We start from the raw sequence: 268,011 nt of genomic DNA on the forward strand, positions 1-268,011 counted from the left end.
TCTCACCGGGGCCCTTACCTGGGCAGGTCTGGTTTACCTGTCTCACCAGGGGCCTTACCTGGGCAGGTCTGGTTTACCTGTCTCACCGGGGCCCTACTGGGTGGCTCTGGCTTACCTGTCTCACCGGGGGCCTTACCTGGGCAGGTCTGGTTTACCTGTCTCACCGGGGCCCTTACCTGGGCAGGTCTGGTTTACCTGTCTCACCGGGGCCCTACTGGGTGGCTCCGGTTTACCCCTCTCACCTGTGTGGCCCTAAGATCTCAGGCTCCGCCCTGCCTCCGGTGTTTCTGCGAGTGGCGGGGCGTCCCTGGCTGGCTCTACTGGGATCAGCCGAGGTCAGCGCCTGTAAGCCCACATCTGAGGCCCAGGGGCCCCTGCCAGCACCCTGCCCGCTGTGGCCCGCGCGTGATGCCCCAGAGCGGCGGGAGGGGGGCGGCACCCACGGGCGGCCCCTCGGTGCTGACGTCACGAGGCCTCCCTCCCCATTCCGGTGGCCCACGCGCCCTCGGCCCGGCCGGCAGCGAGGTAGGGGTGCGGTGGGAGGACCCCGCGCCAGACTGCGAGGTCGGGGTGCGGCGGGGAGCCCGGGACCGAGAGGAGACCGCCGGTGCGGGCGGGAGGGAGCGCGCGGCGCGGGGTGCAGCCGCGCAAGCCCCGAGGACGGCCTGGCAGCGGCGGGCGCGCTCCTGCGCGGGGTCCGCGGGTCCGCGGGAGGTGAGGCGCAGATCCGGGCGCCCAGGAGGGTTTGGTGCAGTGCTGCGCTCTGTGCCCCGCGCCTGCCTGGGAACTTTCCAGCCTGGTCCCGGCAGAGGGGAGCTGGTGGAAAGAAGGGGGTCGGTGTACCCCTCCCGGCCTTCCATCCTGGTGATGGGGGCTCACAGGCTGTGGGAGAGCCCGGGGCCAGGCACGGGAAGAGGGCACTGCCTGGCCGGCCCAGGTGGGCATGGAGCAACTCCCAGAGCCTGGGGGTGTGGGGAGGGGCCCCCTGACCCGCTCCATGTTGGTGGGGAGGAGGCTCAGTCTCTGTTCCCCAGGAAAACAGGCAGCACCTCCAGCCGGAAAAGTGGGGCATGGGGTTCCAGAGATGCAGAACTCGGGAATGCCGCCGGGCCAGGAGGGGGAGGACAGGTCCTGCCCGCCTGTCACAGGGAGGAAGCCGTCAGCCTGGTGGCTGGGGGCAGCTTCAGGAAGCAGGGGTCTGCGGCCCAGCCGGGCCGTTGCGGTCGAAGCCCTCGGCGCCCCTCTGAGCAGGCAGGAGCCCCTGAGAAGTGTGAAACCCCAAAGCCTTTACATGGCTCCTGCGAGGGGCTGCTCAGAAGGCAGGCGGTGATGAATAGCTCGCTGCAGCTGCCGGGATGTTTTGCAAAGCTTATTCAGATAGCGAGACCCAGAGCATTGCCTGGTTGGGGGCGGGGGGAGTGGGTGCCGGGCTGAGGGCTTTGGGGCAGATCCTCCCCTGGGAGTGGAACCAACACATGTCCTTCTCGGGCCTCTGAGCAAGACCGTGGACAGGTGAGGGGGACGTGGGCACCCCTGGGAGAGGGGAGGCGGGCTGAGAAGTGTGGCCACAGTCCCAGGGTTAACAGTGGCAGGGCAGAGACATCTCCCTGTATATTGATGGTTAAGAGTTCTGGCTGTTTCCTGAATTTGCTGATTTGAGCATGTTACTTTTTAAAATTAAAGGTCATTGATTTGGGGTTAAAAAAAAAAAGGATTCCAGCTCCAGTGTGGAGCATGGCTTTGAAATAGGGCCTGGCCTCAGTTTCCCCATCTGAGACATGGGCATCATAACAGCATCCCCAGCGGTGCCGTGTTGTGGAGCTTGAGTGAGATGGTGTGAGCAGGGCTCAGGCATGTGGCTGGGGTCCTGTGCGACGGTGTGTACAGAGGAGAGCCATGGATGTCGCAGAGCAGGAAAGACAGCCGGTGTTTCCAGAGGTCTCCCTTCTGGAACGTTCACTGTTCCCAAGATTCATGGGGTGCAGGTAGCAGGGAGGACGCGGAAGCGCCTCCTCTGGTGGCGGCTCCCTCCGTCGCTGCCCTGCGGCTGCGTCTCTGCCCACGCCCAGCTTCTGCCTCTGCACGAGGGGTGGTCTTGTACAGAGATGACCCGGCAGGACTGAGGAGTCGCGCAAGGGTTTCCCTTAGCGACCCAGGAAGGGAATGTGGCCGCCTGGGGCTCTTGAGAGGAAACGCTGTCTGGGCAGATGATGGCTGGACCCCGGAGAGAATGGGACCCAAGTGGGTGGACAGGATGTCACACACCCTGGGGCCCGGGCTGGAGCCTCCTGTCCCGTGGACCCCCCAGCCCACACTGGTCCGCAGCTAAGGGGCCGTGTCTTCCAGGCTCTCCTACGTGGCTGGCGGGCCAGTGGCTCTGCCCCGGGGTGTGTTGTGGAGTGTCTCTGGCTCATGCCATGTGGATGCTCCAGGCACAGGCGTGCCCACGTGGTTCTTGTGGGTTGTGATCAGCTATCCTGGGTAGAGAATTCACAGTGAAACAGTGGTTCTCCAAGTATGTTCTGGGGACCCTGCTGGGGACCCTCAGGTCAAAACTGCCTTCACGACAGCACAGAGATGTGTGTCAGGTCTGCACTGCCGATGGAGGCCGGACGCTGTGTTCCTGTATTTCACACGGTTCTTGGTTTTAAGTTCAGACACAGAAGATGGTTGATGTAACCGCATGAGCTAGCGTTCTCGGGGTCCCCCGCAGGGTGTGATGGTGTAGCTGGCTCCTGGAGTCCAAACTCCGCCTGTGCCTTGGGTCACTGTGGGCCACACGACCTGGCCCTCTCTGCACACCTGGGAGGAGTCTGGGGTTTACAGTGTGGGCCCAGGTCACTCCTAGCCCTTGAACTTTTGGTGAAAAGCAGGCGGTTTTCACTTCCCGTGGCTTTGCGGAGTTCTTTGGCAGTGAAGTCCCCGAGCGGGGTCCGTGGATGGTGACGGGCAGTGGGTGCTGCAGGAAAGACCCTTTGGGGGAGAAGGTCCTGTCAGGGAGGCCCAGAGTGACACGGACAATATTTATTGCCGTTTACTGTCTGCCTTATATCCCTGTTGGAGTCTGGAGTGCCATGTCTTATGAGCTGTGCAACCCTGGGCAAGTGGCCTCCCCTCTCTGAGCCTCCATCCCCTCGCCCATAAGCTGTGTGACTACTAACAGCTCCGTTTCAGGAAGCGGTGGGTTTAGAGGAGGTGTTGGGTCCAGAAGTGACCTTGGGGTTAGCAGGACGGTGGAGCTGTGAGGAGGGGTGTCCTCTGTTGGGGTCTCGGTCCCGTCTTCACCTCCGTGGGGAGGCTGAGACACAGACCCTCTGGGCATCTGCAAGGCTCCCACAGCCCCACAGGAGGAATGTATAGTCACTCTCAGTTACAGAAAGCACAGTTCTGAATGGGCCGTAACACCAGGGCACGGTGTGGCCTCCCACCCGCTGCAGCTCGCTGCGGGGCCGGTACAGGTGAGCGGAGAGTCTGGGGAGAGCCCGGAGCAGCTGCGCGGGGCCCGCGACCTGCATCCAGAAGCACAGACAGGTCGGTGAGGTGCCCGTGGTGTCAGGTGCTCGGGGCTGACCCTGGACACGAGCCGGCCCCTCCTCCTCTCTGCTCGATCCAGCCTCGCTCTGGGCAAGGGAGGCAAGTGGGGGCCAGTCCTCTGTGCCTGGGAGGAAATGAGGCCCAGTGCCGCTGAAGGTCAGAGGGTTGAGTTCAGGCCAGAGCCCTGCTGGCCTTCAGAGGGCTCCCTCCTCAGGGTTTCCTGAGTGCCTCTCTGGGCCCGAGTCCCACTGACCATGCCTAAAGCTTCCTGGAGGGTCATTCTCCGCCCCCAGGACTCAGGGGAGGAGGGCTTCCTGGAGCCCGGCTTGCAGCCTCCGGGGGTCAGGGGTGGGTGGAGGCCAGAGCTCGGGGGGCAGCCTTGAGGCTGCACCGTGTGCCCCCCACCCCACACTGAGCGGGGTCAGGGCAGGGGTCCGGAGAGGGTGGCGCTCTGCAGCTCCGGGGAACGGGAACTGTGGCCCTTGAAGATGGGCGCCTCCCAGTCTCAGCTCTGATTCTTAGGAGCAGCGTGGCTCCGCTCACTTGCTCACGCTCACTCAGTGTCCGACTCTTTGCAGCCCAGTGGACTGTAGCCCTCCAGGCCCCTCTGTCCATGGGGTTCTCCAAGCAAGAATACTGGAGTGGGTTGCCATTTCCTCCTCCAGGGGATCTTCCCAATCCAGGGATCGAGCCCGTGTCTCTTGCATTGGCAGACGGGTTCTTTACCAGGGCGCCACCTGTGAAGCCCGTGGCTTCGGTTGCTACTTTTAACCTTGCTCTGCCTCAGTTTCACCCTCTTGAAAATGAGGGTAACTGTCCCCACTCCCCTGTCTGGAACGGAGTGGGGGATTTCGTGCTCTTGGTGATGATTTTTACTTGCTGCTGAGTACTTAGAAACTTGGCGGGTGATGGGGTTGCAAACTGGCATGACCTTTCTGGAAAACAGTTTGGTGACACAAATCGAGAGTCCTTAAACATCCACACACAAGCACCTACGGGAACCTCTCCTGAGGAAATGGAAACAGACTCATGTACAGACTGTGGAGTTTTTAGCTAGCCATTAAAACGTCGTTTAAAAAAAATAGGCTGTTAAAGGATTTGGGAAAGCACTCATCATATGCTAAGTCAAGAGGATGTAAGATTGCACACACAATTGGATGTTACATTTGTAAAATATATGTGCAGAGAGAAATACCTAACGCTCTCTCCTGGCAGGGATCTCAGTAAGCCTTCAGTTCTGGCTCCCTTCCCCTCATCTAAGCCAGCAAGTAACTGAAAAAAATACACCCCTCTGTGTATGTATCTGTGTATATATGCACATATGTGTATAACATCCCTGGAAAAAAATCATACGTATATAATTTTCCAGACGAAGATTTATAAGTTATACGTACACCTAGTTTCCGCTCTATATGAATACGTGCATATATATTTATTTGTACATATACGCAGACACACGTATATGCATATATGAGTGGGTACATGTGAGTTTATTTTCCGGATCGACACTTTAAACTGGGGTTAGTGAGGTGGGTGGGCTTCCCTGGCGGCTCCATGATCAAGAATCCGCCTGCAGTGCAGGAGAGGGGGGAGACGACCCCTAGGGAGGGGGAAGATCCCCTGGAGGAGGGAACGGCAACCCCCTCCAGGATTCTTGCCTGGAGAATCCCACGGGCAGAGGAGCCTGGCGGACTGCGGTCCGTGGGTCGCCCAGAGTGAGACAGGACTGAGCGCGCACACACAGTAAAGTGAGTGCAGCTTCATCTCTCTTCCCACAAAAGCAAGGATGTTGCCTTTTCTCCTGTGCGGGCTGGGAGGCCTCGCCACTGTGCTCTGTTGAGAAGGGTTTGTGGGTTTGTGTCGCTGCCTGACTTTCTAAATCGGGGATCTGCCGTTCTGGCCTCGGTCCCGATCTGTTCTCTGTGCGGCTCCTCCGGCTCGTTCTCTCCATTGCCTCCCCCTTCATCTCTGCCTGCGAGGCTCCCTCCGCCGCACCCCTGCGTCTTTGGGGAGACTCAGTCAAGCCCACTGCGGCTGGGCCCTTCCTGGGGGGCCGCTCTGCAGGGGGTGTGGTGGGAGGGGGTGGTGTTCCAATCAAGATCAACACGAACGTGCCAGCCCTGGCCTCTGGTTTGGGGGGAAGCCCTCTCAGTTCAGTGACCGGTCACCGGCCTCCCCGCCGTCCGTCCTCCCAGCCTCCCCAGCAGCTCAGGGCCTCCCCTCTCCCTGCTGGTGGCTCCCGACCTGGCGCGCGTGCTGGGGAACTTCCGGGGGCTCAGGCGGGCGCGTCCCTGTCCCTGCAGGTGCTGACAGGCTGGGAAGCCCAGCGCCAGGTCGGGCCAGGCCTCGCGGGTCCTCGACTCCCGGTCTGTGTGCGGGGAGCCCGTGTGGCTGCCACGCTCGGCCCCCAGGAAGGCTGCGGACGAGCCGGTGGCCAGGCCCTGGGCGGTGCATGGGCCTCCGCGGGGCCGCCCCGGCGAGGCCAGGCCCGTCATGCTGCAGTGCCGGCCAGCCGAGGAGTTCAGCTTCGGGCCCCGGGCCCTGAAGGACGCGCTGCTGTCCACCGACCCCGCCCTGCGGCAGCTCTACACGGCCGCCTTCTCCCCAGCCGAGAGGCTCTTTCTGGCCGAGGCCTACAACCCCGAGAGGACGCTCTTTGGCACGCTGCTCATCCGCACAGCCTTCGACTGGCTCCTCAGCCGCCCCGAGGCCCCCGAGGACTTCCAGACCTTCCATGCCACCCTGCCGCCCCGGAAGCAGAGCCTCACTCAGAAGCACATTTACCTGCAGCCCATAGGTACCTGAGCCCGTGGGAACCTGGGGCCTGTGGGAAGTTGCGGCCGCTCTCTCGCAGGTCTCCTGGTTGCCCCCCTGTGTTGGTGTCTTGGGTGCTGGGCGCAGGCGGGTGAGGGCAAGGGGCCAGGCGGGGCTGACGGTGCTGTTCCACCCCCAGATCTGAGCGAGGGGCCGGCGGGCAGCGCGCTTTTGGACCAGCTGCGGAGCTGCACTGAGGCCTTCTTCCTGGGCCTGCAGGTCAGATGCCTGCCCTCAGTGGCGGCCGCCTCCATCCACTGCTCGTCCCGCCCCGGTCAGGACCCCAACAGGCTCCAGCTCCACACCGGTGAGTGCGTGTTGTGTGCGCAGGCAGGCCCCCACCGCCCGGCTCGCTCGGCCGGCTTCTAGTGGCAAGGGGGTTGCTGCAGCTGGCGTCCAGGGCGGGTGCCACCCGAGGGGGTGCGTTCCTTTCTGCAGCTTTGGCTCCTCCTTGGCCCAGCCCCTCCCTGCCCGGCACGACATCATCATGCCTGCGGCTGCTTCTGCCCTACTCGGGGGAACCCAGCATCCTCCCACGCGCCCCAGGGGCCTTGGAGACCCCAGCGCCGAGATGCACAGGGTCCAGGGGTCCGCTCTCTGCTTGGGGAATAGACCGCCCCCAGCCCCACATTCACGGACCGCAGGGAACAAAGGGGACCCGAGAAGGCTCGGGGCAGGTGGGGTGCAGAGCTTGTGAGCGGTCAGATTCCGCAGTTTCACGGCTGCGTTCATTTCCTGGGGACACTGTGATGAAGCACAGCACCGCGGGGCTTAGAACAGCAGCGCGGCATCATCTCACAGCCCAGAGGCCAGAATCCTGACCTGAGTCGGCAGGCCCTGCTCCCTCTGACAGCTCCAGGGCCACCCCTGCCTGCTCACCCCCAGTGGTGGCCGCAGTCCTCGGCGTCCCTCGCCCGTAGCTGCCTCATGGCCTGTGTGTGTCTGTCTCTCCACGTCTAGTAAGGACCCTGGGCAAACTGCATCAGACCCACCCCGCCGACTTCTTAACTTGATCACGTCTGCAAACCCAGTGCCCAGATAAGGTCATGTTTCAGGTATCGAGCGTCAGGACTTCTGCGTCATGTTCTGGGTGTCACAGCTCAACCTGTAACAGGCATCATCGTCAGTACCACCCTGACATCCCTCGGTCTCTCCTCCAAGGCCTCGGCCACTCGTCCAAGGTCACACCTGGCCCTGGGCTGTCCAGACAGCGGCCGCTGGCCACGTGAGGTTGCTGAGCACACAGACGCACACCTGTGTTGATGACTCGGTGTGAAAAACGACGTAAACAATCTAACTGTTTAGTATTTGATATATTAAATCTTTGGATGTGTTAGGTTAAAATCCATATGCTAAAATCCATTTGATCTTTTATTTTTTGAAGATTTATTTTATTTATTTCGGCATTGCTCGGTCTTCACTGCCGTGTGCAGGCTTTCTCTAGTCTCGGCGAGTGGGGGTTGCTCTCTCCGTGTGGAACATGGGCTCTCGGCATGTGGGCTTCAGTATTTGCAGCACGTGGGCTCAGTAGTTGGGGCACACGGGCTTCGTTGCACTGAAGCATGCTGGATCTTGCTGGATCAGGGATCGAACCGGTGTCCCTTGTATTGCAAGGTGGATTCTTAACCACTGGACCGCCAGGGAAGCCCTGATTGACTTTAAAATTAGTAAAACATAAGCCTTAGCTACACGTTCAGCTCACACAGTTTCTAGGGACAGTGCCGGGCTATGCCTCGTCAGGACTGACAGCGGGGTTGTCTCTGTGGCTAGGGCTGCAAGCAGCTCCCTCTCAACGCCTCCGCCGGCGTTTCCCACTGTGTGCCCTCTTGCCTGGCTAATGGGTCCCAGGTTGTCAGACCCAGCCCGCTGCTCCGTGCCCCTTCTGGCCGTTAAGATCTGCCTCCCGCGCTCAGTCCACCTCCCTGGCCAGCCCCCCAGCCTGTCCACACAAGCGTGACTCCCGCTCCTGTCTCCTGGCAGCTAAACGGACTGGAGGAAAGAGCCTGCCTGCGGGGTCCCCTCCTAACCGGGACTGTGAGCCTGGGGCCCTCACGCCTCCGCCTTCCTTTTCTTTCTGACCTTGCTTTTCAGGTGGAGGAAATGCAGGCAGAGGGGAACTTCCACGCCCCCTCGGCAGGGCTGCTCACCTGCGGGCCCCGAGCCCCTGTCCACGGGTGGACGCCCAGATCCGCATCACAGCCCTGCCCGAGCCCTCCACCCCCTCCCGGACAGGAGCTGCTGCTACTTCTCCTGTTGACACCCCTCTGCCCCCTTCTCTGCCCCTTTTTACAGCCACACCTCTTGGAAAGGGTCTTTCTCTCCCTCTCGCGCTGATCACTCCGAGACCCTCTCCTGGTTGTAGACTCGCCGCCGCTCTGCCCGATGTCTCTGGGCTCCTCCATGTCCCCCCCGGTCCTGGCCTCTTGTCTGTCTACACCCGCTGTGGGCAGTTACGCAGCAGTAATTTAACAGCTTAAATGACACGCATTCTCTTACAGCTCTGAGGATCAGAGTCTCCCTGAATTAAAATCAAGGTCAGCTTTGTCGCCCTGCAGCCCCTCCAGGTCTCTCTCTGACCTTCCTGCTGCTCCCGTGAGGACCCTGGTGCTTAAGCAGGTCCAGCTGGATAATCTAGGATCACCTTCCGAACACTGGGAGACCTTTCATTTAATCACATCTGCCAAGTCCCTTCTGCCACGTGAGGACCACACGCACGGGTCCTGGGGGCGAGAGGCGGCGTCTGCGGGGCCATCGGTCAGCTGCGCGGGGCTGCCGCGGCTCTTCCCAAGAAGCACTTTTGGGAACGGAGACCCTGAGCGCCCTCTTGTCCCCGAGGTGGCCAGGCCCCTGGCCCCTTTCGCGTCATGCAGCTTGGCTGCTCTGAGCTCTGACCGTTCCTCACGGGATGTCACTGGTGTGTCTGACTTTGGGATGAGCTGGTTCCAGGCGGGGAAAGAGGGGAACGGACTGGGGGCGGGGGGGCGCCCAGTTGCCACCTCACTGTGCCCTCTGGCCCTGTCCCCACAGATGGCATCCTGTCCTTCCTGAAGAGCAGCAAGCCGGGGGATGCGCTGTGTGTGCTGGGCCTCACGCTGTCTGACCTGTACCCCCGCGAGGCCTGGACCTTCACCTTCGGCACGTTCCTTCCAGGGCACGGTGAGCCAGCGCCCAGGGCCCCTGCCTCCACCTTGGGGCTTGGGCACAGGCCTGGCGTGCCCGGGGACGTCATTCCCTCGCTGGGGCTCCCAGGGCCCCTCCCAGGGGAGGGGGGTCTGCCCCAGGCCGCCTTCATGGGGACACCTGGTGGGGCGGGGCCTTCAGGACCTGTGCTCCCTGGGGCGGGGCTTTGCTCGTGGACTCCCTGAGCTGAGGCCACACCTGGCGCCGCCACCTCTCTGCCTTCCCCCAGAAGTGGGCGTCTGCAGCTTTGCCCGGTTCTCAGGGGAGTTCCTGCCGCGGGGGCCCAGCACGCCTGACCTGGCAGAGGTGGAGGCGGCAGCAGGTGGCCCCGAGGCGCCCCTTCAGGATGGAGGCTTCAGCGCCCTCGGGATGGTCCAGTGCTGCAAGGTGGGCGTGGAGGTGCTGCAGTGCTGGGGGCAGCTCAGGTGGTGGGAGAAGACGGGGGACAGGACGGGGGAAGTGCTGGGGGCTCGGGCAAGCTCCAGGGAGATGCTGGGAGGTGGAGTCGGACAGAAGGACGTGCGTGGACAGCCAGTTATGCTGTCCAGTACTCACAATGTGATGACCACCCATCACTTTAAGGAGTATGGACACTGAGGCTCAGAGATGCCAAGTCCTCTGTCCATGGTCACACAGCTCTCAAGAGGCAGGGCTGGGATTTGAACCCTTGTCTCTCTGATGTCCGAACCTCTATGCTGCCAGGCCTCCAGAGCTGGCCTTTCTGCCTGGAACCCGGTGTGTCCCCCTTCCCAGGGTCCCAGGGTTCTGGTGGGCGGTGGGCTCCAGGCTGCAAGGCAGTGGCCCCATCTCCCTCAGGTCATGTGCCACGAGCTGTGTCACCTCCTGGGCCTGGGGAACTGCCGCTGGCTCCGCTGCCTCATGCAGGGCGCGCTGCGCGTGGATGAGGCCCTGCACCGGCCCCTGGACCTCTGCCCCATCTGTCTTCGCAAGCTGCAGCACCTGCTGGGCTTCAGGCTGGTGGACAGGTACAAGGTGAGTGGGCGGGGCGTGGGGCGGGAACGAGGTGAGTGGGCGGGGCGTGGGGCGGGTATGAGGTGAGTGGGCGGAGCGTGGGGCGGGAACAAGGTGAGGAGCGGGGCGTGGGCGGGTATGTGGTGAGTGGGCGGAGCGTGGGGGTGGGTATGAGGTGAGTGGGCGGGGCGGGGCGGGAACGAGGTGAGTGGGCGGGGCGTGGGGGCGGGTATGAGGTGAGTGGGCGGAGCGTGGGGCGGGAACAAGGTGAGGAGCAGGGCGTGGGCGGGTATGTGGTGAGTGGGCGGAGCGTGGGGCGGGTATGAGGTGAGTGGGCGGGGCGTGGGGCGGGAACGAGGTGAGTGGGCGGGGCGTCGGCGGGTATGAGGTGAGTGGGCGGGGCGTGGGGCGGGAAGGAGGTGAGTGGGCGGGGCGTCGGGCGGGTATGAGGTGAGTGGGCGGGGCATGGGGCGGGAACGAGGTGAGCGGGCGGGGCGTGGGGCGAGAACGCCGTGAGTGGGCGGGGCGTGGGGCGAGAACGCCGTGAGTGGGCGGGGCGTGGGGCGGGAACAAGGTGAGGAGCGGGGCTGGGGGCGGGTACGCGGTGAGGGGGCGGGGCCGGGGCGGGTACCTGGTGAAGGGGCGGGGCTGGGGCGGGTACGGCTACTCCGGGGACTCCAGGGATCGGGATGGGGCTGGGTCCTCCGCCGGGCGCCTGGCCGGGTGCTGGTGGCTGTCTCGCGGCGGAGGGAGCTCGGGGGCGCCCGGCTCCTCTGTTTCCCAGCAACCCTGATTAGAGCCGGTCTCTACCGGGCACTGACTGCGTGCTAGATCTGTCCTAGCGCGCTGTCCGCGGGCGGCGCCTGCCTCACCGAGTGGGCCGCGCAGCATCGCTTTCTCCCTGCTTGGGCCTCGGTCCTTTGGGAGGAGGAGACGGGCGGGGAGGAAGCCAGAGCGGCCGTGGAGGAGCGGGCAGCGGGTAATCCGGCCCGCCCGGGCATGGGCCGGGCCGGCGGGCGGTGCTGCCCTCTGCCGCCCGCGCGAGGAGCCGCGGGGAGCAGGGCCTGGAAGGGCCCAGGGAGGCAGGGTCATCGGCCCCACCGCAGACTGGGGGACGGGGCTCTGAGTTCACAGGTCACCGGCAGGTGGTGGTTCCTTTTCTTTTTCTCTTCTTTTAGTGAAGTATAGTTTATTTACAATGTTAATTTCTGAGTCACAGAGTGATTCAGTTATATACATATGCACACTTTTTCATATTTTCCTTTATGCTTTACCCCAGGACACTGACTAGAGTTCCCTGTGCTATACAGCAGGACCTTGCTTATCCATCCTGTATATAGTTGCATCAGCTAATCCCAAAGCCCCATTCCTTCCCTCCCCCACCCTCTACACCTTGGCAACCGAAAATCTGTTCTCTGTGAGTCTGTTTCATAGAGAGGCTCATTAGTGCCATATTTTAGATTCCACATATAAGTGATATCATATGGTATCTGTCCTTTCTCTTTCTGACTTCACTTAGTATGATAATCTAATTGCATCCATGTTGCTACAAATGGCACTCTTTTTTTAATGGCTGAGTAATATTCCATTGTATGAGCAATATTCCATTGTATATATGTGCCACATCCTTATCCATTCATCATGAAAACCATGAATAATATGTCAGGCTTGCAAAGCTCCTGCAAGTTTGCTGTCTTTAGAGGTTCTGGTCTGACATCTGCCCGGGGTCACGGACATGGTGGGGTCTCCTCCACTGGGTGGCTGGGTCTCCTGGCAGTTCCCTGGCGAGGGACCTGGTCGGATAGGCCGGCTCAGCCTGTGTCTCTCCCTCGTAGAGACTGTACACCTGGACACAAGTGGCGGCGGGGATGCAGCCAGGCCCAGTGGCGGCGGGGGAGCCGTCCATGGCGGAGGACACCCTGCCCTGCAGCGCAGACTCGGGACTGTGTTGTGAGAGCGACTCGGAGCCAGGCAGCAGCCTGTCGGAGCCCCTGTCCCCCGACGCCTGGAGCCAGGCCTTCCCCGCGGGCCTTGAGCTGGAACCCGAGGACGGGCTGGGCTCTCTGGCAGCCGTGGAAGGTCCAGGGGAGGCCCTGGCAGAGCACGGGCGCTGGCTGGTGGCCTGCATCCAGGCCCTGGAGAGGGACGTGAGCGAAGGGGAGCTGGAGCAGGTGGACGGCGCCGTGGATGCGTTGGCCCCCTGGGACCTGTTCACGGGGCGGCTCCCGGCCCCCCGGCAGGACCTGCCCTGTGGCCGCGATGGCGCAGGGCTGCGCAGGGTCCTTGGGGACACATTCTCCTCCCTCCGGAGGAAGCTGAGCTCTCGCAGGCCGTCCAGGGCCGAGTCGTCCCCCCGGCGCCGGAAGGCGGAGGACAACTAACACGGCCGGTGCGACTCGTCCAGTGCCTGCCTGTCCCCAGGCACTGGCTGCCTAGTCTCCGGGGTGCCGTGGGCCCAGCAGGGATAGGAGGGACAGTGTCTCGGGAAGCAGAGGGTGACACAGCTGCACCCCCAGTCTCGACCATGGCCTCGCGATGTGGCCGGCGGGGAGGGCGTCCCAGGCGCCCGGAGGGCCGTCGTCGGGCCCACCCGACGTGGGTGGCAGGGCAGGTGCCCGCTTCTCCTGCAGCCCGGGGTCTCCGCTACCGCAAACTCAGCTTCCAGAGCCCGCCTGCAGGGTCTCCACTCAGAGGGGAAGTCAAGGCAGTTTCATTTCTCTACACTGACCACCCCCCACCCCCCACTACGAGCCCATAGAAAGGGTCCTCTGCTGTGGTCCAACCCCATCCTGACCCTTGGGACTTGCTGTGGGCATCTTCCCAAAGCTCGGGGTGGTCACTGCCTCTACAGGACCTTGTGCCCACAGACCTGCTATTTCCTCTGACGATTCTTGAGTGGGGGAGGACGTCCCAGGTGCGGTGGGACAGTGCGGCCCCGCTGGGGCCTGCAGAGGTGAGAGCAGACCGCAGCTCTGTCCTCGGGACAGCTGGACACAGGAGGCCTGGACCCCACATCCACGAGGGCAAGGGGGTTAGGGTTTTGTTCAAAACATCTGTGTCTGTTTTTTGGTCTAGTTCTGCCAGTTGTTGAGAGAACAAGCGATTTAGATGTTAAAATATCCACCACCCCAGTAGAAGCATCTGTCTGCCTTTAATTCTGTCAGATTTTGCTCCCGGTTCTTTGAGGCACACACATTTGATATGTTTTCATGACAGATTGACCCTGTTTTCCTTCTCACACGCCCTGGGCTGTGGCTCACTAGTCCTGCGGAGATGCTTCTGGTCCCAACAGCAGGGCTCCTGTGGTGTGATGGGCAGGCGGGAGGGTTGGGGGACCGGGGGGCCGGGGCAGCTATCTTCCCGTCTGGGGAGAGAAGAGAACGGGGCAGGTCCTGCACTTTGCACAGAGATTAGATGGTTTGGGGAGGCCTTCTAAGAACAACGGTACAAAATACAAATACAGAATCAGGAGGGTGATCCCACAAGCACGGAATCCCTAAGCCTTTTTGTAAACTGACCAGGCAAGTCCCAGACCAGGGAGACATAAAAGGGGTGAGATCACCCTGGAAACAGAGCAGCAACGCCGCAGCTCTTCAGCCCCCCCATTCTGTTTTGCACAAGGACCCAGAGATACCTGATGGGGAGACAAGACCAGCCTGGCCTGCAAGCCAGGCTAGCAGGAAGTGTGCTGGGGTGGACCCCACAGAGAGCATGGAGCAAGAACAGAGGAGGCCCGGGTATCTCTGAGCAGACCACTCACATCTGGGGGCTTAAAACCCCAACAGCTGTCCGCTCAGGAGGCTCATTGCGGGCAGAGAGCTGGGAAGGTGTGCCCCAGTCCTAGGCTGGAGAGTCCGGCTTGAGGATGGCCCAGTTAGGGGGGCGGTGGCAGTGCGGGAAGCTGCCTCATGGCAGCTGAGGGCCAGGGCCGGGGTCCCTGTAGCCTGGTTGCCAAAGGTGGGACTTCCTAGAGTCCCGTGGGAGAGGTGTGGCCTCTCAGGACAGCCGGGTCCAGTAGCGCTCACGCCTCTTCACGCGGGAGTAGCAACGTTCTGCAGGAGCATGAGCGGTGGGCAAACACTTGTGGGAAGCCTGTCCCTGTGAGCATGCACTGCCTGGATCGGCCATCACCTGCCACACAATCTCATCTGCTTTCCTTCTGCAGGGGATTAACGGCTGGAGGGACTGCCCTGGTCTTCCAGTGGTTAAGAATCTGCCTTGCAATGCAGGGGACGCGGGTTGGATCCCTGGTCGGGGAACTAAGATCCAGCCTGCCACAGGGGCAACTAAGCTCTAGTGCTCTAGAGCCCGTAACCCACAACCAGAGTCAGTGCTGCGATACAAGGTCCCTCGTGATGCAACAAAGGTCCTGTGTGCAGCAGCAAAGCCCTGACAAAGCCAAAAAAAAATTAACAACTGGAGTGATGTAAGAACACATGCGGGTGACGAAGAGAGGAGAGCCTGGCTCAGACTGGGGCCAGGGGCTCAGGGGGGTCATTACCAAGTTCTCAGCACCATCTATCTGCACCCGTGGCCTCTGGCTCCCAGCAGTGATCAGTGTCCCCAGAAAGCATCCTGAAATGGGGAGGGACAAGCCACTTCCTCCTTGGCCTGCACCAGCTGCAGACGGAGTACACTTTGAAGAAAGCTGTTGGGAGGGACGTTTTGAAAATAAAAATCTTCTAGGAGCAGAGATTACAGCTTCCTTCCTCTGCTCCAGTATCAGCCCAGGTCCTGCCCCTGTGGGGAGTGGGGAGCAGTTGGGGATGGTCCCCAGGGGGTGGCTTTGGCGGGGTGGGGGCATAACCAGCCTCATCTCTTGAATGAGAGTCGTGGATCACCAAACCCAGGCTCGAGACGCCGGTCAGCTGGGCACCTTAATGGGTTGAGTTGAAACAGCCGCAGATAATGGTTTCCGAGAATCGAGGGCCCTGGCTTTTATTTCTGCTGATGCATGAAGTCAGTGTCATCTCCTTATCTGTCAAAGGCCCTGTGAGTCAGAGGAGATGGTCTGAGCTTTCCCACGGACCCTCTCCAAGCCCCCTTCTCTCTCATGGGCCCAGGTGGAGGGGCTCGATGGAGCTAAAGATACGTTGGGGTCGTGACCTTACGTGGGTGTCACCACTCCTGTGGGACACAGGGCTGGGATGTCCACACTTGCCTTCAGAAGCAGCCTCATCTCACACGGGCACCCCGTCCTGGTGGAGGGGGACAAGAGGGGTGGCAGGCCCCTCGTTCTTTTTGAAGCTCTGACTCGTCATCAGGCGAGGGACCCGAGAGTCGTCCTGACCTAGATCCCCACCCCCATGAGCCCCTCCGCGGCCCCCGCGTTTCCAGAGCGTGTTAATACCATCCCGCAGGACGTCTGATTCAGACCTTTCTAGGAGGGAGGCAATCTCCGAAAGGGCTTAAGAAAATAAACACACAATAGCTTAGCCAAGCAGCTAATATTAAAGCAAAGACTCCAAATTTAGATCCCACCAAGTTCAAAGGAGCGGCTGTAGCATTCCAGGGGGGTGTGTGTGTGCACACAGACACACACACATACTAGTGGTGGGGCCACAAGGAGCTGCTCTGTAGACCTGCTGGGCAGAACTGGGTAGACCCACATCCCTTTGGGGAAAGACAGGCAACTTGTCCCTGCAGATAACCCCCTCTTTGAGCCCGCCCTCGTGGGCACCAGGGGATTCCTTCATCCCTGCGAGGCAGATACTCTGATCACATCTGAAGTTCTAGGGAGTGGAGAGGTGTGTGTGGTCACTGCCTGAGGCCGCAAAGCTGGGGCTGAAATTCTGATCAGGTCTGCTCTGATCTGACCCTCCGTGTCCCAGGGCATTCTCAGGAAAGTCTGCACAGGAAGAGTTGGCAAGAAAGGGGCAGGGGAGCTGCACCCGGACTCCTACCCACGCGGTGGCAGCCCTTGCCCCACCGCCCTGTGTTCTAAGACGACCCGGAAGCCGTCCGACAGCCGCAGCCCTTTGGGGCGGGGAGCGGCCTGGGTGGGTGGCCGGCTCTCTTGGGCGAAGATGCCAACTTAAACAAAGCCCAGAGTCCCGGGGCCTCACTGACTTGTTTGTACAGAGAGGGCGAGGCCCCGCAGGAGTATTTTTACCCTGGTGAAGGCCGGGAGGACCGGGGCTCCTCCTGGCCGCTCCTGACCTGAGCTGGAGCCTGTGTGCCAGGGGGTGGACTGAGGCCTCGTCCAGGCCGGCTCTGGCCGCCGTGGCCAGGCTGCAGAGGGCAGCAGGCGCCAGGGACCCCCGCCCACTCCCAGGGTCTCCAACGGGGCTCGCCCCTTCCTGACATCTATGGGGTGACTGCACAGAGGACCCCGGGAACCCCAGGAAACAGTGGGTTTAGGGCCCCAGAACGATAGGCTGTGAACACGTGTGCTGCTGTGGGGAGGAGCCCCAGCAGGGAGCCCCCCAGAGCCTTGCCTTCTCCAGCACCTCCGTCGTCGGGGAGAACTCAGAATAACCGAGGGTTATTTTTGAACTCGGCTTCTTGGGTCAAGAGCGAAACGAAAACAAGCTTATGTCAGGGGTTTATTTTAAAAAGCAATTTCCAAGAAGTGTCCTGGGGCCACGGTGTGTTCGGTCCAGTCCCCCTACCTCAGTGACGACCCAGGGCGACCGAGGACACGCTGGGCACAGAGGCGAGGGGACGCAGCAGCCCCCCCACCCCCTGGGCCGCCAGAGAGGACCCTCAGGGCCGGCCCACCTTGCACGGCCTCCCGGACGACCCCAGCTCTCAACAGACTGGCTAGAAACGAAGCCAGGCTCCACGTGAGGCCTCTGCAGATGCCGCGAGGCCGCGCGTACATCAGCGCTCTCTACGTGCCGGGCCTGGGCTCCTTGGGCGCATTCGCCCCGCCCCGCCCGGCCCAGCGGCCCCGCCCGGCCCAGCGGCCCCGCCCGGCCCAGCGGCCCCGCCCGGCCCAGCGGCCCCGCCCGGCCCAGCGGCCCCGCCCGGCCCAGCGGCCCCGCCCCGCCCAGCGGCCCCGCCCCGCCCAGCCGCCCCGCCCCGCCCAGCCGCCCCGCCCCGCCCAGCCGCCCCGCCCCGCCCAGCCGCCCCGCCCCGCCCCGCACAGAGGCCCCGCCCCGCACAGCTGCCCGCCCCGCCCCACCCCGCCCCGCACAGCTGCCCGCCCCGCCCCGCCCCGCCCAGCCCAGCGGCCCCGCCCCGCACAGCGGCCCCGCCCCGCACAGCTGCCCGCCCCGCCCCGCCCCGCACAGCTGCCCGCCCCGCCCAGCCCAGCCCCGTACAGCTGCCCGCCCCGCCCCGCCCAGCGGCCCCGCCCCGCACAGCTGCCCGCCCCGCCCCGCCCCGCCCCGCACAGCTGCCGGCAGCAGCACAGCTGGAAGGCCCCTCTGACCCCCGCGGCTTCCCCAGGGGCCCCTGATAGTCCAGCGACACTTACCGTGCTGTTCTTTGTGGCTCTCTTAAGCCACCACGGGGACGTCTGAGGGCCTCTCACTGGCCTGTGGCCCATGGGGAACCAGTCAGGCCCGCACTCACCCACCGCGTGGACGGGGCAGGGGCCCGGCGGGAGGCCCCCAGGGCGGCCGGAGCCCCCTCTCCATCTCTTTCCCTCCTGCAGCCTTTGAGCCACAAAAGGAGGTTTCTTTACCTTGTGTCTCCAAACACTTGTCCACAGTAAGATTGGATTTCAAATGAGGGTCACTGAGCGTCTACACTGGATGGCCTTTCATCTCCAGCTGCTGCAGCCGAAGGCGGGGTGGGGGGCGGGCAGGGAGAGCAGGGCTGCTTCTGCCCCCGTCCTCCTGTCCGTCTCGGCGGTCAGCGGCGCGGACGCCCCTGGGGCAGCTCTGCCGCTGGGACACCCCTCCTGCCCTAGTGGTTAAAGGGGGGACGGAGCTGGTGGCAAAGGGGTTCCTTGAAGGAGAGGGAGAGCCCGGTGGGGCCGCCGGTGAGGAAGGAGCTCCTCCGAGGTCAGCACTCACGACACAGGCAGGAAGCAGGGAGGCACGTCCACCTGGGCCCGCAGCAACTAGGGCAGGGAGGGGCCCTGCCAGCCGGAAGAGGTACCGAGCCGTTGTCCATCCCTGCCCCGTGGGAAGGACCAGGGCCGTCCACTTCAATGTCCGTTTGGGGAGAGTCCCTGTCAGTGGACGGCGGGAACAATGCGTCCCCGTGAGCTTTAGTCACAACTTGGTCTAACAACTTGATCAGCCTTGTCCTTACATTTAAAAGTAGAGAGGCCAAGTGGGAAGAGAGCTACACATAGGCATCTTCACTGGGGCTTCCCTGATAGCTCAGTTGGTAAAGAATCTGCTTGAAAAGCAGGAGACCCTGGTTCAATTCTTGGGTTGGGAAGATCCCCTGAAGAAGGGAACGGCTACCCACTCCAGTATTCTGGCCTGGAGAATTCCAGTCCATGGGGTCGCAAAGAGTCAGACACCACTGAGCCACTTTCACTTTCTTTCAGGCATCTTCACACGGGGATTACAGATGGCTTTGATGTGCAGAGTTAAGTTCTGTGTCATTCACATTTTTAATGCTTACACATCACATTTTCATTCTCCAAGTTAACACTATACAATCTGAATCTCCAGGGGAGAGGATGCAATTCCAGAAGTCTAACTGAAAAGAATCTGTCACTTGAACGTGATAAGAAGTTCATTCCCATTGGGAATGATGCTCAGCGCCCGTGGGGGTCTACTTGTGGGGTTGCCAGCACTTTCTAGCAACGGGACGTCCTACTCTCCTCGGAAGGGCTTCCTCTCGGAGACCTGGACCGTCATTGATGAGGACAGACCACAAGTCTTTATTTATTCATCCACGACATGTCCACCCAACACACATCCGCTAGATAGCTTCTGTTCCATCGCTCTGCCCAAAGTTAAAAGAAACCTATCCACCACCTGGGTCACCTCGGAGATGCTTGTTTCCCACGTCCACGCTGCCCAGGGTCAAGGTCGATGCTTCTGATGCCATTAATGAAAAGGTTTTTTTTTGGGGGGGGTCATTATTTCTATTTGTGCTAACATGACCTAGACATTTTCTCTGCCGTGACTGCAGTTCCGACATGGCTGCGTGCACACTGCAGGGTGTGTGGGTCCCTGCCGGGGATGGGATGGGGCAGCAGAGCCTGAGGCCCAGACCCCGCACACGGTGCCCACCGGGGCCCCTGCCGAGCCGGTGCAGGGCTGCACCCAGGAGGCCCGCAGGTGAAACTGTGCACTCGGACCAAGGTCCCGGGGCCTCGCTCACCACGGCAGAGACGCGACACACTAGGAGAAGGTCGTTTAAGGTGAATTTTAATCGTTTTATAAAAGTCATATATACAAAACACATTCAACTACCCACCGTGGCTGTACAGTACGCTTTTTACACTGCATCGCGTGTCTCTCAGGCCGGGTCACGGCATGAGCAGAGAGGCCTTTCCCCACCGCCGGTGCTGGGGGCGGGGGCGGCGGCGGTGTGGAGCTGCAGCGACAGCCTGGGGAGGGGCCCTGACCTCTGCGGAATTTCCTTTCCAAGTGTAAAGACCCTGGAAGAGCTCGGGGCTCCATCCCTGGGGGACAGTGAGCCGGGTGCTCTCCTGGCCTGGTCCCCTCTGTGGGGTCCACCGCGGAGGCTGAGCCGAGGACGGGGCGGGAGGCGGGCGCACGACATGAATCTCCTAGCTTCTCTCATGTCAACAGACAATAACACACCGGCCAGTTTTTAGATGGTTCGAATGGACCGAAGAAAAAGACATTTGGAATGTTTTGTGATTTGTGTTAACAGGTCGAAAGGTAATGCCGTAAGATTTCAGAGACGACAGACTCAACAGAGATCTATTTTAAATTTCTTGATACCGAGGCCAGTTGAAGAGTCTGACAGTTGAGAAGACGGGGAGAGTGGCCCAGGCATCACAGGCTGCCCGCACGCCCTCGCCCCCGGCTTCCAGACTCACCACAGGCTCCGGCCACCTGCCTGCAGGTGAACCTGGAAAAGGTACCCAGGCTCAGCAGACGGCTGGGCGAGCGGGGAAGCCGTGGAGGACGGGCTTTGTCAGCCTGGCTCCTCGTCTGTGATCTGAATTCTCTCCACTTGGCTGACGGTGCTCTGCCCACTGCGGGTGCCAACCTCTAGGGCACCTTGACAGCGGTGCTGGGGAGACCTCCCGGATCACCCCAAGGCTGCGGGAGGCTTCCCCGGGGGCCCCCGGGCCAGAGGGTTCACCTGCGAGGTTCACCTCTGAAGCCGCCTCGAAGCTCTCAGGCTGCCGTGGGTCCCCTGTCCGTCACCACAGAACGGGCACCGAGTTCCCAGTCTCCCCCCGAGCAGAGCGATTCTGGAGCCAGCAGAAGGGATGAGCCCTTGAACGGGCCCCAGAAGCACCAGGGCAGGGAGTTGAGGGCCTGTTTACCCCGACCCCCAGGGTCACGCTCTCAGCCACGCCAACATGGACTCCTGTCAGCTCCCCGGGGTCACAGGCGGCCCACACGCCTGCCCCAGTGGTCCTGGAGGACACCTCCCAGACTGAAGAGCTGGGCTGTGCTCACTGCAGGGATCAAGTTTTGAAAGCACAAGATAAAGGGAATCCAGTGCGGATAAAAAGGCACCTGAGGGACAAGCCTGGAACCCATGGACAGATCAGGAAGACGGGGACCCCGCGCGGCTCAGCCTGGCCACTCTCTGCTGGCCCAGAGGAAACACGGGCTGGCCCAAGAGCCCAGAAGCTGCCCCAGGGTTCCCCTCGGGTTTGTGTTACCCTCCCCAGCCCCCTACACAGGAAAACCCCCACCTTCCTAACCAGCTTGGGGGACCCCAGTGCCAGGTGGAGCCAGGCGTGCGCTTCTGTGAGGTGAGCCACGAGCCGTGTTTACAGCCCCATGTGCAGAGCCTCTGGGTCCCTGTAGGAAGAACCCCACACCCCAGTCAGCTGGGAAGGGCTCTGCTGCCCCGCGAGGGCCGTTTCGGGGCAGGAAGCTTGTGGTCTGCGTCGCCCCACTTCCCGCCCCTGCTACACTCAGACACGGATTCCTCGGAAGGTCCATCCTGCCAGGATACCCGAGGACTCCTGGGTCTTGGTGACACCTTGCTCCTCCTGCTCTCGGAGCCGGGAGCCTTCACACAGGGAGCCCCCACGTGGAGCAGGGCCCCGGGGTGTCCAGGCTCAGGGCCACCGTCAGGGTCGGCAGGGAGAGGTGGGCACCACAGGTGCTTCGGGCAGTACGCAACCGGCTGTCCCTCGAAGCAGGTTTTCACCCAGGAGACACCAGCACAGCGTGGACACCCAGCCCACGGCAGGCCCAGCACCAACCTCACAGCAGGGCCCTGTCTTTTCCTTCACACGGAGCTCCCCCAACTTCCAGGCGTCACTCAAGAGCGAGGCTGCAGAGCGCACCTGATGGGTCTCAGGGAGAAGTTGGCACCAAAAAGAAGGGGTGAGCTGCCAACCCCGCCCCTCACTCCTGAACCACAAGGAACATCCACAGCACCGTCCTCCCGAGGTGGCCTGATGGGCACCGCGAGGAGGGTGGGACTCGGGGGCCTCCACGGCTCTGCTCCATGGCTCGCGACCCCAGCTGGAGAGAAACCACCCAGGACTCCAGGGGCGCAGACCCAGGGTGCCCGTGTCACCATGAGGCCCAACCTCTACACACAGGGAAGCCGGGCCCCACAGCGCCGGGCCCCCAGGCGCGCGGGTGAGGAGCACACGCTGCTCTGAGGGGTGGGCAGTGTCTCTGCTCTGCTCTGGGGTGGGCAGGGGGCCGCTGAGGCGCCACACACGGACGCACACAGTGCCTTGCTGGGCGACGGCCACGGACACCGCGCACGTTCCTTTTCTGGAAAAGAATCTGGGTGCCGCGAGCTCTGCTGACTAGGAGTCGCTCTCGCTCTGCGTTGCTGGTTTCCCGTTTTCTGACGGGACGATGACCCCCAGGGTCGCAGAGGAGCCCCACCTTCCCTGGGCTTCCTCCGGCCTCCCATCTCCGGGCACATCCGTGTCCATTCCAGGTCTCCGCCGGCAGGTGGTCTCAGGGCCTCCCTCGCACACACACGTCTGTGTATGTTCCAGAGATATCCACACAGAACCGTGTTGGTGGCAGCTCTCCTGGTCACCTTGTGTCCCAAGCATGGAAACTGTGATCAACATGTGATGAACCTCCAAGGACCATCAGGGCTCGAGGTCTGCACGGGCTCTGAACTTGGGGACTGAAAAATTTCATGTTGGCTTTGAATGCTGAGGGATATTTTTCATTAAGAGAAACTAAGGATTTATTTTAATAAATATCCAGAGATCAAAGGTGGTCAGATTGTCAAACCAGCCCCTCCTGCTGATGCTACAATGCCGTGCACAGCACAAGCCGGGAGCGATTTGTTCCGACCACTCTCGTCCCGACACTGCTTTTGCTCATGGTGTCGAGTCAGCAAGTGTCTGTTCCCAGGACGCCCGAGTTAGTCGGTCAGAACTAAGGATCTTGTTGCAAGATGATTTCCTGATTTTAAGAGTTGAAATAACCTGACTCATTCTTATCAAAGAAGTAAAAAAATTACAAAAATAAGGAGTCTAGAGATCTCTATAAATTACAAAGCTATAATGCAATATCTTTGAGACAATTTCTCTACAAACTGAAGTTGAAAAAAAATAGTAAAAAACCGCATGTGTCCTTACGTGTGAACAGTGTGACTACGAGGATAAAGTCTTAGTTCGAGGAAGTTTATTGTTACATTTTTGCAATAATAGATGAGGCAGACTATCCCCTGCTGCTCCAACATCTCAATATAAAAGACAGCAAATCACGGGTAACAGTGAGATTAAAACAATACAAAGGCCTAAGGTTTGGGAGAGAAGTGACTATAAGCTATGTGTAAAAAGGCTGCAGATGGTTTCAGCTGAGCCTGCGGAGCCGTCCCTGTCTCTGATGAGCACGGATCCTGGAACAGAGGGCCGAGTGCCGTCACGCCCGCTCGGCTCAGCACGGGACTCCTGGCTGCAGGGGAGGAAGTGGGTCAGGTCTGGGCTGAGCCGTCCCTGGCTGCCAGGCCCCTCAGCACAGTCACGGCCACCCAATACGAACTCGCTCCCGGGTCTGAAAGTGAACTGGCAGCCACGACAGATGGTCTGAAGGACAAACCGCACTCGCTGACCAGGTGGACTCCAACTCGCCAGCAAGCCGTTCAGACCCTCCACCAGCCATACTGACCTCGGGGGCCACTGCCTCCGCCAGTGCAAGGGGGGGGTTTCCTGGTTGGCGGGAAGAGCGTGGATCCGCACACACGTGTGCGACAGGAACCCATGGGCGAGGGGCGCTCGAGGCCCGAGGACGGCAGGGTCTCAGGATGCCCAGACGCAGTCCATCCAGAGGGTTCTTTCTCCTTTAAACCTCGGTCACTGGCCCTGATCCCGGGCACGTCCTTTCGGTTTACGAAGAGCCACAGGAAGCAGTACAAAAACAGCAACTTTTCTCCAGCCAAAAAGAGCCCAAACCCCAGCAAACATGGACAGGAAGTCTTGAGGGCCCAGAGAGAAACAGGATTTCATGCTGTCTCCTCATTAAACGCCGTGATAACAGGGATGACTCAGAAGCAGGTTTGCCCCTCCCTTTCCTCCTGGGCCAGCATCTGCCACGAGATAGATCAGTGTTTATCTGCTGGTGAAGGTAAGCAGGACCCTTGCTGGGATGCAGGCCAGGAACAGCGTGGCCTGCAGACTGGCCCTGAACCACAGGCGCATGCTGGGCCACTGGCAGAGGAAGCCTTTTCCCCTTTCAAACGCTGGACGAGTCCTCGACGCGCCGGACACTGTCGGGCAGACTGGTTTGGACACGCGGAGACTGGTTTGGAATGCCGTGTATTTTAAACACAGTAAGAGACACCTGGACGGGGCAGCCGGACAAGGTAACCGAGGGTCGGGTTCATCGGCGCACGTCACCACTCACAGCCTCTGCAGCCCCCAGAGGCCGCGTCCAACCGCGTTTTCTGCTAGGTGTGTGTGTGTTAGTGGAAGTGAGGGACCGTGAGGGGCACCTGCCGTCTAGGGAGGCAGAGGAGCCTGGGGTGTTAAGGCAGGTGCTGCGGGCCCCGCCGCCCGCTCTCAGGGGGTCCTGACAGGAGGGGGCACTCGGCTTCCTCCAGAGACGGCAGGCTCCCCGAGCCGACCGCACATGTGGGAGATGACTGGGAGGTGGAGGGCAGCCTGCAAGGCCAGCTGGTGTGAGGTCTTTGCTGAGGGGCGGGGGTGGGCACAGGGCAAGCAGGCACCACCCCTCGCCCCGTGTGGAGGGGAGGGGGAATCAAGGCAGCGCCCGGCCCACACCTCCCACCGCGGGCTGTGGCCGATCGGACGGGCGGGAGGCAGGCACAGGTGTGGGGGTGTTAAGGCAAGTCCCCCGTGGGCTCTCACTCCCACCCTCCAACCTGACAGCCGGGACTGGGGCCCCTTGGGAAATTGGCACCAGAGACTGAAAAGGCAATGCGCTCCCTCGGGAAGGTGGTGGTGAGGTCCTCACGCTCAGCCCACACTGCCCCTCCTCCAAACCCCCAGGACCCCGCCAGGCAACGCCCCCACCGAGGACTCATAAGTTGGAGAGAAGAGCCACCCGCAGAGACGTCAGAGTTTGCGTCTCGGTCACTAAAGACAAAGCGTGCTCACACACACATGTGGTCCCCGGTTAAACTGTCAGAAAAGGAACAGTTTCTATAAAAAGAGAAAGCTGTGTCATCAGGCGTCACACGTTAACGTCAAAGTGACCGCTGGACTTTCAGTAGTTTCACGAGTCCCCAGGATTCAGTAGCTAACGTCCACGTGTCCCGTCCGGCGGCCGAGCGCGGGGCCTGGCGGGCCTCGCACCCCGAGCCGGGTGTCCAGGGCTCGGGGTCGGGACCACACAGACGGGGAGGGCCGGCAGGAGCGCGGGCGGCCCCGTCACTGCAGCATGATGTCCTTCAGGTTCTCCTGCAGGATGGTGTCCTTCACGGCGTGGAACACGAAGCGGATGTTCTCGGTGTCGATGGCGGTGGTGAAGTGGTGGAACAGAGGCTTGCTGCGGTTCCGTCTCTTCCGGTCGAAACACTGCACCAGGAAGCGCTGCACGTCCTCCAGCCGGTGGGGGTCGCCCCTGAAGTCTGGGAAGTGCTTCTTGATGCTGACGGTCTTCACCTTCTCCACCAGCAGGTCCATCTTGTTGAGGAACAGGATGATGGAGACGTTGAAGAAGAGCTTGTTGTTGACGATGGTCTCGAAGATGTTCATGGACTCCACCAGGCGGTTGGTGCGCCTGTCCTCCATGAGGACCTGGTCGTACTCGCTGGACGAGACCATGAACAGGATGGACGTGATCCCGTCGAAGCACTGGAACCACTTCTGGCGCTGGGACCGCTGGCCGCCCACGTCCACCATCTTGAAGGGGATCTTCTTGATGACAAAGTCATGCTCCACGATGCCCTTGGTAGCCTTCCTTGCCAGCAGGATGTCCTGCTTGCTCGGGAAGTAGTTCTGTAAAATAAGGTAAGGAGGCGTTGGGGAGGAGAGCGTGAGAAGACGGGGACGAACAGACGTGGTGGAAGGAAAGTTACGGGGACTTCTGCGAGAAGCTGAACCAGATACCAGAAGCAACTTTCATTTACAAGAATACAAATTTGCCATGAAACAGAGAGTCAAGGAACCAGGTGGCTCATTTCAGAGTGAATAGGGGGCTCACCAGACTGAGGAAGAACGAGCAGGACCCTCAGGTCAGGCCCCAACCTGAGATCTCGTCTCCTTTCTTCTCTGCACGAAACGACCACCGCTTTTCCTCCTGCATCATAGCTACCTTTCTATTTTTCTAACTTCCAGGGCACATGCATTCCAAACCCTGACTCTGAACTGACTTAACTTAGGTTTTGCAATGCTGCTTAAATTTAGCCTGCAGTATATTTAGTATGTTATTCTTGGAGAAACCTTTAAAGTCTTCAGCAGCGCACGGGCAACTGTGGTGACTCGAAGCCCTTTGATCCTGCCCCGTTACAATCCTCCAGTGGCTCCTGCACACCAGCTCTCAGGCAGCACCTTTGCCAGAAACCCCAGCAGGGAGGAAGCCTCTTGACCCAACGACCCATCCACAAGGTAAACGGGGGAGAGGGGAACGTCTCCAACAGCGCTGGAGATGGGCGAAGCCTCACAGGGGAGGTGCTCCAACCAACCACCCCGACAGACAGACTGAAAGAAACAAACAGATGGGAGGAGAAAGCTCTGGGTTAAAAGAAGGCCAAGTGCCATGGACCAACTGCGTGGGTGGACTCGAGACTGCTAAAGACCTGCAAGAGAACGACAACGGGGAAGGTCTCGAAACCGACTGGACACTGGCCGGTGTTAAGGAATGAGTGTGGTAATGGTGCTGTGGTCACTGGACGACAGGCAGGGCCTGCGAGGGCAGCGGGAGCCCTTGCCGCGGGGGCTGCTCTGGGCCGCACGCCCGTGTCTTCTAATCCCGGGTCACAGGCTCCGGGCGTGGGGGTCTCACTCACCAGCTGGCCAATCCGGTCCAAGTTATCCAGGAAGTACTTCACCGATTCACCCTGTCGTGGAGGAAAGAAAAGACATAGCTCAGTCCGGCCTGAGGACCCTGATGTGGTCAACAGGACTCAATCAGGTGACGTGAGTGCTGTTCTGCCTGCGTGTAAACAGGAAGGCAAAGTGAAAAGGCTAACAGCATGTATGTGTTTTTCAAAATAAAAAATTAAAAGCTTTTTAAAACTGCAGTTTCTCTAGCTCTGATGCCCAGGTTCAAATTCAGACTGTGTTTTTCGAAGCAACGGCGAGAACGCGGACTCTCTGACCAGGCGGGTCCGTCCCTGTGCAGACGGGGAGCCGGCCATGAGGCTTGGCTCCTGTGGGTGGTTTTGCTCCCGGCAGGGCCAGCCCGGTGGGCTCCAGGCTCACCTGCATGTTCCAGCTTCCAGAAACAAGCTGAAGCTCTGTTATGACGTCATGTTAGCACCACCTGACTTACGGTGGCGGACCAGGAGACTCTGGTCTGGATTTCCGTGGACAGATGGCCTGTCTTTTTCCAGCCCCTGGACATTCTCTGGACCAAATGTCGACACAAACTGACTGATCGCTAGCTAGAAGCGGCTGTCCTGCTCTCAGAGGCCTGAGTCACCTGACTCAGCGGTTCTCGTGGAGCATAAGGAAGGTTTACAGGGTGTTGTGTCAATTGAACGAAGCAAACAGAGGAGGTAGTGAGTGAACGGGCAACCCCTTAAAAAGTGGGACGTTGACACTTAATTACACCCGGTGTGCCCAGAGGACTCAACTTCCTGCGGGATTCACTCTGAGCCCCACTCTGCAGACAGGGCCCAGCGAGGACGGGGTGGGGCCCCTCCCGGGGAAGCCCCGCCAGCCGAGCTCGTGACAGTGGAGGGCCCCTCGTGACAGTGGAGTCCGCGCGCGCACGGCAGGGGACGCTCATTAGCAAGGCTCCGACAACAGCGTGAGCTCGTCTGACGTCATGCGGAAGCCCCTGGGCCCTCCTCCCCACGGGTCTCTAAAAGGAAGGACGTGGGGTGGGCATCCTCTAGAGAAGAGCCCACCTCTGGTTGCGCAGGAGGCCTGCAGCTGCGCGGAGGAGAGCACACGTTTAAGGGACGGACACGTTCTCCCGGGACAGCACAGCCCGGGGCTCGAGGCACGCTCCGCCCCTGGCGTCACGGCTGCCGGGGCACAGGCGGGCTCTGCCCGGGAGCCGGGGTGGGCACCCACGCGCCAGCCCGGCCCCACCTGCCCCTGCACACAGCTCCTCCTCGCAGTGCAGGCCGAGCACCCGGCGGCACCCCTTCTGCAGAGCCAGCTCCTGCTCCGTCCGCACATCCCGCCTCCTCCCAGGGCACCAGGAAACAGCTGGGGAGTGAGAGCGGGCAGCCAGCGCACCTGGTCCAGGGCTCCTTCCTCCCCGAAACCCCCGTCCCTCTCCTCCCGCCACTGCTCACGCAGGGCCTTCGGGGCCTTCGGGGCGCGATGAGAGCTCCGCGACCCGCATCCGTCCGGGGAGGCAGGCGGGGCGGCTCACAGTGCAGCCGGTCCTGCGTGAGTCAGGCCGGGGTGGGGGTGTCTCGGCCTGCCTGGCCACAAAGCGTCCTGGCAACACCGATGCCCTGGGGACGCTGTGATGTGGGCCCAAGGGCGGAACCCCAACACAGGGGTGCGACGTGGAAACGCCCCGTGCTCATGAGTAATCGTGTTCTAAGGAAGGAAGGGAATCACTCCCCTCGTCTGACTTTGAACATTTCCAACTACTGAGTTTGAAATCAGGGTCATCTCAGTGGACCTTATGACACATCAAACGCTAATATAAGAGGACCTTTATGGCTTCTTTCTCCGCCAGGATGGTCAGCTTGATCATCTTGGCAGCATGTGTCACAGCCTCAAAGGGGGCGACTGTTCACATCTGTGGTACCTTTATTACCGCAGCCTGAATGGACTAGGATGAGCACCTTTATGGAAACAGTGTTACTGGAGGTGGGCAGACGCCAGGTCCTCTCTGGATGGCTACTGGAGTCACGTGAGCTAACAGAAAGGAATAAATGGAAAATGGGCTGTTCACAACCCCTCTGTCTGCCGTGATCTGATCCAGTCTCCCAAGCTTGGCTGAGTTCTGGTCTTTTCCGTCAGTATCACAGGGGAGGTGTGTGCACGAAGGAGGGCCCACTGGGCTCAAGAACTGCGGGCAGAGGCTGTGCAGGGGACAGCAAGGACGGGGTAGGCTGGGTTAGGCGGCGTATAGACATGAAGGTGGAGGCGGTGGGAAGCAAGGCCACAAGTGGTTACCAAGGAAACAGCCACTAACGTCCACTTTGGGCCAGATGGCTCTCCAGTTCCCAGTCCTCTCTGTCCACACACCAGTCGTTCCTACGTTCCTGTACTCAGTGGAATTAATTCTTAAATTCTAACACAGGGCTTGTCAATGGTGAGTGAGAGGATTTGAAAATGTAGTTCATTTAGACACAAATCGGAAAGACAAAATTTTAAAACAGCTAAATATTAAAAACAACCCCATGTGACTGCAGCCTGCCAGGCTCCTCTGTCCATGGGATTCTCCAGGCCAGAATCCTGGAGTGGGTGGCCATGCCCTCTTCCAGGGGATCTTCCCAACCCAGGGATCGAACCCGCATCTCTTATGTCTCCCGTATTGGCAGGCGGGTTCTTTACCACTGAGCCACCCGGGAATGAACCATAAAAACAACTATTCTAAAGGTCAGATTTCCATTTCTGTTACTTAACAGACACTGAATTTAAGACTTAACTTCCATTTAATAGAACATGGCTGCCTATCGCCTTTCTACGTTTTGGGGAATTCACATCAGGACTGTAGCCTCTGCAACACAGCAGCCAGAACCCAAATTCCAAGTCTCACTGCGGCCACGAGACGCGCGTGTGCAGAAGATGCAAGCAGAGTGCGAGGAATACCTAGACGCCTGCCACCTGCATCTGCCGGCCTGCTGTGCGCCTCGCTCCCTCCCTTCCAGCTCGGGGCTGACCCTGGAACAACGTGGGCTTGAACGGCACGGGTCCACTGACACACACTTTTTTTTTTTTAACAAACACGTACTACATGCTCCGAGGTCGGCTGACTGTAAAGTTATGCTCGGATCTTTGACTGCGTGGGGTCAGCGCCCCAACCCCCAAGCTGTTCAAGGGTCAACTGCATCTAGTTCTTTTTTAAAACCACTTGAGAGGAAGCTGTCCGTTTACCCCTGAAAGCTTCAGCGGACACGCCCCAGGCACCAGGACACCTGCGACGATGCCCACGGCAACCCCGGGAGAGGTGATGTGGACGCGATCCTCAGCCGGCAGCACGTCCTCCTCCAGCACCGGCTTCAGTTTGGAATCGAGGGCTGCATGTCGCCGTCGCCTCTCTCCTGCCTCCCTTAATCTGAAACATTGATCTTTCTGAAGAACGCCGCGGGCCGCGGCTCCCCCCAGGTGGCGGCTTTTGTGACCTTTCCAATCTTCACCAAAATGGTTTTCCAATGAGTACAGCGACCACTGGTCTGCGGTGGGCCTTCTCTACTGTAAACGAGTCCTCCCTTCTCCCGTTTATCTGTTATCCACATGGACTCACAGATGCTTGTATTTCTCAAGGTTTGCAATTTGCAGAGTCATAAGGACTGTTTGAATTTGCAGATCATGGAACTGCACACAAAATCCTCAAGAATCTATAAAAAAAGCTAACAATCGAGTCAAGAAATGAGTTCAGAAAATCCACAAGGTACAAGGTCAATATACAAAACCAAGTGCATTTTATATGTGAGCCTTAAATAAGTGGAATTTAAAATTTGAAAAAAATTTCATTTGGTGCTAACATAAAATATTTAGGAAAAATTTTTTGTTTTGTTTTGGCGGGTATGTTTTGTATTCTGAAATAACCGTAGATGCGCAGAAGGTCACAGAGATGGCAGAGAGAGGTCTAGTGCACCCATTGCCCCATTTCCCGATGGCTCCGCCTCGCGTAACGACAGCACAGCACAGTCAGGGCACTGACGGGTTCACGCGCGTGTGGTTCTGTGCACGTCTGTGGGTTCTGTGATGCCCCCAACCAGCTCGCCCTGCTCGCCACAATCCAGACAGAGATCTGATCCTTCCACACAGAGGTGCCCCCCCCACCTCTGCCAGCCCTCATCTCTGGCAGACGCTCATCTCAGGTCATGTCTACGGTTTACAGTCATTGCTTTGTTTTCTGTATAGTTTTGCCTTTTCTAGAATGTACTTTAAGTGGAATCAGGCAGCAAGTGACCTTTTGAAATGTGTTTTTTTTTTTTTTTTTTTTTAACTCAGCAAAATGCCTGGAGATCCACCCAGCGGCTGTGTGTACTGACAGTCTGTCTTGTTTACTCCTGAGCACTGACGCCTGGTAGGGATGAGCCATGGCTTATTTAACCACTCACCGATCTGGAGACATTTTGGTTGTTTCCACATTTTGGGAATTACAAACGAAGACGCTATCGACATTCACGCACAGATGTGTGGACACAGTTCTCATTTCTCTGGGATGCATGCCCAGGGTTGGGATCTCTGGGTTTTATGGTAAGTATATGTTCAATAAGTATAGTTTTTTTTTTTTTTAAAGAAACTCCCAAACTGTTTTCCAGCATGGCTGTATCACTGTACGTGCCCATCAGTGGTGAATGGGGGTCAAGGGTCTCCACAGTCTCACCAGCCTCGGTATCGATGCTAGTGTTCCTCTCCTAAGGGCCATCTCAGCAAGGCTTCGGCAGTCATCTGCGTGTCCCTTACTCTGCGGTGACCCAGTGGGTCGTGATGTTGAGTGGCTCTTCACGTGCTTGGCTGCCATCTGTATGTCCTCTTAGGTGAAATCTCTTTGTATCTTTTGTCCATTTTCTACTTGGATTGTTTTACTACTATTAACTGTAAGCTTTCCTTAGACACTCCAGATACGAGTCCTCTGTTAGATATGTGGTTGGTGAGTATCTTCTCTCATCTGTAGCTTGTCTCTCCATCCTTGTAAGAGGGCCTTTTGCAGAGCGAAAGTTTTGGATTTTGATGAAACCAAAATTGATTGTGGTGTCGCATCTATGAATGCTTCAACCAACAGGATCTATGTAAGACGGCAGGCAAGCCCACGAGGAGACATTCCGCATCCGGGCCACTTGGCTCGAGGAAAGCACGCAGAGGGTGGCGCGGCGGGGAGCCGAGGGCAGGCCTGGGAGCCGGGCGCGGTTCCTGGCCAACAACTAGCAAAAAAAAGACCACAGTCCAGCGGCTGTGAGGAAATGCATCCTGCCAGAGCCTGGGGAGCTGGGGACAGCTGAGGGGCTCAGAGGAGGCTGCAGCCCCACCGACTCCTGAGCTCAGCCTGGTGAGACCTGAGCAGAGGCCCCACGTGCTCCTGGCGGTGGCGCTCCCGGGGCCCCGCGTGCTCTGGGCGGCAGGAGTCCTGATCCACAGACGTGAGACAGTGCATTGGTGCTGTTGTCTGAAGTTGCTGCACTGTAATCACTTGTCACCCAGCAAGTAAACCATTAATAATTCATTTCTTCGAGCCCCGTGAGCCATCAGAGGGAAGGCCACGTCCCCAGCGGGTCTGCTTGCATTAGCAGGTACTGAATGCCTGCCCATGAATGAAGATGTGCATTTTTTTCAAAGCTGAAACTTAACATGAGCTTAAACATTTCCTTTAAAAACTCAGAGCGTCCCTGACCTCTGTCTCCTACCGAGGGCCTACAGAAAAGCCTGCTCCTCCCTCCCCTGTCGTCAGGACTGCACTGCTAAGGAATGACTCCTCCTCCACTTGGCAGTGGAGCGGCCTCATCAACATAAAATAGAAGCATTAAAACCCAATAAATGTCTGAAGAATCTCTTGCTTAGGCATTAGTCCTTAGCTAACTCAAAACAAATGGGATGAGTCAGAATCTGGTTGCTTCAGGCTTTTTATGGAAAGCCCTGTATATTCACAAACGTATTCAAATAACCCAAAGGAAAAAAGCCTCCAAAACACAATAGCTCCCAAACTACAATATTTACCACATTATAAATTAAACCTGAGAGAACTTAAAAATACAAAGACATACGAGCACCTACCCAGTGAGCACCTACCCAGTGAGCCACCGTGACGACACTGTGCTGGCATCACCGGCCTCTGGAGAGCCCTGCCCCACACTCTGGGAGGAGAGGGCTGAGAAAGGCGAGTCACGTCTCAGTATCACCACGAAGGTGGTTTTGACCTTGGAAGGACCCCCGGCCCACACCGTGAGAACCACTGCCCTAGAAAGCTCTGGGCGGTGTACCAGCCACGATGCTCCAAGCAGCATCCGAGCGGCACAATCGCCAACGCTGGAGATGACCCTAGGTCGCGTATGCAAACTGCAGCATCGTGTAAGAACAGAAAACCCCTGGGAGAATCAGCAGGAAAGGACCACTGCCACGGGCATCATCAACACGATGAATCTCAAAACAAAACGGGGGTGAGGAGACACGTCACTGTGAGAGGTTTACTCTGCTCACGTGAAGTTTAAAAACAGGCATCACTCAACACAGCACAATAGTCACAGCAGCCAAAATGTGGCTGAGAAAAGACACGAGCGCGGGTGACGAGGTCCGTGCGCTTCCTGAGAGGCGTCTCTGCTCTTTCCTATCGTCCGTGTTTTGCCTCAAGAACCCTTGAGAGATGCCTAAGACAATAGTAAATGGTGAATTATTCAGGGTTTCCTAGTAAAAGAGACGTCACTTTTACCCAACTCATCCAGGTTTACCTCTGAGTAGCGCTGCCTTTCGGAGAAGGCAATGGCACCCCACTCCAGTGCTCTTGCCGGGAGAATCCCATGGACGGAGGAGCCTGGTGGGCTGCAGTCCAGGGGGTCGCTGAGAGTCGGACACGACTGAGCGACTTCACTTTCACTTTTCACTTTCATGCATTGGAGAAGGAAATGGCAACTCACTCCAGGGTTCTTGCCTGAAGAATCCCAGGAACGGGGGAGCCTGGTGGGCTGCCGTCTATGGGGTCGCACAGAGTCGGACACGACTGAAGCGACTTAGCAGCAGCAGCAGCAGCAGCAGCGCTGCCTTTTCTGAAGTCCACGTGTTTCACTCCCCGAACGCCAGGGAGGCCTGGTGTGCTGAAGTCCACGGGGTTGCAAAGGGTCGGGCACGACTGTGCGACTGGACTGAACTGAAACATCCCTAGTCAACCCCAGCCCCGCGGGCACACAGTGGCACTGGAGCTGAGCCTCAGGGTGCCTATCAGCACTGTTCGCTGATACATCTAAGTAATCAATTCCCAGACATGATGAAGCACAAGAGCTTCTCCACCCACGCTGGTTTTCCTTCCTTCTCTGCTCCAGAGACACCCCTCTGCCATGATGGCAGATGCCACGTGAGAGCCTGGGAGGGGCCATCCAAGCACACATGTCCCAGGAGTTCCCTAGAACCATCTTTCAAAGCCCGATGCTGTCCCTTTAAGTCTTCCCATCCCCCTCCTCCAAATCCATCTCCATTTCCTTCTACAGGCAGCTTATCCAGGGAGCTAAGTTTAGCTCCCGAATGCTAATCTTTCCTCCATTCCTCCAGGGACAGCCCGTGTCTTTGCAGGAGGGGCTGCCCTGGCAGACCAGCACTCGCTTTGGGAAGAATCAAAGGGAGCAGCCGTCAGATCCTGGTACGAAGGGGGGCTGGGGAGGGAGGGGCATCTTCTGGCCAAACTGCCCCTCACTCCGGCTCGTCCTACCCCTTCCACGGTCTCAACAGAGTCAGCCCGGGCAGTCCTCACGGTCCACGTCTAGTCTCGGGACAGCTTGTCAGTTTCGACTCAGAGCTATAAAATGTAGACGGAGTCACAGCGCGGCACAAATCTCACGAGGCCCAACTGGTTTCCCTCATCACCTGGATGCCGACCGTGGGAATCCTTTTTGAGCCCTGCTTTGGGAAGGAAAGAGACGACCTGCTCAGGAGTTCACATGAAGTCCAGGCCCCGGCTCTGCACTGGAGCGGTCCCCTGGCTGAGCCCAGCCCCCCGCCCCCCACTGCTGCAGGACAGCTGAGCTGGTGACAGGTGAGACTTCACAGGAGTGAAAGCAAAGGAGAGAACCCAGGGAGCTCTTCTTTCTACCTGATGGTGTTCAGGCTGCAGAGAAAGAGGAGGCTTAAAGGGCTGCGTGCCCCCCTCAGCTAATGGAAGTGACCGTGTGACTCCCTGGAATCTTCTAACTCCTAAGGACAGAAGATCCCCACTTTACATCGCACATGCTTCCGAAACAAGCCTGTCGATCCAAAACCCAAATCAAATTTCACTTGATTTACAACCTGGATACTATTGGTTCTTCTTTCCTGTTTACATGAATTTGCTTTAAAAAAAAAGAAATCGTGGATAGTTGCCAAAATGTACTTCTGGAAAATAAACCACCAGCACGGTTGTGATAAAAATGTCAACAGACAGCAGCTAGAAGGCCGGCAGGCATACTTTCTGGGGGGGTTGGTACCGACCCGCTCTTCAGTTCAGTTGCTCAGTCGTGTCCGGACGACCACTTAAAATTCAGCTCCAACTCAGTCCACGTGGTCCCATCTGTCAGCCAACAAAATGCCGGGATGTGAGAGCAACAGAGACCGTCCAGCTGCCCGGCAGTGTAGCCATTCCTGGAGCCCGGCGTCACTGACCGCCTCACCCTCCTGCGAAGTGCTGGGCCTGCCCTCTCCCCACCACAACTCCCGGCTCCACCCCGGCCCCTAACGACAAACGTAATGCAGCAGAGAAACCCATGGAATCAAGACGTGCCAAAAAATTGATTTGGGCACCGCAGAGCTGTGTTCTGAACAGAGCTTCCATCCCCGGGAGGAGCCCAGGGCCCGGCACCATGCTGGCTAACACAGGCTCACAGTATTTGGTTTGTCAGCCATCGCAGATGGGCAGGTGGCTGAATCGGCACAAACCGCTCACCCAGCTGGACCATGAGGCCAGTAACAGGCCCTCAGCGCCTGTGCATATCGGCGCTTATTATCTGATGCAAAACAGTAGGATTACTCCCATTCTCCAGGTGAAGAAACCAAAGCTCAGACGTTAACTTGCTCGAGGTCAAAGCGGCCGCTCAGCCCCCAGGCCAGGCCTGTGCAGGAGGCCGCGCTGTAACTGACTACCTGAGGCCACCCGCCAGCCTGCGGGGCTAAGCTCAAGTGCACTTCCCACGAATCAAGTTAACACAGGGATGGGAATCCCACGGCCGACGTGAAGGCTCGGTAGACGGCGGCAGGACACAGGGGGTGACATCATGTGGACGCCCCTGGCCCCCGCGCCGGGGTCAGGGCGCCTGCAGCTGGACGCTCCCATCCTCCCCCTCCTCGGCGGAACAAAAGGGGAAGAGAAGGGCTCAAAGCAGCCCTCTGTCTGCCAAAGCCTGACTCACCCGCGGGCTCGCCACTTGGCGCTGGGAAGCAGGAAAAGGCAAGCTCAGCGCAGGGAGCCGGGGCTGCGGCCGGCAAGGAGGCCGGGAGGCCAGAGGCGGGGAGCCCGGGATGTTCCCGGGCCGCTCAGCTGCGCACAAGGGGCCATTGTGCCGCATCGGGGGCAGGCAGGTCTGGCCCCGGGATCCCGACTCCGCAGGTCGTCTGGACCAGAGGTCCCAGCGGCCGCCTCTCTGCCCTCAGCCAAGCCTCCAGCTTTCTGCTGAGCAGGAGCGAGCAGCCTCTCGTGAGAGGGCCCCCACCTGAGCACAGAGAGCAGCAGCAGTGCCACAGGGGGTTCACAGGAGGGACCCCGCGGCGCGGGGCAGGAACCCAGGGAGGTTTGCGCTGGACGGCTGGATGAGGGCGGGCCACCGGCGGGCGCTCAGCTCCTACGTTTACTTGCTTCACCTGGCAGAGAACATGCGGAGTCCAGCACAGGGAGCCCACAGAGGGCTTCTCTTTCGGCCGTGCCAACTGTCTGAGCAAACGCCCCGTCTGGAAAAGCTTCCCCGCACTCCCTCGGCCACGGCCTGGGGTGATGCTCTGCGGACGCCCGCCGACGTCTCTTCAACTCTAGACGCACCCGGGACCCAAAGCTAGCTCAGGGCGGAAAACAACTGCTCCGAGACAGCTGCCACAAAAACGTGTGTTTCCCAAAGAGAAGTCTCGTAAAGAAGATTCTGGAAGCGGGCACTGACTGCTACCTGTGATGTATTTATTACCGGGTCATGTCACGCTACTTCAAAATTCAGCACTTTCACTAACTACTCTTAACCTAAAAAAAAAAAAAAAAAAAAAAAAAATTGCATCAGTAAACCTCTGACGTTAAAAAGGTTACGTTACAAAACAAATCAGGCTGAATCAATGATCTTGTTTATTCAGGTTCTGGTGAATGATTCAAAGGAGATGATGATTCAATGCCAGATCAGCCTGTCAAAACCACCTATGAAGGTGATGTGCAGTTCAAGACAGAGGACAAGTCTTAAGACATTCCTCTGTGAAACGGATTTACCAGGCGCTTTGGAGATCCACCCTCGGTCAGTACCTGACAGCGGTCAGTTGTCGGTTGCTTCCTGGTCAGCTCCCTGCCTCCTTCCCCTGCGGCGGAAACTGGGATGTGAAGCAGACATCCAGTTGGCTCTCTTCCCTCAAGAACCAGAGCCGGCCGGAGAGAACTTCGACCCGGGCCCTTGTGAAGCCAAGTGCCACGTCCCAGAGGGCGCTGCCGAGGGGCGGCCACGAGTGTGTGGAAACCCCAGTCCTGGCTGCTCTCGGGGTTCCTCCTTAGAACAACATCGGGGATTTGCTCAGGAGCAGAGCCAGACGGGACGTAAGCCACCCACAGCCTGGGCAGTGGGGACCTCCTGGACAAAGGGGACATTTGAAAGGTGTCAATAAATTGCTTCTCAAAACAACATGTTTTCCAGCGTCTCAAACGGGGAATTTTGCTTGATATTTCCGAAAAAAAAAAAAAAAAAAAAAATTAAGCTCAGTAAATAAGAGGGTGAATTGTAGGTTATTTCAAAATCTTGCTTCTTGGAACTCAGAGAAGACAACATTTTCTCACGTTCGGCACTAGGGTGAGCAGACCTGGTGCCTTTTTAAGAGGCAACATTTATCGAGAAGCCAAAGGAGAGCTCTGTACGGCCCGCCCGCCACCCGGGCACTAAGAGGTGTTCCTGGGGCCAGCCTCGGCGGGGCCGCGACGAGCAGCGCTGAGGGCAGGGGGGACGCTTCCCCCGTGGGTCACCGCCGCTGAGGCACCGGGCTGCTTGGGAGTTTACCTGGAAAGACAGACTTGCTCTGTCCTTCCACTGGAGGAATCATCGAACTCACCGTCATTAAGAGATCCTCCTAACGTCTTACGTCACATTGGGTAAGAAGGAAAGACGGAAAAAAAATGAAATATCACTTACTGTGAAAATCGCCCCAAGAGAACCAAATTTCCTCCCTCTTGGAAGTACCACTGGTATATTTATATTTCCTTTAAGACTTCAATGCAGGGGACCCAGGTTTGATCCCTGGGTTGAGAAGATACCCCTGGAGAAGGGAATGGCAACTCACTCCAGTATTCCTGCCTGGAGAAACCCCATGGACAGAGGAGCTGGCGGGCCACAGCCCATGGTGTTGCAAAGAGTCGGACACGACTGAGCGACCGACATGAAGAATGATGCATAAGAACGTTCACAGAAGCTTTATTCTTAGAGCCAAACAGCGGAAACAGCTCAGATGCCCATCACACAGCTGGTGCACAGATCGAGGAAACGCTTACCTGCTCACCGGAACACTCCCGATGACGACAACCATGAAACACAGACACACGGATGCTGTGCAGGAATCCTCTTGCTTTTTCTCAAACTATCTTCTAAACTGGGGGCCCCAACCCACAACCACCCCTGCGCCCAGCATCGGGCTGTAGCAGAGCTCCGGTCACTCCACATTCTTGCCGATTCTTGGAACTGTCAGATGCCTCAGTTTCTGAAATCTGGTGAGTGTGTAACATCATTTCCTCTTCTCAGAAATGCCTTTTCAAGCCTTGGGCCCATTTTTCTATTGAATGGCCTGTTTCTTACAGGTTTGTAGAGGTTCTTTAAATATTCTGGACATGATTTTTTTTTTCTTGCAGGTTAGAGGTGGTGAAGACGTTCACTGGATGAACAAAGCTCTTCACTGGATGGTAGTCAAAGTCTTCATCTTCTCCTTTGGCATTGTGAATGACTTCAGTCCTTCCCTACCCCCAAGATCATGGAGATTTTTCTATGTTACCTCCTAAAAGAGACACAGTTTTGCTTTTCACATGTAGGTCTCTAATCCAGTTAAAACTGGGTGTGTATACAAGGATCACCTTCATTGTTCTCTGTGTGGTTTCACCAATTTACTTATCTTATTGGATTTGACAATTCCATAGAAAAGTGGGCCCAAGGTTTGAAAAGGCATTTCTGAGAGGAGGAAATGATATTACATGCTCACCAGATTTCAGAAACTAAGACGTTTGACAGTTGCAAGAATTCACAATATCTTATTCTGTACCAGTACCTCCATTGTAGTGGTTATTAAATTGTTTTAAAAAATAAAGCTTAGTATCTGTTTCGTTAGTCAAAGTCGAAGTGTTAGTTGCTCAGTCGTGCCCGACTCTTTGTGACCTCACGGACTATAGCCTGCCAGGCTCCTCTGCTCATGGGATTCTCCAGGCAAGAATACTGCAGTGGGTTGCCATTCCCTTCTTCAGGGGGATCTTCCCGACCCAGGGATCAAACCCAGGTCTCCCACATTGCAGGTGGATTCTTTACCATCTGAGCCCCCAGGGAAGCCCATTTTATTAGAGAAGGGGTTAACAAACTTTTTCTGTAAAGATCCAGGTGGTAAATGTTTTAGGTTATAGGGACTTCATATAGTCATCTTTACTGCATATTCTTCTTTAAATGCAAAAAACAAAATTTAAACTAGGGGTTCAAATAAAAATAAGACAAAAGAAAGTCAGCCTGCGGGCAGCAGCTTGCTGATCTCCATGAAGAACAAGTCCCTCCCATTTTACTCTCCCTCCAAAATGGTTTGACATCATCTGTCCTCAGGAGAATGCAAACCAAAACCACAATGAGAAAAATGAAACAGGGCTGAAGGACTCATGCTTCCGGATTTCAAAACTCGCTACAAAGCTACAGCAATCAAAACAGTGTGTTACTGGCATAAGGACAGATAAACAGGCCAATGGAATAGAACCGAAAAACCAGAAATGAACCCAGACACGCATGACTAACTGACATTCGTCAAGGGTGCCAAGACCACTCGATGGGGAAAGAACAGATGCTCAGAAAACGGTGTTGGAATGACGCACGTCCACGTGCAGGGGAGGCTGGCCTTGTGCCTCACTCCACATGCAGACACTCACCCGGGAAGCACCGACAGCCGCAGTGTGTCCAACAGCCTCAACGCAAGAAGCAAACACGGGGGTAGACCCTCCAGATCTTGGACTTGATGCCAAAAATATGACCAAAAAAAGGAAAAACCACACAAGTTAGTCTCCGTTCTTTCTTAGGTTTCCAACCTTCCATCTGGGATCCCTTTCCTCTCGCCTGTTCAGTTTAGTTCAGTCGCTCAGTCGTGTCTGGGCCTTTGCAACCCCATGGACTGCAGCACGCCAAGCCTCCCTGTCCATCACCACCTCCCAGAGCTTACTCAAACTCATGTCCATTGAGTCGGTGATGCCATCCAACCATGCTCTGTCGCCCCCTTCTCCTCCTGCCTTCAATCTTTCCCAGCATCGGGGTCTTTTCCAATGAGTCAGTTCTTCACATCAGGTGGCCAAAGCATTGGAGTTTCAGCTTCAGCATCAGTCCTTCCAATGAATATTCAGGACTGATTTCCTTTAGGATGGACTGGTTGGATCTCCTTGCCGTCCAAGGGACTCTCCAGAGTCTTCTCCAACACCACAGTTCTTGCTTGTAGTCTTTACAGTTCCTTTAGGGTGGATTTGCTGATGATCAGCTTCCTCTGAAAGTGTCCCTTTTCTGTCCTCACTTTTACAGAATTCTGGATTAGAAGTCGTGTTTTCTCATAGGCACCACCTCAGAGCATCGTTTACTCTTTCTGGCTTCTGTTGTAACTTTGAGGAAGAAAGTTTTCAAAATGCCACTCATTGAAAGCTCATCTCTACCTTTTTCTGTAGTTACTTTTAAGATTTTTCTGCGTTTGGTTTTCTGCAGTTCGGTTATGGTTTATCTACTTAGGACTTCACTATTAACCTTGCTGGGATTTACTGGAGTTCTTGACCTTTTGATCTGACGCACTTTGCCAGCCGTCACCCGTCCCAGTGCGCTCTCTGCCCCAGGCTTCTTTCTGTAAGTCCTGCTTGAATGGACATCAGACCTTCTCACTCCACCCTCCGTACCTCTCAGTCTCTTTCGTATTTTCCCCGTTTTTGTCTCTCTCTTCTCCATTCTGAACCGTTTCTGGGCCCAAGCAGCAAATGGAAATCCTCTCTGGAAAAGACACTCTAATCCTAAACTTTCTTCCAGTATTTCTTCTACACTATTAATACTCTTTTATAGGGTACAAACTGCCGAGGTTTTATTTTTGGTTTTTGTATTTTTCAATTCTACAAGTTCCAGTTTGCTCTTTTAAAATAGGTTATACCACTTTTTAGTAAGTTTCCACTTTTTCCTGGAGATATTTTATTTCTTTATACACACATAAAGTTATATATGTAGAAAGAATAGTTGTTTATACACACAACTTTACGGGGGTATGAGGCACAGCTGCTTCAGCATCTGCGTGTGGCGAGTTTAAGGCCTGAAGATGGTGGGTCTGTTTCTGCTGTCGCTCCTCTTCCGGTCCCAGGAATTGCGGGTCTGTTTCTGCCGTCGCTCCTCTTCCAGTCCCAGGAATTGCGGGCTGTCTCCTTGCGACTGTGGCTGCTCTGTGACGCCTGCTGTCCTTAAAAACGTGATTTGTGGGGACTCGCCAAGGCTTAGGGCCAGGCTGTCTTTTCCAGAGAGAGTTTCTGTTTGCTCCTCGGGCACACGACCTGTCTGGAGTCCCTTTAACCCGCATTGAGAGCACTGGGGTTCCGGGTGAACACGGGGGTTGTTTCGCCTCTTCCCTGCTCTGGCTTGGCAGCCAAGCCCAGCTCTCTTCCCTCCCCCTCCTTCTGTGGGTTTACTTTGGCCTCACCCTCTGAGGTCCCAGCTTATGATGGGAGAGTCTCCTATAGATTGCTCAGCTTTGGCAATCTTAAGTTTCTACCTTGTGGTCAGACCCTGAGAAGTCTGCCGAACTTCACAGCTTGGGCTTGCCGTTTAGATCACCAGCTCTTTCAGGGAGAAACCGCTGCTCGGGGCGGCTTATCTCTCAAGGTTCAACTCTCTCTTTAGGGTTTGGCCTGGTCATTCTTCACAGTCTTGTCAGCGCTTAGATGCTTTCATAAAGTTATTTTTAACATTTTATCTAGGATTTAAAATTATTTTCAGCAGAAGTCTCTAGATAACTAGTCCACTGTAATTAGAAGCCGGAAATCTTGCAATTACTGCTTTAGGATAAATTCCTTGGGAGCTGAACTACTGCCGGAGGATTCAGCACGTTTATGTTTCAACACACACCAAGAAACTGATCACTTTATACTCCCACCCTGTGTGTGTGAGTGACAGGAGGTACTTCCTAAGACCCCAGTCAACCCAGGACATTATTAATCACCGCCAATCTGACCAAAGCTACCTCGTTACTGCTTCTATTTGCATTTCCGTGGTTAGTAGCAAGGGTGGTGACCCTGTGTCCTCCTTTGCTCGGTCTTGTGTCGACACGCCAGAGCTCGCTCACACAGGCTGCTGTTTGATGCACTTGACATATGAGAAACACCTTTGCTTTATGTTGAGGGTTGTTTTCCTTCTAACTTGTTGTTTGCCTTTTGCCTTACTTTATGCTGGCTTTTCCCAGAGGAAAGTTAAAAATGTTCACTTAGTCAAACCACCATTCTTTTCCTTTGGGGTTTCTGGCCGTGTTACCATGCAACATCTTGCATTTTTAAATCTACTGTGGATCGCATTTCCATCCTGGGCCCTTACGTCACTGGCTTACAGACCCTCCAGAAATAAGGCTTATAGCAACATTTTTCACAAAGACCTATATTAAAATAGGTTTTCTGAGGTCTGTAAGTATATAATACTCATCGTGATGAATGAAATGGAGGGGAAAGGCCAGCGTCATAAGCAGGAACACGAAGTTTCTCACCAGCATGGGATCCAAGAATAGCAAATACTCCCGCTTCCCGCTTCTGCGCCCTCAGGCCTGAGCCACCCCAGAGGAAAAATAAGAGTGCCACCCTCCGTGGAGCTGGGACCAGGACCCGAACACACCACTGATGCATCCTAATCTTGGCTGGGCCATTCATCAGCTTCAGGCAAATTCTTCAACCCCCAGGCCTCCCATTGTTGCAATATCAAATAGGATTTGATGAGAGGATTTCTCAAGTCCCTCTGACTCTAATAGGAGGTTTTAGGAAGGCTGAGATTTCCCCACATAGATTGTACTGGCAAAGTTAATTTAGTTTGAAAGGTGGAAAAACTAACACATGCGTGAAAGTGAAAGTCACTCAGTCGTGTCCAACTCTTTGCGACCATATGGACTATACAGTCCATGGAATTCTCCAGCCAGAATACTGGAGTGGGTAGCCTTTCCCTTCTCCAGGGGATCTACCCAATCTGGGGATCGAACCCAGGTCTCTTGCATTGAAGGTGGATTCTTCACCAGCTGAGCCACCAGGGAAGCCTAAGAAAACTGGAGTGGGTAGCCTATCCCTTCTCCAGGGGATCTTCCCGACCCAGGAATCGAACCTGGGACCTCCTACATTGCAGGCAGGTTCTTTACCAGCTGAGCCACCAGGGAAGGTGCACACACACACACAGTATCAAACCATAACTCAGAAAGTGATCTCTGGTAACTCCACTTTCTCGAGGTATCAGTCACTAACTTCTGACATTTCTGACACTGTTAAGATAAAAAATGATACACCGATGCATTTCTTCATGTCTGTGTATACATGCGTGTGCTAAGTCACTTCAGTTGTGTCCAACTCTGTGTGACCCCGCGGACTGTGGCCTGCCAGGCTCCTCTGTCCATGGGGTTCTCCAGGCAAGAATATTGGAGTGGGTTGCCATGCCCTCCTCCAGGGGATCTTCCTGACCCAGGGATCGAACCCGCATCTCTTATGTCTCCTGCATCAGCAGGCAGGTTCTACCACTAGCGCCACCTGGGAAGCCCATATATCTGTATATCTAAGTATAATTTTATTAAAAAGCTATGGCACCTCCACACCATGGAATACGACTCAGAAATGAAAAGATATCTACTGACCCAGGACCAACCTGGGTGTATCTCAGCGGCCTTAGGATGAGTGACAAGTGTCAGCCTCAAAAGGTCACGTTCTGTACAATTCCATTTGCACAATACTTCCTAAATAATAACATTTTAGAGACAGAGAACAAATAGGTGGTTGCCAGGGATGAGGGACGGTGGGGGAGGGTGACTCCGGGGGCAGCAGGAAGCTCATCTCCGTGGAGACGGGGAGATGCATCTTGGTCGCGGTGGTGGTTACGCCAGCCCTGTGTGTGACACGTAAGGTGAGAGAAGCACGCACACTCACTGAACAGATATCAGACCGTAGTCACGTAGGATGTCACCAGACCGTTAGGGGGAACTCGGCGAGGGATGCGGGGAGCTCTGTGTACTGTCTCTGTCATGTCCTGTGAATCTGTAATTACTTCCAAAAAAAAAAGTGTTGGAAAAAATGAGCATCTAGTGGGAGACCGGTACAAATCAAGAGAAACCTGTGTCCAACAGGAAAAAAGAAGCAAAGGATGGGCAGCAAGTCACCAGTGCATAAACACACATGGCTAATAAACACTTGGCTTCCCTGGGGCTCAGACAGCAAAGAATCCACCAGCAGTGCAGGAGACCTGGGTTTGAACCCTGGGTGGGGAAGGTCCCCTGGAGAAGGGAATGGCAGCCCACTCCAGTACGCTTGCCTGGGGAACCCCATGGATGGAGAAGCCTGGCGGGCTACAGCCCATGGGGTTGCGACTAAGTCGGACATGACTGAGTGACTAAGCACAATTCTCACTTATCAGGTTGGTCAAAACTGAAGAATAAAACAGACATGAGGGCGTGGAAGAAAACCCTCTCACAGCATTGGAGAGGGTACGGCTGGCCGGACGGGAAACCAGGACAGTGTGCTGCCTTCACTTTTCACCGGTCAGACCCTAACCAAACAGTAGCCGGAGACTGAGGACTCAGCCTGTCCCCACCCGGGGAGGGCGTGGGGCCCCCGGGGTGCTGGAACTCTGCCTTGCTCAGCCCCATCAGGCCTGGCATTCCTCAAGGTAAGGTCCGAGGAAGTGAAGGGTAACTGGTCTTCGCAGAAAGCCTAGGTCACTCAGTCCGACCCCCGGTCCTGGAGGAGAGCTCGACCTCGAGAAGGTGCCCGACGTGTTCTGGCGAGTGGGGCTGCACACGCTCTGTGCTCTGAGGGCTGGTCAGACCCGCGGAGCCGCCTGGGAGCCACTCACCAAGGGAGCCGCGCTCTCTACCGGAGTCCTGAATGCGGGAGAGAAAATGCAGCACCAGGCTCACGAGGCTCACCGCTGACCGCCAGGCCTGAGGTGGGGAGGATCCCTGTAGGCTGAGTGGACAGGAGACTAGGCGACCCGCACGTTCCTCTCCAGATCTGAGGTGCTCAGACCCGACACCCCTCATCACCCCCCACGCCCGTCACCGATTACCGCAAAAGCCTCTGTCGGGCCTCCCTGTTGTATCATCCACACAGCTGCCACAGGGACCCGACTAAAATGGAATCAAGCCGTCCCACTCCTCTGCCGCGAGTCCTTCCAGCAGCCCCTCGCACGGCCTTCGTAAGCCCCCTGCTCTGCACAGCTGCCCCCACCCCATCTGTGCACCCTGGGACGCACGTCGGCCCCACCCCAGGGCCTTTGCACTCGCCCCTCTTCTGGGCTAGAACACGCTCCCCTCACCCCAGAGCTTGCTTTCCTGTCTCCTTCAGAGGGTTCTCAAGTGCCCCTCGGGCACTCCATCGGTTCGAACCATGAGCCGAAGCACAGAGGCTTAAACAACTCGGCTGTGGGCCCCTGGCCGCGCAGTGCATCTGCGTCCTCTCGTGGTTTGTGCTGACCCTCCAGGTTCTCGACGCTGACGGCGTATGGGAAGGAGAAGGCTGGGGTGGACTGCCCGGTCATTTAGAGGACCAGTCTCAGACCTTGATCCCATGGCGACAACCAGCCAGGACGGGCAGGACTTGCCGCCTAGTCGTGGCCGCACGCTCAGCTCGGCCAGCACCACGGACGGGAAAACGGAAGGTGGGGAGGACCGAGAGCCCCTTGGAAACGGCCCGTGACCCCTGCTGCTCCCTCGAGGCCCCTCTCCATTCTCCACCCAGTCCCCTGCTTTATTTTCCCCTAACACACGCAACACGCAAGCGCGTGCATGCATGCACACACTACCACACGTGCTGGTGCACACACACGCACGCTCACCTATTACTAACGTATTTACTCTCTGTCTCCCCTTGTCAGAAAGTCAGCTCCACACGGTCTGGGGTCTTCCTGTTTGTTCGCTGTGCTTTCCCAGGACTTATGAGTGCCTGACACGTGGTGGCTGCTCCACAAAAATGTGCTGAATGAATGAATTCCATGAAACTAAAACAGATGCACAAGACTGAAGGCCCACTTGCGAGGTTCAGCCCACGTGCAATACCGTGAGAATAAGCACACCCCACTTGGCCTTCCCTGGGGTCCACGCTAAGCACCAGCCCCCCATCGCCAGCATCTCGGAGGGAGAAGGTCCCCAAGGGGCTCCGCCAGCCGAGAACCACGCTCGGCCGCCTCCCCAAGGGGTGGCCTCTGAGAGTGAGGGGGACGGGCCGGACGGCCCCTGTGTCAAGTCTCCTGCAAGGAGAGGGTGGGCTCCCCTTCCGCCCCCTCCTCCTGCTGCTGCCTGGAGCCCACGTCTGAGGACAGGAGCCAGGCGGCAGGACAAGGCAAGGGTGTGGACAGACGCCCGCCCTGCCAGCCCCTCCTTCAGGTGACAGACAGAAGGGAGTGTCCCTGCTGTTCCGGCTTCCGGGGAACAGTATAGACACCCAGGAGTCTTGTGCCTGCCACGAACAGCAGGGGCCACCACTGTTCTGAAGTGGGAAAGATTCTTTGAGATGTTCCGGACGGTACCACAGGCGACTCCAGGGAAAAGGCACGGCCCCCTCACGGCACTTTCTGGGGGTTCTCTTGTCCCCTCTCATATAAACCTTAGACTACAGCATTAAAAAACCCATCAAGCAGGTAGGGTATCTCGACAGCGGAGAAAGAGGAAGAGGCAAAGGTGGGCCAGGGGCCAGTCGAGTCTGGCAGAGACCCCTGGACTCCCACAGGGCCTTCAGAGGAGCCGGGAAATAGCCCTGAATAGCTCGCGGGCATCGCTTGCCATTCAAACAAGCTGTGACTTCAGGACTTCTTTCTTTTCTGTCTTTATTGAATTGATTACAACATTGCTTCTGTTCTCTGTTTTGTTTTTTTGGCCCGAAGCATGTGGGATCTCAGCTCCCAGACCAGGATCGAACCCGTACCCCACCTCCATTGGAAGGCTAAGTCTTAACCACTGGACCCCCAGTTCCCAGGACTTATTCCCAATCAACCAGCTACCATGACACTGTTCCTCAAGTGGTTGAAAGTAACCGCCGAACGGTGATACAGTGGATTTCTTTCCTAGAAGGACAAGGAACTGGGCACAGAAAATGCCCCAAAGTGCCCATTCACTGTATGTCACTTTGTTTCATGTGGCCCCAAAGTTACAGAGAGTTATCACGGCTACAAATCAAATCACCTCATCTTCCATTCACTCTCATCCTCTAGTGCCTCAAAAGCCTGCTTCCTAAGAAAGCTTGGGGAAAGACTTCTGAAACCCAATTAAAATCACACCAGCAAAAGCATATTGAGCGCGGCACTTTAACAGCATCATCTTTTAGGATTTCAAACAGCTCAGCTGGAATTGCATCACCTCCACTAGCTTTGTTCGTAGTGATGCTTCCTAAGTAAGGCTCACTTGAGTTCAGACTCCAGGATGTCTGGCTCTAGGTGAGTGATCACACCATCATGGTTATCTGGGTCCCTAAGATCTTTTTTGTATAGTTCTTCCATGTATTCTTGCCACCTCTTCTTAATATCTTCTGCTTCTGTTAGGTCCATACCATTTCCGCCCTTTATTGTGCCCATCTTCGCATGAAATGTTCCCTTGATCTAATTTTCTTGAAGAGATCTCTAGTCTTTCCCATTCTATTGATTTCCTTTATTTCTTTGCATTTATCACCGAGGAAGGCTTTCTTACCTCCTCTTGTCATTCCTGGGAACTCTGCATTCAGATGGGTATGTTTCCTTTACTCCTCTGTCTTTAGATTCTCTTCTTTTCTCAGCTATTTGTAAGGGCTCCTCACAAAGACAACCATTTACTTTTCTGTATTTCTTTTTCTTGAGGATGATCTTGATTACTGGCTCCTGAACAATGTCATGAACCTCTGTCCATAGTTATTCAGGCACTCTGTCTAACAGATTTAATCCCTTGAATCTATTTGCCACTTCCACTGTATAATTGTAAGGGATTTGATTTAGGTCATACCTGAATGGTCTAGTGGTTTTCCCTACTTTCTTCAATTTAAGTCTGAATTTGGCAATAAGGAGTTCATGATCTGAGTCACAGTCAGCTCCCGGTCTTGTTTTTGCTGACTGTATACAGCTTTTCCATCTTTGACTGCAAAGAATATAATCAATCTGATTTCAGTATTGACCATCTGGTGATGTCCATGTGTAGAGTAGTGATCCCTTGGATCAACAAAAAGCAAGAGAGTCCCCAAAAAACGTCTACTTCTGCTTCACTGACTACACCAAAGCCTTTGACTATGTGGATCACAACAAACTGTGAAATTCTTTAAGTGATGGGAATACCAGACCACCTCACCTGCCTCCTGAGAATCTGTATGCAGGTCAAGAAGCAACAGTTAGAACCGGACATGGAACAACAGACTGGTTCCAAATCGGGAAAGGAGTACATCAAGGCTGTATATTGTCACCCTGCTTATTTAACTTATATGCAGAGTACATCATGCAAAATGCTAGGCTGGATGAAGCACAAGCTAGACTCAAGATTGCTGGGAAAAATACCAATAACCTCAGATATGCAGATGACACCACCCTTATGGCAGAAAGCAAAGAGGAACTGAGGAGCCTCTTGATTAAAGTGAAAGAAGAGAGTGAAAAAGCTGGCTTAAAACTCAACATTCAGAAAACTAAGATCATGGCACCCAGTCCTATCACCTCATGGGAAATAGATGGGGAAACAATGGAAACAGTGAGACTTTATTTTCTTGGGCTCCAAAATCACTGCAGATGGTGACTGCAGCCATGAAATTAAAAGACGCTTGGATCCTTGGAAGAAAAGCTATGACCAACCTACTGAGCATATTAAAAGGCAGAGACATTACTTTGCCAATAAAGGTCCTTCTAGTCAAGGCTATGGTTTCTCCAGTGGTCATGTGTGGATGTGAGAGTTGGACTATAAAGAAAGCTGAGCACCAAAGAATTGATGCTTTTGAACTGTGGTGTTGGAGAAGACTCTTGAGAGTCCCTTGGACTGCAAGGAGATCCAACCAGTCCATCCTAAAGGAAATCAGTCCTAAATATTCACTGGAAGGACTGATGCTGAAGCTGAAACTCTAATACTTTGGCCACCTGATGCGAAGAACCGACTCATTTGAAAAGACTCTGATGCTGGGAAAGACTGAAGGCAGGAGGAGAAGGGGACGAAAGGATGAGATGGTTGGATGGCATCACCGACTCGATGGACATGAGTTTGAGCAAGCTCCAGAAGTTGGTGATGGACAGGGAAGTCTGGCGTGCTGCAGTCCATGGGGTTGCAAAGAGTTGCACACAACTGAGCGGTTGAACTGAGCAAAAGCGCAGGCAACTTTCCAAGGGAACAGTACCTGTGAGGTCAAGCCCTTCTGCAAAGTGACTGGTTTGTTCTTTTTTTTTTTTTCTAAAAAGATGTAACCACCACACAGCACAAGCTGATGTCTGTTTCAGGAATGCAAAGGCAAATTCTGGGCACTACTTTATCCCAGACCCTCACTGAAGAAGTGTTCCAAGCCTGAGAACTTCAAATCGTGTTTCTCTGGCCCTTACAGAGTATATCCATCGGGTGAGGGGTGGGCGAGGACCACGGGGACCCTGTGAGCTGATGCGGTGACCCCGGGGTAATCGAAGCCCCAGATGCTACAAAACCTGAGCACAGCATGTGTGGACTTTATGTCAGGAGTGAGATGGGTGATTTGATTCTTTTATACTCAGCATGTTACTCACTCAGCCACAGAGTAATTTTCCTCTTAAAACCTCACACCCATCTGCTTCTAAGGCAGCAGCGTCCACACACACAACGGAGATGCACACCTCTCCTCTCCTCCCGTTCTACAGTTCAGCCCCAGAGCGGGCCTTTTCTGGCCACCCAGCACTCCCTGATAATGTTACAAAGACTCAATTATTCTAAACATGACAGAAAAAAAAGTCTCTGTAATTAGCAGAATCACTTGACTTTCAGAAATCAAGAAACAGACTTTCCTCCCCTGAATTGAGTCTCCAATTTCATCTTCCAAAGCCGAAGAGAGGAAGACATTTTCAAGGAAGCACTATGCCCTGCCACTGTGAAACAGGAACTGGAAGAAGGAAAAAAAATGATTTATAATACAGTGAACTCTTTTTTTTTTTTTTAACATCCAATAGTGTGAAGCAAAAAGCATCAGAGAGAAAAGCCCGTGGTCTCTGTGTATGCTGGACACTGTGCCATGTAAAGCCCCCCAAACATCTGAACGAGTAAACGTTGGGGTCAGAGTCGGTCAAGAGGATTTAGGTGAGGCTCCAGCAGAGGAACCAACTGCCCCGCAGCCGCCCGGTCCTCTAAGAAAAGATGCACCAAACCTATAGGAACAGCAAGTCGCTAAATGCAGCTCACGGGCTACGATCTCAGGAGCACAGCTGATAAAAGCAAAAACTGGTTCCGTTTATTGGGCAGTTCTGTACCTACTGATTTTCGCGGCTCACACGCACCTTTAGAGGGCAGATGATGATGAAGAGGGTGACTAACCGGACAATGAGCAAAGAGTTATGCAAAAACCCAGCGGCGGTTAAGCGCTAACACTGAGGCCCGTTATCAGAACCCTCCTGCCCCGGTTCACGTTCACTGTTCCCTAGCCAGACTTCTTTTACAGGAGCCCCCACGGCCTGGGCCTCCCGTCTGCTCCCCTTCAGCCTGTCTGACGCACGGCACTGCTGACTGACTTCTGGAGACACTCCTGCTTTCCACACCTCACTGGTTCCTCAGTTACAGGGAACAGAGCCGCTTGTGTGGCTGGGGTGGTCACCGCGAGTGCCGCCGGGCCATCCTCACCCCCGCCCCACCGCGGAGCACGAGGGCTGGACGCTCACCCAGGCCTCAGGAGCCCCGCGGGGCATCTACCTGCATGGCATCCCCGGCTCCGGGAGGCGGTGGGCCCTGCTGCAGCCTTGTGCAGGGGGAGCCAGGCCAGAACTGACCCAGCACCGAGGAGGGGGCAGGCCCGAGAAGCAGTGCCAGCCACACACGGAGCTCCCACTCACCCTCCACCCCCAAACTTCGTTCTGAGCCGACCAAGTTCCTTTACTGTGTGCGGCAGCTGGAGGCGGGACCGGTGACCTGCGCACGGGGCCCGCCAAGCAGGGCGGCCTCTGCGGCGGCGGCGGCGGCGCCTCTCTGGCCCCCCTCCGCCCGCCCGCGCAGGCCGCACACGCGTGCAGAGACTCCCCCCCTCACCCTGAGACAGTCTGCCCCCAAACACCTCCCTGCCCCCTGCCGTCAGGTGGAATGCTTACCTTCTCCCTTTATGCATCGTGTAGCTGGATACTCCTCAATCACATTTCTCAGTATATTTTATGGTGATTATTTGCTTAGGTATCTGTCTTATCAGCTTTTTGAGGAAGCGGAACTTGACCTCAGCAGAGTGCCCGGCTCACAGGAGAGGCTTTAGTGAAAGAGCACCCACCACAGTGCCCAGCAAGGAGGACAGACAAAAGTCTGACAAGCCATCCCACCACACTCACACCCTAGATGTAGCACTTGTTAAACGCTGCTTGTAAATTTACCTTCTGGGGTAAATTCTCAATTGATAACGGCAATTTCCAACCACGCTCTGAAGAGACTATTCTTTCCCAGATCATTTCAGTTTGTGGGTTTCTGTGGGGGGTGCCTCAGGGCTTCCCTGGGGCACAGTGGTCAAGAAGCCACCTGCCAATGCAGGAGACGCAAGAGACGCAGGTTTGACCTCTGGGTCGGGAAGATCCCCTGGAAAAGGAAATGGCAACCCACTCCAGTATTCTTACCTGGAGAAGTCCATGGACAGAGGAGCCTGGCAGGCTACAGTCCATGAGGTTGCAAAGAGTTGGACATGACTGAGCACGCACGCATGGTGGGGGACCTAAACCCCAATTTCACACTTAGGAGTTTGTGTATTCTCCAGCTGTTTCTGATAGTCATGCCCTTTAGAATACTAACAGTTCTTTTCTATGGCAACTGTTATCTACTAGTTCATCTGACTGTTTCATTTTAATCTTTAAACTTGGGAATGAATGTGAAAATGAAAGTTATAAAAATGTCATCCCTCAGATCCACCGATGGATATTAAAATCCGTGGGCAAAAGCTTAGAGAGAAACAGGATATTTGCAGAGTCACAAAGCACCTACCCCCAATATTTATTAGTAACAAGGGACAGTAGTGACCTCACAGTGCGTTAACCGAGTAATCGAGGCCCCACCACCAGGAACCGGACACATCGCTAGCTCATACCTCCGACAGGATGCTCAGAGGATACAGCATCACTTCAGTGGTTTTCTTGCCAAAAAAGAAGAGGTTTTCTTGCTCATCCTAATGATGAGAAAACACCAGACAGACCCAAAGACGGACGTTCTACAAAACGACTGACTAGTGGTCTTTCAAAGTGTCAAGGTCATAAAGACCCAGGAGAGACCGAGCGGCTGACCCTAACGGGAGACCCAGGAGACGCGAGGGCTAAGTGCAGGGGGGTCCTGAGCCCGATCCTGGCTCGTGAGGAGGACATTCGAGGAAAAGCAGTTGAATCTGAATGAGGTCTACAGTTTAATTCATAGCAGCGTGCCAGTATCAATTTCCTAGCTATGCCGAGATGACTGTGTAAGATGTGAGGGTTGGGGGGGGATCAGATGAAAAGTACACAGAAGCTGAACTGAAAGGATTATCCGGCAGACTGTGCAGAACACCTCAAATCCAGGAGGAAAATGCACAGAATTCACTAGTAAAAAATTATCAGGAGACATAAATAGGCATTTCCCAGAAGAGGAAATACATATAACCAAGCATTCAGGGAGATTTCAATTAAGCCCTAAGGAGGCACTATGGGAATACAGGGTATCTCAGCTCCCTCGGCTAAGAGGGGTTCTTACGCACACCTCTGAAGTCAGACAGCACCTAAGGGAGAGCTACGGGGGCTTCTGCTGCTGACACAGGCACAGCCGGTGCAGCTGCTCTGGAAGACAACTGGACACATTCTGTCTGTCTGTCTGCAGGCGCAGACGCCCTACAACCGGCCAGTCCCCCTCCTCGGTGTTCGTCCTGGGGACCCCTGGACGTGGGCACCTGGGGTGCACGGGAGAGGTGGAGGGGCGTCCGTTTCTAACAGCAAAACACGGAAAACAACCCCAAAGTACACCTACGAGGAGACGGGTGCATCTGGGCACACCCGCACGGTGGGAGAGCAGAGGGCCGTGCAAGAGCACAGCCACGCATGCTGCCTAAATGAATGGCGCAGCGCTGGGGGGGTCGGAAAAATGCATGCAGCGAGAACCGCGTGTGTGAAGGGTGCGAATAGGGAGACCCAAGACTCTGGTTTTAAAAAATAAATACATATTATGGCAACACCGTAGAGACAGGCAAGGGACCAGTGATGTGAAATTCGGGATCCTGGTTCTCAGGGGGCAGAGGGATGTGAAGGGCAGGGTGACGTCTGCACACCCCAGGGAGGGGCATTCACATCAGCTGGGCGCGTGTTCCAGTTACAGGAGAAACCTCAGACCCATCTCTGTAGACAGTTAACGTTGACGGATACTTAGGAAAAAAACGGGAATGCAGACAGGCTAAACACCCCAAACTTTCTGTTTACAGACTCATATCCTAGATGAAGCTAAGTGACGAAGATCACCAGGCTTCCTGAAACTCTCAGGCTTTAAGATGAAAGGGAAGAACCTAGGGGAACAGCTTGAAGGGTTCACGTGCGCTTCCCAGGCACAGATCTGAGACCATTCATGGTTTGCCGGGCAGGACCCATATGTCACAGCTGGGACGTTCTCTTAAGGATGTGTTGATTTCCTATGAAGAATGATACTTAGAAAATTTGAGCTCCTTGAGTTACGCCAATACTTTGTATTTTAAGAATCCTTCATATTCCTTGAACAGAAACGTTTATCTAGCCTGAATGAATTAATATCGTTCCTTCTCGAACCATTTACATGGCTTAATTAGCATTGGGTATTTCTGATCTTAAATATCAGGATTTAGAGCAATTTACAGTTCGCCTGTGGTTTCAGAGTTTGTAAAGGGGAATCCCACAAGGTCTAAGCCCGTGGTGCCGAGGTGAGGGCTCACTTACCAGCTGGAACTCGCTCCTGCGGCTGAACGCCTCCCTGATGCCGGAGTCCCCCCAGAGCGCGCTCAGGGCGGGCACGTACAGCTGGAAGGTGGCGGGGTCCACGGGCAGCCCTGCCTTGTTCTCGAAAGCCATGAGGAACATCCCGTGCTTCTCATTTTCAGAGTACTGCCAGGGGATACCGAGCTTGTCTCGTGCATCGACCAGAACCCTCGAGCCCTGGGAAAGAAAAGAAATAAGATGGAGAGTTTCACGGTGCTGCGAAGGCTGAGTCGCAGTAGACAGCAGAAGGCTCAGGAGCTGTCAAACCTGCAGCCAGGGTTTGTCTCCGGGTTTGTTCTGTCCCGGCACGAGCGCTGCACTCCCGGGGATGTGACTATCAAGGCGGAGGCTCGCACGGCCCACGCACAGGCCACATCGCAGGTCTGCCCTGTGCTGTCACTTATTTGAAAAGGTCCCGGGAGGGAGACGACAGGTCGGGGAAGAAGTGGCCACAAACTCGCAGAGTGACGTGTGAAAAGAGCACGAACCGCGGCGCTGGAAGAGCCCGTGTTTTAGGACAGCTCCAGCTGCAGCCCTGCTGCCCTGTCACCAGGGGGCCCGCGGAGGAGTAAACACACAGGGGTCAGAGCGGGAGACTGAACGGGGAGCGGGCGGGAGCGGTCACGTTTCAGACGTGCTCGGGAGGATGGGGAACCGGTCTCATTGTTGTGCCTATTTCCTCCTGGTTAAAAATAGTAGGGACTTCCCGCCTTTTCCTCACCTCACTGACAGAGTCAAGAAGGTGCAGAAACGGACAGAACTAAAACAGGGTGAGAGAATGCGGCCAAACTGTGGAAATACTGCTGCGGTGACAATGCCTCCCTGGGCAGGAAGCAGGTCCGGTCCGTCACCCTTGGCTCCGAGCTTGAGCATGATCGGTGCGGTATCTATGGAAGCTTCTGGGCTCTGCTGGGGGACCTGCTGAATGCTCCTTGCACCCCCAGCACTGGGGGAGCCCTGGGCTGCAGCAGGCTCACCCTCACCCTGCCATCTGGAAAGGCCTTGGCTGGCTCAGAGCAGTCTGGGGAACCCAGGGCACGGAGAGCAGTCCCCTGTCCCCGAGCACAGAGGACATCAGGACATCTCTGCCCAGCTGGCAATTACTTTTCTGAGAAAAAGAACAGCTTTATTGGAGCATAGGTCACATAACATACAATTCCCCCATTGACTGTGTAGAGCTCAGTGGCTTTCAGTTGGCAGTTATCCTAAAAACTTGGGGCTCCTGCAGATCTCTGCTGGAGCATCTGCCGTGAAGCACAGAGGCGAAAGGTAACCAAAGGTGAGGTGAAAGGTGAGAGGGAACGGTGACCCAGAACGTAGCTGCAGCCTCCCCTCCAGACCCAGCACCCAGCACTGCTGGGTGAGAAATGTCCTGTGAGCTCCTGCTTCGGGGTCCACGCCCAGTCCCTCTGATCCACAAACACATTTAATGTTTACTGGGGGCAGAGCACTGAGATACACACTGCAGGAAAACAAAAGGCTGACGAAGCAGTGACTGAGCTCCTGAAACTCAGAACCTGGCCCGGAGACACAAACATGGATTTAAACGATTAACACTGATTAATAAGAAAAATAGGGCTTCTCTGGTGGCTCAGATGGTAGAGAATCTGTCTGCAATGCAGGAGACCTGGGTTTGATCACTGGGTCGGGGGGAGATCCCCTGGAGAGGGAATGGCAACCCACTCCAGTATTATTTCCTGGAGAATGCCATGGACAGAGGAACTTGGCGGGCTATAGCCCATGGGGTTGCAGAGAGCTGGACATGACTGAGCAATTACTAATAACAAGAACTCTCAGGAAACTAGGAATAGAGAATTCTTTAACTTAATAAGGATCACTGACAAAAATCTCTGCAGCTAACACCAAAAATCAATGGTAGAAGACTGAGTGCTTCAGGTAAGAATGGGAACAAGACCAGAACATCTCCTTTCATCACTGCTATTCAACATGGTTCCATGGTAAGTTGAGGGAAAGAAATATAAGGTACATGGATTAGAGAGAAAAAAATAAAACTAAGCCTATTTGCAGATGAAACAATGGTCTATGTACAAAATTCCAAGGAATCGATCAAAGAAAACCTCCTAGAATTCAACCGAATTCAGCAAGGTTGCTGAGTATAAAAACTGACAAAAGTAAAATGTCTTTCTATACACCAGAAATTAACATGTGGAAATTGAAATTTAAAGTTGTAAAATCTTCAGACGTACCATGCGGCATGCAGGACCTTAGCTCCGTGACCAGGAATCAAACCTGCACCCCTGCAGTGGAAGTGGATTGTCTGAGCCCCTGGACTTTCAGGGAAGTCCCAGAAGTTGAAATTTAAAATGCAATACTATTAACAATCACAAGCACAAAAACGAAACACGTAGGTATAAATCTAACAAAACATGCACAGGACTTACATGCTGCAAACTATAAAATGTTGATGAAAGAAATCAAAGATCTAATAAATGGTGGGGCATACCATGTTCATGGATTGGAACTGTTAACATAATAATGACACGCTCTCTAAACCGATATACAGGTTGAACAATTTCTATAAAATCCCAGCAAGATCTTTTATGGATATCAGTTCAGTTCAGTTCAGTCGCTCAGTCGTGTCCGACTCTTTGCGACCCCATGAATTGCAGCACGCCAGGCCTCCCTGTCCATCACCAACTCCCGGAGTCTATCCAAACCCATGTTCATCGAGTTGGTGATGCCATCCAACCATCTCATCCTCTGTCGTCCCCTTCTCCTCCCGCCCCCAATCCTACCCAGCATCAGGGTCTTTTCCAATGAGTCAACCCTTCGCATGAGGTGGCCAAAGTACTGGAGTTTCAGCTTCAACATCAGACCTTCCAATGAACACCCAGGCTTGATCTCTTTTAGGATGGATTGACTGGATCTCCTTGCAGTCCAAGGGACTCTCAAGAGTCTTCTCCAACACCACAGTTCAAAAGCATCAATTCTGCGGCGCTCAGCTTTCTTCACTGTCCAACTCTCACATCCATACATGACCACTGGAAAAACCATAGCCTTGACTAGACGGACTTTTGTTGGCAAAGTCATGTCTCTGCTTTTAAATATGCTATCTAGGTTGGCCATAACCTTCCTTCCAAGGAGCAAGCGTCTTTTAATTTCATGGCTGCAGTCACCATCAGCAGTGATTCTGGAGCCCAAAAAAGTAAAGTCTGACACTGTTTCCACTGTTTCCCCATCTATCTCCCATGGAGTGATGGGACCAGATGCCATGATCTTAGTTTTCTGAATGTTGAGCTTTAAGCCAACTTATTCACTCTCCTCCTTCACCTTCATCAAGAGGCTCTTTAGTTCTTCTTCACTTCCTGCCATAAGGGTGGTGTCATCCGCATATCTGAGGTTATTGATATTTCTCCCAGCAATCTTGACTCCAGCTTGTGTTTCTTCCAGCCCAGCATTTCTCATGATGTATTCTGCATATAAGTTAAATAAGCAGGGTGACAATATACAGCCTTGACGGACTCCTTTTCCTATTTGGAACCAGTCTGTTGTTCCATGTCCAGTTCTAACTGTTGCTTCCTGACCTGCATTTATGGATATAGATACAACTATTATAAAATTTATATGGAAAGGCACTAGATTAACTAAAACAGAAAAATTAAGTGGGAGGAATCTAATTTCCAGACGTATTATTACATAGCTACCATAAGCAAGACTGTGGTACTGGTGATGGACTAGGCACACGGATCAATGGGACATCATAGAAAACCCAGACATAAGTATGATGGTCAACTGCTTTTTTTTTTTTTTTGAAGATCCAAAAGCAATTAAATAGGGAAAGAATAGGCTTTTTAATAAATTATGTCAAAGCAATAGGACATCCATAGGCAAAGAAAAACAAAACAAAACCTTGATCTAAACCTCACACCTGATACAGAACTGACTCAAAACATACAACCACAGCATAGTAGGAAAACTGCAGGGTCCACAACTTGGCAAACAGTCCTTAGACATGACACAAAATGCGTGGTTCATAAAAGAAAAAGGGCTTCCCTGGTGGCTCAGACGGCAAAGAATCTGCCTGCAGTGCAGGAGACCTTGGTTTGACCTCTGGGTTGGGAAGATCCCCTGGAGGAGGGCATGTCAACCCATTCCAGTATTCCTGCCTGGACGATCCCCATGGACAGAGGAGCCTGGTGGGCTGCAGTCAGTGGGGTCGCAAAGCGTCGGACATGACTGAGCGACTAACAGGGACAGCATACATCGATAAACTGGACTTCATGAAAGCTAAAGCTTTCGGTCTCCAAAAGACTTTAGGAGAATAAAAAGACAAGCTTGGGACTGGTAGAAAATATCTGCCAACCACATATCTGACAAACGACTCATATCTATAATATACAAAGAATGCTCAAAACTCAACAATTTAAAGAAACAAAACAGTCCAGTTGGGAAGTGAAAGACACGGGGGGCTGTTTCACCAGCAAGCGCGCGGACAGCGAATAAGCAGAGACAAGATGTCCAAGCTCACTGGCCACCAGGGAGAAGCAGACCTAGACTCTGATAAGAAGACATCACTACACATCTATGAAAACAGCTAAAACAGAAAAATCAGCGGCAACGCCAAATGGCGGTGAGGACACAGAGATACGCCATTTCTACTACACTGCTGGTGGGGATGCAAAATTCGACAGCCACTCTAGGAAACAGTTTTTCAGTTTCTTTGAAAAAAAAAAAATTAAGCCTACAGTTAACATACTATGTGATTCCGTTCATATAATAGTCTTGAAATGATAAAACCATAGGGATGGAAAACAAACTCCGGGCTCCTGGGGGCGAGGACTGGTAGCAGAAGGGGGGTGGCTGTGACTGCAGAGGGCGGCTGGAGGGCGTTCCCTATGGTTTGGGGGCAGGTCTGTGTCCTGAGGACACAGGTGATACTATGTGTCAGAGCCACACACACACATTGGACCAACCTCAGTCTCCTGGTTTTGAAGCTGCACTATAGTTAAACAAAATGTAACCACTGGTGGAAACGCAAAGGAGATACCTCTCTGCGCTGCCTTTGCCATTTCCTGCAAATCTGTATTTCAAAATAAAAAGTAAAACTAATTAATAAGAGACGATAACCCTATATGCGAGTCAGAATAAGAGACACAGATGCATGGAACAATTTTATGGACTCTGAGGGAGAAGGTGAGGGTGGGACGTTCTGGGAGAATAGCATTGAAACATATATATTATCGTATGTGAAACAGAACACCATTCCATGTTCGATGCATGAGACAAGGGCTCAGGGCCGGGGCAATGGGATGACCCAGAGGGATGGGATGGGGAGGGAGGTGGGTGGGGGGTCCAGGAAGGGGAACACATGTAAACCCATGGCTGATTCATGTCAATGTATGGCAAAAACTATTACAATATTGTAAAGTAATTAGCCCCCAACTAAAATAAATAAATTTATTAAAAAAAAAAAAAAAAGTAAAGGAAAAAAAAAGTTAACTAGCAATTAGAGCGAAGGCAATGGCACCCCACTCCAGGACTCTTGCCTCGAGAATCCCATGGACGGAGGAGCCTGGTGGGCTGCGGTCCATGGGGCCGCTAAGAGTCGGACATGACTGAAGCGACTTAGCAGCAGCATGTTCCAATTACACGGTGTAGGAAGGGAAGGTTACTAGAGGCCAAAGGAAGAGGTGAGGCTGGAGAACACTAACCTGAGAGGAGCTTCTGAAGCCCCGCTTCATTTCAACAAGTGCCCACAGCTCATCAGAGCCCACTCATCCGGGGGGGGACAGGACTCAGACCAGGCCCCCGCTGGCCTTCCTGCCTGCCTCCCTGGTTCCTGCACTCTCTCTGAGACATCACCCCAAACTCCCCGCCACCTGCAGAGACACAGACTTCACCAGCTACAGCAGGCACCTGAGCAGGGGGCAGGGATTTCACCGGTGAGATTCCAGGCAGAGGGTCAGGCTCCTCAGGGCGAGTCAGAGAAAGCCTCCCCGAGGCTGGCAAGGGGCTGCACCAGGACCCCAGCCCCATCTGCCCCGAGCCAGGCGGCCATGCCCCCCACCGCCCTTCATGGGCCTGCCCGCACGACTGCCCCGCGGCACACGCGCTCTGACCCCCCGAGGAGCATGGCCCCACTTGTGGGTTCACCTGAGCCTCTGCTCCCTCGGGAGCTGATGTCGGAGGCGAAGGCAGGGAACCAGACAGGCCTCAGAAGCCTGAGTGCTCATTTACCAAGACTGCTTTCAACGCTGCGCAGACCAGGCCTGCCCTAATTATTGGGGTGAACGTAGGTTTGGCTTTAAAAAAAGCCCGGTGTATCCAAAAGCAGCCTGTGTTCCCACTGCACGCTGCCACCCAGGCAAGCTGGAACCGGTCCAAATTAACTTCACCCAAACTCGAAGAAAAGGCCCCTTATTTCTCTTTTTAGAAATCCAGGGAAATTGGCAAAACTGCTGACAAACTTAGAATGCTACCAGTGAGCTATAGTCCATTTTCTGTATCTTATTCACTTCATTTGGAGGGGAAAGACATCAAGGGCGGTGGGGGAAGACAGCTTTCTTTGCCCTTATTTTGAATTATTCCAGTCAAAAACCACTCTCCACTAACTTTGTTCTGAATCTGCAAAAGCAAGCTCTAGGGAAGTTTTGTACCGTGGGACATCTGCTTAAAATCTGAGTCCAGTTTTCCTTCCTTTTTAGCAAGAGCTTAGGGACTCTGGAAATGTTATATACACTCTATTTTGCAGAAATGATAATTATATATATATACATACATATATATATATATATATATATATATATATGTATCTCCCTGTCATGACATAGAGTTGCTAAGTCTTAAAAGATACTAATACAGCAGGCATAACTGAATAATAAAATATCTTGCCCTAAACTTCTTCAGTAAAAGGCCAGTTTCCTAAAACACAAAGGCTAGGACAATTCTAAAACCTATGTACACTCAAGCAAAAAACAAGGCAGAAGACAATTTACTTGAGCCTCATTAATGGCTACTTAAGAAGCTCTTCTTTGAGTAACAGTGTTACTGGACTATTAATTTGTTCAATAACCATGCATTTTATTCACTCACCCAAATATAAACAGTTAAAGTCCTAAGCAGATTGATGAGTTCATCTTGATACTACATGACACTTTAAATTGTTGGAAGAACACATTTTTAAAACAACTTATAAATCCAGCAATTTCAGCTTCTAGTCAAAGAACAGCTCCCCTGTCTGCTGGAGATATAGATTTGGCGGGTGGCGGGGGAGGTGGGGGGGGGTTCGGTTTTACTGGAAGAAGACCAAAAATCGCAAATCCTGTTATCTTGTTTCAAAATAGATTTTGTTAGTTTAGCCCCTAATCAAACCAAATCTTTTTAGATTAGTCATTCCTTACTAAAATCTTCCCACAATAAATAGTAAAGCTCAGAAAGACATAGAACGCTAGTAGATCAAATGAGCTTTCTCTATAGAATAAAAGCTACATGAAGAAAATGCTAAGGTTTTACATGTTCACCCAACTAGACAGCAGCGTAAGTACTTGCAAACCTCTGTTTTTTGTACTGTTTTTTTTTTTTTTTAAACCCACTGGGCAGAGTTGTTTGCCTTTGGCCAGCATCCAAATAAAAGAAACACTGCCAGCAATGTAAACAGGATGCATTTCTTTAAGTTAATGAGCCCAGCAAGCAGAGGCAGATGGCTCCTCTTAGCCTTCTCTGAGGCTGGATGGAGTGGAGGCTACCTTCTAATTTAGAGGTCGAGAAAAAGCAGGGAGGGGAGGGGTGTGCAGGAAGCAGGTCATCAGAGCGCCATCAGCCCAGGACACAGAGCTGGCGGGCCTCCCGGGCCAGGCCCCGTCCTCCCGTGAGCTCTGGGAACGAACGCGCTGCCCTCATGGCATAGCTTGTCCCTTGCCATGCTCCTACTTCAGGAGGGCTGCCTGGCAGAGAGCCGTGCCGGGGAACGGGGACAGGCCGGAAGGGCGCTCCGCGAGGCACCTGCTCCAAGCTCGCAGCAGCGTCACTGAAGCGAGCCAGAGCATCTTTAGCGCGGGCCGGAGATCACCATCACCATCCTGGGGAGGAGAAGGGCCACGGGACAGTCACATCAGCGAGGGGAGCAAGTTAAGCCAGACTGCGGTGAGCTAAGATGTCTGGAATTTACTCTAGGAGACACGGGGAACAATCAAGACCCTGGGAAGGAGCGGAACAAGGTCAGGGCTCTGCCTCCAGACTCCAGACTCGGAGAAGGCAAGGAGCAAGGGCAGGTGCGGAGGGCGGTCAGGCTCTCCCGTGCGGGGGTGACACGCCGGGAGATGAGTTCCAAAGGCAGACAGCAAGGGACGGCTTAGGAGGGGGCGAGGTTTGGGTAAGTTCATGACAAATTAAATCTAACAGGGCAATGGGAAAGCCAAGGCCAAGTTTTCAGGAAATAGACGAATTGTAAGGAAAAAGAGATCAATCCTGGGTGTTCATTGGAAGGTCTGATGTTGAGGCTGAAACTCCAATACTTTGGCCACCTCACGCGAAGGGTTGACTCATTGGAAAAGACCCTAATGCTGGGTAGGATTGGGGGCGGGAGGAGAAGGGGATGACAGAGGATGAGATGGTTGGATGGCATTACCGACTCGATGGACATGGGTTTGGGTCGACTCCGGGAGTTGGTGATGGACAGGGAGGCCTGGCGTGCTGCAATTCATGGGGTCGCAAAGAGTCGGACACGACTGAGCGACTGAACTGAACTAAACTGAAGGAAAACTCCAGGTGTAGGAAGTACACAGAGAAGTAAATTAGCACCATCAGCTTGTTTTTGCTGCCTAGGAAAGGCTGGTTCCCCTATGAGTTTAAAAAAAAGAAAAAGAAAGGAATTCCACATCAGTGCAGAATTCCTTGGATCTTCTAAACTGGAATGTGAAAAGCCATGCTAAATTTTAGGCCTCAGGATGTAAGGGGTTGTGAAGTCGACTCCTGGAGCCACACGCCGAGCACCAGCCGCCTGTGTCTCATCCGCTCTTCCAGGCGTGTGAGCCAGAAGCTACTTGACTAAACGTCACACTAAATGTCAGAGAGACAAACCCAGGTGCGCGGTGGGGCGTGGAGCCTTCTTGCGGAGGGCAGAAAATATTAAATAAACTTCAGACTAAATAAATACTAAATGTCATTCCATGAGGAAAAAGGCCTGTAAACACTACAAACAGGTAACACGGCTTAATATGCTGTGTTCAGGGTTATCTAGAGTCAAGCTGGGACTCAACACTGTGGATGGAATGATTTAGTGAGAATTTTAAAACTATAGTGGTAAATATCTGAATAAAATTGTAAACAGGAAAGGTAAATGCTTCATAGAGTCCCCATTTCAGTTGAGACAGATATGCGTATATACAGAGAGACACCCACGGATGGGTGTGTGTGTGAACTCATTTCATCTCTGTGGCAGTGTGAGGTGTGCAGGATTGTGCCCACTCCACAGATGGCAAAATGGAAGCTCAACCACCCAGCCGTCGAGGGTGATTCAGGACTCTGAAGCGCATCTTTTCACCTCCATTCTCTTCCTCCACGGGTGTGCCTGGGGAGATAAGCGCGCAAAAGAGGCACGAGGCAGAAGTTGTTTCTGTTCGTTGCCTGTTTTTCACGCAGCTGACAGCAGGCACCGAGGCCAGAACCATCTGAATTGACCTTCCATGACCCAGCGTTTCTGGTGTTCTCCAGAATTTTGGGTTTTTTTTTAAAGCCATAATTAAGCTAGAAGCATGGGATACGCTACATGCCTGGCTAAATTAGAGGACACTGAGTAAGCTCAGATTCCCCTCTAATCTCTGAACAGTGAAAACCCTCACACACACTGTCCTGCCCGACACAGACGCCCCCAGGCGCCCGTGGCCGCTGAGCAGAGGGTCGTGGCCAGTCTGAACTGAGGTGTGTTGGTTCAGAGACTGGACTTCTGAGACTTACTACGAAAGATACATGTATTTTGTCTTTTAATACTGATTACACATACACCTGGAAGTTACGAACCTCTTGAAATTATAACATTTTGGATAGTTCAAGTTGTTAAAGTATTACTACAAAATCACTTTTATGTTTCTTTTACGTTCCTTAATGTGGCTAATTTAAAGAACATACGTGGCTCACGTTACAGTTCTGTCGGACAGCACTGCTTGTGCGCATGTGCTAGAATTACACTGATTTGCACCACGTACTCCACGTTCATGCATTTCCTTCTCACTCATACAGACGTGGACAGGACACGCTGTGGCCTTCGACACGGGTGCAGAGACCACACGCAGCGGCACAGGTCAGTAGCAGGCTTGGCTGGACGTGGGCTCTGCCACCTCGGTGCCTTTGAAAAGTGGCTTCAGTTCCCTCTGAGGGGCTGAGGCCGGGACTAAGAGACCGGCCTGTCCCCAGAGCCCGCGCCTCCCCCTGCAGGCTGGCACCCGCCCTGGTAGGCCCACATTCACAAGGGGTCCAGAGGGGGTGCGCTGGACAGAGCTGGAACCCCAAACACGGGCCTCCACCGGGAGGAATAAACACCACCCGCCCCGCTGTCAGCAGGCGCCCTGGTGCTGCCTTCAAAACAGGTCCACACCTCCACTGCTTCCTGCCACTCCCTTGGCGATGGCTTTGGTCCAGCCGCCAGCATCTCTCACCTGGATCAGGGCAAGCCTTCCGATTGGTCCTCACGTCTACACGTGTCCCCATCAGTCTGTTTTCAAAATAAGGTCACGGTGCCCTCTGTCCAAACCCCACGGGGCCCTTTCTTATTACAGGCAAAGCCCAGAAGGCCCGGCCCTACTTCCTCCTGCTCCACGCCGCGCAGCCTGAGCACCTCTGGGTCTCGACGGCCGAGACCCTCCTGCCCCAGACATGCACACGGCCCACTCCTGTCTCCTCCGAGCCTCTACTCAGCTGTCAGCTCGGCGAGGCCAGCCCCGGCCACCCGGCGCCTACCCTTCCCACCTCCCCACTTTATCCTTCTCGAGCACTTTCGGCTGCCCAGCGAATGTGCCCGACACTTACCCACCTGGTTTGCTCTGTTCCTCCCCCACTGGAACGAGCGGTGCCTGAGGACAGGCTCCTTTGTCTGATTTGCTCACCCTGAACCCCCAGGGCCGCACATAGATCTACGGCCGTCGACAGGGTGAGCTCAGCGGTCTCGGGTTCGTCATCTGCTAAGTCAGGGTGAACAAACAGCCTTTCCTACCTCTCACACTGCAGCAAGGAGTACCTGAGGCAATAGACACTGGATGCCAACGATTAGATTTGCCTTGTGCCAAAACTGGTCTAAAAAAAAGACGCAACCTGAACGTTACTAGCCATTCCATGTCCTTTCTCACTGGGAATCTCACACGTGAGCAATCAACAATGAGGTTAATAAATTAATATGGACCCATACTTTCAGTGGAGAAGGCAATGGCACCCCACTCTAGTACTCTTGCCTGGAAAATCCCATGGACGGAGGAGCCTGGTAGGCTACAGTCCACGGGGTCGCTGCGAGTCAGACACGACTGAGAGACTTCACTTTCACTTTTCCCTTTCATGCACTGGAGAAGGAAACGGCAACCCACTCCAGTATTCTTGCCTGGAGAATCCCAGGGACGGGGGAGCCTGGTGGGCTGCCGTCTATGGGGTCGCACAGAGTCGGACACGACTGAAGCGACTTAGCAGCAGCATACTTTTAGTTACAAAATGGGTCTGAAAAGTTCCTTTTAAAACTATCTCCTTTTGGTACATCAAAGATAAAACAAAAAGCCTGTTTACAGGAAAAGTTCAACCAAAGCAACAGCCTAAATGACTGTAACAAGTCAATGAAATCGCAGAGCGACAGTTTAAACAGAAGCACACATGTCACCTGTGTGTGTGGCGCTTTTCTTAAAAGCGCACGGACGCTGTTACGATCAGACACAAGTCTTTAAAAGCTCACTGGATGTGGAGCAGCCTCCAGCACCAGGCCAGCTCCCTCAGCAGGCACGACAAACGGCATCCTGTCCCTGCAGGGAGACGGTCTAACCTTAGACAGGGACCGACCCCAGAGGCGGAGGGGCTCCCTCGTGAAATACGGAGCTGACAATGTCAGGGTTTGCTGTGAAGGTCAAACAGTAGAAGTAATAATAATAACCATGTCACCTCCTTTAGGAAGAACCTGGTTCGGGATCCTATTGAGAATAAGAAGAATCTGCATCTGACATGACAGATCCTGGCGATCCCTAGAAAGATAGTCAGGAAAAAAAACAAAACCGGGGCAGCAGGCCTGGAGGATGTCCCACACAGGGACACGGGGCAGCAGCCCAGCCTCTGTCAGCAGCAGATGCGGGACTGGGAGAGAGGGGCCCCCCTCCACAGCCGCAGCGGGTTAGAGCTGGAAGGAGGGCACAGCCCCAGTCCCCGGGCGGTACCGACAGACCCTGAAAGGGAGGCCCAGCTCCCACAGGCGCTGCTTTCCGCCCCCCGGCCTCGCAGGGCTGGGCCTGTGCTCGGAGGTGAAGCACACCACCCTTCAGGAACACAGCCTGGGCCCGCATTCAGCATACAAGGGCAGCTTCACAGCGCTCAGACTTTACAGACGACTACAGAGTGACTGTGACCAAACTCCTGTTCACCACACAGACTCCTTAAACCGTCACTTGAGACGAGACCTCCAACTTCAGTGTGTGTACCTGAGCGTGCACGGCCCGCACGCCCCAGGTTCTAAAGAAGCAAAGAAGGCGGTAAGCTGAGGCTTGACTTCTTTTGATGGGCTCCCAAGGAGCCACACTTGATTCGATTCTGTTGCCCCCGCCGTTACCGAGGGCTGCAACGTGGGCTTCTAACTCGTCAACAGAGCACATGCGCAAAGCAGGTGCTCCGCCACGCGGACTCTGCCGATGGTTCAAAGACAGTCCTGCAGGTCACACTTCCTAAAAGGCGCCTTCCACGCAGAACCAGGTGACGTCACGTTTTGCTTCCACAGGAAAAAGCAAAGGGGATCTGCCGTCTAAGCCCGAGAGCACCGGTTAGAGTGGGACGGAACCTCCTGGATGTTTCCCCAGCGACGCGACACCTCCCCTCCGTGAGAACACAGCGCGGCTCCTGAGAGCCAAGAGGCCCAGCACGTCGGAGCGTCCTTTCCAGAAACCTGCAAGCTGAGCCAGTAAGCCCTGTGTTACTAATTCTGGGAAAAAACTATCTTCAGTTTTCAAGGAAGAATACTTCCGCAAGGACCCACATCTGTTTTTCCTCAAAATTATGATACATCATTCAGACGGTGTTTTTCTTAGCTTACTTTCTTTTTCATGTAAAGCTGCTTAGACACTACAAGAGAAGCTTCAGACCCTGGTAACTGGCTAAGACCGGGGAACCTCACGCCCCTGACCAGCCACTCCCAGTGTCAATGACCTCCACTGAAGTCACAAGGATGAGGATGTACAGGCATTGATCACGAGCGTCAAGCTCCACCCTGATCATGTCGGGGGGAGTACAGAAAAAGACAAACGCCCACAAAATCTCCACTCTTAACAAATGGTAAAGTTGGCAGATGAAGTAGTTACTCAACATTTTTAGGTGGGTTTAAGGATAAATACACACATAAAAATCAAAGGAGCCTAGTTACCCTTAAAGTATAACTGTGATGGCCAATAAAGCCATGAAAAGATGCTCAACACTGCTCGCGACAATCAAAACTACAGTGAGGTATCACCTCACTCCAACCAGAATGGCCATTATCAGAAAACAAGAGAGACTTCCGTGGCGGTCCAGTGGTTAAGAACCTGCCTTGCAATGCAGGGGACAGGGGTCCGTCCCTGGTGGGAACTAAGATCCCTCCCCCACGCCTCAGAGCAACACAGCCCGAGTGCTGCCGGCCGAGCCCATGACCACACCTGGAGAGCTCCTGCACCGCGAGGGGAGGCCCCACGTGAGGCCACGACATGACCCAACGCAGCCAAGTAAATAAAGATTAAAGAGAAACCTACAGACAGTAAATGCTGGGCGAGGTGCTGAGAAAAGGGAATCCTCCAGCACTGCTGGTAGGGATGCAAGCTTGGTGCTGCCACTGTGGAGAACAGTATGGGGGTTCTTTAACAAACTCGCAGTAAACCTGTCGTATGACCCAGCAGTCCCACTACTGGGCATGTGCCTGCATACACCACAATCCAGACAGACACGCGCACCCCAGTGTTCACTGCAGCACCATTTACAACAGCTAGGACACGGAAGCAACCTAGATGTCCATCCACAGATGAACGGGTAAGGAAGACGTGTGACATATACGCAATGTAGTAGTGCTCAGCCATAAAAGGAATACATCTGAGTCAGCTGTAGTGAGGTGGGTGAGCCTAGAGCCTGTTATACAGAGTAATTAAGTCAGAAAGAGAAACAGAAATATTGTATATTAACGCACCTATATGGAATCTAGAAAAATGGGATTGATGAACCTATTCACAGAGAAGAAATGGAGACTCAGACGTAGAGCCCAGTCTGGTGGACACAGCAGGGGACGGAGGTGGTGGGACGAACTGAGAGCAGCAGTGATGTCTGTACGCGACCACGTGTGGGGGGCCCGGTCTGCCGCTCTGTGATGACCGAACGGCGTGGGCAGGCGGGGCAGGAAGGAGGCGCGAAAGGGAGGAGACGCATATGTGTAATTATGACTCATTTATGTTGATGTACGGCAGAAACCAACAGAACACTGTAAAGCAATTATACTTCAATTAAAAAGCCAAAAACAACAACAAAAAATGTATAATTGCTTCGTCCCAAGTAAGAAGAGGGTACAGCTCTAAGATGAAATGAGGTTTTAAAATTACCAAGATTTATCAGCTTTGGTGAAAGAGAACGCCCTTGTTCAACAGGATGATGCTTTATATTTTTACAACTATTTAAAAAGTAGATGATGCCATGCCCACAGGACAAACCTCATCAGGTTCGGAAGGGTATCTGGTACAAACCTCCTGCCGACCAGGTCCTGCAGCCTCGCGTCCCCTCCGCAGAGGACACGGCCGCCCTGCTCAGCGAAGTGTGCTGACGGGCCACAGGCACCAAGGAGTCCCCGTCAGATGCACGTGGAGCACACGGGTAACAGAGACCAAGGGGCCTGCCGCGCCTGGAGAGACCGCGGAGGCAGAGGCGGGCGGACACGGGTGGGCAGGGGGGGCAGGCCCGGAGAACTGGGCACCGAGGGGAGTCAGCTGGTGCAGGGGTGAGGCCCCAGCTGCCCCTGCCCGTCCGCGGGCTCCTCGGCTGGAAGATGGGGGGCAGTGGCTGGGCGAGGCCTGCGCTCAGAACGCATGGACCGGCAGCTCCCCTCTGCGGCCCCCAGCGTGAGCCAGGAGCCCCACGTTCCGGCGTTCAAGACGATCCGCGGTGGAGAAGAAAGACCCCTCGCGACTGTGTCCAGGTTCACAGGTAAGAAGCTTCAGAAGTTGCAGCCTGAAGCTTCCAGGGGGCTTCTTCTGCAGACAGAAAGTCTTCAATACCCAAGGGTCACCTTCTCAGTGAGGCCGCCCTCAACCTCTCTGCTGAGAAGCACAGCCCCCACCGCAAAACTCAGTTCCTCTCCCTGCCGCTTTCACGGGCCAGACTTTCAGTGTCGGAGCTGGAACAAACTCAGGGGGCTGTGTCGGGCACGCTGCAGACGCGATGCCCTTGTGATGAACAGCCTTCCAGCCACACGTGGCTGTCAGGCTGTGGGATACACTTTCGGGAGGAGTCCCCGACTCACCCACAGGCCCTCTGAGGGCCCTTCCCATGTCCCCGAGGGCCCGGTGCTCACCGGCGCCTCAGGCGGCCTCATGCAGCCAAGCATAGCCCGTGACACGATGACTTTTTACTCCTGGAGCCGAACATACAGTGAACACCCTGCCCTCCACCAAAAAAACTGCAGCAGGCCTGTGGGCCCATTCCGTTCGTCCCAAGACACCGGGTGCCGGCACCGTGGGGGCGACCGAGGACACAGGAGAGATGGGACAGCTGGGCCCCTGCCCGCGTGAAGCTTCCCTGTGAGCCGCGGAGTATCCTAAAATGCTTCCCACAGAAAGAGAGGTGAAAAAATCCTGTGATCTGGGCTCTAAGGGAAAGAAATACCCCGTGGAGAGAAGGGGAAGGAGGCTGTGTCAGCAGGGCCGACAGGGAAGGCTGCTGAGGAGCCACGTACGCTGACCTCGACCACAGGGCTTGGGCAGGCCACTCGCTAAGCGGCAGGGTGAGCGTTCTGAGTGGACAGGAAGTGAGGGCCCTGAGCGCTGCAGTTTTGAGAAACTGGACATCACAGCGATGTGGAGCTTGGTAAGCGAGGGGGCAGGGTGAGGCCGAGGGTGTCAGGTCAGACGTGAGTGGGGCAGGGAGGCTTCATGGGGGTCATTTGGGTTTTTTCCTTGACTACAGTTTGATTATAAAATATAGTTAAGAAGCAGAAGGAATTTAACGTCAGACCGTCATTTTTATCAAACAATCTTTGAAAATTTGCCAGGGTCAACTCAGAAATGGCCTGTTTGGGACCGTGGCTTTCTGGGCGGTTAGTTCACCCATGCTTAAAGGCGAGGCTCTTCCACAGCCGGTCAAGAAGAAAACAGCCCGGAGGACTCTGCTAACACGCGCCTCATCACACAGCAGAGAGAGCAGACAGACTCCAGAAAACTGTTCGCATCCACTGGCAAAGTGAGCGCTCGGGCATTCACCTTTATCCTGAGGCCCCGGGGCCCCACATTCTTGTGAGAAGCACTCTGGAGAGCAGCCTGCAGGTCACAGGACCCAGGGGTGAGATGAAAGCTCCTCCCTCGTCTGAGAGCTACTGGGGAAGGGACCGCTGCCCGGCCCGAGTGCAGACCCCTGGCCCCGGAGCAGGACTGGGCAGACACCTGGCCTGTGTGTCCGCGCTGGGGGGGCGTGGGGGCTGGTCAGCACATTAAGGCCTGCAGGCCAGATCCGTCCTGTCTCCTGACTGGGTCTGGCTTGGGAGCTACGTGTGGCTCTCAGAGACGAGTATCTGCATTTGATTCAATGGTAAGAACACAACTCTGAACGCCTATTAAGTGAAATGTTATCCCCCACAAAGGAATCCCATTCTTTTCAACAGTTACCTGTGTTGTAAAAAATTATACTCAATTGTCACTATTCTAGTATTGTGAAATTAGCAACAAAACCGGCGGATGTCGGTTCTCCTGCTGCGCGGGTACCTACCTGACGTCCCTGGCCGTGACCCCTGGGCTCCAGTCTCTGGCCGACCCCTCTGGCTTTGGCGCCGCCCCCCCCAAGGCCCTGAGCTGCGACCCTGAGCAGGGATCAGAGTCCTCCCTCCCACATCGCTGCTTCTCAGGCTGGGCTGCTGTCCGTCACCCGGGGTCCACGAATGTCCTGGTGCCCAGGCTGATCCCACCCCTGCACTCAGGGCCTCCAGGGTGCAGGCCGACGTGGCACCTCTGAAGGCCCCGTTGTGGGCTGCCGGCCTGGGCAGGGAGGGGCTCCCGCATGCACCGTCTCGGCATGCCCGGTCCAGGGCACAGTCCTCACTGGGTGGCTTCTCATGTCGCCCACGTCTCCTGCCTTCTGCATGGCGGTGCTCAGACATCTCGGGGGCTGTGCTGATCCTGGGGAGGCCACCCCTCCTGGGTGAACCCATCCCCCTCATGGGCAAACCCACCAGCCCAGGACCAGCTTGCCCTCTGCTCCTAACCTCCAGGCGGCAGGAGCCCTGTGGTCTGGACTGGTCCTGAGCAGGACGGCCCACGGCGGGCGCCCAGCACACCCTCCAGCCCAGGCTGCTGCCCTCCTCGCCCCCTCCTTCCCGCAGAACCCCGGAGAGGCTCCACCAGCCTGCTCCTGCTCTCTCCCCCTCCGGAGGGAGCCCGGTGCTCCCTGGACCCTGGGCAGAGCCTCCTGCTCCTGGGGGTCTGTCAGGACAGACGTCTTCCTTCACAGCTGTCGTTCCCACGTCTGGGAGCCTTTAGATTCCTGATTAAAGCAAACCCTGGGCGTGTGCCCCTCATGCCTCTGCTCCCATCTGCAGCACACACTCAATGGGTCCCACTAACCCGTCCACTGGGACACACACACGGCGATTTGTCATTATCTGAAGTAAGGACCAGTTTCCCGGTTCAGCAAGACTTCCCGTGAGAAGCAATACTGGACACATTTGAGAAGCGACGCTCCAGTAAAGCTGGGATAAACGACACCCAGAAGGGAAGCATGCGAGTGATGCAGCACGTCCACGCCCAAGCACCCGCGCCGGACCAGGCAGGCACTGCCAGTCACAGCGAAAACAAAAACAATGTGCCGTGCTCTAGGAGGGGGTGGATTACAAACCACGGCAATTACTGCGATGCTTACAATGGACCAGCTAGACGTGCAGGTACCAACGTGCACAGAACACAAAAACATACTGCTGAGCAAGCCAGCGTTTTACACGACACACTCAAAACTGGCACCGTTTAAATAAACTCTTAAAAGCACATGAACTCTATATACTCATGATGGATATAAACACAGGTAGCAAAAGTATAAAACCACAGATTAAACACATACGAAGTTCACGACAGCGGTTGCCTCTGGGGAGAAAGGCAGCAACAGCCGTCGAAATAAAAACGGGGTGAGTGTGATCTGAACCCTCACCATGTTGGGCACAAACCCGGTGGGCACCAAGCCTCCAGGTCTTAGAACAACTGGAAGCTGGCACAATTACCTCTCCTTCACGGAGGTGAGAGCCGAGGCTGGTCAGATGACAAAGAACCACGTCCACCTCGTCAAACATCTGACAGAACGTGCTGGACACCTGCGGTCCTCCCGGGGACCCCCTGCTCCCACTCTAGCCCACCTCCCACCGCCCCAGCCCCGACCGTGTCCCCACTTAGCACCAGGGCCATCCTTCTAAAACCTTGAGTCGGATGGTTTGCTTCTCACTGCACACGTTTAGCACAGCCGACAAGACCCTGTGACATCTCCCCCTCCCCACCACCCGTCTCTGACTGCCCGCCCGCTCCGCCCACGCTGACCCCGGGCACACCCCAGCCTCAGGGCCCCCCAGCCCGGAGCGCTCTCTCCCCGGACGGCAGGTGGGCGGATCGCTTCCTCCAGGGGTCCAGGCCTGCTCCCACGCTTAGTTGTGACCTTCCGGTGCGGGGGGCCACCACGGCCTCTTCCTTACAACTTTATAAAGAGGGAGGCGTAGGCACATTTTAATCCACACAGACAAAACCCCATGAGGCCTACTTGCATTCTACAAAAACATCACGTAAGTTAAAGATGCTAATCGACTTTCTGAGTAACAGTCCGTTTATGGTAGGCTTGAGAATTTTTGTGAAGATTCTTAGATTACGGAAGTTCTGCAAGGACAGGCTGAAAAATAAAATGACTCTGATCACTCTGACGGTGTTTCAGAGAAGAGACCCCCTTTGACAGCGGGAAACCCGCTGCTTCCAAGGAGGGGTGTGTGTGTGTGTGTGCGCGTGCGCAGCCTCCAGGCAGGACAATCACATGAGTGTGTGTGTGTGTCTCCATCTGGGAAGAGGTATGTGTGTGTGTCCAGGCAGGACAATCACGTGAATGTGTGTGTGTATGTGTGTGTGTGCAACCTGCAGGGAGGACAATCATGTGAGTGTGTGTGTGTGTGTCTCCATCTGGGGGGAGGTGTGTGTGTGTGTCCAAGCAGGACAATCACGTGAATGTGTGTATGTGGGTGTGTGCGCGAAGCCTGCAGGCAGGACAATCACGTGAGTGTGTGTGTTTGCGTGCGTACACACGCACGCACCGCCTCCAGGCAGGACGATCATGTGAACGAAGCAGCCGGCTCACAGCCGTAAACACCCCAGTGTGAGAAAATGGGTGTCAGGCTCCAGCTGACCGCGGGGAGAAGCTCGAGCTCACGTGTTTTCAGTTACAGAGAAGAATGACTGGAGACCCGCTACCCTTGGCGCTCGCAGACTGTGTGAACGACTCCACGCAAGGAAACAGTTTTGCAGCTTCTGACTGACTCACTGGGTGGCCCCACGCAGGACAATTCACCCTGAAGCACTTCCCCCTGGATAGTGGCAAGTCCTCCAATTACTCTATTTCCTGAGCCCTCTGCTCCACCTTGGCACCAGGGAGCCTTTCTGTCTTCCCCTGGCAAGCCTCCTGGCCTGGGGATGGCTGCCAGGAGACACTGGGTTAGATTATCTTCCTGCTCAGGAGAGTCTCGACGTTCCTGTTCTTAGAACATGAAAAACCGTTTGTTTTACAAGATCATCAAAATTAACGGGTGGTTTCCAAGTTCTTTTAGATGGTTTTCCTGTTAAAGTGCCTATTCACACATCCAACAAATATCTGAAAGCCTACTATGCGCCAGTGCCATGCCAGGCCTGAGAGACAAGTCCACGAGAGCCTGGGTCCCTGCACGCCCGGCCAGGGGCACCCACCAGAACCACACCAAGGTCTCCCCACTTCGTTTAAAAAGATTAGAATGCATTCACTCAGCTTTCCCGCTCCCTGTTCTGAGCTCTCTGACCTTAAATGGCGGATTCTGAAGCCACGTCTCCTTCGAGATGCTCTCCTCTGTGGGCTCGTTGGTTTCCCCTCCCAGATTCCATGGGGACAACACTCTCAGAGTTCAGGCAACCCACCTGCCCAACCAGCAGCTGCAGAGTGTCCAGGAACCAAGAGTGTGATTCTGCGTCACGGGGCCTGAGCCCTGCCTGGCACCCTCTACCTCCCAAGCTAGGAATACACCTTCAGTTCAGTTCAGTTCAGTCGCTCAGTCGTGTCCGACTCTTTGCGACCCCATGAATTGCAGCACGCCAGGCCTCCCTGTCCATCACCAACTCCCAGAGTCCACCCAAACCCATGTCCATCGAGTCAGTGATGCCATCCAACCATCTCATCCTCTGTCGTCCCCTTCTCCTCCTGCCCCCAATCCTACCCAGCATCAGGGTCTTTTCCAATGAGTCAACTCTTCGCATGAGGTGGCCAAAGTATTGGAGTTTCAGCTTCAACATCAGTCCTTCCAATGAACACCCAGAACTGATCTCCTTTAGGGTGGACTGATTGGATCTCCTTGCAGTCCAAGGGACTCTCAAGAGTCTTCTCCAACACCACAGTTCAAAAGCATCAATTCTGTGGCGCTTAGCTTTCCTCACAGTCCAACTCGCACATCATCCATACATGACCACTGGAAAAACCATAGCCTTGACTAGACAGACTTTTGTTGGCAAAGTAATGTCTCTGCTTTTCAATATGCTATCTAGGTTGGCCATAACCTTCCTTCCAAGGAGTAAGCGTCTTTTAATTTCACGGCTGCAATCACCATCAGCAGTGATTTTGGAGCCCAAAAAAATAAAGTCTGACACTGTTTCCACTGTTTCCCCATCTATTTCCCATGAAGTGATGGGACCAGATGCCATGATCTTAGTTTTCTGAACGTATTAAGGAATACGTATTCTGAACGTATTAAGGAATACACCTCAGAAAGCCCCTTTCTCGGGCCCTAGTGAAGATCAGAGACAGAGACTCGCCAAGGAGCGGAGCAAAACTAACATTCTCAACCCCCTTAACCTCCAAGGTGGTCTGCTAACGATATTCCTGAAGGCATGGACTTAAACGATGCTACAGGAATTTATCATCAGGGCTCCTAATGTCCACTTCCTGACCTTGTATTTACCTTAATTTAATGTGGTTTAAGAGATTAGAACAACACGTCTTTTAGGAACACTGCTGTTGCAAATCATTGCTATAAATCCTAACTAATTCTTATGGACTACTCATACATACTTCTAACAACAATTCGGGTCTGAGGCATCCACAGCAGGCTTTGTTGGAGGGGCCTCTCCCACACTTCCTGGTCCACTCAGCCCAGAGGCAGCCCCACACGTGGACGGGTCCTCCCCTGCCCCCAACCACATACGCCACACAATCAAACCCAAGGGACCAGCCTTCCTACAACTATGCAGAGACAAGAGGGAACTGTTTACGTACAAGGCTACTTATCTAACTGAAATACTGGCAGTAGTAAGAGCAAAAGCGAGTTCTGTGATTATAGCTTCTATGAGCTCAGACTGGGAACTTTCTGATGGTCCAAGAGGGACCGTATCTGGGAAGGGAACAGAGACGGAGAACATGACGGAGACGACACATAACCTGAGAGAGAGACGCTCCTGGTCTTCCAGTCGTGCTAATGATAAATCTCTGCAGACTTAGCGCAGGGAAACTGTGTAGGAGGAGGCCCAGTCCCTGCTCGAAAAAATCAGAACAACTTACTCAATAAGACTCAGGAAGCATCTGGTACAAGATGGAGCAGAGAGAAAACCAAAATGAATCCTGGGCTTCAAAGGATCTTGCGTTCTCGCTGACTGGACATACAATTAACTGAAAAGACACGCTGAAGAGGCATTTTGTGGACATAGTAAAGTACAAACTGTGTATTATTAACTATAAAATGCAGTGCAAATGAATGATCTTGGTAGAATAAAGGACATGCAGTAAAACTACTCAGAGAAACAGGGAAAAGTTTTTATTTTATATAAAAGTCGTGTATGTGTTTACATAAGTAGGAAAAATAAAAATAAATCCCCTTTAATTAGAGATAAGTGCTTATTACATTTTGGTGAAAATCATCACCATTCCCCTGACCCCGTTTATTTTTTTATACTCAAAATTTGGATCTAAAACCAAAATCAAACTCACTTTTTCAATTAAACACACGACAACAATGTTTCCAGGTCTCAGAAATATTACTTTCGACATCAGTACCCCCCAGGCGTTCCCAGACCCGGACACCCTGGTCTCCCCCCAGTGGGGGCACCAGTAACCCTAAGTGTCCAGGTAGGCGGGGTCACTCCAGCCCCAGGTGGAGCCCGAGTCCCTGCGGTGAGGCTCCTGTCCCAGCTTCTACCCTCCCGCAAAGGCCTGGTTTCCCGGAGCCCCTCCCTGGGAAGTGCTGTCCCTGATCCGTCCCCTCCTCCACTCAGATGCCACCTCCACCTCCGGCAGCCAGGTGTTCCCCCCCCCCCGCCCCTTTTCTTTCCTACCCTCTGAAGTTTTGGAGAAGCTACCCCGCCTGTCCATTTCCCCCACAGAGGGCCAGCTCTGGCAGGACAGGGCTTTGCTGGGCCCTGCTCTGAGGGCATCTGAGCAGCTGCACGCGGGAGGGTGGGCTCTGGGATCTCAGCCCATCCTGGCCGTGAGCTGCCCACCACCGCTGCCACTCACGTGCAGGCTGTCGGGGTGTTGGCAACACCACGAATCACACTTGGACGCCTGCCCTGACTACTCAGAGCTTGACTTGTGACACACAACCATCCCCTCCCTGGGGGCTGATCAGAAATGCAGAATCCCAGGCCCCCTCTGGCCTACTGAGCCTGCATCTGCATCCCACGGCTGCCAAGCGCTCCAGCACACACAGGGGGCCTGGACCGGCAGGCTGCGGCCAGTGAGCCCAGCACACGCACGGGAGGCTCCCCCCACCTCGGGGCACCGAAGCCGTGCCTGCCCCTGCAGGGGGCACGGCTCTCATGACCACCTGCAGTCATCGCATAGCCCTCAGCAGAGAGAGCACGCCAGTCCACGCCTTAAGTCAACCCCGATAGGCAGGCACCCCTGGGTCAGGGGTACGGACCAAGGTGGGGTACGGCAAGGACGTGTGTCGGGAGGACAAACAGCCTGGTCTCAGGCCCTCCTCCAGTAGGGCCCAGCAGAGGCCAGGGCACCAAACCTGCCGTGCCGGCCCGGGTCAGAGGGCAGGGCGAGGAGGGGATGAGAGGGCGGGGTGAGTCAGAGGGGGTGAGGGGCGGGGCGAGTCAGAGGGCGGGGCGAGGAGGGGTGAGAGGGCGGGGCGAGTCAGAGGGCGGGGCGAGGAGGGGCGAGAGGGCGGGGCAAGGAGGGGGTGAGGGGCGGGGCGAGTCAGAGGAGGTGAGAGGGCGGGGCGAGTCAGAGGGCGGGGCGAGGAGGGGTGAGAGGGCGGGGTGAGGAGGGGTGAGAGGGCGGGGCAAAGAAGGGGTGAGACGGCGGGGTGAGGAGGGGTGAGAGGGAGGGGTGAGAGGGAGGGGTGAGGAGGGGTGAGAGGGCGGGGTGAGGAGGGGTCAGAGGGCAGGGCGAGTCAGAGGGCGGGGCGAAGAGGGGGCGAGAGGGCGGGGCGAGGAGGGGTGAGAGGGCGGGGCGAGGAGGGGTGAGAGGGCGGGGTGAGGAGGGGTGAGAGGGTGGGGCGAGTCAGAGGGCGGGGCGAAGAGGGGGCGAGAGGGCGGGGCGAGGAGGGGTGAGAGGGTGGGGTGAGGAGGGGGTGAGAGGGCAGGGCGAGTCAGAGGGCGGGGCGAAGAGGGGGCGAGAGGGAGGGGCGAAGAGGGGGCGAGAGGGAGGGGTGAGGAGGGGTGAGAGGGCGGGGCGAGTCAGAGGGCGAGGCGAAGAGGGGGCGAGAGGGCGGGGAGAGGAGGGGTGAGAGGGCGGGGCGAAGAGGGGGCGAGAGGGCGGGGCGAGGAGGGGTGAGAGGGCGGGGTGAGGAGGGGGTGAGAGGGCAGGGCGAGTCAGAGGGCGGGGCGAAGAGGGGGCGAGAGGGAGGGGCGAGGAGGGGTGAGAGGGCAGGGCGAGTCAGAGGGCGAGGCGAAGAGGGGGCGAGAGGGCGGGGAGAGAAGGGGTGAGAGGGCGGGGCGAGTCAGAGGGCGGGGCGAAGAGGGGACGAGAGGGTGGGGCGAGGAGGGGTGAGGGGGCGGGGCGAGGAGGGGTTGAGAGGGCAGGGCGAGTCAGAGGGCGGGGCGAAGAGGGGGCGAGAGGGAGGGGAGAGGAGGGGTGAGAGGGCGGGGCGTGGAGGGGTGAGGGGGCGGGGCCAGGAGGGAGTCAGGGGCGGGGCGAGGAAGGGGTCAGAGGGCGGGGTGAGGAGGGGTCAGAGGGCGGGGCGAGTAGGGGTGAGGGGCGGGGCAAGTGGGTGAGAGGGCGGGGCGAGGAAGGGGTCAAAGGGCGGGGCGAGTCAGAGGGCGGGGTGAGGAGGGGTCAGAGGGCGGGGCGAGGAGGGGGCGTGTGGGCCCTCGGCCCCAGCTGGTAGTGTTTTCAGCCTGTGTGATGATATTTAGATGCCGAGTGGCGAGGAACGAGGAACGTAAAACCGACTTAAGGTGCCCCTCTCAGCAGTAGCGGGAGGGCTCTGGGCCAACACACAGCCATGGTGGTCACTCCTGGCTTGGAAATCATTTGATCTGAGGGGAGATTAAGGACCACCAAAATTTCGAAAGCTGGATGATGAAAAACATCTTATCGAAAAACAGCTGAGAAGCCTTCAGCTGGAGTCACGTGTAGGACACGGGGGGGAAACATGACAGGCAGACACACCAGCACCAGGGCTGCTGACAACAGTCGAAAGGAGCCGCACTTTTGAGGTGCTGTCACTCCAACGTCACATCCCCAACGTGCTCTTGAAAACTTTTTAAAAATCACTGATTTCCAATTCTCTGACATCTGCATGGCAAAAATGGTCATTAGCCCTCAAATACATAGGATCATTATAAAAACTAAGATGAATCCTCACATGCTGCTGCTGCTAAGTTGCTCAGTTGTGTCCGACTCTGTGCAACCCCATAGATGGCAGCCCACCAGGCCCCCCCGTCCCTGGGATTCTCCAGGCAAAAATACTGGAGTGGGTTGCCATTTCCTTCTCCAATGCATGAAAGTGAAAAGTGAAAGTGAAGTCACTCAGCCGTGTCCGACTCCTAGCGACCCCATGCACTGCAGCCCACCAGGCTCCTCCATCCATGGGATTTTCCAGGCAAGAGTACTGGAGTGGGTTGCCACTGCCTTCTCACATAGGTTTGATTATAAACAGGAAGAAGTGAAAGTCAAGAAGTCAAAAGGAAGAGCTTCACCAGACACAGAACAATAGCAACAAATAAACACATGAAAAGATCTTCAGGCCATCAGGACATGCACCTTCAATCCACGGTGGTCATAAGAGAAACAAAACGTCAACAGCAAGCGTCTGTGAGGGCGCGGAGCGGGAGCCCTCACAGGGTGCTGGTGGGAACAGTGTTTCTCATGGTAACTGTCCCAGACAACGCATTTTCTCAGAATTGTATTACTTATCATCACACATTCACTCATCACACAAACCTCAGCATGGCTCTGTCAAGGTCCAAGAAAAATAAATAGAGATTTGAGTGGTTGTGTTCCATTCCTAAATTGGCATTTTTACAACAGCAACAATTCCTACCCCTCCCAGAAGAAGCAACTTTTCCAGGGTTTTCACGTTCTTCGGTAAAGTTTTAGGACTTTCTCCATATAGACTGTATGTGAGCAAGTCTTGCTGATTCCTAGGTATGTCATCCTTTGTGTTGGCGTTAGGAATGGGATGTTTTTCTATTACAGGAAAGCATATATGTGTACACACAGTTCACCCACTGACATCTATTTTGTGTCCAGCCACTCCTGTAACTATTTTTAATTCTAGTAACTTCCTGGATGATCTTTTGGATCTACTATTTACAATGTTAATTTTGTTCCTTCCTTTCCAGTAGATACACCTAATTTCTTTTGTCTTTTAACTGACTAGAATCTCCAGAACATCGCTGAGTTATTAGACTAGTTGCTGGCCGTCTTGGCTCAATCTAGTCTGAAATTAGAATGTCTCTTCGCAGAGGATAACTTTTCCTCAGTCCCCCAGACAGCTTCAGGCACGCTGACTGCTAGGTGTCCGTCCCGTTATCTATAACGGAGCACTAAATGATTTCCTCTTCATGTCATTATACAGTCAGATGACAGGATCAACAGCAAAACCATCTGGGGGGAAAAAGGTGACAATCAAGGAAACGGCTGCCTGAGTAGTAATTACAAAAACAACACAAAAGAAAATAATTTAGGTATATTTATTGTATCACTAACTTTCAACATTGGACGAAGTTGTTTTAGAAGGTCCAAGATTTAAGTCTTTAAAGATGTGGTACGTATATACAATGGAATATTCCTCAGCCAGAGAAAGAATGACATGCCATTTACAGGTACAGAGATGGACCTAGAGATTATCATATGGAGGGAAGTCAGAAGGAGAAAGACAAATATTAATACCCATGATATCACTTATATGTGGAATGTAAAATATGACACAAATAAACTTAACTGTGAAACAGACAGACTCACAGAAATAGAGAACAGACATGTAGTTGCCACGGTGGGGTGGGGTGAGGCGGGGGAGGGATGGGGTGGGAGGTTGGGATGAGCAGATGCAAACTATTATACACAGGATGGATGAGCACCAAGGTTCTGCTGGATAGCACAGGGAATGCCGTTCAGTACCCTGTGATAAACCATAATGGAAAAGAACATGAAAAGGAATATACACACACACACACACATATATAGAATCAATTTGCTGAGCACCAGAAATTAACACATTGTAAATCAACTCTCTGTCAATAAAATAGAGATCTGTCTTTTAATTTCCTTCAAAAATGCCTACATTTACAACATTCTCCTTATTTCCAATACTTTATTTTTAGAAATGTTATTATTTAAAAATTTGTGAAAGACTAGGAAAGGGCAATCTACTGTCAGAAGACTTTAAATTTGTACCAGATAAAAGAGAGCTCAGGCAACCTGGTGGCTCTTTTCCCCAAATTACCAAGAATTAGGAACAAGTTCCCACTTAAAATGCTAAGATGCCGTGGTCCCCTCAGCACATATTTACACACTCTGAAAATATTCAAGATTGCAAAAATTCTAAAGCAAGATTCAAACCACAAATTAAGTTAAAAAAAAAAACAAACCAAAAACACACCTTCAATTCAAAATGAAAACGTCCTGGTAATTGCAGAAAAGTATATAAGAAGGCATGAAACCATCACTCCTGGACTGTTAAATCATATTCCTAAGGACTCATAAAATGACTATTGTCAAGGTGGCCTCTAAAATAACATTTACTGTAGAAAGTATATTTTTAAAAAACTCCGTGTTTCATAGAAATAAACAGTTATTTTGCCATGCTTCTGATGTACTTTTAAGGTACGTATGTTTTACAAGAGGACCGTGACCCGTGAACTGTCTGACGGTGTGAAGCTGTGAGTGAGTCTGCCTCCCTCCGAGCTCTGCGCCACGCCCCACGTGAGGCGCGGTGTGGCCGGGCTCTCCTGCACCGGTCACCCCTCTGCTGGCCAGGTTCCCACGTCCACCGCTGGTGTCACAGCACAGGAAAAACTGGGAACATCATCACCACGTAGCAGCACTCCCATCTCTCGAGAGGGTGAGCCGAAGCACCCCGCCCTGGCCCCCAGCCTCCCACCCCCGGCAGCAGAGGCGCCGTCTCGGAGGGTGGCCCATCTGTTTCCTCAGCAGCAGGAACCCCGGCCCTGCCTTTCTCGTGACTGTAAAGCTGCCACAGGTAACTCGCCAGATGACTGAGTGAAAGGGGGTTTGTCAACTGTGGACCCCCGCCCCAGAAGCAGTCGCTATGGTTACACGTGGCAGGAGGAGCCCTAGAATCTTCTCTTTTTGTTCCTGGCTGCAGTGTTTCTGAAATGTTACCGGGGACCATATCAAACCTGCCATTTTTGTTAGTCAAAAAGGGACAAATATCAGAACTTCACACAGCTCAACCTACATGTGGAACAGTGTTCTTTCTCCTTCCTTGATGACCGCTGGTGAACGTTTTTTAGACTCACTGTAAGGGTATCTGTAACACACACGGCTGTGTTTCCGTATATGCAGCCATCCCACGAGGGGACGGGAGACGATCCTCTGACCCTGCTCTAATGTATTTCCCCAGATGGATCTTTTAAAAACATAGATCAAGTCAACCCTCTGCTGGAAGCCCTTCAATCCTGTCTCCTGCTGCCACTGGAATCACCTGGGCCTGGAAGGCCCCCAGGCCCTCTCCACCTCCCCACCCATCCTTCCAGCCTCAGGGCACTGGCGCTTCGGCTCTCTCTGTGTGGACTCTCCCCACTGGGCAGGCTGTGCCTTCTCGCCCTTTCAGGATTCTGGAAGCTCTCAGCTGCAGGTTATGGATTGCCCCACTAGGACCCGACGGGCTGACGGCAGCTCTCCCCACGGGGATAAGGAATTCTCACTGTAGTGGTCCCTGCTGATTAAATAAACTCACGCAAGGAAGGTGAGTTAATCCCCGCAGGAGGAGGGTCTGTATTTCGTGCTGCTCCATAGACCATGGTGTCAAGGGGGTCCCAGGGTGTCCGTCTCCTAAACATCTGAGTCACCGAAGCATCTTCTGGGAGGCGAGTTCTCGGACGTGAGGTGTGGGATGTTAGAAACTCAGCTCTCCTCGGTCTGTCAAACGCTAACACGTCACATAAACCAGTGAGCCCAGCGAGCTTCTACCAGAAAACAGAAAGTGATGGTGTCCTTCTGGTACAGTGACATTTATTCCTAAAATAATGACTTTGCTATTTCCTCTTGGCAGGAAAAGACCCTGACAAGGGAGTTCGGGCCCAGTGGGTGACCCCGGACAAGCGCATACTCAGCGAGCCTCCGTCTCTTCTGCTCCCAAGTCCAGAATCAGCGTGGAGATCAAAACAGGAGTCAGATAGCTAGGTGGAGATCAAAAATACCGGCTCTGTTACTAACAGAAGCCAGATGGCAGAGTCTGGCCTGCGATTTGCAGCCAAGTAGGTTCTGCTCCCTGGCACAGCTGGACAAACACAGGAGGGGCCACGCCCGCAGCCCAGGGCCCAGCCCGCCGGGGGCAGCAGGCTCGAGCCCCACGTCTCTCCTCCTGGGAGCGAGAAGACGACTCTGGCAGGAAAATGAAAGTCCCTCCCATCAGAGAAGAAGCCCAGCGAGGCTACTGAGGGTTCAGTGAGGTCACAGCGACAGCGCTGCAAACACAGAACAGAAGCTCCCCACACGGAGAAGCCTCCGGGTGAGACGGCACCCCGCGCACAAACACGCGCTCAGATTTGTCGACGTGGCCGCCCTGGGTGACCGCTCTTAATGAGACGTCAGCTTTAACTAGTATGTCCCAGGAGCTCTGGCGTGTTTGTTTAAACACACAACCCCATTACTTTATAGCTGCATCAGATACGTACTGATAAGGAGGTGAGCGGCCAGCCTTCCACTGCGCTGTTGTCATCGGCTCATCTCGGGGGTCTCCCCAGCCCCCCACCCCGGGCTCCACATCACCGCACACCTTCTAACACAGCTTTCAAACCCCACAGATCTAATCAACTCATCAGACTCCTGGGGAAAACATTTACTTTCCCCAGCTTAAAATTATGGAACTTCATTTCCTTGAAGAAAAAACAGAGCAACACGTTAGGTGGCCACAAAAAGTATAAATAGTTCTGGGGTCATTGCGTGGGCCAACAATCGTAGATGGAGAACTGTCAGTGGGAAACACAGATTAAAAATCCTGCTGATGGGGATTATAAAAATTCCAACAACAAAGCTCTGAAGCAGCTGTCCCCTGTCACCTGTAACGGAAGCCAGCAGTAAGGTGAGACTTTAAATAATCACTCCGTTTCCTTTCTTGGTAAATATCAAGTCTTTTGCTTGTAAAACTGTACAGAGACGCACAAAAATTTACCTTGGAAATGACTGCAATCTGCTCACAGGCGTGCATCGGTGACCGCGGTAGGCGGGGGCTCACGACAGCGTCTCTGTGGTCTCAGTCACCCGAGTGGCGTCAGGATGCTTCCCACCACACTCGCACTGACGAATCTCATCACAGGACCTGTGGCTGGTCCCGGCGGCCTCCTCCCTCCGGGCTGGGGCTCCGGGTCCTTCCCTGACTTGAGGACTGATGCCCTCTCTCCTGCCCTGCCCTCCCTTGGGCTTCCCATCTCCCTAGATGCCAACCAGGTAGAGAAACATCATGAACAGATGACTCGCTGTCAGGCACACGGCGCGGCAGAAAGGGCTCGGCCTAGAGTGCTGGGTGCAGGCTTCCTATGGCCCACGCCTCTAACCTCTCCTTCCCGGACACAGCAGGGACCTCCACTGATGGCCCAGACAGCACTCGAGGGCTCGGCGGCATCCACACCATGCACGACCTCCACGACACTCCGGTAATGACAATATTGGCACAAGTTCTCGAGTCTGCATGTTCCCTTGGCTTAGAGCTTCCGCTCAGGGTTACCCAGTCATTTGACCACCTACGGCCTGGTGCGCTGACTACTCATCAAGGCCAGTCTTCACTGCTGAGTCTAACGGGGCCATCTGACAAAGCTGGGGCCGTGGCTTTTAGACTGGACAGTAAAGCAGATGCCCGGGTGTGGAGAGAGGGGCTGTCTGCTTGGCCTGCACTTCCCGAACAAAGCGGGGCCGGGAACACTTCCCTGCCCTCGGCGCCCGGGGCAGGGCAGGGCTGCTCCCCTGCTCCCCTCTGTCCACCTGCGAGCCCTCTCCGGACGGACACCTGTTCCTTTACGGCCCTCTGATGCCGCACCTCCAAAGCACGTGTTCCAACGAGTCCGTTCACCACACCAGCGCAGAGGCAACGGCTTCTCTACCTGATACGCCAAGGCAGGTTGCAAACTGTCTTCCACTCTATAGATCAAAGTAGCTGGACCTACCGGAACATGTGTCCCCATGTGAGACAGATATCTTACTGCACAAAAGACTCAAAAAGATGAGTCTATCACATGCCAGCAACTGTTGTTCATACCCCGCTCACTCTAAGAGGGTGATGCACTGAAACTAGGCAGCTGTTTGTCCAGCACTCTTTGTGGTCGTTGCTCACTAAGTCGTGTCCGATTCTTTGCGACCCCATGAACTACGGCACGCCAGGCTTCCTTGTCCTTCACTCTCTCCAGGAGTTTGCTCAGATTCACGTCCACTGAGTCGGTAATGCCGTCCAACCGTCTCATCCTCTGCGTCCCCCTTCTCCAGCACACTTTGACAAGATGCGAAGAGAAGTGCGTTGCTTTTGTTTAACTACAAACTACAGTAGTTACAACATGAACTAAACCAGCCTGTCTTAAGGGATGGCACTGCCCTTCAGGTAACGTGAGTGAAGCATCACGTCCATTACACAACATTAGCTTCTTTGAAGATCACCCTATAATTAGATCTCCAGGTAAGGCTTCAGTTTAGACCTTCAGTTCCATTTAAAACCGATAAGATCCACGTCCCCGCTCTCAACTACAACAACAAAAAATCACGACGAGCTGCTGACAGAAGACGATCTGGCGCGAGCGTGGATGTCTCCCAAACCGCACGTGTCCGATGGCTGAAGCTCAGATACTGCGTCCTGAACACAGATTTGCTTAAAAGAATCGACACATCGATGTGAAAGCTGGCGGGGAAAAGCCACTGTCCACGTGCTCTGAAGCCCCCGACAATGGCCAGAGGGACCTCTGTGGATTTTTTTTAACCAATGGAGAAAGATGTTGCTGTTTTTGTTTTTTGACATTGCTAAAGGACCAACCATGTGTGTCCACATGCAAAAGTAAACTTCCTTACTTAAGTGCAATTTGCCAACAAAGCAATAAAACCCAACTGTTCCTCCAGACCCCAGAAGCACATCTGTGTTCCTGCTCTCACGCAGACCCACTGCAGCTTCAAGCCCGTGTGGTGCTTCTAAAGCCGAGAGGCAGAGACTGCAGGCCTGGAGTTTTGGAGAGCTTAAAAATACAGGACAGCAGCGGAGGCTTCTTCAGAGTCCCACTGGCCCGAACAGAAAGGTAAATATAACACAGCAAACCCTTCTAATAATAAAAATAAGAACAAAAGATTTACAAAACTTCATGTAATCTGGCATTCATTCTACAACAGAAGTTCTTAAGCTGCAGTCCACAGAGCATATGTTGACCCACAATTGGGACCTACCATGTCCAGGGGGCTCCTTGAAACTGTATGCACACAAAGGAATTCTCTAGCAAGAAGGGTTAGTGTTCAGCTATCGTGTGACCACATCATGGCCAGCCCTTGGCACTAGAGTCCTTGGCACTAGAGGGTTCTGTCTCGCTGCCACACGCGTGCTGTAACAGCTCGGCTTCCCAGAAGTCCGTCGTAACCGGCAGATACACGGAGCGCACGCGGACAGCCTCAGCGGTGAGCTCTCCCCCTGCTGGGATCCTGCAGGGCTCTCAGGGGCCTCCGTGGCAGGCTTTCCCGACCCCTCAGCCAGAGTTCACCTGCCCTGTTTGTTCAGTGGGGCCGCCTCCCACCTGTCCCTCAGACTCCACACCAGTCACGAGAGCACCGTCTCCCCGGCTCTCAGGAGGGCCTGCAGGGTGCGGACCGCACAGAGCTCGTCACTCAACATGCCCTTCCCACTGGCACGGAGCACAAACCCTCGGGTATACAGCCCCAGACGTTTGCTGAACTGAATTCTTTTGTTTCAGTGCCAACGAAGGCCCACAGGTTCTAATAATGCAATTCTTCAGAAGGTTTTAAAATTATCATAAATATACAAGGAAGGTCTACCTTTGCGCAGTTAAATGATACGCCCATGTGATTCTGTGTACGATTCCCAGTCCATGGAACAGAGGATCTTCACAGAGGTAACACACTGTATTCACCTCTAACTGGACGTGAAATCTGGCAATTAAAAATGGCTCCTGAAGTCACAGATGCGGGGGTGGAAAGCACGGTGAGATAAAGCCACGCTGGTCTGGGGCGTCCACACACTCACTGGGGCGCGCGCCAGCACCAGAGGTGTGCCTGCACAGTCTCTGAAACACTAATTACATGAACTTTTAGGACAGCCCACTTGGGAAGTGACAGATTAGCATCTTAAAGATTATAAAAATAACAAGAAAGATTAGGAAGTCTTATGTATAGTATTTACAGAAGTCAAAGCAATTGGTAGGTTCAGATAATCCACTGCCCCATAGCATGGGAACAGTGATTAAATTCAGGCACAACTGTGATCACCAAGGAAGAGCCCCGAACCTGGCATCGGAAGACCAGGAGGATGAAGACTGCGCCGAGACGGAGAAGCTCTGCTCCCCTCAGGCCCTCTGCGTTACAAGCGAAATGCTCCAGATGCGACACAAGAAAACAAACACAGGAAAGGGGGTGGGAAGGAGGCGGCAGGCTGCCTGGGGCCCCAGACTTGAGGAAGGATGCGGCAGGAGCCCCCAGGTGTCCCGACTGTCCCTACTCACCCAGGACAGGGAGCTGCAGGCGCCTCCCAGCTGGAAAAGCCAGAAGGCAGACGGGGAGAGCTCCACGGGCAGCCAGCAGCCCCGGCCAAAGGACCAGGAAGAGGGTGGTCTTACAACAGAAGACACCCACTCGACTCCAGCCAGAAACCAACAGAAAAACTGCATACGTCCTCCTCGGGGGTTTCAGTGGGGTTGAGAGAGAAGCGACCTTCCACATCCCCTTCCAGTCCTTGGAACCAGGCGGACATTCCAGGCAGCCACCAGGAAGAGCTGCTGGTGGGGCCAAGGGGGGCCCTCACCCCCCGGCCGTGCTGAGACACCCAGGAAGTGCTCCGATCCCCCCCCCGCCCCGAGCAGTGCTGGTGGGGAGCTAAGCTTCCACCCCAACCAGTCCCCGTGGGGAGCTGGGCCGATGGCCATTACTGAGCCCCCCTTCCCTGGTGTCAGCCAGGTGTAGGGAGAGCTGATGTCAGAACCCCACTCCACAAGGCAGAAGGGCCTCAGGGACCTGGTGGTCAGGAATCAGGGCTAACACACCTATCCCCCGAGTCCCAGAGGGAACGGAAAAAACAGCAAGACTGCAAAAGTATTTGAAGAAATAATGATGAAAAACAACCCAATTTTGGCAAAAGACATAAATATACAGATTCAAGCAGCTGGAAGCATCCGTTGCTCAGTTGTGTCCAACTCTTCGTCACCCCATGGACTGCAGCCCGCCAGGCTCCTGTGTTCATGGGATTCTTCAGGCAAGAATACTGGAGTGGGTAGCCATTTCCTTCTTCAGAGGATCTTCCCGGCCCAGGGATCAAACCTGGGTCTCCTGCATTGCAGGCAGATTCTTTACCCACTGAGCCACCAGGGCAGCCCTAAGAAGCTGAGTATACCCTAAATACGATAAGCTGAAAGAAACCTATGTCCAGACAAATCACAGTTAAACTTCTGGAAACCAGAGACAAAGGAAAAGTCTTAAAATCGTCTGGAGAGTCGTGAGACGTGTACTGACAAGGGAACAGTAACCTGAAAGGCTTGACTTTTTGTCTGAAACCATGGAAGCCAGAAGAATGTGGCACATTTTTCAAGCACTAAGAGAAAATAAGTGTCAGCTGTGAATCCAACTGCTAGCAAAGACATTCTTCAAGATTAAAGGTGAAATAAAGACATTCTTGGACAAAGAAAGCTGAGAGACTTTGTTGCAGGCAAATCCACGCTTACAGAATGGCTAAAGGAAATTCTGCAAACAGAAAGGAGAGGGTAACAGGAGAAGGCTTAGGAGACTTCAGCAAGGAAAGAACACAGAACAGGTAAAAACAAGTGTAAATATAACAAACTGTACTTCTCGTGAGTTTCTTAAATCATACTTGATGCCTGAAGTAAAACCATCTGATGAGGTGCCCAAAGTACAAGAAACATCTATGCTATGCTATGCTAAGTCGCTTCAGTCGTGTCCGACTCTGTGCGACCCCATAGACGGCAGCTCACCAGGCTCCGCCGTCCCTAGGATTCTCCAGGCAAGAACACTGGAGTGGGTTGCCATTTCTTTCTCCAGTGCATGAAAGGGAAAAGTGAAAGTGAAGTCGCTCAGTCGTGTCCGACTCTTAGCGACCCCATGGACTGTAGCCTACCAGGCTCCTCCGTCCATGGGATTTTCCAGGCAAGAAACATCTAAGAACACTGATATTCTACAAGTGGGAGGGCAGAGGGATCTGAATGGGAATGAAGTTCCGACACTTCACTTACAGCTGCAGAAGTTTCCAATAGATTAGGGTTAGCTACATATGCATATTGTAAGCTTAGAGCAACCACCAAGAAACTGATGCCAATACAAAGCTGATACACTCAAAAATCAATTAAGATGGAATCCTAAAACATATTTAAATAACTCACAGGAAGGCAAGAAACAGCTGAAACAAAATCCAAAATGTAAAAGAGTAGGTTAAAAGGACGGAAGGGCTCCCCAGGTGGCGCTAGTGGTAAAGAATCCACCTGCCAATGCAGGAGATGCAAGAGACATGGGTTCGATCCCTGGGTCGGGAAGATCCCCTGGAGTAGGAAATGGCAACCCACTCCAGTATTCTTGCTGGGAGAATCCCATGGACAGAGGAGCCTGGTGGGCTGTAGTCCACAGGGCCACAAAGAGTCAGTTATGATCAAGCAACACAAGCTGAAGGATGGAAAACACGTACCGTGAAGGCAGTCGTTAGAGAGTGGTCACGCTAAGACAGCTGGCGAAGCGGACTGCAGAGCCCAGAGAACTGCTGGAGACCAAAAGGGGCCGCACACAGTAAGGAGACCACCCGTCAGGAGGACACGGTAACCCTAAATGTCTCCACACCACACAGCAGAGTCTCAACACACAGGACGCAAAACCCAACAGGACTAAAAGAGAAATGGACAATGACAGTGGGCGGCTTGGACACCTCACTCTCTGCAACGACAGAACTGCTGACAAGAAACACCGGCAACAATACAGAGCTCACCACCATCAGCCAACCGAGCCACCGACACGCGCGGAAAACCCCCAGCCGCAGCACGCCCTGCCTTCCCGGGTGCCCGGGGTCACTCACCGCCCCGTGCCCGCAGAGCATACACCAAGACAGACCGTACTCTGGGTCACAAAACAAACCCAACAGTTCACAAGAGCGGAAACCACCCGAGGTACATTCTCTGACCATCACGGAGTCACAGAAATCAAGGACAGGAAGCTGACGGGAAAAATCTCCAAACTCTGGGAAACTGAGTTAACACACTTCTAAACAACCTGTGGGCCAAAGAACTCTCCCAAAAGGAGTAAAAATACACATGAAACTGAATAAAAATTAAAAAACCACATATCAGACTACGTGGATACAGCTGATGCAGTGCTGAGGGGGACGTGTATAGCACCTACAATGTTTACATTAGCAGAGAGGAGCAGTCTCAAATAACCTAAATCTCTACCTCAAGAAAGCTTTAAAAGAGAGCTAAATAATATCAAAGGAAGTAGAAGAAAAAAATGCTAAAAAGCAGAAATAAATGAAGTTGGAAACAGAAGAAAAATCAATGACAAAAAGCTGGTTCTTTGGGGGAAAAACGAATCGGTAAAAGCGAGAAGCCTCCAGAAGACTGACAAAAATAAAGAGAAGACACAAATCACCAGCATCAGGAAAGAAATGGGAGCCATGACGACCCTCACCTCTTTTGAGGTTCTAGCCACTGCAGTAAGGCAAGAGAAAGAAATACAGGCATACAGATAGGGAAAGAAGAAATAAGTACCCCTGTTTGCAGATAGCTTGCAGATCTACACGGAAAATCCCAAAGATCTATAGAAAAGCTCTTAGAATCACTAAGTGCATTTAGCAAGGTCTCAGGACACAAAATTAAGACACAGAATCAATCCTGCTCTCTATACGGACAGTGATCCAGACACAGGATCAATCCTGCTCTCTATACGGACAGTGAGCGTGTGGAAACGGAGAACAAACGCGCAGCATCGCTTACAACAGCTCAAAAAATGAAACACTTAAGTGTGAAGGTAACAAAACATGTACAGGATACATCTGCCGATAAGTGCAAAACGCTGAAGAAAAAAATCAGACAACCTAAATAAATGAGGACATAACATGTTCATTAATTGGAAGACTCAGTACAGGAGACATGTGAATTCTCCCCGAACTGATACATGGTTTAATGCAAATGCGATCAAACTCACAGCAAGGTTTTTTTTTTTTAACCGACACAGGCAAGCTTACTCTAAAATTATAGGAAAGGCACAGATCCTAGAATAGCTCAAACAATCTTGAAAAAAATGAGGTGGGAGAAATCACTTTGATATTAAGTCTTCTATACAGCTACTGCCACTAGCATGGAACGGTCGTGCAGAAGAGGCGCTACACAGATCAATGGAATAGAACGGAAAACCCAGAAACAGACCCACGCAAAACGCCCACTTGATTTTTCACAAGGGAGCAAAAGCAATTCAGTGGAGGAGGGATAGACAGTCTTTTCAACAGACAATCCCAGAACAACTGGACATCCATAGAGAAAAGAACAAAGAGTGAAAAACCCTCAATCTAAGCCTCAACCTTATACAAAAATTAACTCAGAATGGATCAGGGACTTGAAAGTAAAATGTACAACTACAAAATTAAAAAAAAAAAAGAGGAGAAAATCTCTGGGACCTAGGGTTAGGCAAAGAGTTCTTAGACTTGACACCAAAAGCATGATCCATAAAGGAGAAAAACTGATAAGCTGGACCTCATCAAAATTAAAAGTTTTACTCTGTGAAAAGTGGAAGTGTTAGTCACTCAGTCATGTCCGACTTTTTGGCGACCCCGTGGACTGTGGCCCACCAGGCTCCTCGTCCATGGAACTCTCCAGACAAGAATACTGGAGTGGGTTGCCATTTCCTCCTCCAGGGGATCTTCCCAACCCAGGGATTGAACCCAGGTCTCCTGCACTGCAGATGGACTCTTTACTGACTGAGCCACCAGGGGATCCCTTTTACTCTGTGAAAGACCTTGTTAAAAAGGATGAAAAGACAAGCTACGGACTGGGAGAAACTTTTTACAAACCACGTATTTCACAAAGGAGCAGTATCCAGAATACATCAAGAACTCTCAAAACTTAACCATAAAGAAACAAGGAACCTAATTACAAAATGGAGGCTCAGCAGTAAAGAATCTGCCTACCAATGCAAGAAATGCAGGTTCGATCGCTGGGTTGGAAAGACCCCCAGAGGAGGAAATGGCAACCCATTTCAGTATTCCTGCCTGGGAAATCCCATGGACAGAGGAACCTGGCAGGCTACAGTCCATCCAGTCACAAAAGAGTTGGACACAACTGAGCGACTAAAGAACATCGACAAAAAGCATGAAGAGACATTTCACCAGAGAGAATGTGCAGAAGCCGGATGAGCACAGGAGAGACGCTCAGCATCGTCAGCCATCAGGGAAAACGACAGCGACACAGCGCTTACACACCTGTTCCAACGGCAGAAACAAGAAGTAACGACAACACCAAGTGCTGGTGAGGATGCAGAACAATCCAGCCACTTCAGAAACAGTTTGGCAGTGTCTTAGAAACCTAAACATGTAACTACCACACAGCTGAGCAACTGCACTCTCGGGCATTCATCCCACATACATGAAAATTTATGCTTACAAAAACATGTACACGAATGTTCATAGAAGATTTATTCATAATAGGCAGAAACTGGAAACAACCCAAATGTCCTCCGAAGGGCAGATGGTCAAATGGTAAACGGTGGTAAATCCTCACCGTGAAGGCGGGTACGCTCAGTCATGTCTGACTCTCTGCGACCCCCGTGGACTGTAGCCTGCCAGGCCCCTCTGTCCATGGGATTTCCCAGGCAAGAACACTGCAGTGGGTTGTCATTTCCTTCTCCAGGGGATCTCTCTGACCCAGGGATCGAACCGGTGTCTCCTGCACTGGCAGGCGGGTTCTTTACCCACAGCAATCAAAAGGCAGGGACTATAAATTGTGGACACACACCAACTCTAGGGAATTATGCTGAGTGATAAAAGACAATTCCAAAAGGTCACATCTTGCAAGATTCCATTTATATCATATTCTTGAAACAATGAAATCACAGAACTGGCGAAAAGATCAGTTGTTGCCAGGTGAGGGAGAGGGTGAAGGGTGGCAGCGGCTAGAATAGACAACATGAGGAAGACTTATTGTGATGGGGACGTTCTGCATCTTCCCTTTCTCAACATCGGTTTCTTGGCTGTGCTATTATTGTACTGGTTCTACAAAACCTCACCATTTGAGGGAGCTGGTTAAAGGGTATGCAGGAGCTTTCTATCACTGACGGGACTCTACAATTATCTCAGTATTAAAAGTTTAATTTAAGAAAGACAGGGTTCAGTTCCCAGCTCTGCCACCTGTTAATTAGGTACCTAACTAACTTCATGTAGATTTCAAACTCTGTTTTCAATTTCCCCACTGGCTAAATGGACAATGCCATTTGAAGCATTATGAAAATTAAAAGCCATATATGAGAAGGCCCAGGACACAGCTAGTGCTTTTAAAAATAGCCTGTTAACATGAACTCTATTTGTAGACACAAATATTATTCTGAAGAGTTATCATTCAAATATCTGCTACTAGAGCCTCTACAAAGCAATTTATTTAAAAAGTCCCTTCGCAAAGTGATCTGTCCAAATAAAGATGGGGGGAGTAGTGGTAACTACTGTTTTTAGAGTGAAAGATGAATTGCTAACTACTTACTGAAATGGTCAAAACAGATGAAGTGAATTTAATATGGAACTACAATTAGAAAAAAAAAAACCTGACAAGGAAAACAGGATACTGCTTAACAAATCTTGTTTCTTGTTGATAAGGAAGTTAGTAAAAGTTAGTGTTTATATGTACTGGGAAAAGCTAAAGCTGAGTTTTCTAAAAGACACTTAATGCACTGATTTAGATTTTAAGATTCTATGTTTCTAAGCAGTTTCTCTGCCTCCTGAGTCGAGAGAAACCGGGAGTCGATGAGCCAAATCTTATAACCTACTTGGTTCAGAGGTCCGAAAAGCCACAGAAGTAAAACTGAGCTCTGTGCAAAGACAATCAAGCGCACTTTACCCCAGAAGATGCGGAGAATTTTAAACACAGTTAATCCCCTGAATCATACTGGGCACCTCGCCTTTAAAGTTTATGAAGTATTGGGCCAGAGCTCTGACTCACAGAGAGGCTTTTGAAAGAGGTGAAAAGGAGAGGCATGTTTTATCATTCAAATGACTCTCTTCCCGGCAGGACCCTAAAAGAGCTATTTCTCTCCAGAAGAGACGTTTTACGAACAAATCCATCCCGTGGAAACACCAGTGTGAGATCACTGATGCGGGCCTGGAGGCGTGGCGCCCCGGGTTCCGGGCTCAGCGTCCTCGTGGGTGAAGTGAAAGATGTGTGCCAACGGGTTGGTTCTACATTTCTCTGCTAAATTTAGAGTCCGGCGTCTCCAGGGAGGATTCTGGGAGAAGTTTCCCTCTACCTCTGTTTTGAGACAACTTTCCTCATACCTGTGATTTGGTTTTCCCAAAATGGGCTGGGGAACGGGTAGGCCAAGGGGCAAAAAGAAGGTAGAGTAAGAAACTATGAGGGAAAAAAAAAGGAAATGCCCCTATTCTAGGCACAGGAGAGACTATTTTCCCCTTGTCATCAGTTCTCTCCAGAATTCCCTCGGGGCCCTCTGGTACAGGCTCCCACAGAACATAAACGAGAAGGTGAAACTTGGCAACTGTACCCCACCCCCACCCCCAAACAGACAGCAAACGATGAAACCGCAGCAAGGCCAGAAGCACCTGGAGATGGAACCCCACCTGAGAGACGTCTTAATCATCGTAAGGCAGGGATTTAACTCACATCCTCATACAAACCCAGCAGCTCTGGGGTAATGTAGGATATCTGAACGCAGGCTGGATATTTGACCATATTAAGGAGTTTTTACTTTTTAGTTTGATAAAACACCATTTTAAAAAAACACAACACAACCACCGGATGCTTGTCTCTGAGCTCTGTCTAATGAATCCATACAATGTCTGGGATTTGCTTCAGAATCACCGGGGTGGGGGAGCAGGGAGGGGTACAGTGACTCCATCGACATCGCTCAAGCTCTGAGGAGGGGGCCTGGGGACCCCCTGTTCCTATTTTTCTCTACGCTGTATATGTTGGAAATTTTCCTAATAAACTGTCCAAAAGGAGAGACTTGCGGCCGGTTTCCTGCCCCGTCCGCAGCGCTCTTCTGAACTTAACTGGGAAGGCGGGGCAAGGATGGCACCCCGAGCCCAGGAAAGGCCCTCCCCGCTCCTCAAGCCCTCGCCCCTCCGACGCCCCACAAGGAGGCCGGCTTTCCCCTCTCAAGGGCCCCCGAGCCCCCCACCCCAGCAGAGCAGAGGCGAAGGCCCCCGGGCGGTCGGGGAGACGCGGCGCGCACCCTCGGCCGGCGCCCCAGAAGCTGGGGCCGTGGGCGGCCGGGGTCCCCGCCCGGGCGCCGAGGCCCGGGGGCCGCGCCGGCGCGCACCTGGGCGCAGGTGTGCGGGCGGAGAGCGCGCACCTTGAGGATGTTGTCGAAGATGGTGTCGCGGAACTCGAGCAGCGCCTTCTGGTCGAACTCGCGGCCGTGGATGATGCGCATCTGCTTGAGGAAGGTGGACTTGCCGCTCTCGCCCGCGCCCAGCAGCAGGATCTTGACGAGGCGCCGCACGGCGCGCCGCTCGCGGGCCAGCCCCGCGTCGATGTCCCGGCTGCGCCGCCGCGCCTCGCGCTCCGCGTCGCGGGCCCCGCCGCCGCCCGCCCTGCGCTCGCGGGCCCCGCCGGCCTCGGCCGGCAGCAGGCAGCGGCTGAGGGTCCGCACCACGCCGGACATGGCCGCTCAGGCCATGGACCCCGCGGCGGGCGAGGCGGCAGCCGGCCGCTCCCTCAGGCCGCGTCCGCCGCCGCCGCCGCCCCGAGGCCCGCTCTCGCCCGCCGCTCGGCCCGGCGGGGGGGCGGGACGACGCGGCCCGAGGCCCGGGGATTGGGTCGGCTGCCGTCCGTCCGGACGGGCGCGCCTTCCGATTGGGCCGCGGCGCGCCGAGAGGCGGGCATCTCCCCGGCCCTGGGGGCGGGGCCGGCGCCCAAAGAGGCGGGACCTTTGGGGTGGGGGCGCTTCTCATTGGGCTCCCGGGACCGAGGTTCTTTCTTTCAGAATGAAAGGGAGGCGGGGTCGTCGAGTGGGGCGGAGCGGCGGTCCATCATGGCCAATTAGAACTGCTCTGGGGCCACGTCAATCACGAAGAACGGGCTTAGGATTGGGGGTGTCGTGAAACGGGGCGGGACCAGAAGTGCCAGGTGTACAGAGGGAGTGTGTCTTGGGTTCCCAGACTGGGTCAACCTGTGAGACCCAGACGCTCGCGAAGCGCACTCGGCGTTGTCCGAAAGCTGGGGAATGTCGCTAAGAGGTCCAGCTGCTCATCTTAGGTTTAGAGAGAAGGCTGTTCTTTCCAGAAACACTAGGGGGGGATGGGCCAAACTTTGCAAACAGATGGCATCTTTTAAAGAGTGTCGTGGGCCTCGGGGCGGCTTTTTCCACAACTGGCTGACCATCAAAATCACCAGGACTCCCCCCCCCCCAAACACACACACACAAAAGCCATGCAGCACAGTGATGGGGTCTGGAATTGCTGGGTCTGAGATGGAATCTCCTGTCGACCCATTACTAGTTACATAACCTTTTAGGCAGCTCCCCCCCTCCTCCTTCCATTTTTAGCTTTGATTTCTTCCTCTATAAAATAGGGTCCTTAAATAGCAACTATCTCGGGTGATTGTGAAGATGTAAGCTGAGAACTTGAGCTTGTAAAGCACTTAGCACCGTGCCTGGACCCAAGCAAGTTCTTGCTAAGTGTTAGCTGATCTTACTACTAATTCTCACCTGTCCCAGAGCTTTGTGAGTCAAACCTCCAGGAAGGAGCTCAGGTATCTCCTGATCTCCGGGTGATTGGTGGGCTTTGGGAGCCATGATCTGTTAAAAGATAAACGAAGGCATATTTAAAAAAAAAATTGAGAGGATTCGAGCAAAAGTCGATTCTAATAGGGCGGTGTCAACCTAGTGGGGAGCACTCTGCAGAAGGGAGCCAGGGGAAACACAGACAGTGGGAAGCAAAGAAACCGTTTGATTGGCTACAGCTTCAAGTCTAGTTAGCTGTTTGTGATTGGTTGTCTTTAGCTTATGGTACCCAGTTGGGGCGGACTTCCCAGGTGGCGCTAGCATTAAAGAACCTGCCCTCCAATGCAGGAGACGTAAGAGACTCTGGGTTGGATCCCTGGGTTGGGAAGATCCCCTGGAGAGGAAAATGGCAACTCACTCCAGTATTCTCACCTGAAGAATCCCATGGACAGAGGAACCTGGCAGGCTATGGTCCGTAGGGTCCCAAAGGGCCGAACACAACTGAAGCAACTTAGCATGCACACACTCGGTTTGGGATTTGACGAGATGAGATGGTTAGATAGCATCACCAACTCAATGGACATGAATCTGACAAAACTCTGGGAGACAGTGAAGGATAGGTGAGCCTGGTGTGCTGCAGTCCATGGAGTTGCAAAGAATTGGACATGGGAGAAATATCAATAACCTCAGATATGCAGATGACACCACCCTTATGGCAGAAAGTGAAGAAGAACTAAAGAGCCTCTTGATGAAAGTGAAAGAGGAGAGCGAAAAAGTTGGCTTAAAGCTCAACATTCAGAAAACTAAGATCGTGGCATCTGGTCCCATCACTTCATGGCAGATAGATGGGGAAACAGTGGAAACAGTGGCTGACTTTATTTTTCTGGGCTCCAAGATCACTGCAGATGGTGATTGCAGCAATGAAATTAAAAGACGCTTATTCCTTGGAAGGAAATTTATGACCCACCTACACAGCATATTAAAAAGCAGAGACATTACTTTGCCAACAAAGGTCCGTCTAGTCAAGGCTATGGTTTTTCCAGTGGTCATGTATGGATGTGAGAGTTGAAGTATAAAGAAAGCTGAGCGCTGAAGAATTGATGCTTTTGAACTGTGGTGTTGGAAAAGACTCGTGAGAGTCCCTTGGACTGAAAGGAGATCCAACCAGTCCATCCTAAAGGAAATCAGTCCTGGAAGGACTGATGTTGAAGCTGAAACTCCAGTACTTTGGCCACCTGATTCGAAGAGCTGACTCATTGGAAAAGACCCTGGTGCTGGGAAAGATTGAGGGCAGGAGGAGAAGGGGATGACAGAGGATGAGATGGCTGGATGGCATCACCGACTCGATGGACATGGGTTTGGGTGGACTCAGGGAGTTGGTGATGGACAGGGAGGCCTGGCGCGCTGTGGTTCACGGGGTCACAGAGAATTGGACACGACTGAGCGACTGAACTGAACTAGCGACTGAACAACAACAGCAACAACCAGAGAATATTAAAAATGTTTGGGCAGATGTGAAAAAGAAGTAAATAAAACATCTAAAAATAAAAAATATAATGACTGAAATAGGTACTTAACAGATAAATTGCAGATTCAGAAATAGATGAAGAGAATACACTGGAACATAGATCTGAAAAAATTACCTTGAATCCAACACAGACAAAGATATAGAGGATAAGAGAGAAACAGGAAAGACAGAGGAGGATTATCGAACATGTACCTAACTAGAGTCCCGGATGGGGATGGAGAGAGTGAGGAAGAGGCAACATTTAAAGTGATAATGGCTGAGAATTTTAAATTGACACATGCCATGAAATGCTTAGCTTGATAAAAGGAAGTCCAGACCAAGACACACCATCATGAATTCAATTCAAGGACACCAGAGAGAAAGAGAAGATTTTGAAGGCTTCCAGAGAGAAAGTTATAATAGCTACTTTTTTTTGGACTCCACCATGTGACTCCAGAATTCTTGCCTGGAAAATCCCATGGACAGAGGAGCCTGGTGGGCTGCAGTCCACGGGGTCACAAAGAGTCGGGCACAACTGAGCAACTAATCCTTACTTACCTTAAGTGACTTGCAGGATCTCAGTTCCGAGACTAGGGATTGAACCCGGGCCCTCAGCAATGAAAGTTTGGAGTCCCAACCACTGGACTGCCTAGGAATTCCCAATAGCTACTATTTATATGCTAGTTACCAGGGGCCAGGCACTGTTGTAAGCACTTTGCATGTACTATCTCTTGGAATCTTCACAGAAACAACGTGAATGGAGAGCTGATACCTCAGGACAGAAGCGGAAGTCCCATAGGAAATAATACCTTAAAAACATTGAGGGAAAAAAATAACCGTTAACCTAGAATTGCAAACCCAGTAAAAATACCTTTTGAGAAAATGGAGACAATGAGGGCATTTCAAACAAATAAAAATAGAAGATCATTTTCTACTACAAGTGTATGTTATGGGCTGAATTGTATCTCCTCCCTGAAGTACACATGTTGAGATTCTGACCCTCAGGACCTCAGAAGCTGGTTGTACTTGGAGATGGGGCCTTAAAGAGTGATTAAGTTACAATGATGTCCTTAGGGTGGGCCTTGATCCAACATGGCTGAGGTCCTGATAAGACGAGGAAAGTTACAGAGGCAGACCACAGGAAGACACAGGAAGCAGATGGCCACTTACAAGCCAGGGAGACAGCCCGCAGAAGAAACCAGCTCCGCCGACACCTTGATTTCAGAATTCTGGCCGCCAGAATTTGGAGAAAATTCATTTCTGTTGTCAAGCCCCCTTGTCTGTAGTCCTTTATTATGGCAGCCCTGGTGATCTGATACGACATGCTTCAAGAAGAAGCAAAAATGACCCCCACAGGAAGGAGTGCCATATGAGAGGAAACGGGGGCCTCCCTGGTGGGTCAGGCGTAAGGAATCCTCCTGCCAGGGGACGCAGGAGACACAGGTTCGATCCGTGGCCCAGGAGGATCCTACACGCGTCAGAGCAACTAAGCCTGTGTGAGACAACCGCTGAGCCTGCTCCCCAGAGCCCAGGACCCCGAGCTGCTGAAGCCCCAGCACCCTAGGGTCAGAGCTCCCAGACGAGAGAGGCCGCAACAAGAGGCCCGCGCCCTGTGGCTAGAGAGAGCCTGGGACCCCGAGCTGCTGAAACCCCAGCACCCTAGGGCCAGAGCTCCCGACAAGAGAGGCCCGCGCCCTGCAGCTAGAGAGCAGCCCCTGCTCGTCGCAACAACGACTCAGCACAGCCCCAAGAAATGCATAAATAAATAAAAATTATTTTAAAAATGTTTCAAAGAAATGCATAGACTCAAATGTGTAACGGAAAAAATTGACCAAATCTCAAGGAAGAACTGAGGAACCCACCCTGACTGCTGAGATGCGGGTGTGGGTTAAACAGGCCTCTTTTAGTAACTGATGGTTGAAGCAGCTGAAGAATACAGTGGTGGTAATGTATTGTGTGTGTGTGTGTGTGTGTGTGTGTGTGTTAGTTGCTCAGTCGTATCCAGCTCTTTGTGACCCATGGACTAGCCCACCAAGCTCCTCTGTCCATGGGGATTCTCCAGGCAAGAATACTAGAGTGGGTTGCCATTCCCTTCTCCAGGGGATCTTCCCTGGGAACCCAGGGATTGAATTCAAGTCTCCTGCATTGTAGGCGGGTTCTTTGCTGTCTGAGCCACCAGGGAAGCCCGGTCTACCACATTAGTAGCCCCTAAATGAACTACTTCTCTTGGTTCTTCTTCCACTTGAATCTCGTTTGGCAGAGGTGACATTTCACCAGTTCCAGGTTTAAGCTGCAGGAAAGCCTTCTGTCTTTGTGCTTTAGAAGTCCAGCGGCTTTTCCCGCGGCTGCAGAGGCCACGGAAAAGGATGAAGGCCATGTGACTTGGAAAGAGCCCCACCGTCCCAGCCAAGCCAAGCCCTCAGTAGTCTGCACTGAACCCGGCCACTGGAAGGACAAGGAGAGCTGCCCAGCTGAGACCTGCCCAGGCTGCAAAATCACAACCAAATAAAATGTGCTAACCCTCTAAGTTGTGGAGTGGCTTGTTATACACCATTAGATCACTGAAGCTACAAGGAACAAGTCTGACCTAAAAAAATTATATATACATATATCTACATATGGGCTTCCCAGGTGGCCCTAGTGGTAAAGACCTACCTGCCAATGCAGGAGACACAAGAGAAGCAGGTTTCATCCCTGGGAGGGAAGATCCCCCGGAGGAGGGCAAGGCAGCCCACTCCAGTATTTTTGTCTGGAAAATTCCATGGACAGAAAAACCTGGTGGGCTACAGTCCATGAGGTTGCGAAGAGTTGGACACGACTGAAGTGACTTAGCACGCATGCATGCATGTCTATATCTGTGTATCTATATCTATGTCTCTTTCTATATCTATCTATCGGAGAAGGCAATGGCACCCCACTCCAGTACTCTTTTGCCTGGAAAATCCCATGGATGGAGGAGCCTGGAAGGCTTCAGTCCATGGGGTCACTAAGAGTCGGACACGACTGAGCTACTTCACTTTCGCTTTTCCCTTTCATGCACTGGAGAAGGAAATGGCAACCCACTCCAGTATTCTTGCCTGGAGAACCCTAGGGACGGCGGAGCCTGGTGGGCTGCCGTCTATGGGGTCGCACAGAGTCGGACACGACTGAAGCGACTTAGCAGCATATCTATCTATCCATCTATGCAATAATTAGAGAATATTATGCTCAAATTCAAGAAACATTTTCAAAAACTGAGCACATAGTAGGCCATAAAATAAGTTTCAGCATGTTTTAAAGGTTTGGTGTCATATAGGCTACATGCTGTGATTGTAGTGCAGTGAAATTTGGCATCACTAACATAAATATAACTTCTGAAAACTCCAAACTTATAGACATGGACCTTCTAAATAAACTCAAACTCAGCCCAGTGTGTTCAATTTGTTTGTAACTGCATCACAATAAGAAAGATTCTGGGGTTGCTTGTTACTGCCTCAGAGACCCATCCCCTCAAGGAGCGGCGGGCAGGGGGGCCCTGGAGCGGGAGGGGTGGCTTCATTCACCGGCTGTGACCTTGGAAGGCGGAGCCAGCTGCACAGTTTGCAGGGTCCAGTGCAACAGGACAATGTGGGGCCCTTGTTTGCAAAGGCCTCAGAGTCTCAGGATGGGGACAGCAGAGGTTCAAACCAAGCATTTCTGTGCAGGGGCTCTGGGGGGCGGGGCGTCCGGGGCCAAGGGCCTCAGGGGAGCGCCTCTGGGGCGCGGAAGGCCCAGGCCGGGGGAGTGAGCCCGCCTCTGCTGAGACGAGTCGGGCACCGGCTTGCTCCTAGCGGCCGGCCGCCTGTCGGGAAGGCACAGGAAATGGTTCCGTCTTTCCCGGCTGTGATTCACCCTCTCCAGCCTGCTCTTTCCAGCCTCCCTTCCTGTCCCTTCCTAGGGCAGCCTCCGTCATTCCCTGGTGCTTCTGAGCGATGAAAAGGCCCGTTTGGTTGAATCCAGAACGTCCGCCTCAAATCCAGTCGCACGCTCCTCTTGACCCTGCAGAGCAGCCAGGCCTTGCCCTGTGCTTGAGGGGGGCTTCTCCTCCTTCCTCTCGGTGGGCCGCGGCGGCCGTGGGGGGAGGGATGGGGGAGGGATGGGGTAGGGGGATAGGGGGTAGGGGCGGGGTGGGGAGGGGGTTGGGGGAGGGGTGAAGGGATGGAAGGATGGGGGAGGGGGTAGGGGGGTAGAGGGAGGGGCGGGGTGGGGAGGGGGTGGAGGGATGGAAGGATGGAAGGATGGGGAGGGGGTGGGGCGGAGGGATGGGGAGGGATGGGGAGGGGGTAGGGGGTAGGGGCGGGGTGGGAAGGGGTTGGGGGAGGGGTGGAGGGATGGAAGGATGGGGAGGGAGGGGGTAGGGGGGTAGGGGTAGGGGCGGGGTGGGGAGGGGGTGGAGGGATGGAAGGATGAGGAGGGGGTGGCGTGGGGAGTGGAGGGAGGGGGCAGATGGAGGGGTGGGGTCAGGACAGCATTTTGGCCACGTCTTCAGCCCTGAGAAGACTTCTCACCCACTTCGCTGCTGCCTGGGGGTATCTGCCTCCAGCTTGGAGGTCCAGACTACAACTGGGGGGTAACAGCTAAAGGCCCCCCTCCATGAGACAAGGCACATAAGACTCTCAGAGTCTCTCGGGGAAGCAGGACAATAAACAGCAGCTTGTCTGGCCTAGGGACACAATGCCAGTATCAATACCAATACCAGTATCAATACCAATACCAGCAGCAATAGCGAGAGCAATACCAACTGCAGCTTACACTTACTTTACATGGTTTTTGGGTGTTGAGCACTTTACTGACACAGAAGCATTAAATGTTCACATCCGGGAGACGCCTGCTACTACAAGTCCCGTTTTTCACCGGCAAGGAAACTGAGGCTAGGAAAGGTGCCCAAGGTGACAGAATTAGGAAGTGACAGTTGGGGCTGGGCGCGAGGTCTCCCAAACTCCAAGTCCAGTGCTCATGCTCACCCCACTCGCTTTCCTTCTGGAAGAGTCCATATAAGGTGCATGAGTGATATGGGGAAGGGCAAGAGGGCCCATTCTGCCCGTGGAGTATCCGGGTAGGCTTCGTGGAAGAGGTGACGCTTGAGTTTGGCTGTAAAGGGTCCCTGGGATTTCTCAGGGGGATGAGGTGGGAAAGACACTGCAGCTGAGGGAGCAGCATGTGCAGAGGCCCTGACTTTATGCTTCTCTACCTCCCCCAAGGTGGTGTGAGCTCCGTGAAGCCAGGCACACCTCTATGCCAAACGCCCTGCATGCAGCGGACACTCAATATGGGTTTGGGGGTGGTGAATGAATGCCACCTGAGGGGGAGCTGTGGTCCCCGTGGCTGTACCTTGCTGTCTCTGTGTGAAGTCCTCAGGGAGGTGCTCAGTGGTGGTCTCACCGTGGCCCATAGAGGATGGAGTCCGGGCGGGGGTGGGGGGGTAGTCCCTGATACCCAGGAGAACACGACGTGCAGTTCCGGCTTAACACCACCAGGTGTCGCTCACACCACACCAGGAAACCCAGAGGGGCTCCAGAACTGCAGTCGCAGAGAGCGGGGGAAATGTCATCACTGAGTGAGAGCCAGGTTCACCAGGCTACCATTTGTCCTCATTAGCGCCCGGAGACCCTCCTCCAGGACCAGACAGCTGTGACCAGCGTCGAGGGCTGGGCTGAGAGCCCTCCCTCCCTAGTTGGGTCAGCTGTATGTAGGTGAGGGAGCAGGATGGCCTTGGGGAAGGGGTGTTGCAGCCAGACCTGGGAGGTCTGTGACTGTCACTTCCATTCATCCAGCAGTCCTGCCACTGCCCACTGCCCCTGCCCACAGCCTTGGCCTTGGCCGGTCAGGGAAGGCTGTTTGTGCAAGGTCTCTCACCAGCCGTCCAACACCCCCCGCCCAGCCCACCTCCCCGGACACTCAGCCGGCCCCGAGGAGTGAGGTCAGCCTCCCGACACACCTCCAAGGCAGCTGGCCCTGTTCCCTTTGCAGGGTCTTAGCTCGGGGTGCTAAGCCCCAGGGGCCCAGCCACTCCTGCCTTCAGCCACACGGCTGAGATCTGGAAGCTTCTGGCCTTGTGGGGAGGCAGTGGTCACTTGGGCAGTGAGCATGCATTTCCCACTGCTCGGACTCAGGTGAAGAAAACTAGGCCTGTGTGTTTCTGTAACTCAGCCCTGTGGCCACGGAGCCGTTATTCTCACTGCCTGCAGATAATGTCATCTTGGCCAATTCCAGGTAAACAGGGTCATTTGAACTCATACAGTTTGGGGATGTCCCATTGTCCTTCCTTCCACCTGAAGTGGCAGCTACATTCCAGGGGCTCATGGGGACTTACAGGCTTCCCAGGTGGCTCAGTGGTGAAGAACCTGCCCGCCAATGCAGGAGACAGGGTTTGATCCCTGTGTCAGGAAGATACCCTGGAGAAGGAAATGGCAACCTGCTCCAGTATTCTTGCCTGGGAAATCCCATGAACAGAGGAGCTTGATGGGCTGCAGCCCACGGGGTCGCAAAGAGTCAGACAGGGCTTAGCGATTGAACAAGAGGGGGACTTACGGCACCGGAGAGGCACCGCACGGCCCCACGCCCATGCCGGCATCCCCTGAAGGGAACTGCCGCTCCTGACCCCTCTGCTCGGGATGTCCATCCCCGAAGGGCCCGTCCTCCGTGGGGAGTGTGTCCTCTGCGTCGGTTGGCTCGTGGCATGGTCTGACCCCTGCCCTGATGCCAGCTTCCTCCCTGTTAGCACCGTGAGCCTCCACATACCTGCTCCCTGGGTTCCATCTCTCCTCGGGTGTCCAGCCTCTCGGGGCTTCTTGTGCCCTTGCTGCCCAAGGGGAGCAGGCTGCAGGACCCCTCTCAGAGCCCCGGGCACATCCTCCCCTGGGCCTCGCCTCCTCCCCCACGGGAGGAGCTTCATCTCATTTGGGAGCGGGGAGAATCGGGGTGTTCTCAGGATCTGACTTTCTTCCCATGTTTTTCTAGAACCACATTAAAAAAAAATAATAATGGTCAAGTTGTTGCATTCTCTGCCTTGAGGGGACAGCTGCCTACCCAACAGGGAGGCTCTGAAGGAGGTGTGTGCACATGCGTGTGTGTGCGTGTGTGCGTGTGTATGCGCATCGCGTGTGTTAATGCTCCCAGTCCTCCCACCCGGTCTGCCTGAATGGCTCCTCTTCCACATGACTGGGCGTGGCCTCCTTCCTAAGATCTGGACGTCCGGGCTGGGGCAGGTGTGTGCCAGGCCGTGAGCACATGCTGCCAGCACGCTGGGCTTCTGCTCTGGCTCCTAGAGCAGATCTGACCTTAGACTCAGGATGCCCTCTCGTGAACCACGTGCGTGCGTGCCCAGTCGCTTCAGTCGTGTCTGACTCTTTGCATCTCCATGCCCTGTAGCCCGCCAGGCTCCTCTGTCCATGCGATCCTCCAGGCAAAATACTGAAGTAGGTTGCCATGCCCTCCTCCAGGGGATCTTCCCGACCCAGGGATTGAACCTGGGTCTCCCACATTGTGGGCAGATTCTTTACTGTCTGAGCCACCAGGGAAACCCTGTGAACCACATAGCTAACCTAAAACTGTCTCCTCGCCTCATTAAAAAAAGCAGGTGGAAGGAATTTTAAGAACGTATTTCTTTTAACCCATTAGGTGCAAAATATCATCATTTCAACATGGAATCAGTATAAAAGTTATTGGTGACATAGCTTAATTCTTCCTGTGAAGTCTCTGAAATATGGCATGTGTTTCACAAGCGCCGTACATCTCAACCTGAACATTACCTTTTAACCAGCAATATCTGACTTGTGTTTAGACTTCACAAAATAGTTTGAAAAGTAGGTTAGCATGCACAAGTTGACCAAATATACTTAAAAGGTGCCCAGTAATTTAATCCTATGTCAGTTTTAAAATTAAAATGGAATGAAATAAAAAACTTGGTTCTTCTGTCTCACAGGCCGCGCGTCAAGCGCTCACTAGCTGCCTAGGGCCAGGGGCTTCCATCCTGGACAGAGCGGGTCTGCAGTGTTCTCTCTTCCCGGTGCATTCTCTCTATTTTTTTTTAACTGGACTCATCAACTCCTCTCAGATGCCCAAGATTCCCCCCTACTGGCTCTTCCAGTCTCCCCAGACCCTGCCTCAGCACTCTGACCACACCACTGAGTGGTTGCCAGTGCAGATTTGTTTTAAAATAAATGACTGTGACTTTGAGGTACCCAGAGACACACCCCTGGGTCCTGGGCCTTGGTCTGAAAATGTCGTTCAGTCACTCAGTTGTGTCCGACTCTTTGTGGCCCCCTGGACTGCAGCATGCCAGGCTTCCCTGTGCTTCGCCGTCTCCGAGGGTCTGCTCAAACTCATGTCCATTGAGTCAGTGATGCCATCCAACCATCTCATCCTCTGCCACCCTCTTCTTTCACCTTCACTCTTTCCCAGAATCAGGGTCTTTTCCAGTGAGTTGGCTCTTTGCATCAGTTGGCCAAAGTATTGGAGCTTCAGCTTTAGCATCAGTCCTTCAAATGAATTTTCAGGATTTATTTCCTTTAGGATTGACTGGTATGATCTTCTTCCGTTGCAATCCAACGGACTCTTGGGAGTCTTCTTCAGCACCACAGTTCAAAAGCATCAATTCTTTGGCATTCAGCCTTCTTTATGGTCCAACTCTCACATCCATACACGACTACTGGAAAAACCATCCTCTGAACATGAAGCTGCAGCCAAACATTTAAACTGACAAAGAACTTGTATCCAGAATATGCAAAAAGCTCTCAACACTCATGAACAAGGAAACAACCTCATAAAAAGTGGGCAGAAGATTTGAACAGACACTTTCCTAAAAATGACATTTGGATGTCATGTCAGGTCATGAAAAGGCATTCAACGTCATTAACCATTAGTGAAAGGCAGATGGAGACACCGGGAGAGACACACCTGTTAGAATGGTAACTATGAAACCGTGTGGATGATGCCAGGAGGCAGAGCTATGGGATTCACCTACTGCTGGCAGAAGTGCATGGTGGCACAGCCACTGATGAAGTCTAAGAACCTTCTCTTCTGGGTGGGGTTTGGAGAACATCCAGGAAGGAACCGGGGGTAGGATTGGAGTCCAAAGCTACTCAAAACGCCGTCTGTGGTGTAACAGAACCAGCCTCATCTGGGCACTTAGGAGAAATGCACAATCTTGGGTCCCATGGTGGAATCAGAATTCTGGAGACAGAGTCCAGGGATCGGCGTTATTCGGGCTTTGCTGGTGATTCTTATGCCCAGTCAAGTCTGAGAAACATCAGTGACCCAGAGCATCTGCATTTCACAGGTGTGAGGACTCATGTCCACAGGCTTGGTCCGGGTACACCTTCTGGAGGGTGGCTGAGTGGCACCAGAAAGCGTATTGGGCCTTTGGGCTGTGAAGAATGTAGTTCAACACCTTTAGGAAAAAAAATTTGTCTGGGGGACCCAACTTACGACTTGTCAAAAACCACCTGGGTGGTTGTCATCACGAAATAGAGCTCAGAGGCTCATTCTTCCAGAAAAGAAATCCATCCATCTGTTTGCAGTCAGGGGAGGGTGTTCATGCAACCCCAGATGCTGTTCTGGGTGCTATGGTAACGGCATGCTTTGGTCAAGACTGTCCGGCCCTGCATACAATTTCTGAAACCAGCTAAACACTTGCTGTGAAAGTCACTGGCACTCCTGGGCTTGTCCCCGCTTTCCTGGAAACGTACCCTGCCATCCCCTCCGCTTCTGTCTGTCCGGATCCTATTTACCCTTTCATACCCAGCCCAAACGTCCCCTTCTCCCCACTTGAGCCAGTGAGTGTGTCTTCACATGGCTTGCCCTTCTCTGTGTGCCCCGGTTTCTCTCTTACAAAGATTCCAATCGTTGGATTGGGTGAGCCGTTAAATGTGTCTTTGCGTGGTGTTTTCCTCTCTGTGTGCCTCAGTTTCCCTCCTAGGAAGATGCTGGTCGTTGGATTCAAGCCCTCCCTATGCCTGAGTGACCTCATCTTAACTAATTACCATCTGCAAACACCTTATTTCCAAATAAGGTCATGAGCACAGGTTTCAAATATTAGGATATCAGCCTATCTTTTGGGGGAACGCAATTCAACTCACAACTGAGGGGCTCACAGCTGTGGGCTTTGGGGGTTCAGTCTTAGTAGAACTTCATGAGCCTTTCAAAACACGCCTCAGAACTATATCCCCCAAGGTGAGGGCCTGGGGTGTACCCCCACCCCCTCCCACGGCGGAACTAGCTTGGGCCAGTCTCTGAGACTCAGTGGCCATCTCTTCTCAACTTTGCATTCATCAGCAGCACGGTGCAAGCTTGGCCTCGGTTATGGGGAGGAGTACTGACATTACAGAAACTGGGGAACCTTTCAAATCAGGATTCTTACTTTTTCCTTCTCTTACCAACTCACCACACTGCTCATGCTGCTCTTTGTTTGAGGGCCCAAGCCACCCCTGGCCTCTGGGCAGCCCTGGAGCTGGGCTGCTGGTGCTCCTAGGTGGAGGGCTCTGGGAGGTATGTGCCTTCGGGTGATCTGGGTGTAGCTGTGGGGGCCAGACTGGGGAGAACACCTGGCTTCCCAGGGGATTAGCCGCCGGGGCCTCCCCACGGGCGCGAGGACCCAGCTGTTGCTTTCAGAGTCCTGCTGACAGGTGTGCCGGAGGGCAGAGGGTGCTATTAGAAAAGAGAGACTGTGTGATTTACAGCAGCAGCGGCCTGGGACGGCCCAGCTTGTGGACAGTGGGAAGATGGAAGTGAGCTGGCAGGATGCTAACGGGATGAGGGATCTGCATTTCATGGAGACGGTGTGTCGGAGTCCGCGCTGGCTGAGATTAAATGACCCGTCCCCTGCATACAGAAAGGCTGGAATAAATCAGGCTTTCCTGCAAGCAGGGTGGCAGGGAGTTAATTAGGAACGAGAAAAATACATTTCAACTCACAAAGAAGCCCTGTGAGCAAGCGAGGAGCGTTCTCGACCCTACCGGGGGTTTCGTTCTCAGGGAGAGGACGAGGTTCGCCCCTCCTTCTGAAGGATGCACGGGACCCTGGAGATGTCAGAGAGGAGAGTGGGGTGGAGGGAGCTGGTGTGGGCAGGAGACCCCTGCTGCGTCCAGCCGGAAGTGATGGTGGCTTGGACTCAGGCGAGGGGAGGCCACGATGGAGAGAGGGGGATGGTGTGTGGCACCCCCATCGCAAGGCCCTCCTCGGAGCACTCCTGCCCCGAGGCACTGATGATTGGACCTCTGCCCAGGCTGGCATGGGCTTGCCCTGGGATGACCCTCCACCCGCTTGGTTCTGCTTCTCTTCAGAGCCCTGAGTCCCCGGAGGCAGGGGTCCTGTCTGGAAATTGTAGTGCTCAGGGATGTAAAAGAGGCTTCCGTTAAATACAGGTTCTCCAAACAGAAAAAAGTGAAATGAGAAAGGAGCCACCTGCTGTGGACCCCCAAAATTGGGGATGCAACGCTCTGAGAACTCCCTGACGCGGTGGGAGCTACCAGCCCACTTCTCAGAGGCTGTGGGTGGAAGCAGAGGCCCGTCAGGGCAGCTGGAGCAGAAATGGTGAAGGGCTCTCAGCATCTCTGAAAGAGGTTGGGAGATGCTCCCTCAGGGCCGCACTTGCCTCCTCCCCACGTGGGGCTTCCACCTCTGGCCGATGCCCACGTCCCCCTGAGATTCTGCAGTCCCCGAAAATCGGCATCACCTCCCCTCACAAAGCCAGCGGGGTGGTCAGAGGACAGGGAGCTTGGCTGGGTGCCCCAGTCCTTGTGAGAGGTGCCCAGGGGTTCCAGTGGGATGTCATGGGGGGCATGAATTGCTGAGCCCTCCTCCCATGGATCCGCATGAACACCTGACGCCCAGATGGGGGTATGCAAACTTCCAGATGCAGCCAGATGCTCTGTGGGCAAGAATGTGGGTCTTGAGGAAAGCTTTATGGTGTTTACCTTACAGAAGTGTTATGTGCTCACGGCAGCACTCAGATCTGCGCCTAGCAGGGGGCGAGCCCCGGCCTCCTCCCTCTGTCCCTAAACCCAGAGGTGAGCCCTGTTGACGAGTGGCATCGCCAGCCCCTGGTGTTCTGTGCACACGCAAGCCTGCACACATGGACGCCTGCGTGCTTTGCCCACGTATCACACACAGCATCTTCCACATGACAGTGCATCTTGGCCATCTGTGCACCTCAGGACACACAGGACTGCCTTGCTCACTTTACGAGCCTGGCATTCTGTGGGTTCCCTTATCTCGCTGTGGCCTGATGAATTCTTCTTTTGGGGGGCATTTACAAGCAAGGTTGCAGCGGGCACCCGTGAACACAGTCAGTGTGCACTGCGGTGGGTGTTTCGGTGGCTGATGAGTGAGAGTTGAGGCCCAGATCTCCTGGGCAGGTGACTTAACTCTGTGCCTCGGTTTGCTGATCTGACAAATGGGATTCCCCGCCCTCCTTCACAGGATGCCATGGCTGAGTGTTCAGCATCTGTTAGCTCCCACGTGGGTTGGGCTGTCTGATTTCAGGTCTCTGCCTGGGTGTGGGTGGCTCGGACCTGGGCCCAGCATCTGGGCCACCCTCAGCTCTGGGCTGGCTGGAGAACAATGCCCAGCACTGGGAGCAGCAGGCCATTCCCTGGCTGTCAGGGCGTGAGGATTAGATGCAGAATAATGCAGTCCCCGATCAAACCTGCAGCTGTAACTCAGGCCCAGACGCTGCCAGTGCCATAAATTTGGGCGGAAAGTGCAGCTCTAGCAGTTTGTGAACAAGAGCGGGGGAGGCCGGATGAATTACGGCCGCCGAGGAAGCGAGGCCCCCTGCCCGGCATTGTTAGCCAGAGCCAGGGATTGATTGCTCACTGGCTTAATGAAATTGAATTTTAATTTATATCCCAGCCCACGGTGGGAGAAGGGGGGCATGCCTGGCAGAAGTGGGCTCAGCCCGAGGGTGGGGGGCTCCTTTACGAGGGGTGGTGGGCTGCAGCCAAATCCTACAGGAGGGGATGATGGGCATCTGCGGTGGAATCTGACCTGCCACCCAGGGTGCTTTGGAAAGTTGTGGCACCTCCCCAAGCTTCCTCCCATCTGAGCATACCTGCCTGGCTCAGGTGCCCACCTCCAGCAGGCTCAGTGATGGAGGGTCCTTTCCTGCCCTTCGTGGGTGCTGGAAGCCACATGAGGTGCTCAGACCAGGTGGGGATGAGATCTAGGGGAAGGGGAGAGTTCAAGATTCAGGGGGCTCTTTGTGGGCCCCCAGCTCATCTGTCCCACGTGTCCAAAGATGACATTTTCCAACTGCTGCTGCTGGTTGCCACATTGACGCAACAGTTTGGAAGGCCTGCTGAACGTGGGGCGCCTGCCCCGCGGGCACCTGAGTTCCGAGGGACGTTGAGCTGTCTGCAGGGTGCACAGGTCACCCGCGTGCAGTGAGGCCGGCCTGCCTGCTCACCCCAGCCGCACTTCCTGTCCTGGGACATCACGGCCTGCTGAGCGCCAGCCAGCCACCATCCCCTGTCCTCAGCCGGAGGCGATGAGAGCTTCTCCCCGCCAGGGGCCTCGGGGGCTCCGCAGGTCGTGTTCCTAAGTGTCTGGCTCACCGTGGGCACCGCATCCTCACGGAGCCTCCTCAGATGCTGCTCAGGTCTCACTGGGGTGGGGGGCTGGGGCTGGAGAGTGAACGCCCCCAGCGCCCACTGCTGTGGCCGAGATGATAAGCGGGTCTTTTTTGGACCCAGTGAGAAGGGTCTTCAAACAGCAGTGAGGGCACATGGGTATCCTGGGAGCAGGACTTATCCCTGCCCGGGGCGGGGTCCTTGAGAGCACACAGCAAGGGAGCAGGAGAGTTGGCACCAGCCCGGGCCACCTTGGCATAGACCGGTGTGGCGTCCTCAGGCCTGTGGGCCCCATGGGGTGGAGGGGATGGAGAAAGGCAGGCGGTTCCTGAGTCATCACGCAGGAGGCGGCTGAGTGTCCGCCATCCCTTTCTCTTCCAGAGATTAACTCCCACCCTCACAAATTTTGGTGCCTGGACGGTTCCTTCAGATACAGAAAAAGATGTCCATCCTCTGGGTGATCCCAGCCAGAGTGGCCTGGTAAGTGGGCACAGGAACGTCAGCCCCACGTGGACCCCCAGCTGGGGGCAAAGGGTCTTGATCAGCACAGCCACACCATCCTGACCCCAGCTGCATCTTTTTTTTTTTTAATTTAATTAATTAATGTATTTGGCTGCGTCAGCTCTTAGTTGCTGCATGCGGGATTTTGCCTTTGTTACGCGAGATCTTTCGCTGGGCCCCGGAGCAGGCGGGCCCAGGAGTGTTGGGCAGGCCCAGTAGTGTTGGGCAGGCTCAGTAGTGTCGGGCGGCCCCGTAGTGTCGGGCGGGCCCAGTTGCCCCAAGGCATGTGGGGTCTTAGTTCTCCCACCAGGGACCGAACCCGTGTCCCCTGCATTCCGAGGCCGATTCTTAACCCCTGCACCACCAAGGAAGTCCTCCCATCTTTCTTTGCATCATCTTTTTTTTTTTTTCAATATACACAAATCAATGATAAAAGGAAGTCATTGCCATGACTTATGGGAAGAAGCCAACACTGTTTTCTCAAATAGACAATAACGCAAAAATGAATGTCTCCAACACATTTTGTAGTATTATCATGTAGCTCACATATATAATATATGCATAAGTGTATATAGATTTTTTTCTACATACCACATATATGACATCATAGTATATTTTGTATTATTAAAAAAAGCCCACATACCTCTCAGATCACACGTGTTGCATGATGAAAACACCCCATCGTCTGAGCGGGTGGCCGAGTTCTTTCGGGCGAGGGTCTGGTCGTTGTGTGTGTTGCTAAAATGTCCACAGCTTAAGAGCAAGCAAACCCACTCACGAGGATGCGCTGGCCAGGCTGGCTCTGCTGGGGCTGGGAAGGGGAGTCCGGCACCGGTCAGGGCTGGCCGGTGGGCGGGTGTTGGCTGTAGGGGGTGGGGGTGGTGTGGGCCGGGCATTGAGTGAGACCCCGGCCCTGGGCTGGGGGCTTCGTCCATCCCCTAGCTGCTCTTGGAGGGGTTTTAATACCCCACTTCATTGTACTGTCTGCTCGTGAAAAATTCCGGCATACAGAAGGCCAGTGGGAGATGCCACATGAGCCTGGGCACAGGAGCCTGGTACCCTGCCCAGCTCTGTGGAGGTCTGTTTCCTCTGCAGGTCCTTCCGTGGGGTCTTAGGAAAGAGATGGATCCTGACAGGTGTGGCCGAAGCCCCCCGCCCATGACCCCTGCCCTAATCCTTTCCTGTCCCCCCTCCCAAGAAAGAGCCACGTTCTCCATTGACCGCTTACCTCCCTGTCGCACGAATGTAGTCGTTACTGTGTATGTTGGTGACCATGTATGAGACATGCGGTGTGTTTCACACAGATCCCAGGGCACAGCTGGGGACACGGAGACAGCCGCTTGAGTTCACGGGGTCCTGAGGGCCGCCCTGCTCCCGGGGCATCAGTGACCTCGGGGCATCTGGAGAGCAGCTTCTTCTCACACAGGCCACCCGGGTCCAGCGACGGCGGGCGCGGGATGTGTCGGGATGGGTTTTAGGGTCTGGGGACTTCCCGGGCAGTGCGAGGCCTCAGGCGGCCCAGGTGAGTCCCCTTCCCCGCGGATGCAGGCAGACTTGTGTCGCCCTGATGGAGAGCTGGGTCGAGGCCTGGGGGATGGTCTGCGGGGCTGGGTTTGCCAAGTGGGCAGTTGACCATCTGGGAGACTTTGAAGAGGGCAAGGGGCATCGGGGGCCAGGTGGCAGTCACAGCCTGGAGGGAACTGGGCCACCCATGGAGCTGGGGTGATGGGGCAAAGCTGGGGTGGGGTCTCTAGCCACATGTGTGACCTATGACCGAGGGGCCAGCACCCACGTGTGCGCCACCACGGACCTGACACCCCCACCCCAGCATGAACAGACACGTGTGTTCACGTGTCCAGACACACGTGTGTGTACATGGACACACAAACACATGCATACCCCAAACACATGCACATAGACGTGTGCACACACACAGCCACACACACACACCACACACACCCCACACACAACCACACACACACACACCCCACACACACACCACACACAAACAACCACGCACCAACCACACACACACACCTGTTCACACATGCACAGCATATTGAAGCCCTTCTCACCACTAGAGGGTACTAGAAGTCTTCCCAGCCTAGAAACTCATTTGCTGAAACTGATGAATGTACGCGTGTGTGGGTGTGCGTGCGTGCGCACACACACACACACACACACACACACACACACATGCACACAGTCAAAAAAAAAAGGATAGAAAGCAAAAGAAAAGAAAACGTCTGGAAAAATATAGCAGTTGATGGTAATTCAAGCCGACGATGGCCGTAAATCCTGAGGGCGATAATAACAAAGCGTGAACAGGGGCTGGGCCAGATTAGCAGACATGTGTAGTGCTTTCCTCCCGGATTAGGGGCTTCTCTGGTGGCTCAGCGGTAAAGAATCCGCCTGGCAACCCAGGAGACTCAAGACACGCGGGTTCGATCCCTGGGTCGGGAAGATCCCCTGGAGAAAGAAGTACAACCCACTCCAGTCTTCTTGCCTGGGAAATCCAGTGGACTCAGAAGCCTGACGGGCTACAGTCCATGGGGCCACGAAAGAATCGGGCATGACTTAGCGACAAGAGAACAACAACCCAGATCGGTAGACGGCACTGAGACATCTCCTGACGCGCACACGGCTTCCTCGGCCCCTCCTCCAGGCTCGGGGCATCTGGGCGCCTCCTCCCACGCCCTCCTTGATGCTCTCTGCACCACTAAGAGCTGTGGGCAGGGGTGGGCATCAGAAATCGCGTTTCAGACGGCAATACCCCCAGGTTTAGCTGGTCACCCCGCTTCCTGCTCACAACCTGGAAGTGGTTCCTGCAGGTGTGGCCGCGTGGGAACTTCCCTGCCTGGGTGGATGCGGCCAGGCCCACCCCAGCCCCTCGCCCTCGCTCCAGGAGAACCAGGGTCAGCTCGAGCTGCTCTTACTGGACCCGTGCTGGCAGCCTGTGTTTCCCCCTCCCTCTCCTCTGGAGCACGGGGCCACTGTGACCTTCTGTGGAGTTGTTTACTCTAAGCTGTCAGGGCCTCAGGGCCAGGAGGGAGATGGACTTCCTTGGGATGAGTTCTGGGCCCAGCCTCCCTGGCCCAAGCTCTGTCTGAAGATCTGCCTTCCTTCCTGCTTTGGGGCCTAGCTACGCTCAAGGTCAGACACACCCTCAAGGTCAGACACAGCCTCAGGGCCATCGGAAGGAGGCTGCGGGGCCTCTGCCGTGAGTCTGGCCCACCCCTGCCGGGGCTTGGGGCGCAGGGCCCTGCTCTGGTCTCAGCTCCTCCCAGCACCCCAGCCCTCGCCCCTCTTTCCTGCACCCTGGAGGCAGGGCTGGCTCCCTGGCTCCTTCTCGCCAGCACTCCCTGCATGATCCAGGTTTGGGAACAGAAGGATGAAAGAGACCCAGGAGGGGCTCCCAGGGGTGTGGGGAGCGTCTGAGCACCCCCCTGACTGAAGGCCCAGCAGGGAGGTAGCCTGAGTCCAGGTGGCCATCAGCGCTGAGACCTGGGGGCCTGTGCCGCCGTGGATGAAAGGGTCGCCCCTGCCTGGACAGACCCGAGTCCGGATGGCCATCAGTGCTGAGACCCGGGGGCCTGTGTCGCCGTGGATGAAAGGGCCGCCCCCGCCTGGACAGAGGCCGACGTCTCTGGGAATGCAATCAGCCTTTCCAAACACTTACTGAGTGCGACTGTGGGCCACGCGTGTGACTAGGTGACCAAGAAAGCATCCTAGCTCTGCTGGAGTTTACATCCTGGGTCTGTTTCTTGTGGCTTCTGTAACAAATGCCCGTGAACCATGGGAATGAAAGCAACAGAAATGTCCTCTCTCCTGGTTCTGGAGACCGGAGGTCCGCAATCAAGGTGTCTGCAGGGCCGGTCTCCCTCCAGGGCTCCAGGGGAGGGTCCTTCCTGCCTCTTCCAGCTCTGGCTGCCCCCGGGTTTTCCTTGGTTTGTGGCCGCATCGCCCCATCCCCTGCCTCTGTCCTCACAGGGTCGTGCTCTTTCTGAGTTTCTGTATCCAACTCCTCCTTGCTTCTCCTTTGAGGAGTCCGGTCACTGGATTAGAGACACTCTTGGTCCACTATGACCTCGTCGATTCTTTGTTGTGTTCAGAGAAGTTCTTTGACATATAAAATTTATAAACATCAAAGTTGTACAGCTTGATGTTTTGATATATGCATTCATTGTGAAAAGATTGCCACAATCAAGTTAACTAATCCATCCCCTTGTGTGGTTGCCAGTGTGTGTGTGTGTGTGCGCGCATGGTGAGTGAAAGTGAAAGTCGCTCAGTCGTGTCTGACTCTTTGTGACCACGTGGACTATACAGTCCATGGAATTCTCCAGGCCACAATACTGGAGTGGGTAGCCTATCCCTTCTCCAGGGGATCTTCCCGACCCAGGAATTGAACCAGGGTCTCCTGCATTGCAGGCAGATTCTTTACCAGCTGAGCTACCAGGGAAGCCTGTGTGTGGTGAGAAGTCTTCTTATTTGAAAGACTTTTGTGATGTGGACCATTTTTAAACTCTTGACTGAATTTGTTACAGTTATTGCTTCTGTTTTAGGCTTTGGTGACCCCAACGAGGGCTCGATGGAATCTTCACCCCCTGTATTGGAAGTGTGGAGTCTTAACCACTGGAACATGGGAAGTCCCAGAACTCTTTATTGAAGATGTATCACAGCAAGCTCGCGTATACGATGCAGTGTTGTTACCCAGTCTCACTGTGCTGTCAGCCAGTTCCCAGAACTCCTGCCTCTCGCGTACCTGAAGCTTTGTAGCTCATCTTAACCAGATTACATCTGCAAAGACCATGTTTCCAAATAAGGTCACTTGCATGTGTATGGGGGTAAGGTCTTCATCATATCTGGTGGTGAGGGGACAAGGAGGGTTAGAGAGGGCTGAGGGGACATGTCCCTGGCAGAGGAGCAGAAGCCCTGTGGCTCTCCGATGGGAAGAATTTGGGGGAGGTGCCCCAAAGGGGCACGTCCAGACTGGCTGGATGTGGAGAGCAGGCAGGAGAAGTTTCCAGAAGGGGCCGGATGGGGCTGGCTGTAAGCCAGGGTCGGTCACTCTCATCCACCCCCTGCACGTCCCAGGGGGAAGGTCTGAAGCGGGGGAGTGGGGTGACCCAGTCGTGTTCCAGGAAGACCCCCCTCCACTGGCGGTTCTGCACTTGGGTCCGTGAGCAGGATCCGGGGGGTGGGAGGGGTCTGTGAGTTTTGACTGGAAAAATTACACCTTCATTTTCTTGAATCCCTGACTGAAAGCAAGTCTCTTCTTCTGCTGTGAATGGACAGAGTGACCTCAGGGCTGTGGGCACAGCCTCTGGGACTTGCTGATGGACAGAAGCCCAGCGTCCCCATGTCTGGGATAATGACAGTGGTCCGCCCCCTCGCTGGGTCTTCATGTTGAATATTGTTATTTAACAGCTTCGCAGCAAAGCACATAAGTTACCAGATTACGGGTTTGGTCTTTAAATATTTTGATAACTGTATTTCAACAAAGACAGCTTCCTTTGAAAGCCTATGCATTTTATTTGATGCGTCTAAAAATGTTATTTTGATGCTGGAGAGGGTATGGAGAAAAGCGAGCCCTCCTGCACTGCTGGCGGGAATGTGGATTGGTAAAGCTGCTTGGAAAACAGTATTGGGGCTCCTTAAAAACTAAAAATAGAGTAGCTATACGACCCAGCCAGCTTACTCCTGGGCGTATATCCAGACAAAACTATAATTCAAAAATATTCACTGGGTCCTATGTTCACAGAAGAACTATTCAGAGTAGCCAAGATATGGAAACAACCTGAATGTCCATCGACAGACGAATAGATAAAGAAGATGTGGTATACATACAATGGAATACTACTCAGCCATAAAAAAGAATGAAATACTGCCATTTGCAGCAACATGGTTGGACCTACAGATTATCACACAAAGTGAAGTAAGTCAGACAAAAACAAATATTATATGACATCACATATATGTAGAATCTGAAAAATAATACAACTGAATTATTTACAAAACACACACAGACTCACAGATGTAGAAAATAATCTTATGGTTACCAAAGATGAAAGGGGGAGAATAAATTGGGAGTTTAACACATACTGCTGTATATAAACAGAAAAACAATAAGCATTTACTGTAGGCCCAGGGAACTATATTCAGTGTCTTATACTAACATATCTGAAACACACCATAAAAGATATGAAACATATCATAAACATATCTTCAAACATATCATTGGAGAAGGAAATGGCAACCCACTCCAGTGATCTTGCCTGGAGAATCCCATGGACAGAGGAGCCTGGTGGGCTACAGTCCATGGGGTCGTAAGAGTCAGACACGACTTAGTGACTAAACCACCAAAACATATCATAAAAGATATGAAACATGTAAAGGATCTGAGAAAATATTACTGAATCACTTTGCTGTACCCTTGAGACTAACACAACGCTGTAAATCAACTATACTTCAATGTGGACACAGTTATTCTGAGGAGGAGTCTCTGGGTTTTCAGGTGTCCAGGGGTTCATGGTACAAACACGATGAGTCACCGCAGGTCGGGTCGACCAGTCGGCGATGATCCAGTTGTTGGGGCTGGCCCTGGGCAGGGCTGGGGAGAGACAGAGGACTAGAAGCTATGAACTGGGGCTGAGGCTTAGGCTTCCGGCTTGAGTGACTGGTGGGGGGGTGATGCCATGTATGGAGAGGGGAAGGGGAAGGGGACTTGGGGGGAAATGGCATGTTTTTGTTTTGAGTATCTAATGTGGGCAAATCCCACTGGAGAAGCCAAGGGGCCCTGGCCTCACTAGACCTGCGATTAACAACAGCTGGGCTGGAGATGCCAATCCAGCGGGTTCCCTGTGTGTGCCCACCTGGTCCTCGCGGTGACCCCGTGAGGCATGTCACCCAGGTTTTATAGCTTCATTATATGGATGACCTTTCCTAGGGAGGTGGGTTACAGAAAGGCATCTTTTTTAAAAATAATTTTATTCATTTATTGTTTATTTTTGGCTGTTCTGGGTCCTCGTTGCTGAGTGGGCTTCTCTCTAGTTGCTGGGGGGCTCCTCTTCTTGTGGAGCACCGGCTCTAGACGCGGGCCTCACTGGTCGCTCTAGAGCGCAGGCTCAGGGTTGTGGTGCACACGGCTTAGTTGCTCTGGGGCCTGGGGGATCTCCCGGGACCAGGGATCGAACTCGTGTCTCCAGCATCGGCAGGTGCATTCTTATCCACTGTACCCCCAGGAAGCCCCAGAAAGTTATCTTAGCACTCAGGTGTCCCCATGGCACCCCTGGGATGCTTTCTGTCCAGCCCACAAATGCACAAGGACCCTTCCTGTGCGGCCCACCTGAGCACTCCTGTCTCCGAGATGCCTGGTGTCCACCCGGTGCTGGACCTCTGCTGGGGGCCCCAAAGGGGAAGAGCAGCCCTCATTCTGGAGGAGCTGACGGTCTTTCCACCTCGAGCTGTCTCTCTGCCCATCTGTCCTTCTGTTTCCCACCTCCTCCACGTCTGCCCCCGCCCCCACCCGGAGGCAAACACAATTTCGCAGCCTCACACCCACACTCACGTCCAGTCAGAGACATGAAGGCTGGGGGAGACAGGCCGCGTCGGTCAAAACGAGATCAGAACCAAGCATGACATGTGATAGGAAAGAAAGAAATTCCTGTATTACAGATTCGTTTCCAGTCACCCCAGCCGGCTCGGAAACTTTCAATACAATTTTTAGCCAAGCACCTGGGGTTTCGCAGCAGCCTGGGCTGAGAGCGGGTGTGAGCCCTCAGCCCCCTCACTAGCCAGCGGCTAATTTTAGAATCCAAACAAACCAGAAAGCTCAAAACCTCCTCTCCTCTTTCTCCTCCACACCCCCCTCTTTGCTCACCCCCTTCCCCGGCAGCAGCCGCGGGTGGTTCCCCCTACGCCAGAGAGACCCAGACTTCCTGCCTGCACGGTTCCACCCGGGAGGGCAAGCCCAGGACCCAGGGACCCAGGCCCCCAGGCGCTCCTGGGGGCGGGGGGCTTTGTTGGCACCAGGGCCAGTGCAGGGGGTGAGGGGCGTGGGGTCAGCACGGGTGGGTGACCGGTGAGGGGACAGGACGGACGGAGGTAAAGCCACCTGCATCTCGGCGACCTGTGCAGGGGTGAGGGGAGCCCTCTCCCTCTTCGGTACTCCCCCATGAGCACTCCAGTCTCCCTGACTTTGTCTGACCTTGACCCCTGCCCCTAAATTGGAGCCTGATGTCAGCTCCTGGCGAGTCCACACCTGGAAGCCCCCGGCAGCTATGACAGGCGTCCTGAGGTTTCCCTCCCAAGCCTCAGCTCCGCCCCTTCCCCGCGTCGGGGGCGGCGAGGCCCCTCCCAGGCTCAGGTTCCCCATCTGTTGAATGGGGTGATATCTGCTGTGGCACAGATGGGTGCCAGTTTGGAAATGACATACGGGGAGGTGCCCAGCACACAGTAGGGGCGCTGGTCCGTGGGAGACGCTCCTTGGCTAGTTTGGAGGATCTTTGTTTGAGATCAGAGGTCTAGGGCCCCCCAAAGCGGCTATCCCCGCCAGGCTCACCTGCAGCTGCGCTGGAGGCAGGCGCGTGCAGATAATTAAAGGGAGGTGATGCGGAATCGAAGTGAGCGCAGGCAGGCAGGCTGGCCGGCGTGGCCGCGGCTCCCCAGCCCTGCTGTTGCCGCTCCATCCATCAACAGAGCTCTGCTAACAGGAGGCGGGGGAGCTGCAACCACACCCCCACCCAGGCCTGCAGGGGCGGGACTTGGCCCCTTAGGAGAAGCCCACAGGGGGCCCAGCTCCCTGGAGACCCCCATGAGCCCCGAGAGCAAAAGTGACCTCTGCCTTCCGTTTACATTAAAAAAAAAAAGCATAAAAATTCAACAACACGATTGGATCCAGAGAAAAGTTAAAAAAAAAAGCATAAAAATTCAACAACACGATTGGATCCAGAGAAAAGTTAGCTGTGAGCTGAGGGAGGGTCTCGGAGGGGAACAGCTGTGTGCTGCTTACTGTCATCTCCGAGCTGCCCACGTGGGAAATAATCTCTGGTGTCTTTCTTGGAGTATTGTTTTCTTCTCCAAAGCCTAAGGCCATGAGGAAAGCTGGAATTACAGAGCGGGGAGGGTATTTGAGGGACTCCCACTTACGACCCCTTCTCTACAAATGGCAGGTCCCCCAACCCTGGCCAGCCAGAGCCCATGGCTGCCCATGGCTGCCCATGGCAGGGGCGGAAGCCTGACGCAGGCTGGTCCAGACTCTGCAGGAACATCAGAGGATCTGGCAAGACAGAGCTTGCTTCCTAAGTGCAACCAAGCAATTGGGGCTGAGTTCCAGCGGATGCTCTTAGATGGACTGTGTGTTTCCCAGGTTGCCATGGTCCCCGCCTGTTGCCTCACTCTGGCCCACATCACTCCTGTACATCCTTGCTTGCATGCGTGCCAAGTCGTTTCAGTCGTGTCCGACTCTGTGTGACCCCATGGGCTGTAGTCCGCCAGGCTCCTCTGTGCATGGGATTTTCCAGGCAAGAGTACTGGAGTGGGTTGCCATCTCCTTCTCCAGGGATGTTCTCAACCCAGGGATTGAACCCAGCTTTCCTGCACTGAGGCAGATTCTTTACTACCAGCACCACCTGAGAAGCCCATCACATCGTTGCTGGAGCCTGGAAAACTCTGATGGAATGCCATGACTCGCTTTCTCGTGTGTCCAACCACGGCAGGCTGCCAGCACCTGGGCGATGGAGGTGAGGGGTGAATGAGACGGGCGTGCTCTCTACCCTTGAGCCTCTCAGAGTCGACAGGTCAAGACAGACGACAGAGTCATTCCAAGGCGGGACGATGAGGGTGACGGGGTGTGGGAAGGAGACGTCTCTCCCCGCGGTGGGTCGGTGACACCTGATGGATGAGTGGGAGCTGGTCAGGCAGAGTGCAAGGAAGTGTTTCGGAGAAGAGGAACAGTGTGTGAGGTCCCAGCATCCAGAGGAAATACTGACGTGCCGCGTGGGAGGGTGTCCTGGCCGTCCCAGGAGAGACGAGGTCCACCTGGACCAGGGTGGTGGCCGTGGGACACGGGAGAGGCCGACAGATCTGCCAGGGAGTAGAGAGTTTCATCAACAAGATGACTGAGAACGTGGTGGTGTGAGTGTGAGTGAGAGAGAGGCCGAGACACAGAAGGGGAGCCAGGCGTCTGGCTGAGAGACTGAGGTGGGGAGGGTGGGGTGAAGGGTGGAGTCAGCTTGGGGCCTGCGTGGACGACTGTCTCGAGAGGATCAGTCTGAGTGATCAGCGGGGTCAGTGCGTGTCTCGTGGAGGTGGCCCGGGGTCCCAGCTTCAAAGGCCACCCCTGAGCCCCTGGGAGGGGTCACAGTTCACAAACCACACGCACCCTTTTGCAGGCAAGAGCAGCGCCAGATGTTAGGGTGTCAGGACTGCGGAGCGTGGCCCAGGCTCGAGGGTGGTGTTGAGAGGGTCCTCCAGACGCCGGAGTGGGTCCTCCAGACGCCAGCGGCCCCTGTGGGTCGGGGGGCTGGAATGGAGGGGTCTGGGAGCAGAGGCTGGGCTGACAGCAGAGGAAGGCCCCCCGGGAGGGTAGCGTGGCCCCGGGGGAGGGAAGCCACCCCTGCAAACCCCTCTCTGGCAAGTGTGTCTTGTGGGTATTCCGGGTAGAGGGTTGCAGGGCACAGCTGTTCCTGGGGTCATCGATGCTGGCGGCTGAGGAAATGACGGGTCCAGACGGGGACTCTAGACAGCTGTGACTGTCCCCAGACACATGCTTCAGTAAAAAAGGGGGAAAAAAAAACAAGGCAAGCAGAGACCAGTGTGAATAATGTGTTCTCGGTCGTGCAACAGAGCTGGGCTAGGAATGGGTCCTACCTGTCTGTGCGTGAGGACCGGGGATGCTCACAGACCCAAGAAGGGCCGTTTCCTGTGTGTAGGGGGTGGGGACCGGCAGAGCTGAGAATTTTACACGGGTGGCCTCTTAGAACACATGGCTTCCGAACTGTGAATGCTTTATTAAAAACAGGTACAAAAACTCCAGACTAGAAACGAGGATGAACTGCACGTCTTTCTCGAAGCTTCTCCCTTCTGAGGCTCCGGGTCCCCTGGAGGTGACCCACAGCCGCCTCGGGCCGGGTTGGGAGGTGTTCTGCACTTGCGGCCTCCTTGAAGCTGCTCAGAGTCCCTTGAGGATGGAGTTAATCCTGGGCTCGCTCTTTCTCTCCCCAGCAACACACAGCCTGGTGACTCCGGAAGGATGTGGCCTGGGTGAGGGGGGTGGGAGCCAGGACGGCGTGTGGGGGCGGGGCTGGGGGCACTTCCCGTTGCTTTCAGTTTGGGTTCCTGGCGTTTGAAATTGAAACAAAAAGCTGGGGTTCAGTCTCGGCAGGCCGGATTGGGGAAATCTGGTTTCTCTGGGGCCAGGCTCTCGGCACACAGGGGCAAGGCTTTCTGGAAGTTGCTGCAAACCTCGTGGAATATTCTGGGTGAAAGAGGGGGTAGAGGCAGGGTGCCAGGAGCCGGGCCTCCCCATCAGTCAAGCAGCCACAGCATCCTGGTTGACCTTGGCGGGGCTGCCAGAGACAGACCCCAGGAGGGGAGGGAGCCGGGGGACACACGTACAGGAGGAGTGAGGCCCTCGGCGTTCAGGACAGCATGACCGCAAGACACCAGAGCCCACACGCTCCCCTCCCGCAATCCCCCTACCTCGTCCCCAGATGGCAGCATGGGGAGGCAGAAGCCCAGGGCCGGCCCAGGTGGCACTGCTGGGCAGAAGGCTGCCTCAGTCCACGAGAGGAAGTCCACGTCTTTTTGATCTGACCGCTGGGCGACGTGGCCCCAGACCAGACACTGCCCTGGACACCAACCACTTCCTCAGTCGCTGGAGGAACAGAGCAGAGGTGCACAGAGGCCACCAGGGACCCACACAGGACCTCTGACCTGGAGATCCAGCCAAGGGCCTGCAGGTGGCAAACCAGCCAGGCCTGGGTGGGGTTCCGGCTGTCAGCTGTGTGACCTTGGCCAAGTGACTTAACCTCTCTGAGCCTCAAGTTTCTTCTGTATAACATGGAGAAGAGTTTGGGGACAGTAAGCAAGAGAATGTTTATAAAGTGCTTGGCACAGTGCAGGAGCTCAAAAATAGTTGTTAATATTTGCCCAACTCAAGAGCGATGGCTCTTAATTTGGCGTGGGGGTGGGGGAAAGGAATTATAGGACCCCTTAGGAATCTGAAGAAGCCTGGAATTCTCCCTAGAAAAGTGTGGGTGTACACATGCAACACACTTCCCGGGGCTCTGAGCTGCGTGGCTGGTGCCCTTGGAGGTGGACCAAGCATTCATCAGCGGTGTTACCTGCCTAGCACAGGGCCCCTCCCAGAGTCTGGGGCTCGGGCTCACTGGGCGGGCAGCAAGTCTCACTGTGTGGTTCTGTGCGGTTCAGGGCAGCCTTCCTGAGCCCTGGGCTGGCTCCAAAGGGAACACTCCGTTTGCAGGCCCCGCTCTGACGATTTGAGCCGCAGCCAGGCTTCGCAGAGAGCTCAGTGCAGCCCCTTCCCACTGCCCAGACCCCTAGACTCCTCTCTCCTTCCCAGGCAGCCAGGGGGGCTGCCCGTTGCTGAGCTGTTGGCAGCTGACAAACGGGAGCCCGGAGCTTGAGCAGATGATGTCAGAGGTCTCCTTGGAAATCCTCACAAGGCCTTCTCCCCAGGGAACCAAACCCCAGCTTCATCCGCTTTCATCCAGGGAGTGACCACAGAACTCACCCTTCTCTCCTCTCCTCCCATCCCAGCTCATTAACATATATACAACCCTGCAGCCTGCATCCCGGTGAAGATTACTTGGGAAAAAACCCACCACAAATTCTCTCAAGGTATTTCAAGCGTGGCCTGTCTTCACCCCTCTTTGTCCATCCCCCCGGACCATCCCCAATTATATGAAGCTGCCGCTTTGATTGTTCTGCACAAGCCTGAGAATTCTGCAGTTAAATAAGTAAATACAAATAAATCAGCAGGCCTTTCACTCTGGGACTCTTTTCCAGTCACGTCTGTCCCTGCTGGCTCTAAGTACTTAGGAGGAGGCAATGGTTTCTAAGTGGAAACACGATTGCCCGGGCTTGGGGAAAATTTATTGTTTCCCGTAGAGCTCTAACAAGATAGAAGGGGAAGACCCTCCAGCTCCCCGTCTCCTTGCGTGGCAGCATATCTGGCCCTAGATAATCTCGGCAGGACCACTGGCATCACGGCCTCTCCAGACCTGGCGCATCCAGCTTGGTTCTGGGGCTTGCTGTGTGTGAGAGCTCAGTCATGTCCGACTTAGGGGTGTGGACAGTGAGACCTTCTAGGCAGCCCATGAAAGAGGGGCTCATCCCAGGTATAATGCATTCGTCCAAATCAGGACACATCTTAGTCAAAGAGGGTGCTATTAGTTATTAGCCCCAAACCCAGGTGTAGATCAGGTGTGTCCTGGGAAACTGGGGTGCACCATCACCCCACCTCCACCCTGCACATGACTCGGGGCCTGAGCTGAGCTTGCTGGGGGTGGTTTGCAGCTAGGAAGGCTGCAAGAGCTGAAAACCCCTCAAAGTGGAAGTGAAAGTCACTCAGTGGTGTCCGACTCTTTGCGACCCCACGGACTATACAGTCTATGGAATTCTCCAGGGCAGATTACTGGAGTGGGTAGACGGTCCCTTCTCCAGGGTATCTTCCCAACCCAGGGATGGAACCCAGGTCTCCCGTACTGCAGATGGATTTCTTACCAGCTGAGCCACCAGGGAAGCAAAGTGTCAAACAAATGGTTGAAAATAAGGATATGGAGACATTTTAATGCAAGAAAAATAACAGCATGGCACACTCCCCTTCTGCCTGGGGATGCGCCTCTCCTGTGCCCCGAGGGCTGGGGGACGCCTGGCTTTCGGCCCCCGCCCAACGGGCAGCCCTCCTGTCCCACGCGTTACATTCAACTGCTGTCCCAGCTTCCAGGGGCCGCCGGCCTCCCACCTGGCTCTGTGTCCTTCTGGGGGTCCTGTCTCCCCGCTCGGGCCAGGATGGGCTGGCCGACTCAGCGGGTCAGCGCCGGGTGGAGGAGACGGCTGCCTGCTCCCTCCGGAGACACACCTGCCCCGGGGCTCCCTGGAGGGGCTCCCTAACCGGGAGGATGCAGCACCCCCCGCCCCAGGCCGTCGAGGCAGCAGGGTGCCCCTCGGCCCTCGGGATCCGGACACCCCGCCCCGAGTCCTGCTCAGACTCGGCGGCGGCCCCGCCTCACAGCTGGTCCTCGTCCACCCAGACGGTCTTGCGCTGCTCCTCGGCGATCTTGTCTTTGATGACGCGCAGCAGCTCCTCCACGCTGCCCCACATGTCGGCCTCCACCGTGGCGTACAGGCAGGGCAGCGCCTCCAGCTCCTTCTCCTTCAGCCGGCACAGGCGCAGGAACTCGTCCTCCGTCTCGGGCCGGGGCAGCATCTTCCTGCAGACGGGGCGGGCAGGAGAGACGCGCGCCGTGAGCCAGGCTGCGGGGTGTGGGTTGGCCGCGCCCACCCCGCCGCCTTCGCTGTTGTTTCTCCACCGTGCCCACCGCTTCGCACCTTGCATCCTTTTATTCGTTTCATTAGGGAATTCTAAGAGGTGTGGATTTTCTTTTTAAAAAATGTTCATTTTAAGTTTTAATTGTGATAAAGTTCATAGAAAATAAAACCTCTCATCATGACTATTTTTAAGGGTACGGTTCAGCGGTGGTAAGTGATTCACACTGATGTGCCTCCATCTCCGTAACTTTTTCATGCTGTAAAACTGAAACTGTGCATTAAACCATCACTCCCCACCCTCCCTCTCAGCCCCTGGCGCCCATCCACCCACCCACTCTTCCACTTTCTGTCTCTGTGCATCTGACTCCCCGAGGGCCCTCGGACAAGCAGAATCGTGCAGCACTTGTCTGAGTCTGGCTTATTTCACCGAGCGTCATGTCCCACACGGCCTGGTGTGGTCCGGGCCTGGCCTCGCTGTGGTGGGTCTGCTCCGGAGGTGCTGGCTTCCCAGACCACCTGGAGCCCCTGGTGCTCACCCTCCCAGGGAAGTGTGTGTGTGTGTGTTACTGTCTTTATTGTTGGGGGCTAGGGCCACGTCCCCCAGACTGGGGACAGACACTAAAGGGGTGTTTAGGGGGTGGGGGGTGCTGGACACAGTCAGCTGCTCTTCCTGGGAACACCAGAGCTTGGGGAGGTGGGGGGCCTGGGGCGGGGGTCCCGGAGCCCTACCGGAACTTCTTGATGTTCTTCTCCGACACGCGGACGAAGAGCACGATGGGGTAGATTCGGGACTTGATCAGGTCTCTGGTGCAGCTGATCCCCGCCTCCAGCAGACAGTGCTTGTTCTGCAGGTACAGCAGCCGGCGGTCACCGGGGGCCCACTGCCCTGCCAGCCCACCCTGGGGCGCCTGGGGCAGAGCTGGGGGTGAGAGAGCCCCTAAGTGCCACCAGTGGAACCCAACCTCTGAGAGACAAGCCCACCTGTCTGGACAATTGACTCCCCCACACAGGGCCGGGCACTGGGTGGAGCCCGGCACCCAGCCTGGGGTGAATCAAGCAGCGTGAATGAGTCTCAGTAACAATCTCAGTCAGCGTGGAGTACACCTGCTTCTCTACTCCACCTCCAGAAGCACTCGTGGTGCTCGCACAGGTGTGGAAAACACCTGGAGAGTGGGGTGGGCTGGAGGGTCCCGGGAGGACAGAGCGGTTCTTGGGCATGACTCCCTGAGGCCCGGGAGCTCATCGTTTCTGAGGGATGCGCCCTGCTTTGCTGAAAGTGCCACTTGAAAACCCCTTTGCACCGAAACAGAATGTGAATACAGCAAAGCGCACGTGTTCCCACGCTGGCAGCTCCGTGGGCTGCCACGAACCGAGCGTGCCGGTGGAACCAGCCCCCAGGTCCAGCGGCAGAGACGGCCATCCCCCGGCCCCCACGCCCTTCCGGCCACCGCTCCTGTCTCAACAGTAGAGCAGCTCCTGGACTTGTAACAGCACAGATGCTTGAATGCAATCTCCTTTGCAGCTGAAACGATCTCAGTTTCAACACTGCCCACTGTTTCCCATCCACCTCCGCTGTCTGAATGCCCTGAACTTTAACATCCAACAAACTGTTCAAGGCTGGCTGACAGCCCTGCTCGGGCTCTGATCAGTGTGACAAGGCGGCAGGGTGCGGGAGTGACCGTCAGCTGGACGGCATAATTCAGAGTTCCCGGCTGGACGCCTGCTCCTGCCGCCCCCCAGGTCACTGCCCCCGAGAGCCCGAAAGCCCCGCCTTGTTCAGACCGAGATCGAGGAAGAACTCTGTGCTCAGGGCCGGCCAGGGTCATGAAGCCTGGCTCCAGAAGATTCCAAACTGCCTGTAGACAGCTTTCCTGCACCACTGCGGGGAACACTCCTGATGGTCCATCTCCCCGGTTTGGAGAACAGGGCCCCTGTTGCCCGCCCGCTCGCTCGCTCCCTCTGGCCCCTATTATCAGAGCCAGGCACACACACATCCCAGAACAACGTGGACCAGAAGACCAGCACCAGGAAGCCACCAGAAGCAGAAAGGGAAGGGCTTCCCTGGTGGCCCAGAGGTAAAGAATCTGCCTGCCAGTGCAGAAGAGGGGGTTCGATCCCTGGCCCGGGAAGATCCCACATGCCGTGCAGCAGCTAAGCCTGTGAGCTGCGACTTCTGAACCTGTGCTCTACAGCCCTGGAACCGGAACCACCGAAGCCCAGGTGCCCTAGGTCCCGAGCTCTGCAAGAAGAGAAGCTGTCGCAGTGAACACTGCAACTAGAGAAATGCCTGCACAGGCGTGAAGACCCAGCACAGCCAATAAATAAACGAAAATAGAGACATAAAATTACTAAAAAAAAAGAAATAGGAGGAGGTTCCAAATGTCAGTGCACGTCAGAGCTGGGGAGCAGGGCTTGGAGAAGCCTGCACGTGGCAGGGGCAGCGAGGCCAAGGTTCGCTGGGCAGGCGGCGGGCGGCGGGGAGCAGGTCTGCACCCCCAGCCCCGCCAGCCTCCAGCCCGCCTCACCTTGGCCGCCACGGCCTCGATGTGCGCGGGGACCACGCACTCGAAGGTGTTGGGGTTCTTCTCCCGTGAGTGGATGATGGTTTCCTCCTTCTGCTTCCTGAGGAACTCGTCTCTTGTAACGACATCTGCGGGAGCAGGGGCCGGTCCTGAGGGCAGCTCGGGGGTCTCGGGCCCACTGTCCCCTCCAGGCTCTGCCCTGCTTCCTGGGCTCCACGGAGCTGCCCATTGGGTCCCTTTCTGCCACATTTAGAGCCTGAGGCTTCTCAATTGAGGGCAAGGTCAGGGCTGCACTTTCCACTCTCCATGGCAGCCCGCGGTCTGCACCCTTCCAGCTGCTCCGGAGCCCTTGATGGAGGGGAGGGGGAGGGAAAAGGAGGGGGAGGAGGGGCGGGGCTGCCTGCGGGGGCTCACCCGGCTTGCACATGGTGAACTCCATCGCGCCCCCAGAGTTGAGCAGCTTCTGGACTAGCGCCTTGGCCAGCATGGTGGGCGTGAAGAGGACCGGCCGGCGGCGCTCGCAGTAGAAGGCGCGCACCAGGCTGTAGGGGATCAGGCTGAGGTTCTTGCCCAGCTCGCTCTCTGGGTCCAGCTCTGGGAGGGGGCAGGCAAGGGCTGGTTACGGCTGGGCCGGGGCACCCAGGGGCCCTCCTGGCCCCACAGAGCCTTGAAAACCATTTGGGGGTTGGGAGAGGGGCTAGTTCTTAAAGCCACTGCACACAGCGACGCACGCCGGAGGCCCAGGATGGCCTTCCACCACCAGGAGAGTTTAGGCGTGATCCGGGGGCTGGGCCTTGTTTTGGGAGCTAGGGTGACATTGCTGGGCCAGGCAGACAGACAGCCCAGCCCACGGACCAGGAGGAGGGGCGGTGGTGGCAGGAGGCAGACAGCAAGCCTGGAACACACTCCTGGCGCGCAGCTCTCCAGGGAGGGCCTTGGACTGAGGCTGGACTGCAGAGGCCCTTGGGAGCACCAGCATCCGGGCCAGCCTGGCCCCAGGAGGCAGGTGGGAGGGCTGGGCCCCACCAGCAGGGCCTGTCCCGGGCGACTGTGTACCGAGCCGCCTCTCGGCGGCTTTAGGATAAATGGCAGGAGGCGCCCAGAGGGGAATCAGTAAGTTAACCTGCTGCTGCTGCTGCTGCTAAGTCACTTCAGTCGTGTCCGACTCTGTGCGACCCCATGGACTACAGCCTACCAGGCTCCTCCATCCATGGGATTTTCCAGGCAAGAGTACTGGAGTGGGTTGCCATTGCCTTCTCCGAGTAAGTAAAGGCTCCGTAGCAAACAGCTCCAATTAACATGGCCGTCTGGGCTATTGTTTTTCAGTAGTCATATCATGTACAGATCCTAGACCATAAAGACGGCAGAATGCCAAAGAATTGATGCTTTTGAACTGTGGTTCTGGAGAAGACTCTTGAGAGTCCCTTGGACTGCAAGGAGATCAAACCAGTCAATTCTAAAGGAAATCAGTCCTGAGTGTTCATTGGAAGGACTGATGCTGAGGCTGAAACTCTAATACTTGGGCCACCTGATGCGAAGAGCTGACTCATTGGAAAAGACCCTGATGCTGGGAAAGATTAAGGACAGGAGGAAAAGGGGACGACAGAGGATGAGATGGCCGGATGGCATCACCGACTCAATGGACATGTGTTTGAGCAAACTCTGGGAGATAGTGAAGGACCGGGAAGGCTGGCGTGCAGCAGTTCACGGGGTCACAAAAAGTTAGGAGTTGGTGACTAATCAACAACAACTGGGCTCCAGCCAACGGCAGGGGCATCAGTGGTGGGGAGCTCGGCAGGACGCCACCCAGGAGGCTGTTGGTCCTGCCAGCCAAGTCAGGGCGGTCCTCCCCGGGCGGCACAGCCCCGCTCTCGGGGACTCACTTGGCCCCCCCAGACCCCGAGGCTGACGGGTGTGTGCCACACCTTCCTGCTTCTCGGTCAGGAGCTTCGTGGCGTCCAGCGAGGACCGGGCCAGGCTGCCCCGCGGGCTCCCCGAGACGATTCGCACCCGCTCGTGGCTGTTCATCCGCTTGTACTTGTTCTCGGACCTGCTGACGAACTGGGGACAGAGGGGAGGGCGTGGGGACGGCCTGATCCGGCTCAGGAGACCTCCGCTCAGATCCCAGCTCTGCCCCGGGGCCTGGGCCCCCCGAGACAGGGGCCACCTAGCAGGCGGCACAAGTTCTTCAGCTGTCTGGGATGCTGTCAGTGGGCTAGTAAGTGGATAACACCCACACGCTCCTTCCTGGCTGGATGAGACCTGCGGGGCGCTGGTCCCAGGCAGGCCCTCACTGGAGCCCCCCGCAATCCCAACCTAACCTGGGGGGTCCGCAGGCACTGTGGGGCCTGCACGCTCTGGCCGCCTAAGACCCCTGACGGGGAGCCTCCACTGGCAGGACGCCCACTGATGGCCCACCTGGAGGGTGGCTGCAGGCAGCCTCACCTCCCCCCTGGTGTCCCCGAGTCTTCTGGGGGGCTGCCTGCGCCCGGCTACGACTCAGGATCGAGTCCCGGAGGGCGGGAAGGGCCGCCCCGCGGCGGGCACTGCTCTGAATCCCTTCACGCCCTCCCTCTGCAGGGAGGAAAGGCCAGGGCGCTGGGCTGTCAGCCCCGCTTGGTCATTAACCGGCCTTTGAGCAAGTCGCCCCGAAGCTCAGGGCTGTGGACTCGTGTGACGTGCGGGCACAATAATGCGTGGTCTCTCGTGGTCCTGCCTCCCGGGGTGACTCTGACCTCGCCAGGGCGCCCTCCACCTCCGTGTCTTTCTGCTACCTGTCCGCCTCTACCCGGGCTTCAGGGTCACACTGTCAACCATTTCTCTGGGTTTCCTGTGTTCCAACAAGAGGACGGAGCAGTGCAGTGACATGCTGGCCCCACGGGGGCCTAACCAGCACAGCGCCAACTGAGGAACGTCCCCGTGGGACGGCGTCTTAACAGGACTCTCGGCTTTTGCCGACCGGCGATAGAGAAAAGGGCTGCATAGACGCTTATCTGTGTGAGATCACTTCTGAATATGCCACCCACTAGGCTGATCAGCAATCCTTGTATAATGATCCAAGCCCCCCCCCCCACCCCAAAAAAAACCTTTTAGAATCAAGTATGAGGGAAAATTCTTTCTGGTCACAGAGAGCTAAAATGCTCTGGTGTCTGATAAGAGTTAAAGAATCTGCTGGAAATCCCTTTTCTCCTGGGCTACTGGGATGCTCAGATCAATTTAAAGCTGAATCTGATGGAGTAAACTGACCGGGACCTCTGGAAGGTCTGTGTCTCCTCCTGACTTTTCTATGAATATCTGACCAGCTGAGACGTCCAAGCTTCTTTCAGCCCTAAGTGTGCTCCGTCTTTTATGAACGCGTGGTCTGCTTCCTACAGGCCCAGGGTAGTCCCCCAACCATCACAGCGAGGATAAAGCGGGACAGGAGACGGGAGGCGCGGGGGACACACGCAGCCCCCGCTCCTCGGCAGGGAGAGGGCAGGGCCGCGGCAAGCTGTGCAGGTGCTGAGCGCTCTACCTGAAGGAGCTGGCCGAACAGGAAGCTTGCTCGCGAGAGGCGGGGACTGACCCGGGGGTCCGTGGTGGGGAGTGGTTCTTCAGGTTGCAGGGTGTTCTGAAACCAGGAGATCAACCGGTCAGAGCTGCCCGCGGGCTGCTGAGAGCAGGAGATGGTCCCTGCTCCCACCCAGCCCCACCCTGGGCAGACGCGGGAAGGTGCTCAGCAAGGATCAAAGCGTCCCAGATGCGGGAGTGAGCTCAGGGGGTGACAGGGGCCTGGGGACTTGTTCCAGCAGAGACCGCAGCTGGGCGAGGGTACAGATGTGGGGCTCCTTCTGGGGGGCCCCCCTTTTCCTGAGGAACCCGGTCCCCTGTGGTCCATCATCCCAGCCAGACTGGTGGTTCCTGCTTGGGATCCTGTTCAGAAAGGCCCCGGGAGGCAGGGTGGAGCGGGTGGGGCGCGGGGTGACCTACCCGGAGGGCCCGCAGCGTGTGGTGGGCCGTGTCAGCCTCCTCCCGGCTGCCCCGGTGCATCAGGCGCTGCAGCTTGACCAGGAGGAGCTGCTGAGCTCTGCAGAGGCGAGGGGAGGGCAGAGTCTCAGGGGCCGGGCCTGGGGAAGCCGGCGGGGGCCTGGCTGGGGCAGGGGGCTCTCTGCAGGCTGTGAGCTCTGAGCCCCAGGGAGGACTGGGCACTGAGCATCTGGGCTTGAACACTGTCGGGCACTGACTCATCCTGGTGCTGGGGCAAAGGCACTTAACTTCTCTGAGCCTCAGTTTCCTCATCTGTAAATTGGGTCTACTCTTGCTGGCCTTGCAGGGCTGGTCTGGGCAACAGAGCCAGAGTCTCTGATAATTTACAGGTGCCTGGGACGTCTGACCAGGGGGAAGGTGATGCTCAGCCCTTGGCGGCTACTGCTGTATTAATTACGGAATGATGTTGGGGAGGTGGGAGACGGAGAAGCATAAACTCAGGCTCTAAGTGACCAGCTAGGATGGAAAGAGGGTGTTCTGGGTTCTGGTGAAGCAGAGGGATTTAAGAAACAACGTCCCCGGAGGCAGTTGTTGCTTAGTTGCTAACTCGTACCTGACTCTTTATGACCCTACAGACTATAGCCCGCCAGGCTCCTCTGTCCAGGGGATTCTCAGGCAAGAATGTTGGACTGGGTTGCCATTTCCTTCTCCAGGGGATCTTCCCGACCCAGGGATCGAACCCACATCTCCTCCATTGACAGGCGGGTTCTTTATCACTGAGCCACCAGGGAAGCCCTTCTGGAGGCAGGAAGGGAATTGTGACGGGGGGGATGTCACCAGTCAGCAGGCGAAGGCTCCCCTGTGAGCAGCCTCGGCTCACCGGCTGTAGCTGGGGATGGTCCCCGTGTCCAGGTCGTGGTCCGTGAAGGGGTCGACCCGTGCACACAGCCACTCGTGCTTGTCCTGGTACATGGTGTCGCGGACGTGCACGACGTCGTCGCACTTCAGGGACATGGAGCAGGCGTCCAGCTGGCTGGAGATGTTCAGGTTCAGCCGGATGTAGAATGAGTCCCCCGACGTGATCAGGCCCTCTTCCATGTCCTTCAGCAGCTTCCGGTACCCTGCGGGGGGAGGCGGGGTACGAGCTGTCAGCAGAGGACCTCCTGCTGCCGGGCCACCCCCAGAAGACGCCCCGGGGTGCAGTCCTCCTAGAGTTCACGGTCAGGAAAACGTCTGTCCTCTCCGATGAGTGAGCAGCTGAGTCACTGGTGGGCTTCCCCCTGTGTCTCGGCTGCCAAGAAGCTCAGGGAGAAATTTTGTGCCAAGTTGCAACAAACCTAGGAAGCTGGTGGGGCGCTGGGTGGCCTACCCGGAGGGCCCTCAGATGTGCCAGGAACTCTATGTCCCTCACCAGCCATACACCGGGCTTGTGTTTTATCATTTTTTCTTCAATCGAAGTGTAACTTATATGCAGAAAACCCTATCGTCCTTAAGTATTCGGCATGATGGATTTTCACAATGTCCACGCCTGGGTGACCGCCGCTCAGAAGCCTGCGGGGTAACCACTATGCCGCCTGCCAGCACACAGGTCCACTCTGCCTCACATCATGTAAGCGGAAGCAGACAGGCTCTTCCGCATCTGGCGTTCTCTGCACCATCACACCTGTGGGATTCGAGGCTGCACTGCAGCACCGCGTGTCCTTTTTCACCGCTGTAGAGTATTCCGCGGGCTGCTGTCTCCTCCCCCTCTGGTGTGCACGTCTGTGCCGTTTCCGGTGTTTGTCTACCATGGATAACTCTGTGATAAGTGCTCGTATACCTCTGTGGGTGTATGTGCTCATTTCTCTTGAGCGCATACACAGAAGCGGAATTACTAGGTCACTGACTGTACATTTAGCTTTAGTGCACGCGTGCGTGCTCAGCTGCGTCCGACTCTTTGTGACCCCGTGGACTGTAGCCCACCAGGCTCCTCTGTCCATGGGATTTTCCAGGCAAGAATCCTGGAATGGGTTGCCACGCCCTCCTCCAGGGGATCTTCCCGACCCAGGGACTGAACCTACATCTCCTCCATCTCCTGCGTTGCAGGTAGATTCTTTACCGTTAGCCTACTGGGGAAGACCACATTTAGCCTGCGGAGATACTGCCAAATAGTTCTCCAAAGTGGTAAGACCACGGCATGTGTTTTAAACCTCAGTTAACACCTTCGTCCTTTAGTGTAAAATTTTATGAATGCTTTGGAAGAAAGCAGGGCAGAACGCCATGAATACAATAAATGCAGTAAACTTCCAGCGAACGTCTGAGGCATAAATCCATAATATAAATCCTGAAATCAGCCCCACACGCAGAAGCTAAAACAGTCCTAACAGCCAGGCCCCGAAGGAGCTCGCCAAATGCCCGCACCTCACACGCCAGGGAGCCTGAGGCCAGGAGGCCTGTCTGATCGCGTCTCCTGGGGAGACGGGGGTCCCCACTTGGGCCCTTCCCACCGCCTTGGTCAGAGGCAACACCAACCCCACCCGGGAGGACAGGCCCTCCGTACTGGATCCTGCCGGAGGGAAGGCTTTCCCTGCAGGGCTCCGCTGCCGCACAAAGCCAGGGGCGCTCCTCACCCCACTCCCCGTGACCCTGGGGCCGGTGGGCAGGGCTGTGCCGGAGACTTGCTGCTGGGCCGGGACGCCAGGCCTGGCAGAGAGGAGGAGGCCGCCCACCCACCCGCCCGCGGGAGCAGGAGGCTGGCACCGTGTTTGGGGACAGAGCATCATTACCATCTTCCGCACCAACCCGGCGCTGCCGGGAAGGAGTGCGGGCAGGCAGGCAGCAGTGGGGAATGGCTAGAGTGGCTATTTATGCTCTGTTGAAACATTCATGAGCCCTGGCGGTTAAAAATAAGATCCAGCTGCAGAGATAATCATGAAGGAAAAAAAAAACCCAGAGGTGAGAACGGGGACTCAAGAGTTTGGGAGAGAGAAGACACTGCCCAGGAGGGCTGCCGGCCCCACGAGATGAGGCGAGGCCGGGCTGTCTTGGCCGCAGTGTGGCTCAGCGGACCTGCTGGTGCTGGAGCGGCCATCCCAGAGTCACCGTCCATGCCAAGGCCGGGAAGCCCGGGAGAAGAAGCAAACCTCAGCCTGGCAGGGAAGCGGGGGAAGTCAGCCAGGCAGGGACACGGCCATCGGCCAGCAGTCTGCTTGGGGCTGGACATGCTGTCTTCCACTCTGAGCGGGTCAGCGGCCCATGCAGTTCAGGGCAGGTGTGCACACGCAGGTCTCCACGTCCGCCCTTCCCCGCCCGCTGCCTCGCAGCCATCCTGTTCAGTCCTCCCGACCTCCCGCAAAGCGGACAAGCCGGGGGAGGGCGCGGACCCCCTCCCCCCGCCCACGGCCCCGCCCAGCCCCCCCGCCCTGCCCCGCGGGCCCTCACCTTCCTGGTTGACCTTGTAGTGCAGTGTGATGGGGCCGCTGCACCGCTGGATGGTCCAGTGCGCCTCCTCCTTCGTGCACGCGTCCAGGGGGACGCTCTGCCTCTCGCCTCTGATGCAGCCTTCTAGCTGGATGTCAGAGACACACCGTCCGGCTCGGGCTCCGTGGCGAGGCTGCCTCACCCACCCGCGACTAGAAGCCCCCTCCCCAGCAAAGACCGGCTCAGCGCTGCCGAGGGAAGAAAGCCCCTCTCACCGCTTAAAGGGGGTTCACGTGCCTCCCGCCCACCACCCAGAGCATGCGTGTGCGTGCGCACAGGCTCCTGAAACATTCAAGCCAAGAGTGGAGGAGAGACGGGCCCAGAGAGGGGGCTTCCGGCGAGGAGCTGACGGGCCTGCCCCCACCCCAGGCCAGGCATTCTCGGCTCAGTGCGGACGTGGGCTGGGCTCCTTGCGCTGTCAGCCATAGGCGTGCAGAGGAAACAGGGCTGCCGCCTCCCCAGGCCCCCAGCCCCCTCACCAGCAGCAGCTGGTGGCCCTCGCGGAGGCCAGCCTTCTCGGCCAGGGAGCCCGGCTTGACTGAGTGGACGAAGCTCCCGCTGGCGTTGCCCCCGAGCAGGCTGAGCTGGGAGATGAGGCTGTCGCCGCTGAGCGTCGTGCGCTGCACCGAGAGCCCGGGGCCTGGCACGCGCCCCACGGACGTGACCGACGGCCGGAAGGGTCTGGGCAGGAGAGAAGGCGGGGTTAAGGCAGCTGCGGTCAGGACCCCGGCCAGGACCCCCGGCGGGGGCTCAAGTTGCAGGAGCAGACAGCTCAGGAGAAACTGGAGAGCGGCTCCCGCCGTGACGGCACAGACCAGAAGCAGGGGCCCCGGGGACACTGCCGCCGTGAGCCTGGCGTCACATGCGCCCCGGCTGCGTGCACCTCGGGTGTGACGGCTGGCCGCCCAGGGCCACAGCTCACCAGGCTTCAGGGAGTCACCGCAGGGCCTGGGCCCCGTGGGGCATCAGAGTCCCGTTCCCGGTCTCTACCAGGCTGTGTGACCCCGGGCAAGCCCCTTCCTCTCTGGGTCTGATGAGGGCTCAGGGGGTCATTCCGGACTCTGGGACCCTGTGATCCCTGGACCCTGATTCTAGAGTCCAGTCTAGGAATGCGAATGATCCCCTTTGCAGGGATCCAGGGGCAAGAAGCCTTCACCTCCTCCCCGCCCCCTCCTCAGCCCCCAAGCCCCCCACCTCAGCCTCCCCTGTCTCAAGACCCCGGTACCTTTCTAGAGAGAACTTCCTAAACATGAGGTTGACCTGTTCCAGGTCATAGGCGTCCAGGCCCTCGGACTGGTGGGAGGAGGAGGAGGAGTGGATGGAGGGGGGTCCGAAGGAGCACCGCTCATGACTGTCATCTGTGAAAGACAGACGGACCCTCAGGCCCCCGCGTGGACCCCAGGGCAGGGAGATGGCCCCTGGGCTTGCTACGATGGCTGTGGGGGTCAGGCCGGGCACTCATGCCCCTGCTCCCCCCTGCCTGCCTGCCTCCTGGGAAGTCCCCCCCAATCATGAGGGAGCTTGGGGAGGGGGAGCATGGGGGAGCTTGGGGACCAGCCTCAGTCAGCTGGTCCCTGAGGCCCTGGGGTGTCGAGGGTCCAGTCCTGGCAGCCCCTTCGGCACAGCCATTCCCCTGCCTCCAGATGGAGACTCTGGAAAGGGGTCTCTATCAGCAGGCGCTTGTTTGACTTTTGTTATCGGCATGCACGCATGCGTGCTAAGTTGCTTCAGTCGTGTCTGACTCTTTGAGACCCTATGGACCATAATCCGCCAGGCTCCTCTGTCCATGGGATTCTCCAGGCAAGAATACTGGAGTGGGTTGCCATTTTTGCCTCCAGGGGATCTTCCCCGCCCAGGGATCGAACTGGCATCTCTCATGTCTCCTGGATCGGCCGGTGGGTTCTTTACCGCTAGCACCACCTGGGAAGCCCTTCAAATCGGGCCTGTGTTTTCATTTGGGGTCCTCAGGCCTCACCACCACCTGCTGCCTCAATGGGGTTAGGGTGGGGCTGGAAGAGCAGTGTCTGGGGTAGGAAGCCCCCTCTCCTCCCAGCTCAGTGGACCCTGACCCCCTGAAGGGGAAGACGTCCACCCAGCTCAGGCCACTGGGACGGGAGAGCCGCAAGCCCTGCCCTGCTCCGGGCCAATAACAAAGGCCACTCTGCAGAGGGAATCTGTCCCGACGCTGCAGAACGCTTTGGATTGCTGCCCAGAACTCTCTCCCCAGCTCTCCCCTCCGCAGACTCGAGTTCTTCCCATTACCCCGCCTCGATTAGGTGCTGACCTCTCTTTAACGCTTGATAGCTTCTGATGGTCCCCAATTAAGGACAGACACTAATCTTTCCCTTTATCTGCTGGCAGCCGGAGCTGGCGAGGGGGTGGAGGCAGGCTGGGGAGGCCCCAGAACTGAGGGGCCTGGCGGGCCACACCCGGAGGATTCTGAGCCAGCCTTCTGGCTGCCAGCTCTGGAGGGGCCGGGGAATGCGGCTGCCAGCCCGAGACGCTGGACCCTGCCTGCTCCTCTCCGCTCTATCCCTTCGCTCAGGAGCTCAGGTTCCGCCAGCCTGCCTTGGTCTCCCCACTGGGTCACAGCTGCGGCACCATGGTCTGTGCCACGGCAAGAGCTCAGGGACACTCGGAACAGGGCCTGGCGAGGCTGGGGGCCTGGACGTGTGCTGGGCCTCCCCGCTGTACAGGGTGGAGGCTGGAGCCGCGAGCAGCTTATCACTCCGGGCAACAGAGCCCTCGTGCTTGGCTCTGCATGGCATGTGCCAGGCCACGGGAACACCCCCCACCATCACACAGCTCTGCCCGGGGCTGGCTCAGGGCGGCTGCACCCCCAGGCTCCCCGGCGCTCGCTTGCCCCACGCCCCCAATTCAGGGATGAAAACCAGCCTTCAGGGCCGCCCCATCCCCACCCCAGGGCCCCGGGCCCCACACCTGCCACTCATCTTGCTGAGGTGCGTTAATGGCTTAATTTACGCCCAGACTCTTAAGGGGTCCCCCACCTCCAGTCCACCCTCTAGCACGCTGCTCCTGGGTCCCCCTAAGATGCTGTTCCTCCCATTGCACCCTGCGGACAAACAGCTGCTGACAGTCACCGGGATGGACCGCGGTGCCTGCTACCATCGCATGAGCTATGCTTTCTTAAAAACGCAGACCCCCCTGATTCCGCACTCGGCACTGGCATGCTTCCCACCGTCCACAAAACAAAGGCGGGGCCCCCGGGGCGCATCCCGGCTCAGGGGCCCGTCCCCCGTGTGCACTCTGGGAACCTGCTTTGCGCACATCTCCTAAGGCCCTCCTGTGTGCGAGGCCTTGCCCCAAGCGTCAGGACACGGCCGAGGAGGCCACCGCGCTTGGAACGCTTCTCAGATTCGCTGGGCACCTACCATCGAGGTCTAAGGCGTCGAAGCCACCGCTGTCGTTGTCTTCCTCAACTGTGCTGCAAGACACAATGGGGGGGCAGGGGGCTCTCTGGATTGTGTGCAGGTGGTCAAGGGAGAGGGAAGCTTCCGGAATGTTCCGGCGGTGCGAGAGGCTCTGGTTCTGAGAGGGCAAGATGGGCAGGAGAGGGGGGTCGGCGGTTGCATGGAGGGCTCTGTGCCACGTGAGGCCTGCACGTGGCTGGGCGCGCGGCCGGGAGGGCAGGGTGGCCCCGGAGCCTGCAGAGGTCACTTTGCGGGGATGAGGGTGACTCTGAAGAGCTGGTGAGTGCAGTGCCTGGCAGCCCCATCTGCCACTTCCCACTCGCTTCTCTGCCTGGACGCAGAGTGCTTAGTACCATTTATACTCGGAGGGGGCTACCTCGTGTGACGGGCCCAGAATAGCGGAGCCTCCGTCAGATGGGGCTGGACGGGCGTGTGTTTCTAGACGCCTCACTTGCTCCCCTGGGGTCCTTGCGGTGGACTAATGAGGCCCAAAGCAGGTCACGGGCAGGACCTGAGACAGAGATTCAGTCCTGCCGGCCACGCCTTGCTCACACCTCCCGGGAACCACCATCAGCCTCTGACTCGGAAGGTAAGACACTAAACACCCGGCTGAAGAGGCACGTCTGGATGCCCAGGCGCTATCCCTACTGTGGTCTCCACCCTGCGGACACTGATGGTCAGGAAGGAGGAGAGGGAGGAGGGATGGAGGGCAGCAGGGGCAAAGCGGCCTAGGTTTCATCATTTGCTGGCTACAAGGGTGACCCTGGGGAAGCCGTCTCCCTTCCTGGGGGCTCAGGCTGCTCATCTGTAAAATGGGCACCCTCCCGCCCGTGTCTCCAGCTTCCCCGGAGGCCCGCTGAGTCAGTCAGCGCCGAGCAGCACAGCAGCACAGGGAAAAGGCCCCACCCGCTCCGTCCAGCCGTCACCCACCTCCGATGAGGCGCGTCTTCTTTGTACCGTCTGACAATGGAGTCGTTTCCTGGGGGCTCGGCCGTGATTGACATGATGCTGGAACGGCTCCGATGGGGCTGCTTCAAACACACACACGCAGATGAATTACGGGGAGCTGGGTATTCATAGGCTGTGCCTCAGCGGGCATCAATATCATACACATGGTGACTAAATCTAACTCAGAGGCTATGCAGGCAGTGCGGGCCGGCAAGCCAGTTCTCAGAGGTGACCTTGGCCAAAGAAGGCTTGTGCTCAGCCTGGGGTGGGCAGAGCCGCGGGGCCTGGTGCCCATCTTCGTGTTCATCTGCTTGCGGGGGGAGCGGGGCAGGGGAGGCAGTGGGGCTCCGAGGGGGGTGCCCTGCATGTGCCCGGCACAGGCTCAGCTCTGCCCCCAGGGCTGCCCGGCCGTAGGCAACTGTGCCAGGCAAGAGGAGACCTCTGGGCCCGGTGGGGCGGGGGTGGGGGGCACGGATGCCCTCACAGACAGCGCGGCTGCTCCTGCAGGGTGACCCTGTGGGACGAGGCCCGCCGGCTCCTGGCATAGGGCTGCCTGAAATAAGAGCCTTGGGTTTCACCTCCCAGAGCTGCACTCAGACAGGAGTCATTTGTTATCAAATCTCTGCCTCCCCCAGGGCCTGATTTCAGAAGCTGAGCTGACAAGCTTCCCAGGGCTTCCCCTCTGGGTTAGAATTTCTGCCGGCAGGCCTCCCCCCAGGAGAGGTGACCCTGCCGGCGTGCGGGGACCCTGCCTGCCTCTCCCAGGTGGGCTGAGGAGGCACGGGGTGCCGGGCAGGCCCCGCTCTGCCGTGGGCGGCTCCAGCTGCTGCAGCCCCCGCCGGCCACGCCGCTCTGGCTCCCGGAGTCGCCAGGGGCTGCGGAGCGGTGGCAGGGTCTTCGGCTGCCTGTGCAATGCGCTGCAGCCCTGTGGAGGCCTGTCTCATCCTCCTACCAAGTGTTATATTGGAAAAGGAGGTGGCAAGAAGCTGTAAATACAGCGTGAGGCCGGGAAACGTCTTTAAATAAACACAAGGAGGCCTGGGCCGCCGGGAGAGGCATGGGGGCGGGGGTGGGCCCACGGAGGGGTGGGGGGGGCTTGGGCCACGTCCTGGGCCGGCAGCGGGGGCTGCGGTGGGTGGGGCCCTCGCTCACCATCTTGGAGAAGGAGTTGGTGACGGGCAGGGACCGGGAGGAGCTGGGGCTGGCGTCCATGAGGTCCTCTTCTTGTCCCCTCCCTGTCCTCAGCGAGCCGGGCAGGGGGCGCGGGGGGGAAGGGGGCGCGGGAGGAAGGAGAGGGAGAGGCGGTGAGAGCTCTGCGCCCTGGGGGCCATCCTGGCTGGGGAGCGCGTGTCCTCCCGGGGGTGGGAGGTGGCCTCCTTGCCCCTCGTCCGGGCGGCCTTGTCAAGGCGGGATGATGCCCTTTGTCCTGGGGACCGAGGCGGGCGTCCCCGCAGGTGCTTGGCGTGGAACAGCAGGAACTGGGGTGGGAACTTGCCTGCCCGGACGCCCCGACACCAGAACAGACCCGACTGTACCCCCTAACCCAGGCTGATGGGAGTCGGCGGGGGGATGCCTTCAGTGGGCCCTCGGCACCCCGTGCTCCTTTGGGGCTGGCTGAGACCTTCCGCACGCCTCGTCTGGCCCTCCTCTCACAGCAGGGGCGGGCAGCTCCCCCGTCCGTGGCCCCACGCCCTGCTGTGCGTGTGTGTGCATGTGTGTGCGCACGCGCGTGTACAGTCACCGCACACATGCAGCCCCGTGAGTGCTCCCCTGCCGGCCCAGGCCCACCAGGCAGCCGGCAAGGCTCTGTCCCTCCTGCACCCCCTTCCCGCTTCTTGGCACGAGCGCCCTGTCTGCTTCCTGCAGGCCCCTCCTGGACAGGGTCCCTGCCACACCTGGTGCGGCCCCCAGCTCGGGGCTCCCCTTCCCCCGGCCCCCCACCAGGCCCGGCCCAGCTCTAGACCCCCCCGGCCCCCCTGCTCTCCTCAGGGGCATGAAGTGTGTGAACCCGCGCCTGGCCACGAGCCTCTGCAGGCCCCTCGGCTCCGACCCCGGGAGGCAGGGGGCGTGCAGCCCCGCGCACTGTGCCAGCTGACTCAGGGCATCTGCTTCTGGCTCCGACCCAGGGGGCCGTGCCCAGCGGCCTCTCTCTGCCTCTTCCCGGCCCGTCTGTCTGCACGCCCCCTTCTTGACGGGTCCTCCTCTGACTCTCCTCCAGGTGCTCTCGCAGCTGTCCAGAGCGGCATTCTACCTCCTCACCAACAGCCCTGCCCGAGCCCCTGGGCTCTGGAAGAGTCTACGCGGGCTGCCAGCATCTGGCTCACAGTGGGGCAAACCCTCGCTGGCCAACAGCACTCCAGAGTCACGCCTAGGATGTGTGAGGGGGTATTCTGAGGACGGTGTGTCTCAGAGGACCAGGGGCTCACGGGAGCACTGGGGGCCTCCCACGCCCGGGACCGTGGGGACAGGAGCAGTTGTCTTGCTGACCGGCCAGCAGCACTAAGTACCAAGTTCAGGGGCTCCAGGTGGACCCGCGGGGAGGGGGCCTCAGGCGTGTGATTCTGTGGTCGGGGCTCCGGCCCCCTCTGATGACAACGAACAGTAATGACCAGCTGGACACCCCGCCACCCCAACCCCGGGGACCCCGAGACTCTCCTGGGTTAACCTCGCAGGACTGATGCCCATGACGGGGAAACAGAGGGGCCGAGAGTTAGCGTGACAGACAAGACAGGGATCTGGGCGTCTCGCTAACCTTGAAAGTCTGATGTTCGCTTCAGGCTGATGGGGGACTTGGCTCTCTGCAGCTGAAAGAGACGGAGCGGAGGGAAAGGCAGAGGACGCAAATCAAACAAGGCCCGATGTGTCACCCGCACTAAGCAAAGAAATAAATTGAGGCAAGGCCATGTCGCCCTCGTCACGTGGCCGCCAGGACCACGGGAGGTGCAGGACGCTCGTCCTCACGGCCATGGCTCCCCGGCCCTGAGCAGGCAGCTGCCGGTTCAGACACGCTCGCCACGTGGGAGGCGGTGCCACGCGGCTCGGATCGTCCCCCAGCCAAGGGTGGACTGGACGGGGCGGTGCTGTGAAGCGGAGCAGAACCGGGCACTCGGCTCCGGGGACTTCTCAGGGAAGGGCGAGGCTTTCGGGCAGCTAGCCGGGCCACCCTCGGCATCAGGGGCCCGTGGTGCCAGGCTGGCCTCGGAGGTGCTGCCTCACTCACTCGCTCACTCACTCACTCACTCGCTCACATGCCTTCATTCCTCAGCTGACGGGCTGCACTGGACACAGAGAGCAAGGCAGGCAGGACGGGTGCTTCGCCACCAGCTGCCATCACAAGCCAGTCACGTCAATAAACACGCGACAGGCACTCAATACCCATTTGTTGAATAAACAAGTGAATCTGGAGATCATGCTTATTTCACTCTCTCCCTTCTCTCTCTGAACTTCCACCACAATCATAAGAGAGGAGAGAACTGGTAAAAAACAAGCTAACAGCTCAAGCTGGCATGACTTGCATTCACAGGCCGAGGTGCCTCGGTGGTCTGAGACCCGCCCGCCTGCAGAGAGCCCGGCTCCCCGCCCTGCCCCGCGATGGCCGGACTGCGGCCCGTCTCGCCCCCTCTGTGTGCAGGCACCTGGATGCCCTTCAGGTTCATCCTGCGCTTGGGCGGGTGGTGGGGCAGGAAGTAGCGGTTGTCCTCTGGTGAGTCCTCCGAGGTGGAAGAGTCGTCGGCTTCCTGACCGTTGGTCCTGGGGCTGGTGTCCCCAAAGTTCTGAGAGATGATGGTCACCGGCAGGTTCCTGGGCAGGCTCTGAAGACAAGGAGAGGCCGCGCCCGTCATGAGTGCCCAGAGCTGCCACCACACTGGGAAACAGCTCTGCTAACGGCGCCATCACTCACCTCTCCCGGGCACCAAGCTTGGAGCTCTGAGCGGGGGAGAGGGAGCTGCTTCTCCTTCCTGAACCCTGTGTCCACCTCAAGGCCAAGCGCTATCATCCTAGCTCCTCTCTCATCCTCTCAAGCCCTGCCCGCCTCCTCTCCCACCCACCAGGCCCTGGCATTCTTTATAGCTGTGAAGGGATCGCCTCCCAGCTGGTCTTGGCCCCTTGCCCCTTGGCCACCACCAGATCCCCAATTTTCTACTCCTGTGCCTAAGCTGCAAACATAAAAAGTACCAACAAGTGACTGCACCACGATAAAAGGGCTACTGTCCTAAGGGATTCGCATCCGTGATCTGAGGCTGAGGTGCAGAGTGTCGAGTACCTTGAGGTTGATCCTCCAAAGCCACGTAACACCCTCAAGCCAGGCTGCCTCCAAACCCAAAGCTCCTGGCCTTTCCTCCTGGCCCCAGATCCTTCACAGTCCAGGAAAAACTCCCAACCAAGCTCCTTAGCGGACAGGCCCACCCTGTTCCCTGCTGCTCCCCGCTCCCACCCACCTCCTGCCTGTCCCTGCCGGCCACTCAAGGACGACAGAACTGCCCACCACGGCCATGGGTGTCGCACCCCCAGGCCTCTGCTTGCGGTGTCCCTGTGGCCTGGAATACCGTCCCATCTTCCCTCATCTAGCCCGGCGACATCACAGTGTTGGTTCATAAATGTTTCCTGAAGGGTCCAGCCATGCCTGGCACCGTGCTAGTGTTGGACTCACAGAGGGGCCTACACGGAACTTCTTCGCAATTACAAACTGTGAGAAATGCTCAAAAGTGAGAGCCTAACCCGGAGGCTCCTGGTTTCCACGATGGGGGCCGCTGATCACCTAGCCAAGGAGGTGACGCTTCTGCCAGCCCCAGAAGGGGGACGGAACTTGGCCAGTGAAGTCCGGGGACAACATTCCCCGTGGAGGCCCCAAGGCCTGCCCCTCCTGTGTGGAGTCTCTCCTAGAAGCCTGACAGAATGGGGGCCTCCTCCCCTGGGCACTCACAGCACCCCTGTAACTCATCATTTACAGCATTTGTGCTGAAAAGTTGTGTTCCTGAATCTGTCTCCAGCATCAGACCTGAGTTCTCTGGGCAAAGGGTCAGGAGTGGAGGGTCTTATCCTGGTTCACCGAGTCACTGGCTAGTGATGCCCTTGGGCAAGTTAGCTGCTTGTGTCCAGTTCTACCCTCAGCAAAGGGAGACAGTGATCTCATCGTCCTGGCAGGACGGTCCTGTGGGTTAAAGGAGATACAGCATAGGAGGCACCTGCAGAACCCACAGCCACGAGAGGCAGTATCACCTGCCTGCATGGGCATCACTCACTCCTGAGCGCCTGGGGCCCTGCTGTGACATGCACTTGAACTTCCCATTGAGATAAGTGATGCTTTCTTTATGGGCCCTAGTGACTAATGGGAGGCCGGCATCTTACACCCAGTGCCCGCCCACATGCGGTTAAGAAACCCCGTGGGAGGTAAACTGAGAGGGAGCTGCAGTTCTAACTTGGAAGTGACTTGCCTGAGATCCCCTGGCCAGCCGGCAGGTGGCCAGGCGTCTGTCCTGCCTTTGCTGGCTTTAACGTGAGCAGTCTACCCTACCGTATGCGTGTGGAGCTCGGCTCAATGTCACGTGGCAGCGGGATGGGAGGGGAGTCTGGGGGAGAACGGACACATGGGTACGTATGGCTGAGTCCCTTCGCTGTTCTGAAAAGATACAGCATGTTAACTGGCTAAACTCCAGTACAAAATAAAAAGCTAAAAAATAAAACGAGCGGTCTGGTCTGTTCATCAGAACACAGACACCCAAGGGTTGACGGGTGGGCGCCGGGCGTGGTCGGGACGGCTGTCCTCTGCAGACCTGCTCGAGGGTGCCGCTGTCCTTGGAGAGGCGCCGCAGCTTGCTCTCCAGGTTGACGATGCAGGCCTCCCGCCGCACCATCTCGATGCGCATCTCGTCCTTCTTCTCCTCCAGCTCTCGGATCTGCTTCCTGTACTTGTCCTTCTCGATCAGGCACTGGGAGTACTGGGTCTGCGCTTCGTCCCGGGAGTGGAAGGCCTGCCCGGGAGGCGGGGGACAAGGCCGCTGGGTTCTTCGTCCCCCTCCCCCTCCCCCCCAAATCAGACCCGGGACGCCCGCTCCCCAGCCCACGTGTCAGCCACAGCATCTCCGGCCCTTTTCCTGAATCTGACACTTGGGCGTTTCAACTGCTACTGTCCTCTGCACGTGTTACAGGCCCCGTGAGTTCACCCTGGCTGCACGCCCGCTGCTGGGCTAAGAGGTCCGAGGCAGAGCCCACCCACTCCCCTGCGAAATGGAGCTGTTATTTTATTCCCACTTCACAGATGGGAGCAGTGAGGCTTCCAGGCAGGGACAGCGTGGCAGCCACACGTCTGAAGAGGGACAGGGCCTGGACCTGGCCATCTGACTCTGAAGCCCAGGACACTGGAGTCCAGTTCAGGCCCCTGCCCTGCTTTTTAAACACCAGTGACACGGCTGGGATGGGATTTATTTTTGGAAGGGAAGCAGGAAAGATGGGCTCCTGAGTGGTTCCTGCAGAGCTGATGACGCTACCCCGACATCCCGCCGGCCCCCATGGCCTGGAGCCCAGGCCGGCCAGTACCTGGTCCCGCTCCCGCTCGACCTCCTCGAGCTGCAGCATGACGGTGTTCATGCGGTGCTTGTACATCTCGCAGTCCTTCCCCAGCGTGGAGCACTTCAGCTCCAGGTCCTCCTTCTCTTCCAGGTACTGCGAGCACAGGGAGAGATCAATACACGCATCAAGCCATTGACAAATCAGGGCCGACAGCTGGTTTCCAGCCGCAGCTTCCCAGGGCCGGCTCGCCCCTCCCCGCAGTGCCTGACCTTCTGAAAGTCAGCGCTCTTATGAGGGACCTCGGTAAGAGCTCAGCTGGCCAGCCCACCAGCTGAGATGTGATGCGGACCTACTATGTGCAAGGGGCATGGGGGACAGGACTGACACCGAGTGAGCCCTCCTGTGGCCTTTAGCCAGGGTGGGGTGGGGACAGGGTGGACACTGAGTATGCCCTCCTGTGACTGCAGCGGTCAGCCAGGGGGCAAGACCAGTGCCATGCGGACACTTAGAACAATTCACAAGTAATGCAAGGTGCTGACACACAGGGAATCACACTGGGGCTCAGACCTGGTCCCGGAAGAGGGGGGGGGCCCAGAGGTTCCACACACACGGGGGCCCGGGGCTCCCACCCCAAGCTGCAGCAGCGGCCGTTGGAGGGCCCCACCTTGTCCCTCAGCTCTTCTGCCTGGCGGACCTCCTCCTGCAGGTTGTAGATCTTGTTGACGAGCTCCTGCCGGTCCTCCAGGGCCTCCTTGCGGTCATGCTCCAGGATGTCCAGGATGGCCTTGTCTGAGTCTGGCAGGCTGCGCTTCCCGGCCTGCGTGGGTGGGGGGTGTGTGCGTGGGGGGAACGTTTAATGGGGCTGGGGGGTGCGGGGCAGGGAGCAAGGAGGCCCAGGAAGGCTGCAGACAGAAGTGCCAGCGACAGACATGCAGGGAGCGTAAGACTTTGTGCCAGGGAAGCAGAGGCAAGAATCGCTGTCTCTTGGGGTCCTTAAGCGGCTTATTACTTATGAATTTTATCACCTGGAAAGAAGCATAAAACCCACTTCTGCTCAGAAACATCCCAATGCCTATTGTTCTGCCCCGGCTCTTATCAGAGCCCAGAAAGGCAGTTGTGCAGCTTCTCCGAACATTTCACAAGTGAAGACAAAGACGGGGCTGATCTGCCTTGCAGATGCCTCCCCTGAAACATCAATTAATCTGCTCCGATTAAACCGGGACCCAGTCTCTGCTGTGAACCAGGGCCTTCCACACCAGGTGGCAATGATCCTGGGGGCATCATTCTTTTCGGGGGAGGGGGCGGGTGCCTTCCTTCCTCCCCTGCACATGTATTTGGGGATGTTTTTCCTCTGTACCCACAGATGACTCTGTGATGACAAAAACGGGGAGGCTCTCAAAGCTTTAACAAATCCCTCACAGCTGAGAGCTGAGTTTCTTGGAATCTTTAAGGCAAGAAGGTTTTCCCCAAAGTACTTTCCTCACAATGCCCAGGACGCTGATTTTCGTGAAATGATTCAACCGAGGGAACAACGTCACAAGTGTTACCTCACGTAATGTCTGAGAAGTGGGTGGTGCGGTCACCCCTGTTGACAGAGGAGGAGCTAAGGTGGCCAAGGAGGATAACATGAATTCTCTGCAGTCCCGCAGTCAGCAAGGGACACCCCGGCAGGTGTGCTGTCCCCACCCTCACCTGGATGATGGACTGCAGCTCCTGGATCTTGGTCTTCAGCATCTCGTTCTCCCGCTCCAGCTCCAGGACCTGCTCCTTCTTGGGCCGGTTCTCGATGTCGTTCTTCAGTTTCAGCGACTGGTTCCTCTCCAGTTTGCATTCCTCCTCCATCTTGTTCAACCGATGCTTTAGCTGGTCAATCTGAAACACCCCCGGGGGCCGAGGGGAGAGCGAGGTTGCAGGGAAACGTTCAGAAAAGGCAGGGCCTCCCCACATCCTGCTGGACTTCGGCAAGATCCGTGTTCTGTCCCCTCTCTCCTCCTCCAGCTGGTGACCCAGAAGGGCTCAAAGATACTCCTTCAGTGAAACAAACCACCCCCTCCTTGTTGAGGAGGAGGTCCTGGTCTGTTAGTTTGGAAGAGCGCTAGAGCAGTTACGGTCCTCAGCCGACCTCCTCGGGCAAGCTTCACGGGTGTGGAACGGGTTACAGGTTAGGATAGGAGGTTCCCAAGCTGGTGTTTCCCTGAGTTACTCTTTCCACTCTAAAGGTCTTTTCTGACGGGTTTCGAATTCTGATCCCCAGAAGACAAGATTTCTGAAGAACCCCAGTGTTTTAGAAGGGGGCAGAGCTGGGGGGAGGAATTCGGGCTCAATCTTGACTTCACGCCCCAGAGCAGCTCTGCCTGCACGTGATTTAGCCTCTTGGGTTTCATCCAAGATTTTATCTGAAGAAATGGCACTACTGCTACAAGAACAGCTTGAGACTCATTGGGCTATAGGCTGGCAGGATCTCTGGCTTAAAGGACCTGCCCAGACTTAGTGTGAGAAAGACTGCCTTCCTGGAGGAGGCAGTTACTATTCTTGGGACTTTGACAACTGGCAATGTGCTAAGCTTCACCCTCAAGAAGTGAGTGTCAGGGACTGGGACCAGGAGACTTCTAAACCCCTGTGGCTAAGTGTGTTTGTTTCCCCAAACTGATCAGCCTTGGCAAAACACCTAAAATAAGAATATTGTTTTTAAGTGCTGCAAGGAAGAGACCACCAAGGGGTGGGTGTCCTTTTTCAATTCTAGGCTTTTGGGGAGAACACCTCTAGAAATCTGGCAGGTAGAGGGTGGTGGCTTTAGCCAGGAGGGGACCCCAGCTGCACCCCTGTGGCCTGAGAAATGGCCTAGGACTCAGCTGGCCAGATATTCTTTCAACTAGAGAGAAAAGTTCTTTTAAGTTCTGAAATGCTTTCTCGCCATTACTCTATAGTCAGGAAAACATAAGACAGTCCTAAGAGAGAGAAAGTTTTAAATCTCTACAACACCCTCAAATCCTAGATAAAAACAGCATGGAAACCTTTCCTCTTGGTCATGGAAAAAATAAAATAAAAAAATCCTCACCATCTTGGAAGACGAACCCAAGTGCCCCTGTTCTAGGTCCATTTGAGTAGACACAAAGTGGGTACTACTGAGTCAGCAATTTTGCCAAAGACTTATATTTCAGTATTGGGCAATCCTAGGGCGTAGGTTTTATTTTCATTTTCATGTAATTGCCATTTACAAATGAGGAAATCAAGGCGAAGAACTAATTAAGTGCGAAAGTCAGAAACAGGTCTTGCACTCAAATCCAAAGGACTTAAATGCTCATGCTCTTTGCTTGCTATGCCACTGACTCAGTTCACCTGAATTCCAGGGACTGTTCACTGATCTGTCTGCTTCAACTAAATTGTAAGTGCCCTGGGCAGAAATCAGGTTATTTATCCCTATGTCCCCCACAGTGCTTAGCACCGTGCCTTATACATGGCAGGTGCTTAATAAATATTCCGAGAGTCTATTTTCTGCCTAGCAGACAGAGTGATCCTTCTAGATATAAATCAGTTGTCACTCCCAGCTCTCAATCCTTCAGTGGCTTCCATCACTCCTGGAATAAATTCCAAAGTTCTTACCAAGCCCCATGATCTGGGCCCTGGCCATTTCTTCAAGCTGCTTGCTCATCTGGCTCCAGCCTTGCTGGCTCTCCTGCTGTTTCTCAAAAATACCAAGCATGCCCCTACCTGGGGTCTTTGCACTCACTCTCTGCTCTTCCCTCTGAGACTTGCATGACTGGCTCCCTCCCTTTCCCCAGATCTCTGCTCCTGTGTCCCCTTCTCAGGAACCCTTCCTGACCATCCTATTTAAACCAGGATCCCTCAGTCACTATCCCCAAATTCTTTTCTCCTTCTTTTTAATAGCACTGATTACTACCAGGTATTGATGTATTTGTTTTCTGATTAGAATGTGAGCTCCCCGACAGCAGGGCTTTGGTCGTGAGTTATGTATTTCTGGAAAAGAGCCTGGTGCAAGGCAGTGCACAATAAATAAAAGGAATGAATGAGTTAAGCCAATTCCCTTCTCCATCTCCCTTTTGGAGGTAAACTTATTAACGACGTCCATCACTTGGCTACTGGGTTGTTCACTGATATTCCACTGTGTCACGCCGAGCTATGCAGAGAGATACAGCTGTGAAGGGGAGAGTCCTGGCCTCAAGGACCTCAGCACTCCAGCGGACAGGTGCTGACCCTGTCTCCTTGATGATCTTCCTGAGGGCCATTGGGGTGGGCAGATCCCTGGGTCCTCCACCTTCCCCCCCCCGCCCCCCGCGTGATTCAGGGCACGTGGGCGCCTGTCTGGTACATGCGCCTGGTGGGTCCGGGTTCTGGAGCAAGAGGGAAGCCCCACCGGATCGAGGTATACATGTCTCCACATGGGGATGCCTGCGCATGCACACAGTGGGTCCACGGGGGGCTCCTGACCAGGAAGCCCAGGCCAGCAGGTCCGTGTGCGCATGTGCAGACATGCGCGTGGTGGACGGCGGGGCGGGGCTAAACTGTCCGCGCAAAGCCTCACTGGGTAGGCACGTGCACGCGCACAGTGACCTTCGGGCTCCCTCACCTGGCCAGGCAGTCTGGTGGTCTTGCCCCGGGGCTTCACCTTCGCTCAGTGGGGCCCCGGGGGTCCCGCCGCGCGCCCCTCACCTCGAGCTGGAGGTCTCGGCTCCGCATGACCGCCATGTTTTTCTCCTCGCTGAGCTGGGCATAGCGCATAGCCAAGTTGTAGTTGTCGTCCTTCACCTTGACCAGCTCGTCGTTGTAGCTGTCTCGCTCCTCCTTCATCTTGTAGTATCGCTCCTGGAAGGTCAGCAGCTCCACCCGCGTCAGCGTCAGCTGCTTCTTCTCGTCCTCCAGCTGCCGGGACTTGGCCAGCAGCTCGCACCGCTGCAGGTCCTTGGCCTTCATCTGCTGCTGCAGCTTGATGACCTCGTTCATCAGGAAGTGCGTGAGGCCCTCGTGGCCCTCCTCCACTGTGGAGAGGGGGCACTCAGTCAGGCCTGAGGACTGGGGAGGTGCAGAAGGGGTTCCAGACGTGGGGCCGCGGTCGTTCGTTCACTCATTCACTCGCTAACATTCTACTGAGCGCTTACTACCCACTGCGCACTGGGGATTCAGGGTGAGCGAGACGTTGGTCCCGGGAGAGCTTATGTCTGGTAAGGGAGATAGATGTTAAAAAAAAAAAAGCAAATAAAAAAGCAAGTGATCACACACAAATATAACTACAGATTGAGAGGGTTTCACAAAGTAAAAGGATAGGGGTCCATGAGAGTGCATATCAAGGGGACCAGATCCAGCGGAGTGGACGGAAGCATTAGAGAAGGCACTTGACGGATGAGCTGAAGTCTTGAGGAGAGAAAACACATTCTAGGAAGGCTGGACAACATTGCCAAGGTCCTAAGGGAAGGGAAGAGGGACGTGGTACATTTCGGAAACTGAAGGAAGACCCATGTGGCTGGAGCTTACAGACAGAAAGGCAGAAAGGTGAGACTGGGAGTATCATCAGGGGCTGGACCATGCAGGGTCCTTGTGGGCTGCAGCTGGGTCTTCAAATGGAAACACTGGAAAGCCACCGAATGGTTTTCAGTAGGGGAGGGTTACATGAGGAGTAGAGCAATCACTGGAGTGGAGCAGGAATGGATATAAAGAGTTCCTAAGGTTTGTAAGGGTCTTGACTAGGGGGGTGGTGTATATGGAGAAAAGACTGACTCAAGAATATTTAGGAAGGAGAATTAAGACAATAAGATGACCATGGGCTCTGGTTCATGCGATGCTGGCAAGAAAGCAGGCGAGGTAAGGACAAGATCCAGAGGGGAGTGTTAGTTTCTGCTCCACCCACCAACATTCCTGGGAAGAAGCTCAGTGAACACCCGATTCTCTGGGTTTTTGATTCAGTTTGACCCTCTGTCACCTACCTTTCATCATCAGGCAGAAATAAGTGGTTGACAATTCACAAGTGCCACCAGGGCACCATCCTGATATCATAGCTTCATAACCTGACAACTGTCCCACCGCTAGACACACACACACACCCACACACACCTCTCCTACCACAGGTGGAACACTGATGGCAAAGCCACTTACCCACAATGGTGGAGAACCTCCGAGTAGGTTCCTTCCCAGTCACCAGTTTGTATAATTCTGGGTAGTAAAATTCCAAGCTCTCCAAGAAAACCACATAGCCCCTTTGCCCCTTGGTATGTAGAATGTCCAACAGTCGACCTAGAGGAAAGGTCAGATCACTCAGAGGGAAGAAGAGTAAATGTCTGATTGGATGCAAGTCTTCAGACCCAGTCTTACACTGGCTTATATCCATCAGTACACTCTTAAGAAGATGGTCTCCACCTCCTGTCACTCCGAGTTATATCTTACAGTCCAGACAAAGTAAACCAAAGTGCCAGGCCCTCAGCAGGGGTTCAATGTTAGTTTCCTTTCTCCAGAGCTTTCCAGGCACCTGTGGTAAAGAATCTACCTGCCAATGCAGGAGACATAAGAGACCTGAGTTTGAAACCTGGGTTGGGAAGATCCCCTGGAGGAGGAAATGGCAACCCACTCCAGGATTCTTGCCTGGAGAATTCCATGGAGCCTGGTGGGCTACAGCCCATGGGGTCACAAAGAGTCGGACGTGACTGAGCGACTAACCCTTTCCTTTCTACAAGAAGTTGGTAGATCCAGAATAAGTGGGATTGCAGCCACAGGAAACCAACGGTGTTAAAGAGCTTCCCAACTGACTGGGGCTAAAATGAACCACACAGGTAACAGCTCATCTATGATAGAAGGAGGATGGATGTGCAGCAGCAATTACAGGGTAATCCATGGCTCTCTGGGATCCAGAGCTGGAAGACCAGTATTTGGATGGGGACCCAGGAAAAGTCATAGAGAGCAGGGCAGCCCCATGTTCTTCAACGGGATTATCATAGTCTCGAAACATCAAGTGTAATTTCCTTGGCAGTTTTCAGTGTTTATCCTACTGGTTCCACTTACTGTTTCCATTTCTTGACCCTTCCTTAAACATTTTATTTTCAGTTATTTCTTCCTTTGAGGTCCTCAAACTCTACAGTTCTCCTAAGATAGACTTGATAAATAAACTTCATCTTGTGTCAGTTGACTTTTTGTCAGAGCAACCTGGAGCACTGTGTTGAGAGGGGTTCTGAAGTTACATCCAAGCTCAGCAGGAAAGGATTCTGTGATTAGTGATGTCTGTCATGTAAGCAAAAGAGAGTCACAGCCTACGAGCTACTCATCGCCAGTCATACTGTGGGCAAGTTAGTTTCAAGCTCCTTAAACTGGGAACCACAGAAAGAAATGTATTTGACATTGTGACCATATGCTTACACACAAAGATATATTGTGTTACATGTATGTGTATATACACACATATGTATGTAAAACCAGAACAATGTTCACAAACCACACTTATTTTACCTTTAATGAATGTGATAGAGTGTCATGGACCCCTAGGCAGTCTGGAAAAGCCTACGGACTCTTTATCAAAATACTACTTTTAAACTGATAAAATACATTGGATTACAAAGGGAATCAATTATAAGAAGATACAGTTAACAAATATTAAATTGGCGGCTGCATAATAAATGTGCTTCTTTATTAATGTGTTAAATAACCCAATCTCTCAGCAGGTCTAATAACTGCAATAATTTCAAGGGAGAGATGAGTATAAATGGTATTTTGGAATATCTCTAATAGCTGTAATGTGATAAGAAGATATCTAGAGCGCTTACTGTCGACAAGGTCACAAGCATTGCTAATCACTGTGGTCTGCTGCTCAGCTATGTTCATAACCGGAGGGAAAGCTAAGTCTTAGCGCAGGTTAGTAAAATGAAGAGGCACCGTCTCCACACCGCTATCCGAGTTCACAGATCCTCTCTGCACACGGACAGTTGGGTGGGGGACCGGGGTGGCCAGAGGTGTGTGGACTCCAGTTAAGAAACCCCCGAGTGAGGGAAACTTCACGCTGCCGCCGCTCGCTGGCGAGAACCCGCCGAGGTTACCTGCCCGGTTGATCTTGGATGGCAGCATGGGGGCGTTGAGCACCTCATCTTCATCTTGCTCGTCGATGACCTTGCACTGGCGCAGGTAGGGGGTGAGCTTGGCGGGGTTGATGTAGCGACTCAGCATGTGCCGGTTGCACTCCACGTTCTCCCACAGGGCGTCCTCCTCATCCTTCAGCGTCTCCATGTAGTCCTCCATCTCGGGTGCTCCTCCTTCCAGACATAAACCCCAACACGGTTAATCAAAGAGCTGCGCGGGACGAGCTCTCTCAACTCTGGAGAGGTCGGGATCTACCGTTAAAGAAGGTAAAGAAAATATATACAGTATTTTACCTTTTGTTTAAGAAAGAAAGGCATGTGAATACAGATAATATAATTCTTTATGTGCTAAACATAAACAATGGATGAATAAGTCATAAAATAAAAAAATATAGAGAGGAAAAATTTTGCAGTTGGTGTATATCCTTTCCATCCAAGTTTTTATATCTTACTAAGAATTTATCTTTCGGAAAACAATATATGCTATACTTTTTGTTTTACAGTTTCACATAAACGGTGTCATACTATATGCTTTCCTGTTTCCTTTTCCGACTTGCTTTTTTTTCCTTTATGCATTTATTGAGATTTACCTAGGTTGATACGTACAGACCTAATTCATTCATTTTTAAAAACAGCTTTATTGAGATACAATTCATGTACCATATAATTCACCTTTCAAGAGTGTACAATTCAATGCTTTTTAGTATATTCCCAGAACACAATTCATTTTAGAAAATATTCATCACCCCCCAAAGAAACTTCCTGCCCAGGGGAGCGGTCACTCTCCACTCCCCTCCAGTACCGCCCCTCCCCAGCCTTAGGCAATCACCGCTCTACCGTCTCTCTAGGCTTGCTTCTTCCGGCCACTTCACTTCAATGGGATCTTACAATATGTGGTCTTTTCTGACTGGCTCCCTTTCAAGGCTCATCCGTGCTGTATGTAGCATGTTTCAGTACTGCTTTTTACTGAGGAATACTTTTTCATTGTTTGGATATATCACACCTTGTTTATCCATCCATTGATGAGTATTCGGGTTGTCTGGTTATTATGAATTGTGCTACTGTGAAGATTCACGTTCAAGTCTTTTTGTAGATGCGTTTTTATTTCCCTCAGGCAGATAGGCAAAAATAGAATTGATGAGCCATATGGTAACTCTATTTTAACTTCTGAGGAACTGCTAAACTGTTTCTCAAAGTGGCTGCCCATATTATATTCCTGCTAGCAACGTACGAGGTTCAAATTTATCCACATTCTTGTCAGCACTTGTTACTGTCCATCCTTTTTGTTTTTTTTTAACTATAGCCATCTGAACAGGCAGGAAGTGGTATTTCATTGTGGTTTTGATTTGATTTCCCTGAAGACTAATGATGTGGAACATCTTGTGTGCACATCGGTCACTTGTGCAGTGAGAAATGTCTGTTCAAATCCTTCGCCCATTTTAAAACTGCACTGTTTTTATTACGGAATTTTTTTATATGTTCTGGATACAAGTCAGATATGATTTGCAGATATTTTCTCCTATTCTGTCAGTTAACTTTTCATTTTCTTAAAGGTATTATTTGTAGCATAAAAGCTTTTAATTCTGATGAAGTCCAATTTCTTTTTTCACTTCTGGTTTTGGTGTGTATCTAAGAAACCATTGCTTACTTAATTCAAGGTTATAAAAATTTACTTCTGTTTATTTTTCTAACAGTTTTATACTTTTAACTCTCACATTTAGGCTTATGATGCATTTTTAAATTAATTTTTGTGTATGGTGTGAGGTAAGGGTCCATGTGGATATTCAGTTGTCCTGGGGCTTCCTTGATGGCTCAGTAGGTAAAGAATCTGCCTGTCAATGCAGGAGACATGGGAGACATGGGTTTGATCCCTGGTCGGGAAGATTCCCTGGAGGAGGAAATGGCAGCCCACTTCAGTATTCTTGCCTGAAAAATCCCATGGACAGAGGAGCCTGGCGGGCTACAGACATGGGGTCGCAAAGATTCAGACACGACTGAGTGACTGAACGTGTGTGTGCACACGTGCACACACACACACACGCACACACACACACATTCAGTTGTCTCAGCACAATTTGTTGAAACGATTCTTCTTTCCCCATTGAATGGTCTTAGCACCTTTGCCAAAAATCAACTGACCATAAAAGTTTAAGTGTTTATTTCTGGACTGTCAATTCTATTCCACTGATCTGTCTTCATTACTGTAGATGGATAGCAAAGATTTTAAATTGGGAAGTATGAGTCTTCCAACCTTGCTCTTCCCATTTCAGACTGTTTTGTCTATTCAGGGCCCTTGGCAATTCCATGTGAATTTTAGGAATCAGCTTGCCAATACTTGCAAAAAAAAAAGAAGCTGGGATTTTGACAGTGAATCCACTGAATATGTCGATGAATTTGAACAGCAATACTATCTAACAATTACATGTTATGCTTCGAGAACATGGCTTCCCAGGTGGTGCTAGTGGTAAAGAACCCACCTGCTAATGCTGGAGAGGTAAGAGACACCGGTTCAGTCCTGGGTCAGGAAGATCCCCTAGAGAAGGGAATGGTGACTCACTCCAGTATTCTTGCCTGGAGAATACTATGGACAGAGGAGCCTGGTGGGCTACAGTCCATGGGGTCACAAAGAGAATATGGAATGTGTTTCTCCTAATTCAGATCTCTAATTTCTTTCAGCAATGCATTGTAGTTTCCAGTGTACACTTCTTTTGCTAAATTTATTCCTAAGTATTTTATTCTTTTTGATGGTATTATAAATGTGGGCTATCATCTTCATTTTACTTCTGTCTTTTCAATATGGATGCCTTTCCTTTTCTTTTTTTTCCCCTCTCTAATTTCCCAGGCTAGAGCTTCCAACACAGTGTTACACGGAAGTGGCAAGAATGGACATCCTTGTCTTGTTCTTGACCACAGGGGAGAAGCATCCAGTCTCTCACCATTAAGTACAATGTCACCTAGCTGGGTGCATGTGTGTTTCAGACATCCTTTATCAGGGTGAGGAAACTCCCTGAGTATTTTTGTTGCAAAAAGGATGTTTGATTTTGTTCAATGCTTTCTCTGCATCCATTGAGATTACCATATAATTTTTAGTTTTGATTCTATTAATATATTATATTAACTGATTTTCAGGTATTAAACAAACCTTGCATTCTTGCTGTAAATCCCAGTTAGTTACAGATTTGTTGGATTTGGTTTGCCAGTATGTTTTTGAGCATTCTGGCCTCCATAGCTATGAGATATTAGTTGGTACTTTTCTTTCCTCAAGATGTCTGACTGGTTTTGACATCAGGATAGTTTTTACCTCATAGAGTAAACTGGGAAGTGTTCCTTCCTCTTCTGCTTCTTAGGAAAGTTAATGAAGAACAGGCATATTTTTGTCTTTGTTTGGTAGAGGCTTTTCTTGGTGGGTAGGTTTTTGATTACTAATTCTTGTTGTAGGTTTGCTCATATTTCCTGTTTTTCTTGAGTCAGTTTCAATAGATTGTGTCTTTCTAGGAATCTGTCCATTTCATATAAGTAACCAAATTTATTGGAAACAGTGTTCATATTTTTCCTTTGTTTTTATTTTGCCTCTTATTTCTTTAATAAGGTTAGTAGTAGTGTCCCTTCTTTTATTCCTGATTCTAGTAATTTGGATCATCTCTTTTTTTCTTGGTCAGTCTAGCTCAGGGTTTGTTGATATTTCAAAGAACAACTTTTGGTTTCACTGATTTTCTCTATTGCTTTTCCGTTCTCTAACTCATTTATTTTTGTCCTAATATGTGTTACTTCCTTCCTTCTGTTGGCTTCAGGTTTACTTTGCTCTTCTTTTTTTAGTTTCACAAAGTGGAAGGTCAGGTTACTGATTTGAGGTCTTAAAAAAAAATATTAACATGTATAGCTATAAATTTCCCTCTGAGTGCTGCTTTAGTGACACCAGTTAAGTTTCGATATGTTGCATTTCCATTTGCCTCAAAGTAAAATGGAAAAACCCAAGTGAACCTTTTGGCCAGCCCAGTACCTTTGGATGTAAGGTTTTTCTCCTGTAGATGGTATAAGAGATCTTATTGTTTTAATCTAATCTGACAATCCCTTAATTTCTATTGGTTTATTCATTCTTAACTGCTATATATATTATTCCATTGCCAGAATATACCATAATTTATTTCTTCATTTCTGTATAATGTATACTTACTTTCCCCCCAATTTTTTACTTGAACATTTAACCTTACTTGTAGTTGGAAAAAATGTAAGCAATCCAGACATTCTTCAGTAGATATTCAATTATCCTTTCACATTATGGAATAACATTTTGAAAATATGTGGTAACATAAGAAGATTCCAAGACGTTTTTTTTTAAAGTAAATACATGCATACATACATACATGTGGTATAATTTAAAATGGATTTGGGGACTTCCTTGGTGGTCCAGTGGTTAAGAATCTGCCTGCCAGTGCAGGGGACATAGGTTTGATCCCTGGTCTGGGAAGAGTCCGCATGTCGAGGGACAGCTAAGCCTGTACACCACAACGACTGGGGACCACAGCCTAGAGTCCACGCTCTGCAAGAAGAGAAGTCACTGCAATGAGACGCCTGCGCGCTGCATAGAGAGGAGCTGCTGCCCTCTGCAACTAGAGCGCCTGCGCAGAGCAATGACGACCCCGTGCAGCCAAAATTGATGAGTAAATAAAACGTAAAACATATATAATTATATATATTTGGTCTTTGCCCCTGGTTCCGGGCAAGGAGCTCCAGGATTCCGAGAGGGATATCCCCCAGAGGGATAGGAGTGTTTTTTGTATGGTAACGAGATGACTCTTGGGTAAGGGCCCCCAGGAGCTTCAGGATGGGAACTGAAAAACCAAGCAAGTGATTATAACGTTATAACTTTCCGGGCAGAGAGGATAGAGATTCAGTCCAATCACCATCCAAGAATGAGTTAATCAATCACAGTTACTTAATAACACTTGATTGAAATCCCTGCACAATGGGACGCAAAGAGCTTCCAAGTTTCTGAACTCAAGCCCCTGCTGGCACGGGTGCCATCTCAATGCCAGGGAACAGACGCTTCTGTGCTCGACAGCTCCTCGCGGGGGCTTTCATTTGTGTCCTGTACAATGAACCGTCATAATAAGGACAGCGTTTTCCCAAGTTCTGTGAGTCTTTCCAGCAAACACAGCACCTGGCCGGGAGGCTCGGGAGACCCTGATGTGCGGCCGCCGAGCCAGGGTGCAGGCGGCCCAGGGTGAGGCCAGTGTCCGAGGCGGGGCAGGCGTGCGGGCTGAGCCCTGGGCAGCCAGTGTCAGAACTGAACTGAACTTGTGGAAAAAATGATACGCGCTTGGTGTCGGGAAAACACCACACATTTGGTGTCGGAAAAATAACACAATGCAGTGTAAAGTCACTCATGTAAGGCAACACCTGTAGTTAGAGGTGGGGTTGTGTGTGTGTGTGTGTGGTGTGTGTGTGTGTGTATGAAAGAGGGAGAAGGTGAGAGAGAAACGGGGGAGGGGGGAGAAGGGAGGAGGGAGGGGGAAGTTTGAGAGGCTCCGACGACACTGATCCTATCTAAGAAGCAGGATGAATTCTGAGGTCACTGGCCAGGATGCTATCAGTACTATTTACAACACACGTGTCATCATATTACTTGCATAGTTTGAAAAGGAAACAAACAAACAAACAAAAACAAAGATGACAGCCCAGTCTAGGGCAACAGAGACGCCAATATCTAGTCTCTGCCTCCCCACTCCTACCCTCAGACGGCCGCAGATCTGATGTGCGTGCGTGCGTGCTCAGTCGTGTCTGACTCTTTGGGACTCCATGGGCTGCAGCCCGCCAGGCTCCTCTGAATTCTGGAATCCTCCTGGATTCTCCACGCAAGAATACCGCAGTGGGTTGCCATTTCCTTCTCCAGGGGGTCTTTCTGACCCAGGGATGTAACCTGCATCTCTTATGTCTCCTGCATTGGCAGGTGGGTTCTTTATCACTGAGTCGCCTGTTTGTCAGCTGTTTGTTAGAACTGGACATGGAATAATGGACTGGTTCCAATTTGGGAAAGGAGTACGTCAAGGCTGTATATTGTCACCCTGCTTAGTTAACTTATAGGCAGAGTACATCATGCAAAATGCCAGACTGGATGAAGCACAAGCTGGAATCAAGATTGCCAGGAGAAATATCAATAACCTCACCCTTATGGCAGAAAGAGAAGAGCAACTAAAGAGCCTCTTGATGAAAGTGAAAGAGGAGAGTGAAAAAGTTGGCTTAAAACTCAACATTCAGGAAACTATGATCATGGCATCCAGTCCCATCACTTCATGGCAAATAGATGGGAAAACAGTGGAAACAGTGAGAGACTTCATTTTTTGGGGCTCCAAAATCACTGCAGATGGTGAGTGAAGCCATGGAATTAAAATATGCTTGCTCCTTGGAAGAAAAACCATGACCAACCTAGACAGCATATTAAAAAGCAGAGACATTACTTTGCCAACAAAGGTCCATCTAGTCTAAGCTATGGTTTTTCCAGTAGTTATGTATGGATGTGAGAGTTGGACCATAAAGAAAGCTGAGCGCCGGTGAATTGATGCTTTCGAACTGTGGTGTTGGAGAAGACTCTTGAGAGTGCCTTGGATAGCAAGGAGATCAAACCAGTCCACCCTAAAGGAAATCAACCCTGAACATTCATTGGAAGGATTGATGCTGAAACTCCAATACTTTGGGCCCTTGATGTGAAGAACTGACTCACTGGAAAAGATCCTGATGCTAGGAAAGATTGAAGGCAGGAGGAGAAGGGGACGACAGAGGATGAGATGGTTGGATGGCATCACTGACTCAATGAGTTTGAGCAAGCTCTGGGAGTTGGCGATGGACAGGGAGGCCTGGTGGGCTGCAGCGCATGGGGTCGCAAAGAGTCGGACACGACTGAGCGACTGAACTAACTGAAAGAGACAGTGGGGTGGGTGAATGTGCTGGGGGCAATTAGCTAGAATGTGCATCAGAGTAGCTGGAGACTACACTTGGCTGCAGTAACGCGCCCAGGCAGGTTGAGGCTGCGGAGGCAGAGATGGTGTAAGGGAGGCAGAGGAAGTATATCTGCTGGTGGAGCTGCAGTGAGAGACCCCGAGGGCCCTTGAGAAGTGGCTGGCATCATCTCTCTGAGTGTACAACTCTACTTTCCAGCCCTGTGAACCTTGGCTATGTATGATGTCTGGTCCTTGCTCCGTCAAGAATCTCCCCATTAATCCGAGCTGTTTTAAATGGGTTTTGCTATGAACAACCCAAGCACCTTGAGTAAAAATATCTATTTGCTGTTATGAGCAACAACTGGTTTACAGAGGTTAAAAATGGGGACTTTCCATCCAATGACTTTTGCCCTTTTCAAGCCCTTTTGCTCATATCCTAAGCACTGGCCACCTGGGTCACGTGGGGATAGTTTGTGGTTCAGTGCAACACAAATACATCTCCTAACAATCACTCACTCTGACTAGGCATCAGCAAGATAGTTTTCCATTCACAAAGGAAAATACACTCAGCTTTACTATTTTGAAAGAGTCAACATCCTAAGAAGTTGACTCAACAAGTCAATGAGTGGGCGAACACCGCATTGTTCATCCCCTTTTCCTGCTTTCGGAATCCCTATTGTCTTCAGGAACCAGGTGGCCTCATGTTTCAGGGAGGCTGGGCAACTTCTGGGCAGCAAGAAGTGGATCTTGTTTTGGTCTACCTAACAAGGTGGTCTTGTTTGATGTCAGACTAAGTATGTGAAGTCTTTATGACCTGTAGAACCTGCAGGGAAGTGTGCTGGGGGGCAATTCTGGTGCTCTTCCTTGACCTTTGACAGGAACACAAGGAAGGGAAACAGTCCTTGAGCTTTGGGATGCTAGCATGTGAATGTGTGTGTGATGCTGGGATTGCTGCAGCCATCATGTGACCTGAGGACTCCTCTCAGGACAAAACTAACACGCTCACGATGGCAGAGCAGAGACACGGAAAGAACCTGGGTCTTGGTGGCGTTGCCTCCTGGGTACTTACCTACAGGCATCTGTTTGTGGTTGAGAGAAACCTGCTGAAAACACGTTCAAGGCTCCCAGGCCGTGTTCTACAGGAAGGGCTATTTTGCGCACCTATTTTTTTTTTTTAAAGAAGTTCTTTATTTTAATTACTATTTTTTGATCACACAGAGTGTGGGATCTTAGTTGTCTTATCAGGAATTGAATCCACACCCCGTGAAGTAGAAGGGTGGCGTCTTAACCCCTGGGCCACTAGGGAAGTCCCTCGCTCACCTTTTTACAGGCCAAGGAGACTACTTGCCAGTGGACAAACTCTGTGGCGGCTGCTGGTCTCATGGCCCTTCCTCATTCATTGGAAACACGGGTCGTGTGGACCCCTCTCTGCTATGATACAGTTTAGCATCTCTGTCTTGACCTCCAAGCTGAGGTCGGCCTCCCGCCAGCCCCTACGGGCGCATCCCGGCTGACTGACTTCGATTCTCCGCCAGGTCCCAGCTGGCTCAGCGCCTGCTTCCGGCGGCGCCTCCCTCTGCCTGGAACCCGCCCCTTTGTGCTCCCCTGGCGAGTTTCAGGTAACCCTCACTTTACATTTATTTGATATTAAGGAGATGATGTGAAGTACCTGGCATAAGGTCGGCGCTCAACAGACGGGACGTGCCCGCCCGTCACTGAGGTCTGACTTCTTCCTACTGCTCCCGGCTAGGGCCGGTCCCGCCCTCAGCCAGTCTCCTTCTGGGTGTGGAGTTGTGCGGGCCAGGATCTGTGAGAGGAAAGACGGTCCGACTTAGCACAGAGAACCACTCAAAGAGTGAAGGGGGGCCCTGCTCTGGGAGGAAAGAACGAAATGATCCCGGAGCCCACATCTCTCCAGGGGACGGACACGCAGTGGACCGGGGGCTGGAGCTGCTGCAGGACAAGGGCTTTGGTTCGCACCCACGGGCAGCGGGGAGGCCACTGGCCGCGGGTCCCGAGACTCGGGCGTGGAGAGAAGGCCGGATGGTAACCACGGGTCTGCTTGTGGCCAAGTGCCGGCCCGTCAGAAGCCCCTGATTGAAGCATCTGCAGACCGGAGCGGTTCTAATCCGCTGCTAACCCACCAGGTCAAAAGGAGCAAACCACGCTCCTGAGTCCAGGAGGGTTCCCTTCGCTGAGACTCACGTCCCAGGCACCTCCCCCTGCGGGTTTGGGCAGGAACACCCCGGGGCTTCCCGGTTCCTTGTGGTGACCGGCAGGGCTGTCTTGTCCATCAGCCCCTCCAGGGGCCCAGCTGGGCGGTGGGTTTAGGGGGAAGGGCAGCTGGGGAGGGGAGGTGAGGCGGGGCAGACGCTTGTCCTGACAGCCGCTGGGGTCCCTCGGCGGGGGCTCCAGGCGGCAGCTCCAAACCCACAGCTCCACTTGGAGGTGACGGGGACCCGGGACCCCATCGTTTCCTCAGAAACCTGCTGGGTTTTGGCTTTGAGGATTAATCACAGGTGACACCGATCTCCCAGGGCTGACAGACGCTCTTCTTGTCGGGCGTCAGCTTGGGTAGGAGGGAGCTGTCACAGACCCTCAGCCCCAGGGGTGGGGGGCGGGAGACGTGCTTCTCTGGAGGACACCGTCTCCTTGGTCTGCTCAGCACTGTCCTCTGTATTTGCATTAAAAAAGGAGAATGCGCTTGCATTTTTCCTCTCTTATAATCAGAAAAAAAGCTTTAAGAAAATTAATTGTAAGAGAGGTTTTAATTGCAGGAAAGGGAAAGCAGGTTTGTGCAGGAAATGGCAACCACTCCGGTATTCTTGCCTGGGAAATCCCATGACCTTCACGTGCAGAAGCTGGCGCGCCGCAGTCCACAGGGTCGCAGAGTCAGACGCGACCGAGCGCACACACACAACTACCGACCTGGTCCTAAGGTCGGAGAGAGGATGCGCTTCCTGAGAGACCGACTCATCGGTTTAACGTTCAACTGGTGGAAACATCATCCCTGTGCCTGTAGACTAGTTACTCTGCCAGGCACTTGGCTAAGCCTAACTGCTGGAGAACTCTTTGAGACAGGTGGTTTTATCACCATCAACACCACCACCACCACCATCACCATCACTACAGTACAGCCAAGAAAAATCAAGCCTGGGACAGGTTCAAAGTCATAATTAGTGTGGAAGGCAGGATGTGGACTTCCTTTAAATCAACTACTATACAGCCCCTAGAATTGCCTTAAAAAAAAAAGTTCACCTTTTAAATGACTCTAACCAGTGTGGGGCTTCCCTGATATCTCAGTTGGTAAAGAATCCGCCTGCAATGCAGGAGACCCCGGTTCGATTCCTGGGTTGGGAAGATCCCCTGGAGAAGGGAAAGGCTACCCACTCCAGTGTTCTGGCCTGGAGAATCCCATGGACTGTATAGTCCATGTGGTTGCAGAGAGTCGGACACGACTGAGCGACTTTCACTTTCACTTTTAACCACTAAGTGTATGTACAAAATGTTTCTGAAATATCACTTTAACAAGTGTAAGACAGAACTAAAACCAAGCTCTAAGATAACAGAGCAGATACTGGCGCAGGATTCAAAATAGCTCTTGCTTCTCAAAGGAGGAATCAATTGCTTGGTGCGTTATAAGCTTCCTGTCATCGGTGTTCTTCAAGCACAATCAGCCAGTGATTATTCACCCTGCAGTGAAGCCCACTCTGCAAGCAGAGCGCGCACGGTTCCTGCTGCCTCTCACGTAAGAACAGATGGCCAAGGATCTCTCGACGTTCAAGCAAAGTCTCCACATGAAAGGAAGAGATCGCAAGAGACAAACTGACACGAGGAAGCTGCAGGAAGCTGACAACGCACACAGTAAGAGAAAACCGAAAAAAACCCCCAAACCCAACAAATCCAATAATTAAAATCCATGAAGAGATTAGGTAAGATACTGCAGCCATAGAACAACACAGGGTGCTTTGACAAGGGAACAATCAAAGAACAAGAAAAAGTTCTTAAGAGATTAAAATAAAGTAAGTGGAAGCTTCAAATCAATAGAAAATTTAGAAGATAAAGTTGAGGAAATATCCCCAAAAGTTAATAAAAGTTAAAGAGAAGGAAAATAAGGAAGGAAGAGGGGGAATGAGGTCAATTTAGGAAGTCTAATATCCAATAAAGCGAAATCTTAGAAAGAGGTTACAGAAGTCATGCTTCCTTTCTTGTATGTCTTGTGGGGATACAGTATCAATTATGGGATGAAATTATCAGAGACACTAGTATTAGAGGATTCTCCACAAGCAAAAACATGAGTCTTTAGTTTTGAAAGGTCCTTTGAGTGCTCAGAACAAATCAGTGGAAAAGAACCTTCTTGGAGTATCATTCTGAAATTTTAGGGCACCAGGGAAGAAGAGAAGACCCTAAAATCTTCCTGGGAGGAAACATCAGGCCACGTGCAAAGGACTAGAAGTAAGTTTGGCATCAGATCTTTCAATAGTGATGCTGGAAACTGGGGGACAGTGAGGTGATGCCTTCACAGTTTCGATGGAAAATACTTCTAAACCTAGGATTCTACACCTACCCAAACTATTGTGTGCGAAAACAGAATGATGCTATTTTCAGAAAGGCAAGGACTCTAAACATCTAGCTTCCATGCATCCTTTCTTAGGAAGCTACTGCAGGATATACTCCAGCAAAATGAGGGAATAAAACAAAAATATGAAGGCCAGGAAACAAAGCAGCAAGGAGTGTTCCAGGATGACAGGGATGCAGCGAAGAGTAGCTGGCCAAGACTGCAGCAGGACCATGGAGGGTCAGGGGAAGTAATGAATGGTTATCTGATATCTTTGATAACTTAAGAAATAACACCATTAGGCCAATGACAGGTCTGAGAGTCAGACAGAAAAAAAACTGAGGACAGGTATGATTTTAAAAGCTCCAGCAAATAAAAAGAAAAGAGAGGCAATATTATCTTTGGACAAAATAAAAAGATAAGGAAACATAATCCCAACATACATCTTGCCTCAACATGAACAATATTTACCTGGTCATGATAAAGTAACAGGTAAAACTGATCAGAACGTACCAAGATGATGGTGGGGGTAAGTGCATGCAGTGAGGAACTAGGAAAAGGGAAATAAATTATCATCTACCCAAAGGCATGTCAATACATAATGTCTTAAAACTGACACACACTAAAGAGCAATGTAAGCATATTACTTAGAAATAAGGAGATAAGGAACAGAAGAAAGCAAAATGGAGAAGGGTTAGAAGTGGCTGCCCTTGGGGATCAGGGCTGGGGATGGATGGATGTTTTTTATGACAAGCCTACTTCACTTTTTCCCCTTCATGGATCACAGTCACGGTGAAGGGTCTTGCTTAACTCAATGAAGCTATGAGCCGTGCCGTGCAGGCCTACCCAAGACGGACAGGTCACAGTGAAAAAATCTGACAAAATGTGGCCTACTGGAGGAGGAAATGGCAACCCACTCCAGTATTCTTGCCAGGAGAATCCCATGAACAGTAATGAAAGGGCAAAAAGATACGACACTGGAAGATGAGCCCCTAGGGTTGGAAGGTGTCCAATACGCTACTGGGGAAGAGCAGAAGGCAGTAACTAACAGCTCCAGAAAGAATGAAGTGGCTGGGCCAAAGCGGAAACGATGCTCAGCTGTGGATATGTCTGATGGTGAAAGAGAGCTGGACCACGAAGAAGGCTGAGCGCCAGAGAATTGATGCTTTCGAACTGTGGTGCTATAGAAGACTCTTGAGAGTCCCCTGGATTGCAAGGAGGTCGAACCAATCGATCTTAAAGGAAATCAACCCTGAATATTCATTGGAAGGAGTGATGCTGAAAGCTCCACTTCACAGAGGCCACCTGGCGTAACCTTGGCAGGAGCTTGTTAAGACGAGTTTTATTATCCCCATTTTATGATGAGGAAGTCAGATCAGCGTTAAATAACCTGGTGAGACCTCATAACCACGAAGATTCCAACGCAACCCTCACCAACTGAGCATCATCTGATTTTAATTAAACCAGCCACGGTCACAGCTGACACTTACGAAGCATAGCATCCAATCTAACTAATCAGACGTCTCGCTTCCTGGGCTCCGCATCTTGCTCTTTTTTGCCTTATTCCCTCATTTTGCTGGAGCGTATCCTCCAATACCTTCTAGGAAAAGGCACACAGCCATGGCTACAGGCAGACACTGGGCTCCAGTCATGTGTGGACTTCCCTGGTGGTGCAGCGGTTATGACTTTGCCTTCCAGTGCAGGGGGTGCAAGCTTGAATCCTGTACAGGAAGCTAAGATCCCAAATGCCTCATGGCCAAAAAAAAACCCCACCAAAACACAAGTAGTATTGTAATAAATTCAATAAAGACTTTAAAATGGTCCACATCACAGAAAAAAAAAATCAAAACTTAAAAAAATGCTCCAGGTAGCTAGGACATGGAAGCAACGTAGATGTCCACCAAAAGATGAACAGATAAAGAAGCTGTGGTATATATACACAATGGGATACTACTCAGCCATAAAAAGAAAGCATCTGAGTCAGTTCTAATGGGGTGGATGAACCTAGGGCCTATCATACAGAGTGACGTGAGTCAGAAAGAGAAAAATGAACACTGTATTTACACATATATATGGAATCTAGAAAGATGGTGCGGATGAATCGACCTGCAGGGCAGTCATGGAGATGCAGACAAGTGAACAGACTCGTGGACACAGTGAGGGAAGGAGAGGGTGGGACGAATTGAGAGAGTAGCTGGGAACATATTCGTTACCATTCGTCAGCCAGCCAGCCAGCGGGAATTCGCTGTATGATGCAGGGCGCTCAAACCTGGGTGCCCTGCGACAACCCGGAGGGGCGGGAGGTGGGAGGGAGGCTCAGGAGGCAGAGGACACACGCATACCTGGGCCTGATTCAGGCTGATGTGCGGCAGAAACCGAGACAATGTTGGAAAGCAATTATCCTCCAGTTAAAAATAAGTAAGTCAGAGAAAAAGGGTGCATGTGGATAATCTCATTTAATACAGCTACCCTGTGAGGTAGCTATACTACCGGCCCCAGTTTACAGAAGAGGAGGCGGGTTCGCAGGGGTTCAGCTACCTAGCATGCATCTGCTTTATCTCTGTACCCCCCACCACAACCCCACCTCCCTTATAGCATTCAGCAGGGGCCTGACTCTTCGGAGGTGCTCAATACATATCTGTTGGGTGAAAAAATACAAATCAGATCCTGAATAAAATAAACAATGAGGCTGCTATCACATTGAACGTCAAGCCCTTTGGAGAGAGGGACAGACGCGTCTCCCTCTCTGCAAGCCACCCCAGCGCGAAAGCTCTGCAATGAGAGGGGGTCAACAGTCAGCTAGATGAATGCGCCTCTGGCTAACTGATCTGCCTGGATGATTGGGATGAGAGGCTCGAGATGGAAGGTTTAATTATTCCAGTGAAACCTCCACTTCATTGAAAGGACTTATGGAAAAAAAAAAAAAAGGCAGTGGGGGGAAGATTATTGAGAAGGATAATCTACTGCCTGTGAGAGCGGGCTGGAGACACAGGGACACACCTCACTGTCTACCGTGTTTGCAGCTTTGAAATGAAAGCTTAATGGAAAAGAAGCAGAAGCAGCCCTTCCTGGGTCTCCTGCCCTGCGATTCCTTTCATTCCTGCAAAAAAGGGCACTGAGAGAAGCCGGTAGAAAATTCCTCCTCAGGATCCTTCTCTGGCATCTCAGTTAACTTTTAACCTCTGTCTGTCTCAGCTCATTCAACAGAAATATTGGGATGATAACTCTTCCCATGAATTAACATGTGTACAGCAATCAGGAGAGCTTCGCTGATACATATTGTGAAAGCAGCAGTTATCATTTTAAATTCACAGTGGAGTGGCAGACTCTGCCAGTAGCCAACCCAATATCCATTCTCTCTCCTTTAATAAGAAACAGCCCTTTAAATATGTGTGTGTGTGAGTGATATACAGGCTTCCCTGATGGCCCAGCAGGCAGAGAATCCACCCACAACGCTGGAGACACAGGAGACACGAGCTCAATCCCTGGGTCAGGAGGATCCCCTGGAGGAGGAAATGCATCCGCTCCAGCATTCTCGCCTGAAAAATTCCGTGGACAGAGGAGCCTGGCAGGTTACAAAGCCTGGGGTCGCAAAGACATGACTGAGCGACTGATGTACACGCAGATACATTCACACACACACACACACGGTTGTCCCGGGTTTTGGCTGTGGCATGTGGGATCTAGTTCCCTGACCAGGGATTGAACCCGGGCCCCCTGTGAGCACGGAGTCTTAGCCACTGGACCACCACAGAAGTCTCTCCATTCTCTCTCCTATTAACAGAGCTCCAGTTTTGTTTGGAGCATTACTGTGCCCACGTTTAAAAAACCACATTTCTAGCGTCCCTTGCAGCTGGAATTGTGGGTGTGTGACAGTTCTGGCCAACGAGCTGTACGTGGAAGTTTCTGGATGACACATCTAGGAAGGGTCTGGAGAGGGGGCAGAATCAGGTGAGAAGCACTTTTTGTTTGTCCCTGTCTTCCTCCCTGGAATGTGAGTGCAATGCAAGGAAGCCCAGCAGCAATCTTGTGAGCGTGAAGGTCACACTCGAACATGGCCGCACAGGATGCTACAAGGACTTCGTGAAGGTCACACGCGAACATGGACGCACAGGATGCTACAAGGACTTTGGGTCCAAGCTAACCTTTGAGTTCTTTGTTCATGAGAAGAATAAAACCCCTAGTACGTACAAAACTCTGACTTTGTTTCTATTAAAACTTGCAGCCAACAATTGTTGCAGGCAACAATCATCCTAGCAGATACATATAACAAACAAGATCCAGGCCTTTGAGAAAATCACATAGCTTCCAGCCAGCCACAGACTTTTAAGTCTTACAGCCTGAGCAACTTCCTTATCTATTTGCTCCTGTTCCTTTTTTTTTTTTCTAGATACAAAACCAGAGTAAGCACGAAATCAATAAGGACTAAGTACTGCCCACGTACAAAGGCCTGCAGAGGGCAGAAACAAACAGCGTGGCTCGGAGGGAGACCTCCTAGAGACGGAGCACAGCCTGGGAAGTGGTAACAACACCGCGCCGCTGTGGCACACAGGCAGGGCGACTGGTTCATCCTGCCCGTGGGTCCTGCCTCAAGTCCTGAGCCGTGCCCTCACCTTTCAGCCAAGCTCTGGTCGCGTCTCCAGGCTCCGTCACATCTGCTGGAGTCCATCTCTTCTCTTTACTGCACGTTAGTTCATATGAAACCCTCCCTTCTCGAGTTACAGCCAAACTTCTCAGCCGTCATCCCAGGCTCGCCCTGCCCCGCAGCCCAGGGCCCTGCCCACCACCACCCGGCCCCCAGGCACTGTTCCCACCGGACGCTCATCGGGGTTCTCTACGCACCCACCTCCAGGTGACCCGGGCAGAGGGCTCACGGCCTCTATACAACGAGAAGGTCTCAGCTCGATCGCTTTGTGGAAAGGGGGGAGCATCTGTGGGTAGCCAGGATTTGGGGGTGGTGGGGGCACACGGCAAGCACGGAACCTCCTGGGCCCTGCCTCACACCCAGACTCCTGTGGTGGCGTCTGACTGGCACCCAGGAGGGCAGAGCACTTGGGAAGGGCACACACCTCCTGCATGACCAGAGGACAGGCTCCGCCCTCGCCCGCCCGCCCGCTCTCATTTTTCTCCCACTGCTGTAGAGAAGCTTTTGTGAAAAGCGCAATTAGGAATGACAGATTTAAATTGTTCTGAAATGTGTATCAATTCATCACACTGGCTCTTTATGAGCATTCGGCCCGTTGGATTCCAGAGCTCTGTATACATGGAACAGTGACAGCTCTGAGGGTCTCCGTGAGCCGCGGCTGGACACCCTCTGCCAAACCCAAATGGCAGCGTGCGGTCGGTCCCCGCTTTCACTCCCGGGAGGCGCAGCCTTGCGCAGGAGCGGCCCTAACGGTGACGGAACAAGGTTCCCTCCTGCGGGCGCCTTCCGGGCCTGGTCAGCAAGCCCACCTCGGCCACAGGGGGCTGTCAAGTCCCCGAAACCACCAATTGGTTCCAATTCTGGAGCCTTCTGTGAGACCCCAAGCATCTTCTAAGCTAAATTCTAGCACAGGAGAGGTGGGGGGGACCACGAGATCCTGTCCGGCCTGGGGTCTCGGGGAGGCCGTCTGCAAGGGACAGAACTGGACCCGGGGCAGGCCCAGTCCTCAACGTGAGCTCTGGCCAGCAGAGGCCAGAGTCTCCTGGGCGGGTGTATGAATGCAGAATGAGCCAGAGGCCCCAAGAACCTTCTAAGCGAAAACACTGGGTCCTTGCCTTTGGCAGGAAATGTCACCAGCGTCATCAAGCAAGAGCCCCAGTCAGAGAGCAGCCAAGAATGAGAATCGGAAGGTTCTGTGGGAGCGACGTGTGGACGTAAATCTCCCCCTTTCTCTTCTGCTCGCCTCGCCTGGCTGCACGGGAATCCCACGGGAGCCCGGGACAAGGTGACAAGAGGAGGCCAGGCAGGGCCCGAGGCCTCCGGATGCCTGCGGCAGGGAGCGGGGAGCGGGGTAAGGTCTGCAGAGTTTGGTAATGAGAATATGTCAGCGTCGACTTGCGGAGCCCGTCACTGGGCCAGCCTGTCATCCGCCCATCCATCTAGTGGACTCAACGGCATTAAGAGCCTTGGATGACAGAAGAGAAGGAAAGAAAGAGACTCTGAGACGGTTCAGGAGAAAAGAAGACAAGGACGAGTGAGGACGAGACGCGAGCGGCACATTTAGGGACGTTCAGGGCAGAGCGAAGGAGGCGGAGAAAGAACCTTGAAGGAAGGAAGGTAAGAAAGCCTTGCAGATTCGCTGAAAGGAGGCGTGAGAGAAAGATGGGAGCGGAGGCTGCTGCAGAAGGGTGAGCAGGAGGGGCTGGACCGCAGCCGGCCGGCCCTCATCACAGAGCCGAGCTTCAGCTCTGAGAAAGCGTGCCAGCCAGTCACGGGGCGGGGACTGCAGGTCGCCGGAGCTGCTCAGACTGAGTTACCTCCAGGGCCCAGAGCCCAGCGTCCTCTGAGGCCCCGGGCGGGCACGGTGCACGCGGAGCAAGCACGGGTCTCTCCCTTCTGCGTTTGTCAGACACCCTGAACACCTACTTAGCATCGACGCGGCGATCAATTTAAAATGCATTTCTGGTTGTGGGGCCAGCTGTTTCTTGAAATGTCATGGGGACAGGTAAAGGCAGTAACACCCCTAAACACATTTCCATGTGTTTGAAAATAAGACTGCTGACGACTTCAATCAACCAGGTTAGTATCTAGAAGAACGCACATGGCAGGTTTTCCTCTACGGGCGGAGGGCGGCGGTGTCGGCGGGGTGCTTTTGCCTCTAGCTCTCTTAAATCCCGCATCGTCACCCAGGGAGAGCACCCACTGCTGAAATCAGGGAGGCCAGCCAGGCCGCGGCAGGGAGGCCAACGGGAGGCTTGAGGCTCTGGTTTTCCCCAGCTGCACTGGGCTCCCAGCGGCTCTTTCTAGAAAGGCCCCTGGGGCTGGTTGAAAATGCCAGTGCAGGAACCAGCAGACCAGACTTCCGTGAACACCCCGAGGTGTGCAAGGCGTGAGGTCAGAATTGTACTTTCTCAGACCTCAGTCCCCTGGGCAGATTTCCGGGCAGCAGAGAAAAGCAAAGTGGGAGGAGGTTTGAGGGCTGGGAGAGAGTGACTCCTTTCACTCTCGGCTCAGGGAGCTGGGGGGCTGGCGTTGCATGTGCAGGCCCCCCACAAGGAGGTGACTCCTGCCCTCCAGAGCTTAAAATACACCGTGCTTGAGGGCAGGAAGTGTCATGGACCCCCTCCTCCCAAAGATGGGGGCTGTGGGGGGAAGGCTTGCAGGAATTCTACTCGAGTCAAACAAAAAGAGAGTCAAGCCAAGTAATCCTAGCACCAAGAGACACAACCAGCAACTTCTGCTTCCCTATGTTCTAAGACCGGGTCCCCAGCTCCAGGATCTAATAATGCCCGATGAGCTGAGGTGGAGCTGATGTAATAATAACAAAGAAAAACACACACAACAAATGTAATGTACTTGAATCACCCTCCCCTCCCAGGTCTATGGAAAAATTGTCTTCCACAAAACCAGTCCCTGGTGCCAGAAAGTTTGGGGCCTGCTATTCTAGAGGAGAGGATATGGTCCTGGACTCTGCCATCTTCTGCTTTGTGGCCTCAGGCACGTTGCTTAACGTCTCTGAGCACCCATTTATTGTTCTGTAAAACTGGATGCAGGGCTTCCCAGGTGGCTCAGTGGTAAAGAACCCGCCTGCCGATGCAGGAGACGCAGGTTCCATCCCTGGGTCAGGACGATCCCCTGGAGAAGGAAACGGCACCCCACTCCAGTATGCTTGCCTGGAAAATCCCATGGACAGAGGAGCCTGAAGGCTACAGTCCATGGGGTCACTAAAGAGTCAGACACGACCGAGTGACTAAAGAACAACAACAAAATTGGACATGGCAGCTCTGTCTTAGGGTTGCTGTGATGCACGTGGAAGGCATTATTATTATTATTATTTTTAGCTTCACTGGACAGCACGCAGTATCTTCGCTCCCGGACCAGGGAAAGAACCTGCACCCCTGCATTTGAAGTGCAGTCTTAACCACTGGATGGCCAGGGAAGTCCCACATACCAGGCACTTAATCAGTCCCATTAGTCCACACCTCTGGAAGCCCTCGGCAGACTCCAGGTGGAGAGCCACCTCTACCTTGGCGTCCTGAATAATGACCTCCACACCAGACAGATTTTAGAGGAAACTTTAAAGACCTGTCCTCAGCCCTTCCACCTGTGTTTCTAATTTGTTCACACCCGCTGGTGTGAGCTCCTGTGTATCACGTTGCTTACAACCCTCTGGGCAGGGTCATCTCCTACTTCCTTGTGCGCCCCGGAGGGCTAGCAAGGATCTTTCACAAATAGGCATTTAATATTAATTGAGTGATCGATTTCCGACGGAATAGCGCTGGCTGTCTGGTTATCGTTTCCTCCTTTCAGTGGAAAAGGCTTTTCCCTCGTGGGTGTGGGGAGCTTTGCACATGACAGCCGACTGACGGGCTCACAGGCCCTTCACTCCTAGTCAGCGGGTTTCGCTGGGCCTGCAGTTCAGATCTAAGCACCAATCTATCTTCTAGTCCCAATCAGTCATGGACTGGAAGTCTAGAATATACCTCCCTCCAGCTTCTGACTTTGGGGTCAGAGCCGTCTTGTCACAAACCACAAAAATGCAGAAAAGCCACGGGTCTCCTCCGCTCTCCCCAACTCATCACATCAGCGTGACGGCAACCCCTGCTCTTTTGCAATGGGCTGCTTCCCTGGGGCCCTCCCAGAGTCTGAAGGATATGCTGCATTTTCAAGGACAGCCCATTCTAGCCACTGGGGCGGGAACCTCCCTGGTGGTCCAGTGGCTAAGACTCTACGCTTCCAATGCAGGGCGCCCCGGTTCGATCCCTGGTTGGGGAACTAGATCCCACATGCAACAACTAAGAGTTCGCATGCCCCACCACAGTCAATAAATAAATACTAAAAACAAACAAAAGCAAAACACAAGTTAGCCACTGGGGCGCTGGGGTTCCATTTGTGGAATCCTAATTCTCTGAAAATGGACAACCCACCACGGGCTGGCATTTGGGGGGAATCAGCCTAACATGTCACATTCTCAGCATGGGGGTAACAGGAGGTTTACGGAGACCTCCCCCCAGCTGACCCTCAGAAGGCGCGTTGCTGGACCAGCTGCGCGACACATACTGAGCCGCAACAGGTGCCCAACACCCAGTGGGTTGGAGGTGGTGTCCAGATCCCAGGAGGGCACAGAATGACTCAGTAACAAAACCCACAGCGAACAGCGAGGGTGGAGCAGGCAGGTCTAAGAAGAGACCGCTGTTGGTCGCACAGCTGGGGACTCTGTCCTCCGTGAGTCCTGCGTGGTGGGTCTGGGTCGGTACATAATTTAGATGACCCCAGACCCACTCCAGACCGAGGTCCTGCCTCTCGGCGGGAAAGGAATTATCAAGGTACCAGCGTTGGGAAACTGCAGGACACAGCAGTGAGTTTCAGGTTTAACTGCGCAGGAAAAACGGGAGACGCGCCTCCCTCCTCAGTGCGTCTGAGCAGGACTGAGCTAAGCCACGAACTGCAACCGCCACCATCTCCCAATCCTTCTGGGACCAACGGCCCAGAATGGGGTGGCTCCAGACGCCGGATCTGTCCTACCTCCCCTTCCTCCCTGGGTCTTGCGGCAGCATCCCTATTTACTGGAGACATTTTTATAAGAATACAGCGCTCTCGTCACCACTGTTATTACAACAATGGCGCTTCCATGCGCCAGTGAAATTCAAACCAGATTTTCTATCCCGAGATGTTCTGCCAAAGAGATGGCGCGGGAGTAAGTTAGTTACAGCGCATGCAGGGAGCATCCACTATGTTGGGAGTGAAATAGGCTTGTGCGTTCCATTAAGGGTCAGGCTTCTGAGAGGGAGAGATGCTTAGAGAGGGTCTCTCGACTCTGAATTAACCCCCAAATAAACAGCTCTCTCATGGCCCGGGGCCCCCCTCCCGGCCTCCTACCTCCGTACCGCCTCATTTCAATTAGCTCTCTGTCATTCCAGTCTCCTTTTCCTTTGGATCATCAAGGCTGGCTGTCATTGATGGCTAGAACGTCAGGGGCAGGGTCAAACAGCAGACTCCTCCCACCTGGCCCTCAAAGGGATGGCACGGAGACGGAGTTGTCATGGCCATAGGACAGAACTGCCCTGGGGGTGGGCAGGCCCATGGGCCATGTTCCCACGTCTCCCACCTCCCTCTCCAGTCCTGGCAGCCTCGAACCCTCAGCACCAGTGACCCTTCAAAGGAAGATATCTGATATACACAATGGAATACTATTCAGCTGTAAAAAGGAACAAAGTACTGATCCATGCCACAACATGGACAAAAACATCGAACGCATCGAACTGAGCAAAGAAACCACACTCCAAAGGCCACACACTGTGTGAGTCAGTCGATACAAAAAGCGCAGAACGGGAGCGATCCACACAGGCAGAAGCAGACTGGTGGCGGCCAGGGGCCGCGGTGGGGGGCAGGAGGGGGTGGCCGCTGACGGGCGCGGGGCTTTACCTGGGGGTGACGAGAATGGTTTGGGACTAGACAGAGGTGGCAGTGGCACAACATGAACGTGCTGAACACTGCAGAACTGGTCACGTTAAAACGGTGGACTTCGTGATGGCCACGTCACCTCGCACCAAAGCAAATCAATGACAACAGCGACGATTTCTGGAGCACACACGAGGTACCAGGGCGACAACCAAGATTAACCGGAACCCATTAACAGCCCTGCCGAAGGCATCATCAATTATGATGAAGAGATAAGGAAGCTGAGGCGGGGGTGGGGGGACACCCCAGCGGGCAGGGGTGTCAGACAGCCACGTGCTCTTACTCCCCCGGCGTTTCAAACCTCAGGCTCTGGAAGCCTGGGGATCAGAGGAGCAGATGATGAGAACCTCTGTGTCCAGGAAACGGAGAGGGAGGCAGAGGGAGGCGGGTGAGGGTACGAAGAAGAGATGGGGACAGAGAAAAGGGAACAGGAACTCGGAGCTTTATTTAGTAGCCGCAGGTGCGGGGTGAGAACAGGACAGAGAAACGGAGCAAGACGCGGCCGTCCAGGGAGGAGAGTGGGAGGCGGGGGGCGGCCTCCCGGATGTCGGGAATTCTGCCTGGCTGGGAAGCACGCCTGGCTCCTGACTCTGCCTCCCGGTCATCACACGCCTGCTCTGAAACCTCCTGGCACGCGAACCTGAGCGATTTCCTGTAATCCGGCTCACCTGTTTTAAAGCCACACGCCACCTCGAAACACACAAACGCCAAAGACTCACATTTTCCACGTATCTACGCGCTGTCAGGGGAGTCGGGAAGACAAGGTCGCAAAACACCTCCAAACACGCAGACTTTCCTCCCCAGGAGCGCCGCGGCCCGCCTCTCAAGGGACTGCGGTGTCAAGGTGTCTCTGATTGAATTTGGCAGAGTTGGAGGCTGGTGGGCGTTTCCTTTTCACTTTCTCTGCCACCAGGCACAGGCAAATATGAGCCCTTGTTTTTTTTCTGACGTTTTATCCTTCCCACACGGTCGTGTTGGAAATAACTTGACCAGGTGTTTGAAAGGAACAGGGATGGGAATTCAGGAATCTTGACGCTCAGAGGTCACCTCCAGCTCCTCATCATGTAAGCGAAAGCTTATGAATCAGGTGCGAACCAGAAAGATTTTTTTTTTCGCATGTGCCGCATGACATAATCACCAATAATTAAGGCAGCCATCAAATCTGCACCCAGACACTGTGCATGGCTATGGACTTGAGATACAAGTTTTTATTTTAAATTAATTTATTTGCTGGGGCTTCCCAGGTGGCACTAGTGGTAAAGAACCCGCCCGCCAATGCAGGAAATGTAAGAGATGAGGGCTCAGTCCCTGGGTTGAGAAGGTCCCCTGGGAGAGGGCATAGCAACTCACTCCAGCATTCTTGGCGAGAGAATCCCATGGACAGAAGAGCCTGGCGGGCTACAGTCCAAAAGGTCGTAAGGAGTTGGACACGACTGAAGCGACTTAGCACACGTGCACGTTAAGTACTATTTCGTTTTGGCCGGATTTTTGTTGTTGTGTGCTGGCTTTCTCTAGTTGCAGCAAACTCCAGTTGCGGAGTTCAGGCTTCTCACTGCGGAGGCTTCCCCTGCTGGAGAGCACAGTCTCCTAGGGTGCACGAGCTTCAGTAGCTGTGGCTCATGGGCTTGGCTGCCCTGTAGCACATGGAATCTTACTGGACCAGGGATCGAACTTGTGTTCCCTGCATTGGCAGATGGAATCTTAACCACTGGACCGCCGAGGAAATGCCTAGGGACAAGTCCCATCAGCAAAGCACTGCTGCCTCTGTGACCACTGAAAGAGCCCAGGCTTGCAAGCTGGCTGAGTTTCATCCACCAGGCGGTGACATTTCTGCATCTTGGGATGTTATCTGCTGCGTGGCAGACACATCCCTCTTTCTCATTTGAAAGGACGCCTCCACGATCCAGGTGACTTCTTCAAACCAGTGTGACTCCCAAAAGTAGACTGCAATCTCTAATAAGCCAAAGACCCCCAGAGGCTGCCTCAAAGGTTTCTTCCAGGACTCAGTGGATTCCTGAAGCTCTGCATGAGGAAACGGGGAACCTTCTGAGATGCATCCGGAAGTTCCGTGAGAGCAGCACTCCCCGGGGGCCCGGTCCACCGGCTCCCTTGGGATGCCATTCACCTCACATCATGCCTTTCCTCCCTGGGTTCTGGATTAAAGGGCTCCCGCCAGCTCAGCTCTGCAGTCTCCCTCTCTCATTCCATTTTGCTTGCGGGCAGGGGCTTGACCCTGGTGAGGGGTTGGCCAACATTTAGCAACAGGCTGGCTTCTCTGCACACGGAATCTTAACACACCTCGGAGGAGCTGACTCAAAGGTGCTCCTGGGAGAGGGCAAGGCAGTGGAGCTGAGCTGCAGATAAAGGCGAGGCCCCAGCTTCTGGGGACAGATGTTCGCACACTTCCTCTCCACCAGCTGGGCCGCAGGCATCTCCCTCCTTCAACAGGAACACACGCCGGGCACCCACCCCCACGCCTCAGCCCTCCGCACGGTGCTCCCCCGGAATAAGAGGTTTTTTTAAAAAAAGAAAAAAAACAGCACGTAAAAACAAGAGCGTTCTGGTCCAAATCGATCATCAGGCATTTATTGAAAGGCTTCTCTGGGCTCTAGTCCACGCTCTGTGTAACCAAAGCTATAGCCTAAAACTGCGCCTGGCACCCGCTGTCGAGTCTCTTGTGTCGTTTAGGAAATGAAGATGAAGCCGTGTGAGCTCACGGTTGGGATGGATCGGTGAGGGGGTTAGGGGCTCCACAGCGGCCCCCGCCTGCTCCAGAGGATGCTCCCTGACCGACGATGTGGGCTCACGAGCTGGGCGCACACCCCTCAAAGCAAGAGGACCGGCCGGTTGGAAAATATACTCACAGGTTTGCAAACCAGCTCAGCTCCAGGTCTGGCTGGCGGGGCTGGTGGGTGTCTCTCCGTGGTCCTCTCCAATTCCCTCTCCTCCAGCGAGGTGACTGCCAGGCCCCCAGGAAATGCTGAGGCTGCAGAGAGCACTGCAGCCACCCCCGGAAGCCCACACTCAACACCCCGCTCAGAGGCTGCCTCTATTTTTAGCAGGGGCAGAGGTGGGGGCTGGGGGGCTGCCACACTTCCCTTTTTATTTTTATTCTGAGCAGCGGCTGTGGGTGACTTTCCGCGGAGGGGGAGGCTGGAAGAGGAGGAGACTGAGGGTCCTCAGGCGGGCGGGGCACTGCGGAGCAGGAGGGCTGTGTCTGCCGTGGGGGGCAGTGGGGATGGGGGGCGGGAGGGGAGGGGAAGGGGGAGCAGCTCAGCCCGTCCTTCCTGGGTCCTCTGCATCTGTGCGGACCTCGCCTGGGAGGCCATGGTCCTGACAGCTGCGTGGAGGCGGGAGGCCGGCTGATGGGAAGCGTGGGACCCAGAACCTTCCCGGACGGACGATGCTTCCGGGGGCCCCATGCGGGGCTGCCCAGAGCCAAGGGCCCCACCATGCTCTCTTCTCCTCCCAACATCCTCCTTGGACGCTGACTCAGCTCCTCTGACCACCGTGTCCACCTCTCTCTGCCCAGTCCCGCTGGACCGCCCCCCTGAGGGCTGCAGCGGGGCTGGGGACCACCCGACCCCCCTGGGAGGCCCTAGAAGTTGACGGGTCAGCAGACTCTCAGGGAGACTGTGAGCGAGACCGAGGTGACACGTGACAGCCTGGCCTGCAGGCCTGGGAGGGTACGAAAGGTCAGCCTGCCCCTTTCCTGGAAGCCGGCAGGCCCCCTCTGTCCCCCCACCACCAGACACAAGCTTCTCATGCCAGGCTCCTCGGCCCCATGCCACACAGAGCCCAGACCTCCAGCTCAGCCCAATTCCTCTCTCTCCCAGCCTTTCCGTTCCCTTTGTCTACACAACTGCAGGATGATCAGTAAGCTGCGTGCGTCTTAAATGAACGGTCTGAAAAGAAAGCACCCGGTCACCGAGACCCCGATCAAGAAGCAGGGCCCAGCGGCCACCAGGGCAAGGGCGCTCACGGCCCTTTCCGTGCAACTCCCCAGCCCCACCCCAGAGGCAGCCACGGCTGTGCTCTCCGTCTTGCCTTTTTTCTGGACCTCAGGAAAATACAGCAGCCTGGCCGGCTCTCTGAGGTCTGGCTTGTCCCTCCTTGTCCACTGACGTGTGAGCCATGGCTTATTCATCCACCTGCTGATGGACATTTGGGTCATGGCTGCAGTTTAGCCCCTGGGGCATTCCTGTACGAACCTTCATGGGGGTGTATGTTGTCATGTCTTTCGAGTAAAGACTGCCAGGCACAGGGAGGGTGCACACTGACCTCTGTCAGGAGCCCCCGCTCCATTTCCCAAAGTGGCCTGTCACCCTGCCCCCCACCCCCGCCAGCACTGGCCCTTAGATTTGCTGACCTCAGACCTCGACTGGCTGAGTGAAGACCCCATTCTCTCACTCGGCACAACCCACGCTTCCCACCTCCCATCCCCTCCTGGTCTCTCTCTACCTGGACCATTCATTCTTTTATGCCTCCCAGGTGGATTGGGCTGAATAGCGACCCCAAACCCATGTCTGCCTGGAAGCTCAAAATGTGCCCTTTTATGGAAACAGGGTCTTTGCAGATGTAGCTAAGTGAAGACGAGGTTTTCTTGGATTTAGACCCAATGACGCACACAGAGACCCAGAGGGAGGATGGCCACGTGACGGTGGGATGCAGAGACAGAGCGAGGAGGCCATGAGGCCACGTGACGGTGGGATGCAGACATAGAGCGATGAGGCCACGAGCCACGGACACCTGGAGCCGCCAGAAACTCAAAGGAAGGAAGGGTCCTCCCTGGAGGGAGCACGGCCCTGCCTTGATTTCACACTTCTGGCCTCTATGATTGAGAGAGAACATGGTTGCTTTCGTCTGAAGCCATCCTGACTGTGGGAATCTGTTACGGCAGCTTCAGGACACAAACACACCCAGAAGCATCTTGAATCGTGTCTGCCAGTCAAACTCCTATCCGACCTCAAGGCCCTCCCTCATCAACGCCTCCTCCTACAGGAAGCTCTCCCTGATGGCCCTCACCTCATGTATCTCCTCCCCGCTAGGCACCTCCAGACACGACCCCCTCAGTGGCTATGGGCAGGATGCTGTGGCCACCACTGACCAGGTGGGTGACCCTGGGCAGAATGTGGTTAATGCATAATCTGCAAAGCTGTGGCAGGGAGGTCAGTGGCAGACTGGGAAGAGGGCAGTCTCCTGGGCTGTGGCCACTGCAGCTCCCGTGGGACTGAAGGGGAGGGTGGGGGGTAGTGGGCTCTGCAAACCCCAAGGCAGCCCCCAGGGAGGGGCCAGATGACGAATCGCCTGACCTTTGCCCTCCCTGTGTTCTCCCACTGGTCAGACTGACAGAGAGGCCAAAGGTCAGGGAGCAGTAGACAGGCTTCTTGGGGTCAGCCTCTGGGCACAGCAGCGGGGGTGAGTCTGCAGGGCAGACGGGGGCCTTCCGGCCTCTTTTCTGAGTCCTGGGTGTCTCCTCTGTTACATGGGGACAGTGACAGTGCTGAGCTTGCGGGGGAGCATGTGGGCGGGGAGACGCTTGGATGCTGGGAGGCCGGCCGGTGGGCGCTGGGGCCTGGGAGCCGTGTGGTCTCCGGGTGTCCGCGCACATTCCAGGTGCTGATGGCGTAACTGTTGCCTTGAACTGAGGAGGAGGAAGTGGGCCCTCCCCGTGTGTGGGCAGGGCAGCGGCTTTAGGAGGCTCTCTTTGAGACGCTGGGCGCTTATTCCTCCCTGTTCCTGGTCCTCCTGCGGGAGCACGCTGAGGGAAGCCCCGCTTCCCCGCACCTCCTGTCGTCCTCCCGGCTGTCTGGATGCTGTTCTTCCAAGAAACTGAGGCTCAGAGAAGCTGCAGGCTTTGTCTGAGGTCATGTGGGGTCTCGGTCCGCTTAGAGGCTGAGTGCCGAAGTAGCACTGCCCAGGCGGCTCAAACAACTGGCGTCGATCCCCCAGCTCCGGATGCTGGACGCCAAGATCAGGGTGCTGGCGGCTGGGTGTCTGGTGAGGGCCTCCCCTGGTTCACAGGCGTCGCCCTCTCGTTCTGTCCTCATGGCTCCTCTGTGTGAGCTCGTGGGGGCTGGGGGCTCTGCTGTCTCTTCTTCCTCCAAGATCACTAATCCCGTCACGAGGCCCCCACCCCGGGGACCCTGTCTAACCCCCATCTCACCCGAAGGCCGTACCTCCCGCCATGGGTTCCGCCCGCAGCCGGGAGAAGCGCCTGGCTGTGCTGGCGGTTTGGTTCCTTGCGGGGTCGGGGGCGCCCTCGTCACCTGCTGCGCTGTGAGCATCGCCACGACATTGTCAGCGGAGGGACGACTCCCAGAGCCAGTCGGTGGCAGGGAAGTGCAGCGTGAAGATGCGATCTTCATGGTCAGAGCACACGGTAATGGGGTTTCACGGCTGGCAGGGGGCCTGGTCACCATTCCAGCCATGGGCGAGGCCACGCACCGTCGAGGGAGCGCAGGGGCCGCGGTGAGCCGAGGCACTCAATGAATTACAGCGTCCCCGCCCGGCCGGCCCGGAGCCTGCTGGGCCCTCTGTCTGAGGTTTCTTCCGCCCTTCACAGCAGCCGCCCCGGGGACCAGGGCCCGAGGCCCTCCGTGTTGCAGAAGAAGCTCTGTTGCAGAAGAAGGTGTTGAACGCTGAGCCCGGGACCCCCGCCCGGGTGGGGGGGAGCAGGGGCTGACCATGGTCTTCTCCCCCCTGCACACTGACCTCTCCTCACCCCCCTCCCCTCCCCTTGGAGAAGCAGACGCTTCCAGGCTCAGGCAACAGGCAGCAAGGACGAGACTGCCTGAAGCTGCCCCGTTGTGGGGGGATTTCAGGGCAGAGGACGTCCGCCCACGTTCCAGGGTGGGAAGCCCTCAAGTCCCTTTTGAATTCTGAAACACGCGCCGTTGGAGAGACCAAACATGGATCGCAGAATTTTTTTTTTCCATGGCTGGCTGAGGCGATTCCCACGGGGCTTGGCGAGGGTCTACAAGAGGGATGAAGCCAACATCCAAGGAGCTGAGAAGGTGAGTTCTCCCGGGAGGAGGGGTTACTCGAGGCCGCGGCGGAAAGGGAGCCCCAGGAGCCTTCGCGGAGCAGCGGGACCTGAGTCACACGAAAGGAAGTGGCGTCGAGAGCCTCCTGCGCACACGCCCCGGGAGGCACGCGTCTGAGCCGGCGGGGAGGACTGTTCTAGTACAGCGAGGAGGAGACAGAGCAAAAACAGCTGGTTCTGCGATGCGAACAGCCCCGCGGGCAACAGCCCCGCGGGCAATCGGTGACCCTGGAGACGAAACACAGCCCACTGCCGAGGGAGGGGGGTGGCTGGTGGCTTCGGAGTAGGAACCCCGGCCCAGAGCCCCATCTGTCCTGCCAGCCGACCCGCCGAGGTCCAGTTCCGCCCAAGCACTTGGGGTGGGCCTCCTCCCTGCGCTGTCTGCTTCTTTAACTGCGCCTTGAAACTCCAACTCTCAACAGCATAGGCCCTTCACTGCTGCCTCAGTTGTCAGAGTCAAGACTCATAAAATCCTACTTCAAAAAGGGCCAGTGATTTTATTTTCTGATCATAAATATGAAATTCAATTAGCAGTTTGCTGCTAATGAAGTCGCCGTGGAAGCAGAGAGGGGAAGAGAGGAGCCCAGGGACAACAGAACCGGCTCCTGCTCCCTCTCCCTCCTTCCTGGTCCCCGCGGGGTCGGAGCAGAGAGGGAGCCTCAGCCAGAAAGGCTGGGAGGGGGTGCCAGGCGCTCACTCGGGCGGAGGACTGGACGCAGCTCTGGCTGGGATGCCCCTCCTTGGATTGGTGGGAAGTTCTGGACATTCTGGCCCCGTCAGAGGGCTGGTTCTGTCTCCTGGCAGAGGGAAGGCGCTGGGAAGAAAACGGGGTCTCCATCCAGAAGCGGGAGACACCACGAGAGCCTAGGAGCCCAGTTCCTCTCCTCGACTCCGGACATCGGCGGGTGAGTGCCCTTGTGGGACCCACACTTCACAAAACACGCGCCAGACCCAACACCCACCCCGTTCTGCCAACTACCCCATCTTAGTTCCTCTATAAATAGGAACCCATAAATAATCTATAAACAGCTTCATCTATAAAATAGGAATCATAATGCCCACAGCTGGCAGAGCTTTAGTGATGACTAAACACACTTCTAAAGAGCCTGCCTGCAGCAGAGCAGACGCTCAGTTAACGGGAGCCTTCTTCATCACCCTCCGTGTATGAGCTGAGTAGTTAAACCCAAAGTCCAGAACTTACTGACATCTTAAGTCCTATTAATCAGAAGTGGACTCTTCCACACATTATCCAAGAAGCCGAGGTTAAGATGTGATTGTTAATTTCCTAAACATGACGGGGAAACAAAACCCAGTCCACATGGTCGCTGGTGAAATGAAGCCAACACCACCTTAGGTGTGCTCTGCATCCGTGTTAAATCCAGGCGTGTGGGCATGGTGTGACATGCGTCCCTTACACGTGGAGAGCCCCCCTGCCACACGCACACCCTACGTGTGTACAGGGGAGCAGGCGCACAGACTCCCCAAACACGAGTATCCGTTAGATGCGAGAAAGGGCCACATCCTGTCCTGACGGAGCCCGCAGCATCCAACTTCAGACTTAGTCTGTGCTCCAGGCACACGAGATTATACTCAAGAAAAACGTTTATGGCCAAGATAAGAGAGTCTGAGGGTTGTTTTCTTGCTACCTTAAAAAAAAAAATATTTTTGGCTGTGCTGGGTCTTTGTTGCTGTGCAGGCTTTTCCTCCAGTTGCAGAGAGTGGGGACTACTTGCTCGTTTGGGGTGCGGGGGCTTCTCATTGCAGTGGCTTCTCTTGTTGGGGAGCACAGGCTCTAGGGTGCATGGGCTTTAGTAATTGTAGCTCCTGGGCTCACACTATAAAGAATCTGCCTGCCGTGCAGGAGACCTGGGTTTGATTCCCAGGTTGGGAAGAGCCCCTGGAGAAGGAAATGGCAACCCACTCCAGTATTCTTGCCTGAGAATCCCACAGACAGAGGAGCCTGGAAGGCTGCAGTCCACGGGTCCCAAAGAGGCACGACTGAATGACTAACACTCGTAACACTGGGCTCCAGACGACAGGCTCAGTAGTTGCCATGCAGGGGTTTAGCTACCACGCAACATGTGGAATCCTCCTGGATCTGGGATCAAACCCACATCTCCTGCATTGGCAGGCAGGATTCTTTACCACTGAGCCACCAGGAAAGCCCTTCTTTTTTTTTTTTTTCAAATTAAACATTACTGCCATCCTGCTGGCCTTTGGGCTCCTGGACAAGAAGGAAGGGCAAAGGTGGCTCCTTGTGGCTCTCCGGGGAATTCTCCTGGGGTCACAGCTGACTTCTGGTCTGCTGCAGCCTGGCGTCCCTCAGGTGTAACTGCCAGCCCCAAAGGTACAGGAAGCGTCAGGGTGAAATGGTACAGGTAGGCAACGTTTGTATAAGTCAGATCCTCTTCTCTTCATCTGCTAGTCTAGCACTGAGGTCTCCCCTGGGCCCCAAGAAACAGCTGACTCCCCAGAAGGAGCTGCTCCAGCTTACAAGGTCCTCACCAGCCGGAGGGTGGTCTACGGCCCACAGCCTCGGCACCACCTGCGGGCGGTCAGACCCGCAGCGTTTCAGGCCTCACCTTGGACCTCCTCAGGCAGAGCTTGCGTTTGAACAGGCTCTCCAGGTGGCTGACCACACACGGAGAAGTGTGGCTCTCCTCCCTCACTGCTGGCAGACACACCGGTTGTTGACCTACCTGTCCACCCCATCTAAACTCCTAGAACCTTCTAGACACATGCTGGACTCTCTGGCTCACACGCAGCCTGGCCTTTTTGGCTTCAGACACTGAAGATCCTTTGGGGTAACCAAGCCCCAAGTTGGACCAGGTCTTCATACGACAGCCCTCAGTGGCCCTCACTTTGTTTCGGCCTGGCTACTGGGTCCCAGGTGCCCGGACAAGCCGACACTCCAGTGGTGCATTAACTCCGCTTCTGACTGATGGCTCCAGCTGGAAGCAACTGCCAGGACTTGAGGCTCAGAGGCTCTGCTGACCACCGCCTAGCTCTGCTAACCATGGTCATCTTCCAGTCTTTTAAACAGGCTAAGGAAGAACACTGTATACTTGCAGCTAGTCCTTTTTACAAAATGAAGGCTTAGGCAAAGTAAAAATTACGCCCCACAGTTATAATATTATAATACAACAGTTATACTATTTCATACAACAAGAATTCAGGATGTACTTGAAGTCTTCTTTGGGGACAGAATGCCCAATGGATCCTAATTACAACAATGGATCCTTCATCACCAGTCTTTCACGATAGCCTCTTATCTGGCCTGGTGAATTCAGATCAGTTGTGAGGTTTGTGGAAAGTAATATGCCATGAACAACAGAGATAATACTGAATAACCATAAAATGGAGAAGTGGTTTGAAACAACTGTTTGTAGACACTGAACATCAGGAGGCTCAGTATAACCCTGGTGGAAGGCAAACTGACTGGGTAAGCCTCAACTGACTGAGCGCCGAAGAATGGATGCTTTTGAACTGTGGTGCTGCAGAAGACTCTTGAGAGTCCCCTGGACTGCAAGGAGATCAAACCAGTCCATCCTAAAGGAAATCTACCCTGAATATTCCTTAGAAGGACTGATGTTGAAGCTGAAGCACCAATATTTTGGCCACCTGATGTGAAGAACTGACTCATTGGAAAAGACCCTGATGCTGGGAAAGATTGAGGGCAGGAGGAGAGGGGACGACAGAGGATGAGATGGCTGGACGGCATCACCGACTCGATGGACATGAGTCTAAGCAGGCTCTGGGAGATGGCGGAGCACAGAGTGGTCTGGTGTGCTATAGTCCACGGGGTCGCAAAGAGTCACACACGTCTGAGCGACCGAACAACGACAACAAGCCTCGTGATCACCGGCTTTTGGTCTGGATGCACCACAGGGCAGGGAGGTGGAGCCCAAACTGAGGTGACAGGCCAGGGCACAGGGCTGCCGGGGTTTGCAGTCTGGGAGGAGGGGCACCATGGGGAGGGAAGCCCGAGAGAACGAGTCGGCTCAGGACTAAACCACACAGGCACAGGTGGGACGCCGCGAGCTGAGCTGGGGACGAGCACGAAGGGGCTGTGAACTGAGCGATTTCAGATGACATAAGACAGGAACGCTGGGGCTCCAATCAGCCAGGGCGGGAGGACTCACCAAGTCCCTGGAGGTTCAGAGACCAAGTAAGTCCCACCTGAAGAGCAGGGCGACTCCAACTCCAGGGTGAGGACCAATCTAAACGCAACCAACAGAGACATACATCAGCATATGTAAAATAGAGAGCCAGTGGGAATTTGCTGTATGAAGCAGGGAGGTCAAAGCCAGGGCTCTGTGACAACCTAGAGGGGTGGGACTGGGTGGGAGGCGGGAAGGAGGTTCAGCAGCGGGTGGCTGGGTGGGATGTGTATACGTGTTGCTGACTCACACTGCTGTATGGCAGAAACCAGTACAACATTGTAAAGCAATTACCCTCCAAATAAAAATAAATACATGTTAAAAAGTAAAGTTCAAAAGATTCAAACCTATTCACACATAAATTAACTATCTGCCAGATCAACACTCATCACAACTTATAAACAACAAAATTCAGAAACTTGGCATCCACAGTGACCAGAACTCAGCAAAAAAATTTTTACTAGACATGTGCATACGCTGACAGGGAGAAAAACCAGTCAATAGAAACAGGCCCAGAAATTATAGAAATGTTGGAATTTGCATACAAACATTTTGATAGAGCTATTATAAGTACGCCAAAGACTTAAAGGAAATAGAAACAGGAGAAGGGAAAAGACATGAAACAAGAAAAAACCAAATGAAAATCCTAGACCTAAAATTTAGAGTATACAAACTACAAATTCAATAGACGGGCGTAACAACCACTCAGACACTACAGAAGAAAAAAATCAGTGAACTTGAAGAAAGGGCAATAAAAACCATACACCTAAGGCATGGAGACGAAAAAAGGTGCAAAAGGATGAACAGAAAATCAGTGAATTGTGGAATAATATCAAGTGGTCTATCATTCATGAGATAAGAGTCCTAGAAGGAGAGGAGAAAAGAGAAAATGTGGAAGAAAAATTCCTTTAATTTTTTCCCCCAAATTTAATGAAAAATATCAATCCACAGATCTAATAAATTCAATGAACTCTAAGCAAAATAAACATTAAAATATACATAAGTCTATCTCAAACTGATGAAAATCAAATATAAAAAACTCCAGATTATTAAAAACTCTACAGGAGGCGGGGCTGAGATGGCGGAGGAATAGGACGCGGAGACCACTCTCTCCCCCACAAATTCATCGAAAGAACATCTGAACGCTGAGCAAACTTCACAAAACAACTTCTGAACGCTGGCCGAGGACATCAGGCTTCCAGAAAAACAGCCCATTGTCTTCGAAAGGAGGTACGACAAAATATAAAAGATAAAAAGAGAGACAAAAGAGTTAGGGACGGAGACCCGTCCCGGGGAGGGAGTCGTAAAAGAGGAGAAGTTTCCAAACACCAGGAAACCCACTCACTGGCGGGTTTGGGGGAAGATTTAGAATCTCGGAGGGCAACATAACCGGGAGAAAAAATAAATAAAACCCACAGATTACGTGCCTAAAGGCAACTCCCAGCAAAGAACCCCAGACGCTCGCATCATCCGCCACCAGCAAGTGGGGGCTGAACGGAGAGGAGCGGGCGGCATTGCCTAGGGTAAGGACTGGGCCCGAGTGCCCTGAGGGCAATCTGAGGGAGCTAACGTGAGATAGTAACCTAAACTGTGGGACAGCCAGAGAGAGAGAACTATCCCGCGAGAAGCCCAACTCTAAGGCACTGCCGGCCGCTCACAGAACAAAGGACTGAGCGATACCAGAGGAGAGCTAGCCGGCTGCAGACCGCCCCATCCCCCGCCGGACACAGCAGGCAGGCGGGGCCCACCAGAGCCGGAAAGGGGCAAACTCGGCCCCAGAGAGGGCACCCCCTACCAAACTGCAAACAGGCTCCCAGTTTCTAAACAAAGACTGCCTGAGATCCCGGAGGGTCGACAGCCGCCGGGAGGGTGGCAGCCAGAGACCAGCTCCCCAGAACCGACACAAAGCACACCGGAGCCGGGCGCGCCCGTAAACCGAGGCGGGGACCAGGGAGGTGATAAGCCACACCGCCCCAACAGGGGAGAGCGCGCTCGCCAAACTCCTGGCCGCCTGAGCAGCTCCGACCGGGGATCGGCACAAACCATGGGCCCAACCGAGTCTGTGCCTTTGTGGAGTAACCGGGAGCCTGAACCTGAGCGGCTTAGACCTGGGAAGTGCACGCATCTCAGGGCCCACTCCCCGGCCGAGTAACCTGAAGCCTGAGCAGGGTAGACGGGGAAAGCACACACGCCGTGAGCGGGGGCGAACCCAGTGCGGCCGAGACACTGCGAGCTCGCCACACACACGCCAGTGATATTGGTTTGCAGTGTTCCTCCCTCCCCACAGCACGACTGAACAAGCGAACCTAAAGAGACCACCTCTGCCCCTTCGTGGCAGGGCGGAAATTAGACACTGAAGAGACCTGCAAACAGAGCCAAATAAACAGAGGGAAGCGCTTTGGAAGTGACAGGCCAACAGATTAAATCCTTGTAGTTAAAACCGACTGCACTGAAAGGGGCCTGTAGATCTTGAAAAGTATAAGCAGGAACAAGGATCTATCTGAAACTGAACAGACCCCACACTGCTCACAACAGCTCCAGAGAAAGTCCTGGATATATTTTTACTATTATCATTTTTTTTTAATTAAAAAATTTTTTTTCTTTTTTATTTAAGTCCTCTATTACACCTTTAATTTTCATTTTTATAACCCACTATTACCTTGCAAAAAAAAAACCAACCCTATTTTTAAAGCAAACTGCATACATATATCTTATACTTTTTGTGATTTTGTTTTCTTTTTTTTTTATATTGTATTTTTTTAAGAGTCTAACCTCTACTCTAGATTTTTAATCTTTGTTTTACATATTTGATATCAATTTTGTACATTTAAGAATCCAATCTTTAGTACCCATCTTTACTCAGGAGTGTGGTTACTGGCTTGATTACTCTCTCCCCCTATTGACGCTCTTTATTCTCCCCCAGGGAACCTCTATCTCCCACCCTCCTCCTTCTCTTCTCAACCCAATTCTGTGAATCTCTGAGGGTGTTCTGGGCACCGGAGAACACTTTGGGAACAGAACACTGCCCAGATCTCTCTGTCCCCTCTTGATTCCTCCCTTTCTACTCATGCTCACCTCTGTTACCTTCCTCCCCCCTCTCTATGTATCTCTGTGAACCGCTCTGAGGGTTCCAGACTGTGGAGAGCACAGAGGGAAGTGCTTACTGGCTAGACTGCTCTCTCCAAGTTTGAGCCCCCCTCTTCCCCTCCTGGTCACCTCAACCCCCCCCCCCCCACCTCTCCATGTAACTCGGTGAACCTCTCTGGGTATCCCTCACTGTGGAGAATCTTGTCACCATTAACCTAAAAGTTATATTATCGATTCTGTATGGATGGAGAAGTCTTGAGGCTACTGCAAGAATAAGACTGAAAACCAGAGGAAACATTAATTAATAGGAGATCATCCAAATGCCTCCATACATACACTGAAACCAAGCTCCCCCCAAGAGCCAATAAGTTCCAGAGCAAGACACACCACGCAAATTCTCCAGCAACTCAGGAACATAGCCCTGAGCATCAATATACAGGCTTCCCATAGGCACACCAAATCCATAGACATCTCAAAACTCAATACTGGACACTCCATTGCACTCTAGAGGGAAGAAATCCAGCTCCACCCACCAGAACACCGACACAAGCTCCCTCATCCAGGAAACCTTGACAAGCCACCCGTCCAACCCCACCCACAGTGAGGAACCTCCACAATAAAGAGGAACTTCAAACTACCAGAATACAGAAAGGCCACGCCTAACACAGCAATCTAAACAAGATGAAAAGGCAGAGAAATACTCAGCATGTAAAGGAAAATGAGAAATGCCCACCAAACCAAACAAAAGAGGAGGAGATAGGGAATCTATCTGAAAAAGAATTTAGAATAATGATAATAAAAATGATCCAAAATCTTGAAAACAAAATGGAGTTACAGATAAATAGCCTGGAGACAAGGATTGAGAAGATGCAAGAAATGTTTATAAAGGACCTAGAAGAAATAAAAAGGAGTCAATATATAATGAATAATGAAATAAAGGAGATAAAAGACACTCTGGAGGGAACCAACAGTAGAATAACGGAGGCAGAAGATAGGATAAGTGAGGTAGAAGATAGAATGATGGAAATAAACGAAGCAGAGAGGAAAAAAGAAAAAAGAATCAAAAGAAATGAGGAAAACCTCAGGGACCTCTGGGACAATATGAAACGCCCCAACATTCGAATCATAGGAGTCCCAGAAGAAGAAGACAAAAGGAAAGGCCATGAAAAAATACTCGAGGAGATAATAGTTGAAAATTTCCCTAAAATGGGGAAGGAAATAGTCACAGAAGTCCAAGAAACCCAGAGAGTCCCAAACAGGATAAACCCAAGGCGAAACACCCCAAGACACATATTAATCAAATTAACAAAGATCAAACACAAAGAACAAATATTAAAAGCAGCAAGGGAAAAACAACAAATAACACACAAGGGGATCCCCATAAGGGTAACAGCTGATCTTTCAATAGAAACCCTTCAGGCGAGAAGGGAATGGCAGGACATACTTAAAGTAATGAAAGAGAATAATCTACAACCCAGATTACTGTACCCAGCAAGGATCTCATTCAGATATGAAGGAGAATTCAAAAGCTTTACCGACAAGCAAAAGCTGAGGGAATTCAGCACCACCAAACCAGCTCTCCAACAAATGCTAAAGGATCTTCTCTAAACAGGAAACACAGAAAGGATGTTTAAACACGAACTCAAAACAACAAAGTAAATGGCAACGGGACCATACTTATCAATAATTACCTTAAATGTAAATGGGTTGAATGCCCCAACCAAAAGACAAAGACTGGCTGAATGGATACAAAAACAAGACCCCTATATATGCTGTCTACAAGAGACCCACCTCAAAACTAGGGACACATACAGACTGAAAGTGAAGGGCTGGAAAAACATATTTCATGCAAACAGAGACCAAAAGAAAGCAGGAGTCGCAGTACTCATTTCAGATAAAATAGACTTTAAAATAAAGGCTGTGAAAAGAGACAAAGAAGGACACTACATAAAGATCAAAGGATCAATCCAAGAAGAAGATGTAACAATTATAAATATATATGCACCCAACATAGGAGCACCACAATATATAAGGCAAATACTAACAAGTATGAAAGGGGAAATTAACAATAATACAATAATAGTGGGAGACCTTAATACTCCACTCACACATACGGATAGATCAACTAAACAGAAAATTAACAAGGAAACACAAACTTTAAATGATACAATAGACAAGTTAGATTTAATTGATATTTACAGAACTTTCCACCCCAAAACAATCAATTTCACCTTTTTCTCAAGTGCACACGGAACTTTCTCCAGGATAGATCACATCCTAGGCCATAAATCTAGCCTTGGTAAATTCAAAAAAATTGAAATCATCCCAGTCATCTTCTCTGACCACAATGCAGTAAGATTAGACCTCAATTACAGGAAAAAAACTATTAAAAATTCCAACATATGGAGGCTAAACAACACACTTCTGAATAACCAACAAATCACAGAAGAAACCAAAAAAGAAATCAAAATATGCATAGAAATGAATGAAAATGAAAACACAACAACCCAAAACCTATGGGAAACTGTAAAAGCAATGCTAAGGGGAAGGTTCATAGCAATACAGGCGTACCTCAAGAAACAAGAAAAAAATCAAATAAATAACCTAACTCTACACCTAAAGCAACTAGAGAAGGAAGAAATGAAGAACCCCAGGGTTAGTAGAAGGAAAGAAATCATAAAAATTAGGGCAGAAATAAATGCTAAAGAAACAAAAGAGACCATAGCAAAAATCAACAAAACTAAAAGCTGGTTTTTTGAGAAGATAAACAAAATTGACAAACCATTAGCCAGACTCATCAAGAAACAAAGGGAGAAGAATCAGATCAACAAAATTAGAAATGAAAATGGAGAGATCACAACAGACTACGTAGAAATACAAAGGATCATAAGAGACTACTACCAACAGCTATATGAGAATAAAATGGACAACATGGAAGAAATGGACAAATTCTTAGAAAAGTATAACTTTCCAAAACTGAACCAGGAAGAAATAGAAGATCTTAACAGACTCATCACAAGCACAGAAATCGAAACTGTAATCAGAAATCTTCCAGCAAAAAAAAGCCCAGGACCAGGCGGCTTCACAGCTGAATTCTACCAAAAATTTAGAGAAGAGCTAACACCTATCCTACTCAAACTCTTCCAGAAAATTGCAGAAGATGGTAAACTTCCAAACTCTTTCTATGAGGCCACCATCACCCTAATTCCAAAACCAGACAAAGATGCCACAAAAAAAGAAAACTACAGGCCAATGTCACTGATGAACACAGATGCAAAAATCCTTAATAAAATTCTAGCAAACAGAATCCAACATCATATTAAAAAGACCATACATCATGACCAAGTGGGCTTTATCCCAGTAATGCAAGGTTTCTTTAACATCCGCAAATCAATCAATGTAATACACCACATTAACAAATTGAAAGATAAAAACCATATGATTATCTCAATAGATGCAGAAAAAGCCTTTGACAAAATTCAACATCCATTTATGATAAAAATCCTCCAGAAAGCAGGAATAGAAGGAACATACCTCAACATAATAAAAGCTATATATGACAAACCCACAGCAAACATTATCCTCAATGGTGAAAAATTGAAAGCATCTCCCCTAAAGTCAGAAACAAGGCAAGGGTGCCCACTTTCACCACTACTATTCAACATAGTTTTGGAAGTTTTGGCCACAGCAATCAGAGCTGAAAAAGAAATAAAAGGAATCCAGATAGGAAAAGAAGTAAAACTCTCACTGTTTGCAGATGACATGATCCTCTACATAGAAAACCCTCAAGATTCTACCAGAAAATTACTAGAGCTAATTAATGAATATAGTAAAGTTGCAGGATATAAAAATAACACACAGAAATCCCTTGCATTCCTATACACCAATAACGAGAAAACAGAAAGAGAAATTAAGGAAACAATACCATTCACCATTGCAACAAAAAGAATAAAATACTTAGGAATATATCTACCTAAAGAAACAAAAGACTTATATATAGAAAACTATAAAACACTGATGAAAGAAATCAAAGAGGACACAAACAGATGGAGAAATACACCGTGTTCATGGATTGGAAGAATTAATATAGTGAAAATGAGTATGCTACCCAAAGCAATCTATAGATTCAATGCAATCCCTATCAAGCTACCAACGGTATTTTTCACAGAACTAGAACAAATCATTTCACAATTTGTATGGAAATATAAGAAACCTCGAATAGCCAAAGCAATCTTGAGAAAGAAGAATGGAACTGGAGGAATCAACCTGCCTGACTTCAGGCTCTACTACAAAGCTACAGTCATCAAGACAGTATGGTACTGGCACAAAGACAGAAATATAGATCAATGGAACAAAATAGAAAGCCAAGAGATAAATCCACGTAACTATGGACACCTTATCTTCGACAAAGGAGGCAAGAATATACAATGGAGAAAAGACAATCTCTTTAACAAGTGGTGCTGGGAAAACTGGTCAACCACTTGTAAAAGAATGAAAGTAGAACACTTTCTAACACCATACACAAAAATAAACTCAAAATGGATTAAAGATCTAAACGTAAGACCAGAAAGTATAAAACTCCTAGAGGAAAACATAGGCAAAACACTCTCCGACATAAATCACAGCAGGATCCTCCATGACCCACCTCCCAGAATATTGGAAATAAAAGCAAAAATAAATGGGACCTAATTAAAATTAAAAGCTTTTGCACAACAAAGGAAACTCTAAGCAAGGTGAAAAGACAGCCTTCAGAATGGGAGAAAATAATAGCAAACGAAGCAACAGACAATTAATCTCAAAAATATACAAGCAACTCCTGCAGCTGAATTCCAGAAAAATAAACGACCCAATCAAAAAATGGGCCAAAGAACTAAACAGACATTTCTCCAAAGAAGACATACAGATGGCTAACAAACACATGAAAAGATGCTCAACATCACTCATTATTAGAGAAATGCAAATCAAAACCACAATGAGATACCATTTCACACCAGTCAGAATGGCTGCTATCCAAAAGTCTACAAGCAATAAATGCTGGAGAGGGTGTGGAGAAAAGGGAACCCTCTTACACTGTTGGTGGGAATGCAAACAAGTACAGCCACTATGGAGAACAGTGTGGAGATTCCTTAAAAAACTGGGAATAGAACTGCCGTATTACCCAGCAATCCCACTGCTGGGCATACACACCGAGGAAACCAGAATTGAAAGAGACGCATGTACCCCAATGTTCATTGCTGCACTGCTTACAATAGCCAGGACATGGAAGCAACCTAGACGTCCATCAGCAGACGAATGGATAAGGAAGCTGTGGTACATATACACAATGGAATATTACTCAGCCATTAAAAAGAATACATTTGAATCAGTTCTATTGAGATGGATGAAACTGGAGCCCATTATACAGAGTGAAGTAAGCCAGAAAGAAAAACACCAATACAGTATACTAATGCATATATATGGAATTTGAAAGATGGTAACGATAACCCTATATGAGAGACAGAATAAGAGACACAGATGCATAGAACAGTCTTATGGACTCTGAGGGAGAAGGTGAGGGTGGGACGTTCTGAGAGAATAGCATTGAAACATGTATATTATCATATGTGGAACAGAACACCATTCCAGGTTCGATGCATGAGACAGATGCTCAGGGCTGGGGCAATGGGATGACCCAGAGGGATGGGATGCGGAGGGAGGTGGGAGGGGGGTTCACAATGGGGAACACATGTAAACCCATGGCTGATTCATGTCAATGTATGGCAAAAACTATTACAATATTGTAAAGTAATTAGCCCCCAACTAAAATAAATAAATTTATTAAAAGCAAAAAAAAAAAAGAACTCCATCATGAGCAGACCCGCAGTGTAAGGAATGTTAAATGTTATTTTTCAGACTGAAGAAATATGATTCCAGACAGAAACTAGGATCTGCATGAAGGACTGAAGAGTGCCAACATGGTAAACGTGTGAGTTAAGATAAAATTTTTTCCATTTGCAATTTCTTTGAAAAATAATTAGTGGCTTCATAGAGAACGGGCTTGTGGACACAGTGCGGGGAGGGGAGGGCAGGATGAATTGAGAGAGGCATTGGCATTACACACCACCACGTGTAAAGCAGAGAGCTAGCGGGAAGCTGGTACGTAACACAGGGAGTCCAGCCTGGGGTGGGATGGTGGGTGGAGGGAGGCTCAAGAGGGAAGGGAGATATATATATATATAATTATGACTGATTCATGCTGTTGAACAGCAGAAATCAATATAACACTGTAAACAATTATCCTCTAATTAAAAATTTTTTAAAAATACAAGCAAACAGGAGGGAAAGCCTTCAAAAAATAATTAGTGGCTTAAAGCAAAACTAATAATATTCTATTGTGCAGTTTATAACACGTGTGTGTGCTAAGTCGATTCAGTAGTGTCCAACTCTGCAACCCTATGGACTGTAGCCTGCTAGGTTCCTCTGTCCATGGGATTTCCCTGGCAAGAATACTGGGGTGGGTTGCCATTTCCTCCTCCAGGGGATCTTCCTGACCCAGGGATGGAACCCTCATCTCTTATGTCTCCTGCACTGATAGTGAAGTGAAATTGCTCAGTCGTATCCGACTCTTTGCAACCCCATGGACTGAGGATCAGGTTCCTCCATCCGTGGAATTTTCCAGGCAAGAGTACTAGAATTTTCCAAGTACTCCTTGGGAAAGGAGTACATCAAGGCTGTATATTGCCACCCTGCTTATTTAACTTATATGCAGAGTACATCATGAGAAACGCTGGGCTGGAGGAAGCACAAGATGGAATCAAGGTTGCTGGGAGAAATATCAATAACCTCAGATACACAGATTACACCATCCTTATGGCAGAAAGTGAAGAAGAACTAAAGAGCCTCCTGATGAAAGTGAAACAGGAGAGTGAAAAAGTTGGCTTAAAGCTCAACATTCAGAAAACTAAGATCATGGCATCCAGTCCCATCACTTCATGGCAGATAGATGGGGAAACAGTGGAAACAGTGTCAGACTTTATTTTTTGGGCTCCAAAATCACTGCAGATGGTGACTGCAGCCATGAAATTAAAAGACGCTTCCTCCTTGGAAGAGAAGTTATGACCAACCTAGACAGCATATTAAAAAGCAGAGACATTACTTTGCCGACAAAGGTCCGTCTAGTCAAGGCTATGGTTTTTCCAGTAGTCAGGTATGGACGTGAGAGTTGTATCATAAGGAAAGCTGAGCACTGAAGAATTGATGCTTTTGAACTGTGGTGTTGGAGAAGACTCTTGAGAGTCCCTTGGACTACAACGAGATCCAACCAGTCCATCCTGAAGGAAATCAGTCCTGAATATTCATTGGAAGGACTGATGCTGAAGCTGAAACTCTTAATACTTTGGCCACCTGATGCGAAGAACTGACTTATTTGAAAAGACCCTGATGATGGGAAAGATTGAAGGCGGGAGGAGAGGGGGACAACGGAGGATGAGGTGGTTGGATGGCATCACTGACTCGATGGACATGAGTTTGAGCAAGCTCCGGGAGTTGGTGATGAACAGGGAGGCCTGGCGTGCTACAGTCTATGGGGTCGCAAAGAGTTGGACAGACTGAGCAACTGAACTGAAGGCTTCTCCATCTGTGGAATTTTCCAGGCAAGAGTACTAGAGTGAGTTGCCAGTGGGTTCTTTCCCACTAGTGCCACCTGGGATACTCACTCTGACCACCCAGCCGCCATGCTGTGAGGGGTGGAAGCAGCCAGGAGAGGCCCTCGTGCCCAGGAAGGGAGGGTCCCAGCCCTCAGACTCAGATCCCTGCCCATGGGCATGGAGTGAGCCGTCTTGGTCCCCCAAGCTGATGGCGCATGGAGCAGACACATGAGATTAGCATCCAGCTAAGCTCAGCCCAACATGCAGACTCGTGAGCGAAACAAGTGGTTTAAAGCCATTCCGTTTTGGAGTGGTTTTTATGCAACAACACTTAACCAGAACGCCGTGGCCTCGGGCAGACGCTTCACTTCTCCAGACCTCAGAGTCCTCAGTGCCAAAGACAGCAGGATTCAAAGTCTTCCAGTGTACCTTCCAGCTCAAACAGTCAATGCATTCTCTGAATGTAAACAATGTTTTTCTCAGCTTTATCATAAAACGGAACATCTTTTTCTCCAATTCACTAAAAACTCCCTTGTATTAATATGTATCAGAACACCGTGTCACGGCTTCTCAAGAGTTAACGTCTAACTGTCTTGTCTGGGGTCGGAGGCAGAGCCTAAAGAGGAGACCAGAGGTGTGCCCTGGGAATCCGCATTTTTCATGCCACGCTGGACCACTGACAGCGTTTTAAGTGGCAAGGCCCTTGTCCCTCTGTCAACAGCAGCTGCCATCAGCCACGGTCTTAAACACGTAAAGGCAGTATCTGATTTAATCCCCATGACAGCGCTATGAGGCAGGTTTCAGAATCATTTGCACCTGACAGACTGGAGACCCAGCGTCTGGAGAGGTCAGGTGACTTGTCCGAGGTCACGGTTAGTGAGCGGCCTGGGCAGGGTGTGAATCTAGATCAGCCCACAGATGCACATTTCCCCTGGCCACTCTCTTTTAACCACGGGGTAAGATGAGATTAACCATTTTTTTGGGGGGGGGTTAATCTCCCCCCTTTGTGCCTGCAGCCAGCCAGCTGGGATGAAAATCTATCACGGAGGGCAGGAGTGTGGACGCGGGAACACATCAAGAATAACAAAACACAGTTAACAAAGACAGAGGTGACTTTTTCAGGTTTCCTATCCCCAGCTGTGATTAATTTACAGCTTTTTACATGCTAATGTTTTCCTGCCTTCTGCCAGTAATAAATAACCAATATGCTTTAATACCTAGTTATTATTCATCCCTTTCAGATATTTGGATTTTGATTCTTCACTGCAGTTCAATCACATTGAATTTCTTTAACCAGGACAGCTCCATTAAGAATCTTCTCCAAGGACATCCTGGCAGGGCGCTGACAGTAATGGATAATGGGTGACAAGGGAGAGTGGGGAGCAGAGACAGGAAATATTAGCAGCTGTGGGGAGAAGAGGGGGAAGCCGTAATAAAAAATACCACCAAACTACATTTAAGTAACATTAGGGTTATGACACAGGCCAATAAAAACCAAGACACTTACAGTTACGGCCGACGCGCCATTCGTAACGTGCCAGCCTTTGACTGTTTCTGCAACAGAAACGTGGGTTGCTTTCAGCGCCATCCTGACACGGAGACTTCCCTCTTACACTGCAGTGAGGTGTCAGGGGCTCCACAACCCTCACTGGGGGTATTTCAGGAAGCTCCTCGGAGATATCTCCGTCTACACGTCCTCAAAGCGTTTTTCAAGCAACAAAGACCAAACTCGACCAGCCAAGGCGGTTTAAAAGAATCATTTCCTGCTGAAGGAGCTGTCCTTGGTCCAAAGACCCCAGAACGCTCCGGCCAGCCTGTCCTTGGTCAACACACGGCAACTCAAGTCCTTTCGGGCTCGCTGAGGACCAGACGCGACAAGCTCTGTTCTGCCTGGGGGCTGCTTTCGGAAGGCGAGCATCACCCCTCTAGTCACCAGTTCGGCCACCTGGGCCTTCACCTGCCATTCCTCCACCTTTTCAGGCCTGCCTCCTCCCTTCATTACAGGAACTACCGGGACCTTTCCCGAGCAAGGAGCCGGTCCCCCAGGGGCAGCGCCTCATAACTTTCTGGAATCCATACGGTATCCGGAGCCACTTCCAGAATGGTTTTAAACACGTGCAATAACATATAGAGAATTACAAGTTATAGTGAAACAGAATTATCAAATATTTTAAAAATTGTGATTTTCTAATATCTGTGCCTTCTTACTGAGGCATCAAATAATGTCTACCACTGGGGCCTAACAACTGCCCTGAGTTTGAGATAGGGAGAAGCCAATGAGATTCTGAGGTATCTGCAAAAACCATAACGGGATATGAAAATACTGGGTCGGCCAAAAAGTTCATTTGAGTTTTCGATAATGTGTGATGGAAACACCCGAACGAACTTTTTGGCCAACCCAGCATTTGTGATTTCTGTTGGTGACAAGGTTAAAAGTTCTGTCTCCGATACTGCGATGGCTTGTCCCCTGAATTCATCATTGAAGGAAATGGCACCTTTCCGTTAGAGAAAATAAAGATGTAATTTTGCCGGGGGGGCGGTGGTGGTGGCGGCCTGTGCTCCAGGGTAAGAAGCCTCACCCCCGGGTCCCGCTCCTCCCATTGCCTTGTAAGCACCCACAGAACCCCCTGACTTCCCTGAAGGAGACCAAAGGTCAGGAACCCCACCTGTCTTACTCGAAGCAGCAATGTGACGCCTGACGAAGCGCCTGGCATATCTGCAGACGCAGGAGAGACACAGGATGAATAAGTGATCCGGGTGCAACTCTGCATCTGCGAACAGATTCCTGGGTGGCCCTGCCAGAGAGGTGGCGAATCCTGGCTTTTCCTGTTTGCTCAGTGAGGATTCATTTACTCAACGTAAAATCTGTTTACATTAATTGAGTTCTCATTCATACGTCATCAGTTGAGTTCAGTTGCTCAGTCGTGTCCGACTCTTTGCGACCCCATGGACTGCAGCACGCCAGGCTTCCCTGTCCATCACCAACTCCCGGAGTTTGCTCAAACTCATGTCTGTCGAGTCAGTGATGCCATCCAACCACCTCACTGACCCAGTCTTCTGTTGTCCCCATACAACATAAAAGTCACCATTTCAAGTATAAATCCAGTGCGTTTCCACATATTCACGAGACTGTGTGACCATCACTACCATCTAATTCCAGATCATCTGCATCACCCCTAAAGGAAATCCCACACCCATTAGCAGTCACTCCCCATCCCCTCTCTCCCCCAGCCCCCGGCAACTACTGATTTGCCTTTTGTCTATGGATTCCTTCTGTGGACATTTCACATCAGTGCAACCCAACAATATGTGGGCTTCAGTGTCTGGCTTCTTCTATCTGGTGTGATGTTTTCAAAATCCATCCACGCTGCAGCACACATCAGCGCTGCATCCTTGTTCTGGCTGAGTGGCAGTCCATCGTGTGAATGGACCACATTTCGCTTGTCCCTCCATCAGTTGATGCACAACCAGATAGTCAACAAATACTTATTTGGCACCAAGGCAAGCGAGGTCCCTGCCCTCACTGGGTCAGAATAGCAGGCTCTGAAGCCAGGCCTTTGGGTTGGGAATCCCTCTGTTTTCCCATCTGTAAAATGGGCAACTTCCTTCTCTTAGGGCAGTGGTGAGGCTTTAGCAAGTGCACACACCTGAAAGAATAGAGCTTGGCACACAGCACGTGTGGGGAATAGACCACAAACTGCAACAGCTGCACAGGGCGATTAACACCAGGAAAGAAAAGAACAGGTGCTGACAGAGAGTTGCCCAGAGGGGCCCTTAGACGGGGTCAGGGGGGCCCATGTCAGTCTTAATTCAAGACCCAGATGATGAGGAGGAACCAACTCAGCGGAGCATCAGGGGAGCAGGGATTCCTGGCACGAAGATGTGGAATAAAAAGGCCTGCAGAGGTCCAGGATGGGGATCCCTGATAGGAGGACGCCGGCCAGGACTGCAGGCCACAGACATCCCTGGAAATTTTCTATCAGCCACGATACAAAGAAAGTCTAAAGAAACAGGTGAAATTAAATTAATTTTAATAATATATTGTGAAACATTTCACCGAATATATCCAAAACATGATCTTCTGGACATCTGATCAGTGTAAAAAAAAAAATCATGAGATCTCCTGCATCATGTTCCTTTTTCATCCTAAGACTTTGAAACCCGGAGAGTATTCACGCGTGCAGCACATCTTGGTTTGTTTGGATCGAGTATATTCACGTGCCCGACAGCCTCACTGAGGGGGTCGGGGGCAGCCCCCCATGATGGACGGCACAGAGGAAGGACCTGTGAGTGGGGCTGGAGTGTTGGGACCACAGGGAGAGGAGGCGTGATGTGACATCAAAGAGGGTGGCAGGGCCAGATCGTGGGGGTCCTGAGGGTCTTGGGAAGGACCCTGGAGATGCTACAGGAGGGTTTTGGGTCTATGAATGCCAGGATGTGGTTTGCATGTTAAACAGACAGAAGAGGCTCGGATGGAGAACAGACTCTGGGAGGCAAGAGTGAAGACGAGGGGACAACCTGGGAGGTGGAGGACGATGGTGGCCTGGACGCCGGATGTTGACAGTGGACACAGAAGGGCTGACCGTTTCCATGGAGGAGGAGGGACTTCATAAGGTACTGGCTGGCGTGTGCACACAAGATGTGACTGCTGCTGCCACCCCGCAGGTTCCCTGATATTGGGGGCATCAGTTTCACCGCCCCTCTATCGCTGGTGCCTGGCCCAGACCCCAGAGACCAGCTGCGGAGTGCTGACAGAGCCTGACCTGGTTCTGAGCCTCCGCCCAGTCACCTAGAGGCTGTGCGCGCTGAAGCAGATTGCTCGCGCTTCCCCAGGTGCTCTGCTGATCTCCTGCCTAACTGATCATCACAGCCTGGCCAATTAATAATGAATCTTTGCCTGAAGGGGCCTCTCAGTAGCCTTAATCCACTGTCACATCAACTCAGTGATGTGCCTTTGGTAAGAACTCAGAGTCAGGAAGGGCACGGGAACGGATGCCTCTGTCTACATTCGGCCCCAGAAGGTGCTGGGACCTCCTCTTGCCCACCCCCCGTCACTTCCCCACTGGGGGTCCCTGTGGGGAGAGGCCATATCCAAGGGCTCCAGGTCCCAGGGCATCCTGAGGTTTCTGCAGGTTACCCTGGAGATGGGATGTCGGGTCCCCATGGGGACAGGACATTCAGAGTTCCTGGGCAATTGACAGTTATCGGATGAGGGGCTGAAAGACCCAGGAAACAGCCAGGGTGGGGATATCAAAGCCCCAAACGGGCTGGGAAAGAAACTGCAAGACAGGCTGCAAGAGGAGAAGCAGCAGGGGTCACCGGCTGGGCGGGTGCAGGGCTCAGGGCAGCTCGGGCGTTTCAAGAATAACCAAGAGCCAACCTCCAGCAAGCTGGAGGAATCAGAGTCCAGCTGTGCAGCACAGTTATGGGCTGGGAGGGAGGCCAGCAGCTCCCCCGAAGCTCTCAGCCTGCCCTGGAGACCCCACAGGACTTCCCAGGTAACGACTCCCATGTGCTGATGTCGACGGTTGCTTCCGCAGCTGTCTGTGGCGTGCCTGAGCCTGCCTAGCACCAGGCCGGGTCTGTTTTGGCAGGAGAGTTTGACCACAAGGAGGGTAAGTGAAATGTCCACAAAGAAACCAGGAAACTGGTGATGCTTTCATGGGGTTACCCTCCACTTGGGATGTGTAGCTCAGTTTTGTAAGCTCGAGGAATTTCATATTTTCCCTTTCGTTCTGAGTCATTTGGACCACTGGGCTCTTATGGGGCTGACTCATAAACCAGGGAAATAAACCCTGAATATTCATTGGAAGAACTGATGCTGAAGCTCCAACACTCTGGCCACCTGATGTGAAGAGCCGACTCATTGGAGCAGACCCTGATGCTGGGAAAGACTGAGGGCAGGAGGAGAAGGGGGCGGCAGAGGATGAGATGGCTGGATGGCATCACCGACTCGATGGACATGAATCTGAGCAAACTCCAGGAGACAGTGGAGGACAGAGGAGCCTGGCGTGCTGCAGGCCGTGGGGTCGCAGAGAGGTGGACACGATTTAGCAACTGAACAACACCACCACGTGTGTTTAGCCAACAAAACACAGGTGAGGAGTCCAGCACGGATAGGGTCAAGCTGACTGGAAACCTGGGTCACAGCAGGACTCTTCAGAGCCTTTGCGTGTGTGTCTCCTTAAGGGATACGCAGCACTCAGCCTTCCCCACGTTGTCTGACCAGAGAGTCTTTGTTTCATGAAACAAGTCGCAGGGGCAGGGCTAGTCTTTGGCGGCACAAACAAACACACTTTGACAAACAGCATCTCAGGACACACGTCCACCAACCTGGGGGAGCCTGATGAGCTCATGTCCACTCGAGGGCTTTCTGCATCCAGGAGATGAGAATGTGTGAGTGGCCTGAAGCCACCGTCTCCCCAGGGCAGCTCAGGAAAAAAGCACGTGGCCGATTCTTACTTTTAGATGACAACACCCGACTCCTGTTGCGGGGCCGTATCACTAACGGACACGCTCAGTGGATGACATTCCCTTGCATTCGGCTACACCTTGGCGTGGTGTTTGCGGACGAGGTGAGCGAAAGAACCAGTCAGCGAATGAGTCACTCCAGCAACCCAGTTCAATTCCCCTTTTAGTGGGTGAAACCTCTGCTGCGTGGGCACCTCATTCATTTCACCTCAATTCTTGTCGGGTGGGATTTCTGAGGGTGGCATTCTCTGAACCTCGTCCCAAATTGTGGAATGGGCAAGGAGGGTGAGGCTGTGCTTGGCAAGGATGTGTGTGCGAAGTAGAGGCCCAGCCTGGAGACAAAGTCCACCAGGACCAGTGGGGTAACGCGTGCAAGGTATTTCCCCATCTTGGGCATCTTTAAGACGGAAATCACAACATCTCCCGACCCTGGTGTGGTGTATTAGTATTCGTACAGCACTGACTGCAATGGCTTTCAGGCCAGAATGCCTATGTGCGTATAACGGTACCCGCCCGCCCCCCCAGGAAACGACATCAATATCCCCCCTCCCCCGACACGAGAAACTCACTCTCCGGCTAGGGATACGCCAGAGCAACCAGGAAACAGTAAGACAATTATGCGCTAATCTGCTCGGATTAACGACCAGCAGATCCTGGTGGTAGCTTCTGACTAGTTTTTCATGATAACCTGGAGGGTCAGATAATAGAATTTGGATCAACTGTTTTTCCTGATAGGTGAACTCACAAACTGTTGAGCCATTACATGAAAGGTACTGACAACCACTCTGCTTTATAAAGGTCTGTTGGATAAATAAATAAACCCTGGGTGAGGCCTCAAGCCGTGACACCAAAGAGTTCATTTCTGGCTGTACTGTGTGCAACGTTTTTGGCAACGAAGTGAGTGGAGACATAAAGGAGAATCGCATCGGGTCCGAAGGTCACACAGAGTCGGAAGAGATAGTTAACATGATAAACGCTCTCATCAGTATTCAGAGATTTGACAGGCAAGACTATATGGCCCAAATCACAAGATGGAATTCAACAGACTTACATGTAAAGTGTTGAATTTTGACTCAAAAGTGTGTGCAAGGACAGGAGAAGGGAGAACTGGCGTGGCAGAGGCTTGTGAAAAAAAAAAGCACAAAAAACATTGTGGGCTTTTTTGATTAACTTAATATTCAAAGTGACATAATAATGTCAAACAGGCACTTTAAAGATGTAAGACCAGGGGCTTCCTGGTGGCTCAGTGGTAAGGAATCCACCTGCCAATGCAGGAGACATGGGTTTGATTCCTGGGTTGGGAAGATCCCCTGGAGAAGGAAATAGTAACCCACTCCAGTATTCTTACCTGGGAAATCCCATGGGCAGAGGAGCCTGGTGGGCTACAGTCCACGGGGTCGCACAGAGTCAGACATGACTTAGAGACTAAACAACAAAAAATGTAAGCCTGTACGAAGAAAGAAAGGTCTGTACGTGATGCAATTTCTCCCTTTCCTCCCCTGCCTAACCCAGAGGACGAGAAATTGTGAAAGATCTTCTGATAACTAGAGGCTGAAAGGGGCTTCCCAGGTGGCGCTGGCGGTGAAGAATCCACCTGCCAATGCAGGAGACCCGGGTTCCATTCCTGGGTTGAGAAGATCCCCATGCAGGAAATGGCAACCCACGCCAGTACTGTTGCCTGGGAAATCCCACGGACAGAGGAGCCTGGTGCGCTACAGTCCATGGGGTCACAGAGAGTCGGACACGACTGAGTGACTGAGCACAGCACGGAGACCGAAAGGGAAAAGATGAGCCCAAATGGCAGCAGAAAAGGTCACTTCCAAGCTTGAGAGGGCCAGACACAGGGGCGGCCCTCGCGTGCTGAGTCAGAGCCCGGCCCAGGGCGGGCGGGGCCGGGCGGGGCCGGGCTGGCCCACCCCCTGCCAGCCCCCTCCGCTCCCACAGCCAGGCTGCAAACTCTGGGGATGTCCTCCCAGGGGCGAGAGCTGCAACTCTGGGCTTGGTGGGCAGAGGGGTGGGAGGGTGCCTGGGATAAGGGGTGGGCTCCCGGGTGAGACCCAGGAAGCACAGGCAGCCTCTTTCCCCACAACACACCTGGGCTCATCCTTCTAACACAAGAAGGCTGCAGTGGACAGAGGCAGCCGTGGCAGACAGGCTACGGAGAACAATCGTCGTTCAGTCGGGAAGGCGTGTCCCACTCTTTGCAGCCCCACTGACTGCAGCACGCCAGGCTTCCCTCTCCTCCACTGTTTCCCAGAGTTTACCCAAACCCATGTCCATCGAGTCGGTGATGCCATCCAACCATCTCATCCTCTGTCGCCCCCTTCTCCTCTTGCCTTCAATCTTTCCCAGCATCAGGGTCTTTTCCAGTGAGTCACTTCTTCGCATCAGGTGGCCCAAGTATTGGAGCTTCAGCTTCAGCATCAGTCCTTCCAATGAACATTCAGGGTTGATTTCCTTTAGGATTGCCTGGTTTGATCTCCTTGCTGTCCAAGGGACGCTCTGAACAATGTTCAATGTCAATACAGCACCCCCCCACCCCCACAAGAAACACCAGACCTTCAAGGAAAGCCGGCACCACTACAGAGAAAGAACCACATGCAGCAAAAAGAAGCCGTCCCAGGGAAGCAGCTCACAGAGGCGGCAGAACAGGTCTCCAGACCATGCATACTTAACGTCCCCCGAAAGACGCAAGCGATGTGGGCTTAGCCAAGGGAGATTTAAAAGATCACTAGGACGGAAATCAGCAGGTGGACTGTATTTGCAGAATGGATACAGCCCATGACTGAATCACTGAGCTGGAAGATGGAATTGGAAATTCTCCCAGGATCCAGGGGGGTAGAAAAAGAGAGGCCGGAGAGAAGCAAAGAAAAGCTGAGAGAATGGAAGATGGATCCAGACATTCCAATATTTCTCTTAGCGGTGACTCAGAAGGGGGAATGAAAAGAATGGAGAAGACAAACTCAAAGACGTTCTAAGGAAATAATTTCCAGAAGTGGAAAAGGACATGCGTCCTCGGCTCAAAAGGACACACAGGAGTGCCGGGAAGATGGGAGAGAAAGAACCACATCTATTCACAACGTGATGAAGCCTCGGAACACAAGGCTCACGGGAAAAATCCTAAAAGATGGACGAGATATACGTTCTACAAAGAAACAGGATCAGATTGACCAACTGGCAAGATCAGATACAAGAACGGGGGCGTTATCTTTCAAGTTCCAAGGAAACATTATTTTTAAACTAGAATCTATATGTAGCTAAACGGTGACTCAAGTGTAAACTAAGGAAAAGCATTTTTCACACACGCGAGGACTCAAAATATTTACCATCCTCAGACCTTTAATTAAACAATCACCAAATGATGCATGTCAGTAAGGAGGAAAGAAATTCCAAGGGGAAAAATTAGGATATAAGACACAATAGTGGAATTTCCCTGGTAGTCCAGTGGTTAAGAATTCACCTTCCAACACAGGGAATAAAGGATGGAACCCTGGTCGGGCGAACTGAGATTCCACGTGCTGCGAAGCGACTGAGCCCACGCGCTTTGCAGGCCACGGGCCACAACTCGAGTCCTTGCTCCGCAAGGAAAGAGCCCCCATCACGCACAGAGATCCTGAGCGCCACAGCTAAGGCTTGATGTGGCCAAGTACACAAACACGTACATAAATACATAAATATTTTTTAATTTAGAAAAAAAGAAACAATGATACATACCTGATATGACCTGAATTGTGTTTCCCAAATTTATAGGTTGACAGCCAAATGCCCTGTACCTCATGAGTAAGTGTATTTTATTTGAATACAAGGTCCTTAAAGAGGTGATTAAGTTAAAAAGAGGTCGTTGGTGGGGTCCTAATAAGGATGGCAAAAGACATTCCACCCAAATAGTGACCCAAGAGAGCTGGGGTAACTGTGCTATCAGACAAAATAGATTCTAAGTTAAAAAGTATTACAAGAGCCGAAGGATTTTGTATATTGATAAAAGGGTCAATCTATCGATTCAAATAACAGTTATGCAAATATATGCCTCTAACAACAGAGCTCCCAAAATATATGAAGCAAAAATTGACAGAATTAAGGGGAGAAATATCAGTTCTACAATAATACTTGGAGACTTCCATAGCCCACTTTTAATAATGAATAGAACAACTAGACAGACGGTCAGTAAAAAACAATGATCAGCAAAGCATGACAGAAAAAAAAAACAGAACAAAGAAACCTTGATGAATTCTGCAAAAAGGAAGAAAATCACAGTAAACCTTTGGAAAATAAAAATACAGATTAAGGTATTAAGAATAAGTCCCATGTATCATTAATTTCCCTCCTCTAGGGGATCTTCCCAACCCAGGGATTGAACCCAGGTCTTCTGCATCGTAGGAGGATTCTACCGAGTCACCAGGGAAGCCCATCATAAATCACAGCAAATAAAAAAGGGTTAACAAGAAAACTGAGAGGAAAGGCATTAAAAGGGACAAAGGAGATTGCACGTTATTAAGAGGAACTGTCAGCTACCATGAATGTTTCTGGGCCTCACAATACAGCTTTGAAGCACATAAAGCAAACCAGAGAGAAATGCGAGGAAGCTGGCATCGAGGAAGCTGGCATCGAGGAAGCTGGCAAAGACACCATCACAGCAGAGACATCATGAGGCCCCTAAGAAGGGGACAGATAAGCATGGCTACCGAGGATTCAGGATAATTAACATGTTTGAGCTAATGGCTCTACAGAACTCTGTAGGTAGGGAGGAAAAATTCTTTTCAAATACAGGTGGAAATTTTGCAAAAGTTCACCATGTATTAGCCACAAGAAATTCAGGCAATAATGAAAAGCAGAAAAAACATATGGCATATTGGCTGATGGAAATATAAAATTTTTTTTAAAATTACAAAAGAACACCATCTTCAATCTATACACCAAAGAAATATAAAAACATAAATTAAGTTATTTTTAAAGCAACAATAATGAGATCATAAACTGGTAGAGTATGAGTTCAGTAAGGTGGCTACAAAAGTCAACTTAAAACTCTCCAGATATTAAAACATTGAGAAACCATAGGCTGCAGTGGTACAGCAACAGATAATCAGAACAATGAACAAAAGCCTGGTAAACTCACCTATGTATAGAAAATTAATGCCTGATTAGGGTTTTGTTTCAAATCAACACAGAGATAAAAGGAGTATTCAATAACTGTTGGGATAATCTGCTAACAATTTGGAGAGAATGATATTCCTATTTTGCTCCTTTGCAGAGATAATTTGCAGATAGATTAACGGCTTAAAAATGAAATAATGAATTCCAAAAGTTTTAGAGGGAACAAAGTTTAAAATATGCTTATAACCTTGGGATAAGATAGGCCTTCTTAAACAAGCCATAATATGCTAATGTCATTTGGGGAAAGATTGATGACCGTGAGCCCATCATAACTTAAAACTTCTGTGTGACGGAAAATAGTGCCGCAAAGTTAAAGTGTGAGCTATGTGCTAGGAAAACATCTGTAACATGTGAAATAAAGATTAATGTGCAGAACGACAATAAGAAAAAGGCAAGGAATACGGTAGGAGAGAAAATTAGGAAAATGAACCAGCAAGTCATAGAATTTTATGTGATCAATAAACATGAAGCAATACTTCAGCTCAGTAATAATCAAGGGAAAACCTGAGACAGTAAGATTTTGTCCCACACCTGAGTTTTGTCAGCTATAAAACAGGAACAATAAAGGACCGAACCTCATAAGATTGTTATGAGATTAAATGAGTCAATACATACAGTAAAGTTCCTGGGGCAGTGCCTGGAGCGTAATCAACAATCTATGCCTGGAGCGTAATCAACAACCTATGGGCATTGGCTACGATTGGCTTTAGCATACTGCAATAATCTGAGTGGCAAAAAATTTCAGTCTTGGTAAAAATAAAGTTTTGGCAAGTGTGTGAGGAAAAAAATACTCTCACATGGTCTTGGTGAGAAGATAAACTAGTCCAGCCAATCTTTGTGGGCAACTTGGCAACATCCGTGAACACACACAATATATGTACCCTACACCTGGCAATCACCGACTCAACGGACATGAGTTTGAGCAAACTCCAGGATAGTGAAGGACAGGGAAGCCTGATGTGCTGCAGTCCAAGGGGCTGCAACGACTTGGCGCCTGAACAACAAATACCTGGCAATTCCATGTTGCCACCTAAGCTAGAGGAATACTCCCCTCTCTGCGAAGGAGGTATGCGCAGACAAGGAAGACCAAAGATCGGGGGAAAAAAACCCCTAAATGCTTATCAATTGACGACTGATTACATTAAACATGGTGCTTTTAGATAGTGCAAGATCCTGCGGGTGTCGATAAAAATGAAATGGAGCTTACGCTAGCATGGAAGAATCTCTAAGATGTATTTTTAAGGGAAGAACACAAGTCGCAGAACAGTTAAGTATTGTATGATGCTACTTAGGAAAACAACCACCACAGACCTAAACCATGTTCCTGTACTACGTAGACGTGCCTAGAGAGAGGTCTGGAAGTTGACACACCAAACCAACAGCCAGGGGAGTGGGCCAGCACGATATGCTTGTCAAGGAAAGATTAACAGCTTTGTCTCCATTTGTCTCCCCTGGTGGCTCAGCTGGTAAAGAGTCCGCCTACAAGGCGGGAGACCTGGGTTCCATCCCTGGGTTGGGAAGATCCTCTGGAGAAGGGAAAGGCTACCCACTCCAGTATTCTGGCCTGGAGAATTCCTGGACTGTCCAGTCCATGGGGTCACAAAGAGTCAGACATGACTGAGTGACTTTCACTTCACTACATTACTTGAAAGATTTAAAAGAATGTTTTCATGTATGAATTTTTAGAAATAAAAATAAATAAGGTATAACCCTAACCCTACAGAGTCTTCCTGGGGCTTCCCAGGTGGCGAAGAGGTAAAGAATCTGCCTGCCAATGCAGGAGACATAAAAGATGCAGGTTCAGTCCCTGGGTTGGGAAGATTCCCTGGAGGAGGAAATGGAAACGCCTTCCAGTATTCTTGCCTGGAAAATTCCATGGACAGAGGAGTCTGATGGGCTATAGTTCATAGATTCACAGAGCTGGACATGACTGAGCAACTGAGTACACACACACACACACACCCCACTACAGTTTTCCTGGCATCCCTACAAGGTCAGACCGGATCAAAGTTCCTTCCAGCTCTAAGAATCCATGATTTCATCCTTCTTACAGGAAGTCAAATTCACATTACCTAACATCAACCATTGTACACCTTAGTGGCATTTAACACACTGCACGATGCCGTGCAACTGTCACTGTTAACTTAGTTCTGAACATGCATCATCCCTAAAGGAGACCCCAACCCAATCAGCAGTCATGTCCTTCCCCCAGCCTGTGCGAACCACTAATCTGCCTTCTCTCGGTCTCTCTGGAGCCGTCCATTCTGGACATTTCATATCAGTGGGATCCTATAGCAAATGGCCTTTTGTGTCCGGCTTCTTTCATCGAGCGTGATGGTTTCTCCTCATGGTAGCTCGTGTCATTACAACACCCCTTTCCATGGCTGAATGGTGGTCCGTCGTATGGCTTTGCCACACTTGGATTGTCCCTTCGTCTGCTAACATGTATGTGGGTTCTTTCCACCTCTGGGCCACTCCACTATTTTGTGAGTAGTGTTGCTGTGAACATCTGTGTGCAGGGTTTGTTTGCATGCCCGTTTTCAATTCTTTCTGGTACCTACCGAGGAGCGGAATTGCTGGATCACATGGTTGTTCAGTCGCTCAGTTGTGGCCAGCTCCTTGGCACCCCATGGACTGTAGCACTCCAGGCTTCCCTGTCCTTCACTATCTCCTGGAGTTTGCTCAAACTCATGTCTTTTGAGTTGATGATGGTCACACAGTAATTCTATCTTTAACCGTTTGAGGAACTGTCAAGACTTTTTCATATCATGTGCACCATGTTACATTCCCACCATGATTCATTTTTCTTTTAAGATTCTTTTTTTATGTGGACCATTTTTAAAGCCTTTATTGAATTTGTTACTATATTGCTTCTGTTGTGTGTTTTGATATTTTGGCTGTAAAGCATGTGGGACCTTAGATCCCTGACTAGGGATGGAACCCGCACCCCTGCATTGGAGGCGAGGTCTTAACCACTGGGCCACCCGGGATGCCTCCAAGATTTAGAAATTCAGAGAAGGCAGGCAGGAGTGTGGAGGAAAAGGCAGAACAGGTTTCCTGGGCTTGAGTAGATGCAGGACGAGGGAGGTGTGCCCAGGCTGACAATGGAGCAGGCAGGGGGCACGGGGGGGGGGGGCGGTGAGCTGCAGGTGGGAGCAAGGAGCCCTCTAGCTGGGTCACAAACTGGGTACATCAAGTCTGGGAAGCTCACCTGACCAGCGCTCTGAGCGTCTGCTAGCAGAGGTGGCCTCGGGCGTGTGGCATGGTGCCCCTTTCCTCTGGGTGGATAATGAGAGGCCTGCAGTAAGAGGCAGAGCGGCCTGGAGGGGGGGCAGCGGGCCTCGTCATGTCATCCTTTGGTCCTGACCCCTCAGTGCAGAGGTAGGGCACCCAGAGCTCTCATCTGTCAGCTTCCAACTGTCATAAAAGAGATGTACCAAGCGGGGAAGGTACCAAACTGGAGGCAGCATTAACTGAACCAGGGAATTAGCCAGCTCCTGCTTCTCCTCTCTCCGACTTTCAAATGAACTCCCAGAAGCTCCCACAGAGGGCCAGGCAAGCCAATTAAAAAAAAAAAAAGTGAGTTGAGCACCACGCCCACCGAGGTGCCCCATAGTACTGGGGAATGCCAGTGGCGGGGGTGGGGTGGAGAACAGCAGGACCTTGACTGCTTCTCCTGCAGCTAAGCCTCTGGCTCTGCTCCAGGCCCCAAGGGCTCTGCAGGTGAGAAAGGGCTCTGCTGAGCCCAGGAGCCTGCGCGGCGGCCAGCGTTTAACGTTGTACCGTGATTTCTGGGCTTGTGGAGGACAGGGAAGCCTGGTGTGCTGCAGTCCATGGGGTCGTAAAGAGTCAGACACGACTGAGAGACTCAACAACAAGAACGTGATCTCTGGTGCCCAGGGGGAGCACCTGGGTCCCCGCCGTGGGTTGGTGGGGATAGTCACGGCAGAGAAGAGAAGGGTCGGCCTCCTGGATGAGTTTTCGGGGGCTGCCGTGACCACAGACCGGAGGCTTCCACAACAGGAATTTACTGGCTCACAGTCCTGGCGGCTGGAAGTCCAAGATCAAGGGGTCAGCAGGGTGGGCTCATTCTGAGATCTCTCTCCTTGGCTTAGAGACGGCCGCCTTCTCCCTGGGTCCTCACGTGGTCACCCCCCCCGCGCCCCCCCATGTGATTCTGTGTCCTGACCTCCTCTTCTTATAAGGAGACCAGTCCTATTGGATTGGGGCCATCCTAGGGATCTCACTTTACCTTAATCATCTCTGTAAAGACCCCAGCTCCACCCACAGCTAGAGGGACTCACAGTTAGAATTTTAACATATGAGTTTGGGGAGGGGGGAACACAGCTTAGTCCATAACACCCAACCGGTCAGGGGCCTGGGGCGTGGAGTGGCTCCCAGGCCAGCCCCCGCCTCACCAGGCTGACCAGGTCACTCAGTTCCAGTTCCAGACTTGGGTTCCAGAATGTGTCTACGGAAGTCACTCAGGGCGTTGAGACCTTGCAGCTTAAAACAGCAACACCAGGCGCTGACTCAACACAGGCTGCAACCGGGAGTGTCAAACCACCCTCACGGCACCACTAATTAAAACGCACAGCATCTCGCTGGAACCTGAGGTGACTCATCCACTTGGCTGATGAGAAAGCCACAGTCCTGGGGAACCGAGCTGTGTGCGCGCGGCTTCCACTTAGCAACGTTTGGACACGTTAAGGCCCGTTTCTTAGAAACAAGTAAAACCAAGATGCAGCGGGAGAAGGATATGAAATGTCAGGCAGCCAGAGTCTTGTTTCACCCAACTCACTTCACCTGGGATGGAAGGGTGGACCCCTCCACCTCTGAAATCAAATGCGGCTTCGGAGGACAAGACTCGAGTGTTGGGGAGAAAGATCGGGGAATGGATTATTGTCTCGCTTCTCCTCCTGTCAGCCCAGGGTCCCCCTGAGCTCCTGGACCAAGGGATGGAGTTGATTGTGATAACATTGTCCCCTGAGGCCTAAGCTAGGCCAGCAAAACACTGGGAGCTTCACCTGAATCCAGGATGCCAAGAAGACAAAGTTCAGCGGCTTTTTTCAGCAAGTCCAGGCATCTGTGAAACAACACGGGCTAGTGTGATACCGTGTCACTGACACTAAATGTGCAGGAATCTACTCTTCACCCTTCAGGACTGTTTCTGATTCTCCAGGATGTTCTCCCAGATCCAGGCTGAGAACCTCTCAAGGTCAAGGGCTGTTTCTCGCCATCTCCTGGATACACCTTAGTATCTCCTGCGAAGGTTTTATGACCCCAAGCTCAGCGCCCTGCCCCAAATAAGGATGTAATTAGCACTGGTGTTGCTCAGGTGTTGTTCTTCCTAAGTTGACCTGCTAACTTCCAGGCTGAGGACTTCTGCACCTAAGATCCTGGCTCGATTACCAGAGACCCAGGTGGAGAAGGGCAGGGGGGCAGGATGAGAGGAGGAACAGAAAGTGAGTGGGAGGGGCCCAGGTGAGACCCGAGGCACCAACCAGTGCCTTTCAGTGATCACTGCATGTATGAATCACCTGCGTGACGCATGCTCCTTGGAAGAAAAGCTATGACAGATCTAGCAGCGTATTAAGCAGCAGGGACATCACTCTGCCAACAAGGCTCTGTACAGTCAAAGCTACGGCTTTTCCAATAGTTACATATGGATGTGAGAGCTGGACCATAAAGAAGGCTGAGCTTCAAAGAATTGATGCTTTCGAACTGTGGTGTTGCAGAAGACTCTTGAGAGTCTCTTGGACTGCAAGGAGATCAAACCAGACCATCCTAAAGGAAATCAGCCCTGAATATTCATTGGAGGGGCTGATGCTGAAGCTGAAGCTCCAATACTTTGGCTATCTGATGGGAAGAGCCAACTCACTGGAAAAGACCCTGATGCTGGGAAAGACTGAGGGCAGGAGAAGTGGGTGACGGGGGATGAGATGGTTGGATGGCATCACTGACTCAGTGGACATGAGTTTGAACAAACTCTGGGAGATAGAGAAGGACAGGGAAGCCTGGCACACTGCAGCCCATGGGGTCGAGAACAGTCGGACATGACTAGCACTTTCGCATTGCTTTTTTAGACATGATGCTCTTGCATACTAAACAGGCTACAGTATAGTGTAAACATAACTTTTATATTCACTGGGAAATGAAAAAATTCATACGACTTGCTTACTGAGATGGTCTGGAACTGAACCTTCAGTATGTCTAAGGTGTGCCTGTATAGCCATTTCTGTTAAAAAAAAAATGTGTAGAAAAAGCACTTGAAAAAATTTGACATGTATTCCTGACAAAATATATTGGAGTGGAAAGAAAATAAACATTCTTAACCTAGTTAAGTATATCCACAAAAATCCTCTAGCAAACACAACAGTTAAAGGTAAAGCTTTGAAAGCTTTTTCTTCAAGATTGAGGCCAAAACACAAGATGCTCAACATTACTGCTATTATTCAATGCTTTATTGGAGATACTAGCTAACACAGTGAAAAAAATTAATGAAGAAAAGAGAAAGAAATAAAAAGATCTAAAAAGTGGAAAGGAAGAAAAAACACTGTCATAATTTAGAAATGATATTATCTACATAAAAAAACCAAAAAAACCAGATATTATTATTTAAAAGTTTAGTATAGTTATGAATCCAAGTTTAAATATAAAAAAGATCAACTGTGTTTCTCTACATTAGTAACAAACATAAATGGAAAGTTTTAAAAGATATTCTTTATAACAGCAGTAAAAAACGAAAGATATTAGGAATAAGTTGAACAAAAACTGAGCAAGACTTTTATAGAGAAGATGTTAAAATTTTATTGAAAGACATTATAGAAGACCTTTAAAAATGAGGAGATAAACCAAGCTTGCAGGTGAAAAAACTTATTATAAAGATGCCAGTCTCCCCCTAGATTGATCTACAGATTCCATACGATTGAAATTCCAACAGAGTGTTTAAGATCTGAAGCAAAGCCATAAGTGGTAAGGATGGTAGCTGTTCCTGAAATTCCATTCTCTCCTTCTCTGGGCACAAGGACTGAGATCTCAGTGCGAAGTGAACTAAAGCACTGTGCTCTGCTTCTGGGCGGGGTCTATAACACCCCCCACTGTGTGAGCCTTTCTGTCCTGGGCGGGGTCTATAATAAACCTCCCAGTGTGCGCCTTTCAGTCCTTCTCCTGCTGCCTGGAGGCAAACAACACTGTAGTCCAGGCACCGAGGGACACACAATGGAAAAGGCTGGGTCCCCGAAGGGCTGCCTGGAAGAAAGCCATCCTGTTTACCTGCACCCACCCTGTTTTTTACATGAGAAAAAAAAATGTATCACCTGCTCTTGAAGATCTTGATATCTGGGAGTCTGCTACACAGTGTAACTGATCCTAACTAATATTAGTGAGCTTGACCATAGGTGATTACAACTTCAAAGCTGAAATGTAAACAGAAAAAAGAATGAAAGAAAAGGATAGAATAAGCAAGAGTTACTGGATGATACTAATGATACCAAGAGTGTTGTTGCTGTAGTCGCTCAATTGTGCCCGACTCTTTGTGACCCCATGGACTGTAGCCCACCAGGCTCCTCTGTCCATGAGATTTCCCCAAGAATACTGGAGTGGGTTGCCATTTCCTTCTCCAGGGGATCTTCCTGGCTCAGGGATCGAACCTGCATCTCCTGCATTGGCAGGTGGATTCTTTACCACTAAGCCACCTGGGAAGCCCGTCAAAAGTGTAGGATATTCATAATTGGATGAGCAGAGGGAGAAGAAAGCAAAAGAAATAGTTGAATTAGTAATGGCCAAGAACGTTATTAGGACTTACCTGGTGGTTCAGGTGGTAAAGAATCCGCTGCGATGCAGGAGACTTGGGTTCAATCCCTGGGTTGGGATGATCCCCTGGAGAAGGAAATGGCAGCCCACTCCAGTATCCTTGCCTGGAGGACAATTCCAAGGACTGAAGAGCCTGGAGGGCTATAGTCCATGAGAGTCACAAAAGAGTTGGAAGTGACTGAGCAACTAACACTTTCACTTTTTCAAGAATGTTAGTAATAGTTGAATTAATAACGGAACTGTGACCAAACCCCACAGATCCAGGAAGTTCAGAGAACACCAAGCGGTGTAAATAACAAGCAAAATACACCTGGGAATATTAGACCCAAACTGCAGGAATCCAAAACCAAACAGAACCTGAGAGAAGCCAGAGAGGGGAAAACCCCTGTCCTCTGCAGAAACACTAAGAACGGCAGTGGACTTCTTACCACAGACACACACGTAAGAAGGGAGAGGGGTGAGACACTGCACGGACCAAGAAGGCAAAGACCAGCTCAGATGTCAATTTCCAGCCAAACTCCTCGCACGGGAAGGAGAAAAGACGACTTTCTCAGAGTACAGAGAACAGGGGGACTTCATGGCCAGTAGGCAAGATTGTTGTCAATAAAAGAGGCTCTTCAGGCAGAAGAAAAACAACATGCAGAAAGGAAGGGCATTGGAGAAGGAATAATTCAAAGCAAATAAGATCTTTTTTTTTTCTTTTCTGTGGGATCTTAGTTCCCCCGACCAGAGACTGAACCTGGGCCCTCGTCGGCAGGGAAAGCATTGAGCCCTAACCACTGGACCACTCAGGATTTCCCTGTTTTTCTTGTTCCTAATTGATCTGCATGATTACTGTTTTTTTAAAGTCATCACAGTAACAGTGTCTGGAGTAACTGCAGTGAATGGGTGAGTGAAATGATGGACAGGAATCTCAGAAGGTTGGGAGGGGTGAATGGGGAGCATTTGGTCATAAGGTGTCTGCCACGTGGTGTCATTTCACTGGAGACTCGGATTAGTTAAAAATGTACGTTCTAAACTAAAAACAACTTAAACACCCGCTATGCTGAGAGAGGAGGTAAAATGGGACCATGAGATGCTGTTAAAACCCGAGAATGCAGAAAACAAAGAGGGAAACGGCAGCGTGGTACTTTTTTTTGGCAAAAGACAAACAGATCTAAGGAAAAGAACAGTGAGCTCAGCTTTAGTGCCAAGGATACAAGGAAAACAACACACGAGAAACTCGCCCCTGCAGGTCAGAGGGAAAGGGATGGGACGGCCCTTCGGGAGGAAATTCAATTTAACTTAACGTATTTAATTGGATTTCAAACCATTCACAACAATAAATTCCTAGGCTGAAATATGAAGCCTTTTTGTTAGTATTCTTTTTAATATATGTATACATTCTTTTGTTTGATTTTTAAAGGAAACAATTTATAATTTTAAAAATGTCTAATGAAGTGGAGTGCACGCACGCGTGCTAAGTCGCTTCAGTCGTGTCCGACTCTGTGTGACCCTATGGACCATAGCCCACCAGGCTCCTCTGTCCATGGGATTCTCCAGGCAAGAATACTGGAGTGGGTTGCCATGTCCTTCTCCCGGGGACCTTCCCAACCTAGGGAATCCATGTCTCTTATGCCTCCTGCACTGGAAGGCGGGTAATTTACCAGCAGTGCCACCTGGGAAGCCCAATGAATTGGAGTCAAGAAGGATAAAACTTAAGGGCTTAATGATAGAAGAGCTGGAAAGAACAAAGCCAATTTGTTCTGCTGAATCCCAGAAACGTCCATAAAACAGAGGCATCTTGGACCACAGAGGGTGGATGTGCAGGGTGGGTTCACACCAGAAGTATCAGTTGAAGTTTAACCGCAGACTCTCTCCCAGCCCTGGCAGAAGAAAGGTTTGCTCACTGGAAAACTGAATTCTAGGTGTGAAGGGTGAGGGGCCATCTGAAAAGTAGATGATCGAAGTGTCAGAAGAGTGGGGAGGGTAGGCTGGAGAATCGATGGTTTATTTTGTTTTTTTTTATAGGCCCTGTGGAAGTATTTGCCTTTTTAAAGCAATACAAATATAAAAAGCGGTGAAAGCACTTTGCCAACAAAGGTCTGTCTAGTCAAAGCTATGTTTTTTCCAGTAGTCACGTATGGACGTGAGAGTTGGACCATAAAGAAGGCTGAATGTTGAAGAATTGATGCTTTCAAACAATGGTGCTGGAGAAAACTCTTGAGATCCAACCAGTCCATCCTAAAGGAAATCAATTCTGAATACTCATTGGAAGGACTGATGCTGAAGCTCCAATACTTTGGCCACCTGATGTGAAGAGCTGACTCACTGGAAAAGACCTTGATGCTGAGAAAGATTGAGGGCAGGAGGAGAAGGGGACGACAGAGGATGAGATGGTTGGATGGCATCACTGACTCAGTGGACATGAGTTTGAGCAGGCTCTGGGAGACAGTGAAGGACAGGGAGGCCTGGTGTGCTGCAGTCCATGGGTCGCAAAGAGTTGGACATGACTTAGCGACTAAGTAACAGCAAAAAATTAAGGTGTCTGTGGACTTGGTCATGAGGATGGCTATCTTCATGCTGGTCCAGGGCACAGACCAGGAAGCAGCTGGCCCGGGAACCCAGAGCCCCCCACAGCAGCAAATCTTCTCTCTTAGCTTCACAGGACATTAGTGGGGTCAGGTCTCCAGAAGAGGAAGTAGTCCAGGGAATAGAGGGTGCTCCTGCAATGACTTCAAAATCCCCCCCCCACCCTTTCTCTTTCACTTTCCCCCCTGCGAACTCAAAAATCTGTCATTTATTTTGCCAGCTTCAGGCTATGCCATTAATAACAATAGAAACAGCATTTTTCGCTTGTCACCTTTCTTCAAAGGAACTCAGATTGTCTCTGAACCTTTAATGTGCACACAAAGTAGCTGGGAATTTTGTTAAAATGCAGATTCTAATTCAGTCAGCCTGGGATGGGGCTCCAAGTCTGTGTTCCTAACCAGATCTCCCGTGAGGCAGACGCTGTTGGTCCATGGACCACACTCTGAGAAGCAAGAGGACATGAGGCAGCTTTACGGGGTGATGGAATCTTTTCTGTCTTGATGGTGGTTGTGGTTACATGGACATATACTTTTATCAAAATTTACTGGTTTGTGTATTTAAAATAGGTGTGTTTTATTGTACATAAATGATCCTTTATTAAAGGAAAAATCCATTCTAGATGTATTATAGATCTAAATGTGAAAGATGAAACAGCAAAGCTTTTAGGAGTAAACACACACCTTGGGGTAAGCATATCTCTCTCTCTTTTTTTGAACTACACATATAATTTTAATTTTTAAGTTGTTGTTGTTCGGTTGCAAAATCATGTCTGACTCTTGTGACCCCATGGACTGCAACACCCTAGGCTTCCCTGTCCTTCATCTCCCAGAGCTTGTTTGAATTCATGTCCATTGAGTCAATGATGCCATCCAATCATCTCATCCTCTGTCAACCCCTTCTCCTCCTGCTCTCAATCTTTCCCAGCATCAGGGTCTTTTCCAATGAGTTGGCTCTTTGCATCAGGTAGCCAAAGTATTGGAGTTTCAGCTTCAGCGTCAGTCCTTCCAATTAATATTCAGAGTTGATTTCCTTTTGGATTGACTGGTTTGATCTCCTTGCAGTAGCCACAATAAGAAATGTAATAAAACTGGATAAACTACTAAGGCATATCTTCAACAGGACTCAAAAAAGAGGGAACCATGAGGGAAAAACCTCACGTGAATTGGACTGTAGTAAAATTAAAAGCCTCTGTTCATCAGCAGACTCGTAATTAGAGTGGAAAGGCAAGCTATAAGCTGAAGGAAGCCCTCTGCAAGACACACATCTGACAGAGAACTCCTGCCTATCATATGTAAAGAACTACTCCAATTCAATAAGAAAAAGACATGCCGATGGAAAAACAGGCAAAACGCTGGAACAGACACTCCACAGAGGAGGAGAGCCGAATGGCTGATCAGCATGGGAAACAGCATCTGACTTGGCCATAAATGAAACGCAAATTAAAACCGCACCAATGATGTGTTTTGACTGCACACTGGTTGGAACTGCTAAAATGAAGAGACAGACAACGCTGTGTCTGAGACGCTGTGAGAAGGGATGTGCACCCCCTGGAGCTCCCATCTTGTACAGAGGGGGGTGCACCCTGTAACAACAATCGGGGAAACTATTTGGCGCTGTTTACTAGAGCTGAATACGAACCGAGTCTAAGATCCAGGAGGTCCACTCTTGGGTGGAAATAAAAGCACACGTCTCTGAAAGGTAAGTATAAGAATGCTCAGAGCAGCCTTTTTCCTAACGGCCCCAGGCTGGAAGCCACCCAGGTATCCATCAGTGGTGGTCTTGATAAAAGGTGAAACAGGCATCAAACAGACCCTTACTGGCAATACAAACACAGAAGCACCAACTGCCACTTGCAACAACGTGGATAAAGCCAGGGTTGTCAGATAAAACAAAGGGCACCCACCTCGATTTGTATCTTGAATAAATAACTAGTTGTTTTGAAGAACATGAATGTCCCATGTAGTATTGGGGACATACTTATACTAAAAACTACTATTCTGTGAAAAGCCATTACTATTTTTCATTAAAATACTGATTTTCAACTGGCCACACTCTGTTTCTTGATCTGGGTGCTGGAGACGGTGCGTTGACACTGCGAAAATTCGTCGCGCTGCACTTAGGATCTGTGCACGCCTCTTGTCTGAATGTTATGCTTCTATGCAAAGTTTATTTACAATAAAGACACAGCTAATCCTGGCCCGCGTCCCACCAGAGGGGCCCTCCCTGCCTCTTGCCCCGAGTCTCCCATCTGCTCTCAGCACCGCTGTTTGTGATCTTTCGAACTTGCGCATCCATCCTGGCTGCCGGCCACGGCTCCATTGCCCCAGCAGCTGGCCCGCGCCCACAGGACAGCATCTGCCTCCTTGGCACAGCTTCCTCCCCATCCCCACACCTTTTTGCCAACACCGACACTCATCCCACCTCCACCGCTTGGCACACGCCGTTTCTCTGCTCAGAGGGCCCTCCGCGTCTCTCTGCCTGCAAAAAGCCTTGCAGCTTCCCAAGTCTCGTTTCAGCTTCGGTCGGCTGTGGAGGTCAGTCTGTCTCCCGCGGGCAGAGCCGGGTGTCCTGCTCTCTCCCATCTGTCCTCGAGGCGGGCCTCTTTTCTCTCCCAGCTGACTGCCTCCTCACCAGCCCATGCGCTTGAGGGGAGGGGAGCCCCGCCTTTTCATCTTTTTATCCCTGGTACCTTATGCGCTGCCTGAGAGTCGTGGGTGCTGGCTGCCTCTTCAGGTGCGTAAGTAGGTAACGGTAGTAGTGGATATTCACGCACAGGGGTCAGGCAAGGAATGAAAGTGAATGCCTCGTGCTAGATTTGAGGTTTGGCGGGGGCCCTTCGGAGCCTGCTCCAGGGCGCACCCGTATCATGAACGCACACCTGTCCCAACCGAGCCTCCCTGGACGTCGTGCCTGCTGCACGGTGTTTGGCAGATGCCACCTCGTCTGCCTTGTGGGAAGTGTGGGGTCTTGCTTCCATTTCTCCGATGGGTTCGGTGACTTGTCCAAGGTCGCCTGCTGGGAGAGGCAGAGTTCACACTCAACCACACCAGTTAGTCTGTGAACAACGCCAGGCATTGAATCACAAACACCCAGAAGAGGCAAGGGAGGAAGTACGAGTGCCCACTCGGCCTGGGGCGGCTGTGACTCAGGCAGCCCTTCTAGTCCCCCTCAAGTCAGCCCCTGTGGGTGGCCACCCCCCCTCCCGAGAAATGGCCCATGGGGAAGGGACGTCAGCCCAAACCCCAAAACACAACATTCAGCTCTGTCCAGCGGCTCTCAACCCCTGCCTGAGGTTCTCAGGTTTTAAACAAAACAAAAATCTGATTCACCATTTCCAGCCCTACCGGAAACGCGAGTCCTTTATTTTTCTGCCACTTAAAAAAAAAAAAAGAATCAAACCAGAAAAAAAAAAAAAAACCAAAACTTTATGGCTCAGAAAGAGTTCTGAATGTGTCTCATTTCACACCGCACCAAACATTGTTCACGACAAAAGTTGCAGGAGGAAAAGCCCAAAGTAGAAACAGAAGGAAATGAAATGTGTCACAATAAAACACACTCGCCGATAAATAACAGCCGAGCAATGACTCCGACTTGGGATACACCACTGGCAAGAAGATACGCCCTAAAGCTCTGCTTAAACCAAATAACCTAAGAACAGATGGCTCCCCTGGGTCTCTGCGAAGCTGCAAACGGAGACTCTGTTTGGGATTCTGGCAGAAAACATGGGGCATTAACAACATTCAAGGTGAAAGAGGGGAGGCTTGTGGATTGAGGGGAGGGATGCGGTTTTCATCAGGGAACAGAAACAGATGTATCTGGGTATCTCCACTGGCTCCCCACGGGCTGCGGGGCACGAGCCTCCTCCAGAAATTAAGCAGAGCCACCCTCGGTGGTGCTCTGGGGAGACCCCCGCTCCCGACTGCCCAACTGGAGAATTAATTTGACTCCAGAGATTTGGATAATAAGGATGAACCCTCGAGGGAGACAAAAATTTACTCAGGGAAGGTTTTTCCACGCCCGTCCTGCAGAAACGTCGCAGATTGGTGGCAGGGTAGGATGCGGGTGACGCTAAAAGGTTCCAGAGGAGGCCTCTCGGTTTCACCTGTGAAAGATGCCGCGCTCTCCCAAGCACAGAAAGCGCACACCCCCACACCCAGCGTTCATATTAATCCCCTTTCTCAGCATCATCAGGAAAATCCAAATGGCGCTGTCTTGCCCAAGGGGCAGCAAAAATGAAAGCAAAGGCTTTTTGCCCAGCTCGAGAAGATGGTTCTGAGGCAGGCATGACGAACACAAAGTCGTGGCTGGGGGAGGTCAATTAATAACAGTGAAACCTTGCATTTATACAGCGGTCTGTTATTTTCCAAGCCATTTTTCACCGACTATCTCATCCGCTCCTCAGAGCGATTTTGCGCGGTAGGAAGGCAGGGGTTATTTGTCTCCATCTTGCTGGTGAAGAAACAAAATCTTGGGACAGGGAAGTGATTTGCTGAAGGTCACGGCGCGATCAGGGTTTTTAACGATGGAGGTTTCCTGGTCTGGGGGCGCAGGGGCAGGGATGACTAACGGGGGCACCCCGGCTGCAATCGTCAGTTTCACACCCACAGCAGATATGGGCAACCGATCACAGAGCGACTCTCTTCCGCAGAGCTGGGGGCGGGGGGGCGGGGGCGCTTTCTCAAGCAAGCCAGTACTAGTTGCCCGGAGCTCGCCCTCAAGGTGAAACCCATCAGTCGTCCCAGGCCCTGTCTCCTCTCTCACAGGTGAGGAAGCTGAGCCCGAAGAGGAGAAGGGACTTGGCCAAGATGGCCCAGGACCCAAGTCTCGCCGCCCTCTTCTGAGCCCAGGGGTCTCCCCCAGCATGTCGCGGTGTGGCCCCACTGGCTAGGGGAACAAGTCGCCCCCGAGAAGTGCAGCAAGAAGGCCTGGGGATGACCATCTTGGGGACCCAGAGCACCTGAGTCCTCTGTGCTGAGCAAGTGGACACACTCCTAGTCCTATAGAGGAATCGAAGACCACTCCAAGGTTTTCAGGCCTGAGCACTTGGCAGCATGGAAGAGAGGACTAAGGGATGGAAGACTCCGAAGTTCAACTGTGGGTCGACTCCATGTCCAGGCAGTCAGGACCGCTGGCGACCGAAGTCCAGAGTTCGGGGCGGGGCGGGGGGGGTGCCGGCGGGAGGGATAAACCTGGGGTGTGAGCACAGAGATGGCTCTGAAGCCTCGAGACTGCCTGAGACCACCCAGGGAGGGGCCCCGAGGGAGAGGCCAAGACCTTTGACCTCAGAGGTCAGGGGACACGGAGGCATTCAGAGGGACTGGCAAAGCGCGGCCAGCAAGGCAGAAGAAAACCAAAGCAGGGAACTGATGCCACGTTCCAAGGAGCAATGGAGCGGCCGAGCCAATGGCCAGTCTGAACGAGTGTCTTCAGGTCCCACGAGGACTATGAGTGGACCTGGGCTGGGTGACCTTGGTAAGGGCTACTTAAACTGAGGGCTGCAGGCAAAAGCCTGACTGAAGCGGGTCCAGGACAGAACAGGGGGTCGGGAAATGGGGACAGACAGCGTAGACAACACTCTCAAAGAGACCTTCAGTAAAGGTGTGAAAGGCTGAGTCATGTTCCTGCACATTCATATGCTGAAACCCCAACCCCACCACCTGCAGTTGGAGATACAGCCTTTGAAGAGTAAGTTACAATGAGGCCGTTAGGGTGAGCCTGAATCCAGCGGGGCTGGCGTCCTGTGAGAAGAGGAGAGGGGACACAGGGACACACGGGGGGGGGTGCATGCGCACAGAGGGGCGACCAGGCAAGGACCCAGCGAGGAGGTGGCCACCTGCGCGCCCAGGAGAGGCCTCGGGAGACCCCAGCCCCGCCCACGCCGTGATCGTGGACCGTCTCTACACCAAATCGAGGGGGAAAGAGGCTGGCCCATTCCTCGGAAGCAGCCCTCTGCGCGGCCGCAGTCAAGGGGTCTCCCCCACTTGGAGCGGCTGGAGGAAACCGCCCTCGCCCCCCCAGGCCCCTTTCCTTCACAACCGCAAACCTCCCCAGGCCCGGAACTCGTGTGACTCCAGGCCCCGTGAGAAAACCTGCCCTGAGAGAACAAAACACAGGACTGTGGAGGCTGGAGAACAGTCCCCGAGGAATCGGGAATCTCCTCGTCTCTGCTACCCGTGGCTTCAGCGACCCCCCAGGCGCCAAGCAGATTCACAAGTTGGTTTTGAAAAAGCATCTGAGAACCGAAGCCGGGAGGCTCAGAGAGAAGGGCGAGGTATCGTTATTATTCAACTGCACGCTCCCCCCGCCCCCCAACCAACTCCACTGGAATCCCTTTTCTAAAGGCCATTTCTTCTTAGAAAACTTCTGTGAATGACCGAATCCTTACTCAGAGGCAAGGAACAAAGCACCAATGTCAATAAAACACGGTTCTACTCCATATCAACGTTCATCTACTGACATAGCATGTGCTGCACCTCCAGTCGGAGAAGGCAATGGCACCCCACTCCAGTACTCTTGCCTGGAAAATCCCATGGATGGAGGAGCCTGGTAGGCTACAGTCCATGGGGTCGCTAAGAGTCGGACACGACTGAGCGACTTCACTTTCACTTTTCCCTTTCATGCACTGGAGAAGGAAATGGCAACCCACTCCAGTATTCTTGCCTGGAGAATCCCAGGGACGGTGGAGCCTGGTGGGCTGCCGTCTGTGGGGTCGCACAGAGTCGGACACGACTGAAGCGACTTAGCAGCAGTACCAGCAGCAGCACCTCCAGTAATGCTGGCTCAAACTTTCTGTTTGCCCTCAGATTAAACAGAAAAAAGTGGGTCATCACCATCAAGCCTTCTCCAAGAGTGTTCCCAGGACCTCTCACCATAGCCCCCAACGACACACAGCACACAAGTCCATCCACAGCAGGACGGACACAGAAGGGCGGTAAACACTCCATGTAGCGCTACGCGGGGAGGGAGAAAACCCGAGGACGGCTACAGACACGGCGCATCAGGCTGAGACACCAGAGCACGCCCCGTGCGAGGCCGTGGCCGTGACGGTCAAGGACGGGCAAGGGGCTGGGGGCTTAGCGACTGGGAAGGAGGATGAGGACTGCCCCCGCCCCCCAGGCCTGGGAGGGACCCAAGTCTTGATCTGGGTGAGCCGCTGCGGGGGTGTGTGTGCCACGCCAGCCCCAGGGACCTCAGCTCCGCGACAGCCTCTGTGTGCGTGCTATGCCTTCATGGGAAACAAATCCTCTTTCTTTTTTAAACCAATCAATTTTGCCTTTCAACAGGGCCGGGGAGGCCCTCTGATTTCCCTTCCTGTGACACAACTGACATCAGAACTGCAGGAGGCAGTTTCTTCCTGCAGTCCATCCAGGTGGGAACCAGGATGGCTAGGATCAGCTGGACAGAGCAGCGGGGGACCAACCCTTGCTGTCTCTTCCAAACATGGCTTTTCCTTCCTCTTTTCTTAATCAGAAGGAAATAACAGCTGCTAAGGTAAAAACAAATGGAAAAGGACACGACATGAAAACTAGAATTTTCCCCTTCATCCCCCAACCCCCATTCCCCATCCCCCCAACCCCCACTCCCCAGACGTCCCACCACAGCGGTTCCTTCTTTCTTTTTTCTTATGTCCTTTTTGTTTTGGTTTTTAGTCTAATAGTTTGACTTTCCAAAACCAATTCCCTGAAGTCACTGCCTCTCTGCCTTCAGCTGTGCTGATACAAGACTGATTTTACTTTTGCTTTTACAGGTGACCTTCCTCCTTACTCTTTATAAAGTCTTTGGGGATTTTCTTCTTATCCTTGGAGTTCTGAAATCTCACCAAGGTGTGTCTAGGTGTAATTCTATAAAAAAAATTTTTTTTTTGTCCCATGCAGTTTCTTGTACAAGCTACTGTTTTGTTTTGTTTTTCTTCTAGGGAACGCCTTATGCCCCCATCTCATTCCTGGCCTCACAGAACTCCACTGTATGGATGGACTTTGCTTTTGAAGAGCATCCGTGTGCTTTCAAGCTTTTCCCCATTACAAACAATGTACAATTCACATCTGCATGCGAAGAAAAAGATGGACATGTCTATTTGTGAGATAATGTTTTAGAAGAGGAATTCTTGGGTTTATTCACTTACCATGTCAGTAAATATTGTCAAATCCACAGCGCATTTGACGTGCCTGCTTCCCCTTCCAAGTTTTTTAATCTTTGCCAGTCCGACAGTGAAAAAAGGTGTATCTCTGTTGCGTTAGTTTGCATTTATTCATCGTAAATTGATCGGTCTGTTCATGTTCTGTTTGTTCACATCCTTCAAGGATTTTTCTCCTGGGTCCAGGTCCCTACTTCTGAAGTTAGCAAACTACGGTGGGGTGCCCACCCCCACACCATGCTCCCTGCCCCACTGGCCACACTACAAGGACAGCGCTGAGCCGTGTCCACGGGGACCTTCTGGCTGTCAGAGCCTCAAACATTCACTACCTGGGCCTTTACAGAAGAAGTTGGCTGATTCCTGCACCTTCCTGCTTTCTTCTGAGAGTTCTCTGTAGATTAAGGAAGCAGATCTGTCCGACAAGAGTTCAGCTTTGGGTTAAGTTCTTCACTCTGCTGTACCGCCCACCCGCAAAATAGCCAAGTCACAGGCGAGCTTTTAACAGCAGGAGCGCTCTTATTTGGAAACACTCTGGTCTGTGTAATTTAGGGGTGGTAGTTCCACACCTGGGTGTTCACTGGAAGGACTGATGCTGAAGCCGAAGCTCCAATATCTGGCCACCTGATGCGAAGAGCTGACTCATTGGAAAAGACCCTGATGCTGGGAAGGACTGGGGGCAGGAGGAGAAGGGGACGACAGAGGATGAGATGGCTGGATGGCATCACTGACTCGATGGATGTGGGTTTGGGTGGACTCAGAGAGTTGGTGATGGACAGGGAGGCCTGGCGTGCTGCGGTTCTTGGGGTCGCAAAGAGTCGGACACGACTGAGCGACTGCACTAAACTGAACTTCCACACGCACTCTACACACGCGGCAACTGAGGCTCAGAGACATTCAGTGACTTCCCCGAGGTCATGCAGCTAGTACGCGGCAGACCCGGCATGGATGCCCTTTCTGCCAGCTCCACGTTCCGTAGATCTTTCCACTGAAGGATCGGCCTCTCGGTGGAGGCCGGCCCAGTGCCAGGGGAAGGCACTGACCGTACGCAGCAGTCGGACAGGTGGTGCAGGGGCCCCTGCAAGCTGTGAGGTGTGTGCACAGAGCCCGGGGCCCCTGCGGGCTGTGAGGTGTGTGCACAGAGCCCAGGGCCCCGCCTCGTGTCTGGTCCTCCAGAGTATGAGGACGCGTGTTTCAGAGGTGGACGTGGGGTGAGAAGGAAGGTGACGGCCTGGACACAGAAACCCCCGGGGAGGATGGAGCCCTCGCTCTGGCTCATCCATCAGCGGGGAGCTGGGGGGACCAGAGGACCGCGACAGAAGAGATGAGCTTGGGGAGCTGGACTGCAGGGCTGGACCAGCAAAGAGAGCGCGCGCCAGAGAAGGCAGGAACAGAGAACCGTCATTACCCCTCGGCGCGTGACCATTACCCCAATGTGACAGCGACCATTATAACCTCAGGACCATTATAACCAAAGGGGCTACCCTCCTGGAAATAGTCACCCCATTAAAAGCACCAACCCACAAGCAGGAGTTGCTCAAGGAGACTTTTGGGGATGCCGCTCGGGGGGTGTTCGTCACAGGTAACGCCCATGAGCCCCGTTCTTCCAGAGCATAGTGGCTGAGAATCTGCCGATGCAATTTTTCTTGAGCAGAAAAGCATTTTAAGGGGCTTCCTTGACAGTTGTCTTTTCTTTTTCTTTCTGTTCCCATACTTAAATCCATTCAAAATGTTCTAGGGCTTCCCCTGGTGGCTCAGACAGTAAAGAGTCTGGCTACAATGCAGAAGACCCAGGTTTGATCCGTGGGTCAGGAAGATGCCCCTGGAGAAGGGAAAGGCAACCCACTCCCGTATTCTTGCCTGGAGAATTCTATGGACAGAGGAGAATTCCATGGACAAAATGTTCTAGACCCACTGGATAATGCAGTGTTTCTACAGGATAGATTCCCTTCCATCCTCACGGTTGCCCTGCAAGGTTGGGACTGCAGACCAGGAGACCAAGGAGGGGGTCCACCCAGCGCGGGTGGGGGAAGCCGCACTCCAGCCCCAGGCCCCGACCTCAGTATCCACCCTCTCACACCCCTCGCATCTCAGGAATGACAACGGCAAAGGTAGTCGTATATACATCTCGTTTTCTCATTTTATGTTTGGTGTAACTGATGACCCTGAAAATAATCACTATTAATGCACAGGTGGGCAGTCGTGACTGGAAGCCACATCTGGGCCCCAGCCCGAGGCTCCTTCCCGCCCGCCACTAGGCCCCCGACACAGAAGGTGGACCGTGGACCTCCTGTTGCCTCCCCACTCGGTCTGATTCTTTTGGAAATTTTTGAACTTTTTTTTTTGGCCGCAGGGCATGTGGGATCTTAGTTCCCTGACCAGGTATCGCACCCGAACAAGTCCCTCTACAGTGGAAGCGCAGGGTCTCAACCACTGGACTGCCAGCGTAGTCACTGATCTGACTTCTTTTTAACACACGTTTCACATATCTGATCACATTCGGTGTTGGCATGGTCATCTGGGCATCTGACCCACGTGGGACCTCACCATTGTCCAGATTACCAGGGTGCACTGTCTTCAAGGCCAAGTGTAGGCACAAAGCAAGAGGGACCAGACAGCAGTTTTAAACTGTCAGGAGGAGCTCCGTTTATCAGCCTTGGGTCCCTTTTCATCATAAACATCTGAACACTGGACTCGATGTGGCTTTTCATGCATGAAGCGACATAATCACCGAACCAGAAACAGCCTCCAGTCCCGGGAAGCAAGGCTTCCATCGGGAGGGTGGAGAAACGCATGTCGGAAAGCGGAGAAGGGAGTTGGGACCTGCCAGTGCTGGCTCTCCCTGAACCTTCCACTGATCCGCAGTGGGTCCCACGCTCGCCCTCCGCCATCCACCCTCCTCTCGATCCTCCCCATCTAGTCTGAGTCTCCGCCAGCCCCTGGTCACGGCAACACAACTGTACGGCTTGAACTACTCAGAGGGGGACATCTGGGTTCCACCTTGCTTCTGCTGTGTCCCGAAAGGTGCCCATTAACTGACTCAATCCAGGGCCGTCACCTTGAGAACAAGAGTTAGGTTTACAAGTCATTTTAAAAGATCACATAAAGGATTAATGGATAAACACGGGGTCCATGCCTACCACCGAGTATTATTCATCCTTAAGAAGTTAAGAAACTCTGACACCTGCTACCACATGGATGAACCTTGAGGACATGATGCTCAGTGAACTAAAGGACGAACACTGTAGGATTCCACCTACATGGAGCCCCCAGAGGAGTCAGATTCAGAGAGGCAGAAAGTAGAAGGGGGGGTACCTGGGGCTGGAGGAGGGAGACCGGGAATTAGTGTTTTAAGGGGCCAGAGTCTCAGTTTGGGAAGATGGAAAGTTCTGGACATGATGGTGGTGATGGTTGTACAACCATGTGAAGGCACTTATTACTCTTGAACTGTATACTTAAAAGTGGTTAAGACTGCAAAGTTTTTGTCATGTGTATTTTACCACAATTAAAAAAAAAATCACACAAAGGAACAGACTCGGGTCTGGTGGGGCCACCAGACTTCCTTTTTGATCCGGGCGCTAATTCAAATGCACAGACATCCAAACCATTTTGCTGGGGATGGGGGAGGCTGAGTCCCAGGCTCCCTTGCCCTCTCGTCAGCCAGGGCCCACAGCCCAAAATGCGACTGTTGCTTCTTTTCCTGGCCTTGGGGATGGAGGGAAGTGCACACTCAGGGCAAAGACAGAGGGCAGCATTTTGGCTAAATTCCTGCCCAGGCATTAACCCAGGGCTTGAGATTTCTGGTGCTCATTAATCACAGGGGAGGCACCCACTAACTCTCTGGGGCTGGACCAGCGAGCGTGTCTTTCCTCCTGGGCGGCTGCAGCAGCCTTACACCTTCAGGAGAGCTGGCAAACGTTAGGAGGGGCCTTTCCGTATTACACATCAGAGGCTTCCAGGGCAGGCTGGGCAGAGATGGGTTTGGTCCAAGACCAGGTCTGAGCAGACCGCCCTCTGCTAGCGCTCTGCCCAGGTGCCAGGAAGCTGGGAGCCCAGACTCACGCAAGCAGGCCCCACTCCCTGCACCAAAACCGTCTCCCCCAGGGAACCCTTCTCCCCGCCCCGGGAGGGTTCAGGACACCCTGGCGGGTGGGGACCTGGGGGGTGATGCGGGGCGGCTTTGCAGCCCTGGCAGCGCCCTGGGCCGGTCGGTGTCCGGGAGGCGGGTACTCCAGGCGCGAGGCCTCTAGGGACCCATCCTGGCTCTGCGGGGGCGCCAGGGCCTCACCTCGGTCCCCGCGCTCCCCAGGCCCCTCCCCGGGGCCCCACCTTCTCAGGAGCCTGCGACTCAGGCCTGGCTGTGGTCTGGAGACTTCCTGTCCTTTAAGGTCTTAGACAAGCTTCTTTTCCTCCCTCTGGGGCCCCCAGGGGCGCCCGGCCAGCCCGCTGCCCCCGACCACCGCCCCCACCCCCTCTTTTCACCCCTTTGTTCTCGGAGGGGCGGGGTGGGGGGGGACGTCGCCAGGCGGGGCCACTCAGAGACCGACGGTCCGAGAGAAACCCAGAGGCGAGATAAAGTGGAAGAAAGAGAAAAGTTTCCGGCGGGCGGAGGGAGGTGGAGATGGAACCAGAGGAGTGAGAGAGCGAGGCACGCCGGACCCCTCGGCGCCCCCCACACCCCTCGACCGCGCCTCCCTCCTGGACCGGCCGCCGCCCCAGGGTGGCCCCCGCCCCCCCCCCGGTCCCCACCCCCGCGTCCGCCGCGCCTACCTGGGCCGCTCATGCTCCGCCAGCCGCAGCGCCTCCTCCGCGCAGGCCGCCGGCTTCCTCTCGGGGCCCCGGCCCTCTGGCCCCGCCGCCCGGACCGTCCGAGGGGCGCAGCCGGCCCAGGGGCTGCAGGGCCGGGAGGGTGCTGCGCGCCACCCGGGCAGAAGTTCGGAGGCCAAGGGAGGCAAAAGAGAGAAAAAAGGAGAGAAAGTGTGTCATAGGCTGGAAGGGGGAGGGAAATGCAAAACCCGACAGGAAATGAGACTAAAAAAAAATGCAAAAGGTTAGAAAAGAGATAAGGAAGGGGGGAGGGGCGGGGCCTGGGTGCCGCCGGGGTAGGAGGGCGCTAGGGGGTGCGCTGGGTGGGCTCTGGGCCCCGGGGGCTGCCAGGAGACCCCCGCCCCCGCCCCGCCGCAGGCCTGGGGCGGCCCTGCCCCCCGCCCCGACCCGGTTGGAGAGGCTGGACCCGCGCCTGGGCCTCAGCCCGCACCCAGCTGCGACCCCAAGGCTGCCGACACCGGCCCGGAGCCCAGGAGCGGCCGTGAGAAGGGACGCCCCGTGGAGGATGTCGGGGGCTCAAGGCTGGCGGTCGAGGCGACGGGCCCCTTCCGAGACCTCCCAGAGGCATCGCTGCGATTTGGGTGGGTGGGGGGCGGTTGGGAGGGCTGGTCCCACAGAAGAGTGGGCAGCAGGGCACCCCCGGGGCTCTTCCTGCCCTCAGCCGGAGTTCTGGAAGCTTCCTGGGGCCGGCTGGACGGTCAGCACACACCCACCCCGCCTGGACACTGGCTGGTGACGGAGTCCGCCCTCCACCCACCCATCCCCCACTCGAGCTCTCAGACCCAACACCTGGAGGGGAAATTGTGACTTCTGGATGCCACCGGTTTAATCATTTACCCCCAAAGCTGTGACACAGGCCCCCTGGGTATGTTGCTCTCCCACCCAAGGGTGCATCTGAATCGTGAACTTAAGAATCCGGACAAACCTGGCAGGGTCCGGAGAACTCTGGGTTCTAGTCTGCTCACCGCGGATGCTGCAGTTTCCCCAGCCACCCCCCCCCCCGCCCCCCGCTGCCTCAGTTTACCCCTTTCTTCTCTCCCTCCCCCACCATTTGATTCCCCTGCCCTCCCAATACAGCTGGAGAACTTTCTGTCCTGTTTTAAGTGTTTTAAGTTCTCTGAGTAAAGTTCCTTGAGCTCCTGGAGGGAAGGGCACTCAAGAAAGATAAATAATGCTGCGGTGGTCCAAGCACAGGAGAATGCTGAGTCGTGGCGGGTTTGAGGAATGCGGCTGATGGATGCACGTGGACCGGGCAGAAGGCAGACATAAGTTTGCTTTCTGCACAGCATGTTAAACCAAGTCATCAGGAACCGCAGAGAGAAAGTTCCTAAAATACACTCCAAGGCCGCCAGCATCCTGGTCCTTGGTCCCCAGTGACCCGCCGGGGAACCAGGGTAGAATCTTACTCTTGGTGAACCTTTAAATCAGGCTGTGTGGTTTTAAAGGGGAACGCTGGTTTTCCTCATGCAGGATATGAAGGGCAGGTGGGCCTTAAATCAACAAAAACTGCAAAAGTTCTGCAAAAAGCATGATGAATTTTCATGAAGTGAACACACTCAAGTCAACAAAAGATAGAACTTTGTCTGCACCCTGGAACCCCTCTTTACGCACCTCCCAGTTGTCAACCCCCTTCTACCAAGAATAAACTACATTCTGACCTCAAGCAGATCTTTTGCCTCTAATGTCCAAAAACTTCATATAAATGGAGCCATTCATAGATTCTCTTCTGAATCTGACTTTTTTTATCAATATCATGTGTTTCAGATTCAGTGATGGAATTACACGTAGGTAAGGTTTGTTGAAGACATGTTGTCTCTTTTTGTCTCTCAATACTTTATTAGATTTTTAAAACATTCTTAAGAGTTAGAAGGATTGTATAGTGAACCCCATATATCCCACCACCGAATTCTATAATGAACGTTTTCCTATATTTGCTTTATCACATATATACCCATCTATTCCTCTAGTCATCAATCCTTTTTTTTTAATGCATTTCAAAAGGTGATGACATCAACATATTTCACCTTTAAATATTTCATTAGGCATATCATTAACCAGAGAATTTTTGGGGTAAAATTTACATACAGGTTTTAACAATGTCATGTGATGAGTTTTGACAAATGTATCCACCATGTAGGGCTTCCCTGGTGGCTCAGCTGTAAAGAATCTGCCTGCAGTGCAGGAGACCCGGGTTCAATCCCTGGGTCGGGAAGATCCCCTGGAGGAGGGCACGGCAACCCACTCCAGTACTCTTGCCTGGAGAATCCCGTGGACAGAGGAGCCTGGCGGGCTGCAGGCCATGGGGTCACATGACTGAAGCGACTAAGCAGGAGCAGACCGTGTGACCCTGTGAAGACACAGAACCGTGTGGGGCAGCATGGCGGCTGCCGCCCACACGGGGCTGTTGAACGCTTGACGTGTGGCTGCTGTGAATAAGGAACCAAATTTTAAGTTCCACTGACTTTTACTTAAAATCTAAAAAACAGATATTTGATTCTGTCACTGGAAAACTTGTAAGCATGTTGGGAGCAACTTGAGAATATTCATCTACTTTTCCAACTGCAAATTTTACAAAAGCTAAATACATGTGAAGTATTTTCCAGGAAAACTGAGGAACTGTAAGTGTAAAAACTGCACCAGGCTTTGAAGACATGGTATGTGAAGAAAAATGCTGAACATCTCACTCCTAATTTCGATACTGATTGCATGTTGAAATGATAATATTCTGGATAAGTTGGGTTTAATAAAATACATTATTAAAATGAATTTAACATTTCTTTTTTAATGTTGCTACTAGAAATTCAAAATATTACATTTTTATGGGACAGCGTAGATATAAGGTAGACCACTAGCACCACCCAGAAAGTTCCCTCCTGCCCAGGCAGGCCCTTGAAAAACCTGATTCTTCTGTGACCCCAGGACAAAGGTAATTCAAATGTTTTTGAAGGACTCTGGTTCAAGACTGAACTAAATGCAAACACTCACCTCCTCTTTTGGAAACCTGCTGGAATGACAGCAAGAACCACAGGTGATGGGCTTATAGAGGTGTCAGGACTGGTGAACAGAAGGCAGGTGAACAGAAGCCCCCGCTCGGAGTGTGCAGAGGAGAAGGAGGCAGCAAAGATGGGAGTGGCCCTTTCACGGGAGCCCTTCAGGTCTGGCAGGCTTGAGGGGAGGGCTGGGTGGATGGAGGCGCAGACAGTGCCTGACGTTGGATGGAACCGCCGAATGCAGAGTTCCCGGGTCACTCCCGCCGCTGACCTCCCGCTGTGCGTCTTTAGCTTCTCCCCCAGGTGAAGCCAGAGGAGTATGTCTAAGGAAACTTACTCAGATGGTGGAGGGCTCTTGGGATGGGGGCAGCTGCCCGAAGAGACCCCTCCCCACGGGACACGTGGCAGAGCGGCAGCCTGCCTAGACTTCTCCCTGCCTGGGCCCCTGCTTGGGCGCATGCTAAGTTGCTTCAGTCGTGTTTGACTCTTTGTGATCCCATCAACTGTAGCCCACCAGGCTCCTCTGTCCATGGGATTTCCCAGGCAAGAATACTGGAGTGGATTGCCATGCCCTCCTCCAGAGTATCTTCCTGACCCAGGAATCGAACCCGTGTCTCTTATGTCTCCTGCATTGGCAGGAGGGTTCTTTAGCACCACCTGGGAAGCCCCCTAGGGCAGTGCCTTCTGAACTATCTGCAGTAAAAGACATCTCACCCCCCAACCTTAAAAAAAGTTTCTGATCTGTTACAAACTGATACTTTTGTGTAATATAATAATAATGAATTTAGAAAATGGATTAAAAAAAAAAAAAGATGCTCCAGATACAGGCCCGCTGATCACACGTGGTCACTGTAGCAACGTTATAAAGCTGGAAAGGTTTCCAAGTGCTCAGTCTTGATTTCTATTGTTACCTTCCTCGTCAGGGACCGGTGCACGGGAGGACGTGGGTCCTCAGGCCCGACTTTCCGAGGCGCTGCCCCAGAGGGAGGGCAGTCTGCCGGGCACCACGTCTGCCCTGAGAGCCCAGCCAGGCTCTCGACGGGGAGGTTGGGAAACAGCAGTCACCCTGGGCCTTTGAAGACATGGGCAGAAATCAGCAGTTTGAGAGTGAGAGACCGCACTGAACAAATAGCACAACCGTCTCCCGTGGGTGGAGAAGTGCGGAGAGCCAGGGAGGAATCAAAGCACAGGGACCCAAGAAACCCCCTAATGAGCGTCCTCGGAGAGAGGCGAGCGGAAATCACACCCACAAAATAGGATCGGATGGTTGTGAAATGGGCTGCCTGAGGAAAGCAGGTCATGGAAATTAAAAATGCAACTGCCAAAAGATAGGATAAATAAATGAAATGTAGTAGAAGAGCTGAAAGAAGATGCCTGTATAGTGTGTGTCTCCTAGGCTGGAAGCTGAAACAAAGGAAGCCCACGGGGATGGGAAAAGGGAAACAGAAAAGCTGAGATGTAAATGATCAACTCGAGAAGATCCTTGTCCACTTAGAAAGCGTGGCAGGCAGGGAAGGAGACACTGCGGGGAGGAGTTAGCCATGAAATGATGATGACGTTTGCTGGAGCTGAAGACTGACCTCCTTCTCCACAATGAGAGCTCCCGGCGAGAACCAATGTGACGAATAAAAACATCCGCCTCTAGATACATCCTCGTGAAATTTCAGGAAGGAAAAGGAAAAGATGGATAACGAGAAGACTCTGAAGTCCACGAGAGAGGCGGGAAAAAGCACGGTGATGCTGAGGGATCGGATGGGGCTCAGGGCTCTCATCAGCAACCTTCCAGCGAGGAGATAATGAAGGGCTGATTCAATGTTCTCAGCGAAACTTCCTTTAACTGTAGAGTTGTATTCAACCAAATCATCCCTCAAATGTGAGAGCAAAATAAACACATTCTTAGACATGTGGGAGCTTTGGATAACTACTTCCCAAGCACTTCTCCAGAAACACAATTACTTTCTCATTTTTTTAGTATTAAGAAATTGTTTTCTATAGGAAGTCTCACAGATAAACAGAGAACATGATATAATGAAGTCTCATGTAACCGTAAGATGGTTTTAATTATCAGCTCATCACCGATCTTATCTCTGCTCCACCATACTTTTCTCCAGTCCCAGACTGTGTTGTATTACCTCCCAAATATCACATAATTTCGCTTGTAAATATATAGGTATATACATGAAGAGAAAAGAATACTTAAAAATCAACACATTCACCCACGGAGTGTACACTACCGGGAGGGAACAGTGATGGGTACTGTGAACCCTGGGCGATTGTGATGTGTTGATGTAGGTTCCTGTACCGCTCTGATGGGGGTGGTTGATGATGCAGGCGGCTATGCGTGTCGGGGTGGGGCAGGGGGAGAAAATGCAGTTCCTTGAGAAGGTACTATTAATACCATGAAATGAAACAGAAATCTAAGAGAGAGGAAGACATGGGATCCAGGAAAGAGCGAAATAAATCCATGAAAACAATGAAAAGAAAGAGTAACAACTAAGTGTGTGTGTTAGTCACTCAGCTGTGTCTGACTCTTTGTGACCCCATGGACTGTAGCCCACCAGGCTCCTCTGTCCATGGGATTCTCCAGGCAAGAATACACTAGTGGGCAGCCACTCCTTCTCCAGGGGATCTTCCTGACCCAGGGATCGAACTCAGGTGTCCTGCACTGCAGACAGATTCTTTACTGCTGAGCCACCAGGGAAGCCCCAGTAACTATTCAGGAGACCTAAAAAAAAAAAAGTGTCAGGATGTATCTGAGTTTTCAGTCAGATCTTTGCTCTCCAAAGAACTGGAAAGCACTGTGAAATTACTGGATTGGAGATGGTATGACATCAGATGGATCTGTAAGTCTTATTTGGTCAAAAACGGTCATTTCTAAGGGGCTGAATCAGGAAGGAGTGAGGAGGGTCAAAATGGTCTTCTCTGGATAGCCTTCTATAGCAGAAATGGTGTATTTCCATGGCATGCAATTCTTTTGTAATAAAAGGAAATCCTTTCTACAAGAAACAGGGGCGGGAGAGGTAGGGGAGGAACCCAGCGGTTTAGTCCCCCTCTCTCCCTGCGTTCAAGTTACCACGATCTGAGCACCTGCTGGGGTCGCGGGGTCGCTCAGAGAAATCCTTTGCTGTGGACACGAGGCTCCCTGTTCCTTCTGGGCCTCCCCTCCACGTCAGGAGGACAAATGAAACGTGAGCTCTATCTGCCTCCAAATGTCGCCCAGGCCAGTAACGGAACAGTCCTTTCAGGCTTTCTGGAATAAGCACGTTCGGTTTCTCCTATGGCGCCCCTCCTCCGCGTTCCCCTCAAGATGTCCTGGAGGGTGGGGGTGGAGAGGGGCTCAGAGGCCCCGAGGACCCCGAGGCAGGCGTCTCTTTCTCGCCTGGGGGCCCCTCCTGCAGCAGGAACCCAGAACTGACGTCCAGCCTCCGTGGGGCTCCTGGTCTGCCTCCCTCTTGACTCGGGGGAGCGTCTGCCACTGTCTTGCCCAGCCCTGAGGACCCTGCGGGCTCTGCTGGGGGTTCCAACAGCCTCGTGTATGTGTGAGTGTGTGTGTGTGTGTGACAGTGTGAGTGAGAGTGTGAGTGTGTGTGTGACAGTGTGAGAGAGTGTGAGAGTGTGTGTGTGTGTGTTGTAGCAGGCTCTCAATCACCGTCTGTTGCACCGGTGAGCTTGTGTGTGGGGGGGGTAGCAGGCTGTGTGTGTGTGTGTCTGTCTGTCTGTCTGTGTCTCTGTGTGTGTGTGTCACAGCAGGCTCTCAATCACCATCTACTGCACTGACGAGCTTGGGGAAGCCCGGTCTGCAGCCCCTCTCTCCGGGACAGGCTTCGGCACTCAGGTTTGCGGGGCAGCCCCAGCCTCTCATCTGGTCCTGTCCCAGCTGGAGTCCAGCCTGATCCCACCGGGAGCTCTGGAGCCCGGGGTTGGTTAACCGCTGCCTGTGGGCTGCCGGGGGGAGATGTGAGGCCTCTCTCTAGAGGGGCTCACCCTGAACTGGCCTCTTTGAAACGGAAAGGACGTGGCCAGCAGGGGCCCGTGTCAGAGCTGCGTGGTCAGAAGCAGGTAGTGAAATTCCTTCTGTTCCCCGGATGGTCTGTTGACTGTTTGCTGGGCCCCCTTGCTCACCCTTGGTCTCCTGCGGCAGGTCTCAGTATGTCTGCCAAGGTCCCCATCTTCAATTCTGCGCTCCTCCCCGAAAAACTGTAGCTGCACGAGGCAGCTTCAGGGTTCTCTGAGCCCCAAGAGGCGGTCAGAAATGGGGAAAATGAGAGAAGGGTTTTACCTGGAGCCAGATCTCAGCTCTGGTCACAGTGCTGTGTTTTGAGACATTTCTGTGTTGTGCTGAGAGCAAAATGGATCAAGAATGGGAACCCGGGGGAGGATGCCATTCTAGCTCTTAAATGACCTCTCCTTTGCTGTTGCCCCTCCCTCCCCTCCAGAGAGCAGCCTCCTCCAGTGAAACCTGCCTTCACCTCCCAGAGAATCATTCCTTATCAGGGAAACCGTCACACTCTTGGGACAGCAAAAAGGCATTTCACAAACTATTGATCTGAGAATTAATAGATTGCTTTTTTTCCCAGATGCACACTCCACTGCCACTGTATGTACTCAAACCCCCCAAAGTAGCATCAGGAGCAAACCAGAACCTACCAGCCTTTTAATTATGTTTTACATACTTTATACTTTTATGCTGGTATTGCTCTCGCTGCTCCTTCAAGCTCACTCCTCTTAATTTCAGGTTGATTTTTGCCATCTCCCTTAGAGAGATGATTCCAGAAAGGCATCAGTTGTATCCATTATCCTACATAAAAAAAAAAAGAAAACACCCCCTGAAAGTTTCATTTACTTTCTTGTATGCTAAGCACCTTAAATGACCCTTGACTTTTTTTTTTTTAATTCTTTCAGAAAGCATGGCTTCAATCCAGGAGGAAAACTTCCCCATCTGTAGGCTGGTAACGTACATTCAATAGTTTCCAATTGCTTGCATTATGAAATATGATGATAGCCATCTATAGATCTCATGGGAGGAAAAGATATACCTTGAATTTCGCTCTGAAAACAGTACTGGCGGAGAGATATTTCTGGATGAAATGTGCAAAATGATGGTGGGCCCATTGCTGCAGTGAGCTTAGGGCTTTTTGGTCCACGCCTGGGAGGGCAGGTTCGTGGTGGACAGTGGAGGCGCCATCTTGCGCAGGAGGCATGTGTTGAGAAAACGTGGGCTCATTCCATCACTGCACGTGCTGTGTCCTGTCCATTTTTCCTCTCCAAGGGGACGGACGACAGTCCCTGAAACCTGACCACCGTTTCCTTCTCAGTTAATCAGCATTAGGGTAATGGGCACGTTACATCCATTTTACAGTGTGGTGTATGCGCTGCCGGCTCTACATAAATAATGAATAATCTCAGTAATGACCAGAAATGCATGTGAGCGATTGCATCGAGCACATAATGGATGCTTTGTTTGTCTTCAGGGGCTGTATTACCAGCGTGTAACTGATTAGGCTTCGGAGCGCTCTGGGTTACCTGAGGCCTGAAGTGTGCTCCATCAAGTTGGGAGTCTGTTCCTCTCTGCACAGAACTTAACCGTGGCTCAACGTTTGCTTTAGGTCCCTCTGTTTGAAAATGGAAAATATTTCGCCCTGCTCATCAATCACCATGCCTGCCAACTGCTCCCCCCTCTTCTCTTTGCGTTTAGAGAAAGCAACAAGAAATACCCAAGCAATGTAAATGTCTCTGAGTTATGTCTGTTTTCAACACACAACATTTGAGCAGGAAAGTCAGGGCTCATTAAAAATCTGAATGTGGTAGCTTATAGAATTGGCCACTTTAAACACAGTCATCTACACACCAGTGGCTCTGGAACTGTTTTACAGCAGTCGGGGTGTTTATGGAGCATCTTGCAGTTTCTACGCACATGTCTCTCCTCAGCGTATTTCCCCAAGGTCCAGCTGGGCACAGCACTCACAAGCCCACTCCAGCCAACCAGGAGGACGTCATCCGTTTCCGACTGATGTAAAAAGCACCTGTCGCTTTGTCTGTGTCGACATCAATGTGTGACAGTTATGTCACGACGACTTAGAAGAATTATACACATTTCTGTGCAGGTACGTATGCTATCCTTTCAGCATAAGCCTTCGAACTGTTTACATTCTGTAAAACTAAGTGCGTTGTTATCTGCTTGGAACTTAACTGTGCGTGGAGTGTTTGGAAGATATGTTTCTCTGACCTTTGATTTTCTTTATCAGAGAATCGTGTCAGTGGGAAACATTCCTACTGAAACGGCGGAGCCCTTTGTGTAACGTGGACGAGGGGCACTACTGCTGATACAGCGTCGGTGAGAGAGCAGATAGGAGGGCAGGAAACTTTCCAGGGAGGATGAGAGAAATTTTGCTTCTTTGAAGAAAGGAAAGAGTGGTTGGAAGTGAGAGCAAGAACGAACCACGTTAGGGTGGATCAGACAGAAGCGAATGTTGGGAAGGACCAACAGGGTTCAAATCTATTCAGCCCAGAGGACTGAGGCCACGAGATAAACATACGAAATAAACACCCTAATCCCTGCGCAGGTGGAAGGGCTTCCTCTGGCATATTGTCTGAGCCACCCGCCCTGAGAGCTGCTACAGGAAGAGCAAAATCAAAACCAAACCAAACAAGGACTTCCCTCGTGGTCCAGTGGCTAAGACACCATGTTCCCAACGCACGGGGTCCGGGGTTCGATCCCTGGTCAGGGAACTAAATCCCACATGCCACAACGAAGACCCAGTGCAGCCAAACAAATAGATAGAATAAAAAATATATAAAAACCAAACCAAATAAGAACAACCAACGATCACACACACGTAAGTATGTATTTCATATACACACATTTGTTTCTTTTAGCATTGGCTTTTGTATATGGGGGTGTGGAGATTACATTATGATGTGGAAATGGTCCATACAATGCTGAAGTACTTGACTAGGTACCTGAAATATATCAATATCTTATTGATAACTATTAAGATCCATTGGACCTAAAATACTCATATTACTCTTGGTACAGCTGGTTTCTTTAAAGGGTGCTCTTCCAATCATTTATGACCCGTGCAACACCCAGGAACACCAGCATATCTGACACCTGGAGCCGATCATTTTTAACTATCTCCTCTATATTTCAAAGTTATTTTTAGTAATAATTGTATCAAGCCACAAAGGAAGCCCAAGAATACTGGAGTGGATAGCCTGTTCCTTCTCCAGCAGATCTTCCCAACCCAGGAATCAAACCAGGGTCTCCTGCGTTGCAGGCGGATTCTTTACCAACTGAGCTATCAGTTCAGTTCAGTTCAGTCGCTCAGTCGACTCTTTGCGACCCCATGAACTGCAGCACGCCAGGCCTCTCTGTCCATCACCAACTCCTGGAGTCTACCCAAACCCATGTCCATCGAGTCAGTGATGCCATCCAACCATCTCATCCTCTGTTGTCCCCTTCTCCTCCTGCCCCAAATCCTACCCAGCATGAGGGTCTTTTCCAATGAGTCAACTCTTCGCATGAGGTGGCCAAAGTATTGGAGTTTCAGCTTCAACATCAGTCCTTCCAATGAACACCCAGGATTGATCTCCTTTAGGATGGATTGATTGGATCTCCTTGCAGTCCAAGGGACACTCAAGAGTCTTCTCCAACACCACAGTTCAAAACCATCAATTCTGCAGCACTCAGCTTTCTTCACCGTCCAACTCTCACATCCATACATGACCACTGGAAAAACCATAGCCTTGACTAGACGGACTTTTGTTGGCAAAGTAATGTCTCTGCTTTTAAATATGCTATCTAGGTTGGCCATAACCTTCCTTCCAAGGAGTATGCGTCTTTTAATTTCACGGCTGCAATCACCATCAGCAGTGATTTTGGAGCCCAAAAAAATAAAGTCTGACACTGTTTCCACTGTTTCCCCATCTATTTCCCATGAAGTGATGGGACCAGATGCCATGATCTTAGTTTTCTGAACATTGAGCTTTAAGCCAACTTTTTCACTCTCCTCTTTCACTTTCATCAAGAGGCTCTTTAGTTCCTCTTCACTTCCTGCCATAAGGGTGGTGTCATCTGTATATCTGAGGTTATTGCTATTTCTCCCGGCAATCTTGATTCCAGCTTGTGTTCCTTCCAGCCCAGCGTTTCTCATGATGTCCTCTGCATATAAGTTAAATAAGCAGGGTGACAGTATACAGCCTTGATGTACTCCTTTCCCTATTTGGAACCAGTCTGTTGTTCCATGTCCAGTTCTAACTGTTGCTTCCTGACCTGCATACAGGTTTCTCAAGAGACAGGTCAGATGGTCTGGTATTCCCATCTCTTTCAGAATTTTCCACCGTTTATTGTGATCCACACAGTCAAAGGCTTTGGCATAGTCAATAAAGCAGAAATAGATGTTTTTCTGGAACTTGCTTGCTTTTTCGATGATCCAGCGGATATTGGCAATTTGATCTCTGGTTCCTCTGCCTTTTCTAAAACCAGCTTGAACATCTGGAAGTTTACGGTTCACTTATCACTGAAGCCTGGCTTGGAGAATTTTGAGCATTACTTTACTAGCTGTGAGATGAGTGCAACTGTGCAGTAGTTTGAGCATTCTTTGGCATTGCCTTTCTTTGGGATTGGAACGAAAACTGACCTTTTCTAGTCCTCTGGCCACTGCTGAGTTTTCCAAATTTGCAGGCATATCGAGTGCAACACTTTCACAGCATCATCTTTTAGGATATTAAATAGCTCAACTGGAATTCCATCACCTCCACTAGCTTTGTTCGTAGTGATGCTTTCTAAGGCCCACTTGACTTCACATTCCAGGATGTCTGGCTCTAGGTGAGTGATCACACCATTGTGATTATCTGGGTCGTGAAGATCTTTTTTGTACAGTTCTTCTGTGTATTCTTGCCACCTCTTCTTAATATCTTCTGCTTCTGTTAGGTCCATACCATTTCTGTCCTTTATCGAGCCTGTCTTTGCATGAAATGTTCCTTTGGTATCTCTAATTTTCTTGAAGAGACCTCTAGTCTTTCCCAATCTGTTGTTTTCCTCTATTTCTTTGCACTGATCGCTGAGGAAGGCTTTCTTCTCTCTCCTTGCTATTCTTTGGAACTCTGCATTCGGGAAGCCCATATCAAGAGTTAGTAACAATCATTATTTGCTTGTATTTTGGTTTCAAAACAATTATCAGTTATAAAAAAATGAATTTCTGTTTTAAAGATAGTGTTCAAATTCAGGAGAATATTTCATATATGAACCAAAATTTATACTTACTCTCCCCACCCTGAAAAAATTACAGCCTGTGATCATGTGCACTTTTATATCTGGCTTCTTTCACTTTGCAAATTGTTTTTGAGGTTCACCATTTGGTGAAATATCTAAGGAGTCATTGACTAACCCAAGGTCATAAATACTTACTCCCATGATTTTTCCTAAGAGGGTCATAATTTCAGCTCTTACATTTAGGTCTATATTCCACTTTGATGTAATATTTGTATATGGTATGAGGTAGGGGTTCAAATTTATCGTCTTGTACCAGAATATCTTTTCATGCCAACACTGTAATTAAAAAGATGATTCTTTCTGCATTGAATTGTCTTGGCTCCTTTTGTCAAAAATCAATTGACTATAAATTAGGGTTTATTTTTGGACTCAATTTCATTTCATTATCTCTGTCTAACTTTATGCTAGTTACCACCACATCTTGGTTATTGTAGCTTTGAGGTAAGTTTTAAAATTGGGAGGTGTGAGTTCTTCTACTTTGTTCTTCATTCTCAAGAATGTCAAAATGTTCTTTGATATTCTGGGACCCTTGAATTTCCATATGAGTTTTAGGGTCAGCTTGTCAATTTCTTCAAGAAAGAAGACTTTGATAGGAATTATGTTGAATCTATGCATCAGTTTGAGGAGTGTGAACATGGGGTGTCTTTCCATTTATTTAGGTCTTGTTTAATTTCTTTCAGTGATGTCTTTATAGTTTTCAGTGAATGTCTTCACTTTTCTTGTTAAACTTATTCTCGAGTATTTTATTCTTTTTTGATGTAATTGTAAATGAATTGTTTTCCTAATTCTGTTGTCAAATTGTTTATTGCTAGTGCATAGAGTTACAGTTGGTTTTTATATTGATCTTGTATCTCAATGTTGCTGAACTTATTACTTAAAGTTTTTTTTTTTTTTTTTAGTGAATTCCTTGGGATTTTTCTATGTACAGGCAAATATCATCTGCAAGTAGAGGTAGTTTTATTTGCCTCACACCCCAATCTGTATGCCTTGTATTTCTTTATTTCTTTATTGTTTGCCTTGTTACCTTGTTGCCAATCCCGTTGGTAGGAGAGCCTAGGATGAGTGTCCTTGTCTTGTTTCACAGGAACCCACTTTTAAAACGAGCCTGTTGTGTCGTTGGGTTGGTGTGTGTTGGGGGCAGACTGCAGAACTAAATTAACTCCCTAGGAGAATACAACACTTATCAAAGTTCAGGTAATAAAAATGTGCTAATCGAAGGCTCACATGTGTATTATTAAAACCCAAGATGGGAATGCAAATTGGTGCAGCCACGATGGAGAACAGTAAGGAGGTTTCTTAAAAAACTAAAAATAGAACTACCGTATGATCCAACAATCCCTCTCCTGGACATATGCCCAGAGAAAACCATAATTCAAAAAGCTACATGCACCCCAGTATTCACTGTAGCACTGTTTACAATAGCCAAGACATGGAACAACCTAACTGTCCATCGGCAGTTGAATGGATAAAGATGATGTGATACATGCATGCAATGGAATTCTATTCAGCCATAAAAAAGAACAAAATGACGCCATTTGCACCTACATGGCTGGTTCTAAGTGGAATAAGTCTGATAAAGACAAATATCATATGATATCACTTATATGTGGAGTCTAAAAAAGAAAAAAGAAAACAAGAACACACAAATGAACTTATTTCCAAAACAGAAAGAGACTCACAGGCACAGGAAAGAAACCTGTGGTTACCAAAGAGGGAAGGGGGCGTGGAGGAAGGGTGAATTAGGAGTTTGGGATTAGCAGATACAAGCTACTATACATAAAATGGATAACCAAAAAGGACCTGTTGTACAGCACAGGAAAGTATACTCAGTGTTACATAATAACCTATAAGGGAAAAGAAGCTGTGCTGTATGCCTGAAACTTACATGATACGGTAAATCAATTATATTTCAATTTAAAAAGCACCCGACAGTAACCACAGCCACCGTTTAAAACTTAGACCAACCGAAGATACTTTGCAGGGAAGGGCGGTTTATCGCCGGTGTTGTGTGTAACTGTCGGTGGCAACTTGATAATAGAAACGCACCCACTTCCAGCTGCTTTTCCTGTGACCTTTCCATTCTCCATGGGGCACATGCCCCCTCCTGCCTGCGCCCAGGGTGGACGCTCCCACGGCGCCCTCCCTGGTGGGCCAGAACCCTCCCCACCTGCCGCCAGCCTCCGAGCTCCACCTCTAGACCGTTCTGTGTCTGCTGTGTGGGCGGCAGAGCACGCACAGGCCTGGGCTATGGCGTCCATTTCTGCGCACGGAAGACCCTTCACTCCTGTGGCCGAGCCGACTGAGACAGTCCTGGGGGCCGGCTGAGTGGCGGTCTCCCTTCTGTCTGTCCTGTCTCTATTCCGGCTCAGCTCTGCTCTGGGGGGCGGGGTGGGGCGAGGAGACAGTGCTGCGGGGGCTGCAGCCAACCCTCGGGTGCAGCAAGGGCCTGTGACGCCGGCTGGGTTCTGCTGTTACTCATCATGTGGCCCTGGGCCCACGGCTGCAGCTCTTTTGGTTTCTTTTCCGTGAAATGGAGACAAAGGTGCGATCTTGACCCGCCGCTGCCACCTCGGCTGTCGAAGGAGTGAGGCCCTTATGAATAAACAGAGGGCGAGGCAACCTGCTTCTATTATTCCTGCTCTCCAGGGGCGCACAGCCTTGAGCTTGTCAAAATATATTTCAAGATGTGTTTCATTTTTTTTGCACATATTGGGGGGAAATGGAGAGGGTGTCATTTCCTTACGTGAGCCCAGTAACTGAGAGCCGCTGTTTACAGGGCAAAAAAGAGAATTGTTTTGCGAAGGAAGTGTGTGCTCCTGAAGATGCTAAAGGGGAGGATGCTGCCAGGGTCCCTCTCCATCCCCTGGTACCTCACACTCCACATACAAAGTCCCCACCATTATCAGGGCAACCGCCAGGGAGCCTCGCGGACTCATAGGAGCGGCCCCAGGAGCAGCGCTCAGCTAGTTACCGGTGGAGTTGGAGGGTAATTACTCCAAGTCACTCCCCTGGCTGGAAGGGTAACTCCCAGGGGTGTTCTGCCTCCAGGGGTCCCAGTGGGACCAGCGCCAGCCGCTCACCATGGTAACGGGGTCAGTGGGGCTCTCAGGAACCAGGAGAGGCCAGGACTACTACTTTCTTGATCGATTATCATCTGCCAGAGGAGGGGGTCAGCAAATACCAGCCCATCGGCCAAATCCGCCCTGCAGTTCTGTTTTTGTAAAGACCATGAACTAAGAATTGTCAGTACTTGCTTTGATTTCATGACCAATGTTTACTGTTAGAGAATCTCACTTAAGTTCTTTTCCCCTCAGTGTTATTGGGATACATTGACATATAGGGCTTCCCTGGTGGCTCAGTGGTAAAGAACCCACCTGCCAATGCAGGAGATGCAGGTTCGATCCCTGGGTCAGGAAGATCCAGTGGGGGCCTGGCAGGCTACAGTCCATGGGGTCGCAACGAGTTGGTCATGACTTACCGACTGAGCATGAATTAACATATAATACAGTATTAGTTTCAGGTGTACAATTTAATAATTTGATATGTGAATATGTAGCAAAGGGTCACCACAATAAATTTAGTTAACATCCACCACTCACATAGAAACATTAGAAAATGTTTTTCTTGTGATGAGGACACTAACTGTGCAACTCCCACGGTGATGAGGGGATTTACTTTAAAAAGGAATTTCCCTGGCGGTCCGGTGGTTAAAACTTTGCCTTCCAAGTCAAGGGGTCCAGGTTCACACCCTGGTCGGGGACCTAAGATTCCACACACTTCTCTGGCCAAAAAAGCAAAACCTAAAACAGAAGCAATATTGTAACAAATTGAATAAAGACTTTAAAAATGGTCCACATCCAAAAAAAAAAAATCTTAAAAAAAAGACATTGATTAATTATGCAGGATGTTGATGTGGGTTGCTTTAAAGATGAAGAATGCTGTCTCCTTTCTAACATGTTGGTGAACTTCATTTGGAGATCTCACGGGTCCGTGTGGCAGGTGTTTTGGGAAAGTGTGGTCTGGGTCACACGACCTTGCACAGAGAAGCCAGGCAGCTTGCTTCTGGGAAGCTCTTTTCTGTACCTGTGAAGAGGGGGTATGATTCCCACATCACTGGTTTGCTGTGAGAAGTTGGTGGGGATGGTGAGTGAGCCCCGGGCCGGCCTCCCGACGCTTGCCTTTGACAGGAGGGTGGAGCCAAGCTGAGCTCTGTGTGGCTTCCTTAAAGTTCCCAGAGCCTTTGGTGAGTGTCAGATGAGTGTCCGATGAAAGGCGGTTTATAAATATGAAGTGCTTCTCTGATGCTAATTAAACTTTATGCCAAAAGTGATATAAATAACAGCAACAACAATTTTTTTTTAAAAAAAAGGAAAAAAGTGTAGTTTAGGTGAAGGAGTCCCTCTTTCCTGCCTGAACTGTGGGGATGGGGACAGTGATAGACCCACCTTCCCACAAGGACAGAGCGACACAGACTCCAGGGACCAGGGGCACAGACTGAGAAATTCACTCCTGCTAGGAAGAGCCCCGGGGGAAGGGCATGGCAGCCTGTTCCAGTGTTCTTGCCTGGAGAATCCCGTGGACAGAGGAGCCTGGCCGGCTACAGTCCATGGGGTCGCAAAGAGTTGGACACGACTCAGCGACTGAGTCAGCACAAGAATGAGAACTTGAGGAGTGCGAAGACCTCCGTTCTCCTGGGGTGGGTGATGCTGGCCAACCCTTCTGCTCTTCTGGTCTTCCCTGATAGTTGGTAAAGAATCCACCTGCGATGCAGGAGACCCCAGTTCGATTCCAGGGTCAGGAAAATCTGCCGTTGAAGGGATAGGCTACCCACTCCAGTATTCTTGGGCTTTCCTTGTGGCTCAGTTGGTAAAGAATCTGCCTGCAATGAGGGAGACCTGGGTTCGATCCCTGGGTCGGGGAGATCTCCCGGAGAAGGGAAAGGCTACCCACTCCAGTATTCTGGCCTGGAGAATTCCATGGACTATATAGTCCTTGGGGTCACAGAGTCGCACACGACTGACCGACTTGCACTTTGACCTCAGTTCACGTTTACGCTCTGGCACCCTTTCCTCCCACCCCTAGGTGGTGCTCTCTCCTCTTGGCACCACCCTTGGTGACTTCGTTCACCACCTTTTCCCCACCTGGACCACCTCCAACCCTCCCCAAGGCCAGTCTCCCCTCCAATTCCAGGGGGGACTGAGTCATACAGGAAAAGGCACGAATAACATCCCTGGATCCAGGGCCTTGCCTTTTCATCCTTGGGTCCCCACTGGGCCTGGCTCATGCCCTTCTTGCCTGGATTTGAAGGTCGAAGCACAGGCTCCCATTTGTAAGGTGAGGATCTGTCACGTGAAAGAGGAAAAGTTCCCCATCAGAAGAAGATCTATATATGCATAGAATCATGATACATCCCAGGGCGATCTGCCTTGCAGCTCAATCTTTGCCGAGAGAAGATGTTTAAAAGCACGGGTCCACAGTCAAAAGAAATCCAAATGAGTTTCATTCCTACGTTATGTTTCTCCAAACACATTACGGGGAGTCCAATCTAAAGCCACTCTGAGCAGTCCTCAAAGCCCCAATCCCCCCAGCTCCCACGGCTCCACTGTCCACTCATGCTCCCCAACAACTATTTCCCAAGCCCTGGCTTCCAGACTCCTTTCCCACCCTTTCCAGCCTGTCCTGTAGATCAGATTCCAGCAAGCAAGAATCCCCTCTCTTTAGGCGCCGGAAAACTGACCCAGTGACAACAGATTTTTATCAGTTCAAGAGGAGAGAGAATACTCTCTGATTTGGACCCCATCAGTTGTGTTGTGTTGTAGAAGAATAAGTTTGGGGACTTCCCTGGTGGTCCAGTGGCTAAGACTGCATGCTCCCAATGCAGGTGGCTCAGGTTCAATCCCTGGTCAGGGAACTAGATCCCATGTGCTTCAACTAAAAAGATGCCACATGCTGCAACTAAGACCCGGCATAGCCAAGTAAATAAATAAAACACTAAAAAAGAAAAAAAGAATGTTTAATTGACCTTGCTTCTTGGGAGGAGGCTTTGTGACAGGCGAGTCTGGTGCTCCTGGTGGGCCGCTCAGACGGCACCTGAGTTTATGCCAGAAAGATGATACAGGATGCGGACAGGCCACACAGAAAGACCGACCACGTGCTTAGGGAGTTGAGGTGACAGGTCACATCAGCTGGTCCCCTGGGGAGGTCAGGGGCTGGAGAGAGAGTTAAGTCACATAACTGATGATTCAAAGAATAATGCCTTCTCAATGAAACTCCAGGAAAAGCTCTGGACACTGAAGCTTATTGCCCTCGTGGTTGGTAATCAGGTGTGCATGTCTGGGGAGTGTGAAGTGTCTGAGGACGTGGAAGCTTGCCTTCAGGGCTCTCCCATCCCTCACCCTTGGGTTTCATCTTTTGGCTGGTCCTCATCTGTATCCTTTATGAAAATAAAAAGATAACAGTTGGCACATCACTTTCCTGTGTTCTTGGAGTCATTCCAGTGAGTCATCAAACCTGGGGGAACAGTAGGGGCCCTGAATCTGTAGCCAGATGGTCAGAAGTGCAGGCAGGGACTTCTCTGGTGGTCCAGTAGTTAAGACTCCACGCTCCCAATGCTGGGGGCACAGGTTTGATCCTTGGCTGATGGACTAGATCCTAAATGCCCCATGGTGCAGCCAAAAATCAATCAATCATATTAAAAAAAAGATAATTAGCAATATAATGGAAATAAAGAAAAATAAAGGAAGTGCAGGTGGCCTGGGGACTTCTGAGATTGCAGTGTCTGAAATGAGGACTGTCTTAGCCTATCAAACTTAACGCCACGCCGCTGTTGGTTTCAGAATTGCACTGTAAGGGTTTCCTCCTCGTACCATGGCTAAGAGGATACAATTTAGATGTGACCTTGCCATTTCTGGGTGGAGAAATCCCTTTTGAGGGTGTGACTAATTCATTACTCAAGGACCTAGATTTTCACCTAAGAAAATTCTGCCTTTGTTTCGTCTACTGTTTTTGACTGAAGAGGAGGGTAAGGGTGGCAAGCGACTGTCTGGGGACTGAAAACCAGGCTCTGATGAACTGGCAGCCCCACAGCTGGAAGTCTTGCTTGTGTTTCCCTCCGGAGAGGAGACGGGCAGTCAGGGGCAGGAGCCAGGTGCATAAAGAATCCCAACTGTCCTCCAGAGTTGGTGCTACTTAATGGCTGTGCATAAATACTTCTACAGGAGCCAACAAATTAATGGCTCATAAGACCCTTTAAAGCCCTGCGAGCAGCAAAGAAATGAGCAGGGAGACACTGTTTGTTTGGTTCCGAGTTATTGAGATCGAGCTGCATTTGGTTTCCTTTGTTTACTCATTTGTTTCCAAAAATACATTTCGGGAGGACAGATCATTAAGGATAAAAGATGCGCCAGTGTACTCGGAACTGTTTGAGAACCAGGTAGAAAGGCGATAAAATACAAAACGGATTGTCGCCGAGGGTTTTTCTAATGCCAAGGACAACGGCGGTAGACAGAAGTACAACTGTGGACCATTGATCTTGGCCAGATCATGCCACCCATCCATCCACCCCCACTCCCCAGCCATTGGTTTTCCAGGGCAAAGTCAGCATCAGGTAGGCAGGAAAGAAATGCACTAGTTGTGTTTAGAACCTGGAATTTGGGGTCCTTTCGGAACACTCATTTCAGCTCAATTAATATTGACGGAGCCTGAATTGTGCCTGGTCCACCTTGAGCCTGTTTTGCTAGCAGCCTTTTCTCAGAGTTTCCAAAAGCTCCACAGCCTCCATAGCGACAGTCCAGTGAGACCTCGAGCACGTGCGTGTCCTAAAAGCCTGGGCTGAAACCATCTGTCTTCCACACACTAACTCTGTGACCTTGGGCACCCTCGGTTCCCTTGTTTGTAAGAATGCCCATACTGGTAACTCCTCATAGTGGGTTAAATGATAGCTCAGCTGGTAAAAAAATCTGCCTGCAATTCAGGACACCCTGGTTCAATCCCTGGATCAGGAAGATCTGCTGGAGAAGGACTAGGCTACCCACTCCAGTATTCTTGGGCTTCCCCAGTGGCTCAGCTGGCAAAGAATCCACCTGCAATGCATGAGGCCTGGGTTTTATCCGTGGGTTGGGAAGAGCTCCTGGAAAAGGGAAAGGCTACCCACTCCAGTATTCTGGCCTGGAGAATTCCATGGACTGTGTATAGTCCATGGGGTTGAAAAAAGTCGGACATGACTAAGCGGCTTTCACTTTCACTAAATTCATGTCCGCTGGAACCTCAGAATGAGAGCGTATTTGGAAACCGGGTCTTTGCAGAGGTAGTTAGTTGCGGATATTTTATTTATTTACTTTTGGCTTCGTTGAGTCTCAGTTGCTGCAGCTGGGGTACCTCCCGATGTGGTGCGGGGGCTCAGCAGTTGTGGCCCTTGGGCTCAGCAGTTGTGGCGCGTGGGCTGAGTTGCCCTGAGGCAGGTGTGATCTTAGCTCCCCGACCAGGGGCGGAATCTGAGCCCCTTAGATTGGAAGGCGGACTCTTAGCCACTGGACCATCACTGAAGTCCCTAGTTAAGGATCTTGAGATGAGATCATCCTGGGTTTGGGGTGGACTCTAATCCAAGGATGGGTGTCTTTATAAGAAGAGACAAGGATACAGAGAGACAGAGACATGCCCAGGGGAAGGGTACATGAAGATGGAAGCAGAGGCTGGAGCGATGCATCTACAAGCTCAGGAACACCGAGGATCACCAGCGACCCCCAGGAGCTAGGGGAGGGGGGCATGGAGTGGAGCTTCGCTTGGAGCCTCCAGAAGGAGGTGACCCTGCTGGTTCCCGGGTCTCGGACCTCAGGTCTCCGGAATGAGAGACTAAATAGACTTCTGTTTTTAGCCACCCACTTCGTGGCAATTGGTTACAGCAGCCCCAGGAAACTGATCTAGCCCTTTAAAGAGAACTGTGGTCCAGTTGGTGAAAAGACACGCAGACGTATGATCAAGGCAAACCCTCAAGCAGTGCTGGTTCTTCTTCCCATTCCAGGATGTTGCAATAGGTAACATTGGAGCTACGGGTTGGTGTTTAGCTTCAGTCAGCGTCCTGATGTGTTCACTGAGGAATGTCCTGGTGCAGGTTCAACATTGTGCCCTAGTTTGGGTTTTCACTGTTTTTTGTGTGGCTGTGCCGGGTCTTCCTCGCAGCATGCGGGCTTCTCTATTAATCCTCGCGGCACATGGGCTTAGTTGCCCCAAGGCATGTGGGATCTTATTTCCCCCACCAGGGATCAAACCCACGTCCCTTGCGTTGGAAGTCGAATTCTTCATCACCGGACCACCAGGGAAGTCCCTGGGTTTTCACTCTTGAGTTTTTCTTCTATTTCCATACATGTAGTAGACATTGTCGGCGCCACCGCCCCCCCCACCCCATGAGCCCTTGGCATTCCTCGTTTCTGTGCAGTCTGACCCACCGCTGGCTTGTAACTGCGGTAGCTGCAGCTCTTTCTGGGAGCTCTCTCTGGCTGCTGGCACGTGGTTTGCACGTGGGACAGAGGGGAGCCTCCCAGGAATGCGCTTCCTCCGATGACAGATGCGACAGTGAACCAATCACCCAGCTCCACATCCCCCAGCTGGGATGGATCTGGGATGGATCTGGGATGGGCCCGCGGGACTGAGCCCCAGTTGCCCGTAGCAGGAAGCTTCTTGGTTCCATGTACAGTACTGGTTTCCATAGTGAATGACCACAGGCTTGTTGACTTAAAAGCAATAGACACAGTTTTCCCACAGTGTCTGATGACTGACAGTATCCTTGGCTTGTGGCCACATCACTTCAGTCTCTACCTCTGTTAACATAAGGCCTTCTCGTCCACAGTCAAATCTCTATGCCTCCCTACACGCACGTGTGCTAAGTCACTTCAGTCGTGCCCGACTCTGTGCGACCCCATGGACTGCAGCCCGCCAGGCTCCTCGGTCTGTGGGATTCTCCAGGCAAGAACACTGGAGTGGGTGGCCATGCCCTCCTCCAGGGGATCTTCCCAACCCAGGGATTGGACCTGTGTCTCTTACATCTCCTGCATTGGCAGGCGGGTTCTTCACCACTACCGCCACCTGGGAAGCCCTACAAGGATACACATGATTGTATTAAGAGCACACACATAATCCAGGCCAATCTCTGTGCCTCAAGACCCTGAACCTCACCATGTTTTGCTGTATAGGTCACAGGAAATAGGACTCAGATATCTCATCAGGGAGTGTGTTGTGATTCAGCCCACCATACCCTCTCTTCCTCAGTTCTTCCTGGAATCAATTTTGCAATAAACGAGTCCCAGACCCCTCCTCATCTCAGGGTGAGGGCCGCACTTCTGATAGTGTCAGTTAAGAGGGAATGATATTCTGATCTATTCTTTCAAGGAATCATTTACTCATGTCCTACTCACACTTCGCTAACAGTTACACTTGCCTGAGTCTGAACAAGGATGTTACATTCTTGGAGGGTTGTTCATTAACCCACAGACATCAGTCTGAGGAGGAAGGAGTGATTGGCTTGAATAATAATAATAATAATTGGATAATAATAATCCAGGAGAAAGAAATCAGGGAGAAATCAAAGGGGAACTCTCACCGTGGCTTGAAATGTTTCTCAGCTTCACTCTCAATGGTTTGTGTTTATAAGGTGATATTTCTACGGGGATAGGAGTTTGGGCGGAAGTCACAGGACTCGCATAGCTGTGGGTTTTCACCTGCAGTGGGTTGTGGGGGATAAGAAGTGAGAGAGGTGAGCTCCTCCTGGCAGGCCCCGTTGGGGGGCCAACGGTGAGAACACCCCTGAGCTCCCGAGGATGCTTCCTCTGCACCAAGGCTGAGATCGCGACCCCATGGCTGACGCTCTCAACGTTCACTGGAGGGAAAGCTATCATCCTGTGTTTGGAGATGTTTGTTTGTTCACTTACTTGCTCATTCATTCTCTTTTCTCTAATGAACGAAAAATTTGTTAAATTCTATAGGGCTTCACAATCTCCAGAAGTTTCACACACGATTTCCTGTAATCCTGTAATAACCCATTTGCTTCCCACCCCTATCAGGCCCCTTCTTGCTTCTCTCTCCCCACGGGTAATCACGAGTTTGTTTCCTGTGTCTGTGAGTTTGCTTTTTCTTTGTTATGTTCACTTGTTGTTGTCGTTTAGTTGCTAAGTAGGATTCTTTGCAACCCTAAGGACTGTAGCCTGCCAGGCTCTGCTCATGGGATTTCCCAGGCAAGAATAGTGGAGTAGGTTGCCATTTCCTTCTCCAGGGGAGCGTCCCGACCCAGGGATCAAACCTGAGTCTCCTGCATTAGCAGGTGGGTTCTTTGCCACCAAGCCACCAGGGAAGCCAAGCCCTAGGTCACTGTATTTTTTAGATTACACATAGAAGTGACATCACACAGTATTTGCCTTTGTCTGACTTAATTCACTTAGCATAATGCCCTCCAAGTCCATGCATTCTGCTGCAAATGGTGAATTTTCTCTTTCTTTTTAAATGGCTGAGTAGTATTCCACACTACCTCTTAATCCACTCATCGCTGATGAGCACTTTGTTTGCTCCCATACCTTGGCTATTGTAAATAGTGCTGCTATGAACATTGGGCTGCATGAATGTTTTTGAATTAGAGTTTTTGTTTTTTTCAGATATCTGCCCAGGAGTGAAATTGCTGGGCCCTATGTTAGTTCTTCATTTTCTCTTCTGTTGGCCAGTCTCCGTGGGGTGCCTGCCCTACCCCCCACTCCGGGCAGTGGAAGGGCTTCTTTCAGTCAGGACGGGGGAGACTGGAGGGCTTTTCTGCAGAAGTGATACTTAAACAGAGACTCCAGGGGTTAGGAGGAGCGAGCTGGTTAGAGGGCAAGCAGAGACTGTCTCCTGGCAGAAGGAACAGTACATGCGAAGCCCTGGGGCAGAGAAGAAAGGGCTCAGGAGTGCAACGGGGAGACGCAGGGCGCAGGTGTCCTGAGCACAGGGACCGGAGCTCAGAGCTGGAGAGGAAGCAGGGGCCCCGGGGACCCTGCTGCTGGAGGCTCTGTATTTAGCCACAACACAGTGGGAAGCTCCCCGAGGACAGCGGGAAGGTCACGACCTGGTAGATGTTTTAAGAGTGTCTTCACTCTGGCTGCTCTGTGCAGAAAGCACCAGGAACAGGGGAGGGCGGGAGCAGGGAGGCCAGGTTCGGCCCCCGGGTGTCTGATGAGATGAGCTCACGGCTGGACGGCCTTGGCTGTACAGCCCTTTATGGTCTGAACTGTGTCCCCGTGAATTCATGTGTTGGAGACCTGACCCCAGGACCTCAGAATATGACTGTGTTTGGAGAATGGGGTCTCTAAAGAGGTAGTTAAGATAAAATGAGGTTATAAGGTGGACCCGGGTTCCCCAGGTGGCGCTAGTGGTAAAGAACCTGCCTGCCAATGCAAGAGACATAAGACACTCGGGTTCAATCCTTGGGTCAGGAAGATCCACTGGAGGAGAGCATGGGAACCCCCTCAAGTATTCTTGCCTAGAGAATCCCATGGACAGAGGAGCCTGGCAGGCTATGGTCCATTGGGTCGCAGAGTCAGACACGACTGAAGTGACTTAGCACGCACGTGTGCAAGAGTGGACCTAATCTGACTGTGTCCTTACAGGAGGAGGAGATGAGGACCTAGATGTACACAGAGGACCGACCATGTGAAGACACGGGGATAAAGCAGCCAAGAAACGAGGCTTCAGGAGAGACCAATCCTGCCCACAACTAGATCTTGGATTTCCAGCCTCCGGAAATGTGAGAAAAGGAATTTCTGCTGTTTAAGCTACTCAGCGGGTGGTACTTTCTTAAGGCAGCCCAGCCGCCCCCACCCCTGCAAACTGACCCACGGGTGTCAGCTGAAGTGAGGCCGGCCCACGCGGCCCAGGCCCCCTCCCTCCCCACCCGCCTCCTCCACAGCCTTGCCTTAGTCCATAGCAGTCTCCGCTAGAAGGGAAGCATTGCCCATGCACAGCTCCCCAGCTGACAAACGCCTTCCTCCGGGAAGCGCGGTGGCCTCCGTACTCTGCAGCCTGTATCCCAGAATTCTCCTGCACAGTCTACTTCCAGAGAACTCACTCAACAATTTTGGGCTGCCCCATCCATTGCCCCAAGTCCCCTACACGCTTACAGCAATTCCCCAACAAATGAATGTCACTTTGACATTACTGAGACAGAGCAAATTAGCATTTAGCACAGAAAGGGACTTCTTCTGCCATTTTTTTTTTTTTTGCAAATCATATAACTCTAAATTACCTTCAATTTCCTAAATGGAATTTGGCTCGAGATTCATTCTGGTATGGAGTAGTCTGTAATGAGATTATATTATGTTTAGGGGAAAACATTCAAATGACCAAGATAATTAATTTTGCATAACAACCAACATATAGCAAGATCTGAAGCCGTAACTCAAAGCCTGCAACCTGCCAGGGCCCCTGGGAGTGATAATGCTTCTTTCAAAATACAGCCACAAAGATAGTGCCAGGGACCCGTGAAATGCAGAGGTTTTAAAGCTGGAAATGCCGGGTTCTTTCTGTTCCAGGGACAATGCTCATCTTTCCTCAGCAGCTGTCATTTACTGTAGGATCTCTCCTGGGTTTGGGAAGATGAAAGAAAATCCCTAGGTGCAAAGGAGCATCCTGAATGGGTTTTGCAGGGGAAGAATCTTTTGAGAATCAACTCCAAGTATTTAACATGTTTGGGGCTGTTTCAAGGGCTCAGCGTATGGTAGGATGGAGCATGTGTGTGTGTATGTGTGCACACGTGCTTGCTCATCTCTTAAAGGAAAGAATAAGATCAAACCCTCTCTTTTTCTTTGAATCCTCTCTGCCAGGTGCCTTTTTTGGATATTAGACTCGTCTGAGCATCTGGGAGGATCCGACTCTATAGCAATTTTCTGGTGCTCATTCACTGCTAAAACCACCTCCGAAACAGCCAGGACCTGGCTGCCTGCCTCCTTCCTTGTATCTCTTGGCTGCATCTAAGTCTAACACAGTCCAAGGATATACGTTAGGTTGGGAGCCAGGGAACCTAGATGGTTTAAGATCTGCTTCTCACTGCCTGTATGGTCTCAGAAATAAACTCCTGAACTGACACACGTGTTTGCGAATGCTCGTGGCAGCACTGCTCATAAGAGCCAAGAGACAGGAACAATCCAAGTGTCCGTCAGTGGGTGGCTGGATGGGAAACCTGTGGTATATCCATGCAATGGAATACTACACAGCCATAAAAGAAGGGGGTATTGAAAACACGGTGATGAGCAAGAGGAGGCAGATATGAGCAGTCCCCTATTTTACAGTCCCTTTTATATGAAGTATTCGGGGTAGGTAAATCCACAGGAACAGGAAGTAGATTGGCGAGTGATGGGAGCTGGGGCGAGAGAGGAATGGGGAGTGACAGCTTAACGGGTCCACGGTCTCTTTCGAGGTGAGAGAAATGTTCTGGAACTAGACAGAGGTGATGGTTGCACAACACCGTGAATATGTTACACGGCATCGAATTGTTCACTTTACAACGATTAATCTTACGAGAATTTCACCTTAGGTTTTTTGGCCACACCTCACAGCTTGCAGGATCTTACTTCCCCGACAAGGAACTGAACTGCAGGCCCTGCAGTGGAAGCATGGAGTCTTAACCACTAGACCACCAGGGGAGTCCCGATTTTGCCTCAGTTTTTTAAAAGCTCCTCCCATCTGTATTCCCCACCAGATCTTGGGATCTTCCTCTGGGAAAATTTCTTTCTCCCTGCCCACTCCACTTACCCCTCACCACTCAAAGCCTCCTCTCAGAATCTGCTTCAGGGAAACCCAACCTAAGGCAGGCTCCACATGAAGGGGGAGCAAGAGATGGTGCAGCCACGTGCCTTTGCTGAAGCCAACCTTCCCCGGGCACCTGCTGGGTACCAAGCCCTGTTTCCAGGTATTGGAGGTGGAGCAGGGAAGCCAACAGGCAGAACCCTCTGCTGGCGGGGCTAGCGTCTTTCCACTTGGCCTGTCGTTCAGTCACCGAGTCGAGTCCAACTCTGTGACCCCGTGGACTGAGCACGCCAGGCTTCCCCTGTCCTTCACTGCCTCCCGGAGCTTGCTCAAACTCATGTCTTTTGAGTCCGTGATGCCATCCAACCGTCTCATCCTGCATCACCCTCTTCTCCTCCTGCCCTCAGCCTTTCCCAGCATCAGGGTCTTTTCCAATGAGTCAGCTCTTCGCATCAGGTGGACAAAGTATTGGAGCTTCAGCTTCAGCATCAGTCCTTCCAAAGAATATTCAGGGTTGATTTCCTTTAGGATTACTGGTTTGATCTCCTTGCAGTCCAAGGGACTCTCAAGAGTCTTCTCCAGCACCACAATTCAAAAGCATCAATTCTTTGGTGCTCAGCCTTCTTTATGGTTCAACTCTCACATACATACATGACTACTGGAAAAACCACAGCTTTGACTATATGGGCCTTTGTTAGCAAAGTGGTGTCTCTGTTGTTTAATATGCTGTCTAGGTTTGCCATAGAGGGGGAGGTTTTTCCAGGCTGGGGTGGAATTTATGCATCTGCTCCGATGGTGCAGTTCTCTGCTTTGTTACTGTCAGTGCAGCCTTATCCCCACAAGGCCTGGGCGGAGACCGGAGAAGGCGACCCTCAGTGCAGGTTTGATTTGTGCCTGGAACATCTCCCTGTTGCCTCCGGTTTCTTGCTCTTACAAGCAGAAATCAAGTGCATGTTCCATGCGGCTGCCAGCATGAGGCGGGTCTCATCTTTTATGTATCGTAACCGAACCCCAGAAGATCTGCTCCCTGGGCCTCTGCTGATGGCCCCGATCTCGCCTCCCCACTCGTCTGTGACCCTCCTCTCCTCCTCACACCCTTTCCTGCCGCACCCACCCCAATCCCACCAATCAAACCGTGAAGACACTACCTGGTGTTGGCCAGACCCTTCCTCCCCGGGATCAGAGGTCCTCTGCGTCCCAGAGCACCTCGTGCTATGATCGCTGACTTTATAGACGCAGGTGAAGGTGCGTTGGCGTTTGGTAACGGATATGGAAATTCAATAAAAGGCAAGTTAATTAAAACAGAACAAGCTGTTGCCTGGGGCAGCAAAATGTAACTGCTTATTATGTGACTGAATGTGAGGATATGAGGGGAGTATAGTGTTTTCTCTTTCTACAGCCCGTATTTCTAGTCTGCCGGCCAGCAGTGGATGGTTGCAGACTGGCATGTGTGTAGGGATGTGTACGTGGCTGACTCTGCGAACGGGGTGACAGATGAAGAAAACCAACAGGCTGTGGGCTGCTGGGCAGGGCTCAAATCCTTTCTTGGGCTTGTTTATTACCCCGGTGCAGACACAGCGCCTGGTCCTTACTGAGGACATCTGTGTTGTTAATTGCCATAATAATGCTGTGAAACAAGATATGCTGTAATGGGCTGGATTATGTTCCCCTAAAGTCATATGCTTTAGGGGATAGTTAAGGCTATCATCTTCCCAGTGGCCACGTATGGTTGTGAGAGCTGGATGGTAAAGAAGCTGAGTGCCGAAGAATTGATGTCTTCGAACTATCGTGCTGGAGAAGACTCTCGAGAGTCTCTTGGACAGCAAGGAGATCAAACCAGTCAATCTTGAGGGAAATCAACCCCAAATACTCGTTGGAAGGACTGATGCAGAAGCTGAAACTCCAGTATTCTGGTCATCTGATGTGAACAGCTGACTCACTGGAAAAGTCCCTGATGCTGGGAAAGATTGAGGACAGAAGGAGAAGAGGGCATCAGAGGATGAGATGGGTGGATGGCATCACTGATGCAATGGACATGAACTTGTGCAAACTTTGGGAGATGGTGAGGGACAGTGAGGCCTGGTGAGCTGCAATCCATGGGGTCGGACATGACTGGGTGACTGAACAGCAACAGTAAAGTAATATGCTAGAGTCCTAGCCTCTGGGATTTCAGAATATACATGGAGATGGAGTCTTTAAAGAGGTGGTTAAGGTAAAACGAGGTCTTAGGAGAGACTCTAATTCAACATGACCACTGTCTTTATGGGAAGAGGCGATTAAGACACAACACATACACAGGAAGGGCTTCCCAGGTGGCTCAGTGGTGAAGAATCTACCTGCCAGGGCAGGAGATGCGAATTCGATCATCCTTGGGTTGGGAAGATCCCCTGAAGGAGGCAACAGCAACCACTCTAGCATTCTTGCCTGGAGAATCCCGTGGACAGAGGAGCCAGTGGGCTACAGCCCGTGGGGCCACAGAGAGTCAGACACGACTGAGTCCGCACGGCCCGGTAGCAGCATATACCCAGGGAAGAGTGGGCAAGGCCACGGAGAGAGGCCTTGGAAGAAACCAACCCTGCTGACATCTGGAGCTCCCGGCCTCTGGGATTGTGAGCCAATAAACTTGTGTGGTCTAAGCCGCCCAGTCTGACCATTTATGGTGGTAGGTGGGCTGGGTGTCCCGGCTGAGCTCGCCTGCATCAGGGGCTGGTCGGCAGCGGGTCCTCAGCGGCCCTCGCCGGGAGAGCAGAGACGTGGCTGTGCTCCCTTGCGGTTTTGGGTGCTCTGGCTGGGGGCCTGGGTGTGTAGGCATGGCGACAGCAGGGGAGAGGGACCCAGCGGGAGAGAGAGGACCCGTGCCCCAGGCCCTTGAGGCCGGGGCTCCCGACAAGCACTCCATCGCTTCTGCTACATTCCCTTGGCCAAAGCAAGTCACATGATCAGCTCTGCTTCAAGCAACGGGGAACTAGACCCATGGGAGACGCTGCGGAACTAGAGGCGAAGGGGGTGGGTTTTAGGAAGGGTGAAGAAATGGGGTAATTTTTGTCATCAACTGAGAGGGTCACTAAACATTTTACTTTGAGTATAAAAACCTGAGATTCAAGTCTGAGTATTTTGGAGGTGGTTAAGAATACTTGGCCACCTGAGGAGAAGAACTGACTCATTGGAAAAGACCCTGATGCTAGGAAACATTGAAGACAGGAGGAGAAGGGGACAACAGAGGATGAGATGGTTAAATAGCATCATCAACTCAATGGACATGAATCTGAGCAAACTCCAGGAGATAGCGGAGGAGAGGGGAGCCTGGCGTGCTGCAGTCCCTGGAGTTAAACACAACTTAGCGACTGAACAACAACAAGGAGGGACAGAAACACTCGGAAATAAGAGTCAAGGGTCCTTGCCATGAAGCCATCAATCAGAGATGGAGATGAGATTGCCCAACATGAAGTCTGATGGAAAAATCTGAATCTTTCCACACATTTCTAGGGACACAGTTTTCCAGGTTGATGCTGTACCCCAGGAATTCTACACATATTAAGTTATAAAGCTGGTGGGAGTCCCTGGCTTGAGTTCAACAGAAAATCCCCAAACTTGGCTGCTGGAGTCAGGATTTTTGACCTGGGCTGAAATGTCACTTTCTCAGAAAGCCCTTGTCTGGGTCCCAAGCCTGTAGGGGTGTCCCCACCCGGTTTCCCTGGGGCTCCTGGCTATTCCCCACAATCTAGCACCTTCCTCGTCTGCTAGATTGCAAACCCCATGGGGGCAGGGATCTTGCCTGGCTTGCTTTCCCAGCGCATGGCAAGCCCACCGAAAAGACTGGCTGCTGGACTTCCTGCCACCTCCTCCCCTCCCCGGAATCCCCCTCCCCCCAGCTTCCCAGGAAGAAATGGAGAATAACCTTGTTGAGAAAGTACAAAGTCCTTCCTTGGCAGCCCCATTCCTTATGGGCAGCTTTGGAAATAAGCGGAGATTTATTTACAAGGAAATAAAAAGGTTTGCATTTCTAATGGGCTAGGAACCATTAAGTTGATGCCATCCCCAGCCTGCCTGCCAGGGATGTGAGCGAGACAGATGGTAAAACTGTGACCAGCTTTTGCAACTAAAACAAACGACACCCCCGCCAGGCCTGCCGTGGCCCCCGCGGCCCCGCTCTCTGGGGTGTCCTAAAGCTAACAATGGTTTGGTTTATGGCTCTGTTTGAACCCAGCTTAGTCCAGCAAGATGTTTCTCAACAGCTTGGAAATATGCGAGCACATTCCTTGAACACGTGTAATTTAGTTCCAATTGCCACTTGCTGGTGGAACACTGCAAATGAAAATAAACAAGATTCATACTTATTTTCAAGCACGTCGCAATATGAGCGGAATTAACTTTGGTAAATAAGACCCTTCTGAAAAAAAGGATGGAGGTGGTAGGAACTGCTCTGTGCCCGGGGAAACTGATGCTGAGGCTGGAAAGGCTGGAAAGACCCAGCCATCAAGACAGGAATAGCAATGTTCAGGGCGGCGACGTAGCAGGAAACAGAGGCTGGCGCGGGGCGGGCTCAGGAGTGACATACGACCCAAGGCAATTTATTTCTCTCCAGTATCTTGCACATGGAAGTTTAACAAAACCCTCCACAGCTAATTACCAACTCTCTATGCAAATACAGGCAGGGTCCGCAGCACACAATTCATCAAACGGACAGAATCCGAAGACGTTGTAGGACAACCACAGACGTGGGCAGCCAGGCCAAGCTTCATTCAGGCCAAGGAGCGGGTTGATGGCGCCACCAACAAGGAGCTGCAAGCCTGCCAGGAACACCCAGACCCATCGGGGCCAGGGGGGCCTGGGTGTTCCTGGGGGGCTGAGTACAGACAGTCAAGATACCCTGGGAAGGACCACGCGCGTGGTGATTGACCAGGACAGAAGCAGCAGTACTGGTCCTGCCTGGGGATGGGTGGGCCCAGAGGCAA

At 52.7% G+C, this 268,011-nt stretch overlaps 3 protein-coding genes and 2 long non-coding RNA genes across 14 annotated transcripts; 2 read left to right on the top strand and 3 right to left on the bottom strand.

The window, feature by feature from the left end:
- The first annotated feature begins 458 nt into the window (after positions 1-458).
- Positions 459-13,634, top strand: AMZ1 (archaelysin family metallopeptidase 1). Of its 3 annotated transcripts, XM_081552668.1 has the most exons (7): positions 459-525; positions 5,838-6,331; positions 6,488-6,655; positions 9,376-9,504; positions 9,758-9,915; positions 10,345-10,521; positions 12,336-13,634. In XM_081552668.1, exons 2-7 carry the CDS (start codon positions 6,028-6,030, stop codon positions 12,879-12,881), a joined length of 1,482 nt encoding a protein of 493 aa, XP_081408794.1. In that variant the 5' UTR covers positions 459-525; positions 5,838-6,027; the 3' UTR covers positions 12,882-13,634. The 3 variants fall into 3 exon arrangements, with proteins under 3 accessions (XP_081408794.1, XP_081408796.1, XP_081408797.1); XM_081552670.1 differs by lacking the exon at positions 459-525 and having other exon boundaries at positions 6,028-6,331; positions 10,414-10,521; XM_081552671.1 differs by lacking the exons at positions 459-525; positions 9,758-9,915; positions 12,336-13,634 and having other exon boundaries at positions 6,028-6,331; positions 10,345-10,433.
- Positions 13,635-23,165: 9,531 nt separating this feature from the next.
- GNA12 (G protein subunit alpha 12) lies at positions 23,166-97,075 on the bottom strand. Of its 3 annotated transcripts, XM_081552681.1 has the most exons (5): positions 96,749-97,075; positions 85,554-85,563; positions 54,640-54,855; positions 26,965-27,015; positions 23,166-25,954 (listed from the first exon to the last, which is right to left on the bottom strand). In XM_081552681.1, the coding sequence occupies exons 1-5, from the start codon at positions 96,973-96,975 to the stop codon at positions 25,385-25,387; spliced, it is 1,074 nt and encodes a 357-aa protein (XP_081408807.1). In that variant the 5' UTR covers positions 96,976-97,075; the 3' UTR covers positions 23,166-25,384. The 3 variants fall into 3 exon arrangements, with proteins under 3 accessions (XP_081408807.1, XP_081408804.1, XP_081408806.1); XM_081552678.1 differs by lacking the exon at positions 85,554-85,563 and having other exon boundaries at positions 96,664-97,075; XM_081552680.1 differs by lacking the exons at positions 26,965-27,015; positions 85,554-85,563 and having other exon boundaries at positions 96,664-97,075.
- Positions 97,076-121,273: 24,198 nt separating this feature from the next.
- On the bottom strand, positions 121,274-124,555 carry LOC145531571 (uncharacterized). The gene is made up of 3 exons (XR_014072541.1): positions 124,498-124,555; positions 124,010-124,396; positions 121,274-123,711 (listed from the first exon to the last, which is right to left on the bottom strand). It is a non-coding gene; the product is annotated as an uncharacterized LOC145531571 (long non-coding RNA).
- A 2,858-nt stretch (positions 124,556-127,413) lies between these two features.
- CARD11 (caspase recruitment domain family member 11) lies at positions 127,414-236,145 on the bottom strand. Of its 6 annotated transcripts, none has more exons than XM_081552676.1 (25): positions 235,979-236,145; positions 165,658-165,795; positions 157,012-157,224; positions 155,087-155,224; positions 153,650-153,975; positions 150,671-150,850; positions 149,643-149,795; positions 149,006-149,131; positions 148,243-148,440; positions 146,104-146,280; positions 145,221-145,266; positions 143,621-143,703; positions 142,451-142,551; positions 141,482-141,534; positions 139,315-139,447; positions 138,569-138,770; positions 138,051-138,177; positions 135,511-135,751; positions 134,634-134,730; positions 134,179-134,274; positions 132,590-132,725; positions 131,079-131,258; positions 130,668-130,792; positions 128,872-128,987; positions 127,414-128,084 (listed from the first exon to the last, which is right to left on the bottom strand). In XM_081552676.1, the coding sequence occupies exons 2-25, from the start codon at positions 165,662-165,664 to the stop codon at positions 127,880-127,882; spliced, it is 3,459 nt and encodes a 1,152-aa protein (XP_081408802.1). In that variant the 5' UTR covers positions 165,665-165,795; positions 235,979-236,145; the 3' UTR covers positions 127,414-127,879. The 6 variants fall into 6 exon arrangements, with proteins under 6 accessions (XP_081408802.1, XP_081408800.1, XP_081408798.1 ...); XM_081552674.1 differs by having other exon boundaries at positions 142,451-142,548; positions 145,221-145,272; XM_081552672.1 differs by having other exon boundaries at positions 145,221-145,272.
- LOC145531098 (uncharacterized) lies at positions 191,418-234,726 on the top strand. The gene is made up of 3 exons (XR_014072184.1): positions 191,418-191,587; positions 199,337-199,409; positions 230,993-234,726. It is a non-coding gene; the product is annotated as an uncharacterized LOC145531098 (long non-coding RNA).
- Positions 236,146-268,011: the final 31,866 nt, after the last annotated feature.

The sequence above is a fragment of the Giraffa tippelskirchi genome, chromosome 13 (genome assembly GCF_054371585.1).
Source record: "Giraffa tippelskirchi isolate mGirTip1 chromosome 13, T2T-mGirTip1v1.2.pri, whole genome shotgun sequence".
NCBI classification, from domain to species: domain Eukaryota; kingdom Metazoa; phylum Chordata; class Mammalia; order Artiodactyla; family Giraffidae; genus Giraffa; species Giraffa tippelskirchi.

Excerpts from the sequence above, each read along its gene's own strand:
- AMZ1 (XM_081552668.1), top strand. The coding sequence starts at position 6,028 with ATGCTGCAGTGCCGGCCAGCCGAGGAGTTCAGCTTCGGGCCCCGGGCC. Across the intron at positions 6,332-6,487 it reads CATTTACCTGCAGCCCATAG|ATCTGAGCGAGGGGCCGGCG; the intron begins GTACCTGAGCCC and ends TTCCACCCCCAG. Across the intron at positions 6,656-9,375 it reads CAGGCTCCAGCTCCACACCG|ATGGCATCCTGTCCTTCCTG; the intron begins GTGAGTGCGTGT and ends CTGTCCCCACAG.
- GNA12 (XM_081552678.1), bottom strand. The coding sequence starts at position 96,975 with ATGTCCGGCGTGGTGCGGACCCTCAGCCGCTGCCTGCTGCCGGCCGAG. Across the intron at positions 27,016-54,639 it reads GCAGGAGCGAGTTCCAGCTG|GGTGAATCGGTGAAGTACTT; the intron begins GTAAGTGAGCCC and ends CCTCCACGACAG. Across the intron at positions 25,955-26,964 it reads TGGACCGGATTGGCCAGCTG|AACTACTTCCCGAGCAAGCA; the intron begins GTGAGTGAGACC and ends CTTATTTTACAG.
- CARD11 (XM_081552672.1), bottom strand. Across the intron at positions 146,281-148,242 it reads ACAGCGGCACCCTCGAGCAG|AGCCTGCCCAGGAACCTGCC; the intron begins GTCTGCAGAGGA and ends CCTTGTCTTCAG. Across the intron at positions 128,085-128,871 it reads AAGAACATCAAGAAGTTCCG|GAAGATGCTGCCCCGGCCCG; the intron begins GTAGGGCTCCGG and ends CCCCGTCTGCAG.